The sequence below is a fragment of the Phodopus roborovskii genome, unplaced genomic scaffold (genome assembly GCF_943737965.1).
Source record: "Phodopus roborovskii unplaced genomic scaffold, PHOROB, whole genome shotgun sequence".
NCBI classification, from domain to species: Eukaryota; Metazoa; Chordata; class Mammalia; order Rodentia; family Cricetidae; genus Phodopus; species Phodopus roborovskii.
In genome coordinates, this window is record NW_026126525.1 from 6,671,694 (window position 1) to 6,960,051 (window position 288,358).

The window sequence follows — 288,358 nt, forward strand, 5'->3', positions numbered from 1 at the left end:
CTTAAAAAAACTATACCCATATTCCATGGTATTTACTCCCCCCCAGGTTTTCTTATTATAATCAACAGTAGCATAATTCTATTTTTAGGATTATTACACTAGAATATATTCTCAGAAATGGAAATTAATTGATTGTATTTGCAATAGAACTTCACATACCCTTCAGCATTTTTGAGAGTGTACATAAATTTAGTGAGGTCTTCATTAGCAATGACTACTCGCATTTTTAAAAGGAAAGACAAGTTTGTTATGTTTATAATCTTGCCTTCATCTGGTTCTGTAAAGTGAAAAGTTCCTAAAACACAGAACAGTATTTTTGGTATTGAGGAAGGAGAGGGCTCTCAGAGGTGAACCGGGAGACATTTGAAGAAGGGGGAAAGATCTGGTGTCGGGATCGAGGATATTCCTGTTGGCTTCACTCACTACACCCTTGTTTTTCCACATCTCCTGATTCCACATGCAGACTTTAGGACACGACGGCTTTCTGACAGATTATTTAATGGCTTTCTGACAGATTATTTAAATGCCAGTGATGTGGGACCACATTCACATTGTTTGTAACTACTATCATCAGTGGCAAATTAGTTTAGCCTGTCTCAGTTTATTCTTTTTCGACAGCTTCATGTTTATTTCACATCACAGAGGCTGACAAGGGAAACACATGTGAAAGGGAACTTGTTTTATTATCACTCAGTCATGTTAATAGCAAGCATGGTCAGGAATATGTTCAGGAACCTGTTCTCTGCAAAAGAAAGCCGAGCCCCACTCCCCAAACAAAGCTAATTACAGTATTTTTTTTTATTTTTAGAAGTTTTGCTTTACTATTTTTATTTCCCACATGCCTGTTCCTTCTTTTTATTGATTGCTGTTTATTATATTTGTATAGAAAAGAAAAATGATGAAAAAGATAAGCCCTGGTTATTGCAAACTGTTCACAACTGTTTGGCGTTTAGGTTCTACTGTCTGCAGCGTCTAGTTCATAGTATTTCTTTGTGTTCCACACAAAGACAGCTGGGGCTTAAGTTCTTTTCTCCTAAATGTGTGTGTGTGTGGTGTCTCTCAGTGCCCATTATAGCCACAGTTCTGTTTTCTGTGGCCACACTATGCAGGTCTCACCGCCTCCTGTCCCTGTCACTTTGGCTCAGGCAGACAGGTATTCAAGTCACTTCCATCTAGACCCCTTTTCCTCCTCATTCTTCCTCCTTCGGGTTATTAGTCTTTATGAGTTTGGCTCATTCAGCTTAGCAAGACAGTTTGCAGTTCCGTTACCCTGCAAATGACACGATCTAATTCTTCCTTATGACTGGATAAAACTGCACTGTGTACAGACACTACAGTTTCCCCCACTCACTCATCAGTTGATAGGTTTATAGACTGGTTCCATATTGAGACAATAGTCCCACATTGTAAATAATGCTTCGGCAAACTTGGATATGCAGTTTTATCAGTGGCATTTGGCTTAGACTTTTAAGAAAGAGTATATTCTGAACTAGCATAGTGGGATCATATGGCAACTCTGGACTCCAGTTTTTGAGGAACTCTAGACTGATTTTTTGTTGTGGTTGTTATTATTTACTATACTGTTTTCCATCCCTCCCACAAGATTATAATAATTCCCTTAGGCTGCATCCTCACAAGCATTTATTGTCTGTTGTTTGATGGTAGGCATTCAGATTACAGTATGATTGATGGAATCTCAAAGTAGTTTTGATATGAATTTCTATGATGGCTAAGGACAGTGGACATTTTTACATCTTCTTTTTCAATACTTGAACTCATTTGCTGCTTTATTGACTGGATACTTGTTATTTTGGTGTTTAATAGTTTGCATTCTTTATAGATTCTAAACACTCACTCCCTAGAAGATGTACACATTGTTTCATTTTCTGTGCAGAGGCTAATTTCATGCCACCCAGGTTGTCACTTCTTGCAATCGTTTCTTGAGCTTTTGGAGCTCTGTTCAGAAAATCCTTTCCTGTGCTTACGTCTTAAAACGTGCTGCTTCTGCTTGCTTTCTCCTAGCAATTTCAGGGACCCAGGGACCATTTTTGAAGAGACTTCAGTGTATATTTTTGACCTTTGTCAGAAACCACAGGTTGTTTCTGCACCCTGTCTGTTTCATTGGTCTATATAGACGCACAGACGCTTTTGTGCAGGTCCATGTTTTGTCACTATGGCTCTGTATCAGGCATTATGGTTTCTATAGGACTGCTCTCTCTCTCTGCTCAGATTCTTTGTCTGTTTGGGGTTTTCTGTGATTACATTTGTATTTTTATTCTATTGTGGTGAAGAATGGAATTTGAATGAGGATCACATTGAATCTGTGTATGATTCTGGTAATAGGCCATTTTCCACATTACTAATTCTAGGATTCATGAGTGTGGGAAGTGTTTCCATCTTCTAGTATTTTTTTTCAGTGTGTGTAGTTTTCACAGTAGAGGTCTTTGTTCTCTTTGTTTAAGTTTATTTTGAGTAGTTTCTTTTGTAAATGGGATTGTTTTATTGAAACTGTTCTCAGCCTATTCATTATTAAGTTCTAAAAAACTTACTTGCTATTGTATGCTGATCTTTTAACTTTAATTTAGTGTCATTGGTGTTTTTGCCTGCGTGCATGTCTGTGTGAGGGTGTCAGATTACCTGGGGTTACAGACAGGTGTGAGCTGCCATGTGGATGCTGAGAATTGAACCCGGGTCCACTGAGCCATCTCTCCAACCCCCATATGTTGATATTTTGATGAAAGCACTTATCAGATGTAAAAGTTTTATGGCCTTTCTCTAGTCTTTTAATATATCAGACATAGGGTTTTAGATGAGACAGGGCTTTGAAACCAAATGCATAGATTAGCTGGGACCAAGAGATTATGCTTCACATAATCAAGTCTTTCTAAATTCCTTGTACCACTTCACCATGTATTTGTTGATGTTTTCTTCACTATGATCAAATACCTGAAGAAATGATTTAGTGAAGTGTTCATTCTAACTCACAGTCAGTCATGGCAGGGAAGGCCTGGCTGTTCCCATTGACCTACTTCTTGCAGTACCTATCTCCCCAAACAACATCATCGGTTGGATATACATTGTTTAAACACATCCTTCTAGGGTGCATTTCACATTCAATCATTTCTGCCCTGGTCCCCATAGGCTAATTTCCACCTCTTGATGCAAATGCATTCAGTTCCACCAGTGTTCAAAACCTCCATGTTTCTTCTTGAGACTCAAATCAATTGCTTAACTGTAAATCCCAAAGCAAAGCAAAACAAAAAAGTTACATACTTCCAGCATGCAGTGGTACAGGATAAACATTTTTATTACAAAAAGGAAGAACAAGGAGGGATGGACCCTCACCATGGCAGGCTGCTATAGTTCTGACCTGGATCAGACAACATGCATGTTCTTGCAGAGTGTCCTGGATATAGAGAATTCGGGCACCCTGAGGTGATGCTGGGATGTTCAGACTAATGCACAGAGAATTCCACTTCAAACAGCATCAGCCAAGAGGCAGGGTAATTCCCACTGGGGGAGGAGGGAAGACAACTGCCAGTCTCATGGCACTAGCTCAGTTGTCAGATTGGCTCATGTTCAAACCCATGGGCAACCTGGAGGAACAGACATCCCGGACTCTGCTGGAGGACATTCTACTAAACTGCCCCAGAACCTTCTTTCATGATGCTAGACTCAGTGCTGAAGCCAGTGCAAGTACCAGAGATGGTTGGGTCCTCCAGACGCGAGAGCAGCCCAGAAGGAACCCAGGAGCTGCAACTTCCTGAACTGGAGCCCACCGCAATCCCGCCTCCAGGTCTAGTGGCCACTGGCAAAGGAAAGCGAAGGCTGAGATTGCCAGTGTTTCAGCTGCAAGTGAACCAGGCATTACCTCTCTCCCAAGGCCACGTGGGAATGCTCATTTCCCTCGTTGGCCAGCTCATCCCACCTCAGCTTTGTCCCGCCTCTTCAGCCACTCAGTGAGGAGACATGGCCTGGCTCGCAGAGGTACCATACACCAAGCCGTAGATGTAGGTACTCTTTTGCAGGATCTGGAGGACGATTCCTTGGTCTCAGCTCTCCCTGTTGCTACCCTGCCACAGGTTTACTGTTGGAACACACCCAGCCTTCCTCGCAGCTCTGGGTTGAGTGCTCCCTCAGTGTGTATCACTCTCTGGTGGGCCCTTCTCACACTGGGATTGAAGGAACTCAAAGAGTCGGGTCACAGGGCACAACTGGGACTGGGCTGCAGAGCCACAGAGCAGAATGAGCTTTGGTACTGCTCCTTTACTCCTCTCAGACTATAGCCTCAGCCTCTAGAATTAAGAGAAGCCATCTGGGGAGGCTGTTGAGGCCAAGGAACGAGAAGGATCTTCAGGGCGTGAGGATATTTCTGGCAGGCCAACAAGTTTAGAATTAGCCTCCAGCATCTGCGACTTACTCCAGGCAGAGAAGCCACATAGTTTCTTGAGCCGCCCCCATGAGCTGCAGTTGTAGTATCGTCTCCATAACCTCTGGAGTTGGTGCCAGCCAGGCTTCCATCCAGGACCCGAACTCGGGTCCTAGGCACCACTACAAGACCTCTACAAGGCTGGAGGGAGCCACTGTCTGAAGCCCCTTATCTCTGCCTCTTGAGGTGGTGAAGTGCCTAGACAAGTATTTCCAGCACCTGTACAACGACCTGGAGGTATTTGCTGGTCATGCTGGCCATGAGACGGTGTAACCAGAGGACTTGGAGCTGCTGATGCCACAGCAGAAACTAGTCACTGATCAAGTCCCCCTGTGTGTGCTTGTGGAGTGGTACCTGCCCGCTTGTGGAGTGGTACCTGAGCAGCTACTCATCCCCTGTGCATTCGCTGTTCCCATAGTGGTCAAGCCTTAACGCTTGCTCTCTCGGTACCTTGGATACATTAAACCCACATAGTTGTAAAGTCCCCTTCCCATCTCCCAGCATCAAAAAAGTCTCAAAATGAGTAAAAACAAAACAAAAATAAATAATCAAACAAAATATAAACAAAAAGGAAGAATTTGAGAATAACAAGGAATGGCCAGACTAACACAAAATCAAAATCCGGCACAACAAACAGGAAACTGTAGCTCCATGCTTGGCATCTGGAGCTTCTGATGGTATCAACTGTGGGCTGGGGTAAGCCTGTTCTTCAACTCTCTGACTTGCTCCTCTCTCATGGGCCTCCTCAGTTTACTATCTTCAGCTTTCCTTGGCAAATCTTTGGAATCACTAATACCCAGGAGTCTCCATTACAACCTAGACATTGTCTTCATAGATTTATGCATAGCCAACTCAAGAAATCAATTTAGAGATCCTGATGTAGCTTCAGAAGCTTTCTTGAACCTTGGTGCCATCCTCTAAGACCCCTTCCTCCTGCATTTTCCATGTCTACAAAACTAATACCACATGGATGATGCCAAGTTCTATTGCTATCTTGAGATACAGTCCAGCCCCCTGGGACTACAGTAGTCTCTGTGTGCATTCAGCTGAACCATTGAGCATGCTGGGTGGAGGAGGGTACCATGGAGGGTCCCTGTTTAAGGGATCACTTTTCGAATGAATTTGCATTGTTCCATCTCCCACATCTCCATGGGCCCAGTCTTGCCCTACAGGAATCTTCTTGATTTTCCCACTGTGAAGTCTGGGTGTTCTCCTTAATGATGCTAATCACACCAACAGTTATAGCCATGCCATTGGCCTATTCTCAGTGTTAACTGGCTGTAACCTCCCCTTTTCTCCCAACATTTTTTTTTTTTAAATCTTTCTGATCTTGCGTTCTGTAAGTCTGGATGGAAGTAAGTAATAATCACCATAGAACCTGGATATTATTCCATCTTGAAATTTCCCCCACCAAACAACTTAGTGGATTTAGCTTAGCTCACATTTTTTGGATATGGGCAAATGCAGCCACCTTCTTGGCCAGTCTAGCACACAAATGAATTCTAGCTCTGTTCCACGAGGTCTTACCCTGCTCTGAAACCTCATAATCACAACCTCTACTGTAAACATTTGTGTTGGAATTCTGGCCTTTTAATATCATTTTATGACCCCCTCTCCAGACCACAGCTCCAAACACCTCAACCTTCTTCCTGCAAACTAGGTCTGTCACCAGCTTTCTGTATTATTTACTTTCCTTGTCAATGTGACCAAATACCTGATGGAAACATGTACGGAAGGAAAAATTTGGTCAGGCTTACAAATCAGGGATCCAATCCTTTCGGGCAAGAAAGTCACAGTGGCAGGCAGGTCCATGGTGGCAGGAATATGTGGAGTCAGATTGCCTGTCAGGAAGCAGAGACCAAACAGGAGTGGAACTAGGCTGTAAACCTCGGGTCCCGTTCCCATCAGCCTACTTCCTCCATCTAGTCTCCACTTCTCAAAACAGAGTCACTGCCTAGGGACTCATGTTCAGGGACAAGTGTTCAGACAGATGACCTATGGGGACATCTCCCACTGAAACTGGAGAACACCCCACTTGGAAATCAGTTCTGATCTGGGATTGGATGAGATTGTTTTTAGTTGTATCCACATTTGAACCAAACGTTAAAATTGAAGGAGTGTATCCATGGATGTTAGGGGACTCGACACGGAGTCAGGTTTCCTGTATTTTTGTCTCTGTCCCATTATTCTGAAGATAGCATTTTCATGACCCTCTTTTACTTAGTAGGCAGCGCTCACTGTCATCGTCATCTTATTATTATCATCTGTATCATATATTATGTTGCCTATCAATTGCATTATCCTTCCAAGTATTGTCATACGGTATACCACTAAATCATCAAGATGATTTATTCTTCCTGCCTTACCAAACTTAGAAAATTTATGGTGTAATTTTTGGGAGACAAAGGGATTGCAAAATGTGTATGTGGTGGTTCACATTTGCATATTCAGCATTGGGCAGGTTGAGATAGGAAGAGTGTCACAAATCCAAGGCCAGCCAAGGCGAAGGAGTGAGATTCTTTCTTAAAAAAAAAAAAAGTAGAATTTAAGCACTGACTAGATGTTTAATAACTAATTGTTTAGAAAATAATTATATCTATATAAGCCAATTCTTTAGAAAAATGCTGAAATATATGTAGATGAAATTACAGGTCTTGATTATCTTCAAAACAACAAAGAGAGGGCAGTATAGGGTTGCAAACATAGCAACACTGGCCACAAGTTATTAGTTATTGGAGCCAGTATATGGGAGTATGTAGGAGTTTAAGATATTCCTAGCTAGGCAGTGGTGGTGCATGCCTTTAATCCCAGCACTGAGGAGGCAGAGGCAGGTGGATCTCTGTGAGTTCAAGGCCACCCTCATCTACAGAGTGAGTTCCAGGACAGCCAGGGCTACACAGAGTACCCATATCTTGAAAAGCAAGCAAGCAAACAAACAAAGACATTTCTGTCTATGTTTTGATTGTTTTAAAATATTTCATAATAAAATGTTTAAAAATTATAGAAAGCATTCATTTTCCTTTAATAAACCAGTTGTACTAAACTGGAAATGGTTGTGAAAATGATAGAGGTATAAAATGAAATTTTAGAGGCAGGCTCCAATAGAAGAAATCTAGTGTTCCCACCCACTGTAGGTATGTTGCCAGCATTTAGACTTATATAGTTAAAAAAAGATGATGTCTTGTTCTGTGTGATGGAAAAATGTAGTACGGTTTTTTGACTTTGTGGTATTTGTGTTCTGTGTTCTGAGAAGTGTTTTCCGTGTATGTGACATGTGTGTGTGTGCATCTGGACTCACACACAGCCTTTGATTACACTGGCTGATCATGATGCTTCATATGTGAGCTATTTCCATTGTAGTTTATGCATACACACTGTGCTGGATTTTTTTTTAGTGCCAATGAGACAATAACTCATTGGCATTAAGTGACATTCCTCTGGAATTATTCAGCCTTACACAAGGAAATGAGAGAGGTCATAGGATTACACCAAATCCTGTATCCCTTTTCTTCTTGGCCTGTATACACTCATTATACTTGAGAGACAGATGAATGAAGCCATGGGTACCTTAGTCTTTAAAGCTTTATTACAATTTAGAAGCATTAAAAAAAAAAAAGAAAGAAAAAGAAAATGGAAAAAATCTTATCAAAGGCTGGAAATGATCATCATATTGAATAGCTGAATTTTCCACTTAATGACAATGACGAATAAAGATAGGCATTGTAAAATATGAATTCATTACTGTATCACTCAGAATCCTCAATTCTAAAGAAGTGAACAGGGCTTTTAAAGGACTCTGTCAGAATACTGAATTGACAGTTGGGCATATCCCTGGAGAAGATGAAATAGGTCCAAGACCATCTAATTCTTTTTAAACTATGCCCATAGCCTAGTGCTAACTTGGAATTTCAAGGCTGCCCTTGTTGCTGTGTTACTGTCTTGTTTTCTGGCCTTCAAAATATGGATGGACCCAAGATAAGGCCAGAGAGCACAGAGCTTCAGGAAATTCAGACACTGCCATTTCTCCTTGCATCCCATACCTCTACTCCCCAAGCATCCTCTTTTAAGATGCAGGGTTCAACATTTGACATACAGTTCTTGAACTCCATGGAAAGATAAGCCCCCCACCCTGGTTTCTGAGATTGTATCTGTTGTGTACAGCAATCCAGTCCCCTTTAGACCAGTGCTTGAAGGACAGCTATGGGTCATTTTCACAGATGCTTGCTGGGAACTTGGGGTAGAATCATTTCTCCTTTAGGGAGGCCACAGGATAGATGCCTGCTCTTCTTGATAGGTTTGTGATGTTAGAGCCCAAACTACCACAGCTAACACAGAGTAGACACATGGACAGAGTATTGAAGAGAAATGAGCCTGAACTCCATCACTACTTTTCTAGATATGAGCTAATAAATTTTCTAAATTGTTTCCTAAATAAGGCAGGCTGTTTCTTGTGGCAAAATTTGTTCTTCCTGGCATAGAAATAGGTCCCCTTTGAGCCCAAGTGGCTCCTAACTGTGTGGGCTTTGCCCAGTGTCTGGTTTAGGTCCCTTGGACAGTGACATCCACAGAGCGTGAGAAGGAAGCCCTCCCTGTGGGAGAGGAGTGTAGTTTTAGTTCCATAAGCAATAAAGAGGAAGCACATTTGTGTGAACATAAGCAATAATTTGACAGGTATTTGGGAATGGAATAGGTTATCTTGTCGGGAGCACACACCCTCTCATGGGAAACGTGAACGGGAGTGGAAAGGTCTAGTGAGGCAGTGCACACTGTCAGATGAAGAGACTGAGGTGATCAAGTGACAAGAAGCCAGCGGTGCTCAGAGTTGTCATCTCTCTCTCTGACTTCCTATAAAGTGTGAGCTTGGGTTGAGCAAAAGTGTTGCAGGATGCAAGGGGACTTCCGCCTCAGTGGCAATAGAAACAACAACTGTGGGGACAGTGAATGCTCAGGCACAACCTTGAGTGAAGGATTTTTCTCAAAAGTAGGGAAAGAGGAGGGAAGGGGAAAGGATGGAGTGAGAGACGGAGAGAGGGACGGAGCAAGGGAAGGGGAGAGGAAGAGAGGGAAAGAGAGATTAGTTTGTTCTCAAGTAGAGGAAGGAATATGCTTTTATTCTGGGTAATTTTCCACTAGTCATCAGGATGGCACTTACAAATGTTTGAAATTTATTCTTTGAGATTTTCATATGTGTATACAACCCCAACTCCCCTTTGACTCCTCCAAGAGGCCCTCCTATTGCTGCATTTGCCTCTAACTTCATCACACACACACACACACACACACACGTGCACACATGCACACTCACACATACATACAGGCACACACACACATGCACACGCGCACATGTGTGTGAGTGCTCACACACACACACACACACATACACTATAACCCACTGAGTCTAATTAGAGCTGCCCATATGCACATGGATGTAGGGCCACCCACTGGAACATGGACAATTACCAAGGGCCATAGCCCTGAAAAAATTCTGGCGCTCCCTTTTACAGTAGCCTTCAAAAGCCAATAGCTTTTCAAGGAGGTTAGCATTTTGAAAAGCCTTACATCATGTTTTGAGAAAGTTTTTCTTTGCTTTCTTTCCCTCTGTAGGATACGGATCAGTGGCTGGTGGGTCTTAAGGGTCATTATGACACTGTCTTGACTGGTGGTTTTTCCCCTCTGAGGAGAGTAGGACATGCAGCAGAGACAAGGAAGGACACGTTCCACACTGTTGACAGGGAAAGAGAGCACACTGTTACTTTTATAGAATATGAATTAGGGGTCTGGATGTGTTTTGTCCCTGTGAGAGTCCCTGTCCTGCTTTAGAAGGAGTGACATTTTATTCTGTGGAGGCTCCAAGTGAATGTGCCACAAATCCCCATCACGTCCACGAAATGTTATTGATAATCCCTCTAGGAGACAGTGCCTCAGTATCAAGTCAGTTTTGTGGCCTTGAACCGAGGCAGTTGACAGCATCTTATGGTAAGAATACAAGGGCACAAAGTCCTATGGTGTCACCAACATTTGTATCAAAAGGCTGTGAAAGACAATCAATGTTTTGCTTCGGTAGTGAAAAATCCAAACCCCAGCAGATGATTAGAGATGAGCATTTTATTTTCAAACACTAGAAACAGAACCCCCTCCCCCACCCCTTACAGTCTGGACCAGTCATCCTCTATGTTTCTGCAGTTGAGGGTCTGACAGTGACTCTGCTGTTTAGAACCAAAAGTAATCTTTCCACTCAGGTCTCGTCTTCCAATGCATCAGTGAACCCTTTCCCCATCATTTAGTGTAAGTTCAGTTGCACACGCTTGATGCTTCATCTTCCCTTTCCCTGGATTGTATTTTTCTCCTCAGAGGATTGTATTACTTTGGCTCCTCAGAGCCAAAGTCTTGGAGGTTTGTATGTGAGTCTAAATATGGGAGGTGTTCTCAAGAAGTCCAGCAGGGATATGGGAGTGAACTGGGCAAGCGTCTTGGGCAGTGTCTCTTGAGGAAATGAATCAAGTGTGTGTGTGTGTGTGTGTGTGTGTGTGTGTGTGTGTGTGTGTGTGTGTTTGAATGACAGATACAGGTTTATCCACTGGCTGGATATCCTAACACTGGCTATCTTAATGTTGAAAAGGAGAAGAAACCAGCAGTTGGCCAACCCTGTAGGTGAGGCCTCAGCCTTCTTGGGTTGTCAACAGGTGTCACTCCAGCATGCTGGAACATTAATAAAGCACGTTTGCTGATTACATACATGACTGGTGGTCTTTTATGGGGACTTCTTATGGATCATAACACATATCAGATATTTATATTATTCATAAAAGTATCAAACTTACAGTTATGAAGTAGCAACAAAATGATTTTATGGTTGAGGCCACCACAATGTGAGGACCTGTATTAAAAGGTCACAGTGTTAGGGAGGTTGAGAAGCACTGGGATAGCGGTATTATTATTATTATTAGTTGCTTTGGCTATGTGATATCTTTTTTTATTCCATATAAACCTTTTGGTATCTAAAATGTTTATGTGAGGGTGAAGTTGTAGTTTTGATTGGAATTGTTTCAAGTCTGTAGATTGTTTTTGGTAGATTGGCCATATTTTTACAATATTAATTTTACCCATCCAGGAGCATGGGAGGCCTTTTCATCTCCTATATTTCTTTCTTTAGTGCTTTAAAGTTTTATTTTGAAGGTCTTTCACTTCCTTGGTTAAGTTTATTCCAAGATGTTTTGCTTCTGAGACTAGTGTGAATGGGATTTCCCCCAACACCCTGATTTCTGCCCCTGTGTGTCATTGACATCTAGGAAGGCTGACCATTTTCATGTTGTTGTATTCTGCCACTTTGCTAAAAGTGTTTATCAGTTCCAGGAGTGATCTGGTGTAGTTATTAGGTTATTTGATGCATAGAATCATATCATATGCAAATAAGGATACTTAATTTCTTTTCCTGTTTGTTTCTTTTTCTTCCTTTTTCTGTCTTCTTATTGAATTGCTCTAGCCTATCCTTCAAACACTATGGTCAGGAATACCACAGGTTTTCCAGACAATACAGGTATAGCAATTCCCCTTGGCTGCCTGGAGGATAAGACCCCATTGCTGGGGACACCACACACCTTGGATGCAGCTTCCTTGGAACTGACCTGGAGCTCCCTCCCTTCACTGGCCTGTAAGGGGATCTGCTCTCCTCAGTTCTGACCAGATGTGGACCCTGCAAATGATAATGCCAACCAGCCAGGCCAGAGGTGCCCGCTGGTGCAGGAGTTGGCACGTCTGCTCTGGGGGCCACAGCTGATCTCTGATTGGCTTTGAGGCCCATTCCACAGGAGCCTAGTACTGTGAACTTGGCTAAAAAAGAAAAGAAAAAAACAAAACAAACAGCAACAAAAAACCCAAAACAAACAAACAAAAAACCAAACAGTCCCATGACTGAGGTTTTAGGCCCTGGGAGGGAACTTAGTATTTATTGTTCTTGAGCTGAACTGACACAGCTCCAGCATCAAACCACAGGTCTAAACATTCATGTTTGTGCCCAAAGATAAGTGCTGTTCTCATCCTTAATCAGGAAGTTTCTTGCAGGGAACAGTGGTAAATGCAGACTGCACAAGATGCTTAGCCCTCAACAGAACATTGATACGACCCTTCCTCAGGCTTGGGGAACATTGCAGAAGAGGGAAGAGAAGGAATGTAGGGCTTGGGAAGAAGAGCAGGACTGCAAAATTATACCTGCAGGCATGGAACAGCCCCTGCAACATGTCATGACAGCCATGGGTGCCTGCAGTGGGCCTGCACAAGATTGGACTGGCAACCAACAACTAATCATAGGTTGGAAAGGGACTCAGGGGGTCCTAGCCTCCCTTTGTTGAACTATTGGCAAGTGATGGTTTATGGGGGAAGGGTTTATGGGGGAAGGGACAGTTATTGTCTTTAGTTGTGAACCAAATGGGGAACCCACTAGGCTTTAGTGGAGACTTCTAGTCCTGTGGCCACAAAGATGGCCCTGATTAAAATCAGTGGCTCACAAGACAAAACTGAAAGGTGTACATGTGGGAAAGGGGCCTGTGGAGAGGATGATGATGACAGGGATAGAAGTGAGACGAAGGAGCATAGGGGGAGAGTAAACAATAAAATAAGGTAGTATATATATATATCTATATCTATCTATCTATCTATCATCTATCTATCATCTATCTATTTATCATCTATCATCTATCTATCTATCTATCTATCATCTATCTATGTATCTATATATATCATATATATACATACATATGATATTGTCAAGAACAAGTTTAATCATTGAAAACATTCCTGAAAATTATTTATCATATTATGAAGAACCTTATGCAATGCCAGTGAGAGGATTAAATGTGGTTGGGAGGTCTGTGACTCAGTCAGTGAAGGTTTACTATGAGCATCTGTGTTGGAAACTAGTATTGATGGGTCCCTTATGTCTCAGAAATGATGTCCAACTGTGGATCATCCAGACTGTTAGTCCATATGACCATTGCCTTGGTGTTTCCATTGCTAGAAATCACAAACAATAGGGTCACATACAAGCAAGTGCACAAACCACGTGATTGTGCAAACAAAAAGAAACATGTAGAGACAAAGGATTTATAGTGAGTTAAAAATGAGAGAAAACAAGCAGTACAGCTCTTATCTCTGAGCTCTCTGATGTAGTATAAAGGCTCAAATATAACAATGAGTTCTTGCCACTATTATGAGGTGACATGGTCTTGGGCATGGTGTATGGTGTACTCCTATGTTTCCAATCGCTGATTGTTTAGATGGAAGTTCTAGGTGGAGTCCAGAACTGCCTCTGAAAATCCATAGCAATTCAATTTGGTTTTAATGATTTTGGAAATAAAATGACAGATATTGCTCATATTTTCACTTTATAATCATGTCTTTTTGAGTGAATGTGGCTCCTGGTCTCTATCTCTTGTCTGTCTGTCTTTCCATCCACCTGCCTGTCATCCTTTAGTAACACATGAGCCTAACTTTACCTACTCATGTCACACATTCTCCCTTTGCTTACTCTCTCTCTTAATTTTACTGTAAAGTTTATTTATTCCTTTGGCTTCCAAGCTCATTGGCAGAAGATCAACATTAATTCAGTTGAACATTTAAGGCTTCTATAATATCCTTGAAAAAAATAAACACAATAGCTTACATTTTATTTGAAAAAATAACTAAAAATGACCAGTTAGCATTTTTTCCAGACATATAATTAGAGTATAGGCTGGGTTTCTCGATAAACACAGAGCTGATGACATGCAACCTTGGGTAGACTGTCACTGTCCTGTCTGCCTCTTCACTTCCTTTGTTTACTTATGCGAAAGATCATCGGGTGAAAGCCATGCTATTTTCACATCAGTTCAGGCCTCTGGGAATGCACAGGAGTTTGCTGTGCTTGCTAAACAGGTCACTGTTTCTTTTCTTTCACTCTAAGTAGTGATTTACCCATCACATGCTCAATATTGGAAAAGCATGGGGCGTTACTATATTTCCATACATTTTGGTTCCTTTGTGTTAGCATTACAGTCTACTTATCTGTTAGACTATATACATTTTTAGTTGTCTCAGGGAAGGAGAATATAGTATTAACTACATGCCATGCTTTAGATTATTTTCTAGATTATTATTGGAATATGTTCTTTATGTGATCTTGTCTGTTAGAATTCTGTTTTGCCAGCAGCAAATATTCCATCTGATGAAGAATTATTTGTTGTGTATATGTGCTTCTATCATTGTGTATTTTCTTGCAAATCTGCTTTCAAGAAAATCCATATTCACTGGTGTGCAATTTCATTAGCATAAAGACTATTGATATAATAATTTTATTGTAGCTTAATGGCTTTAACTACCTTTGTTTTCTGGTGCCAATAAGAAATTTATTCTTCAGTAGGATAATACTCTACATGGTAACAAGATTTCAAAGAAGAAAACAGAGCACTGGACTTATAACAGCAGAAAAATCTCATTCCCCCCAGTGGGAATACATCAGTGGTTCTCAATCTGTGGGTAGCAACCCCTTTGACAAGCCTCTGTTTCCAAAATATTTACATTCTAATTCATAACAATAACAAAATTACAGTTATGAAGTAGCAATGAAAATAATTTTATGGTTGGGGGTCACTATAACATGAGGTCATAGCACTAGGAAGGACGAGAAGTACTGGTCAGTCAGGAAGGTTATATATTGAAATGTATGCAATCTGTTTGCTTCTTTTCTATGTGAGTGTGCATTCCTACATGGTATGTTTTATGTAACTTTCCATTCTTAAGTGGAGTCTGAATTCTGTTATCTCATGTGTCTTAGGGTTTCTATTGCTGTTTTGTCAGGTTTAAGCTAGATTTCTTGCTTTACTCTCAGATGAGCAAAATATACAAAAGCTAGAACTTTCCAGATGTCTTGATTATCTGGAAAATTACTGATTTAGACCATACCACATAAAATAATTCTCAAGCCCCAAGGGATAAACAACTATCTTAACTTAGAAATTTTGGCTGATTTTTCATGTGACAACTGGAAATGTCAGAGAATCATTCTCCAACTGAATTACAAAGACTGTTTTGTTTTGAATTAGACTTTGATTTATATGTTTGAAGGTGTCTGACTCTAGCACCTGGTGTTGTTCTCTTCCAGATACATCTGCTGGGATTTGGCTATAGGACTATCCTCACTCCCATGTTTTCAGCCCATAACAATCTAAGGAGTGATGCCTTAACAAAAAAAAATTCATCTGTATTTATGCATACATGTGTGTCTATGAGTGAATGCCATGTATGTGCAGGTGTCCCAGAGGCCAGAGAAGGGTGTTGGACCTGGAGTTTCAGGTGGTTGTGAGCTCCTTGGTGTGGGTGCTGGGAACTAAATGTGGGTCTTCTGGAAAAGTAGGAAATATTTTTAACTGCCAAGCCCTCTCCTCAGACCACAGGAGTGATGCTCTAACTTGTAGATTCTTTAAGTTTAGTCCTTTTAATTTCTAAATCAACCTTTATTCAGTTCTGGATAAGCTGATTATACTGGATAACTTTGGTTGTCATTGGCTGAATCTGGAATCAGCTAAAAAATAAATTGCTAGGCACATCTGTGAGGGGTTATCTAGCTGAAGGCTAGCCTCTGGGCACAGCTGTGAGGGACTGTCTAGGTGGAGGCTAGCTTCTGGGCATGCCTGTGAGGGATTGTCTTGAGTGTGTTAATGAAGGTGAGAAGGCCCACCCACTGCTGGTAGGACCATTCTCTGGTGTTGATTCTGGACTGTCAAGGATGGAGAGAATGACATCACTACAGGCAATCATTGCTGTCTTCTGACTGTAGATGGACGCCCAGCTGCTTCAAGCTGCTTCTACCTTGGCTTCTTGAACTTGAGTTGAAATAAGCCCATCTACCTTGAAGTTGCTTTTGTCAGGGCATTGTATCATAGAAATTAATTAAGACAGTGGGCTTTTTAGGGGTGGGCACAGTTTTGCTGGTGCTATTTGGGTTTTCTAGGGGTGGGCACAGTTTTGCTGGTGCTGGGGGGGTGGGCTTCGACTCCTAAGGAAATGGCCACAGGATTTCTGGTTCTGGGGGTGGTCTTCAACTGCCGAGGTGGGCACAGGGTTGCTGGTGCAGCCGTAGTTCTATGTCTGTTGTGCTTGGAACAATATTTGGGTACATGCAAAGTTGTGTGTTGGAGGTATATGTGTTTTAGTATGCAGAGTGCCCTGTCAAGATGATAGTTTCCTTATGTGCTGATTGCTCCCAACACTGGAGGCTGCTTCCAAGATATCCATGTTTCTGGGTACTACCATAAGTTAGAAGGAATCTGGATGTTCAGAAATGACAGAGAGCCCTAACTCTCCTCTGCTTTCTAAATCCTTGTCCTGAATTTTATACTTGTGATGGTTCCTGAGTAACCAGGGCCCCAACTGGAGAGGACCTAGATTCTATACTCATTAGTAGATCTTTGTCCATTGCTCAGTTCTGAGCAACAGATAACATGAGCTTTCCTGTTATGAAGGACGTTTAGCATTGTTCCATGGGATATATAAAACCACAAGGTAAAACTGATGTAGCATCTCAAGAGCAAGCTACTGTTTCAGATATTTCTACTGTGCAGATGAGGACTAGTGGTGACTGCCAGCAATGGAATGTTTCTGGAAACATGTTTAATGCCTCAACTTCAGAGGGTGTAGAAGTTGGTAGGTTGGCCAGGCACTTTCCCCTTTCCACATAGCATTTCCACCTGGGTCCCAGGACCACTTTACAGGGTGGCTCCAAAGACCAAGAGAAGGCATTTGGGCGAAGGCCTGTTGTGACTGTGCATGTGAGACCTCTGCCGGTGCCATGCTTGTGAATGTTTCTTGCCCCAAAGAAGTCACACAGCCTGGCCTGGAGTCAGTGTGGAGACAGTCGAAGGCTGCACACGTGGCTTGCTGTGGGCCACTGATGAAATTAATCACCAAATGTGTGCTGACTTTAATGATGAGATCACTTTCGGAATCATTTTGTCTCACGTGGCCAGGGTTAACTTGTTCTGGTCAAGGTACTTCCTTAAGAACTGACTTAATCCCCAGCTATTAGGTTCTCTTTTGGGTATTTGGAGTTGCTCACAGCTGAATGTAGTGATAGTCAGCAACTGTCAATGCCTGTACCAGGTGCAGGAAAGTAAATCTCAAACTCAATTCTGCTACTCATATAAAGTATCATTCCTACATTCAGGCACAAAACCATCACCTAACGTCTCTGTGTGTTCAGAGTATTAGCCGTCCCTAAGACAGAAGATTCCAGGGCTCAACAGAGCACTGTACCCAGCTCTGGCAAGCCTGCTGGGTAGCTGGGAAGGTTTTACCCAGCTTCCACTTTCCACTGTTACTCATTTTCCCCATGAGAACCTCACTTTCTCAACTAAGAACACAATAATTCCACCAATAAAAACCCATTAGAAATACAGGGTTTAAGAAATCTTTGTCACTGAAAGAAAGAAACAGTGGCCGAGGATCATTTTGTCTCGTCTTGTGACTCATCCTTCTGCTATGGTTTTCTCCTTAGAATAGCATCTTCTTAGGAAATTGTGACTGGAACAGACATACACTGTACTGAGGAATATTGGAGTGGAAGGGTGCAGACCACACATTTCAAAGTCACAGTTACATAGGACAAATGAGTTCCTAGGATCTTTTTTATAGCCTGGTGATGGCAATCAATAAAAATATATTACATACTTGAAAATTGCTGAGAGTAGATCCGGTTCTCTTGTCAGAAAAAAAAAAAAAAAAAAAAAAAAAAAAAAAGAAATAAACAAGGTATTGGATAAGTTTCAATGTGTACATACTACAAAATATCACACTGCATCCTGTAAGCATATAGAATTTTCAGTTAAAACTTAGTAAAGATGGAGGAGAAAGTTCAAACACCAGCCTCTATTTAAGAGTTCATTGGTGGAAAAATTTGAAGAGCAAGCATAATAGTATGGGAAATTAGAATTCTAAGGATTATGTGTTGTGGCTTTATTGCTTCTAAAAATAACCCAGAACATTGGGAAGCACCCTAGTTCACAGGCAATTATTTACAAATGCCCTATATATTCATGTACTTACAAAAGCTTTTATATATATATATGTGCATAATACAAAAGATATTGTACTTTTAATCATTTAGTTTCAAACATACACAGAATTAGAAGTTTGGCTCACCACCCAAGTTCAGTGACAATTAACTCATGACCAACTCTACCTCTCCTTGCCACCTCCCTTCCTGTTCTTTATTCTGTATACATTGTTTTAAAGTAACTCCTAGTGTGTCAGCCTCCCACAACTGTGACAACTACCTGAAATACTGCAAAGGAAAGCAGATTTATCTTGTCTCCTGATTTCTGAAATTTCAGTCTGTGGTCATTTGGATCCATTCTTTTGGGTATGTGGTGTGACAGAACTGTTGTGACAGGTATTAACTGACAGGACAGGGTTGCTCATGTCACTGTGTCTGAGAAGGGCCAGAGGATAAGCTATCATCCCTGAGCTCATCCCCTCAGTGACCTACTACTCCCTTCAGTGAGGCCATATCTCCTAATAGTATTTTCAGATGTGAATTCATCAATAGACTAACCCATTGATTAGTTCATAATTTAATCACTTCTCAATGAACTAGATGTCATCAACATATGATCCTTTTGGCAGACATTGCATATCCAAATTGTAACATCTAGATAGCAAGTAATTTCATATGTAAATATTTCAGTATATGGTTCTAAGTATAGATAAGGATTTCCCCACTACCCACTAAAAGCAGTAACTTCAATATATTGTCACTATTCAAAGTTCTCTGGATCATAAATATATACCTACAAGTTTATTCAAGACTCAAGCAAAATCCAAACAAGGATTCAAGCAATATTACATTTGGATGATTTATATCTTGGGTCCTATATTCCTACAGACTGGTAAATCCATAGCAGAGTTTCAACCCTGGTGTCATTAACAATTCAGGTGGGTAGATTTTGTTGTGAGTGTCCTGTGTATTAGCAATAGCCCTGGCCTCTACCTACTGGGTGTTAGCCCTTTCCCCCAGTTTGACAACTAAAAATGTCTCCAGACATTGCCTAATGCACTCTGGGGACAAAATTGCCTCATTTAGATACTGATGTAATTGGTTGATACTGTTCATGTTTAATTATTTTTTGGTAAGAATCTTTTGTAGTTGATGTCATATTTTCATTCCCATTGAAATTCCATGTACTGTTTTCTTTCTGGAGCCAGCATAAGTGGGAGCCAGCATAATTTCATGCTCACCCCATTTGTTATTAATACATGGAGAAGCTATTGAATTTTATGGTGATTTTCTACCCTGTGACTTTACTCAAAGTGCTCATCAGTTCTGAAACTTTTTTGGTGGAGTCTGTGAGTTCTTTTGACTATAATATCATGTCCTCTGAATAGGGATAATTCTACTTCATCCTTTCCTTTCTGTGTTCTCCTCTCTCTCTGTCTCTCTCTCTCTCTCATCCTATTGCTCTAGTTAAGACTTCAGGTACTGTAATGAATGAGTGGGAGAAAGTAGACGTCCTGTCTCATTTTGAGATTTTATAGGAAATTCTCTCATTTTTTTCCCATTTAGATAATATTGGCTATGTGTTGTCACATATAGCCAATGTCACACATTCTGTATGTTTTTAACTTCTTTGGAGCTTTTATCATGAAGTATGTTAAACTCATGATGAATATTTTTTATTGACTTTCCTTATTTATATGCCATTTAATTTTATTTTTCTTGTACTGATCATTTTATGTCTAGTGATATATCAATTACTAATTATTTTATATTATAAATCAATATGTTTCAAAAATAATACCATTATTGTTGTTAACAATTGGTTATTGAATTGAGTATAGAATTTTGCTATAGCTATTTTTATTCTTAGAATATATATCTTTGGAGATGAAGAATAGGAGGTCTATTGTTTTGTTTATTGGCTATTATCTACATAAAAAGGAAAGGTTTTTACTCCAATACAGTAAAGTTATATACAATAAGAACAATTTCAGGTAAAAATTACATTCAGTGTCCAGTCCATCTATATTTGGCAAATTCGGAGAAAATACTCTGTTATTTATCCTATTTTGGTGAGTCCAAAGGTTTATACTTAAACTACTTTCTATCATAACTTGCATTACCAACCTAATACTATCTTTTTAGACCTTAAGACATTTTTTTAGATAAACAACTTAAGCTTTTATATCTCTCAGCCTTATAAACTTTATATCTTTTTTGTAAGTTTTTTTTTCTGATTTTGGTAACAAAGAAAATGGCATAGCTAACTAGTCTTCACCTCCCATTAAGGACCCAAGAAGGATAAAATATTACTTGAGTGAATAGTTAAGTGCAAAGCAAGCAACTTCTACAACTATAAAAATGACAGGCTGGCTGCCTGGATGTTCACACAAGGTTCTTCTGTGACATTGGAACATCTATCTTTGGCCTACAGGCCTAGACTATATGGCTGACTTCTCTGTGAAGCAGGAACTTTGAAAGAATGACTTACCTAATCTTGGCAAAATTTGGCAGTTGCCTTCTTTTGTGTCCTACTTGTCCAATTTGAATTGCATACTGTCAGCAGTTGAGGTAAGGGAAGTTTCTTGTCAAATAGCTAGCTTTGCCATATTTAAAGCAAACTCGACATGGAGGTTCTTTGATGCCCATCATCTTCTGTGAAGTAGATTGATGCAGTGTATCTCACTGTTGTTAAAAGCCTTATGTTATTAAAACATCTTAAATGCCTTATTCTGTAGATCTAAGTGTTAGAAGACCATCTATGTATCTAAAATATATTTCTGATTGTCCTTGAAAATATACCTAACATGACTAAAAGTTTGATTGTTATAGATGGCTAACTACTAACCTGCTTTTTAAAAATTATCCTGAACAGTTTGTAATAATAGCTTTCAAGGACTAGAACTTTATATTACATTTTAAATGATCTGCATAGGTACAATATCTTAGACAAGAATAGAAACATATATACAGTATATTGTAACAAAATACCTTAAATTTGTACCAGTATACAAAAATCCATACCAATGAAAAATATTTGAGACTAGTAGTTGCTTTTTAGTAGATTTAATAATCTACCTTTTAACCCTATCATTCCTATACTCCATTTGATTCACTAGATAGGAGATAAAGGAAGGTAGAGGAAAGAAAGGAATCCCTTAATCCAACGTCCTTTGTTTAGTTTCCTCCCTGACCGTGACCAATAACAACTTGCAACTAACACTCCTAAACAATGACTAACATCCACACCCCACCTAATGACTTACACCCACCCACCCCACCTATTGGGAATGTAGGCATTTTGTTTTTAAAGTTACTTCCTGTTGTCTGGGGGTGACAGTATCTTTAGGGAACAAAGAAAAAACTGGGATAATGGTCAAGTCCTGGGAGACCTAGCTGTATCATTTGTTGTCCAGTGTCTGTGTGATGGGAAGGTGCAAGGCTTATCTGAAGTCCTGGCTGGAGTAGTCTGTGTGGTTGGACCATCTTAACTAACAGCTTTGAAGGTGTTTGTCAGCTTAGTGGTGTTACCACAATCCAGGTGGATCCATTGTTGCAGGGCCCCATCTTGTTCTTAGAGGCCTCAAAGGTTACTAGAAATGGGTACTATTCTCTGCAGAAAATGTAAACAGTTAAAATGTCATATAAGGCAGATCTACTAAGTGTTATAGGACCACAGTCTATTAAGTACATTCAGAGTACACAAACTTTGTTCCTAGTAACCTGTTTCAGACTCAAACCTGAAAACAGGTACAGGTAACTAGATGAAGCTTATTTCTAAAGTTAGTTAGCACTCTGTATGACTACTAATATCCTGACAGAAAGTTTATACATATACACAAGAATCTTATAGATTTTGAGATCTTAAATTTTAAAGAGTCAAAATAAAACCAATGGATTTGAGTTTAGTTTCAATAGGATAGTCCATTATTTTTGTTTTCTTTTGTCCCATACCAAGTGGCTCTTCTGACAGGAGACAGAGATTTTGGATTTTCAAGCATGCTTAGGTTTAGAGAAGGAAAGAGCCATGCTTGCACTCCAAAGCCAGCTTTTATTTTGATTGAATTGGGAACACAAAAAGACCATTTGCTCTTTATGTTTGTAGAGCACAGCAAAAACAAGCATTCGGGAAGATTTATGAAACTCTACTCTGCTGGAGGTGTGTCGTATCATTAGGCCATTTAATTCTTTTTCTTGGGACATTTTCTGTTTATGATTCATCCATCTTCTTCAGACATCTCATTTGTCCAGTGGACTTTAAAATCCTTAGTTGGATGCAATTATTCTAGAAAGACAAAAACAAAACCCCACTCTAAACCCTAACTTTGGGGAGTTCCTTTTTTGGCAGATTATATCTTTCTTAATGCAAAATGATCTTTGGCAATAGAAAAAGTATTATTTTTAATAAAATAGCTTTATATCTGATCAAATGAGAGGCATTTGTTAGTCCATTAAGTTAGTTTGGATTGAGTGATCAAGCTGTTCGATGAACTATAACCTCTCTTAATAGAGAGGACTCTCCTGTTTGAATCTAATCTCTATCAGTCTTGATGGTATCTATAGATTTTCTTCTCTTGTGGAAACAAAGGAAAAACCTCTTCCCCAAAGTAACACATGTCCTGGTTTCCATCCTGAGTTCAACGCATCTTTAAAATGTACAGGCTAATTTAATTTAGCAGTTTTTTCTACTATCAAATGTCTCTTCACAGCTAGTGTATCTTTCTCATTAGCATTTAAGAAATTTAAAGTTAACAAAGCACTGTGTAATCTATCTTTGGGGGTCTTAATTACCCCTTTCTGCTTATTAAGCATATCTTTTAAAGTGCAATTATATTTTCCTTTTTTAAGATTTATTTATTTATTATCTATACAAGGTTCTATCCGCATGTATGCCTGTACACTAAAAGAGGGCATCAGATTTCATTACAGATGGATGTGAGCCACATTGTAGTTGTTGGGAATTGAACTCATGACGTCTGGAAGAACAACCAGTGTTCTTAACCTCTGAGCCATCTCTCCATCCCCACAGTTAGATCTTTTTGTAACTGCTTATCCTGTAGAATTGTCTGGTATACCTATAATATACTTTATATTGTAATATGCAAATAATGTTCATTTTACTAGAGACATGCTTGAGCATCCTCAGCCTTCATTTGTACAGGCATCTCCATGATGGCCATAATTTCTAACATGTAATTACAGAATCAGCCTTTTTAGAACTCAAAGCATTACCCATTCGAGTCCTGTATATGTATCTATGGCAGGGTGCACATATTTTAATTTTCCAAATTCTACAAAATGAAATACATCCATTTGTCAAACTTCATTTCTTTAAGTATCCTTTGGGTTATTTCCTGCAGGTAATAGAGTTTGGTTATACAAAGAACAAGTAGGGCATTTCCTTATTATTTACTTCACTTGTTCCCAAAGGATGGAAAATATTTAATCCTTTGTTATTAATACGGTGTTTCTTATGAAATTCTGAGGCTTCTCACACATTTCCTGCCAATAGCTGATCAATTTCATCATTACCGTGTGCTAGAGGACCTGGTAGATATGTATGGGATCTGATATGTGTTTTATTCAAGGGGTGACTTCTATTTCTGATTATTTGCATAATTGAATAAACAACAAAGTTAATTCTGAGTCATCTGGAGTAAGTTCAGCAGTTTTGATATGTAAAACAACTTTTTGCATATTGAGAATCAGTAACTATATTAAGAGATTCTGGAAAATCTAATAATACCATGAAAATAGCATATAATTCTGACTTTTGAACTGAATCATAAGGGCTTTGACCCCTTTATTTAATTTTCCTTACTTAAAACCTGCCTTTTCTGATTTATTTGCTTCATTATAGAATGTGGGAGCTCCAGAAATTGGTATATCCTTTATTATATGGGGGGAGGGGATCCAATTATTACTTTTTATAAAGTTTCTTGCTTTAGAGGTATTTGTTGTGAATCTCTCCCCAAAAAAAATATTGCAAGCTCTTTGCCAATGTTTATTTTCTACCCACAATGAAGCAATTTCTGCATTAGTAAAAGGTACCACAATTTCTGAAGGATCTATTCCTGCTAATTGATTAAGTATTAATTTTCCTTTCAGAATCAATTCAGAAAATTTTTCTATATAGGTCTTTAATTTTTTACTCTGTGTGGTAAAAGTATCTATTCTAAGATATTATCTTCTCTTTGTATAAGAAATTTTGTAAGAGGATGAGTACAAGGTAGAATGGCTAGTATACAATCAAGCTCGGGGTCCATATGCATCCTGTAATTTCTCTTCTACCAGAGCCAATTCTCTCTCAGCCTCATCTGATAATTTTCAACTATTTAAGTCCTTATCACTTTGTAAGGTCTTGAGTAGTTAATCCAATTGCGAGCCTTAGCCAGTTAACATTTCTCAGCAATTTTTGAAAATTATTAAGGGTTCATAATTGACCTCTCTAGATTTGTACTTCATGTAGTTGAAAGGTTGAATTTTTTGTAAACCTATCTTATATCCTAAATAATAATAATAATAATAATAATAATAATAATAATAATAATAATAAATCTCCTGTTTTTTTCCCTCCCAGGAGCAATTATTAGTCTCCAACAAGGCAAAATTCTCTTTACTTCATCAAACACCTTTTTCTGAGGTAGCTGAGTCTAAATCAGCCAGTATGATATCATCCATATGATGTTAAATTATAGATTGAGGAAACTTTATGAATTATTTCTAATGGCTGCTGTATAAATATTGACACAAAGTAGAACTGTTTAACATTCCTTGTGGCAAAATCTCCCACTGGTATCTTCTAACAGGTTGAAAATTAGTATAAGTCGGCACTGTGAAGGCAAATTTTCCTCTATCCTGTTATTATAAAGGTATAGTAAAAAAAATTTAGTCATTAAAATCAGTCATTATAATAGACCATCCCTTTGGTAATAAAGAATGCAAGGGAATTTCAGGCCGTAGAGAACCTATTGGCTGGATCACCTTATTACTAGCTCTCAGATCTGTTACTGTAAGAATGGAAAAATACAGCCTAACTCTCCAGTGACCCCAGGAAGCTAGAAGTTTAAACCTTAAATTCCAGATCCTGCCCTCAGCCAGTAAATAGGCGAAAGGTCACATTCTTTGCTGTTTACAACAGGGCATGTGAGTATGTGAGTACAGGAGATGAGCTTTGTCATCCCACCTAGGAGATGCCGACCTCCAGGGCTATAGAAAACTGATTAGTCAGTAAAGCACAGGCTTGGAGGGTTTAAATTGATTGGTCCACACGCGGGCTCTGGACGCTATGAGATGATTGGTTTACGATGCGTGGGCTTTGTTGTAACCCTACAAAAACTGCCTCAATTCTGTACTCAGGGTCCTCAGTCCTCTACCCCTGTGTGGTGCATGACTGTGGACCCCAGTGCGCTTGGAATATAAAAGACCTCATGCTTTTACATCAAGACCATTTCTCGTGATTGATTTGGGGGTAGGGGGGCCTTTCCTGAGAAGGGGCGTGAGGGTCCACGCTCTGTGGGTCTTTCATTACCATTCTTCATTTTCCAGATTTCTTTTTAATGGCAAATATAGTAGAATACCAGGGACTGGTAGATTCTTCAATACATTGAGCATTTAGTTGCTCCTATACCAGCTGTTCCAGTGTCTATAATTTTTCTGATGCCAAAGGTCATTATTCCACTCACACAAGCTTTTGAGTTAACCATTTATAAGGTAGGGCCATTGGTACCTTTGAAACACCAACACTGTTGTGTACTGCTTAGGTACACCCTGAACAGTCTGTGACTATTCTTGATAATGCCTTTTAATGTTGTTTCTGAGATTGAAGAATGCCAATCTGTGTTTTCCATTAATGGGACATTGCACTCCATGTTGTGAAAGCATGGTGTTTACTTGTTTTGTACCCTGCTGGTGGCCACAGGGCTCTGTCTGGTTTTCTGCTATTACAAAAAATGATATAGCAAATGTCTTTATCTTTACAGTATTTAAAAGTTCTCTACTGAGAACTTTGAGAACATTCCTAGAAGGGGGATAATTGGGACACTGGGTAAGGTACAAAACTCATTCTAGATCTAACCCAAGGCCTCGTCCTTGGTGTAGTTTCCATCTATAGTAGCCCCATGTTGCGGTGCCAATCTGTGGAAGCCTGTGTTTGTTTGTGTCCCTCACTGGGGGGACATCTGTGGGAACCCATCTTTGTGGGACTTCAGTCAGATCCAGCTGGCTTATGCAGTTCATACCTGAGAGGGGGAGTGTGGATTGAGGTAAAGATACTAAGGAAAATATAGAGACACAGAATAGAGTTGGAGGGCAATCCAGTGAATACTGAACACCTTAAGTTTATTCTTCAACATTCTTATATGCCTCAACCAAAAAGGAGAACATGGCAAAAGACTTCTTTTTCATAATACAAGGAAGAGACAGACTATTTTCCTTAATTTTCCAAACATTTAGTAATCACACTTTAGACTAAATCTCTCATTATCTGGCCTTAAGGGTTAAGGGTAGCCACACCTTAGACCAAGTCTCTTGTTATTTAGATAAGACCAAAACATCCTACAGTAGCCATGCCTGAGAACTTTAGGTCTTATGACTTTAACCTTGGAAGAGTAAGGATGGTTTTGAACTCTCTGACCTTAAGCCAAGGTGAATCAAAATCATTTTTATGGACCCCAGCAGGTTGGGACTATGCTAACTTGAGTTTCTCACTGTAAGGCACAAGGGGCCTGTTTTCCCCAAGCCTTAACACTGGTACACATTTGTAATTTTGTCTGTTTTTACAAGTCATTTGCTTTTCCTTTTATGTGAATAGTAACATCTGCCCATTTTTCTACCTCCATAGTCTTTGAAAGTTCTTTACTTATTATTACGTGTTATAATGGCTTAATTTATAAATCTTCTACCATAATCCCTGTTTATTATTTGATTTTGTTAATGTTTTGTTAATTTGATTATGTTAATGTTTTGTTAATGTTAATGTTTGTAAATATTTTAATTTGTGTGTGATCAGACGATTTCTTCTCCTTTATTACTTCTGGATTTTAAGTTACAGAAAGGGAGTGACTGACTCCTCCCTACTATTTTTGCAGTTTGTTTATTTAACATTCAGGCCCATTTGGAATTAATTCTAGTGTAAGAAGTGACTTTAGTGTGATCTCTTTGCATAACTCACCAGCTGTCCATTAGTTCGTTTTTTCTCTTCTAATTTGAGATGCACAGCCTTTATGGCATCCTAAACTGCCATGTTCAGTCTGGCGTATTTGGGGGCTTCATTTTTCTATCTCTTGGTCTGTCTGTTAGCCAGCTAGTTCAGAGGGAAAGCTTTTATAACACACTTTAATATCCAGATGGAGTAGTCTCCCTTCCTTACTGTTTTAGTGTTTCCATGGCTACTCTTATTTGTTCTTTCAAATAAAATGTATAATTAACTTGTCTGGCTTTGAGAAAAATGATATATATATATATATATTATTGAAATTATGCAAAATTAATGAAATCTCTTAGGAAGAACTGACAATTTTCTGATTATTTTCTCATTCAAAACATGCTGTGCTGCTATATACATTCAAGGCCATTTCTTTGCTTGACTGTTTCACTGTGTCTAGGCATTCTGAGCATCACTGTAAAGAGTAATGCTGCCCCCTCATCCTACAGGTACCAGTATGATACATGTTTTGAGATGCATATTTTTATTTTCATAGCCATTGTTAGTTAAACCTATTTCTCCTTCCTGAAAGTTGGGGAGCAAGTGAGCCGTGCATGCAGCTTGGTAATAGTGTGGGCATTAGACTAAACTTCTGACTTGGACCTAGTTTTCACATTTGCTATCTCTGTGTGTGAACATGAAGGAGTTCCCACTTTCAAAACCAAAAACACAAAACAAAACCAAGAATCCCTCCAAACAAACACAGCACCCAAACCCTATACTCTCACCTTCAGCGAAATAAGGATTGGGTTGGACAACATAAGGGAGGGAGCTGGCACACAGCCAGGCATTTGCCAGAATGCAGTCTAAGTGATGGCTGACACTCATCTTAGGCACTGACTTTCTCTACTTGCTGCTGTGAATTTAAAATCACTCCCCAGGACTTAAAATGTATTTGTGTTTGTGTTTGTAACATGAACACTCTCTATACAACACATGCTTTGTTTTCAGAAGTAGGCCCATCTGTCTTCCCTTGCGTTAATCTGGCTGGTGCCTGGCAGCACCACACTCTGTTGAGTTTTCTCCCTTATTTCCCATGAGCTGGCATTTTTTTTTTTTTTTTTAGACTTCATATTTTGTCTCGCTTTTACAAAATGCTGGAATGACCTACACGCCCTGGCAGAACTGGCAGAAGCTGTGCTCATCTGAACAGTGATGGATCATCTTTTTCTGGAAGCCATCAATCAACTGAAGCTAACAAGAATATGGAGTGGGGCAGGGGAGGGAGGGTGTGAAGGTCACTTTACTTGGCCCGGTGACTACTTGCTATGAACCATCTTGATTGATGTAGTAGAAATTTCTGCTGCTTGCATCATTATTTCAGGACAAGGCTGACTTCCTTTTGCCTGGCCAGTTTCTGAGTTTAGTTGAGAATCAGTGTTCTCTACATTTAAACTTTCATACAGACATTAGCATGAAGTGAACACCCACTGTCTAGGACACACTACACAACAGGACTGAAATTAAATGCTGGTCTAGTTCCCTTGGTTGTGCTCTGGGAATAGTGTGGAGATTCAGAGAAGGCAGGCTTGGTAATGCTCAGCTGCAATGCTGAGTGAGGTTTACCAAGTGAGGTTTACCACAGGGAAACAGAGGCAGAGAGCAAGCATGAATTAGGGACAGCAGGGCATGGAGTTTGGTGTTATTGGCAGTAGAGTAAAAGAGGCAAAAACCATGCAGGCGAAGGCCCTCACAGACTGTGGAAACGGAGCAATGGTAGGGCTGAATTTAAGCCAGAGTCAGATAGGATATGCTAATAGAATGTACCTAATGGGACTACCATTCCATAGAGCAGAGCAGCACATCTAGTAAGCAGGGTCTTAAAGGGACTCTGTCTTTAATGATGGGGGGTGGGCTGTGTAGCTGGAACTGAGGGCAGGGACTCACAGCTAGCAAGTTAGCTAGCAAGTGCCACACCACAGGGTACAGCCCTCTGCCCCCACAAACCACCCATATATGAGAGCTGCACTTTTCCCACAACAAAGCATCACATCAGCCCTTTGTGTCTTTTCAGGAAGTGTTTATAGACTTAGGCCTTGACATAACCTACAAGAGTTTGAGGAGTAAGGGGAAAACTGTACTTTCTATTAATACCTGTTCATTTACTCAGGTGAAGTTCTTGTACTTCCTCTGGGTAACTGGCATCACTTTGAGGCTCCTTCCCTCCCCTCCTTCCCCTCCCCTCTCCTCCCCTCTCCTCCCCTGGTTCCTCTCCCTTTCCTTTCCCCAGACAAGGTCTCATAGCTGAGTCTGGCCTTGAATTCAAATTCACAAGTAGCAGAGGAAGGATGTAATCACTTATCCTCTTGCCTCTGGAGCAATGGGATTGCAGTATGTGCCACCAAGATTTGTAAATCAGATATTTTTCTATCCTATAAAACCACCTCATGCAGAGGCCAGGCTGATGACATCCTTGCTTGTTCAGAACACAAGTTGGCAAAAGACAAAGAGATGCCTGATGCTGTCCTGCTCAGAACTTTGTTCTGTAGAGAAGAAGGAAGTAGCCTCAGGCAGTTGCTCAGAACTGTCTGTAACACAGCAGACAGAGCAGAGGGACTTCTGCTGCAATGAGAAATGCTAGCCTGCAGTGGAGGGGGAGCGGATGGGAGGTGGGGTGGCTGGGTTGACAGTGGGGGAAGAGGCTGATGGGGGGAGGGGAGGTTCTGAAAGGGAGGGGGACAGAACTTTGGAATTCTTTCAGTTTCTCCTATTTTGGTGATCTAATGACATTTAGTTTAGAAGTAATAGCTTCAGGGAAGCTGTAAGCTTTGAGAGCTGAGCTATATTGAATAGCAAAGCATTGGTGCTCAAATGCTCCTGATGGCAGCCTCCCCCGGGATCCCTAGACCATGACAGCTTGCTGCTTCCCTGTCTTGAGTTTCTGGCTCAGGACAGGGTTCCATCCTTTATTTCTTAGGTGTTCTTAGTGTCTGCTTGCTGCTCTTCTTGGAAATCTCTGCCCTGCCTCTCTCTCTCTCTCTCTCTCTCTCTCTCTCTCTCTCTCTCTCTCTGTGTGTGTGTGTGTGTGTGTGTGTGTGTGTGTGTGAGAGAGAGAGAGAGAGAGAGAGAGAGATCTATTGCATTACTGTTGTCTGTAGTTTTCATAGTGTTTCAGGAGAATTGATTTACATAGCCACTTTCTCAAGACAGGCAGGTTTCTGAGAGCCAGTCACCTGCTGTTGCAATTACATACTGCTATCTTAGTTGTTTTTTTTCCCTTAAGAATAAAGAGAGGAACCTGGAGTGATGGCACACTGGGCAAAGTGCTTGCTCTCCAAGCCTGATGATAGGAATTCGGGTCCCCAAGAACAATACAGGAGCCTGGTGGGACACAGCAGCACAGGCATCTGTAATCCTAGCATACATTCTGAGAGACAGAAACTGGAGAGTCATTGGAAGCTCAAGCCAGCCTGGAGTACAGGGCAGTGTACAGCCAGAGGGCCAGCTGGAGTACATCACACACACACACACACACACACACACACACACACACACACACACACACACCAACGTATAGATGCACATGTAAGTCATCTCCCCTCTACGCACACATACATGAGAATTAAAGAGAGAGCTTAATATAGTTTCTGGCTGGAATTTAAAACATGGTTTTTCTGGTTTTTTAGTAAAGTGGTATATGTAGCAATATTCTTTCTCACAAGGATGGGTGGGTTTGGGGTATGTTCAATCCCTGTAGCATTTAGAACATTTAAATTAACTCGAAGAGACTGGGGTGACTGGATAGAAAACGAACACACAGAAAAAGCAGGGTCTTAAGTGACTGAGCAGGTTTGACTTGTTTGGGAACTACCTAGGAAGTAGAGGAAGAGTGTGAGGCTGACATCGGAAGGCTGTGCAGAGCATTTCCCACACAGCCTGGAAAGGGAGCCTTCACTCTGATTCCATGTACTCTTTGGACTCTTTAAGGGCCTCTTCCGAGCAGGCAAGCGTCCAGCGTGTAAGCATGAAGTGGCTAAAAAGCCAATTCTGTCCGTGCTTGTGCGCCTCTGTCCTTCCCGGTAAGTGCCTTCCTAGGAGCATCTTCATTCCAAATCCTCTCTGAGCCAATGAGAGAATCATGAGGAAGCCTCTTTCCAAAGGTTTTTTTTTTTTCAGATGCTTTAAAGAAAATCCAGGACCTCCCCATCCTTTCCTTCTAAGACTATAGTGGCTGCTATTAGTGCAGAGATGACAGCCACACCCAACTCAGTCAGGAAAGCATATCAACTTGAGATTTGGGGATCATGTGGATTGGGATGCCTGACAAAGCATGGGAAAGATGATCAGAACTATGAAAAAGTACAGAGACCACACCAGGTTCAGGTTCACTGCCGTAGGAAGGCCCAGGACTGCTGCAGTGAAGACTTGCAGACCTGTAGGGAATGTGGCCAGGGTCCTCAAAACTGCTCTTAACCTGGGGCTGAAATGGCAGCCCCACATTCAGGACTTGTAGAGGCGGGGAGGAGGTCTGTCTCCTCTCTGTAAATCTTGCAAGGGTGCAGTCACACTGTGAGATATAAACCGTTCCCAGGTCAACAGGATGTAACTGGCAGGTAAAGTGTGCATTGCTGCAAAGGTATGCCTGTGTCTTCTCAGTCAAATCCCCAGCCTGAGGTGGGCTTGAGGGTTCTTGGGGACGTAGAGGTCTCCACAGCTCATTACTGAGTCCCTGAGCTGTGAAGTCACAACTGTGTTTGCAGTTTCTGTCTTTGATTTTGCTTGACAGATACTAATGACTTATTGATTGTATCTGTATTTATAGTAAAGCCTTAGTTCACAAGAACCTTGCTAACGTAGAAACTTCCAGTAATTAGATTCTTCCCATTTTAAGCCTTATTTGGAAAGAAATTTTACCACTAGAAAAATAGACTTAATGAAGTTTTAAATTTTAGTCCCAAAATTAAAACATATACCTGATTAATATGTGTACAGTGTGCAAAAATGGGAAAAGGACACTGCTGTGTGATTTTGTCCCTTTGGGGAGATGTGGATGCATCAACTTGCTCCCCAATAAAGCACCAGTGACAGGCCAAAGGATTCCACCCAACTCTTGTGAACTGCTGAGTTTAGCAGGGTCGCTTAGCAGCGTTGGTGTCTTGATTGGTGTGTTCTGTTGCTGTGAAGAGACGCCATGACCACAGCAACTCCTATAAAGGAAATACTTTTACTGAGGCTAGCTTATAGTCCAGAGGTTCAGACCATTGTCGTCATGGCGGGGAGCATGCTGGCACACAGGCAGACATGGTGCTGGAGAAGGAGCTGAGAGCTCTGCATCTGGATCTACAGGCAGCAGGAAGAGGGGGTGAGAGACACTGGGCCTGGCTTGAGCTTCTGAAACCTCAGAGCCCACCCCCAGTGACACACTTCTTCCAACAAGGCAGCATGTCCTAATCCTTTCAAACAGAGCATTCCCCAGGGGCCTATGGGGTCATTGTCATTCAAACCACCACAGCTAGTGACTCAAAAAGCTCAAGGGGTGAGTCTTGAAAGCTACAACTCCCTACAAGCCCTACAAGCTGGTTAGCCTGCAGAAAGCTGTAAAAAGAGTTTCTTAATTGGTCTGGATAATAAAAGTTGAGTCAGATACAGAGGGAAATGCTGAGAGATCAGAGAGAAGGAGCAAGCCACAGCACACCTTACCTCTTTAGCATCTCAGCAGAGAAGAGAGCAAGTTCCTGTTTGTCCCTGCTTATATCCTGTCACTGCCCAGCTATATCACTTCCTGTCTGTCTGTCCAGACCTCTATGGTTAGATAGTGGCAAGTTTCTTCCCCAGCTAAGTCACTTTGTATCTGGCCAATCAGCCAATCAGTGTTTTATTCATTAACCAATAAGAGAAACATACATAGAAGGACATCCCCCATCAGGAAGCTCTCTCTGTCTCTCTGTCTGTCTCCCTCCCTCCCTCCCCCAGCTTATATAACTGTGGGGAGGAGCATTGCAAATGCCTACATTTCATGAGGCTCACCAGCCCTGTGAGTTTTATTTACTTCCTTTATCTTATCAACCTCCTTCTTCCCCCCATAAGGGGGACTATTTCAATTCAGAAGATATATATATATATATACACACACACACACACACACACACACACACACACATATATATATATACATACACACACACACACACACACACACACACACACACAATTTTGGGTTTGACTGATAATGCTGATATAGAAGCAGTCATCCCATGGTATTCATGGAAGAGATTGCTTCTAGGACTTCTTAAGTATCAAAACCCATTGATGTTTCAGTCTCTAATATAAAGGGGTGCTTTTAGCAGGGTATATAACTTAAGTTCATCTTTCTCTATATTTTAGCCATTGTTATGTTGCCTCTAATAATACCTAGCAAAATGTCTGTGTTAGAACAGTAAGGGGAAAGAGGTCTGCAGGCCTAGCAGACACAGAGGGTTGGCGGCTGTGCTTTAGATTGGCATTCTGTAGTAAGCTTCTAATCAAGTTGTTGGCCAAAGGAGTCTCATGGGAAACCCCAAATAACCCAGGCTCTTGCCAAAGCATTAGTTGCTCTCCACAAATGGAAGATAAGGCCTTTTGCTGAAGACAGCATTCTTGTGAAGACACAATTCACTGAACACTGTGAAGTCAAGCTGGTGACTACCTAGAGCCTTCACCCCTATGGACTAGCATTCATGGTACTAAAAGTTACTCTGCATGCTACCAAAACAGAAAGATAAACAGCAACCCCGCTACAGTGGTGACCTGCCTGGAAGATATGCAGTTTCAATAATGGCACAAAGCTTGTGGGAGAAACCAGTCACTCTATGATTTGATTTAAGGCCCACTCCATAAAATGGAATCCACACCCAACACAACTTGGGTGTTTAAGAACCTGAGACTAGATAGGCACGGGCCTAGGAGAAAACCAAATATGGCTATTCTACTAAAGGAACATAGCAGTAACATGACTCCTAGCACCATTCTGCCACACTCATAGATCATGCCTTGCTCAGCCGTCATCAGAGATGCTTCCTCCTGCAGCAGTTGGGAACAAATACAGTTAGGAACAAATATACAGGCAGACAATGTGCAGAGAGTGAGAGACCTTGGGACACTCAGTCCTAAATGGGCTGTCTCCATCAAATCCCTCCCCTCAGAGCTCAGGGAACTTTGAAGATTGTAAGAGCCAGAGGGGCTGGGTAATACCAGTGAAACATGTCTTCCAGACACAACAGGAATGATGCACATATGAACTCAGAGACCATGGCAGCATGTCCCCATGTGAGAAGCTACCTCCAGTTGATAATCTCAAACCAACAAATATTAGCTTTCTCCAAGCAGTGTCACTGGGGAAACAACCCACTCTTAAGAGTAGGCCATGTACTCAGTGGCAGATGGCCAACAGAAAAGGAACTCAACAGCATCTTTGGAAGTTCCTTGTCTCATAGTGTCATGTCAGGGCTGCCTTTGTTTTTGGTTTTTGTTTTTCACCTTACAGGTCCTTTGCAGGTCAAGTTTTGTGTTTTTGTGAAATTCCTGTGTGTGCAAACATGTGTGTTCTGTGTCCGTATGCATTTATTGTGCATTTTGTTGGCAATTTTTCTTCTGTTTGTTTTGTTCTAGTCCAGCTTGTTTGTTTTTGTTTTATACCATTTTATTGTTATCCCTTATGCCTGTCTAAGGACAGGCGGGAAGGGAGTGGGTCTGGGTGGAGGGGAGGGACTGGGAAGAGTGGAGGGAGGGGAAGCTGTAACTAGAATATACCACCTAAAATGTATTTTAAATAAAAGAATAACAAATTAGAAGAACATTGTTCTGTTTAGAAACAAATGGGATGTAAAATGCAAAGTCCTTCTTGGCAGGTACTCAGAAACTGTGAAAACAGAGATGGGAGGAGGCATGGCTGCAGTCCACAGTTTACACACTGGTTTCACTCATTCTTGAATGATTTTAGCAAAAATAATTTTCTACTCTTCATTCTTTCCATGAGTGAGTTATTTGAGCAGATGAGCACTTCTAGTTTTTAATATTTATGATCTTGTGTATGGAAGTCAAAACAAGAATGGAATATTGAAAATTTCCTTTCCATTTTTTTTTTCCTGACCAGGGCATATGGAATCTGGAATGGATACAGCAAGCTTCTTTCTGAGCTTGCTACGCTGGTGTGACAAAGTGCTGCAGGCGAGTTCTCTTTCCCACAGCCCAAGGTGTCACTGTTTGTCCCTTCTCATGTCTTCACAGTCCTCCTTCTCCCTGTATGTGTGTGTCCCTTCCAAATTTCCTTTAAGTTTTTTTTTCTTTCTTTTTGGAGCCATCCTGGGAACCTGGAGCACCAGATGGACCTCATAAAGCATCAGTAGGACACTCTGTAGAGTCTAGAGTCTGTGTCTTTTCTTCAGGTAATATTTAGGCCCCATCCAGAGTCCTATTTTGCTGAGCCTGCTTTCTTCTAGTACATCATGTGAGCTGTCAGTCTGTGGCCTGTTGCTGTTTGGCTAGTATACATTATGACAGGGAAATACATTTTCCATGTGAGACAGGGAAAAACAAGTCAATGACATAGGTTTGCTTTATTTCAGGGCTCTCAGGAGTTATAGGCTCTTCCTCTGCTTTATTTCACAGTTCATTTGGGTTTGCTTTAAGTCCATTGTTTTGACAAAGTTAGCAGCACTTAGCAGCGCTTAATCGAGGGTACAGTGGAAGTGGAAGTTACTTAAGGACTTTCACTAGGTAGCTGTATGGAAATCCTGACCAGAAATTCAATAAGGGAGAAAGAAAAATGCTTATTGATGTACCAGAAATTCTTTAACTATTATTTTTTTAATGATTTGTAATTTCACATGATTGCATTTTATTTTGCTGTCTGTTTTCCCTTTAAAATTTTGAAAAATTGCAGGGTGGTGGTGGTGCATGCCTTTAATCCCAGCACTCTGGAGGAAGAGGTAGACAGGTCTCTGTGAGTTTGAGGCCAGCCTGGTCTACAGAGTGAGTTCCAAGACAGCCAGGACTATGCAGAGAAACTCTGTCTCAAAAAACAAAACAAAACAAAAACAAGAAAATTGAAAAAGTATGTAGCTTTGAATGTGTCATAATTTTTTTACCATAAGTTAATTTTATAACAAAAAACATTAATAAAAGCTAATTTTAGTTGTAACAAATTTGTTGGATAATATAAAAATTTATATAATATCTTAAACAAATTTGATTAAAGAAGATAATTAGAAAACCTATATTTGAGACATTAAAACAGTATCAAAATTCGTAATATTTTTACCACAAATATGAAAAGTCAATTTACAAGCTGATGTTTTTGTTGCTTAATGAATTCTTACTTGTGAAAACATACAAAAATCAATTTTTCCCATTAACACCATTAAGAAAAGGTTTGTGTGTCTGGTGATATGGCTCAGTAGGTAAAGGTACTTTCTACTAAGCCAGACAACCTGAGTTTGACTCTTCCGTACTCAAGCATACACACACACACACACACACACACACACACACACACACACACACACACCCTCGAGTGCACACACACACACAAAGTAAATAAAGAAAAATTTAAGTAATTTTATAAAGAAAATGTTGTGAATTAGGTGCATATGAAATAGACATCAATATATGTATGTAGACTAAATAATCCCTGACTTTTAAGGTAACTTTAATTGACTTTCAGCAAACTATAGTTAGCCATTCAAATCTACTTTTGATTTAAATTTTATCAAATTTGGCAAAATATTGTCAGCTTTTGGACTTCGGAAGGCATAGCGTTCACGGGTCCAGAACTGCTTGGACATATGATCTGGTAGAGACGCCTCGGTTTCTCACTGGTATCTTTCTTCTGTCTGGGAGCCCAGCTGCACACTGGTTTCTGTTGCCCCTGGGTTTTATGGTGGCTGCTGAATAGCACAAATCCTGGCTGTTCTGTGTGTGGAGAGAGATGAATATCTGCTTCTTTTATGAACACCTTAAGGGGCCTAGAGTCAATGTGAATTCTAATCCCATTTGCCACTTAATTTTGGGCCACTGATCCAGCCATTCAAGCACTCTAAACTTCAGTTTCTTCACTTTTAGAACAGAAATAGTAATGACAAAAACAGTGAGCTCAATGTGTTGTGGGCTTAAATATGAACTGAGTAGGTTGGGGCAGGGGTGAGGGGGTGGGGTGAGAGGAGGTAGGCAGGGGCAGGAGGAGGTGTGGGAGGGAGAACTGTGGTTGGAATGTAAAATGAAATTTAAAAGAATGAAAAAATTGCAAAAAAAGAATGTGAAAATGTGAACACAGATTCAATGGATTATAGAAGTGGCCCAGGCAGTAATGTCCCTTGTCTAAGGACACTGCAGAAAAGATAATAATACAGACAGTGGATACAAAAGGTTGAATCTTTAACAATAAGGGCAGGGAATGGTTCGGAGAAGCCAGAGCCTTAAAGCCACGTCTGAAATACCAGGAAGCCATCTTCAGTATAAGACTGACATGCTTTATCTATCTCATCAGCTTATTGTATCAGAGGGGAGGGGGCAGTTTTGTTACTTGGCATATTTCTGGCCGATTGCAAAGAAAATACTCAACAGCTGCTCCTCCAGGGGGCAGATGGGTGGCATTTACAAATCGTGCTTTTCTGGTGGGGAAACTGAGGCACTAAGTGGTTATCTGTTTTCTCTGTCCTTCTGAAACCATGAAGCATCAACTCTGAGATTACAGGTCACACTTACCTTCTGTCTGCAGCCGTGTGTCACAGAACGGAATTGCCAGGGGGCGGGACTGGGAATGGGAGACGCTTTCCGGAAGGGAGGCCAGCTGAAGAGCCATCTTTTGTGTCTGCTACAGATGGCCAACTGGTGGTGCTTCCCAGTGTTTCCCTCTCCACTCTCCACCCACCCTCAAGTGACAGCTTTGGGCATCATCTTGTCTAATTAAACCACAAACAGAGAATGCCAGCTATCTGCTTGCATGACACCTCTGAATATTAAGTGGCTTTTATAATTAATTATTTTTGAAAGGCTTGATCCTTCATAATTAAATAAATCTTTGAGAATTAACAGTAGATTATCATGGCGAGTGAACAGAAAAACATCATGTACATCAACTTGGCTGTGAGTGAACACCTTTGCAGCCAACGGAGCCTCTGTTGCTCTCTCTTCAGTGATCTTCCGGGTTCAGCATTAACACCACATGTGTCCCTTCCTTTCCCTGTGTTCCTATGTACCCAAGTAGAACCAATTGTTTTTGTACAGGGTAAGATATAAAAATGCAGATTTGCTTACATAACTTACTGCCCAAATCAGGCCATCTGTGTAGTACCCGAGAATATGCCCATAGCAGCCGTCTGGCAATGCTGACCGTGAGTGATGCTATTCAGTAACCTTTGTGCTTTTCTGTTCAGACTGTGGCATTGAGACCAGATAATGGGAGCCAGCAAGACATGAAAGCCAAAACCATGGAGACAGAGAACCTAAAATCAGACAGCTGTGTTCTTGGGAGGGCTTGGGGGAAGTGTACAGTGCCACCTCCTCTAACCTTAGGGAATTGTCTTGTATGCCTGTAGGAACCTGCACTTTCTGCTTTGCTGAGGTCCTGAGGCTGCGGAAACAGGCTAGAGCGGCCTAGTGCTACCTCTGTATGACTGTGGTGGTTTGGCACAATACAGAGGAAGTTTTTTGTTAGCCTGTTTGGGTCCAGGTTTTTTGCTGTTTAAACCAGAGAGTACAGGGATAGCCACATAAAACAGTTTGAGGGGAGGGACTATGGATGTGTTTTGTGGGAACAAAGGGAAATGGGGGTATTGTACTTATACTTATAGTTAGAAATATTTCCTGTCCTGCCCTTTCCTTGCCTCCATCCCCATCTTCCCCTGTGTTTATGCTGTTTGGGTTGGGATTCTCATTTGGTTGGTGCTAGTTTTGCTTTCCTTAAACTTCAGCATTGAGAGTAGTGGAATTATACTATAGAAAATCCAAACTAAGCATATGGAATTTTAGATCTATGCAGTGCCTAGGGAGTCCTGGAATAGCCATGAGGAGTCTCAAATCTTAAAGACTCGGGCAAGATGCTATGGTTTCTCTCAGGGCCTTGACTTTTTAAGGAGTGTTGACTGGCTTGGTAACTCAGGGGTGAGGCTGGCAGCTGTAGGGATAACTGTCATCATTGACACTCATTCTGTATAGAATGACACACACTCTGTACATTGTCTTTTGAGGTAGTGGTTGTGAATGTTAGTTAGTAGGTAGTCTGTGTGTACGGTTTAAAAGTTAAAACCACGAAAGTGATTGACTAAAATCTCCTGTTTCCCATTACTGCCACCGCCTTCCTCTGTCACTCATGTTTGTAAATCCTCCCAGGGGATTCTTACATGCCTACAACACCCCCACCCCCATTTCACAGCACAGTTACATCACATCACACATTGTTCTGCATTTTGTGCATCGTCTTTACTTAATCCCCATAGCAACGCACTGTGGCATAGCTGTTCCTTCCTAATTTTACAATTAGGATGCAGTTCTAGCCAAGTAACTTGCTCAGGGCTATGTTGATGCATCCATGGTAGAGCTGGGATTGTGGTGACTGTCTAACCCCATCAGCTAAGACCTTCATCACCAGGCTTACTGCCTGCTCCAGCTGGCAGCAGCTCCGATGGCTTCCTGCTGATTTGTACATGCTCTCTGGAGGCTGAATGCCATACTGACTCCAGTCCACAGACTCCAGGAGAAATGAGGCGAACAGTAGCCAGCGCCTCATCAACTGACATTTCTTTCTTTCTTTTTTCTTTCTTTCTTCACTTTAAAATTTGTGATCAAACACAGATAACTTAGGATTTACCACATTATCCAGTTTTTATAATTTATTTTTACTTTATTTTATGTGTATGGGCATTACCTGCATACATGTCTGGTGCTCATGAAGGCCAGAAGAGGGCATTGAATCCTCTGGAACTAGAGTTACAGATGCTTGTGAGCCACCATGGGGGTTCCAGTAATTGAACCAGGCCCTCTGCAAGAGTAGTATGTGATCTTAACTGCTGAGCCATCTCTCCAGCTCTGTGTCATCCATTTTAAGTGTAAAGTTTAGTGCTACATTTATATCCTGAAAAAAAAAACAACAACAACCAAAACAAATCCCAAACCCCAGAAGTGTCTTCATCTCAGACTGTGAATTTCTTTCTACATTAATTTATTTTTCATTCTTTGACAATTTTAGCCATGGGATATTTAACTTCAGTCCTCTTCCTCCCTCTTCCCCTCTCTTGTCCTCCTGCTGAAACATTGCGTCCTCCCCAGATGTCTCCTCCTACTTCACACATCTTCTGTGTGTCCCACTGAATCTAATGAGGCTTGTCTGCATGAGCATGGGTCCGAGGCTATTTCTCATGTCACGGGCAACCTACCAGTGACTATGCCACTGAAGACAGTGACACCCCTTTCCAGCCACCATTAGTATTTGCTTTATTTCAGGCGATCCTGACAGGGATGTGAGTTAATGAGAGAGAGGGTGAGGTGCTGAAGCAAGATGGATAGAACATCCTCCTCCCGTGGTTGCAGACGATGAGCCTCGGGAAATGGCGCTACCTCCAGTGATCCCAGATGTGCAGCAGCCTCTCTGTCGCTGTGCTCTGTCACCTTGACACTCACAATTCTGAGATGCTTACTTATCCCCGCCCCCTCCCCTCTCTGTTTGTGTCACTGACTGGCAGAAAGCTTGGAAATACTTCTGACCCTCCATCCCAGCAGGCCTGAGCTCTCAGCGGAGATCTCTGCTGTTGACTTTCAGTGTACTGACAGCCTGGCTGATCTTAGTGGTCCTTTCCTGAAGAAGCCGTGGATCTGGGCTTGAGGCTTTTCTTTATGTCTTGTCCTGAGAAGGGGCATTGTGACATGTTATTCTCATTGTAATTCTGAGTGCATTTGGTGTGTTGCCGATGTACTGCAGACATGCCTTTTCTTCCTGCCTTTACAGCACATTCCTAGTGACTGTGTCTAAAGTCAATTTAAAATAGATATTTTCCAATGAGAATAATACCACAGTTGAAAATCTACATGTTCCTTCCAATTGGTTTATAATAAATCATAATTTTGTTAAATTAATATCATCAAAACAAAGACATAACTTTCTATTACTTTCCCAAGTGTTTCTTACAAACCAGAGCCCTTCACAGTCCCACCGTCCGGGTGGTATAAAGTGAACATGAATGTTTGGCAAGTACTGTTTATTCAAAGGACTCCAAATGTGCATAGAAAATGTTAATCAAGATCCTGGCTTTAACTCACATGTATAACGTTTAGCATGTCCTGGATTTGATGCCCAGCACACAAAGCCACACAGCCACAAACATACAAGACATAAAGTGAAACTATAAAATCCCACTTGTATAATATAGTAAATTTGGCTCACATCTAGACTTAAAAAAAAAAAGATCCATTAGCTAGTCATGGTGGTGCACACCTTTAATCCCACCACTTAGGAGACAGAGACAGGCAGATCTCTGTGAGTTTGAGGCCAGCCTGGTCTACATCAAGTTCTAGGATAGCCAGGGTTATACAGAGAAATCCTGTCTCAAAAAAAAAAAAAAAAAAAAAAAAAAAAAAAAAAAAAAAACCAAAAAGGTGATTCATTTATCTTTATTTTATGTGTATGAGTAGTTTGCTTGCATGCATGCTTGTGTGTCATGTATGTGCGTGGTGCCTGTGGCACCAGAAGAAGGTGTGTTGGATCCCCTGGAACTGGAGTTACAGATGATTTGTGAATCACCAGGTGAGTCCTGGAATCCAAACTCAGGTCCTTACAAGAGCCAAAAATGCTCTGTAAATGCTCGAAATCATGGAGCCATCTGTTCACCCCACATACAGACTTGCAAGTCTGAAGATAGTTGAGAAATACGTATCTTGTCCTATTTGACACATAAGATCTTGAATTCTTGTTGTTGTTTAAGGTCTCTGACTGTTTTCATTGATTCAAACAGACTTACTGGCATCTTTTCTCCCTTTCCTCAAACTCACAAGCAGGACTTGGTGGGCTGTATAGGTCAGAACCCTGTTTTCAGGGCAGATAGCCATTACCTTGACTCCAGGACTGCTGGCTACACATAACACACAGTCAAACCCCTCTTCAGGTGCTTATCCTTGGCTGCCAGCTCTCACTAAACTTGTTGGCTCCTTACCCAAGGCTCTTCCCATCCTGAGATCAGTTCCTACTGAAGCCCGAAAGGTCTTTACAATCAGCTGATGTCTGCTGTCATTATGCTGTGGGCCAGCTTTCCCCTAACCACCGATGCTTCCTACCTTCCTTCCAGAAACTGATACAGAGAGTTCTTCCTAACCACTGTCTTGTGTACAAATTCCACCCCAGTCTGTTCTCCAGGAGCTGAACTGGGCACAGACACTTCCGGGACCAGTTTTAGAGTTTTCAAAAAAGATTACACCAGGAATTTTGAATTGGTGTGCTATTCTTTCACACTCTTTTATTTTCTAGGTGTAAATAGATAGATATTCAAAGTGGTTCTGCTAGCTCAAGCTTGAATACAGTCACAAAAATGCATGTGTCATTTACAAGGCGTATTGTGTGCAATCATGTACACTTACATATCTTTCTGGTGGTTTTGCAGCATCTCAGTAAGGACTTTAATTGAGATAATTTGAAAAGATTGTCATATTAGTTTATTAGCTTTTTTTCTTTATTTCCTCATCCAATGAATTCAGTCATTATTAAGGAGGAAGAGAATTTCCTGAGTTTTGTGTTAAGTAAGGAGAGAGGGGTAATTGGTAGGAAGAAGGTATGGAATGCATTTATGGTTCTTTAGAAATGAAATCTAGGGAACAGCAAACATCTATGTATCTCTTACTTGGAAGTATTATTTGTTAATAAGTGATCATTTTTTTTTAATTTTTCCAAAATACAAAACAAGCTGCTGTAGACTTGGTTCTTAAGCTTTTCTCCCAAAGCCATCACAGAACTCTTCTCACTCAGTGCCTGTCTGAGCCTCTGGAAAGCTCACCAGAAGATCTGTAACAATAGAAGTACTACTGGGGTGTGTGTGTGTATGGACTGACACTGAGTTTGTGCGTTACTATGTAGTCTCGTCCCAGCATAGTGCCAAGTGCAGAATGTGAAACACTTGCTCATGACAATAACGGAGTCAGTTAAGAGCATACTGAATTGCAGACATCAAAACTTGTGAGAACAAACCCTTCAGGGACAGTATAGTAAGTAATGTCTTAAAAGTCTTCAGCATTTTGGAGAGTCTTTGCCTCATGAACAGGGAATTGGGGTTCATGGTGACGTCACAAAAAGCCTCGTCCTTACAGCTCAGGTTTCCTGCTCCAGTGAAATGATTGCTGATTCACAGTAGCTGGAAAGCTGTGTGGAATAATCCCTCGGTACACTGTGAATATGTAGTACTCTCATTGGTTAATAAAAAGCTGACAGGCCAGTAGCCAGGCAGGAGTTTAGGTGGGAAAGCCAAATGGAGAATGATGGGAAGAAGGAGGGTGAAGTAGGAGATGGATGATGGCATGTGCAGAAAGAGCAGGGTGGCACACAGTATTGCTACCAGGCCACATGGCAAAGCTTACATAAGAAACATGGGTTAATTTAAGTGTAAGAGGTAGTCACAAGACGGAGCTATCAGTTGAGCATTACAAGTAATATAAGCCTCTGTGTGGTAATTTGGAAGCAGCTGCTGGAACAGAAAAACTCCACCTACAACACATCCAATTGGTAGAGTCCCTTCAACAATTATTGTTCAGACCTGTCTGTCCCTCATGATCCCTTCTGCCCTTATGGGAGCAGCATCATGTTTCGAGCTTGACAGCTGCAGAAGCCTCATAGCCATTCTTCACACCTTTAACTCCGCCCTGTTCACCCCATACCAGTATTCCTTACTTTGACCAAGGAGGTTCAAGATACGCAAATCTTGATGGAGCTGCAACTCAGCTGCAGCGTGCTTGCCTAGCGTGTGCGAGGCCCTGGGCTCAGTCCCTGATACTAAAACATAATAAAAGTAATACATCAGCAATTGCAAATTGGCCTAGCATTCCATTAAAAATTGTCCTTGGCAGCTCCTCATTCATAAAATCAACCTACACCCTTTACACCTTGTGTGGCCTTGAATGTTATGTAATCCCTTCCCAGGTTTGTACTGTATAGTCCAAGCAGTGCTGAACCACTGTCTGCCCTTGCCCCAGAGGCCAGGCATGCTATCTCTGGTCATGACTCTTTGTCCTCTCCTTTCCTGTTCCCTCTTTCAGTTGGGGAAACTCTGTTCACACTTCAGGACTCTACTGGTGACTTTCCTTTCAGGGACTCTTCCATCGGCTCTTCCAGACTGACTGTTTTTCTGTCTGTCCCATCTAGTCCACTGCTAATTCCAAGCTCTGCTGGACTCTGCCTTCCAGCATCACGAGTACCTCAGTCAGTACCACTTATAATGCCCCCCAGCTGCCTAGTGGAGGCAGCTAGAAAAAACACCAAACACTAGTCATTCCCCCAGTGGGGGTGGGGAGGGGTTGTCCAGACTAGAGTTAAGCTGGGATGGCCCCAGCAAGGGGGAGCAGGTCTTTCTTTTCCTGTAGTGGTCTCCTCTCTGAGGAAGTGAAGGACTGGTGCCAGGCATGTTTGCATTTTTGAGAGCACTTGTTGAATCCCTGGGAGCTGCCTTTGCAGTTCTGCTGTGGATGCACAGGGCTGACCCCTGGGGTTGAGAGGACTGATGTGGACTTCACGTCACTGGGCAAGTGAAAGGCAAAGATGGAGCCTGTGGAGGGAACACGGCAAGTCCTTCATGGAAGAGAGCGAAAGGAAAACTGTCCCCTTGCTTACCACATGCTCCCCTTTCCTTTTCCACTCACTTCACCTTTTTACCTGTCTGCATTTTGCCTTTCATTTGTGCAGAGATTTCATTTTATGTCCCAAATAACCTTATAGGAGTTGTGCTGTAGAAGAAAAAGTAGAAAGCATCTATAGATGTGCAAAAATAAACTTGGTGTCAAAAGAGGCATTGAGGTTACAGAGACAGCAGAAGTTGCTCATGCATTAAGTTTGGCATTACCAACTTTAAAATCAGTTGTAAATCAAGCATTGCATTATACAGGGCATATTGCCTGGTGCATAAGTCTGGCATATGAGTGCTGCTCACATAAAGTGCAACTTCAAGATAACGAGCTGTAAACCCCAGTGGGAAAACACTTAGGGTTAGGCATGACACAAGGCTAACCCTTGTCAATCATGCATAACATGTTGATTCTATTCTATCATTTGTGAATCAGAATTCACATAAAGTATTTAGAGCTCCTTGTGACTAATTTGAGAAGTTCAAGGTGAATACTGAACTGTAGGGCATTTATAGCACAGGTCGTCCAACCAGGGTTAGTGCAAGCTCACATAGGTGTTTTCCATGGTTTTGAATCCTGTTTTTGAATTTTCTGTGCTTAGTAAATGTCAGACACCAGAATATCACTCCAGACTCTCTGTTCACTGATTTTCACAGGATAATTTTGGACCTTTGGTGGAGTAATCTTAGGTGCTTGTTTTAATATAGATTCCCGGACTCTACTTCTTGTTTCCGAGATGGGAACACCAGAGAGTAGGCCCTTGGGCTCTGCAGTGCACAGTCTCTGACCCTTCGGAGTAGGCATTATGATAGCACTGGCTGGAATCATAATAACATGGACTGAAGGGAAGAAGCATCTTTTAACTCCGACTGTGATGGTGAATGGAATGTGTGGTTTAATATCAGAAGTTGTCAGTTTGGTACCATTCAGGCCAGAAAGATGGTGAGCTTCAAGGAGTCTGACCGTGGGTGAGGGCCTCTTGGTCTGTGGAAACAGTTTACTTTGGAAGGAAATTGAGCAGTGGCTGAAGCAGCAGAGGGTCTTGTCACAAGGGAAGTGTCTTATATGGGAGGGCTTTTAGAGTATAAGGTTGACCTTGAACAAGGCTGCACAGAGAACTTGTCTGTTTTATAGACAGTGGACTATGTCTGAACTCCAGCCAGACTCATGTGCTCTTCTGTAGGGCTCCTGGGCTTTCTGCTAGCTAGCCCTTCTGCCAGTGAGGCAGAGCAGGCCCTGCAGTAAAATGGTGGTACCTATTGCATGTGCAGCTGGCCTCCTGGATCTCAGTGCACCAACTGAAAACTCATACCATGATCTCTCTTCATGCCTTCCCACATAGTGCCATTCTAAGACGTATCTAAGCATATTTCCCTTCTCTGATTCCGTCTTCCCACAACCAAGAAGAGCAGGACATCTAGTTTGTCATTACCATCCCCTGTAAGTGACTGCTGATAAAGCATAGTGCCAACAATGTATCCTCCACTTTACTTAATAGAGAATTTATTGTCCATAATACACTTACAGGACATCTTAGAAAAACACAATGGGCTCATCCCAAGAACTCCCCATGTTGTTCTGGGGATATACGAGCTGTTGGTCTCTGTTGCACTGTCCATGGTCCTAGTGAGCAGACCCAGGAGCTTGTGGCTCATTTGTTCCCACTTCTAGGTTTTCCTGTCTGGCACATCTGCCATCCTGATCTCACAGAAAGCCCAGCAGCTCTGCCCTGCATCCAGCTGGCACTTCCTGCAGACCTCAGGGCTGGCCCTTTTATACATCTCTGCAGGCTCTGGCAGGACTGTTCACACTCAACTGGGTGAAGGGTAAAAGCTGAGGGTCTCCGAGTGTATTGTCTGTTGATTCCCGAATATTTTACTAAGTCTCTCTGATAACTCTGGACTGTGCATGGTGTCTGTCTAGAGTTGTCAAACCTAACAGAGCCACCCCCTCTGCCCCCTAGCCTTATCTGATCTCTCCGGGGTGTGCCTTTTAGAAGACTGATAGCTTCATGCAGCCTGACTCATGAGCCTTCGCCTTAGATGCTGGAAGTACCTTGTCAGAGCCCCATCTGGTAAGGCTAACCTTTAGTACAGACTGCTCCTGCCTCTCCAGGATCTGTGTCTACCAGAATCTAGAACTTACTCCAGCATAGCCCTGTGTGGAAAGGCAACACACTGACTTGCTCGCACCTGTGTTCTTTATGTAATAAGGGTTCAGCAAATCCCAGCTAAACAAGGAATGAAGCTGTGTTCACTTAAAACGTTGTATACATTTTCTATTTGAACTTAGAGGGGAAATGATTAGGATAAAATCTGTGTCTGATCTTTTTAAGTTCACAGTAATTCCTGTAATTATCAAGAAATATTGCCTATTGTTATACTTTAGGTATGAAATGTCCCACAAAGATCGTGTCCTAAGAGCTTGGTTACCAGACTATGGTAGTATGGGGAGGTTTGCAGCATTTGGGAAAGGAATTGAGACTACAGAGGAAGTTCCTTCATAAGAGACACTGGGATCCTTATCCCTTCTCCCCTGTCTCTACTTCCTGGCCACCATGAAATGAGCAATTATCCCCTGCTACACACTTAGCTGAAGCGTTCTGCCTCACTGAAGACATAAAGCATGTGACTGTGGATGGGAACTTTTGAAACCATGAACTGAAACACATCATCTTCTTTTAAGCGTTTTCATCTTGGGTATTTTAAAAGAGCAGAATGTATCTTGGGATGGGAAAAGCCCAGTGGACCTTTGACGTGGCCTCTGTATGTCCATGTGGAGGAAAGATGGGTGGAAAAGGAGGGGCTACAACAGAAGCACTAACACCTGTGCACAGCTGTAAACACAGAAGGGTTTTCTTGTATGAGTGAAGGGTTTTCTTATCTGAGTCTCAGCAATCTTATGATGCAGATGTAAGATAACCATCTTACATAGAAAAGATGAATGTTCCATGTTGCTAATTGTCACATGACAAGCACATGGCAGACAGTACAATGATACTCAGGTCTTTTGACCACAATACATGTTACTTTTCACAATCCATACTCCTTTTCACAACCCCTTCTGGGAACAGTGGCTGCTGCAGCCTTTCTGAAGTTAAGAACTTGTCAACCAATTTCTTGCTTTGAATTGCCTGATAACGGGGGTTAGTATAACATATTTACTTTTCACACAGTTTTGTCTTGTTTTGATATTTGTTCAAGATTATTTCTGTAACATATCTCCTTTTATTTGGTCAAACTTATGAATGCATATTAAAGTTTTAGTTACCTAGAGATTATTGAAATGAACAATTATCTTTAATGTGGATATAAGTCAAAGCTAAAATGTGTAGCGATCTGAATGATGCATGTTCAAATTTGGTTTGAGTCCCTCCCCACTCTTCCCAATTTTGATGTTTTATACCTGGGTGGTTGAGTTTAAATTTTGATATAATTTTATGTACATGACAAGTAGAGGGATCTGCTGGACATGTTACTCTATTTTTAAAGGTTCTCATATTCTCAGTTTTGTTTCATTTCTGCTCGAAGAAGTGCCTTGAAAGTTGATTTCCTCAGTAGCTAACTCTCTATAATATTTACAGCCTCAATTTCACAAATCTCTGAAAATCTTTATTTTTTCATAAGCATGATATAAATATGTTTAGTGGGAATACCAGTCCTAAATTGGGGTGAGGTGATTTCTGGTTTTATCTCATTTCATCTGGCTATGTATGCTTTGCTACAGAAGTATTTAATAGGGTGCTACCCAAATCTCATTTAGGATTACCTAATGTGTGGGAATGGACTTCAGAATTCTGAAATGCATCTAGCTCAAGGGAGTCAGGAGTGGATCATGGACCCATGCCCAGGAAGCAAAGGGAGAAGCTGTGTGAAGCGTGCGACACAGCGTAGAAGCAGTGTGGTTGACTGCCTCGGTTTCCACTCACACTGGAACCTTCCATGATGGAAGGTAGCACACGCTGCTGAGTGTAGACACACTCATATAGCACACGTTGTTGAGTGCAGACACACTCACAGAGCACACACTGTTGAATGCAGACACACTCACAGAGCACACACTGTTGAATGCAGACACACAGAGCATGCACTGTTGCAGACACACTCACAGAGCACACATTGTTGAGTGCAGACACACTCACAGAGCACACACTGTTGCAGACACACTCACAGAGCACACACTGTTGCAGACACATTCACATAGCACACACTGTTGAGTGCAGACACACTCACAGAACACACACTGTTGAATGCAGACACACTCACAGAGCACACACTGTTGAATGCAGACACACTCACAGAGCATGCACTGTTGCAGACACACTCACAGAGCACACATTGTTGAGTGCAGACACACTCACAGAGCACACATTGTTGAGTGCAGACACACTCACAGAGCACACACTGTTGCAGACACATTCACATAGCACACACTGTTGAGTGCAGACAGACACATTCACATAGCACACACTGTTGAGTGCAGACAGACACATTCACATAGCACACACTGTTGAGTGCAGACACACTCACAGAGCACACATTGTTGAATGCAGACACACTCACAGAGCACACACTGTTGAATGCAGTCACACTCACAGAGCATGCACTGTTGCAGACACACTCACAGAGCACACATTGTTGAGTGCAGACACACTCACAGAGCACACATTGTTGAATGCAGACACACTCACATAGCACACACTGTTGAGTGCAGACATACTCACAGAGCATGCACTGTTGCAGACACACTCACAGAGCACACATTGTTGCAGACACACTCACATGCCTTTCTCTGGCAAAGGAATGTGAGCAGAAGAGATGAGTCACATCCAGACAAACCTTTAACAGCCAACATGTAGTTCTCCACTCTCTTTTCCATGAGTTCATTTCTGTTCCAGATGGAGGCTGGGCCCTTCATGGGGCCCAGCATGGAGCTGTGCTGATCCACACTGGAGCTATAGTGTGAAGGGGAGGGAAACCTCCATTACTGAAGCCTCTGCCGTTTAATCTCACAATCCTCACTGACACATCTGGGAGCACATGCCTTCAGGGACAGAATCATCCATTAATGAATCAACTGTGGCCACCAACACAGCTGAAGTTACATACGCAGTCAGTGTTTTCCAGGAGCTGGTAGTCATGAGACACGGAGCAAGTGGGAAGGAGTGCCTAACTGGCCTGGCCTCCAATAGCCTTTCTTCCTTCCCAACTCTGTTCTGGTTTCTTTTGCCAGGTCCAAGGCTAGGTATCGCTGGCTTTAAGTCACATGTTTAGGTCCTACCACACATGTTTATTTTTTCTTCTCTTTTATTTCTCCAACCATTTAAGAAAATGGAGGCCTGGATAAATTAGTAATTTGTGAGACTCTCTCAGCTTAGAAATGAGTAGGGTGAGAAACCCTAGGCAGTCTGGCAATACATACCATGACTCCATGAGTAAATGGGTGAAAAATTATTCAACCATTTCCAAACTAGTAACTGATAGAAGTGTTTTCCTCTCCCCCTTTCATCTGTGACTGCCAAAATGATGAAAATAACTGTATTGATACCTTTGTTTCTGTTGAAAATACTCTCACCTTAATTTCCTGCCATATCTGATTTGGGAGATCCCCACTGACTTTGAAAGTTCTATTTAGGCAAAGGGTAATTCTTGTTTCCAGGAAGAAATCATGACTTCACTAGTTCCTCTGAAATGTCCAGTGTCTTTCTATTTATTACATGGCAGAGTGGAGACTGTGGTTTCAGGCAGCCCAACCCCCATTTGGAACAGGGAGAAGTGAGCTGTAAAGGATTATCTTCCCCTAGATGTGTCAGATGCAATCACATGGCATAGCTTTATGAAGTGAAGTGAAATATTTGTTTTGATTGCTCACTGATTAAGAATACACTCTGATGCACAATCTTGACAGACATCTAGGGCAGCTACCCTACTGTACAAATCTGGGTCAGGGTTCCTATCTTTATAATGCAGCAGTTTCATTTCATTATGCAAAGCGACCCTCACTTGGGTCTATATGATTGGCTTCTTCGTCCTTGGCATCTAATATTGTAGGAGGCCCTGTAGTTGCCAATGTTATTGCCCAGTGATTTGTAATGTCTTCTTCTTCATTGTTCAGTACAGAGCTTAGAAATGCAATTAACTGGAAACTTTATGAAAAATGGACACACTGTCTGAATAGTAAATATGTTATACTAAAAATAATTCATGGAGGTACTTGAGGTAAAGAATCAGACAAAACCCCTCCTGTTGCTTAAAATGTTTTTTTTTTTTTTAAATAAAACTTGAAAATGATTTAAGTAGAAATAATTTTTTAAAAATTCCAGGAGATAGATATCTTTTGAAAATATAATATAGAAGCACACAGGGTACATATTTATCATCAGAGTTCTACTGCATGCTACCACATGAAAGCTACCATTAGATGGGCACGGTCACTTAAGGTAAATTGTCCAGTACAGTGCAGAGAGCAGAGCAACAGTGTACACGGAGACACCTGGTGCTGTGACTGGGCATGATGATGTCATGTTGAGTGGGAGTAATGGGATGAATCACACACTCCCCTTTAAACTGTTATTTTTAGAATGCTGTAAGCTTTATGGTAACTAATGGTCACTTTATGTAATATTTCAAGACTTCACAGATTAACAGTTAGATACGGTAATTTTCTAGATTTACCCATATTATAATGGGTATGTATATATTTAAGATACTATGTTTATTGTCAAATAAACAAATGATTAAGTTAAAACACTGACAGTGATAGAACTCCAGTCAAGCATTTCCTGCCACGCAGAGACTAGCTACATATGTCACAGCCAGTCCTGTCGAAATTTTGTTGCTAAAAATTTTCTTCCTACAGGATCCCATGGAGCAATCATTGTCCCATTTCAGCGGGAAGTGATCTTAAGATAACGATGCCCCCTTTCCCTACTTTTGGAACTTAGGGATAATATTCATCTTCTTAGGGTTGGGTATAGAAGGTGATGCTTAGACTTGGGTAATCTATTTTAGACAGGGAGAGGATATGGTTGGGAAAGGTATGGTTTAGATGGGATATGGGTAGACTAGTCTATCTTCTTGTGAATTATTTTAGTAATAGTGAGATATTAGTATTACACAGCATGTATTGTTAGAGATTCTTATATGTGGTAACCTGTGTAAAACTAAGTTTTTATTCCCTTCCCAGAATTGTATATAAATTGTGTATTTTGTCATATTGTGAAAATCTCTCCAGTTAAGATGTTTTTTGCACAATATCCTTACTATATTCCATGTATGTATACTTTTACTTATGTTCAAGACATTCTTATATATTGATACAATTTAGGATATTTTTTATCATGCTGCACTTTATAGTTCTACCTCTGGTCTAGACATTTCTACTCTACCTCTGCTTTAGGGATTTACATACATACATACATACATACATACATACATACATATATTTATATTGATTAGGCATTTGTGCCTGCTTTACTCAGGGAAGTTTCAATCAGTGTTATAGCTAGGTTCCTGAGTATTTCAGATTATCTTCACCCATGTTTGCATGTTTGCTATACCTATGAGATTAGTCAGATGTAGATACTTAATCTTCAAAGACTTCATAGACCTGAAGAACATGGTATTTAATTAAACATTTTAATATTAGTACTCCGTTGACATGAGACACTATTGCTCCTGACAGCACCATGTACCTTCCTGAAAAGTGTTGGACACTGTTGTTGCTCCTTCTGGAGTCCATCCTTGCTTCAGCTATGACCTCTTGGGCAAAGAACTGCCCTCACCTCCACCACTGATTTGGACGTGTGGTCCTATGTGCTTGCAGGAGACAAACATAGAAGACTGCTGAACCCTGCCAAGTCAGGGTAAGACAGCTTTTCTACCTCCCTGCTTTTGTTGTGGGCCATCAGGTACTCTAGGCCTTAGCCAAAACTGGCTGTACCAATGTTGCTGTGAGACCTTGGGTGACTGTCCAGGTAGTCTGCTGTTTCTGTCCTTGCTGTACCTTTAGGAAGTTGACCATCCGCACTTCCTGCTGACCGTAGTATTCTTATTTTCCTTCTCAGGTCTTTGAGGTTGAAGATTAAATTATCACAACTACTATTCTCTCTTCCTAGTTAGATATATTAGGTACTAGACTTAAGCTTTCCACTTAGGACAACTCTATTATAAACCCTGTTTTGACTTCACCCTAGGACTAGATAGTTAGGTCTTAAGTTTGTATGTTTTCTATTTTCCTTTTTTTAGAGCACACTTGTTATTCACTGTTTTGTATCAAGCCTAAATCCTTTCTTTAGACTAAAAGGGGAATTGTAGTGAGATATTCACTTTTTCCGCACCTGAGGCACCCTCATTAGGGGTGGAGACAGGGATGGATGTGACCTGGGGGAACTAAGGCTAAGGAGGGGGCTCGGAGAGTGCTCGCTTGCTTGCAGCCCAGGGACAGGAGTACACCCAGAGGCATCCTTAGGACCTGTCTATGTTGTAAGTTATTTCTCCTTGAATAAACATCTATTCGGCCTATTTGTTTCTCCTGATCCTTATTAAACATCAATACTGCTACTACCCAAAGCAGAGCAGCATGTCTTCTGTGTTCTGTGCTGAGTTTGCATGTCCCCAAGAGTCCCCATGCTTGTTTTGCTTGCATTCAATTCACAGGGGATGGAGAGTGGGGGGATGTGGAGAGGCATGTTGGTTTGAAGCCTCACTCCCTCTGGCTAGACACTCTGCCTGCCTCCTCTTCCACAAGGTTCTCTGAGCTTGGAGGGGAAGGATTTGATGGAGACATCCGATTTAGACTGTCTCTCCACATGTGTGACTGTGGGTCTCTGCATCTGTTCCCCTCTGCTGCTGGAACAAGCCTCTCTAATGATGACTGAATGTTCAGTGAGTATGGCAGAGTATCATTAGGAACCAATTTATTGATACTTTTTTCTTTTTAGACCAGTGGTGTTCGGTCTTACTCTAGGTCTCTGGTTCTTTCTCATCCAAACAGTGTCGGCATGGGCTCCATCTTGCGGTGTGGGCCTTAAATCAAATCAAGCAAATTCTGTGCCATTGTTGCCCTAGCATATTTTGCAGGCAGGGCAGATTGTAGGTCACAGGTCTTATGGCTGAGTTGGTGTTTACATTCCTCTTTTGGTAGCCTGATCCAGCTAGCTTCCTTTCTACCATGCTGGATGTGGTGAGAATGTCAAGACTTGGCTATAGGTCACACATTCTTTAGCCAAGTTCACCTGTGAGGGAAATCTGTGAGATTCAGTTTCTTTTTCTGAGTTTTTATGCAGTTGTTGATCAGAAAAACAACAAAAATAATGGAAAAGAGTCCCCAACATCGTCATCTCCACTTTTAAACCAAACTATGCTCTCTCAGCAGGCTGCATACTTTGTCCAAAGCAGCAAAACCTCTCCAAATACTGCAGGTTGTTTTAGGGGAATAATGGGGCTGCCACTGATATCTACACTCCATCTTAATTTAAATATTGTTTCATAATAGTCTTTCCTTTCAGTGACCATTTAGTCTTTAATGATACAGTCACTCCTCGTTGCACAGAGATTTAGCAGAGTGAATATGGAAAGAAACGCTAGGTGCAGCTATCTATTCACTGTGCAGTAGCCATTCATGGGATGTATAGACCCCTTGGATGATGTTCTGATGGGGACAATTCCTTATTTGTTTGTTGTTTGATGTATTTTATTTGTTTTTCTCACCTATAGTTCTTGTTATTTTGCTCCTCTCCAAAAGGGGCCGGGCCTCTAAGTCCACTAGTCACTAGGAAACACGAAAAGTGGCCTTTTAAATCTAGTTCCCCACTCTGCCAATCTCAGCAATTTAGGTCAGCTCTTTGCCATACCATTGTAGAAACCTTGCTGCAGTTTTCCTCAAGTTACTCAGTTGCATTGCTAGCTGTTTCTTTCAGAAATCCAAGCAGATAAAGCTTACCTCCTGAATCCTTGTGTGACAGGGCAGGTTAGCCCATTGATCGTTTTCCATTTGGACGAGGACTGATCTAGGTTTGAAGACATGATTGTCACTTGCTAAGTGAGAGTCGAGACCATTTAACCAAGCTGGGCCTCATGTTTTCAGATTGAAAATGGGGATAATCCCACCCACCTCATTACTCAATACTACAGTATTGGGGCAAAAATATGTGTGAAGCCCTACACTATCTTAGTTTCCCATTCACACTAAGTCCTGATCAGTTACAAAGTAGCCACCTCCCATTTGTAAGTCCTGATCAGTTGCTAAGTAGCCATTGCCCATTTGTAAGTCCTTCTAGTTACAAAGTAGCCATCTTCCCATTTTTAAGTCCCGATCAGTTACAAAGTAGCCATCTTGGTTCCTCTTCCTCTGGTGCTGATCCTTGTGTTTCAAATGTGGGGGATCCTCCCATGATCCACAACTTTTGCTTATCTAAATGGTATTTTACTACTCTGGGTGGCTGGTCATAGTTGCTCTGAAAATCTAACATTAACTCTGGAATTTTCAGGTGAATCTTCTTCAAACAGTGAGCAATAGACACAGGGGTCTCTGGCAGAGGGAAACTCTCTCGTTTGCATCTTAGCCCTCTGGGCTCTGGCTGTGGGCTGCTCAGGTGCTCTGCATCACTGGATAAGCCACCTGCTTTTTTGGGCTCACAATTTTTTTCCTTGTCTTTTAAAAATATATCTCTAAAATGTTACGAGACCATTTGCTAAACCCTTTGAGGTGTTTTGGGGATTAGCTAATTGATTATTTTAAATGCTTTGAAACTGTCAGGGTGTTCAGTAAGAAAGGCAGGCTAAATAGCTTGAGCAGGCTCCATGGGAGCACAGTCTGTAGCAAACGACCCTTCTGATTCACTTAGGTATCTAATAGAACTTGCTTATTGTGTAACATGCCCCATTAAGATGACTTATACCTGTGATTATATTTAAAACACGACCTGGGAAAATGCTCTAAATCAAAAGGAGCGTTTGGGAAATGTAGAAAGCTTTCATCCAATGGGGTTGCAGATGTGGGTTTCTCTGACTTAGGAAAAGCTCTGTAAAGTACAATTTATTTAAGAGTCCAAGTGTGGTCACCACGGTTTCCAGCTTGAGACCCATAGATGAAAAAGGCAGCTGTCCCTTAGTGGGGTGTTGTTATCAGATCCTCCCTCGATGCACACACAAGGTACAATGTGATAACATTTAGTTGCACACCTATAATCCCAGCATTTAGGTGGCTGAAGTGGGATGGTGGATGGAAGTTAGAGGCCAGCCTGGTTTACACAAGTTCCAGAAGAGGGTTGAGTCAACCTTTGAGGATATACATTCACCACATGATAAAGGAACTGTAGAACATGCCAGACAGAGGACCATAATACAAGATAAAGAAGCTAGTGTCTGTTGGTGCTACTAAGGAGACTCCAGATGCGTGTCCACTGTCCCCATGGGTCTCCCTTCTGTAGTGACCCCTCCCCCTACCAGAGTACCAATTCCATCTGCAGCACCAATAGTGTAACTAGTCAGTCCAGGAGGAACCTACCTTCCACATCCTACTGTGGGGGTTTGACTGCGAGTGGCCCCACAGGCCACAGATTCAAATGATTGACCCCCTGTTGGTGGAATTGTTTGGGAAGGATTAGGAGGTATGACTTTGTCACTGGTGGTAGGCTTTGAGTAAGTAGTCTTTTTTTTTTTTTTTTTTTTTTTTTTAAATCACAGCCATTGAAAGGTAATTAAGACCATAACTAATAGACCTACTTCAGAACTTTGAGCCTGATCCAGACAGTAACTAATAGACTTCTCCAGAGCTTTGAGCCTGATCCATCAGCCATAGTAAATTGATATTCCTAGTATTACATTCTTCTACTGCCATGTTCTACCTCCCTTTAATAATTCAATAAAATTCAAAATTCAAAGGCATGAGGCATATCTTTCTAGATGCCTCTCCACACAGACATCTTTGATGTGCCTGGAGGAAGGATGAGGTTGAGGGTTAGGACTGAGGACTAGGTCTACTGAAGTTCATGTCTATTCTGGATCAGCTGACCATCCATGTGCGGGAGGTGCTTTTGAGTCTGCCAGCCGCCTTGGCCAGCCACTTCCTTCTCTGGCTTCTCCCTGTAATAATCAAGGAGTGTTCTTTCAGAATATTTTTGGATGGTTTTACAATTCCTGACTAACTGTTATTTGGTGGTCAAATACTGGATGTTAAGGCTCTCTGAGCTGACTGGGTCCTTGGTGTCATTGAGGAGTCTCCAGGGACATTCATAACCCTCAGATTGGTGGACATCTCTGTGGTTTGTAATTCCTGCATATAGTGAACATTTTTCCTATTGTCTGAAGTGAAACCTGAGCTATGTTCAGAAACCTCTGTACTGTTTCAGTATAGTCTGCATAGAGAATATGTTCAGTCCTCGATCTACATCCAGTGCCAAATTTTACATTCTACCCTGAATTGCATGTGGAATTCCAGTGGAAATCCAAGGTAGATATCAAGTTGAAATCCTCTTGGATGCCTTAAAACCCACCAGTACTAGGTTTCTGTCTTTTATCTTGTGGTGTTGCCTAGGCTGTTGCTCCATGGCATCCTGAGCATCTCCTTTGTGGCAAACCTCTTCTGGCTGCTTGTTCTGAGTGTGGCTCTTGCATGCCCACTGGGAACTCTACTAACCCTGAACCTCTGTGACTGGTGCCAGTCACAGCTGAGTCCAAGAGGCTTGCAGGCTACAGAGCTTCCAGGACCAGATGTCCTATGGTGTCCTGTCTCCTCAAGGTTATAATTGTGTGGGTTTTGCTCCCCAGGAATTCCTTCCATCCACCATCAAGCCAGCTACACAATAATTTAGGAGAAAAAGTCAGAATCCTTTGTGGCATAAAAATGTACAAGAGAAATTATCCTGAAAAGAGGTCAAACCAGGCAAACAGAAAGTCTAGGAGTCTTTGTAATTATAGTATCTGTCACATGCAAAGCATGGGGACTCAAGAGTTATTTAGATTCTAAGAAAAAAAAAACACATCTTCTGTTGTGACTAAGGTCTGAGGTCAATGTGTAAAGAAAAAGAATGGGAAATAGACAAAGTACCCATAAAGAAATTCCCTCAACTTTCACATAAATTAGGTATGCATAACTATATTTACAAGTGCCACAGTGGATATTTTTCAGCATTATTTTTCAGTAAAAACAACACCCTGCACACAGTTGTCAAAGCAAAGGACTGTTTTTTGGCTGACTGATAAAAGCCATTGACTCATGTTTAAGGTTCATATATTATCAAAAATATAGATCTTTAAATCCCATGGGGCCCAGAACATGTTCATGCTAGGAGAGGCATGAGAATGGAAGCCACAAATGAGAAAAGGTGATGTGTCCACCCTTTCAGGCACTAAGCAAGAAAATCAGCACTGGTCAGTTTTTGTAACACAAGTATTAGCTCTTACAGTTAACTGTTACAACACCAGGACATATGTTTCTATATTCAGTGTATGGAAAGCAAATTGGCACCAAGAGGACAAGAGACTGATGCATCCTTAGAAAGTGGCGGGGTAGGCATTGGGACCCATACAGTCCCTGTGGTTTAGCTCCTCATGGCTCTGCTCTCTTAACCAGGATTGGACTATTTAAAAGACCCTCCCCTCCCCTCTGGGATGAGTGGACTCTCACAAGTTAAATGTGTTTACTGATGTTACTGCATTATACTGTCTTTTATTGTAGCTATAGAACTGTACTAAAGGGCATACAGCACGGCATCAAGAGATTGCTGGTCCCCGGAAGTCTCCATCCTAGGTGCACCAGGTCTTTGTTTTAACACATATCGTAGTCATTTTATTCTTGTTTCCATGTATCAAAATCACAGGCAGCTTTCCTGTGCAAAGTCCAAATGTTAACTTGTGTGTATGTGTGTGTGCATGCGTGTGTGTGCACATGTGTGCATACGTGTGTGCATGTGTGTGTGTGCATGTGTGTGTGTGCATGAGTGTGTGTATGTGTGTGTGCTAGACCTCAGTCTAGCAATGGTTAATAAAAGACACAAGAAACAAAGCATGGAAACAAGCTAGGCAATTTTAAACTTTTTAAAACTCACCAAGCTTATAGCAGAGAAACTCCTAGACCGTGAATGTCACATACCATAATTTTATTGGCTGACCTTTCAAAAGAGATCTAACTAGACATGCTGATACACAGCTCTGAATTACAAGGAACAAGCAGGGGTCCCCAATTCCCCTACCTTCACAACCAGCCATCCGGGTAATCTTGCTAATTAAAATTCTCAGCAATGCTACCTCAAAGTGGAAGTCCCCCTCCAGCCCACACTGTGCATGACTGCTAAACTGGGTTGGCACCCCCTCCCTGAATGCTACCTGCTGTGTTGTTTCCCACCACAGAGATTCTGTCTATGACAATTATAGTGTATTCCTGTAACAGACCCTTGTGTGTTTGCTTGGGTGCCAAGAGACAGGATTGCTTCAGGTGGGTAATCATTAGAATGAGGAAATTCAAGAAATCACTGTAATCCCCATCTTACTTACTGCACAAAATAAATTCCATGTAGATTAAAGACTTAAAGCCAAAAACCAGACCCACAAAGGACCAGGACAAGTAAGCAGGGTTGCTACAGTGTTTATAATAGTAAAACCTGACTACTTCATCCTTTATCAATGGGGTAACACATTCTAGTATTATGCAGTGGAATAATGTGCAGCCACTAATTAGTTCTTTAAAGGACGGACTGTCAGCTGGCAAGATGGCTTAATGGGTAGTGCTATCCCTTATACCTACATCATACAAGGAAAACACAAGTCCCCCAAGCTGTCTTCTGACTTCCAAACATGACATGAACACACACACACACACACACACACACACACACACTGCACACACCGCACACATAAACCTTGTCCACTGTGCTAATGAGAACACCTCTACCTTAAGCCTTGGGCATGTTTTCCTTGGTATTTACTCACAATATTCAACTTGATCTTTGTTTGGGCTGATATTTAATTAATATGTATAATTGATTTTCATGAGAACAAAAAGATTCTAAGGTGAGCTGTGCTCTTTGGAAACATGGTCATCACACAGAAAGGAATGGAGATAGATTTTCTTCGTTTCATCTATAGGCTGTAAATAAAGTAAGCTGGAGAGCTATCTTAGTTCTCTTAAGCCAGAAATTTTTAGCTAAGATTCTGGATGACAAGTTCAAGGCGATAACCAAATGAAGGGGCAACCCTGACACAGGCAGGTCCCCTCCTGTGTTGCTCACTCAGCCCCATGCATGGGGGACCCCTGATCTGTGAGGCCTCTGCGCAGCTCTCTCCACACACAGAGCCAGAGCTGTTGGCTTTTATCCTAAGGGTCTGAAGATAGAGAAGGGATACTCAGGCTGAAAGTTATCATCACTACTATTTTAATTACTGTCCTAGTTACTTTTCTGTTGCCACAACAAAACACCAGTACGAAGGAAACGTACAAAAGAAGGCATTTAATTTGGGGCTCATGGTTTCAAAGGGTTAGAGTCTATGGCAAAGGAGCATGGCGGTAGGCAGGCAGGCAGGCAGGCAGGCAGGCAGGCAGGCACTGGAGCAGTAGCTGAGAATTTCTATCTTAGTCCACAAGCAGGGGGCAGAGGGACAGAGGCAGAAAGAGCTAACTGAGAATGTGTGGGCTTTTGAAATTCAAAGCTCACCCCAGTGACACACTTCATCCTAATCCTCCCCAAACAGTTCCACCAAATGGGAACCAAGCATCCAAACATATGAGGCCATTCTCTTTCAAGCCACCACAGTTACAGCATTGTAAACTAGGTCTTGTACAGATGGGAATAAAGAAAATTCAGTAACTTCAATCACCGATATTTTGCAAAGTGTGTGTGTATTGTAAACTCATCTGAGTATTTAATTAAAATGCTGCTTATTGGATCCCATTCTAGAATCAGAATCCCTGGAAGGAAACCTGGGGATCTGTTTATAGTAAGCCTTTTGTGTTATTCATACACACATGAATATCTGAAAGCATCTAATTTATAACATGTCTTTTATGGTGAAGATGCACACCTGCTTTAACCAACTGGCTTCTGAGTGTGCCTTTATAACTGCATGTATGGGTACATTGGGTCTGGTCTGAATGGGAAGTCAATGATCTGGACAACAGGACATTTAAAAAGTGTAGAGTAATGGCTAGTAAGTAGATGACAGCCAGGGCATTTGGATTAATCATATTCTAGATTATGGGATGGGAACTTCACAAAGAAAAAAAGCCCTGCTGGAATTAAAGTCTTGGGGGTTATTCAGCTATAAGAGAAAGCTGTAAGAATAATTGAACCATCTGATCTGGGAGTTAACTGGAGTAACTGCCCCATGGATCCTTGAGAAATAGCCCAACCCTTTATTCTTTGCCTTCTGCACAGTTTTTGCAGGCCCTAGAGACTATGCTCACTGGCCTTCTGCTCTGTTTCTTGTGATGCCCCATTGCCTCTCTTCTGGTAGGGCAGGTCCTTGCCTTCCAGCCACAAGGAGTTTGTGTTACAGAGCGTTCCATTACTGTGTTATGCAAGGTTGGCTGTCATGACTGCTTCAGGTGTTGTATTCTGGTGAGAGGCTATGCAGGAGGAAGGTTCCTCCTTTCACAGATGGAACAAGAGAGACATGGAATGAAAGTAGGGGCATTCACCATGAAGATCAAGCTGGTCTTGAACTAAAGAGATCCATCTGCCTCAGCTTCCCAGTGCTGGGATTAAAGCTTTATGCCATCACATCCAGCCTAGATCGTATTTCTTAAGATTCTACCCATTCCTGGTGGTCGAATTGGGGGAAGGACACAGAGGGAGAGCAAGGAAAGAGATTATCTTGGTAGAGGGAGCCATTATGGTGTTAGCAGGAAACCAGGCACTAGGGGAATTCCCAGGAATCCACAAGGATGATCCCAGCTAAGACCCTAAGCAATAGTGGAGAGGGTACCTGAATTGGCCTTCCCTTGTATTCAGATTGATGACTACCTTAATGTCATCATAGACCCTTCATCCAGCAACTGATGGAAGCAGATGGATCCATACACAACTAAGCACTGGGCCGAGCTCCCAGAGTCCAGCTGAAGAGAGGGAGGGTTGACAACATGAGCAAAGGGGTCAAGAACTGTTGGGGAAACCCACAGAAGCAGCTGGCCCAAGCTAGAGGGAGCTCACTGGACTGACAGCCACGGAACCTGCATCGGACCGAACTAGACCCTCTGAATGTGGGCAAGAGTTGTGTGGCTTGGGAAGTTTTGGGGGCCACGGGCAGTGGGACCAGGATTGCCTGTGAGAGGAGACTCTCTCAGTCTAGATATAGGAGAGAGGGGCTGTGGGAGGTCTCATCCAGACAGATTTTGTTGCCTCCCCAACCTGGAATTGGTATGTAAAATAAAAAAGATTAGATAACTATGTATATAGCACTAGGGGAAGGGGAGAGCCACTAGTAGTGTAAATTCATATCTTCAAAGTTCATGTAATTTTAATATTAACATTTCAAACAAAAAGATTGTACCCATTCTCTGTAACAACAAGCTGAGGCCTTGGGGAACACTTAAGAACTGTGCTCTATTGAGAGTGCTTCAGTGATCAGAATCTTTGTGGAGTACTATGGAATCACAGAGGAGGACACTGCCATCCCACTACACCACACAGGGCACAGCTTAGCCAGACAATGACCCATTGCTTACCTTGTCGGTGCTTTTGGCCAGCTCACTATAGGGATTCCCACAGGCCAACCACCACATCTTGTCGGCCTTCCCCACTTCCTGGCTCCTTGGATTTCTTCTCATCCCCTCTCCAGGCTCACGTCCAGGGATGCCTTCTTCTTCCTCATACTCAGAAAATGTGAACATTTGTACTCCTAGCCTTCCATCCCCCAACCTTTACCCTTCCAACATCAACCAAGGTGCTTGACCCAACAAAAGGCCTGTCTAGGTTTTTCTTTAACAGATTCTCTCATCCTCGGGACACAATTTTGGTACTGAAGAGCATTTTCCTAAGATTTATTGTATATTTCTTCCATGGGAAAATTAATTCTATCTAGGCATTCCTGGAGGCGTAACTGCTGAGAAAGGCTCTTTTGTTTTTGCATGGTCAGAGAACCTTTCTGCTGTTGTATGTGGAAAAAGTTAAGCAGGGTAAGTAAGTGGAAGGTCTCACCAGGCAGGTGCATGTCACTGCCTTCTAGTCAGCCTCATGGCTCTTCAACAGCACTCTTGCACGTTTGGGACAACACCATTTATACTTGCAGCCAATACACAGAAACAGAACTATGTTGCATTCAGTAGCAGAAAAAGTGTGTAACCAACACCAGGTGAGTGGCATCTTCCGGGCTACTGAGGGTGTCTGCCACAAATCGTATTTAGAGAATAAAGAAACGGCTGAGTTGTTTTCAGGGGGCATTTTCTTCCTTGCTATCATTCCTTTCAAATACCAGCGAGTTTCTGTTTTGCCTACAATGGAAAAGTCAAGCCTCAGCTGAGAGATGCTTTTATTTAGCACTCTTACTTCCTTGCTAAGTAGTCTGAATTTCCCCCCAGTAATTTCTATTTTTATGCACACTGATTCTCAATTGGTGAGAAAATGATGATCACATCATCTCTTTTCCTCCTAGTTGCTGAGTGATTAGCCTCATTTGCTGTGAGTTCCACTTCATGGCCATGAAACGACATCTCTCTCCAGCTCTGGCTAAGCATGTCGGCTTGATGGCTTTGACCTTTTCCTTGAAAACAAGGGAGATGAAGAGATGTGACATGTGTGCAAATTGTTGCTCAAATAGATTATTTTGGCCAACAACTCAAAACACATACTTAGGTGAAATGACTGAAGATATCACCAGAATGTTTCCTGTTGAAGGCGTTTTAAGACAGTTGAGAGTCTTGCCATTTCCAAGAAGTAAAGATTTAAAGGAATTACATACAACAATACATTTGCATCCTGAATGATAAGGTATGTGAGTAAATGATTGCAGATTCCCCTCCCCAGGGATTCTGTGTGGTACTGTGAAATGTGCTTCATCTGCGACAGGCATCACTTCCTTCGCCTTTAATTGGGATAACTGACCAATTTAGATTCGTAGCATTTCAGTGACTCCAAGGGTATGTAAATATCTCAGCGAATCCATTTAAATGGTGTTCTGGATTTGGTCAGGGGTCTCACTGTAGTAATTTTCAGATGTGACGATATTAACTTATAAATTTCTCATGACTGGTCCTTTGTTGATTTCAGGCTTCTCCCCGTTTGGTAATGATTGCTCAGCAAGCATATTTTGCTTTCCTTCTCTGCAGGCCATTTATTGCTTTGAGGTGTGTGTGTGTGTGTGTGTGTGTGTGTTTAATAGTAATGCCAGAGATAGTATTTCCCACTAGAGAATATTAATATAAACTTTCAGAGTGCTTTTTTACTTGACACTTTTCTCTCTTCGCTTCACCAGGTTTTATTGCAGTTATCATCTATCTATCTATCTATCTATCTATCTATCTATCTATCTATCTATCTGCTGTGTGTGCATGTTTGTGATGTACATAATACAGCCATGACAGTCAGAGGACAGCCTTCAGGAACCAGTTCTCTCCTTGCACCAGATGGCATACCGAGGGTCAAATCCAGGTCTCTAGGCTTGGTGGCAGGCACCTTTTCCTGCTCAGCTATCTCACTGGCCTTTGCCTGCATTCTTCTTAGTCCAGCTGACCTAACTGTGCTTCACTGGATAGGTGATGACTCATGATGCTATGGCGGTACACATATGTTCTAACAATCTGTGTCCTGTCACATTTGCCTGTTGTGCTATGATACAGGTTTTAGCATTTGCTATTAGTGTGGGGTTGAAGACCAGTCTAATATCCCTAATACAACAGTGTATCAGAAATGACAGTTTTACAGATGGGTAAAAACTACTACTGTTAAGGTCTTTCCTGTTTTTGTGATTGGAAAGGCATGAGAACATGGTCCTTCACACCATTTGTTACTTCGCTCCCCGTCACCAAAAGTTGAAACTTGGCTATATGCAGTTGCATTTCTAGTTAGTTTTGAGTACATTTTATAGACTTGAAAAAGTTGGCATTGTGTTGTAAGGGTGACACTGGACTCCATAATTGTAACAATTCTATGAAGCATGTGCTTCTATTAGCCATATGTTCAGAAGGATGGGTCTGACTACAGAGGTCTCAATTTACTCACCTGAGGTTTCCCAGCCAGGAAATGGCAGAGCTAAGATTTGATTGTGTGTAGAGTTGCCAGATCAGGAAACACATACACACACATGACATCTTTGTAATACTTGCCCTTTTCTGTGATACTTTAGCATACACTACACTTCATTATTTATGTGAAACTCAAATTTAAGTGTATGCCTTGGATGGCATCTGGCAATCTTAGACTTAGACTAAGTTGTCAGACTTCAGAGCAATTTATGATAATTCTGCCTAAAATCCATGCTTAGCTGATTACTGTTGGCTGTACATCTTGGGCCAGTTCATTTTTTTATCTACCCAAACATCTATTTGCAAAAAGATTCTTCTTTTCCAGAGGTCCTATCTATGATAGTAAAAATGTATAAGTTGGGGAACATCTACATTTAATTCAGCTAAAGTTTAATAAGATATGGTTTGGCATCTAATACAACTCATGATCTAGAAGAAAATTTGACTTGATATTTAAAAACCTAATTATACCACAGTATGATGATAGTTTTGCTGGAGTATAGAGTATGAGTCTGGGAACCCCAGCGATGCAGTCAATTGGTGTGCCATCATTACAAACTGTGATGTGAACTCTCCCCGGGAGGCTTGGGGACAGTATCACAGAGTGGGAATGTTAACACTGGGCTTTGATAGGTAAATAAGAGGTTATCAAATAAAGCCACCACAGGAGGGAAAGTAGCATGGTGAGAGAGAGAGAGAGGAAAGTTCATGATGGAATCCTTTATCTACTTGAGGTGCATGTGTGATTTTACACACTCGTGATACGAACAGGGGCTCCGGGTATGATGTCAAGAACTTCAGTGCTACATCTGTTATCTATCTTGGACAACCGAGATTGAAGAAATTCTTAGAGGGATTGTGTGATCGGATGTGCTTCTAAGGGATAACTGATGGTAATGAGGCAGCTAGGTTGGTGAGGAAAAAGATAGGGTCACCCATTTGGAAAGGACAGCTGAGAGTAGGAGATGCAGGTCACTCATATGAATGAAGGATTTGTTTGTTTGTTTTTGTTTCTTGTGAAAAATGAGATCAAGGAGATAGGAGAGCAAGGGTGGGAGCCTGGTTGGAGGAAGTTAGGTCACTGGGGCTGTGCCCTTGGGGACTCCAGCACCTCCTCTTTATCCACCATTGCTTCCCAGTTGCCATGAGGTGAGCAGCCTGCTGGCCACATAGTCCCCACCCTGATAAGCTCTCTTGCCAAGAGTCCAAATGTAGTAGGGCCAAGAAGCCATGGGCTGAACCTTCTGAAACAGTGAGCCCCAAGGAAACCTTTTCTTCCTATAAGATGGTTACCTTAGGCAATCTGTCACCATAACAGAAAGCTGACTCACAGTATGGAAGGCAAAGACAGGGATTTAGGTTAGGAACAATATGAAGGCCCATATATGAAAACATTCATTTTCATACATGATACTTGTCTTAGGGTTACTATTGCTTCATTGAAACACCATAATGAAAAACAACTTGGATAGGAAAGGACTTATCTGGCTCACACTTCCACATCACTGTCCATCACCAAAGGAAGTCAGGACAGGAACTTAAGCAGAGCAGGAACCTGGAGGCAGGAGCTAATGCAGAGGCCATGGAGGAGTGCTGGCTGCTTACTGGCCTGCTCACCACGCTTGCTCAGTCTGCTTATTAGAAACATGCAGTTCCACCAGCCCAGGATTGGTCCTGCCCACAATGGGCTGGGCCCTCCCACATCCATCACTAATTAAGAAAATGCTCTAAGACTTGCCAACAGCTCAGTCTTGTGGAGGCACTTTCTCAAATGAGGGTCCCTCCTTTCAGGTGACTATAGCCTGTGTCAAATTGACATAAAACTGCCAGGACAATACTAAAGGATAGAGATTATATAGCATACACATTGAGTAGGAAGCAACTATATATGAAACATTTGCAAACTAGAACATCTCATATAAACAGGGAGCTATTATGCTAGTAACTATTTTTCCACAATTCTTTCCTCATTTGTATGTTATGTCTAACCCTGTTAGAGAGTCGATTTTTTTTTAAATTGAGCTGGTTTAAGAGTAATCTCATTTTTTGAAAGGACTGTATGATCCCCTGACTTACTTTATAACCAAGTTTATAACCTGTTTGAGTTTCTGTCCCGACTTCCTTAAGTGATTTGCAAGTGTAACTCAAATAATCCCTTTCCTCCCCAAGTTGCTTTTGGTTATGGTGTTTCTTCACAGCAATAGAAAATATAATTGAGACAAGTATCATCTTAGGAAATGAATATTTTCCTAGGGTAAATAAGATACTGCACTGGCAAGCAAGTATAAAGTACAAATGTCCTTGTACTTCCTTGATGATAATGATAACAATAGAAAGTTCTGGATGGAAAAATTAAATGTAATATGAATAGAGTTGGCAGTAGGAGGACTGATCTAGATAGAAAGGACAAACTAAATATTTCTTCTGGTATCTATCATTAGGCATCAAAGATATTTACTCTCCTATTTCTGCTCTCTATGGAGCTTAACTACACCTTACTCTGGATAAAGAGATCTGAATCCTAGAACTGATAATGTTTAAAACTCCATGTAATCCAAATGTAACCACAGATGGACTCTAACCCAACTTTCCCCTTTGTCTATTGGTTGTCATCGCTGTCACTCTGAAATTCTCCATGTCCAATGAGAAACTGAGGCACACCAAGAAGGAGGAAGTTCAAAAAGCCCATGATTCTCTGCATTTTGTGCCCTAAAATTTCAAGTCTTGATGCTGGCAAGACAGAGTTTCTGGTAATGAAGCCACTATAAGGTTATTTTCATCTGAGAACTGTGTTGTTGAAGTCCAACCCAGTGTTAAAAGGAGCAGGTTCAGTAGACTTCATATTTGGAGTCCAGAAGCAGAGCGTGAAGTCTGCTTTACATCTGGTGTCTGTCTTCACTGGGTTTTTTCCCCAGTTGGCCCAGCTACATTTGTACTTGATACATTTAAGCTATTTTAAAAGGCTTCAAATGTACAAAGCTTTATTTTGGCCTTGTTAGACACCTCTTATAAACAAACAGAACTCCAGGACTCAAAGGAATTATATCACTTAATTGTCAAATTCAGTGAAGTGAAACTTAACAATTATATCATTTTGCCACTAGACTCAAGTGAATCAAGAGCGGCCTAGTTGCACTTGTACCTGAAAATCACTGTGGTAGCAGTATACTTGTGAGGCCACTTGACCTGTGAGGATTAATACAGTGGTGGCACAGTATTCTGAAGGTGCATCCCTGTTGCCAAGCTTGAATAGAGAAGACTACATGGTGTACTTTTATGGCTAATTCATATTAGTAGATAGCTGTGGGAATAAAATTTGCTCCTTGATCTATAATAGGAGATAGCTAGTCTGCAAGACCTCATCTCAGGCTGTAATTAGTTTATTCATTAAGATTGGGGGAATTCAATGACACAGCTGCATGAGGTACCATTGGAAGCTACCTGAACATATGGTAGAAGGAGAATGCAAATTTAGTTTCTGAAAGAGAAATCCAAAATAGCCTGGTGCTGTGCTCTTATTTTATGCCCCGTAGTGATTCCCTGGAGGAGTGAGGGATGCTGAGCTGATCCTACTCCAAACCTTTTAGCAGGCATCGATTTTAGATGTAGGAGGATGAATTTCTTTGAATGTTATGAATAGTACATAAAGATAAATGTAACACATCCCACATGTAAAGAATGAAGTCTATTTCAGACTAAAACAATTCCTATATCCATTATCAATAATATTTTCTGTTATTTCCTTTTCACTGTTAATTATTAACTCAATAATGTTTTGTCTTTGCTTAGAGGTATACACACAAATATGTGTCTGCATACACACACAGGGTTAACTACTGTTGTCTAACTCAGGGATTAAGGCTAATCACTCACATATGGTAAGTTTGACTTTGCTTATGAAATCTGTATGAAACCTGGCTTCAGATGCAGCTATATTTTGTAAAGTTAAGAATCCTTAGAGCACCTGACTTAAAAAACCTGATACCCACATGAAAGTAGGCATAGATGAATCAAATCTTCAGCATTATAAGAAGAGCTCATCGAGATGAGGGCATTGGTTGAAAAGAAGCAAAACTCCATTTGGATCATTATTCCAAATCACTTTTATGCCTCTCTATATTCTTTGTGTGTCATCTAGAAACATTCCAAACAGACATGTGAAGTCTAAGCAGAGGAACAAACAGATGTGGACAGGACAGACAGACCCTGACTTTGCTCAATAATGGCAATTGATTTACTCTACAATCAGTGCCAAAAGCTATTTATTGACAGAGTCATGTGATTGTAACACTGTGGTCTCTTCCTCCCGTGGCTCTCAATCCAACCTGATGGATGACTGTGAAGTACAATCCTCTGTCACTACTAAGGTGTTGACCTGGAAGGCTTTGTGAGTGATCATGGTGAGATGATTTGCATGGCTGCTCCTTGGGTAGTGGTTTTCTATTTCAGTGTGACATTGTTGAACTGTATGTAAGTGTGCTACTTTCCTGATCATTGGCCTTCACCTTTCAGGAATAAAAACCTGTTTCTGTGCAGAACCTCATGTGTTGCTGTGGTTCTGAGTGGGAGGTGGTTGAAGGAAACAACTAGCAGAGATAATGCCCATGTACTCAGGATCCTGCTTTCAACCTTGGCTGGAATTAGTGGGTTGAGGAAATGCTAGTGAGGATGAGGTGTGACACTTTTATTCCTGTCAGAGACACTCTGCCCCAAGTCAGCCAATCAATGGTCTGGGTCAGTAGATGTATTAATGATCTAGTGAAGACAAAAATCAAAGATGCAGGCAGGCAGCATCACCCAAGACTGGTCAGTGAGGAGTCACATGACACAGAGCTGTCTCATTTTCTAGACTTCCATAGACTCTGGTGACAGAAAGATCCCTGAACATAGGAACGAGTTACATGGATACCTACAGAGGTAGGCCTTGACTTAATTGCATTTATATCCTGTGCTAGTCTCATGAATGTATTGACAAAGAGAGTAACCAATCATTCTCTGACAATGTATTTATCTGATTTGTTGTTTATCCTGTGGGAGTTGGAGTGTGGAAGCAGCAGAATCTGCTTCCCCTGGGATGGCACTGATCTGACCTCTGGTGTCTAGACAGTCAGGACCTTTGCAGCGGGAGATGGTGAAGGATGTTCCTCCCTGGAAAGCATGCTTGCTAAGGAAGACCTGTTGACTGACTCCTGATGACTCAACGTTCTGCTGACTGAAGTGTATGAAAAAGAAATAAAAGTTATGATCTCTGCCTTTGTGAACTTTATACTTTGTAGTTGTAAACTATGCTAGAAGTAATATCTAATAAATGGGACACAGGCATCTCTGCTTTCTTGGAGATCATGGACAAATGAATTACTTCATTCATTCTATTCTAGTTGTCTGCTCCAAATACCTCCACCCTCTTGCTTAAATTAGTTTTTTTTTTTTAAAAACAAATGAAGAATAGAATAAAATTAAACAAGGTCCTGTCATGTTAAAGCTCTGTTAATTTTACAAGATGGTTTCAGTACATTTACTAGTGTCTGGTGAAGAATTGTGATAATTAAAATTCTGCTATGCTAATGAAAACAAATGAATGAAGTCTGTTTAATATCCTTTTTTTCCTCACAATTTTTAATTTCCTTTTTGCTTACTTCTTTCTTTGTGGGAATTCTGCAATCTTCATTGGGGTTTCCTCTCACTGGGGAAATGAAGTTATTTGGCAGAGGGACCATGCAGGAAACCTATAATGGTGATACTTGAACAAACATACTTTCCCTTGCCTTAGCACCCTGTGACAATGAATTCTGAAATTCAGCCCTTCAAAAGAGATTCTGACAAAGGTTTATTTATTTATTTTTCAGTATTCTGGGAATCAAGGTAAGCTGCTTGTATGTTTATTTTCCCCAAGTCACTTTGAGAAGAAAAGCTGTATTTTAATGTCAAGTCAACTAAATGAAAATCATCAAGAGGATATATAATAAGAAGGAAGTCACTCCATAATGCCAGCCCCCTCTGGGCTACGACCTGAGGCTGGTCTGTGTCTTTCTGTCTTTTCCAGGTCTGTAAATTTCAGGCAGGAACATTCTGTAAGGTAAAAGAATGGCCCTGACAGGAAGCATAGCTGATGTGGTGGGAGGGACAGTGTTCCACAGACAAGATTTTTCTTTCAAAGCCTCAAACAACCCATTCTCATCATTTGGGAGGAAGAATAGGATGTAGGTAAAGGAACACATATGTTTTGAGAGAGGAAATAAAACTAAGTGTATATATATATATATATATATATATATATATATATATATAATATTTTAGTTTCAGCTCCATCGTGGTCTTTTGAGGGTAAGTGAATAAAAATAGAATTGACCCTGAAAGTGTGAAGCCCTAAGTAAAGCAAAGCCTCCCTGACTGTGTACAAGTTCACCGACACGGATAATGGGCCAGTATCCGAGTGGCTACCTTAAACCAGCTGTGTGATGTTGTTATTTGTGAATTCATTGTGATTTTGCTTACTTAAAACTAATTTTAAGAAACCCATCCTCTGTTTGACTCTTTGTCTTATAAGTTCATGTTTTGGATATTTCTTTCCCATTACTAACTCTTTGGATTCTTTTTCTACCTTACTTTTCTAATGTAATCCAACTTTGAGAATGGCATGCTGTGACTTGCTGCAGTATCAACAATAGGGACATTTGGAGTGCTAAGCCATAGATGAGATAAGTTCTGAGGGTGATCAGTGTTAGTATTTAGGCAGTTTACCAGCCTGCCTTTGGGGTTCTGACAAGATTCACCCTCAGCTGCTGCCACTAAGAGCACACTACCTATGCACATTCGCTATGTTCCCTTTTAGAAAAGCCCTGCCCACCTCCCTTATCTCTTTCTGTCGGTCTGTTCCCCCCCTTTCTCTGCCCCTCTTTCCTCTCTCCTGCTATTCCTGTCCCAGAGGCTGTCTCCCCCCCTTCCCCCCAATTAAAAACCCCTCTGCTTGAATTTTGTCTCGTCATCTTTCTTTCTCATGCTGCTCTTTAAAATTACAACAATCAGATTATCATGTGGGCTCCCTCTCACCCAAGCAGGACAAACATAGTAAGATGTCCTTCCCAGTGGAATGACAGAACAGCTCAGGTGCCTTCACAGAATAGAAGTCTCAGGGCATGTGGTGTAATCTCCATAAAGACACAGACTTCCTAAGAGTTGCCTTCAGTCCTGACTCAGCCATTGACTGCTATGTGGTCTTCCAATTTTGTAACCTTCTTGAGTTTCCTCATCTATGAGGCACAGAAGACACCTGTTTAAAGCTAGTTATGAGTGGCCAGTGTTAGGCTGTGGTCTGTGTAGCAGAAGAAAGACTCCTACGTGTGAGAAAGCCCCCATGTGAATTAATATCTCTAATACTGAATTGAAGGAATCAGTCATCCTCAGGAATGATGGTTAACTTCAAAAGGAAGTTATGAATTGCTGTGACAGAATAGCAGTCTTGGGGTTTAGATTCATGGTAACACTGAATAGCTCTGAAACCAAGGAATCAGTACCATTGCCCACCAGTTATCTTCACCCCCCATTTGTAATGCGAGCCTGCAGACATGCTTTACCTTATCGCTCGAGGATACCATCCAGGAAACACTTAAATAAAGCTCAACTTGTCACATCTGCTGTTAACTGAGCAAGTGCAAGCACCACCATGCTTGATTGTATTACACCAACCTCAGTTGAATAAGCCACAAGAAGTCCTCTTTCCCGCCTGGAGAAATGTCGATGTCTAAGGTTAGACCTAGCTTTAGAGGGGGTGAGGGTGGGCATGCTGACTGCTGAAATCATAAGAGGAGAAACATTTAAAATTGTTCCTTCATTTGGGAATTTTGTCTTGTCTGTAATTGTTTTTCCATTTTAAGATTTTACTTGAGCACACGTGTTTTCTTGTTCTTCCTTTTACTTTTTACCCATAAGGAGTTACTTCCTCAGCAGTTATGACCAAAATGTTAAGCTCAAGATAGAAAAATCAAAAGATATAAGACAACTTCACTACCTTCCATGTCTGCTTGGACAGCTTTACTACATGTACAGGTGGTGATGGGATAGATGTAGTATAACGTAGTTGCTTGTGTGTGTGTGTGTGTGTGTGTGTGTGTGTGTGTGTGTGTGTGTGTCTGGAGGTTTTGCATGCACACATATGAATGAATCTTTGTTTTTTGTTCTCCACATTAGTTTTGAGGCAAAGTCTGTCACTGAACCTGGACATCACCAGTTCAGTTAGTCTCCTGTCGACATCTTCCTAGTGCTGGGGTTACAGACATATGTCACCCTGCCTGGCTTTTCACACTCATGCTGGGAATCCTAGCTCAGGTCCTCCTCCTTGCATGGCAAGCACTTTACAAGCTGAGCCCTTTTCCTAGCCACCAAGGTTGGTTTTTAAAAATATATATTTTAAGATAATACACAAAACCATAAACATCCTATACACCCTATACACTGATAGTGTGCCACGTGATGTTGCAATACATGAATGCACTAAGTACCACTCAAATCAGATTAAACACATCTGTCTCCTCTAAACCCATTTTTACAGCAAAGGTATTAAAGACTGTTCAGCAGAAGGAAGGTTTTGGTGATGAACGCCACACAAGTCTCTGTATAAACTGCCCTGCATTGACAGTTGAGAAAGAATAGTGATTACACCTCTGGTCCTTCTCTAATTTGAACAGGTGAAAACATTTTATCTACCTTTAATTTCCCCAGGTCACAGCTGGTATGGCTGCCTTGATCTACCTTTCCATGGGCAGTAAAATTCCCAGGTGAGATCTGGAATTTCAGAGTCATGCTCCATTAACTCTAATGAGTGACTTATGGTTAAATCCTCACGGATCAGCCTGAACATCTCCCTGCAGGTATTGGTTCACATTTCATTTCCGTGGGCATCACACTGGCCTGCACTGAAATTGCTTGCATCATTTAACCTGTAAGGTTGTCCAACAAACCTGTGATTTATGGCTTGTAAAGTGTTTAGCTTAGTTTAGTCTGGGTAGTTGGAAAATCTCCTGGCTTCTTGGTTACAGTTTCAGGTTCATGTCAAATACAGTTATAAATGTCCTGATTCTTGGTGTTTCCCATAGGGCTTGGGCTAAGATATATTTGTATGTAAAACAGTATAATGTTAAGATGATTAGAGTTAAGATGACTAGAGTGGAATAATTAAATTAATTTGGGAAGCTAGAAGTTTAGGTGAAATATTCATGACAGTTACATTTCCAGACTACATTTGCCATCCTCCTCTTGTTCAACAATCTCCAGAATCACAGACTGTAACCAATCTTTAAAATGGTTTCACAAAAACAAAAAATAAAACAAAAAATAAAAAAGCCCACAAAACCACCCCTAAAACCAAACCAAAAAACAAACAAAACAAAACAAAAAAACAAAACAAAACAAAACAAAACAAAAAAAAAAAAAAAAAAAAAAAAAAAAAAAAACAAGAGACCCTCCTCCCCAAGACTGTATTTCTATTTCCTACACAACTCCGAGGAATGTTCCCATTAATCGTGTCTAACCTGATTGCAACTTGAATGCCGGGGCACATTGTTTGAATGCATAAATCAAGGTCAATGAGAAGGTGTTCCATTGTATGATTTAGTCATGAGCCGCAGCTTGAAGCATCACCCTTCTACCATTAATGAGTTGCCTTCATGTTTTCCTCTCTAGCGGCAGGATTTGGAACCTTTGAACTGCTTGGAGGAAAGCCTTTAGGCGGGCGTGTTTGCCCTTTTCTATGCTAAATTGCTTGTCTCTGGCATTTCCCTAACAAATCGAGTCCTGGTTTCAGTCTGGCTGTTGAATTGGGAGCCATTAATAATTGGCAATTTGTAGCTGTCATAACGGTGCTGGGGACTTTCCAGATGGCTTTTCCCTTTCTCTTGAGAAGGACTGAGCCTTTGATGGGATTTTAATCAACAGACATTGTCTTGGTCCTTGGCCCACAGTGGGGACAGAGGTCACCTGTTTACCATAGCTTTGGTTTTCTGATGAAAGCTCCAGGAGGGTGTGTGGAGAGTGATTTAGGAGCCAGGGAGTAGAAATGCTGGACTGTAATAGCAGAGTATAAACTAAAAACAACAGAAGTCTAGTTGAACAATTAAAATAACTGAGTTAATTTTGAAGGTAACAAGGAGAGAAGCAGACAGCATTATGTACCCTTTGGGACTGACTCAGCACAACTCAGCACCGAATGGAATACAAGTTCAAATTGGAAGCAATATTGTCGCTTATGATGAAGGTTTTTTTTTTTGTTTGTTTTTTGTTTTTTTTTTTTTTCAGATGAATTTCTCACACTCAACCCTGTTCCTCTTCTTGCTCTTCCAAACCTCCCACACAACTTTGAGAAAAAGAGAATCAAGATTGTTCTTTACTGTTTGTAGGTTATGTTACTCAGCAAGCATTCCCTTCAGAGCTGGGCTAATGAATGGGGACTGATGACGACGTTCTGGGGCAGGGTTCTTCCTGCTTGCCCATCAGAGCCTGAGCCTGTCTTGGCTCCCCAGGCTTCCCTGTGGTCTCTCAGCCTCCTCTCCATGGCACTCCCAGGAGCTGGTTACTGCTCCTTCCATCAGAATGCTGCTCTGTGATGACATGGAATATGTTCTTTGCTACTACATATACCTGTCAAGTCCAGGATGTGACAGATTTTTAAAAATATATTTTTAAAGAATGAATTCATTCAGCGAGGCATTGGTAGCGCATGTCTTTAATCCCAGCACTTGGGAGGCAGAGGCAGGCAAATTTCTGTGAGTTTGAGGCCACCCAGGCTCCAAAGCAATACATAGAAACCCTGTCTCTAAAAACCACACACACACACACACACACACACACATACACAAAATGAATTCATTCTTAGGTTATGTTTTATAATGAAGAATTGTGATAGAATTGTACCCCTTCATAAGGTGCCAACATGGTAAAAATGAGTAAATGATATTAATTTTCATGACAAAAGGCACTTGTTGACATGCTTAATCCTTAGAGTTTATCTTGGTTTATTCAGATTGTAACAAAAAAATATAACCTCAAGGGACTTCAAAGGGTAGGTGATAGGAAGGCCAGAGTTTGGAGATACAATGATGGAAACAGAAATCAGTGATATGGGGCTGCAAGCCAAGGGATGTCAGTTGCTAGGAACTGGTAGCAACAACCAATCTTCTGTAACAGCAATGGCTCTTCACATACAGTTCACTAAAATGCAGTCTTGCTGAGCTGATATTTGATTTCTGACCTCTAGAGCTATATACACGATAAGAAGTTTATGGTGTTTTAAGCCAGTTAGATCGTGCCAAGTTGTCACAGCACCAGGTGGAAGCTAATGCAGACATCATCACAGGCAAAGACATGCCCTGTACCCTGAGCTTCCTAACATCCAGTTTCATGCAGCCATCACTGAGACACACCATTGCTTCTATCTCCATGGTGACCAAATGCTATTATCTGAGGTTCTAGGTATGATATAGCTGTCAAATCTTTCAATGACATTCATGTAGATGCTACCCATATGTGCGCCACCATATGCTCTTGACCTACTTCTAAGGCCATCTGACATGGTTGCTACAATAGAATGACAGTCACTGAGATACCTGAGACTTTGGGTCAGTGTTAAAGCTAGGACACTCCTGTGCAAACTGGAATTTGGTACATGGAAGCAAATGTGGGTTCAGGGACCACTTCGATCACAGGCTTTTCTTCATCTTATATACATGTTAGGATTTAATGTTGTGGAAGCATCTCTTTTTTTCTTTTTATTTATTCTTCTTTCATACACTACATCTCAACCACAGCTCTCCTCCCCCTACCTGCCATCTCCCCCCAGACCACTGCTCCCTCATTTCCCTGCAGGGCTCTCCACAGGTCATCCAAACAGGACATAACAAGATTTGCCATAAGGCTAGACACAAACCCTTGTGTCAAGGTTGAACAAGGCAAACCAGTAGGAGAAAAAGGGTCCCAAGAACAGGCCAAAAAGAGTCAGAGACACCCCCATGCCAACTGTCAGGACTCCCAAAAGCAGCACATAATTTTAAATTATTTATTTCTTTTGTATGTGTGAGTGTGGGCATACACATGCCATGACACATATATGGCAGTCAGAGGACAACTTCTGGGAGGTCTGTTTCCTTCCTCTGCCTTGTTTTGAGTCATGGTCTCCTTGTTTCTGCCACTATGCTGCGGATGTAAGCTTTGGCCAGTTCTCCTGTTTCTGCCTCCTGTCTCGAAGCACAAGTGCTGGGATTTCAGGTGGGCTGGGCTTTAGGATCAAACTTAGCTAGCTGGTCAGGTCTGCACAGCAAGTTATTTTTACCTGCTGTGGTGGTTTGAATAAGAGTGACCTCCATAGGCTCACTTTGAATGTGTAGTCATCAGGGAGTGTCGATGCTCAAGGAAGATTAGGAAGTAAGGATTTGTTGGAGGAGTGTGTCCCTGGAGGTGGCCTGCCTACACCAGGGCTTATCCAGCAGAGGTGGCCTGGCATTTTGAAGTGGACAATTCCATCAGTTTTAAAAAAATGTTGAGGTCACACTCTCAGTGAATGTAGAAGTTCATACATCAAAGTAAATGCCAAATTGTGGAGTGGCTCAGTTCCTTTCTCCTTTGAGTCTGTCTGTCTGTATGTATGTATATACATATAAACTGAATAAGAGTGGAGAGTTTTCTTTCTGTACTCCAGTAGCTCACACAGGCCACACCTTGGAGTTACTGCTCTGAAGGCTCTGAAATGTTTGAGGAGAGAGCAACTTTACCCAGGAGCCTTTCTGAAATGCATATTCCAATGCAGGAGGCCTGGGATTGTCTCGGGATTTTGCATTTTTAATCAGCTCTGGTAGTACCAATGATCTTGGATTGTAAACTGTCCCATAAGTAGTTGGATTGAAAAACACCTTGCATTTCAAATGTTCATAAGTCACTAAAATTTAGGTGCCTAAACCAGGCAGCAGGACATGTCCTTTCCTTTGCTTTCCTTTTCTATGACTTCCTTTTGTCCCAGATTTGTTATTTCCAGGCGGATTGGTGGAACGTGTCACCTTTACTGTGTTGTTGAACCAGAGCCCTTTGGAGAATTTATCAAGTGAAGGACATCTGGACGAGGTAAAGTATGTTGACTTTTCATTTCTCCTGGTCATTAGAATATCATCTGGTAAGTTTCTGTTCCCAAGAAAGATTGCAGATGCTCCCTGAACCCTGTGAATAGGATGAGTCTGGTGCTTTTTCATTTGTCATTTCATTTTATAATTAGTATGAATACAAAGAAGGGTGTGTGTGTGTGTGTGTGTGTGTGTGTGTGTGTGTGTGTGTGTGTGTGTGTGTGAGAGAGAGAGAGAGAGAGAGAGAGAGAGAGAGAGAGACCTCCAACTGACCTGCCGTGATGGATGGGGCCAAATATTCAAACTCCCCATGCTCACAAATGCTGTGAGGATTTCCCAGTTAGTGACAGATTCTGAGTGATTTGGAGGCATTTGTGAGCTCACTGCCTGCCCTCTAGGCATCTTCAGTGTTGTATCAGGAGGGCAAGAGGGTTCCAAACAGATTTAATATTCCTTGTATGAGCTGCAACCATCTGCCCGCCAGCTCTCAGTGTGAGCATAATATATGTTTTCAGAATCAAACACAAAGAGCCTATTTTCCCCCTTTCTTTTTCCTCCCCCCACCCCAAAGCATTTGTTGTAGATCATTTATGTTTTCCTTGTCTGTGGAGTAGGTTATCAGGGTTACCCTTTCTGCAATTATATTTACTTTTGTTTTATTTTCTGATGCCTCTGCCATATTTAAATGACTATTTTCCATTTTCCTGATATCTATCTCCTACAGACTATATACTTCAACTCCTGCATTGTGAGGGTAACTGTCTGAGGGTGCAGGTCTCACACAGACCTGTGCACACACACTGGCATCTATTGCATGGTGAGGGCGGTGTATATATATATATATATATACATATATATATATATATGTGTGTGTGTGTGTGTGTGTGTGTGTGTGTGTGTGTGTGTCTCATATAGATGGTGGTTTGTGTGTGGACATTCCAAGTGGGTGCAGACTAGACCATTGATGGCTGAATCTGGTGCAGTTTTCCTGAGAGGTGTTACTTGAACTTTTTTTCTCCTTTGAGAACAATCACTTTACCAATGGGCTGCTCCTAGTAACTGTAGCTCACTGAGAGACAGACAAAATCTCTATCAGTGTTTCATCTTTGCCTTAAAATGTGGTGCCACATATTTACAAAAAAAGCAATTGACATAGAGGAAGTGTGAGCTCTTAAAGTAAGTTGAGTTGAGTCAGTCTAATGGAGTTCCTGAAATCTCACTTAAATTAGAAAATTTGGCAAGAGAGTTTGTAAAGCCCTTTAATCCACATGACAGTTGAGTGGGAACAGCTTTGCTTTGGACTTCTCCCTGATATTCCAAGCAGGATGGGTACTAACAGAGAGACAGATACTCTCCTGCATAAGCTCAAGGGTATGGGGATACAGATTCAATATCCCTGATGATATTTATTCTTTCAGTCAAATGTGTGTTCTGTTGTATGAGGTAACATACAATTGACGACTGTGTCTTCCTTCTGCCAACTTCCCATTCACTTCTCCCAACAAATGCTGCTGAGACAGCCCAATCCCCTGGTGCTCTCCTAGTGCAGTGCTGATGGGATGGTGGATAAGGAGCCGGCTTGGGTGCCTGTCCAGGTGCCATCTCTCTGTAGCTACAAGCTACATGACTCAGGGAAGATGGTATGCATTCCCTGATCTATAAAGTCATAATGCTAGGATTACCTAAATGGGTTGATGAAACACAACGTCACAGACTCGGGTATAAAACACTGAGTTCCCAGCTAGCATCAACATTTGAGAGGAATGGCAGGGGAAGGAATAAAGAAAGCAGAAAATATATATTTTCTAAAGACATTCTTTAAACTCTACGTATGCTACAGAACTTGTGGAGGTGTGCAGTTGGGTGAGGGTCTCCTTATCCTCTCCACAACACTCCCGGGTGTCAGGCTTGGTCTAAATTAGTTATGTTTGATTTTATTGTCTAGGAGGTTGGCTTGTCCATAACTCTCCTGCAAATCCAATACAAAGAATATCAGGGCTTCTGTGGAGAAATGTATCTGGGTCAAATTTAAGGGGATGAAGGGGTCTTGACAGAGCCAAGAGCCCCATCCATTCATTGACCCCAGCTGTCTGTCTTTCATGTGGACCTCCAAAGATGAAGGCCATGCCACTTAAAAGGGAACAGTGAAGTACAAACATAGCTGGTGTCTACCTCAAGCCCTTTGGCTATCTTTTGAGTTTTTAGTCTCTCTTTTCATTCCCCCTGTGTGTGTGTGTGTGTGTGTGCACATGTACTTGTGCAAGCATACATATATGCACACACATATGTGCATGAGTGTTTTTGGTTCCTCTAAATGATCTTAAAATATATTTTCTACGACAGAAATTTGTACCTAGCAGCCAAGATATGAAAAAAGTCTTGTCTACACTCAGCTTAACAAAGCTGTCACCCACCCTGTTGTAAAGGCAGGATGGGGCCCAGAAAGAGGTCACAAGCTGTATCATTGTGCAAAGAAAAAAAATGAGGCAAACATTACATTTAAATCAATAACATTATCTGGATGCAGAAGATGAAACTGTTTTCTCCCAAATTGTTTTGGTTGCTGCCAGTGGCTGCTATTTGGTATGAAACCCATTCAGATCATCAGCAGCCAAAGAAACGCCCAGTGAAATGATGTTGCATGAACCGATGTTGTACCTGGCACCTTTGTAACTCTTTCGGTGGATGATCTTAACTGAGATGATCTTAACTGTTGGATAACTTGTAATCTATTTTCCTTTGTTGTAAACTAGAACCTCCTTGTTGTACTCCTGCGGACTAGTAATTGTAACATGTCACACAAATGAGGGCCCCTGTCAGGAGGAGGTGCTCAGTAGGCATTGGTCCAACCTCCTAAACAGGAGCCCTGGCCTGCTCTCATTCTCCTCAGCCGAAAACCAGCCTCCCCATTCACCTACTCTCCTGGCACAGATGTCCCAAGAGACTGAGGTGTCTTCCAGTTTATCAAAGGGTAACAAAACCTAGAAGCTTCTGTGGCATTTCGGTGTAAATGGCAGCTTACGCCTGCTTCATTTTCTGCAAAGTGGTGAATCAAGGGTTGGCAATTCAGATCATTAGCTGGGAGAGTTGATTATGTGGACACTCCATCCCTGACCACAGTGAAGATCCCTTTACAGTGGTGGCAGTGAGGGCTGGCGAGGAATGCCGGCATCTGGGGTGTTCTCAGGGGTGAGACAGGAGGCTCACAGCACCTGAAATTTCTCACTTAGACCAGTGCTGCTTTCCAGGGGTTTACTCCATGTGTCCTGTAATTTGCTTCTGAACTACACAAAATGGATGAAGACTGGAGAGATGGCTAAGAGCATTGGCTGTTCTCCCAGAGGACTCAGGTTCAGTTCCCAGCACCTGTGTGCCACCCCCAACTGTCTATAACTCCTTTCCTGGCATCCAAGGGTAATCCAGGCACATGTGATACATACAGGTAAAACACCCATTCACATAAAATTAACAACAGCAACAACAACCAAACAAGAGGTAACAGTTCAGTTTTTTGTATTTTTTTTAAAAATTTTTGTTTTTTGAGAACACATCTATCACATAACCCAGGTTGGCCTCCGACTCACTGTGTAGTTAAGGATTACCTTGGACTCTGGATCTTCTTGTCTCCCCCTCTTCAGTGCTGGGCTAACACATGTGCCATGTTGCCTGGTTGATAGATCATTTTGACACGAGACTACACACAATTCCTTCCAGACAGTGTTAGTGGGGAAAGTTTAGTGGTATTACTGGCTACATTCTAAATGTTTCATTGAAGTGATGAGATCTTAAGTTAGGATTAACTTGCAATCACTTTGTAAATACCTGAGTTCTTATTTCACAGGACCAGAAGGGAGCATTTGACTGGGATTATGTTCGGGTACACTTCAGGAAATCTAAAAAAATTCAGGAACGTGTGAAAAAAGTGAACAGTAATCCCCAATTCCAGGAAACTATGACTGCCATTTCTTATATTTTCTCCATTTTACCATATTTACTTGCAAACTTGCTGTGGCATAAGATACACTGCATATAGTGCTTGCTGTCACTTGCTGGCATCGTAAAGACATTTTTTAGACCATTTGAATATTCTTTTCAAACATGTGAACCATAACGCATCAAACCAATCTCTAAAGGTTGGACTTCATATGGCTTGCATATTTGGGTTTATAATGCTGTGACAAGGGTCTTTGTCCATTGGTCCATTGAATTATCAGTGCTTATTGAGTATTGTATGCCCTGACTCAGAGCCAGAAGGTAAGCATATATGATTAATCATAATCCTTCTAGTAGATAACATTTATTCCTATTACTCAAGTCCAAGTACTTTGAGGATATTGTTATGAAAATGATATGAATTCAATAGTCATTATAATAAGTTAATGTAAGGTAATAGCATTAACTAATTGAATTTTTGTGAGGTATGTATTGTTAGCAGCTCTATTTAGGCAAGGAATCTGAGCTTTGGCCTTGCTGGAGGAAACCTCACTGTAACAGCAGAGTTCACACCCAACTCTTGGTCTACCTCTTTTTCTGGTGTGCACTACACTGGTAGGAAAGACTCAACCCTACATTTGGGAACACTTTCAAATGCATTCATAGATTAATTCTCTGATTGCTCCTCTTAGGATCAATGCTAAAAAGTGAAACACTGAATTAAAATAAGAACAACTCTCTAGGGAATGCTCCTGCAGCCCATCTTCAAAGGAGAAGAGGTACAGATGGCATTATTCCCTCCCTCCGTCCCTCCCTCCCTTTCTTAGTAACTTTTTTCTTTTTGTTCTGGGTCCCTGTCCTTGCTCTACCAGTGGCAGCAAGAAATAGACATGGTGGTGATCCTAAGCAGGGCATGGCCCTACATAATGCTTGTGATGTTCAGACTGGGTCAGCGCATAACTGGCTTCCACAAGTCTTTATTTCTTCCAGATGCTGCAGATGCAAGGTATCAAGGAAGAGAGGATACAAGAAGGAGAGCTCCTGGGAGGGATGAGTCTAGATCACAAGGAGACATATAGGTGGAGAATCCACCAAGGCTGGTTAGATCTAGTACTCTGTCACAACTGCCAGCTAGTAGTGTACTGCAAGCTACTGTGATATTCTGTCTCTTATTGCCACCTTCTGTCTCAGGTCTCACTCTTCCAAATGACTGTTATCTGTCTTTTTTCCTGGTGCTGTGTTGAAGAGACCACATGTACAAAAAAAAAAAAAAATCCAATAGCCAACCTTTAAGTTCTTTTTATAGGTATGACAAAAATAAAGCAGTATTAACTATATCCTCTGTTTATTCATAAAAATGAGCCTCTGGTAGGAGGCGTCTGTACACTTCTTGTGGTCACTCATCTTTGGTATCATTTCTGTAGTTGACATTGCATGAGATGTAATGATGACGTCCAATGGGTTGGCCACAGATAGGAGGGTTCTAGGATTGACCTTAAATGCAAATGTTTTCTCTGGCTGTTGGCAAAAGACGAAGCCAGACAGCTTTGAATCTTGGAAGGACTTAGTGCAGTTGCTGTTGGAAGATGGAGGAAGTGAAGATAAGAAACATAGGCAGCCTGAATATGTCATAGGTTTTAAAAATACATATATTTATAGGAAAACTATAAAATAAACTAGGTTTTAAATAAACCATGTTCTTGATCAGTTTTTTTTTTTTTTATGGTGGAAGGTACTTGACAGAAAATGTTTGAGAAGCAGTGTGACATGGTATTGGAATGATACCTCTCATTTCTCCCTATGGTGGTTTGAATGTAAATGCCCCCCCATAAACTCATAGGGAGAAGCATTATTAGGAGTCCTGGCTTTGTTGGTGTGGGTATAGCCTTGTGGAGGAAATGTGTCACTGTGTGGGCAAACTTTTAGATTTTCTATGCTCAGAATATCGCCCAGTGAATCCCTATTTGATTTCCTGTTGCCTCTAGGTCAAGATGTAGGACTCTCAACTCCAGCACCACATCTGCCTGCACACTGCCATACTCCCCACCATGATGACAATAGACTGAACCTCTGAAACTGTAAGCAAGCCCCAATTAAATGTTTTCTTTATAAAAGTTGCCATGGTCCTGGTGTCTCTTCAGAGCAATAAAATCCTAACTAAGACGGAAGTTGGTACCAGGGACTGGAGTATTGCTATGATAGGACTGACCGTGCTTTTCTTTGGAGGAATATGGACCTTGGGACTTTGGGTAGCAGTAGAATGCTTTAAGCACTTCTGAGCATTACTAGAAGGAGCATGGAAGACAGAGGTGCTAAGAGTTATTTGAACTGTTGGAGCTCACTCAAGAGCTTTCAGAGGAAACGAATTTTGGTATAGTACCTAGAGGTCATTCTTGTGATATGTTAGTGAAGAAATTGTCTTCCTTTTGCCCTTGTCTGAAGAGTCTGCCTGAGGCTAAAGTGAAGAGTTTTGGATTAATTGCATTGGCAGAAGAAATCTAAAAATAGCCCAGTATAGAGTCTGTTATATGGATATTAGTGGTAACTCTAATGAAGATTTATAGCAAAAAGGAGCAAGCTGAGCAGCATGAGTTATAAAAAGTAGCTTATTGTTCAAGAAGATAAACAGATTAAGAAATGGAATAAAGGGAGTGAGTGGTGACTTCAGGGCAAGATCCCACCCAGCTAAGTTTCCAACTTGTGAAAAGGAATTAAAGGAAAGCTTGGAGCTGGATGTAGTGAGGCACACCTTTAATTTCAGCACTGGGAAGGCAGAGGCAGGCAGTTTCTGAGTAGCCTGGCCTACTGAGCAAGTTTCAGGACAGCCAAGCTTAGGCAATGAAGGTAACAATCAAAACCAGAAAGCTGGTGAAGATGTTCCAGCCCCAGTAAGCAGCAGAACTTTGGCAGCATTGGCCATGTGGTTCTGGCTTTAGAGTTAAGGATAGAAGAAAGGAGCTAGGGAATAAAGCTGCTGAGGCCAGGTGTGTGTGAGTGGTGTCCCTGAATGGAGGCCTAGTAGAGAGGTCATTGTATGAAGCCTGGATTGCTTCGGAGAATCCAAGATGTTAGAGATGCCAGAGTTGTGGGATGCCTGACGAAGAGCACTGTTAACAGGAAATGGAAACAGCTCAAGAGAAAGAAGTGTGTTGCAGTCAACAGAGCAGAACAGAGATGGAGAACTGACGAGCATTTTAACATGAGATATGGAGATGCAGTTTGGAGTTTGCCCATCTGGTTTCCCTTCCCTGCATTTTGAGGTGGTAATGTATATCTTGTGCCATTGTATGTTGGAAGTATGTGATCTGCTTTTTGATTTTGATTTTTACAGGGGATTATAGTTAAGAGATTGTCATATGCCTTAGAAGAGACTTTGAACTTTGAAACAAGTTTGAGACTGTGATAGACTCTGGGGACTTTTGAAATTGGACTGAATGCTTTCTTGCATTGTGATATGGCCACAAGCTTTTGGAGGCTGGGGAGTGGAATGTGGTGGTTTGAAAGAAAATGGACTCCAAAGGGAGTGGTTCTATTAGGATGTGTATCCTTGTTGGAAGAAGGATGTCTGTGGACATAGGCTTTGAGGTCTCTTTTGCTCAAGCTTCCCTCAGTGTGACAGTCGGTTAACTTCCTTGTTGCCTGAAAGATGTAGGACTCTCAGCAATCAGCACCACATCTGCCTGCACACTGCCATGTTCTCCATCATGATCATAATGGACCCAACCTCTGAAAATGTAAGCGAGCCACCCTTAATTAAATGTTTTCCTTTATAAGACTTGCTATGATCATCATGTCTCTTCACAGCCATGAAAACTCTAATGAAGACACTCCCTGAGGTTGTATTCACTGTACCAGTGAGTTAGGGGAAATCTAGCCTCACATTTCACCATCAACCGTCCAAGCACCGATTTTCTGCCCTCCTCCCCCACCCCACAAGCATTTACAGCCTTTGTGGTTGCATACAGTGTGCCCCGAGTATCCTGAGTGTGACGAATAGTTAAGACTTTCCGCTCGCATACTTTGTATATAAAATCGGAGGTGTAATGCCTTTTCTAGGGTTCCTGCTATTATTTCTGAACCTCTGGCCTTGGCACAGTTGGGCAGTGTTTTGCAAACCCCCACCTGACACCACCTGCAGGGGAGTCTGGGAGTCCCTGCTCCTCTTTGGGGCTTAGTTGTGAGTCGGGGCTCACATGTTACAGGAGTGGGGGGGGTCTTCATTCCAGTGTTGGAGCCTCTGCTTTCCCCACAGGAAGGGTGGGGCTGGCGCTGGCCGGAGGACAGTCCTTGTGAAATGCTTGCATTTTGTCCTGATAACTCACCAAGTGTCAGTGGACCTGGACCCCCTCCTCTCCCACCTGCATTGTCACAAATCAGGCAGAAACTACGGAAGTGGGTCACCCAGGCGACCCCAGTGAACAGCCCCTCCCACCTTCGCCACACGCTCTCTGTGGAGCTCCGGGCATCGCCTGCACCACTACCCAGAGGCGGGCGGGTCTGTTGCTGCGTCGCCGCGCTGTGCCCGCCGCCCTTGCCCGGGCACCGCTGCGGGTCGTGCGCCGTTGGCCCTCCCGCCTCCCCCTCGGCGGGGCCCTTCCCTTTACTAGCGCCGGTGACATTCAGCAGGACCCGCTAGCACAGCGGGGCTCCCCGCGGCAGCGTGGAGGCTGGGGCGCCCGCAGCTGCTTCTCTCACCGGGACAGCTCCGGGGCGGCAGAGGCAAGCAACCGGCAGGTCCGAAGACCCCTGACTGGACAGCCTTTGCGGGCGGATCCCCGCCCCCGCTCGGGTGGGTCCACGAGCTTAGGTCTGCCCTGCCCATCCCAGCTCAGGAGCAGGGCGAGCACCGAGGTGGCGAGCGCCAGGGGGACCGGGCCTCCCACCTCGTATATGGCAAAGTTTCTCGCGGCGCTTCTGGGCTGCACGCTGCCGAGCAAGGGCGCCTCTTCCATGCTGGAGGTAGGTAGAGGGTGTGTCCTTCAGGGGCTGCCCCTGGCGGTGGTGAGCACTCCTGACCCACCGCTAGGGTCCCCACCACTTGGCAAGTGCGCCTCACCTGAAGGACTTCTGGGGCGGGGCTGGGGACCCTGGTGAGGGAGATGGAAGCCTCTGGAGTCTGAATTTTTGCCTCCCTGACCCTCCCTGCTTGTTTGTTTTTCTCTTCCCTAGTTGACAGGTGAACACGTTTGTGAATCGCGTATTTTGTGAGTCGTCCCCTTGCCTAACATGCCAGGCACATTCAAAAATGAGCTGTCTCTTGGACATCCTTCTGCTACCTATCTTGACTTTTCTAAATTATTAACGGAAAGCAATTTTTCATTTCAAAAGGTTTCTATCTTCTTGCTTGCTCTAACCACTCCCTTCCCCCAACCTCCAGCGAGGCGTAAACTCCTTGTAAGTTAACTCGCTTCTTCTGGCTGAGAGACACTGAGGATGGGGATGGGGATTAAATGGAATTAGCCAAATCGCGCCTTTTGAAGGCGGCTACACCTAACTGCTCATATTCGCTGCTTGTGGCAGTGACCCTGCTACAAGCATCCTTGCTAGGAGTTGGCTGTCTGGCTTGCTCATCCTTCTGGGGGAAATGGTGGCAGAGATGTCTTATATGAGACCCACTTGGGCCACTCAGTAGTGCTGCGTGACCCTTCACTCACTGTAGTTAGAACAGAGTGCCCTGTGTCTGTCTTTCCTGCCCTCTCCTGCAGACTGCTTGGCAGGCAGGCAGGCCAGGTCAATTAGCCTTACCACCTCAGTCTCAAACCATTCTGGAAACCTCGGCCTTCCCTGAGCTGCCTTGGCCCTCGGTATCAGCAGTTTCCAGACTGATTGAGAAACAGACTTGAGTTTCTTTTCTCAGGCACGTAGTGTGTCCTTCAGCCAGGAACTCCTTCTGGTTCCAAAGTCTTCCTCAGCTGCGTGTTGGTCCCCTTTCACCTTTGCAACCCTAAGTTTTCTTCTGAGATCACGTGAAATCATTCCCTGGAATTATAGAGCTCAAATTGTCCAATCCATACTCTGCTAAGTGACAGGGAGATCCCAATGGTGAGTGTAGGGAGGAGCTTAGGAAAGGCAGGTGGAAATGCTGAAATCTAAAGGAGGAAGAGCCCAGACAGGAAGGTTTTCCAGGCTTGCAGTGGCTAACCATCCTCTCTCAGCATCTTCTCCATGGCATGTTCTGCAGCCAGATAGCTAGGAGGCCATTCTAGAGATCTGCTGTTCTCTTTCATTTTTGCCCCTTCACATAGGCTGAGATTTTTGTTATAAAATTCCAAAAGCCCCCACCAAGAGGTTTCTGTGTATGCATTGCCTTTTGGGTGCATGCTCCTGCCTATACTTTCCTCCAGTCAACAGGTGACTCCTTGACTTTTCAGAATGATGGGTTTCCTGTTATTCTAGAGAGGAGCTGACCTCCAAAATTAGTCACACTTATAACACACACACACATACACACACACACATACACGCACACACACACACACACACACTTACTTAGATGACTGCTGTTTTTCAAACAAGAGTGGCTGTTTTGTTTTTGAGAAGTTCCAGGGGAAGAGACATCCTCCAATCCTTGGTAACTCTTTATATATTGCTTTATGGTGTTCCCACCCACCTAGAGGAATGAACTATTTTCAGTATCTCCTCTCACCATCTCTCTACAAACAGTTGAGCTGTTGTCAGCTGAATCAACCTAAAGTGGGTACCATGCATCACATTTCATCAATGCCCCTGGAGAGATTTCCCATCTTTGGAAATGCTTGTGCCCAAGGAGATGAAGAATGGATGCAGGAATGTGCTTTGTGGATACCTTTCAGATGAACACTGTTGCTGCTAAATGGAAGGGTGTGGTCCAGCTTACTCCATCTGGGATGGATGAGCCTCCCTGAATATTCATTTCTTGAAAATGCTAAGGTACTGAAAGAATGAGGATAGCTTTTAATCCCCAAATATCAAATATGCTAACCCCAACAGTTCCCTTTAGTTTCAGGGAAATAAAATAAAAATTAAAAAAAAAAGAGGTGAGTACTGTCACAGTAAATAGCCTTTGGTTTCATTTTGGTGAGAATGTGGCCAGGTAGGTTTGCAAGAGAGACTCTTCTGCCTGAGTACAAAGTCTAGGACCTCTTATGCATTGACAGTTTGACAAAGGAGAGGTGACAGGTTGAGGTTACTGAAAAACAAATAAGCAAGAAAAAGTGGGGCAAAATGTCACTGTGACTGTAAAATATCTCCAGTGTACACTTGCCTGCTGTGCCTCCAGAGGCCAAGGACGGGAGACATATGCACGTTGCAACCGGAGTATCTTAATGGCAATTTTGTTTCCTTTGGTGGTCTTAGTAAAATATGGATATTTGTAAAACAAAACCAAACCTAAATCTTTGGGAACAATTGAAAAATTTCTAGGAAAAAAGTGAAGGACTTCAGGACCAAGACAGTGGCCCGAGCACTGGGCTGTTTTGGAGTTGTTTGTGCCACACTCAGATAGGCCATTTACAGAAACAGCTCATTGCCTCTGTATTCTGATATCTGGAAAGGTAGGCCAGGAGCATGCATACAGGTGCTTCCAGTCCTAATAGAGGAGGAGGAGTGTGCACATGTGTTCCTTCCTGGCATTCTTTCTGTCCTCTTTGATTTATGACATATTGTGACTATGCCCCCTATGTGCAGCCAAGTCTTGCCTTCATTGTGTCTTAGTGATAGAGTCCATGTTCTAAGACATGGTGGGAGAACACTTCATTCAGAAGCTATTGTTTTTCCATGTTGCTCTCCCCTCACTGTACAGTGCAGCTGCATTCTTAATTCATGTCATCCTTAAACAACCCAATGGACGGTCTTTAAGGAGTCACCTATGTTGGGAGAACACATCTGGCTCTATTGCAAAGGAATGTTCAATTCCTTCATGGATGAGGTCTCTAGAATTGCCAAGTGTCAGATAGCATCTAGATGTCTCTGATCTCTGTCTCTACCAGTATTTCTGCCTAAGTGCAAGTACAACTTGCACTTGATTTTCATTGATGCATATTATGTAGTAGCTATCTGTTATCATCACATATTGCACATGGTGTCAGCTGTTTCTATGTCTCATGACATAGGTGTTATCAATCACATTTTACAGATAAGAAAATAGAGATCATTAGAGGGTATAAATACAGCCCTTAAGGTAATTGTCATGATGTGTGCTAGAGTGATAACTCAAGGTTTCATTATCGTAAAGTTCACTTCATCTCATCCAACTCTGGCTACTTAGTTATTGGAATTGGTTTATGCGATGATTCCTATCAACTGTCAACTTGACGGGATCTAGAACCACCTAGGCAGCTCTGGACATATGGGGCTGTGAAGGATTTTCTAGACAGAGTTAAGGGAGGTAGGAATACCCATCTTGAATGTGGGCAGCGCCAGCCCACAGGCTGGGGCCCTAGGCTGAGTAAGAAGACAAACTAAGCAGCAGTTTCACTCTGCTCTCTGCTTCCTGACTCGATGCAGTGTGACCAGCTGCCTCATGTGCCTGCCGCTGTGACTGTCCCAGCATGATGGTCTCTTCCCTCAATTCATGAGACCAAATACACCCTCCCCAAAGCGGCCTTGATTGAATACTTAGTCACAGCAGTGGGAAGAGTAACAGATAGAGTTGTCAAAAGGAGTGTCTCTCTCCTTGTCCTCACCATTGTCATCGTCGGGATGACATGAGCTTCACTTACTCCCAGAGATCTTCAAAGGCTGATTGAACTTTGAGAAGTTATTTTGGGGAAGATTCAGGTTCAGTTGTGTTTTCCAGTGTACTGTCTTCTCAATTTTTGGGGAAAATTTTCATTAGCTTGTATTCACTGTACAAAACAATGACCATCCTCATTTCCCCAATGATGCTATGAAATAAGTGGTATGGTTATTAATGTTTATGAACAAGAAAGCCAAGGCTCAGACTGAGTATATGAATTGTCCAGTGTCATCATCCTAGAATTAGTCTAGGAAATAATCCTGGACATTTTTGCCACCATGCTCAACTGAGACTTGTATTGACTTGGCCTCTGATGTTTCTCTCATCCACCTCTGTCTTTTGTGTTATGTACCAAGTCATGTTTCTAATAGCTCAATCAAAACGTAGATCATTTAATTACCATAAATTCCTTGATGGTGTACCAATGTATGCAGATTCAGTGAGGTACATGGATTTTCTCCATATGATAATTACAATTTGGTGTCCTGTCTGGTCTGTGCTTCATTCTGCTATGTCTCTGTACTCTGGCAGTTTTAATGTGCCTGTACTTCCTGCCCACGTCCTGACACCTTTATGCTGTTTGAAATTTTCATCCTCTAATGTTCATCATTGATGTTTCATCTGTCTTTAACATCCCACCCCAATATCCTCTCCCTGGACAATATTCAGGTCTGTTGAACCGTGTGTGTGTGTGTGTGTGTGTGTGCGTGTGTGCGTGTGTGCGTGTGTGTTCCTGATACAGTGAACAATTTTGAACCACTTCTAGTTATACCTTCAATGGAAATTACACTTCTTAGTGCAGGGAACTGAGGGTTAAATGAATTAATTCCCAGAAAGTACTTAAGATAGTGCTCAACACATGCTAATTTATTGATATTGTGGTGAGTCTCTTCAGTATCAGGGATGATGCACTTTTCTCTTCCATCGCACTTAGCATAATGTTTACACGTACTTTTGCATCAAATAAATGTCGGTTCAAATTGATTTTCCGACCCTATACATTCATAATTTTCTTTGCCAGTAAAGTATTTGTTCAAGTTCATATGAAATTCAGAGTTCATATGTATCTTCACGTGATCATTCAGAGGTCATCATGTATCTTTATATAAGAAAGCAGGCAGTGGTGTCTTTCTATGCCCCTCTTCATCCCAGAACCCACACGCTTTGGGGGAACACTTGTTCCTCTCCCCATATTTACAGCCTCTACCAGAGATCACATCCCAGGCCCAGAGTCCCACACACAGGGAACTGCAGCTGGTCAGCTTTCCAACCTCACTGACTCCATATAAAAATCCTAGAGACAGTAAATTTCCCATCTCAAGCATCAAGGTTGTGGCTGAGAGGTCCATGGCTAGCATCCTTTTATTCATTTCATGTGTTTATCAGTCCACTCAACCAGCCATTCATTCAGCATTATTAAATACTATCATTGTTCCAAGAAGCCACGGGAGCCTTACGAACAGACACTCATGCTGTTTTGACTGTAACTCACAGTAAGAAAGCTCTTTTGCTGTGTACACATTTTTTTTAATAACTATAACCCTGAAATTAAGTTGCAAGAACAATGGCTTTCCTCACACCGTGAGACACATTCTGATCTTTGCAGTTCCTTCCTTTGTGTCCCATTTCTTCCATTCCATTAAGAGACAAACTGGTAAAGACTGGCTAAATTGATTTCATGGGCTGTAACTCATAATTTGAAAAGGATTTCTATGTAGGATAATGGATAATAAGATTCTATTTTTACAAAACAATTTGTATTACCCCATTGTCCCTGCACTACATGTATGCATTGCTACACTATCAATAGGAGCTTCTAACGTCCTATCTGGGGAAGCCAGTCACCACAAGCAACATTATTCTTGAGGAAAGCCTGTTTCCAGAGCTTCAAATAGCCACCTCACCAAACTACATTGAACATATCCTGCTTTCCAAATTGCAAAGTATTTGGGTAGAAGTTTTCCCATCTTACTCTGTGCATATTTCATAACATTGTTTTTTTAATATTTTAAACATTGTGCCTGAATTTCCATTTATTTTTCTCACATCATGTGTTCATGGCCAGGCCACATTTTGTGGATCTTTTTCCAGCTTCGTGTTGTTGTCAGCTCTGTCCCTTGCCTAAGAAAGGTCTACTGTCGGCTCGTCCATCTCCCTCTTCCACTCATTTCTGTTTGACTAGTTTGTGTGCGGTGATGGATAACTGAGCTCTTTCTGCCTGTTAAAAGACCTCTGTGCTATCTGATCTGCTTGGCCATTCTATTGGGCTTCAAGCATCTGAAAAAGAACCATTTGGTCAGGCTGTTTCTATAGTAAGTAACTCCAACAAGCCTGGCTGTAGGTTGTGGGCTTGGCAGATTGGCTGGGGGTGACTGGTCATGGGAGAGGAGTTTACTCTGAAAAGAATAGCTCCCATTGCCACAGCTGGGCCTTCCACAAGGCTCATTTGAATTCTAAGCTAATGGATACTGGGTTTGTCCCATAAATTTACAATTTTTATCTTCGGGCCAACTGAATTGCTACCACATCTGAGCTATTGTGTACACAGGGGCAACTCTCCTTACCTTTGTGTTTGCTGCTTTTAAACACTGCACGTGGTCCTAAATGTGCACATTTTATTTATAGGAATGTTTGCTCCCATTATGATTACATCTGTCTAATGGCTTCTTGCTGAGAAACTGCTAGATGGTTTTTTTTTTTTTTTTTCTTCTTTGTATTTTCAAAAGGAAAGACTGGTGTTTCATAGCTGCCAAATGGCCAGTGCTGACGGCAAGTCCCCCAGAGCAAGGACAGAGAGCTTAACTCGTAATGCATCCTTTGTTTAGCTTTTCCAGTTTGGGGGGGTCTTCCAGTTACATCTTTGAGCAAATGTAACAGGCCCACTGGTGAGTGACATTCATGCTAGGAAATTCTTATCTACACACAGTTGCCTTTCAAGGTAGCTTATCAACAAAACAGCAACTTGAATTTTTTTTGAATTTGTGATGAATAAGGACTGTGCTTCTTGACTTTGGTGCATTTTAAAGGTTGGTTGGGTCTCTTTCTCCAGATGCCTGTAATTCATTAATTGTTCCTTCCAAACTTATATTTTGAAACTAAAATGGAGTCTGCATTGTGTGCCCTGGGCCCACCTGGAACTTGGTTCTGCTTTCCAAGCCCATGCCACCCAGTCCCACCTGCTCTCTTTCTCTTAGAGCGTATCAGGGTGACCCACTTAGTTCTCTTTTCCCCTTCTCCCACGAACAGCTTGTCAGTGAGGACTGTTCATTCTTCCTTGTATTTATATCTTTAAGATTCATTGTTGAATTCATTCATTGAATTCATTCGTTCACTGATATGACAAACAGTGTTTGAGAACCTGCTGTAACCAAGGAGCAATGGGTCTGTGGGTAGTGTCACAGTGAGTCACTAATTGGTTTTGCCCTTCAAGTGTCCCCCCTCCTCAGTCCTAAGGACGCTCTGGGCCTACCACAGTGCCTTTCCACCCTCACCCTCCCATTTACTGCTCTAGTCTGCAAGTTCTTTTAGATGGTTTCTAAGGTTTTCTATTGAACGTCTCACGCTGCCCAGTCTGGTTCACGTTCTGCTTTTCCTTTTCTTCAGCATCCTCACAAGTCACGTACAAAGTGTTGCTTCTGTGCCTTGGTTTAGGGGACCTGCTACCCTCTGATCTACCTCTCTTCAGAGCCATGGCAAGGAGTCAGCCCTCTACCAAGCCTATCCCGTGTACTACAGATAGGCTCTGTGTACACAGGCTCTCACGTCTTATCTAAGTTACTTAACTAAACATATCTTTGCTTTGTGTGTCTGTTTTTGTTTCCTATAACCATGGGATAGCAATAATGTCTGTCCAATGCAGTTGTTATGAGGATTAACTAACAACTTACTAACTAACTAACTAACTAACTAATTAATTAAAATGTTATAAACCTTTATTTTGGCCTATCCATGGCCTAAGTTACCTCTCTGCTTTGGTTGTTCTAGAGCTCAGTTTGTTCTGAATCCTCCATGGTACTGAGCAAATAGAGGTGATTCACCCATGCTTATTTAATTTTGACAACCTACCATATGCTATCTGATCAGGATCTAGGAACCAATTTACATATATATATATATATATATATATATATATATAATTTTACTTCATGGAAATGTGACAGCCACATCTTTTAGTGACTTGCCCTCCAATCTATGGGGGCACATATTGCAGCTAACTTAGGCTGCGGATGTATAAATGACGATAATGTACTTTTTACACATGACTGTGACAGAAACAGAACTTGAAAAACGTGCCAATTATAAATGCCACTTAAGTGAAATTCAACCATAGATTGCAATATAATTAAATCCAGAGTGCTTTTATTTTTCAGTTGCTTTGCAAACATGTACCATCAATGTAGGTCAAGTGGGGCAAATCCGTGCAGCAAAGTCAAGGTTTTATTCATCAGACTCTTATTTTCCTGCTGTTGATGAAGAATTCTGATCAGAAGTCAGATTAGGTTACTCCAGAAGTAATTTACTCCAACGCACACTTGCTCAGTGGGCTTCCCTATTACATCCCCAGCGGGGCAGAGGCAATAATGATGCCTGACTTCCCTGAAAACTCGGTGTGGTGACAGGATGTGTGGGGGTTTGCTTTCACTGCCAGTATTTGAACTTGACCGGAAGTCAAGTGAGGGTGTCTACAGTGAGGATCACAGGGCTGGTGACAAGAGCCACAGAGCTCTGAACTGCAGAGAACAGGGCAGCAGGAGTCTCAGGCTGGGATTCCAGGAGCAGCTGGAGGAAATGCCCTCACCTCTGTGCATTTCCACAACAGGGACATGAAAGAGTCAGTATTCGATTTGCTTCACTCACAAGGCGTGATGTCAGGCCCCAGTGTGCTGACTGAAGCACGTGAAAGTCTGTTATGACACGTCAAGCGTTAAACAAATGTGAATTGCTATTTAAGATATTGTAATGAAGAGAACAGATACCCAGTGCTCCTGCTGGCCACCCGGGGCATGCAGGGACTTGCTGTTGAAGGGACTGTTAGTGGTGGTATGGACTGTTTGAAAGGCAGGGAAAGAGAGATGAAACAGTTACTGGAGCCAGGACTCGTAAACCCAGAGGGTAGATAGCTAGCCACACTATTGCATTTCTGAGTCAGTGCCTTGATGTGATTTAATTGTGCTGACAGCCTGAATTCCAGGCCACCTTGAGAGCCCATGGCTTTGTCTTATGGAGATAACTTTTTCCAGAACGATGCTACTCAGTTTGGAATGATTATAAATTCATGTACCACGATTCAGATCTCCTGGGCAGGCTGCAGGCTTGAATGGGCTCCCAATAGTCACTGGAGTTTAAATCTTGCCTTCACCAGGAGAAAGTGCTTCATTTCTTTTTAGTTTCTTATGATGTTTGGTGTTACACTCTATCCAGTCTCTCCTACATGGGCAAGGCCAGTGAGGGACACAAGCAGAGGAAGTAATAATAGTTTACCTTATTATCTCACAGACAGCCAGGGGAGCCAACACTCCATCTTCCTTTTAGAAGGAATTAGATAGGCAAATCTAAAGATTTGGTACTAGGGTCCATATGTAAGACAGAAGGTATGTTGGTCTTTCTGTGTCTGGGTTGCCTCACTCCGTGTACTGTAAATTCTCTAATTCCATCTATTGAAAATTTTGTTTGCCTTTACAGCTGGATAGAATCCCATTGTGTATCAGGAAGTAGAAAATGACCATCATGGGAGGGGCTATGGAGGGAGGGGCTGTGGTGGGAGGGGCTGTGGTGGGAGGGGCTACACTGATTTACAGTCTCACCTACAAAGTAGCATTTGCTGCCCACCTGGCATGCATGGGTTGAGTCGGGAATTCAAATGATCCAGTTTTCCCCAGAGGATACATTGGGGTACCTGGAAGGAACCTGGAAGAGACTTCAAGATGGTGGGGGTGGGGTGGGGGACACGATGCAGTAGTGGAGATGGGTGTGAGAAGGTAACTTTTTTTTGCAGTCATATACACACAATTGGTCTGCAATCCTGTTAACTTTCTTCCTCTTTGGTCTGTCCTCTCAGTTTGCTTCAGGAGGGTTTTTATCACATATACCCTCCTGTCTTTATTTTTCCCCATGAACCTATTCTTAATGTTTGTTTAAACCAGATCCCATGTGTATTAAAATGTGTTGCCATCCAATAAAGGATTCATAGCCATTATATGTCAAGAACTAACAAAACAAACAAATAAACCAAAAAACCCTGAACACTGAACAAATAACCCAATAAAGACAGACAAAAGAAAGTCTCCAGAAAAGTCCAGCTATCCAATATGAACATGGAAAAACTCTCAACATCTCAGCTTTCAGAGGGAGGTAGATACAAACTCCCAGAGCATCCCTCCCACTCCAGTCAAAGACTAGTTAGTATGAAGGTAATAACAGAGAACAAACATGACCAAGATTTTGTGGAACAACAGAAACCCTTTTACCCTGTGGATAGAATGTAATTTAGTGTAGGCACTATGGAAATATGCATATGATCCAGCTGTAGCATTCTTGGTATATATCACAGGGATTCAAAGCTGCCATACTGGAGAGATAACAGCAGATCATCACTCTTCACTGTAACTATGGTATGGAATCAGCCCATCAGTGGATGAATGGATAAAGAACACACACACACACACACACACACACACACAGCGTGTTTTTAGCGACAGAGAACTGAGATCATGTTATTTGTGGGAAAAATGGATAGAACTGGAGATCACAATTTTAAACAAAATAAGACAAATTTGAAAAGCAAACATCATATTTTCTTATATGTGTATTCTAGACCTTAAAAAACCCATTAAGATAAAAGGATGATGATTTGTAAAGTATAACATGATCGGGGGAGAAGGGACAGACAATGTTAATGAAAGAGAGATGCATGTGATCCAAGTACATTATATACACATGCACACATGCATGAAAACTGTCATAATGGTAGCCATTCTTTTGTACAGTTTGTGAACACTCATAAAAAATAAAGTCATGAAAAGTCTTACCTATCTTTTAGAAAAAACTAGGATGACAGGAGAGAGGACAGATATACACAGAGCCATATCTAGACAGGAAGATACACAGACAGACAGAATAGCTGTGAGGACCATATCATGTCATGGCCAGTAGTTGAAACGAATCCAGAAATTACAGTAGTTTTATGTCTCAGCTTTGGCTTTCCAGCCTCATGTGTGTTTGTGTATGTGAGGCCATGCACACAGAGGCTTCTGGGGGGGGGTCAGCAAACTGTCCTTTCTCTCTTCCACCTCCTCCTCCTGTGTAGGGAGTTTCCTTTCTAAGAATCTGCAACATGGCTGTGTGAGACTTTCATGTTTTTCCATCTTGTTCTGCAAATAGAATAGAACAGAAATTGATTTCATCTTTTTACATGTATAAAGGACAGTGCATCTGATTTCATGGAAAGAAATGATTGGAAAGCTTCCAGCCAAGCCCTGGGGAAAGCCCTAAAATTATCCTCTGCCTTATGGACTGTCCAGATTGTTTGTACGTGTGGCTGGGGATGGGGGGCAGGGAAGATGGATTTGAGAAATATAATATTTCGTGCCCAGATGCTGTGGATGCTGTGAGTCTGTCAGATGGCTGGGTGGGTCTCCTGATGACTGTGATTTTTTAGAGGTCTATTAGCTCAGTGCCAGCTTTGAATGTCCAAGCAGCTGGGCAGACCCTCTGGAGTTTCTGGGTAATGCAGACTCCTCTTTCTGTGTATTGGGTGGTCTTCTCTTATGTCCAAATGCTTCCAGAATAAACATGAGGGTTTCTCTGTCCTCACCTTGAGTTGCATCTTTGATTTTGAGTTGTTGTGGGCTAGGATGACTAAGAAATAGGTTCTCACTTAATAGGTTGATGGGCAGTAAATACTACTACTACTACTACTACTACTACTACTACTAAAATTCTTTAGAATTTAAAAAGGCACTTTGCATTATTTTGTTAGAAACAGAAGGACTGTAGGTGTTAGTATTCAGGCATCTGAATTGGCCTGTCCTTGGGGTTCTGACAGGATATGCCCTCAGCTGCAGCCATCTGTGTACATTCACTGCATTCCTGTTTTTTAAAAGGGCCCTGCCCACCTCCCTCCCTCCTTCCTGTCTCTCTCTCTCTTATTCTCTTTCTTCTCTGCCTGTCTCTTCGTCTCTTTTCTCCTCTGTTGCTCCTGTCCCCAGGGGCTGGTCTCCCTTCTCCCCTTCTCCCTTTTCCCTTTCCCTTTCCCCCAATAAAAAAATCCTTCCACCCAAGCTCTGTCCCATAGCATCTTTCTCTTGTGTGCTGCTTTTTAAAATGATAACAGTAGGTAGATATTTTACCTCATTGCAGGTGAAAAAAATCCAAGATGCATAGAATTGGAAAGTAATAGTTATTGGAAGAAGCAACAATAAAACAAACAAAAATACTTGGATCTAAAATTGTCCAGCCAGTTTTTCAGATAAACATAATTTCCTACCTTCTAAAACCAAATATGTCTTCTTTTAGAAAAGGATAGTGGTTACCAGATGTGTGTGTGTGTGGGGGGTGGGTTGCTAGGAAATAGAGAGTTTATTGGCCAAAGGGTATAAAGCTGAAGGCAATTTGGTGAAGACTAACTAGCTATAGTTAATGATACTGAAGACTAACTATAGTCAATGACAGTGAAGACTAACTATAGTTAATGACAATGAAGACTAACTATAGTTAATGACAGTGAAGACTAACTATAGTTAATGACAATGAAGACTAACTATAGTTAATGATAGTGAAGACTAAGTATAGTTAATGATAGTGAAGACTATAGTTAATGACAGTGAAGACTAACTATAGTTAATGACAGCGTGTTTTATCTGGAATTTTTTTCTAAGAGAATGCATTTTAGGTGCCCTCAACACATGTTCAAAAAGTGTAACCATGTGTGATGATGAGAATGGTGGGCATGTTAACTTTTACTGTATATATCATGGTGTTATATTATAAACCTTGAGTATAATTGATAGAGTCAAACTATAAGAACACCCCAACAGAAAGGACCCTAATATGATAGTCTGAAAGAATGTGGACCAGCCCAGTGGTTTAAAACACCTAAGCACATATTAGTTAACGAAAACATTAAGGACCTTCCATTTCTGCACATGCAGATAAATAAGTTAAGAAATGACAGCAGTGCCTATTATATGCTTCTAGAATTATCCCAAGGCTTTGTGCTATGCCATTAGCATAAATCATGCCCTTCGTTTTAGCCACCACATCTTGTTGACTTTCTTTCATCTTGGTGCAGGGCACCCAAGCTATGAACTGTGGAGAATAGTAATATTTTCTCTCTTGAGAAAACAACTCAGCGTGACTCCCCATGATCTTGTATGTTGTGCAGCTTTTTTTTTGTCTTGCAGGAAGCTGAGAATAGTGGGAAAGAATAATCAAAATGGTTTATAGCTCAGTAATTTATAGATTTTGAAGCACTTGACCAAATCCTCTTAATAGCCTTTGAAAGATTATCATTTCCATTTGAAGGACTTTGAGACTGTTTCAAAGAGGGGAAGCAGTCATCGTGGTATAACCAGGCAAGTAGTGCTCAATCTGGGACTGTGGTCCCAGGCCTCCCATGCTTTTCTCCCAGGCAACTGTGATGCTCTCACAAGTGTAAGGAGACAGTTGAGACCCAGACATGCCACTTGTCTCAAAGATGGCTTCAGCATCCAGTGGAAGCCTGGTTTCCTATTACTACTGTCTGGGACTGTCCCTCACTGATTGCTCTCTGGAGTTTATGTTCAAATCTCTACTCTGTTACTTGTTTGTTATTTATGTGATGAAAGACAGGTTAATGTTGTGACTCTTGTGTATTTATATGCAAAGTGTAGATAGACAGTGCTAACTATGAGAATTGAATAGTGTTAAATGTTAGTGTTAAGTGTGATGTATATGTATAGTTATAGAGGTTAGCATTAGAGGTTCTCTTTTCTTTATATTTTGCAGTTGGTCTTGATTTCCATTTTAGCCTGGGTCTCTCAAATGTCCTAATTATTTTTTCACATTATATAGCATGTTTTAAATGACAGTGTCTTGCTCTGCTTTTGTGCAGACTAAGTGAAGTAGGATGTGATAGGGTAGTTGGTAGTACTGGCAGTGAGTGTCTAATTAGCAATATTTTCCTTTTCCTGGTGGTGGTGGACATATTCCTTATTCTTCCTCCACTAGGGGGATAAATCAGCCATTTCTTTCGAAGCCCCCATTCCACTTGTTTCTTCCTTTACCCTGGACCACTGTCTATAGTGTGGCATGATTCCATATGCATAGTTCATTAAAGGGTTAATAAGGCTGTGCCTCAGTCTTTCTGGTTTGCTGGTGCTAGTAAATAAAAAATCATTTTAGTGTGTGTGTGCCTGTGTGCACATGTACACAAGCAATTGATGTCCAAAGCAACTAATTAGAGAGAGAAAGAGTATAGAAAATCAATCTTTACTAACATTGACATTTCATCTAACTTAAGCAATTGATTTGCTTACATTCTTTGTGGGATCCTGTGGAGGTCTTAGATTATTCCAGATGAGTGCATTCCAAGGTTCTAATGGGCTCTTGGTGTCAGGATGGATATTATTTGAACGCTAAATCTGTGGGCAGAATTCGGAAGGGATTCTAAACAGCACACAGGCTCCCTGGATGAGCAGCTTGCACTGTGACATCACTAAGAAGCTTTAGGCAGCGGGCACCACAGAGGAACTATCCTGATTCATAGCAAGGGAAGAGAACTAATTTCTCTTTCCAGCTCTTGGCCTCCATCTGTCCTGAGTCCCAGGTAGTCACCTTTTGTCCCGGGCATCAACAGAACTCTCTTGATTCAGTGTCTATATTCCTTTTGTTCAAAGGAATCATTGAGCAGAAGGATAAAAAGCTGTGAAGAAAAGACATTCCCTACCTCAGATGCCTTGGTGCAATCTGTGTGGCCTGGTCCTTTCTCTCCACCTAAGATCACAGCTCCCTTGACATGGATCTATCCATGTAGCCCTCTGGCTCCAGTTACCCTGTGATTCTCGCTTTGATACTTGAGGAGTGGCAACCCGGCGTGTTCTCCAAAATATTGCATCATGTCTGGTGACTTTCCTGTACCCTTCCTTAATTCCATCTTTGTAAACCATCAAGTATTTAAAAAACTTGAACATGGCACATGCTTTGGACAGGACTTTAAATGACAGAGGAACAAAAGCAACCTTTTGGTTCCTTTGTCTTTCTATGTAGCTGAGGCTGGCCTTGAACTCACTATGTTGCCCAAGCTGGCCTTCACCTTGTGGTTATCCTCTTAACTTGGCATCATGTGCGCTGCTCGTAAGGCAGCAACTTATTGAAAGATCAAAATGATTGCTTGAATTAGTGGCTCACACTAACTTTTCCCAATTCATAAAAGTGCTATTTGCCCCATTATGTGTGGGAACTCACAAGATTCAGATCTGATGGACTCCTCAAATTAAGCTTCCTTCATGCTGACCTCATCTGATGCAAGCGTGAAGGGTCTCTCACCCATCCCTGTAGGAGCACTAAACCCACTCAGGACTCAGTCCCATGCCTGATGCAAGGGTAAAGGGTCTCTCTTTATCCACCCTTGTAGCATCACTAACTCCAGGCTCCGACTCATGAGCAAATCACCCCCAAAGCCCTACTCTTTAATATTGCCACATTGAGTAGGAGTTTAGTGATCTGGGGCAGATGCAAGCATTCAGTCTGGGGCAAGCAACTAGTCTGTGGCAAGGCTGGGCATTAACTATGTTCTATGGCTCTAATACTAGTGGGTTTTTTGTTTGTTTTTTATCTTCCAATCCATGGAAAGTGGTTAGATTTAGTTCCCATTAGAAAAATACGTGTATTTGGCTTCCAGTGGTAATTAAAAGTTCACTGTGGATAGGTGCTTGGGGATAGTAGGTGGGTTTTGGTTCATTTTTTTTTTAAAAGAAATTAACCAGAAGTGATAAATTTCACTTCAGAGTAAATCACCTGTCATACCCTCTTAACACTTGTCTAAAGATGTTACTACTGTCTTTAAACTTGCATTTTTAAGAGAGACTTTCTGTTGCATAGTAGTTTTGGTTTTAGAAAATATAATTTATACTTGTGTTGACAGGATGGATTATAAAAACACCCACAAAGAATCTCAGGCCCTGACTATATTCTATGAGTTTAGGTTTCTAGGGAACTTATCTCTCTTCAGTGTCATATCAAGGTCACTTAAGCTTCAGGGTATACCCCTGAGAATTGGAGTATCAGTTACAGTGAAACTTTCAATGTCTCCCTTTACGATGATAGCAGCTTAATGCAAAGGATATAAGATGGAGATTATATCCAAACCGAAAATGATAATATTTTCTGCATGTCAGTGACTAGGATGTCTTACTGAGTAATGCTATCTATTACAGTGCAAACCTTGATGTCAAGGACAAAACCTTGCCTTTCTGTCTTAGTTTCTTTTATCCCCTTTCATGCAAGATAGGGAAAATGGTAATTACTAGAAAAAAAAGATTGACAAGGAAATGAAGCCAGAATAAGTGTTGGTGTGATAAGTCAAAGGGGATTTGTTGTTAATAGTTGCTAAGCTAGACAGCTCATGCACTGGAAATACTACTTTTTATATATAGAGTGTATAAGGAGAGAAAGAGAATTCTTTTTTATTTCGGCATGCACATCAAAACTCAGATTATCAATTCAAAGTTATCACATTTAAAAAACAATTTAAACATTTATTTATCATTAATTACACATGTGTGTGTTATGTGTGTGTGGGGGCGACACACCTGCACCACAGCTCATGTGTGAAGGTCAGAGAATAATTTTCTAGATTTGGTTTTCTACCTTGTAGAGAAGAAATTGGGAATTGAACTCAGACCTGGAAATTGAATTCATGTCCTCAGGCTTTCCAGCAAGTGCCTTAACCCACCAAGCCATCTCATTGGTCCCAATATTATATTTTAAATAAACAAAAAAGTGAAACCACTAGGTAAAACACTTAGCTCAAATAAATTTGCTATGGAGCATCGCTTTTCTTGGATGGCAAACATGAGCTATCACTGGCTATGAATTTTGCATACTGTTCATATCAGCTAGCCACACTGTCTTCATATAGTTGTAATGTACCGACAACTTCTCTATTTGTCTTTCTGGTCAATGCTCACCATTACTTACGAACATATGTCACAATTTTAAACTAACAAGTTTGCCACTGTGTAATGCACTATAGTTCATTTCCTTTCAGACAATATAAATGGATGGTTCCTTGTCTTTTTCTGAATCAAGGCTGGCTTGATTACCTTTTAGATTGTAAATCTTTCTGAGAAATGAGTCTGCTGACTGGAGAAATGTGATTACTCAGATGTAACAGGCAAGTTCCACAATTGTCCTCTAGATGGCGTGCTCGGTGCCCCTTTGCTAGTCATTTTATCAAACCATCTCTCTTCCACATTTGACCTTTAGGTGTGCAAATCTCATGGGCTGTGGAAGGGCTCAGACTGGGCCATATTGGTGAGTAATTAGTCAGTGTGTACCTGGATCTGACTCTTGTTCTTTTCTTTTAAATTTGTAAGCATCAGGGAAACCCCCACTTGCAAAATTACAGTACTGCCTGCCCTGGCTTTGTCATGGTTGAAAGCTGTTCTGAAGAGGTTCTGCAAGCTTCCTTGTTCTTTATCTTTGAGATTGTATTTTAATTACTTTTCCTCCCTTCATAGCCTTTCACAGAGCTCTCACCACTCTCCTTCAAATTCATGACCTCCTTTTCCATGAATTGTCATTGTATGCATACATGTTTGTGCATGTACATATATGTTCCTAAATATAATCTGTTGAGTCCATACAATGTGATTTGTATGTTTTCAGAGTTGGTCATTTCAGTAAGCTTCTTGCTATCTCTAGATCCATTGTTCTTCCAGGGCAAGAGAGATGGGGATCTATTAACATAGCAAGACTTTCGGTCACACAGAACTGTGTTGATTATCCCTCACTGTTGGAGCCCCTACCATTAGCAATGCTTCCAAACAATATGGGCTTCAGTATACGGATGATTAGATGTGCAAGGCACACCTTCCCCTCTCCAGCAGACTTCCTTCTTTGGTCGTCTCTCCTACACCAAGATGGAACCCTGGATGTTGTCCTATTGACTGTTTGTGGTATAAGATGCTTTCTTGGTGACCCTCACCATTTTTCCCTTTGAGGGTTTTCATATTAATTTGATTCCATTTGTTTTCCAATATTAAAGGTGGGTAGGAAGGGATGTTAGCATCACTAATATGATTTGTTCTCCTTTGGAAGAAAATGACCCTGATACAAATGTAAATACACATAATTATAGAACATTTAGCACTGTTTAAATGGACAAAAGTGCCTCTAGCTGACTCTAAGTTGGCAGAGTGGGAACTGTACCCTTTGTGACTTGCTAGTATCACCTGATCGAAAGGCACAGAAACATGTCATTAAATTACGTTTGCTTCCATTTTTGTGTAACTTTTTTTGCTGTCATTTGCATCTCTTGCCGCCTTTTCTGTACAATTTTTTAATCTATTAGTTAGCACATTTGGATTAAAAAAAAATAGCCACTCCCTTCTCATAGCAAACAGCTTTTGCTGTATTCCGAGTTGCTCATAACTTTGAAAAGCACTACAGAAGATGAAAGTGGATAAAATTCCCTTATTATCAGAAACACCAGATTAACTTGATCCATTAAAGCAGTCTATAAAAGTTTGCTACAAAAGCCTTATAAATAACTCAATTGTCGCATCCCCAGGGCTGTTGTGTCTGTCCATGGTGCTGAAATCATGGTGCCTCTTTTAGACATTGTCACACAGTAAAGGTAGCACAAGGACTTCTTTAGTGTGACCCCCATTTTCAGCAAAAGGGTGCTGGACTGCTGAATATATGCACTTACTTTGACACAGCTTATGGCCAGTCCAGGTAAGAACCCATTTGGCTTCTCTGCCTCATCAGTGAACTTGCCTTCAAGCTTGGAGGACTTCAGAAAGTGGTTACTGTACGATAACTTTCTGAAATACCTGTTGGGCACAAAGAAATATAATTATATTTCTTGCTTCGTTGGACACACTGATAAGATTCATCAATCTGTGATAACACTATTTGGGGTGATGTAACTTGTGTTTGAAACAAATTTGAATGTCTTGAAGGCCATTTGCAAAACCGAACTGACTTTGGGAGGCTTCATAAATATGAGCTATTATGTTAGAAACAGCTATTTAAATTCAGTGTTGACTTGGTACTGAACCAGAATTCAGACAAAGAAACTACTAGGTAAGAACCCAGAAAAATATAAGCTATCCTTCCAATATTATGCTCAGCAGAATCATATCTGGTGTGGTTTATTTCCATTTAAGACTTTTAAAGACACCATTTAGCCTGTTCTTGCAAACTAGATTGTTATTTTTTATTTTTCTCATTGTTTTTGTCCTGGTTTGATTGTCTTTTGGAAGATGTAGATGTTGTGTCTTCCAAATGTTGTCAATGGGAAAAATACAAAAAACCCATTTAACTTAAAGCTCTTTATTTATTACATAGATCACATACATAGTATTTGCTCACAGCTCTATTAGGAAAAAGTTAGTTTGTTCATGACAATCCTGTATATCTTTTTTTAAAAATGTTGTGGTCTGTGGAGTCTCTAAAGTTGGCTCTCTAAGAACACTGAAAACATGAGGGGAGTGCATTTGTGTACAAGTCAGGACCTGCTCAAGGTTTCATGAAGAGCTATGGAGCTCTCTCTCTCTGACACCTTCTCTTGTTTGGTGTTTTGCTGTGTAAATTTTATCTGTCTCAGTCTCTCCAGGCTCTCAGGCTTGTCTTCTGGACTCAGAGTTCTACCCAAGTCCCCTGTCCCCATGTCACAGCCTGGAAACACTTTCAAGATGGTAAACTGATACCTTACTGTATCTTATCCTTCAAGGCTTTTGCCTGATCTCCCATCCCTGTTATCCATTTGTTGCAAAACAATTGCTTCACTTATTTTGTGTGATATTCTTGTAGTTTCAGCAAGTAGGCTAAATTGGGTTTCTGTTACTGCAAACACTCTAATTATAATTGGGGAATAATTATATACTAAACCATGCGCTAAATACAATGACTACAGCTGTAGAAACTAGGAAGTCATTTCTTAAATGACAGGAAAAAGATACATGGAAGATGGAGTGACTAAGATTTGAATGTTAAGTAGTGTTTGGATATAAATAGAATGACCATATTTCTACAATAAGAAACAGTTCTTCTTCCTGCCACAGAAACATGAAGACCTTTGTTGTCAACTATTCTGAGAGATCAATCTATGCATTAACCTCACAAATATTCTACTTTTTCTTAGTTATATATTTTAGATTAAAACATTGAAAAATAAAGTAAAATACAAAGTTTAATTTTTGACGTAGTTATTTTACTATATTTGTTTTTTATTACAAATAACAAATAAATGAAATTTAGAATCACGTGAATTTCAGCATTGTTTCTTCCCTTTATTGTCTTTGTTGCTGTAGACTAGATAATTCCCTTGGTTTATTTATTTCTTCATTGCTACGGTTTGGATATGAATGTCCCCAGGAGAAGGCCATGTATGAAAGGCTTGGTTCCTGTCTTAGTTAGGGTTTTTATTTCTGTGGATAGACACCACGACCATGGCAAGTCTTATAAAGGAAATAGTTTGGGTGGGTCACTTACAGTTTCAGAGGTTCAGTCCATTATCATCATGGTGGGGAGCAAGATGGCATGCAGGCAGACATGATGTTGGCTACATCTTGAGCAGAAGGCAACAGGAAGAAGACTGAGGTACCCTGAGCATAGGATACCTCAAAGCCTACCCCTACAGTGACACACTTCCTCCAATAAGGTCATACCTATCCAACAAAGGCACTTCTTGTGAGGTTTAGAGGCCAACTACATTCAAAGTACCACAGTTTCAAATTGATAGTGCTAGTTTGACTAAATAGGTCAGCAAGGGTGTGTGGTTAGGGGCTGCATCTTTTCCCAGTCACACCCTTTGCTTCCTTTCCATCCTGAGGTGAGCAGCTTCTGCCACATGTTCATGCCACTGTGCTATTCTGCCTTATCATGGGCACAGAATCATTAGAGCAAAGGACAATGGGCCAACCCCTCTGAAGACAAATCCTCCCTCCCTTACATTGCTCATGGCAGCTGTTTTGTCACAAGTATGCATCAGTAGCCAGCACACCTGCCTTTAAATAGGAACAATGAGTGACATGGAAGGACAGCAATGCTGAGGCTAGCCTGGGCTACATAGTGAGTCCCTTTCTGGAAAACAGAATGGAACAGAAATTAAAAAAAAATAAAAAACCACTGGGAGTAATAATAGTTATCATGAGCAAGTACTATCAGCTATAGAAAATACTTGATGTAGAGCCTGCTGCCGCTCAACACTTCAAACACTGTCAGCTGCTATTATATGTTATAAAAGTGAAGCAGCAAGTGTGTTGAATTTTTCTGTGTAGGGGAGACTGGAGAGATGGTTCAGCAGTTAAGAGCACTTCTAGTTCTTCCAGGGGACCTTAGTTCTATTCCCAGCACACAGATGATGTGGTTCACAGCTGCCTGTTACTCTAGCCAGTTGACCTAACACTTGCTTCTGGCCTCTGCAGGTATTGGCTCACAAATGGCGTAATTTCATGCACACACACACACACACACACACATACACACTCACACACACACACTCATGCACACACATATAACACACACAAATGAGAAATAAAAAAAATACTTTAAAAAGTACCCCTACCATTTCATTCTCTGTGGGTTTTAATCCTGGAAACTTTGGATGGTTAATTGCAGGGGTAAGGGGACCAAACTCCTGGATCCCTTAAGAGAGCTCTTACTGAGAATCTATTGCACTGCAAATGGAAATATGCACTGCTCATCTGAATTCCAGCCACAGGTCTCACATTGGCCTGGTGTACTTTCCATTGAGATCTTGTTGGCAATTTTAGGGTTTTCTGTTCTCAGGTCTAGCGGATACGCCCATCCCCATTTCCTTCTCTGTGGCAGAAGATAGGGTAAGAGTTATGCAGTGGCTGGTGGTTTATCTAGCTGTGTGTTCAGGTTCCCAGGGAAAGGCTCCTGCCAGCTAATTGTTATCATTTGATGTAAGTATTGCTCATGACTTTGGTGTTCTAATTGTTCTGTCTGTTCTCATGGGGGCATGTGGAGAGCTACAAACTGTATTGCAGCCTCTGTCATCTCCCCGGAGGTCCCCTTGATCAGTCCTGCTTTCCACACTTATTGCTTCATCTGAGGAACAGTCAACAGCCTCTGGAAGTTGTGACCCAGAGGTTAATGAAATGGAAACCAGATTGTGATAAAAGAAACTAGCCTAGCCAGCAGTGGCTTGCTAGTGGGATTCTTTTAATGTGGGCATTTAATTTTTCTGGACGTGTCTGTCTGTGACTCAGGATACATTATTTCCTTGTTACTTAATTTTTCAGATATCATGGCCTCACATCATTGTTTGCATTTTTAAATAAATCTTTTCCTGCTCTACCCTATATACATGAGAATGGCATAAAACCTTGTATTTTGAGGCTGTGCCCACCTCACCAGGCAGACACCACTACACTGAATGAATATGTGATAGAGAGGTGGTAAAGAGAAAAACAGAACAGTATGTGCACTGTGGAGAGACACAGAACCGGAGAGAGGTGACAGATGGGAAGTCTGCGGTCCACATGCGTTGGCCCACGAGGGTTGTCAGTGTGGCGTGCAGCAGCCTGTAGCTTACGCCAGCCTCCCCCCACCCCAGCATGCCGCTGGGATGCCTTCTCCACCCCAACATGCCACTGGGGTCACCCTGGCTCTGAGCATCTGTGGAGGCCTGAGATGGGGAATGGCTCAGTTTCTGGATTGGACCTCCAGAAGGATCACCTGGGCCTGTGACACCACCAGAGGACTGTGTTGATGTCTGTAGCCTGTGATGCCACAACAGGCCATGGAGATTTCTTTGGTCTAAGCTGCAGCCTGAACCATGTTGATGTCTGTGGGCTGTGCTGACACCTGAGGCCATGGTGATGTCTGTGATCAGGTCTGCCTCTAAGAACCTTGCCTGGGTCCCTGGTCCTACTGTGGCCAGTGGTTGTGTTTGTGGTTTGTGCTGTTGCCAGAAACCATATAGAAGCCGGTGATCGGCGCTTTGGCTGATTTGAAGAGCATGGAGGCTAACTGTGCTGTGATATTAAAGACTGCAGACACACAGTTGAGAGGAAGACATGTGGAAGGCTTCTATGACAGCCCCTACCTACCCCAGCCCACATCCACCACAAAAAGGGGACAGTCTAGACAGAATGCCATAGAAGAGAACTCCATTCAATATAGCAGGGGCCCTTCCTGCAGAGTCATTATGGTGGGTGCATTGTTAGAGCTCACCATGAAAGGTGGGTCTAGTAATTATTTTATCTGATGTTAGAAAGCAGCAATCCCCACAGCTAATCTGGGGAGATGTAATGGATTCCTACCTTTTGTCCTATTCTGCTAGTTGGACTTCATCATTTCTTAAAACTGTGTATGTATATGTGTTGTGTATTTATGTGTGTGTGTGTGTGTGTGTGTGTGTGTGTGTGTGTGTGTGTGTATACACATATCTTGGGAGTCTTCCTCTATTGCTTGCCACACTGTTCCCTTGAGACAAGATCTGTTTTGACTCGAAGCACGCTGTTTCAGCTAGGCTGTCTGTCTGGTGAGCTCCAGGAATCTATCTGTCTATACCCACCCATACTGGGATTTCAGGCATATTTGGCCATGACAAGCTTTTACTTGGGCATGGGGATATGAACTCAGGTCCTCAAGGTTGAACAGCAAGCACTATTACCTGAGGAGGCAGCTCCCCAGACCCAGGTGACCTTTAATAGTAGTTGTCTCTGATCTCCTCTCACAGTGATAATTTTATTAAAATTCCAAAGATTCACATAGCACCCATTTTGGAAGCTGTAGGTATTGCCACATGAAACCACTTAGAGCATAACTTCTAAATTGGGATTATGTACAATAAAACCACACCTCTGCCATCTGTTGCCTGGTAGTCCCATCTTCTCTCAGCACCCATAACATTAGCATAATAATCTAGTCCTCAAGCCCTTTGGGGCATGCCTGGCACACTGTGATAATGCAGTAGTATCTGTCATAGCTCAAAAGCAGTTGTATAGTTATTACTCAAGAGGGAGAATGCAGATACCCAAATTTTAGTATGAAGTCCCATCATCTAAACTCTCTCTCCTTTTCTTTTCATGGAACATTTTCTTATCCTAAGATACGCAAAACCCAAAATGAATGCATAATTTAATATATGACTTATCTGATTCCCCACATTGAAATGTAAGCTAGAAGTTAGTAATCATTTATTAAAAGCTCAGTTTAACCAAAGGCTCTGTGAAATGCCCTAAAGAGCATTACTATTCAAATTGAATGGCCACAGTGAGAGAATTCTGCCCTTTGGTACATCAAGAAGAAGGGCAGGTGATGGGAGACTAGAAGGCCACTGGGGAAGCAAATGGAGATTAACAGGGCATGGTATTATAATAGGGATTGTTGTGTTTATAGTCTCCACTCTCCGGGAAACTCAGGCAGAAGGGTTGCTGTGACTCAGGCCAGCCTGGATTAAATAATGGTTCCAAGAGAATCTAGAGTGCAGAGCTTGTCTCAGAGGACAGGGGAATGAAGAGGAGTGGGAGTAGCTATTACTAATGGATCAGATGTGGATGCTCTTCTGGTGGCATAAAATGGAGTGGGAAGGGGAGAATTTGGGACTAAAGAGTCATTGCTGGGTACCACACACTGGGAGACTCCAGAGATGTGCAGATGAATTGTACCGGGCAAAGAAGTGAGGGCAGAGGAGAAAAGTCTCCCTGCTCTGAATCATCCAAGTCCAACCTCTGAGTTTGGTCAGTTGGGAGATGAGAAAGCAGGAAGAAGGGAAGAGTAGGCCTTAGGATGTTGACTACCTCTGCTCCCTGTCAGTGGGAGTGATGGGGAGGCAGGCGAGGAATAGGAGTGTCTGAATCCTGGAGGATGCTCACACCCATGAAGAAAGATACAAGTGCATGCAGGAAACCAGCCATTTGCTCCTGGTTGTGGAGTGGGCATGGTTCACTTTGAAAGCCCTCCAACTTTCTGTCTACTTAGTAGGTGACATGTGAAAGTTTTGGTGTCTGAGACCAATGAACAAACAAATTTCCAGGCACTATTATTTTTTTTTTTAGCTAAAATATTGATGCAAGCAACAAAAACATGCCAGTAACTTTGACCTGTTATCTTTCTTCCATTGATTGACAGTTTGTTCTGGAAGGGGTGTGGTTTTATATTACTTTAGTCTTATGCTGTCTCCTTTGAAAGGGAAGGTCTGAGCTGATGCAGGCTCGGGTGGGAACGGTCTTTGCATGAAATGCTCTGGTGGTCTCACGGAGGCCAGAGCAGGGTCTTGAGGAATAGAAGTGATGAGGCACAGGTGACTCCAGGGAATGAGGGGAGAGTTGCTTGAAGACGAGATTCTTTCTTCTTCTCCATATTATTTATTGACCTGCTATCATGGGAAATGGAAAGTTTGTGCTGTATTCCATTCTTCCAGAAACTTTTTCTCCCCCTAGTATGGCTCTATTTTTGTTGTTGTTGTTAAATCAATATTTAATATTTCTTCTTTGGACTGTATAGATGTTATCACTAGCTGTGGATGAGATTTACTATAACATTTTCTTGAAAATATTTTGTTTTTTTTCTAAGTTAACTTTTTGGGTGTGTCTGTGTGTATGGTATGTATATGTGGTATGTGTATGTGTGTATGTTTATGTGTGTATTGTGTGTGTGTGTGTGTTTCTATAACCTACCACGAATTAATTCCTGGACTCTAGCAGAACTGTGATTTCCCCAGTAGGACATTTTGACACACTCAGGTAACTCAGCCGGCTTCTTTCCCCTTTGTCATCTGGCTGCTGTTCTCAGGGCCTGATGGACACTGTCATTCTGAGGACTTCCTTCATGATCATATTTGCCTGTTGCTCGTTTACTGTTGGAAATATCTCTTGGGTGGTAGAATAATCTTCTCATAATTACTTAAAAAGGAGAAGGAATGTATGGGAAAAATATACAAGATCCTGTATAAATTACCATATTCTACTAATTTGCTTGTTTAAACACTTGAATTTGATATATGAAACAAAGTTCTTTGTAAATTTGTAAATTTTATTTTATTTTATTTTTGTGAAATGCTTAAGCATTAATGCCATCTCAATGTATAGAACTTATTTCTCCCTGAAAGTTCCTGTTTTCTGAAATTCATAAATTTCCCTTCATTTTACCAGGTATTTTATGGGCCTTTTTTGGTTTGGGTTGTTAATGTTCCTTTGATCTTTGAAAACATTTTATTAATTTTCTTAATTTCTTCCCTGTTGTGGTTGGTTCTTTTGTCCAGCCTTGTCCTGATGCCCTTCTCGGCCCCAAATAAACACACAGAGACTTTTATCAATTATAAAACTGTTCGTCAATAACTAGGGCTTCTTATTTATTAGCACTATCTTAATTATTAACCCACTTCCATTAATCTATGTATTTCCATGTGATCTTGGCTTACTGGAGAAAGGTCCGAACCTGCTACTCCTTTGGTGGCTACATGGCGACTCTGTGGCGGGCTCTCCTTGCCTATCTTACCCAGAATTCTTCTTGTCTCCTAGTCCCACCTATCTTTCTGCCTTATTGGCCAACAGTGTTTTATTCATCAACCAATAAGAAAAACATATATACAGAAGGACATCCCCCATCACTTCCCATCATGCCTTTTGGTCTCCTCTACTTTGAAATCTTTTCTGTTTCCTGTTGCCATGTTAACTTCATCACTTTCCAGTCCCCACACTGCACTTTGTGTGACTTTTCCTTCCCAGGAACTCAGTTTTGATTTTGGATGCTGACAAGGACTTTCTCTGTGAGTGAACTGAGTCTGGCTTTGCTGAACTTCTCCTTTCTAGGCCTTGGTCTACTAAGCAGTTTCTGGCTAGGAACCTGCTCAGCCAGAGAGACACCCTCACCCTTAATTAATACCCAATCAAATCATTCATGACCTCACTGTCACCAAACTCGGTACCTAGAGAGTTCCTCTAGTAATTCTCCATCATAACTCTCTCACCCTGCCCACTGGCAACCTTATTGTTTCAGAGTTGGAGTCAATCTCTCCTATTGCCATAGTTGCAAGTAAAGTTTTTCTTATTTAACCTGTCTAGTGCAATTTCTCCTGGAGAATTCTTCTTCCACGTCTTTTCCTCACTCAGTTCAGGATATTCTCTCAGCAACCCAGGGGTTTTCCCCTGTGACAGTCTGGATGTTAATCATACCCAGAGGTCTAACACCTTCAGAGAGTGTTAGGATCTTTAAGTGGTGGGGTCCAGAGGGAGGACTCTGACCTCAGCTTTTGTCTGCTTTTTGTTTCCTGACCACAGCAAGCTGCTGTTCCCTTCCAGCACTCCTGTCAGAGGCTCTAAGCAGTAGGTCTGTTTAATTTTGGCAGGAGCATCCAGAAATGTGAGTCAACAAACCTTGTTCTTTAGACCAGTTTTTGTAGGCATTTGATTATAGTAACAGATAGCCAGCCACGGTGATTTTTCAAGACCTATCACTACATGTTTGTACAGTTTAGAGATTTGTTTTCTTGGTTTCCCCTCACTTTTCATATTTACTAGGGCAATAATATACTTTGTGGAAGTTCTATGCATACTTTAATAACTTGTGAGCCTTAGTGTGGGATGATCGGTTAAGCTACTTCTTCCCACCATCTCTTAATGTAGCCGTGTTGATGCCAATGGCTCTTTTCTGTGAGGCTCATTAATTTTTTTTTCCAAAGAGAAATGCCCTAACTCTCATTTGTTTGTACAAATTCATGTAAGTCTAGCTGTATGAGCCCTAGAGATGAGAGGGAGTAAGCTCTCAGATACTACATTCCAGCCTTTGGTTTCACATACTCAGTTTATTATAGATGTGGCATCCTTTACTCTTTTTTCCCCTGGTATTCCCCAGCTCAGAATGTCTTCTGTTGAGTAGAAAGTGAATCCATAGGTCTTGTAGGTGTGTGAGTATGTGTCTGGATGGGCTGGAGTGGCAGAGCACCTATTCAGAAGCCCAACAAGCAGCCACCTTCCTAGTTTTCAACATTGTTCAATTTTCCATTATCTTGGAGAATGGAATAAGTATTGAGCATCTTCATGAATCAGAACAATTATGCCCATTACTCCTCAGTGGTGGTTTGAGATTATAGTTTCATAGTATATGACATCAGAATTATTTGACTGCCTTATGCTTACATCTTCCAACATTTTGAGTCTTATGCTTTTAAAATGGCTTTTTCCAACAGAAGAATATTGGAAGGTGTTCAAGCATCATGTTTGACTCAAGATAAAGACAAATATTTTAGTTATTATGTAATCACCTTCTTCTTTCCACACAGGCAATAAGAAATTTAATTCACTTTAACATACAAGAACCCCCCAATCTCAGTGTTAATAAATGGTTATGAGAATACTGATTTTCTATGTAAATAGATAGGCCATGCTTCCTTGACACTTATTAAAGGATGGAAAGCAGTAGTATTTTAAATAAACTCAATGAAAGGAAAAAAATTCATGATAGAGGGTAAATTGTGTAAGTCAAAAAGTATCTCATCTACCTCATTTGATTACCACTGGGGATTCCCTGGGTAGTTACCCACCAGTAGAGGTCCATATTGATTCTAACTACTAATTACCCCAGAGATATGGCCCTGACTGAGAGCTTAAAATCCAATTCTGCACATTCTGAAGGTACTTTCCGAGCTGTAATTTAAGCAGGAAAAAGTTATTGACAGTGGTGAAGCAGCATGCCCCAGGATCTTATCCCACACGGGCACAGTCAAGGCCTTGCTGTCTTGTTCCACACAAGGCCCAGTCTCACACTGTGGGCCAAGGACTCATGAGTTAGGGAATTTCAGACTAACTCAGGCCCAGAGAACTCTCCCCAAAACTCAGAACAATAAAAGACACCAGGCCTGGAGGGAAGAATCTGTAGCCTGCAGAGGGTGTGAGGAAGTGTAAACAGAGTAAGGAAAGTGTAGGAGTAAGGATGGAGGAGGAGCTGGGTGAATTCCGGCCAGCTGGAGTCTATGGCTTCTCTTTTCCTGCATCTGTGCTGCATATCCTGCTTTCCCTTTAAGGAGAATAGAAGAAAACACAGATGACACTTTTTTGTAGAGCCAAGAATAATTCCAGGATCTGTCTGGTCATGTCCATCATTTACATAAACTGCATCTGTAGTGGCTGGAGTGTCTAAGGAATGTTTTGCCTTTTCCTGTTACCCTTTTTTTTTTTTTTTTTTTGCTAAATCAAGTCCATTTCTGTTCACAGTTGTTCTCAGAGGCTGACAGGTGTGCTATAGGCTAAGTTCCCTTCTCCATAAGATCATTGGGTATCTCTTTAATTTTCATGGTCTTCTCCTGCCACACCAAATGCTGGCATTTTGTCTTTAATACTCTTATCATATAGCTATTGTTTTAAATGTCTTTTGGTCCTTTGTTGTGGTGCTAAGTACTGGGTACCTCTAGTCAGCCGCCAATATCACTTCTCTGCATTTCTAATATCTTGGTACATGTCAGCATTGTTAATCTCGGTCGCTCCTATTTGTATCCTCTTGGTTAATTTGTGTGTAGACTCTCAAAGAGTTTTCCATAATTATAAAAACTTTGGGCTCCTAACATATTATTTCCAAAAAGGGAAGTGAGAAAAATCTTTTCTGATTTTGCTGTATTAAAGTCTCTCTCTCTCTCTCTCTCTCTCTTTCTCTCTCTCTTGTTACCATAAAGCTGGCATCAAGGCTATAATAGGTATCCACAAAAGTAAACAGTATCCTATGATGACTTGTCTAAGCAAGTTCTTATGACTTTTTGGTTTATGAGGAGCTCATTCACTATGTTTGTTGTATTTGTTTGTCTACTTGACACAAGCTAGAATCATATGGGAAGAGGAAATGTCAACTGAGGAAATTCCCCCAACATACTGACTTGTAGACAAGTCTGTGGGGCATTTTCTTGATTAGTGATTGATGTGGCCCACTGCCCACCCCACTGTAAGCTTGCCACCCATGGGCAATTGGCCCTGTGTTTTGTAAGAAATCAAGCAGAGTAAGGCAGCAGGCAGCATTCTTCTGCAGTTCTCCTCAGTCCCTGACTTCAGGTTAATTTGAGCTCCTTCCCTGGCTTCTGTTGATGGTTGACTCTAATGTAAGAGGCAAAAAACCCCTTTCTTCCCCAGGTTGGTTATCACCAGTCTTGTATCATGGCAGTACAGATCAATCTAAGACATTCACTCAGATACTCAGATGTTAACAGTCCTAGCATCACACCTCTTCTCTGGGACACTGAGAAGTCACTGGTCTGAGTTTGAGCATTGATCTGCAGGAGGGAAGCCACATTAAAAATAACCATCTTAAAATATTCCTTATGCCACAGAGACATATCTGAGGAAGACATTTTGTAATTGCCTACACTCATAATTTGTGAGAGAAAACCCCTTCTTTCTTGTTCAGCAAAGTTCTAGAGTTCACAGGTAGTTTTTCTCTCCCTTGGATGTGTGTTCGCTTATTTTCTTGTTATGTTTCTACCTTTTATATGACACTCAGAATAGATTCTCATCTGGACGCCCGAGTAATATTTGGAAAGCAATCATGAACAAAAGAAGTGTTTTCTGAGGAGGACCTCTTTAGAGGTAGAGTTCTAAGTATTATCTGACACCATTCCACATGAAGGCAGGAGGAACCACAGCTGTATTCTGCTCACTGCAGACTTTTGTGCGTATGTGTCTGAGGGACTTCACCAAGCACGTTGCAAATGCTATCAGTGCTTTGTGCTGGTTTACGGCACGGTGTGGGCTTGCCTAAGCATTTCCCTGGGTTCTGTGTATCCATATAGTCTGTTTTGCAATGTGTACAGCTCTTCCCGGTAGTTTTCATGATGAAGATGACAGTCTCTCTCCCATCTGCCTGGTTCTGTGCAGATTTGAACTTACATCTCTTAATTTTTCTCTCCAAGGAAGTAGCGTGACTGGCTTCATTTCTGTAATTGGTAATGGATTTCAGCTCTCACCGGGAACATTTGGAGACTGCATGTCAAGATGATATGTGTGCCACACAAATGCCTCCCTGTCTTATTTATATGTGGCTATATAAATAAAAACATAGCCATGTATTGTTTAGCAGCTAAACCTTAAAGTGAAGGTGTGTGTCCTAATTATTATAATGGAACCAATTTTATGATTTTTTTTCAGACTGGATATAAAGGACAATCTTACCTATAGTGGGAACTTGGGTTGATCCTGGGAAAGCTGCTATGAAGGATTTAATTTATTCTGCCAAATAGTGAAGGTGACAAAACAATCAACAAATCAAAGCATTGTTTCAAAAATAGCCACAATGAAAAGCTAGCACTGTACACCACCAGCTTATGACCTTCCTGCCTGTTGGTTTAAGTACCAGTTGTAAATTAAATATAGCTCACTTATCCCTGAGTAGCTCTTTTCCAGGCTTACTGGGAGTACTGTGCTTTTTGATATTCGAGGTGTAGGGACTCAATGTCTTGTATAAAATAACAGAGCAATTATCTCTTGTTTGTAAAGATAAGCATAATGTATGAGGGAGTGAAATCAGAGCTTTAATGAATTTGGCAGCCTTGGGTTCTGTTTCTATGGTCCAGAGAGGAAGGAGAAGAGAGCCCACAGTAAACAGACATTGGTGGAGTAGGGTCGTTGGGATGGACATTGACCTCTTGAGAGGAAGCTACTGAGGTTTCTAACCCAGTGTTGGCTCCTAAAGCAAAGAAACTATTGCCTTATTTTCTTCTCCCATTCCTGCCAGAGGAGGATGGGAACCAGATCCTGACTTCACTGAAACTCATTTTTAAGCATTATTCTCCCCCCAATTCTGTCTATTCTAAAACAGGAAATGGGTCCTTTCTTTGGCCCCCAAAGCTCAGCCGAAATCTCACACTCCCATATCTCACACTCTCACAGCATCCGGGCCCTTTCTCTTGGAGGACTGACTCTCACAGCAACTGCCCCACCTCTGCACAATCGTCTGTCAACTGAGAAGCATTTCCTGGTCGATACTGAGTCAATTCTCTCTGGCAGTCTAATTAAATGCCTCCCTCAGACAAATGGGTCACTGGGGGAAAGGGTAAAGCCCTAATATGCAGATCAGAATCGAACCCCAAAGGATGGGGTTTTAAGAATGTATTCCTCTCCTGAGAAGTGGCCCACGTAACACATGCAGGACCAGTTATCCTCTCGGCAAAATGAACACAAATCAATCTGTTTATGTCTTTTTGTTTCAATATCGTTCTACTAGAAATTGAATTTGATCCCTGCATCAAGAGATCTGGCTTGGGTGTGGTCATGAGAGGGAACCAAAACTGTTTTTGGAACAGGGTTTTAGTTAACCCTGGCTGGTCTCGGATTTGGTGCGTGTGTGTGTGTGTGTGTGTGTGTGTGTGTGTGTGTGTGTGTGTGTGTGTCACACACACACCAATTGTCTGATTACAACCCTGTCTTCAGATTAAAGAGGAAGACCAGCAGAGAGCTAGGATATTAACTTTCTGGTCTGAACCAATTTGTGTCATCTTGGGCTGAAGCTTATGTTCCCAAGGAGTTGAATTTTAATACCATGTCATAGAGATCTCCCCTTTTATCCAGCTTTCACCTACTGAAGAAAACTTGAATATTTTAAATGTGTTTCTTATTCCAAAAACTAGGTTGACAGCTGAGGGTCAGAAGGAAGGGCATGGCCCTGGGAAGGCTCACTTTTCTCTCCTCATTTTTGCCTACAAGCAGGGTTCACATAGACAAAGGTGCCAGCCTCCCCTTTACCAGGAAGACACAGACAGACTAAGCACGGAAGACAGCTCTGGATCTTCATCAGCCTAGAGGTGGCACCAGAGGGACCTTCATGACAGGCTCCTCTCATGGGATTTATCTGGCATTTATCTGCCTTCCACAATTCACTGTTCTTAAAAACTCATGGGCTTTCCTTCATCTCTAAGGATTTTCTTTTCTTCTTTGAGTATGTTTTATAAGTTGTGGTTCTAAGTCCCTTCTTAAAGAATCTGGTTCCCTGAATGTCTCCCATGTATGTATGAGGTATACATGTCTCCTCTTCCATGAATTATACATGAAGAGACATATATGCCTCATACATGGGCCCTGCCTTGAACATAATTAGCAGGCAGTGAATGAGAGTCAATGACAGAATGAACTCAGGGAGGCTGAAATGGTCAGAGGTGACCCAATGGCCCAAAGGTGGCTTTGTGTTCTCCTCCTTTCTGCAGAAGTCTCTTGCAACTTCCTCAAAGTTCCCTTGCTTAGTTCAGTGAGTTTGGCTTTAGTCATGAGACCGTAACCAAAGCCCGATCTGAGGTTGGTTAAAACAGTAAGGTCTTTATTAGCTCAGGCAACTGAGAAGTCACAGAGGTAGGTCAGGTGACCAGTGGCTCCCTGATGCTGTTGCTGATCTCTGCCTTTCTCTTCTGTTTCTGTTGGGTCTGCTTTCCTCTAGGGATATCTTTTCTTATGGTCACAGGATAGCTGCTGGCAGTTTCCAGGCTTCTGTCTCGCAGGGATGAAGGTTGGGGGTGGGGCATGACTCTAAATAGCAAACACTGAAACACAAAGAACAATTCCTTTAAAACACAACCAAGCTGCTCTTCACATCGAATGGCTTTAGAGCGAGTCTTGGGTTATCTCTGAGCTAATCACAGAAGCCAGAGGAAAGCAAGGTGATGACCACTCTCACTCATTATAGTTCATTTCTGGCTCAGGCATGCACCTGATAAAATACAGGATAGTCATAGAACACAGGTGGTATCAGGGAGAGGTTTATTCTCAGCAGCCAAACACAGTAAATGTAAAATCATCTCAGCTCATCTGGGTGCTGATGAAAAAGTGCTCTCCCGGGGTAAATGTTGGAGTCATGGTGCTTTATCGCTTTATAACCAGGGCCTTTTAACCATCATCATCTCTAGACTCTGTGGAGGAGTTCCTGAAAGTTTCAGAGCAGGAATTTGCTTCTAAAGTTGTAAGTACTTCATTTACTAATTTGCAAAAATTTCTTAAACTTTGGCACCAGCTGTTCATCTGAGCATGAGGGATTGAGGAACAAAGCCCAAAGGGCTTTACTTCCCAAAAGAGGCCCCGAACTTGCGGCATCCTCATCTGGGTTTGAGAATAAATCCTAGTTGTGGTCGAGTCTGACTGTAATGGTTTTGTGTCTGTCCATGAGGAGCAGGAGAGCTGCTCAGAGGTGCCAATGCTGGGCACAGAGCAGATGCACTTGGGCTGGTCTGGAGGAGAGGCGCACATATGATCAGAAAGACCCACACAGTTTGTGCTTCTCCAGTTAAGGCCATAAACATAAGGAGGCTGAGAGATTGGGGTTGGGCCGTGGGATGACTTTGAAGCCTGGAGTGCATTCCATGAAGGGCAAGTGTGAACTACATCAAAAGTGGTTTGAAACCACGCAGCACTGCAGTTCATGACCTCTATGTCCAGGCCCTAGAGGGACCTGGCATCGAACCTGTCAATTAAAATCCTATTTTCTCTTCCCAAATGGGCACTCTGGGTCAATAGGAGAGCTTCTACTGTTGATGAACTTCACATTTTCACTGTTTTCTCTCTAACTACCTCCCCAGGGTGGAAGGTACAGATCCCTTGGTGCATATGAAATTGTTTTAAGTACCAAGACAACCTCCTTGAGGTCAAAGCAGGAAGCCCCGCATGTGCAGGGTCTTGATTGGGACAAAAACCAAGGTTTAGCCAAGTTACCGAAGCTGTATCCACTGGAGTGGTTATCTATACCCTTCTCTTTTCTATTTTGTAATAGTTTCATTCTAGAATTGAGGAAGTACGGTAGAATGCATTTAGTGTTATAATCCTAGACATTATCAAGGATGACCAAGATGGTCCACGTTAATGATGTTTTTGTTGGTCCCTTGTGTATGACTTAGTCATAGTGTTACTTTCTGCCAATCAGTGTAATTAGTATTACTTTGGTATGACTAGGTTGGCTTGAGTTTTCCATCTTTGTATTAGCCTTCCAGAATCCATGCATACCTGCAAGACAAAGTGGGATCTTGGAAGGAGCAAATAAGTAGCACATTTATGCTGCCTGCAAGTTTAGGAAGAAGCTAAGACTTAAAACAACAGTAAAGCCCCGTTTTGTGCTCCACACCAAAATCCTAGCCCTTGAGGATCTGAGACAGGAGGATTGTGGATTTGAAACCAGCCTGGGTCACATGAAGAGACTCTGTGTAAAACAAATGAACAAGTACTGTCTTCCGCTGCTCCAAGAGGCTCTGTTAGAGAGTGTGTTTAATCATATTTTACTTTCTCAGCTGCTGGCTGAGCTGGGCAAAAGCTGGTTTTCTGTGGATTGAGGAGGGGAGTGCAGCAAGCTAAGTCTCTGCTTCCCTTGGAGGAAGCAAAATTTTCTAGATGGAAACAGGGAACAGCTGAGCTAAGTGTGTTCTGTTTATTCCTCATACATGCATGGGAGACGTGTATATCTCATACATACATGGGAGATGTGTATACCGCATAAATGCATGGAAGATACTTATACCTCATACATGCACTGGGGACATGTAGACTTCATACATGCATGGGGGACAATGTATACCTCATACCTGCATGGAAGACATTTGGGGAACCAGATTCTTCAAGAAGGGCCTTAGAACTCCAACTTATAAAGCATACTCAAAGAAGAGGGGGAAATTGTCAGACATGAAGGAGGGCCCATTAATGGGTGTACCATTAAGCATGCTTCCTCCACACGGAAGGCTTCAAGGGCAAACCCGTGTTGCTGTTCACTATTGAACATCTTTACTGGATGTGCTCGGCAGTTTAACCCCGGCTATAACCTCAACCATTCTGCCAACTGAAAAGGTGTTGGATTTAGAACAGCCACAGGACTTCCTTTGTTCCAGATCATCCCCTCTTCTCTTGCATCTCTGCAGTCACATGACTCTATCTCCTGGTTTCAGACCTCTTGAGCTCTTCTCAACTTACCCAAAATTAGTTAGTTGTAATAAATCCTGTATCTAATGTTCCTCAATGGGATCAAAACATCTTGTGTGCCAGTTACTGTAAATATATCCACCAGTCACTGTAAATATATCCGTCAGTCACCGTATGTATCCATCCTCCTGTTTGATCTGCCCACACAGAGAAAGGATTTATCCCCACTTATATATGCAAAAAGAAAACTTTCTCAGAGAGAGGATAATTCTTCCAAAATGAGAGAGACAGTAAATAGTGAAGACAGGATTGATGCTTGTATCCCTTCAGCCTTAAAGCCTGTCTGTTCTGGGGCTCAGGGACAATCCGCTGACCTCAAGAACCTTTTCTTGGCAGTCTTGGCAGTATGCAAGGACGGGCATAAAGCAGAAGAACTATGCAGCCCCCATGCCTGTAAAGCATGCAGGACACACAGCCTGTGGTGGGAGAGGGACAGGGACAAGCATGGCTAGCATTGAGCACTGTGAAAAGAAAGCGCCAGGACCCGATGTGCAAATGTAGGTGCCTGTTCTCCTGACCAACATATGCCCTATTCAGCGGGGGAAAGAATCACCAGGCAGCTGGGCTCTCACTCTCAGGTCTTTATGCCGGGGGCCATGGACTTGGACAGGCTTGGCCTGCCTTTTGTGGGAGCCCTGAGATAAGAAGACTGAGGAAATATGTCCCCTGGGACATCCCTTCATGCTCCTCTTTCCTTTTCCTAGAGGGTGCAGGAGTGGAGCTCAGGTCAAGTCTCTCTAATAAGAACTCCCACAAGCTTCTTCTTCTTCTTCTTCTTCTTCTTCTTCTTCTTCTTCTTCTTCTTCTTCTTCTTATTATTATTATTATTATTATTATTATTATTAGCTGTGCATGGAGGGGCTAGAAAAGGATGTGCGTGTTCTTGTTTTCTCTCAGTAAGTAGGCAACTGTGTCATGTGCTTCTGAGGCTGCCAGGTTCCCCAGGTAACCTTACCTTTGGAGCAACATAATGCCCTCCTTTTCATACATAATGCTACAAACCTAGCTGTATCTACCCCCAAACTATTGATTAAAACATTAAGATGTGTCATTATTCGGTCCTACCCAAAGTAAAGCACTTGGGAAAGTCACCAGGTCAACAATGCCCTGTGCTGAGACATATACTCTTTTTTGTGCCAAGAGAAACTTGCAATGGTTATGAAGGAGAGATAGGGTGCTAGTATGCTAATGGTGGCAAATTTTCCGTTTTTTTCCTGAAATATACTGATAATATAGAAACAATAAACACCTTGAATAGATGTATAGATAAGCCGAAGGCCTGTGGGGTAGATGACTGGGCAGAGACTTGCAGAATCTACTGGTTATTCATTGTCTTGTTGCATGATGTGGGTCTGAGTTATATCTTTGAGGATGGATTGCAAAAGGAAGTTTTAGAGCATCGTTCCCAATGTCTCAGAAGTACTTAAGATTTCCCATAGCACACTGCCATATCTCTGGGTCTTTGATTCATTGATTCATTCATAACCTTTGGTAATTTGAATTGCACCTTTTTCAATCCTGTCTAATCTGCTAACACTGAAAAGTAGAGTATATGAAACAGGACAGTGAAAATCCATTCACTCCATTTTCACCCCTGTCTAAGGAGATGCCATAGGCAGACCTGCAGGAAACTTAACTTGATTGTGAATTTTATCAGTAAGTGTGAAAATGAAAGGGAAAGCCATGTTTGATTGATTTCTCTCACTCTGCATCCATCTACTTTACAGACAAAACTGAATGCACAGGAGAATCCGGACCATCGATTTCTTCCTTGGCTAGGGGGAGGAAGAAGTCCACCAGTCATCTCTTTAAAATTATATCCCTGAGATATTTGTGTTTCCAACTATTTGTTTGGTCCTTGAGCTGATTCCCAAACATGTGCTCATTTGAAAACTTCAAGAGAAATGTGTAGCTCACATGTCCTTGAGTTTGATAGGACCATTGAGCAAATGCAAAAAGAGAAATGTGTGATGTATTTTCTATGAGATGCCTGTCTGGTCATAGGTTGAAACATGCAGGATGCTTCTGGCTAAGAGCATATAAATTGTTAAAACTTACTATAGACAGAGAAGGTTGGTGTGTGTGCAATTTAAACTCACCTGGCATTCAGAAATAGTTTGACTTTTAGTTTTTTCAGTGTAACTAGAACGTTGGTCTTTTGTCTCTTTGTTTTTGCTTTTGTTAAGGGGTCCTTCTCTTTACCTTTTATTTCTTTAAGGACTCATTTTGTTTTATGTGTTTTCCTGCATGCATGTCTGAACACTTATATGCCTTTCAACCTCAAGATGTCAAGAGGATTTCTTGGAACTACTAGAGTTAACAGTCATGAGCTGCTGTGTAAGTGCTAGGAATTGAACCCAGGTCCTCTGGAAGATCAGCCAGTGTTCTTAACTGCCCAGTCATATCTCCAGCCTCATTTATCTACTGTTTCTATTAATAGCTTACATTTCTTGAGTGTTAGCTGTTGACTGGCCTTTGCACTAATAATTTGTAGCATTTGCCAATTTATGTGGTGTAAGCACTTTCACCTAGTCTGTTATCTCCAGCTTCTGAAACAGTTTCATCCAGTTGAGAAATTTGGTAGGAATGCTATTTATGAATATGAAGTGGTACCATGTGAAAATTAAAGGGAATAAATTATACTCAACCATATATTTGTACTTATATATAATTTCAATTCATTTAATATAAATTCAAGTCACTTGAGGTAATGGCTCTTAGGGGATAACAAATTGGGGCTAAAATAGCATTTGGTTAGGAAAATAACTCCTGTGAGTAAGTGAAAACTGTCACTAGAGTGTTGGCCTAGAAGGATGGGAAATAGACTAGATGGTGTGTGACAGGGACACTTGGTTTCAGCAGCAGTGAGATCCCAGACTCCCAGCTGTGAACCACAAGTCTGGAGCCTGTGAGCCAGAATTAGGTTGAAATAGTCGCATGGCCATCTTCAGCTGGGAGAGCATCTTCCTACCTACACCTTTGCCAATGAGAACCTGGGGTGGCTTGGACCTGGCATGGGGTGGCTTCATAATTTGAGCCTTGAGCTTGAGGAGAGATTACGTGGTGCTTCGGTAGCTCCTCCTGAGGCTCCTTGTTCTCTGAGTATAAGACTTCAGGTAAAGAAGTAAGTGACCTTAGTCAGTGAAGTGTTTCTCTAATGTAGGCACTCGATTCTGTGAGATTCTGGATCAGATTCCAGATTCTTTACTGCCCCTAGATCTTTCGTGATACCCTCCCATCTCCTTGGCTGTTTTCTCCACTCATGGCTCCCTGTCCATCCCAGACTTCTTTCTCTGCAATCCAAAGGGTTGTGGGGAATGTGCACCTCTACCTTTCTTATCCACTCACTACAAAGGACTAAGAAACAGTGCAGTGTGTGCAGTAGCAGGAGACACATCCCTGTGTGCCACCAACCGGGACCCCGATGCAAAACCAGCCAACACTATTGGGGTCTGCATAACACTTTGACTTGGGTTTTATTTCACGTTTTGTGTGTGTGTGTGTGTGTGTGTGTGTGCATTGTTGCATGCATGCGTGTGTGTGTGTGTGTGTGTGTGTGCAAGCACACAAGTGCACATACCTGTGCAAATAGAGGACAGGTCCACTACCCACCTTATTTTTGAGGCAGGATCCCTCTTTAGAACTGGAGTTAATTGATCTGGCTGACCAGTGTACTCCAGGAATCCTCTTGTCTCCACCTCCCTAGTCCTAGGACTTTTACATGTGTATAAGGAATCTGTACTCAGGTCCTGATATTTATATGGTAAAGGGTTTGCTGACTGAGTCATCTTTCCAATTCCACTTTTACTTTTTCATTGGATAGGTATAAGTCCAGAGTTTTCTCGGTTTGGTTGCAGATTAAGCATCGATGATATAACATGTAAAATCTTTGCTTAGCATTGTTGGCCAATCACACTGCTCATCTAGTCAGGGCCTTCATCTCTTTACTATCTTCTTTATAACTCTGAAGTATTGATTTTGTTCCTTAAATCCTACAAGCATAGGATAGGCTTTGTAAAATGAAGATTATAAAATTGCCAATTGACAAATGGGTGCCTTTTGTAAACAGCCCTGACCTACCTGGACATACTTCTGGGTAGATCCCAGTACCCATCCCCCAGACTTGGGGTGTGGTGATTGAGACTGACACCCAAGCCCACACCTGTGGTTCCAGGTTGTAATAACAGCAGGCCATGAAGGAAAGCATCTGCTGGTATGATGCTTATTGGCAAACACAACCACACAGCTTGTTCTGTGAGTGGACAGAACTCCTCTAAATCCCCTCCCATGCCCCCAGTGCCTTAGCAGAATGGTCTTCCTGAGGCAGTATGGCTGTGTTCCAGGGTTGGAGAATTCCTGTGAAATCAAGGCGCCCCTGACAGGCTAGAGAGATGGCTCAGCGGTAAAAGGCACCTACTGCTCTTGCAGAGGACTTGGGTTTGAGTCTCAGAACCCATGTCTTAGAACCCACTTACTTCTTTACCTATAGCCCCAGCTCTAGGGAGATCTGTTGCCTCTGGCCTCCAAGGGCCTCTGCACACATGTGCACACACCCACACACAAAGACACATGTCCACGTGGCTAAAATTAAATCTTTTTTTTTTTTTTTAAAAAGGCAGCTGCTGACTCACTTGGTGGCCTCAGGGTGTTTGTTTAGAGATGGTCACAGTGACATGGTTCATTACACAGTTACACTGTTTACATAACCAGGAAAGGTTGCATCCCAGTCTGCCAACTAAACACCTTTACTTTCACCAATGGTGACTCACTTCTAGCATTAGTTATGCTAATTATGAATGATCTCATTTTGACAAAGGAAACCTCAGTGTTTATTAAGTCAAAAGTCAAAGCCTCTAGTATGGAACAAAAAACAATTAAAAAGTTTGTAGACATTGCTTCCAAATTCATGATGGCTTTCTACCCTGGACCACAAATATCCAATTATGACTAGCAGTTAGATTCTAGTTTATTACAACAGCTTTATAACATTATGTTGTAACAAAATAGCTTTGGGGAAAAGACTTGGTCCCCCAAATGTTTTTTTCTAATCATAAGTCAGCCTGATTCTGTCCCACTCAAGTGTCCCTTACCATACAGAGACAAGACAGCTTCCCCCTTGATGTGGCAGTCTTGCAGACAGCAGAAGTACACACTCCAGGAATCCAGCAGGAGCTGAGACAGGGTGGTTAAATAGGGATACATCTTGGGGTCACTACTGGTTAAACTTCAGGACTATCTAAATGGAGGGATACTGGTTTTCTGGGATGTAAACTTTGTTTCCCTTAAAATAAACTGAAGGGAAGGCTAGGAAAATGCAGGGCAGGAAATTCCAGAAATGTCTATGCAGTTCTTTGTTTTACAGTTCTTACATATTTTCAGCGGTAAACTCTGTCTGTCTATAGACCAAACAAACCTCATGGCACCTTGATGTCTTGTTTCATTAAGGTAGAAAAGAATAGACAACCTTCCTAACTAACCGGTGGAATAAAATATACATGAAAACAGACAGTTCTTAATTAGCTAAGGGCAGTGGGAAAAAAACGCATAAATGAGAGAGAGGTCTGCAAGTGAGGGACTCAAATACACCTGACTTTTTACATTGCTAAACTTGGATGGTAAATTGATATTTCTAACAAAGATTGCCAATAACTCAGTAGTAAAAATCTTATATCCAGTTCCTTTGGAGGAGCTAGATGGAAACTAATGATTTTATTGATCCTAGAGAACAGCCTGACATACTTTGCTGTGAAGGCAGGCTGGAGCAAATGGGCTCTGTCACTCACGGTGAGCAGCTTATGTTTGCACTTTCTCTACAGTCCTAGTATGCCACATCTTAGAATGCATTTCTCCTAGCATGCACTGGATATTTTCCTGTTGTCTTGTTGCTAGTTCCCTGAACCATAGTTGTGATTGTGATAAGCCTGGGGTTTCTTCAAGAGAATATGGAAACCAGAAATTTAGATTTGAATTAGAATCCATCCCTGGTCTTGGTGTGGGATCAGAGGGGTAGATGTAAGTGTAAGTGCTGGGAAGTTGGTAACCGTGGCAGTCAACACAGAATCCTGTGAGGAAGGTAAGCACAAGATAATAGAGCATGAAATGGGGATGGAAGGATACAGCTCTCCTGGTGTCAGGCTACCTTCTATTCCAAAGATGCCCATCACTGGATGTTTATGTCATCTGTTTCCTCGAACCTGGACACAGGTTTGGGCTTCTTAGCCACAGTTACTCTAGGTGGATAATTTGCATCATCAAGTTGACCCTTGTGATCAAAGAGAAGACAGATGAATCTAGGAGTACAATACACCATCATGGAGCAGGCTGTATCTGGAACAGCAGTACCCAGGCCAAGCCCATCAATGGAGCAGGCTCCTAGCCATTTACTGGACTGTGACACTTGTTATTTGGAGCATGACAAACAAAAACAAGGCACGGAGCTAAAACCCTCAGTTGTTAAGTTAAGGGCTGGTGGGCAAGTCATCCAGACAGAGCCAGGCTACCAGTGAACTGGCATTCACAAAGACACAGAAGTAGCCTTATCAGGCCTGGAGAGGAGAAGTGAAGCTTCCAGGACGGCCTCCTGTGTGTCCCTGGAGTATGGGCCACAGAGGGAAAGAAGGAAGGCGATTGTCATGCTGTGTGCCAAAGGCTGCTAGCTCATTTCAGAGCGGACTCTCATGGCTTCTGCCTGTGAGATTTGTTCCTGGGCTGGGCCCAGGCCAGTGCTGCCACTTGTCACATACTCTCTCACTACTTGTCTTTTAAAATCCTCAACTGGACTCGCAGGGTCTCCAGGCAAGTTCCCCACCCTACTGCTCTGCTCATTCCTCAGGCCTCACTCGCTGTAGGTGCTTGGTATGCAATTGGGAGTTGGGAGTTGGTACTGGGTGCTTTAGGAGGCTTCTGGGGGCTGTGTCTCAAAGCAGATCTGATGGCCCCCGCCCCAAAGTCTGTTGTAGTCCTTGGATAAGGTGACAACTATAGCAAAACTGTGACTTGAAAGTCGGAAGTGGGTAGGCAGAACCTGCCTACAGAGGGCTCTCCAGCTGGGAAATCTAAGTAAGCAAGACTCTGGGCCGAAAGCCATGAAGCTTTACAACCTTCCCAGGATGGACTTCAAGAGTTCAGGGTGTGACAGCATACTCTGTTCACTAAGATGCCTCTCATGCTAGCTGAAATACTCATAGTATTTGTCTGTACCTTTGAGCAGAGTCCACTGAAGTGTGTTAAAATGTAGTCAGCATCCCAGATAATAAAATTACCACTATCAGCCCTTTGTTTTGTAAAAATCAAGATGATGCCACTCTCTCCTAGGGCTGTTGCATTAAGCATGGAATTGCAAAATGACTTTAGAGAATAAAACTATATCCAATCAGAAACCTAAACCTTCAAAAGACAGATTCATCTGCAGTTTCTCAATAGGGGCAACTTTCTTGCAGATGTCCACATGGATCCCAAGATACACGGATGAAACAGCATGGGCTTTGGAGCTAAGTGCTACTTTTACTCTGTCTCCTCATTATTTGGTGAAGATAACAAACCTCCCAACTACCCAGTTCCTTCATCTCTAACATGCAGGTTATAACTCTATTATACATTTAATAAGGATTTTATGCAGTGCTCATAAAGTGCAGAAGAAATAGATGCACATCCAAGTGCGCGTGGGTTGCTACATTTTTCATTGGTGTTGGGAAACTAGGGTATAGACTCATTTTGATATGACTTCCTTTGTGACGAAAGTAATGAATAAAATATGAAGTGACTATGCCGCACGGCGATGTGGCATCTCGACTTACCGGCTGTGTTGCCGTTTTAGCACCACTGTGACAATAAGTGCACTCTGAATGGTGAGTTTATTGAAACTAGAATACTCTATCCCCATCAGGAAATGGTTGCTGAGTATGATGCAAATCCATGTCTGTGAACATGGGAAGATTCTAGAATGCAATGTTTTAAGAGGTAACTCCACCCTGCTATGTTCTCAGTACTAGAGTTTTGAGAATTTGTTTCCGCTTTTAGTCGCCTATCAGTCATGAGCAGAGTTATGGTGTTTTTGAAGTGTCCCCACAATAGGGTTTGTGTTGAAAGTTTTGTTCCCAATGCAATTTTCACAACTGGGGCTTTAGGAGCTGATTGAATCATGAGGGAACTGACTGAGTCAATGGGTAAAGCTATGCATGGATTCCTGATTGAGTGTTTTGCTAGAGGGGAGTGGACACTATGGAAGCTGGGGAGAGGGAGTGGCTGGGGGTGTGCTGTGGAAGGGTGTATCTCATTGTTCATGCTTCCCGTATGTCTATACTTCCTGCTGCCATGTGGTGAGCAATCTCCTCTGCCCCATATCCCTGCTGCCATGATCTGTCTCCTCTCAGGCTGGTAACAATGGAACTATGAACTATGAACCCTTGAAGTCATTAATCCAAATACTCCTTCCTGCTTTCAGTTATTTTCTCAGGTATGTTGTCACAGTGCAGGCAGCTGACTAACACAGAAAGGTTGTGCCTGTCCCATTTATTCTTTAGCTATGATAATCAGGTTGAATTATTCTATGGTAATTTTAACAGCATCTTGTACCGTTTTTTAGTCTAGGACGACTATACATGATTGATAAATAGGATCTTATTATGGTGTGTGTGTGTGTGTGTGTGTGTGTATGTATGTGTGTGTGTGTGTGTGTGTGTGTGTGTGTGTGTGTGGTCCTAGTTACTGTGGAACTGTTTAATATTCTGCAAAAATATTTTTACAAGCTCAATTCCAGTTACCATAATTATGACAATAAATTTTCACACCCTGGAACCTATTGAAATAGCAACCATGTTCTTTTCTTGAGATATTATTCAAATAAATTATATCTGCATTTAAATTAATCTCCAGATCATAGAAATTAGTGATGGGAAAGGCACATTAAATCACCCAGTCTATTTCTGCCCTGGAGGAGAATCGATCTTCACATCACAATCTTGGGAGCTTTGTCTGGTGCGTGTTAAATGCCTTGAAAGAGTGGTATTGTGATTCTGGGTGGTCATCTCACCAAATTCCAGGGGAAGTTCTCTTTCACAACTGCTGAAATAGATACATATTTTCCGGTGCTGTGTAACTTGCTGGGGCTCAATGCCTGTGGATACTGGGTAGGGAATTTTCCAGATGAATGTAAATGTTTCCATGCATCCCTGTGCATGCACTGAAGGGGGTTGGGTGAGTCTTCAAGGGAGAAGACAAAGACACAGGGCAGCTTGATTATATTTGAAACTTGGCTGTTGTTTGCTTTCAATTTTTACTACCCAGAATGGCTTGGAGAATGGACATGGTAAAGTAGGCAAGAGAGGGACACTGAAAAATGTGGTTTACCTGATGTTAGCATGAGATGTAATTGTATTATATTCAGGAGGTTTAAAAAAAAGTTCAGAGGCCAAATGAAAAATTCCTTGACTTAAGGTTGTTTTTATTATTCCACTTAAGTTTGAGATCTGAAATAGAAAGGCAGAGCCTAGGCATTCTAATTTTAATATTTTTCTTTTTGTAATTTCATTGCTGCCTTCCAATTAGATAGATAGATGGATGGATGCACTGAGCATCTGTGTTTACATGGAGGAAATGAGACATTATTAGTCAGTGAACCCTTCTTTAATTCTTGTTTTATTCAATTCAAATGTTATCAGCTTTCTTATTTATAAAATGAAATAAACAGAAAGCCTGGATCAAACACTTCACAAATGTTAGGGTACAGCAAAGCCAAACAATTTGCATGCTTAATTATTAAAACTAAACAAGTTTAGTGTTTGATAGAGAAGGAAAAGCACAAGGATTCCTTCTTCTGGAACCTCCCAGAACCACAGAGAACTTTCACTTACTCAGACTCTTCTGAGTTGCATGGATTTCCACTTCAATGTGCATGACGTGTATTTGTTCAATTCTTCTTGAACACTTGCTGTGATGAGAAAAAGTCGGTATGGAGGCTTTAGTAATAATGACTCCAAGGGTCTTATTTCCACTGAAACCCAGCTCTGCCTCCTCAACACGCCCACCTGTGAGTCCCGTGTCAAGGCCAAACAGAAGCAATCAGACCTCCTCAACAACTCTTTGCTTGTTGTTGCTTCTTGCCCCTGTCCTCCTCGAGTCTGCACTCCCCATTTCTTAAGATCAGTCCCTTCTTCCCAGCATCTTGGTTCCCTTTTCTTGAGCTGCTTGTGGCTGACCACCCTGAGAGGCAGCTTCAGGTGGCCTCTTCTTCATACCACTATCTATACTCCTCCTTCAGTGTCCAGGACAAAGCAATGGCTAAATGGGAGAACATGTCCCAGCCAATCCCTTAGAATATTTATATAGTATTACCCCACTCTGGAAAAACAGTGCTTCTCCCCCCACCATTATTTTACCTCATCTCAGCTATTAGAAGAAAAGGCACAAAGACTCCTTTTGTTTAGAAATTAATTTCTCATAATCTATCATTTTTGGTCCATCAGAAGCACAGTAAGAAATATTGGAATGTTTCCTCTCCATAAAAGGAAACTATTTTGCACCAAACACACACTTTTCCCTTTTCTCTCCCCGCCCCCCACCCTACTTTAACCTCTGGGAGAACACAGTGGGGAGTTTGTTGCCCTGACACTACTCAGGCGGCTGCCCATATGTGGAAAGACCTTGAAAAAATAGGTAAATTTGAGGGCTCCTAGGGAAAGTCCCCCTTTGCTGCAACTCCCTCCCTTTTCCATCACACACCTCTGTAGGCTCCTCCTAGGACAAACCAGTAATAAGATGACAAGCTTTCAGAAACAGGCAGGGTCTGGCCATTGTACTTGGTTGAAGGATGATGTTAGGTAAAGAGTCAAACTTAACACCAGGAAGTTATTTTAGGGGAATGAGCCAGATGGACTCAAGCTTGATCTTGCCTGCTAACCAAGGGCACTGCACACTGACATGCACTGAGTTTACACAGAAAACTATTAGCAAAGCCCTCTGGGGTGAGAAAGGCTGGTAACTGGTCAGGAAATGGCTTCTGATGCTCTGGAGTCTACTGGCCATGCAATCACTGGCCTTACTTGTCAGTTAATTGGTGCCCCATAGACAGACGTGAAGAAACCACCCGGCCAAATGCCTGCTGCTGTTCAATGTACCCATTTCTGAAGCGCAAATATTTGCAAGTGATGAAAAGCTGAGACCACAAAGAAGTGGAGAATGCTAGAGGAGACTACTAACGCATCCTTCCCAGAGAGGCCAACTATCTGATCAATCACATCTCCAAGCTACTGCACTGTCCCCAGGGAATGAGATGTTAATATATGCACATCAGGTGCCTCAGAAGCGAGTTGCATAATCTGTTTAATTCTCAGACTGACATAGCTGCCTCTTTGTAATGCAGGGCCCCCAACAATTGCAGAGTCCACCTACAGTAGTGACCTGTGAGATCACAGAGTCCATCTTCTAGCTTCCTTTTATTGTCTTCTGTACACCTCACTGTCTTCCCCCTTCTCCTTGTGCAAGGCTGCAACACCCTGGTGCTGGGACACTAAGGAAATATCTGCAGCCACTCAGCACAACTGGTGACCAACTAAAAATACTTTTTAGTACCTGCAGGAAAACAAGGATGTGTATGAAAACAAAATATGTTTCTCTCATGTGGTGCTTAAGAGGCTATCTGGAGCCATGGAAAACAGCACCTGGCTTTGCAGTCCTAAAAGTTGACGCTGTTTGCATAAGATTATTTTCCACTCACAGAAAAAGCTACAGTGTCTTTTTCTTGGGGCTAGGTAGTGTGTGGGGATGGAAGAAGAGAAGTGAGGGATGGGGTAATGAAACCATCAACCAGAAAATGGGAATTCACCCCCTAGGCACATGTATAATTGGAAGCTCTTAAATGGAAATTGGCATGGTTAGAGATGACATAACATTTGTTGACATAAAGTGGGATGTCCCCAGAGGCATAGACAGGTTTAATTGTTCAGATCCCAGATCCTTTATGGGCCTACATTTCATAAACTACATTTTCTAGCAGGTGCCCTGGCTGGAAAGGCTGCATCTGTACAGTTCTCAGGTGTTCACAGAGAAGCCATTTGCAATGCTTCTTGTATGCAAAAAGAAATTCTATTCACTGTTTTGTGTTTTGTCACATGTAGGACAGCCTGTAAGGTTTAGCCACATGCTTGACCTTCATGGTATTTCCCATTTGATTTTCCAGACTCATTTCCTCATCTCTGCGATGTTTCTTCTTCAGAGGCATGAGTTTGGGAGGAGTGTGGGAGGCGTTCTCAAGTGTGGCAGGAGAAAGTTCTGGCTGAGAAAGGGGGACCCTGTGATGAACAACTATGGCTCCTGTCTCCCCTCAAGAACTTGGAAACTCATGGTTCTGCCTCTTGGAGGAAATTTATGTCATTGTTCCTGAGGATGGTTGGTGATCCATAGCAACCCTCCTCCAAAATCATAGCTGGGAGTTAAAAAAAATACCCACAACAGTGACCCCAACAGCCACCCACTAACAGGGACCATCTCTGTAGCATGTGCAAACTTCTGTTGACTAACCTCTGAGTCTTCTGTAGAGTGTATCTCAGTAGAATCACCCTTGAGCATGCTGGAGATACCCTTTCCTGTGTCTTTAGCTGGAGTTTCATGCAGTCCTTGGGGACAGCAGTGGGTTGTGTGAGCATGCAGCCCACTTGTCTAGCTTATCCCGTCCATACCGGAATGAGTCTGTCCCTGAGCCCTGGATACTGGCTTTGCTTTGCCTTACTCATAATTGTGCCATGTTGGCTCTTATGCACTGGCCTTTCCTCGTAGTTACCCTAAGCCATGTGTGTGTGTGTGTGTGTGTGTGTGTGTGTGTGTATGTGTGTGCGTGTGTGTGTGCGTGCGTGCATGCGTGTGTGTTATATGTACAGCATTAATTGAAATCTGTAGAGTATATACAGCACATATGCGTACATATGTAGCAACAATAATTATAAAAGAGGTTTGATGCCATGGAAGGGGTCATTGGGAAGAAAAGGAGAGGTGGAAATGTAAATATATGAACTTGCCTATGAAATTCTCAGATTTTGAAACAGATAGAACTTTTAAAAAGAGAAAAATGCAGAGAATAAACGTGTATGTAACATGTGCTGGGCTTAGCTTCTGCAGTATAAATGCTCAGTGTAAAGCCGCTCTCATGATTATTGTCTTTAAAAGTGACAGAACAATCTCATGATGGCATAGTTTATCCTGGCTCATGTCAGAAACTGTAAGCCAATCATGGGGTAGTGATTTACTTTGCTCCAACTTGAAAAGTACGAACAAAACATTTATCCCATTTCGCTGTACACCAAGGACTTACATGTCTATAACTGATTTCATCTTGTCAAACCTGAGATATATCTCAAGCAGGAATTAAGACTATTCCCATTTGTTGTTGTTGAAAACTGAGGACAAATTACCCTTAAAGTCATTTGGCTAAGTAAAAGAAACAAGACTAAAATCCAGATTATCTGATTTAACACCCACTGATTTCTCTGTTATAATACCCTGTTGCTCCCTGGTTGGCTTCTGCCCATCTTTGGTGGTTTCCCTTGTCTTTGGTTCTGGCCAAACACAACAGCAACACCAAAACCTCTGCCTGTGTCCTTTGGCTCTGTTTCCACTTCCCATCCTTCCATCCTTCCTTCCCCTCTTCACAAAAGTAAAGACAAATTAAAGTTTTTCTTTTATATTTAAATTTTCCTGCTTTAAATTTTTATGACTCTACAAGCTCAACGTCCCACATGCTCTATCTCTTAACAAATCAGATGTCAGCCATATTGACTCACCTCCAGGGCTTGTGCTGAGGAGCTTGAAAATTACCATCTTCAGGAGAAGATGGATCAGTGCTGGTGTCTCGGCATCTGTGGGAAAGACCTGAGGCATGGTTGTGTCTGAACACTGCCATGCTTCAACTAATGAGTGGAAATTTGCCAAAGCGCACAGTTGCTGGTGGCGGAAGAGCCAGCGTGGTCATGTTTCTCCACGAAATGGAAAATTTACTCAATCTTGTTGACTTTCTTTTCTCTGATCCTTGGCCTTTCTCTGTCTGGGGCACGGTCCTCCTCATTGTCTTCTGGGAAGGACTCTGTGGCACTCTGCACATGTCCAGTCACAGGCAAGGGACAACGGTGCTATGTCCTGTGTGTCTGTGCTGGCTGCTGATGACAAAGCAACTGAAAGGACACTCCAGTCCAGAGGGGGGCAGTTTATAGCCTGCCATATCTCCTTGCACAGACTGCATTCGGGATTATTTAGTAATCTTCAAATTTCCTGCTCTGTTCTTGGATCAGATACATAGGGGAATCATTCATTCCTCCTATCATGCCCCCACTCCCCGAAGTGCTTCTTTGGAATGCCCAGGCCCAGCATCCAGCACAGAACTTTCCATGACAATGTTGTGTTGACCCAATGAGCTAAAGAGTGGACAGAGAGGCTGGAGAGATGCCTCAGTGGTTCTGTACTTGCTGCTCTTTCAGAGGACCAGGTTCAATTCCTAGTGTACAAATGACAGCTCACCACTGTCCCTGGCCCATGGCTGGACTTGTGCAGTGTGCCCCAAATCCCTCCCATCCTAATTCCAGTTCCAGGAGATCCAATGCTTTCTTCTGACCTCCACGGACATCAGAAACTCGTGTGTTACATACACATGCAGGAAAAACATTCATAGACGTAAAAGTAAACCATCTTAAAAAAGTTTAAAACAGAATGTGTATTAGTTCCTTTTCTGCTGCTGTGACAAGACATTCATGACCAAGACGACTTGTGAAAGAAAGCATTTAATTAGGCTTCCAATTTCAGGTTTGGAGTATGTGACTGTGAAGCAAAGGCACTTGGTAAGAACAGCTGAGAACTCACGTCTTAACCCACAAGCAGGAGGTTGAGAGGGTACACTGGGAGTGGAGTGTTTTGAACCTCAAAGCCTAACTCCAGTGACGTATCTCCTCCAACAAGGCCACACCTAATCCTTCCCAGACAGTTCACCCACCAGGGACCAGGCATTCAAGCATGTGAACCTCTGGAGGCCATTTTCATTGAAATTAGCATATTATGAGGAGAGCAAATGTGTCAGACTGTAGGAATGTGGAAAAGGGAAATTTGATTGTCCAGAGAAGCCTCCAGGAGGAAAGAGACTAGAAAGGAACCCTTAAGGATGAGTAGATCTGGTTTTCAAGCAAAGAACTGTCTGAGGTTCTGAATCCAACAGTGTGGATTCTCTAGGGTCCTCATCACAGAGCCCAGTGAAAGTGTCTAAGATGGGCACAGCCAGGAGGACAAGGAGACTCCTGAATAACAAGCACTGGCGATTCGAGACCACAACTGGACATGCAGAGACAGAGTGCTCGATTGAGCTTTTGTTTATTTCAGAAACGGTAGCCCTCACTACTTTATGGGTATCTGTGCCTGTTAGTCTTTCTGTTGTCCACTTTGACATAAGCTGGAGTTATCCAGGAAATTGGAACCTCAATTGAGAAAATGCCTCCATCAGATTTGCTTGTGGACAATGGGGCGTGGCCCAACCCACTGTGGGCAAGGCCACACCTAGGCAGATGACCCTGGGGTGTATAAAACAGCAGGCTGAGAAAGTCACCAGGAGCTAGCCTGAGCAGTGTTCCCCCTGTGCCCTGTGCTTTACTTCCCAAACTTCCTGGTTCCGAGTCCCTGCCCTGGTTGCCCTCCATGGCAGACTAGGAACTATAAGCTAAAAGAAACCCTTTCCTTCCCAAATTGCTTTTGGTCAATGTTTTAACAACAGATGAATAAACTAGGACAGTGCCCACTCTATGTCCTATATAAATATATCATCTTGACAAAGCTACCATTTGCATTTCAATTATTGGAAATGGAAATTAAAAGCAAAATAATTGTCAATGTCGTGTGATAAGTGATAGGACCAGGGCACAAACTGAAACCCTTAAAACCTTTTTCCCATGTTAACCATGCTGATGAGTGTGTTAGTCCCGGTTCTCTAGATGAACAGGACTGACAGAATGAAGTGTGTGTGTGTGTGTGTGTGTGTGTGTGTGTGTACAGAATTTATTAGAGTGGTTCACAGGATGTGGTCCAACTATTCCAACAATGGTTGTCTCAAACAGAAGTTTGAGTCTAGTAGCTGTCCAAGGGGCTGGACGTCTCAGCCAGTCTTCAGTATATTTCAGTGTCCCAAGGAAGTAGGTGCTAATGCAAATGAAGGAACTTGCCAGCAAGAGTGAGGGCAAGCAGGCAAAGAACAAGAGCTTCCTTCTTCCATGTCCTTTATATAGGCTGCCACAAGTCAGCATGACGTAGATTAAGGTGGATCTTCTTACCAGGGAAGATCCAGATTTCATGTGGGTCTCCCCACCTCCAATGATCAAGAAAATCCCTGGCAGGTGTACCCAGCAGCTTGGCTTTTCCAGATGCAGTCAGATTGACAACTAAGGACAGCCGTCACAGTGAGCAAAAGACCAGAATACAGCCCTTCCAGGGAGGAAGGCACAGGAGCTCCTGAGATTTCTTTCACAGGAGGGTATTTTTATACTAGAGCACAGAGATGTCTACCAAGACACACACACTGTGACAGTATAATACAACTGCATTCGTGTGTAACAAAGAGTAATGGGGTTCATCTTAACTTCTTACGACTTGATGGGATGAGAAGGAGGACTGGGCATAGATCACCTGATGCTAAAGTCAAGATGCTTACTTTTGCCCTTTTGTTACTTCAGGCACGTTTAGAATCCTTAAATCATCTCTGCAATTGTGCTGGGCAGGAGAGATCATACTGCTGTAACTCTGGGCTTTGCTCCTTCCCCCAGTTTTTGGTACCTGGTGAAAGCTCGATGAGCATATTTACAAAGGTGTGTGTGTGTGTGAGTGTGTGTGTGTGTGTGTGTGTGTGTGTATGTGTGTGTATGTACATACATACATATGCATATTCATGTAGTTCTGGGAATCAAACCCAGGGCCTGGTGCGTGCTAGGCAGGTGCTGTACCATTGATCTATAAAAAGCTGTAATTATTGCCACAAATAGAGGTTTGTCTCCTTCTGACTCCTGGAACGCTATCAGGACGGCTTCTATGTTTGGATGAAGAGCCTGACCACTGTCTTCTATTAGGCAGCCCTCCTGCTGTGCCGCTTTCCTCGTGACCACAGCACCTGTGATGGGTTGGGAGGTAGTATACACCAAGGTCAACACGGACAAGATTCACAATAAGCTCTAGCAATTCACATTTGCTAGCCTGGCTAGCTGGGATGAGTCTTGGTGAAAATAACACACAGCTATTGTTTCCGATGGATTTTGCTTCTAACCTGTGTTTAGTGAGTAGTCTCACTGCCTATCGAATTATATTGGCTTATGGACCCAGGATCTCAGGCTCATTTTTCTCTCCCTTTAGCACTATCATTTCCTGGGGGCAATGCATGTTAGAATCCTGTTCCTGGAGTCGCTTTGTCAGGAGAGGGAGATATAGTAAGAGGCTGTCGGGGACAAACAAAGACATCCTTGACAGGAACGATTTATCTTGCTACCTGCAACATGCCCTTTGGTTTGATAGCTGCATGAGCTGCCTGGGATTATTTATCTTGAGCTCATACTGATATATGGAAGTGCGCTCTTGGCAGGCTTCCTTCCTTTCTTCCTTCCCTGCCCGGCCAGTCTCCGCTCACTCTTGCGTATCAGAGGGCTGTCAGCCAGCATTGTCCAGGGGAATTAGAGGGGAGGGGAAGAGCCTAGAAATATTGTAGGAGAAATGATCTTCCTTGCAGGCAGAACTTTATCAGTTTCTTTTCCTGCTGTCTGTTGAGCTGTAAGATGCCAGAGGTCCCTAGAAGAGACTGAGGCATGTGTAGGGAATGCTGTGCTGACTCACTTAGTGGAGGATCTCTTCCAGGCTCTCACCTTCTGTGTTGTCAAGGAAAGACTCCCTTGTTTCTTTCTGCTGCTTGGACCACCAGGTGATGCTAACATGTGACAGTGGCAACAGCCCCCTTTGTGCCTAAGGTAACACTGCCTCTGTTTGCACCTTGTCCCTGATGTTCCCTGGCCAGTTCCTGCTGATTATTTACATACTCAGCTCAGGCATGACCTTTTCTCAATGTTCACTGCCTGGTTTTAAATCCTACAGGAGGCACAGGTTTTTCAGGGAATTGAAAAGCTGGAGACTGCTGGTTAGAGGGTCTCTTGGCACTGACTCTGGAATCTTTTTCGTGTGTGTGTGTGTGTGTGTGTGTGTGTATTCAAGCACACACACGCACACACTCATACACATACACACTCCACTTGCTACTCCAAAAGGGAATATACCTACACACACACACACAGACAGATAGACAGACACGCACACACACACACACACACACACACACACTACTTGCTACCTCAAAAGGGAATGCACACACGCGCATGCACACACACACACACCACTCACTTTCTTCTTGCTACCCTCAAAGAGAACGCAGTTGTGCAGTTGTATCCTTGCTGGTGTCAGTGGCTTACCAGGAAAGCCTGGTTTGTGAGTGGAACCAGACTGGCAAGGAGCAGATGTTTTTCTCAAAAGACATGTGCTGGAGAGTTCACTGATAGGATGTTTTCTAGCCCTCTGGGTCAGCCCACAGGTGAGTGACAGCAGGCATGGCATGTCAAAGGCACAAGGACAGGGCAGCCATGCCGAGGCAACACAGAGGAGAAGCCAACAGCCTTTACTCCCAGTGCCTCCCATTTCCCCAGGGCTGGGGCTGGTGGGAGCTCTTAAGTTAGCGGCATACCTACTTCTGGCAGGAAGAGGGGGCTACTGAAAGTCCAGAGCCTGTGGGTGGGGCGGCAAGGATGCAATGTGAGGGGCAAATGGAAAACAGGCAGCATGCAAACATTCTTTCTCTCCTGGGAGCCCTTGGGAAGTCTAGGAAATTACAGATTCCGATTTCAGAGTAGTGTTCCCAAAACTAAACACAGAAGACTGCAATTGTTGAAAACAGCCATCAAAATATTAAAAATACACAGTATGACACAGCAATATATACAGTGTACATCTCTTTATTAACTTATAGAACTATGAAATTCAATGGCAGATTCAACTTGGCCAAAATTTCCATTATTGATTGTGTAAATGGCATTTCAAAATATGTTACTGGAATGTACACTAAACTATCTGTAAAGCTTTTACTTGGAATTAGTCTTAGGTGCCTCCATGACTACTACACATCATTGCCTACATTCCTAGTTAAAGAAAAGAGTAAACCTCAGAAAGTGCTTCATAAACAAAGCTAGGATTTCTCCCATCTAATTTCATGGGCCCCTGAATTCTATCCAATAGCTCCTTGGAGGTTTGAAAAGTCCATGTTAGAGATAGGTACTTTACCAGGAGAGATGGCTTATTCAGTGAAACAATTGCCATGCAAGCATCAGGACCCAGCTTTGATCCCCAGCACTATGTAAAAAACTGGGCATTATGATGTGTGCTGGTAATCCCAGTGCTGTGAAGATAGAGACACGATTGTCCCTAGGGCTCCTTGGTTAATTAGCCGAGCCTCATCAGTGAGTTCCAGGTCCCAGTGACAGACAAGGCTAACGGCTATCCTGAGGAACAACACGTGTGCATACATACACATGCACAAAGACACATACACCTGCACACACACACATGCACCTGCACACACACCACACAATGCACCTGCACATACACATGCACCTGTACATACACACACATGCACCTGCACACACATGTGCACCTGCATCACGCACACACACACATGCACTTGTACGTGAACATGCACCTGTACATACATACACATACACTCATGTACACCTGCACATACACACACATGTGCACCTGCACACACACATGCACCTGTTCATACAACACATGCACCTGTACATACATATGCACCTTCATACACACATACACACAAACACACACACAGCTTGTCTTAAATATAAGTGCAGGGGATGTTAAATTCAGTGAGGGGATGAGAGGTGGATGTATGAAAGGGTATAAACAGGGAGCCTGCTTCTCCACAGTGATAAAAATCATTGCTGTGTAGTGTCCCAAGGACCTAGAAATTTATGGCTAAGAAATGAGGCATTTGCCCTTTGCCATAGTTGCAGCCTATATTCCCTATTGTACTAGAATGCAAACCCCAAGAGAACATGAGTTTTTGAAAACTTTCTGAAAGTAAACTTGCACACAGCATACATCCTCAGTGTAGAGCTTGATGAATTTTCATGAACTCAATACCTTGGTCATTGAGGCCTCTGCCAGGTCCTCTTCCTGCCACCCCATGTCCCTGAGGGGAATCATTTTCTGGTGTCTAACAACCTGGATATGAATTGCCTCATTTTTATTTCTGCAAATAGAGTGATGTGGTATAAATTCTGTTGTGTCTAGCTTCTTTCCATCAGCATTTGTCAAGCTGGGTGGTGTGGATTATTCACTGTGATGTAGCATTTTATTGCAGGTATAGACAATACCTTATCCTTTCTACCACTAATAAGAATTTGGGTTGTCTGAGGCTGGGGCTATTATGGGTAGTAACTATTATGAATATGCTAATGTATGTCTGTGTCTTGAGGTATTTCAGTGGGTATTGCTAGATCTCCAAAGTGAGGTGCTGATTTAGGCCTCTCGTGCTGAACAGCATAGACCAGCATGTGTCCTTATCCTCCTGTAGTTGTGTAGTGACAAGTCCTTGTAGTTTTAATTTTTCTGATGACTAAGAAGTCAAACAGCTCTCACTTAGCTACTAGCCACTTGGATGGATGTTCTCTTTTCTGAAGTACTTGTTTAGCTATCTTGCCCAGATTGCTAGTGGCTGTTTTAAGCCATCCTGGTCTACTTACTTAGTTACTTTCACATTCCTTACTTACTAAATTAGAGTATGTAAACTTAGCTCATCATGGTATTATGGTGACCGACATAATATTTACATATAAAACATGTTCATCAGTGCTTACTGCCTGGTTATAGTTAAGTGTTTGATTATTTGTACCCAGTTCTTAGTGCCATGTGCACCGTGGGTGCTCTGTCTTTGCCGAGTGACCGAATGTTACAAATAAACTGCAGAGCACTGTAATGAATTCTCCTAATACTGGCTGGCCACATTAGAGTGGGGAGTTGATTTGCTTGTGGCTTGTTCTCCTATTGCCTTTTGTATTGTGTGAATGTATTTCCTATTCAAACCAGTTATGTTAAACTCCAAGAAGAATGGCTGGGAAGGGAGTGCAAGTGACTCAGAGCCAAGCTGAATGGTAAGCTAAGCACAAGGAGGGTGGGCATGTCTGAGGGCCAGGGAGAAGAAAGCCTTCGAAGAACTGGACTTAGAGCAGCGTGGTGTCAATGATTTATGTAAAACCCATGGGAATGAAAGGGCAGGTAAATTATTCATGTATGATCCGTGTTTGAGTATTCCTAGAACTTAGTGAGATAGGTTGTCAATTTACCAGTAAGGACACAATACCAGGAGAGCAAGGAATAGAAATTGAATATTTTAGGCGTGCCCTATTCTAGCTTTTTAAGTTCCCAGGAGTTTTAAGAAGAAAAATTCCCAGGGTCTTTCAGGGTGGAGGCACACATCTTGGTGTCTTCTGGAGGTTTGTTGTTTCTTTAAGACAGAAGACCCTTGGCTACTCTATGCTGGCTTTATGTGGCTTAAGCTATTTTTGAGTGCTCCTAGAGGATAAGAAGGGATGTGGGGAGTGTGGTTTATAGCTATTACTCCCCAGATGAGCAAGGTGGCATGAAGTAAGCTGGGGAGTAGAAAGGAGGACTTGATGTGAGGACTCTTACAGTTGACTTCTAAAACAGTTTTACGGAGGTGCAGCTGATTAAAAAAATATTTTATGCATGAAGTTTGTTAAGTTTATAGATCTGAAAAAAAATTGTGATGAAATTAAGTTGTGCAGGAGGTAAAATGTTCTCATAGTTTTATGGAAGAACAACATTCTGAGCCAAAAGGACATTTAACCTTGCAGATGCCACTTTCCTGGCATGTCCCCAAGTCCAGAAACAGGGATTCGGGTGAGCAAAGGCTATCAAGGGATGGCTTCTTAGCCTGTGGGGCTCAAGGTGTTTCTTCACAGTGTAACTTATTGCTGGTGAAGACCACAGACAGCAGCATTTTCAGAAAAGTGGCTTGTAGCTTATGAGAATCCCTCTGCAGAGAAACAATCTCCCGGGGACTCAAATAAAGCTTTGCTTGAGCCATACTTTAGGGAGGACAGTTTTCCTGGAAGCCTCTTGGAGAGTCACAGTAGTTTTTCCTTACTGGCTATGGCATTGTTTTCTTTGGCTTGCTGGAAGGAAAAGAAGCCTCTGTGATAAGGGAATGAGCCCACTTGGGAAGCCACTGTGTTACTTTGCTTTCTAGCTTATCTCTTAATTCCTTCCTCATCAGGCATACAGGAGCAGGGATAGATTTCTACAAACAGTATTCATCTCTGCTGAGAAAGAATTGGGAGGATGGGAAGGGACGGGCTTCTTCCCATCCTCAAGAAAAAGCTGTGATGATGCAGGGCTCCCAGAAGCAGCCCTGTCTGTGGTAACCCTCCTGCTATATAGCTCCACTCTGTGGTGTCTTGAAGTTGTCAGTGCTGGAAGAGTGTAGTTGGCAAAATTTTCATTCACAAAGAGCTGGTGTTGGTTTTTGTTTATGGTGTTTGCTAAGTTGATTCATTTCTCAGTCATGGGTGGATACTTATGAAGATGTAATAATAAAGATGTCTGGCCTACCTAGATTCTGCAAATATTCAGCCCAATTCAAAATCATTGACATGCCTGGCCTCAAGGATGGCATAGATTGGTGTTGGGACACATGTCTATCCTCAGGGGAGTGCTAAAATATGGGGCATCACATCACTACAAGCCATGTAGAACAAGGGGGTGAATTGAACACAGCACCTCCATGATGACATCCCAGCCAAGAGAAGGCGCATTAAAAACAGAAAAATACCTGTATTGGAGAAGTGTTAGAAGTTACTCCACACAGGAAAGCACTGCATTGATCACTACTGTTTGCTCGCTTAACAGTGAGTTATCATTCTGCCATCTCACAGAAATGTCTTGAGCTTGTGTGCTCCAGTGCAAAGGGGTATTTCTGCACAAAGTTTTCATATGCGAGCAACAGAACGTTGACTTAAGCAGAGAAGGACCATTTTGGAAGGCTATTCGCGAAATTGTAGGAGGCTTGAGATCCCAGCCAGCAATGAGCAGGAGGCAGAGCAGGCATGAAGGCTGGGAGACTATATTCCCACTTACAGGATTGCTCACTTCCTGAGTAAATAGAGACAGCTCAGGTGGATACAGAATCTTTGTAATCACTGGGAATGCTGCAGACTGAGACACTATATGTTTCTCAGTGCATAACTTTGGATGAATAACATCAAAACATCAATATTGAGTTTAAAAATGTACATGACAGGCATTTCCAGTATCTCTCTTCATTACAGTTCCTCTTCTGAAATATATGCATTCACTCAGCAGAACTTTGATTTGCTTGAAGGCATGTGCTTGCTATCTACCCAAAGCTTAAAGCATTTAAGGCAATTGAAAATTTATCATCTAATGGTATAAATAAAGTGGAGAAGGGTCTAGAGTCCAATGTGCTTGACATTTAAATGTAACTTTGCAAATCCATTCACTAGGCTAGAAAAGAATTCACCGTGCATTCATTCTCAGTCTACCTTGCGGTGCTCTTAGATACCAGTAATGAAAATCCTTTGTGGGGGCAAAATGAGTATTCGAAGTTGCTTCTTTATTCTGTCTCACTGAAATACATTTTCTAGGTCATGCTCTTCTCTACACTGGCCATACATCTCGCCAGATTTTCCATAAGAATCAAACTTTCAGAAAACATAGGCAGAGGCACACCACCATCCAATGTATCAGAGCCTTTCATCCGCTCTTCTCAAAAACACTCAGGAGAAGTGCTGCTTTTAAAGAACAAAGGTGCTGCCCTCATCCAGCTTAGTACATCTTACTGACTTGGGAGCTGGACCACTTCAGGTTGGTCTTACCTTTCCCAGCACATCTAGGAAATGATGGCTTGTCTGTATGTCTCCCTCTCCAGGTGTCCCTAGCCTCACAGTTATCAGCGGTAGAGAAGATCTAGGGGGAAGTGTCCTATTGTCTTTCCCATCAGGGTATCGGGGTAGGGTGTCCTATAGGCACATGATCACAGGGATAGTGAAGAGTGTGGCAGAGGCAGCCAGCTGTACCCCCATTTCCATGCTCCCCTTTCTGCAGGGTTTGCTCACTACTGATTAGAAGCTGCATAGCCGGGGCTAGATCTCCTGAACCTTCTTGTAGCTACGTATCTTCATACAACATTCTCACTGCTAGGATGGGGATGAAATGGTGTTTCCAAGAGGCAAGGACTCTGGGTCTGAGTTTGCTCTCCCCTTTTCTGCTGGTGCCATGTAGATGACTGCACAAGGACACGAAGTGGTCACACAGTCTACCCCTGAGCTACATTCCAGCCCCTCCGTTGAAAGCTTTGAGTGAAATTTTCTTAATTGAATGAAAGGTTCTTTGAGGGGAAAAAAATTGCTCAGAAATAGTGATCAGAAGAAATAATTCTGAAAATTGTATCTTCACCTTCAGTGTACTCTAACTTGACTTAAAGGGAAGGAAGAGAAGGTTAAATCAAAATAATCGCATACTCTAAAAGTTAAAATACAGGAAATGGGAAGTGATTAATGAGGTTGCCTGGGACCACTGATGAAGATGAAGTTTGCGTGAGCATTTTCAGTTTTAATAGCTTGGATGTTGAAGTAGGCATTTCCCAAGTGTGTTAATGTTATTCAAAATTTAGTTCTATGCATCCATGCATTGAGAAATCATTTTAATCATTTGTAAGTACGATAATGCATCCAGGAAATCTGAGCCCAATAATCTTTGGTTAGTTTCACGGGCCATTATTTTCTACTACAGAGATGATTTGGTACATTGGCTGTGTTTCCTCTCAGAGCTTTGTTCCTGAGGCTTGGCTACACTGTATCCTGTTCAAATTCAAGGCTCAACATTTGATTTCTGTATGGTGAAGGAGGGCAAGTTATTCTATTACTGAATGTACTTGTTTTGTTTTCACAAGACATGTCTGTATTCAGTTTGTCAAACTGTGATTTTGGGATTATCTCAGAAGGCTTAGAAGAAAAACTAAAATACCAAAACCAGACCAAACCAAACCAAACCCCAACAAACCCAAACCAAAGCAAAACAGGCCAGAAAGATGGCTTAGCAGGTAAGAGTAGTTGCCACCAAGCCCTGTGACATGTTTGATCTGTGGAACCCACATGAACAAAGGAGGAACTCACTCCAGCAAATTGTATGAGCTCCACAAAGACCCATGGCACATGCGTGGTACACAGACAGACAGTTAATAAATAAATGTAAAGATTTCTTCATGTGAGAAACTAGTACAGCCAAAAGGCAAATGGGCAACAGGAACAAGAGTAGGACATACACACAATCTAAGATGCCACTGAATCTAAGATGTGCCATCTCATCATGCTCACCATGCACATGTATGCATCATAATATACACAGTTGCTAAAGTTGAACAATTTATGTTAGGTTATTAGATGATGCCAACTTGAAACACGTTAAAATGAAAGTGTTTTTCAATTGCACTATTGCCTTTCATGTATGTATGCATGTATGTATGTATGTATGTGTTTGTGTGTGTAGAATATAAGCAAATTAATACATCCATTTACCTGAGAGGTGTATTAGCTAGACTAGACTCCTGGAGCCAGAATATTCAAACTGGTGTGTGTGTGTGTGTGTGTGTGTGTGTGTGTGTGTGTGTGTTTTCTGTTCTCAAAAGTTAGGGTCTGAGATTGTGAGTGACATTTTTAGGCCAATTTTAAATGTTGGGAATGATTGAAACAGAAGTCTTCTATTATCATCATTAATAACTATCCATGATTCTCCAAATAGTCCTTATTTTGACTTTGAAATTGATTATCTTTAGTTAACTAAGAACATTGCAAATGAATTTAAAAATACTTAACTGTTCATGTCCAACAGGTATTTCATAATCTGCCCTTATTTTATTTTGATTTTCTTTGCAGACATTTTAGTAGAGGTCTACCACCTGAAAAAATTGAATATGATCTAAGATCTCACTCAAACTTAATTAGACCAAATTGCCTAGGCTTACACTTCAATAACCTTGGCTGAAATTACAGGGCAAGTTCAGCATTGCCTCTCCCATGCCGAGCTCCCAAAAGTTCAATAAGGACTTTTACTTGTGACAACAGCAATGGAGTTTATGTGAGAAACAATTAAAACAGCATCAATACACACTAATGTCTTCTACCGGGGATTGGAATTGTGAAGACACCATGAACCCCAGGAACATGATGGATAATGTAGGCGAACACAGTTGTCGTGGAAAAGCTAGCAATCATTATTTTTCATGGTTGAAACTTTCACAATGCTAATAAAACCTTTCTAATGGGCGGACATGTGTCTCTCAGGAAACATGTTTAGGCATTGTTAAAAATCTGTTTCTGTCTCCCCACAGCCTTTTTAAGAGATTGATTATTTAACGGTGACCCTTGTGGGGTTTTGTTGTTGTTGTTTTGTTTTGCTTTTTAATTTCAGTTCCTGTTGATAGTTTGTTTTGAACTAGGAAGGCAAGTTTATTTACTGCTAAATCAGAAAGTTGGAGCTGATCACTAAGCAGCTAACAGAGAGGCATTAAGGACATGGGGATTGAAGGGCAGGAAGACTATGGACCTTTTGCAAAACAGCATGGAAAGCAAGTTCCGTTTTTGTTTCAGGAAAAGCATCTGCTCTGCTTGAGTAATGGCAGGAGATATAGTAGACATGGTGTTGACAGGAGTCAAATGTTTCCTGTATGCCCAGTAGCCAAAGCCTTCTTACTTGAAAGGTTTTATGATTGCTTACCCTGGAGTCCTGAGAAATGAGATTGCTTACCTAAGTAGACTAGCCGAGGTCCTGGTGAGGGCCACATTCAGATTGGGTACTACAGGACAGGTGTTTTCTCAAGGTTTGTTTTGAGACAACATCTTACTAAATAACCCAGGCTGGCCTTGGCTTTGGTGTCCTCCTGATTTCACCCTCTGCGTGCTGGGGTTACAGGCATGTAACACCACCCTTCAATATGGGGGAGAGTTTGTTAAAGGAATTATGTACAAGAGTGCTGCAAGGATTTAGGAAACAACAAAGAGCAGTATTGTGAACCATTCCTATTCCTGGATCAGAGGAAGTTGCAGTTCCAGGATTCACAGCTGTGTAGACAGAGATCCGTGCCTTGTGGAGGAGATATGGAAGAGAGCTGGGAGAATGTTCATCCCAATCCCTTAGATACCTGGATGGCTTGCCAGTGCTTTCTGTTGATCAAATCCCACTGAAAGCCAGAGGGCAAAGGAGCCACTGATGCCTCTGGTGTGGCTCAGCTTCCCGAGGCACAGGGATGGGGCATAGGTGTGGAGGACCTCAGGAGTGAAAGCCAGAGCCACCTCTCCACGGTTTGAGAGCTAGCAGTTGGCAGTGCTTGGGGGCAAACACAGGGTTGCTGGTACTCCTGACCTTACCACCTGTAGTTTGGTGGATGGTAGCTTTAGTATGGCTCAGAATCTAGGATGCACATGGATCCAGCTTAAATGTCTCAGCAGCCCCAGATACCACTTATTCATTACTTAGTACCCATTTAACATTTTGATGAGCACCTATTCCTTGTACCCTACAGTTTTGAAGGGGCATTTCATCTGTTTCCATTAGGTTCAGGGTTGTCTTTGTCTCTCATTGATGTGTATGGGGTGTTCTTTTAGTTTTGGAGACCCATTTCTAATAATTACTGTAGTTAGAAGAGATGAATTCTTACCTTTAAATGTTCTTTAAGCCAGGTAGATTTGGAGGTATTTTGCAGTGTCAAAAATGTAGCTATTTCCAAAAAGGACAAGAAAATTGCCTTCTAGCACATGTGTCAAGGGGCCAAAATGCTGGGAGGAAAATGATGTGCTTTGTGAAAAGACACAGCAATGAATGAATGATAGCCTGTTTTGTATTGAAATGTGTTTTTTTTTTTTCTGTAGATACCTGATTCACGAGGGTTAATTATGCAGTAGTATTTGCTAAAGTCTATCTGAATTATATATAGCATTATGCAGTAAACTCCTCTCTGCTTACTCAAATGCCTCAGAGATTTCTTTCAAAAATCATTGATGTGGAATGTCTTAAATAGAGAGTAATTTTGATAAATTTTACTGTTTGTTTAGTGTGTGTGTGCACATGCGTACATGAGTACATACACACATGAGCATGTATGCACCATGGTGTCAGGGTAGTGCTCAGGAGAATACTGTGGGAGTTGTTTCTCTCTTTCCACTGTGTAGGTTATGAAGATCAATCTCAGGCCACCAGGCTTATGGCTGCTGAGCCATCTCACCGGTCCTCACTCTCAATTTCAATCACTATATAATAAAATTTGCAGAATTATTAAGGCTTTTTAGTTATAGTGGTTTTGCTTCTTAGTTTTGAAGTAAGTTTACTAAGGATTTTTAAAATTAAAGCAGGATGCTTATTGTAATGATGTCTTGACCATAGTCATCTTTCCTTTGCAGGAAATACTGGGTTAACTAAGCAGCAACTTGCAGTCATGGGTAGCCACACAGCTGAGACAGCTAGCAGAGGTCTTGAGGGCATACAGTCTGATGAATGGTAGCAAGAAAAAAAAATGATGTTTCTACACAGTTTCAACACTTCCAGAGAACCTTGGCACACATATGCAGCTAATATTCCATCCCGTGAAGAATTAGTTCTGTGTTTTTGATCATGAATATACAACAAGGAAATGCAGTGTTCAAACCTCAGTGTTTAGTTTGCTGACTAGTGGATGGCAATATCAGAACCCAAACAAGTTTCTGGTCCCAGTCTGGACCTCTTACTCAGGTCCAACCCTGACTCATGGTGCCACTTACCCACCTAATGGACATGACAGAGCTGAGTGTGTATATGTGGCTTATTGCAGCCGCCGCCAGCACCCCTCCACACAGGCCAGCCAACCCTTGGAATGGAGAGGGCAAAGCTGGATTTTATTGAGAATGGGAGGTTTGGTTTATGGTGGATGTTCAATGCAAAGACTTGGTTAGAATAATTCAGGGTTAGCAAGGTGAGGATTTCCAACAGTGTTCTTCTTTAAAATGTTATTTTATTTTTAATTTGTGTGTGTGTGTGAGAGAGAGAGAGGGGAGAGAGAGAGAATATGAGAATGTGCACTTGAGTGCAGGTGCCAGTGGCAGCCAGAAGAGGGCGTCAGATCCTCTGGAGCTGGGTACAAGCACTTCTGAGCTGCTGAGGTTGAGTCTTCTGGGAGAGCGGTATGGAGTCTTCACCACAGTGTGAGCTCTTAGCTGCTGAGGAGTCTCTCCAGCCTACAGTGTCTCTTCTCAACGGAGGAATTGTTTTGTTTTGACTGTGTGTGTGTGTGTGTGTGTGTATATGTGTGTGTTTGTATGTGTATATGTGTGTTATGAGTGTGTGTGTGCATGTTGTTCCTTAGATGTCATCTCCTGGATTTTTGAGGTGGGGTTTGTTTATAGCTTGATAATGATGATTAGGATCCACTCCCCAGATAGCAGGTGTGTGCCACACACTTGCTTTTAAAGAGTGGTTTCTTGGGATTGAGCTTGTGTGACACGCAGTTTACTAAGTGATTTCTCCACCCCCCACTCCCACCCTCTGTCTTTAACTTTTGTAATAGATAGTCAAGTTACTTGACTCAGCAACGGTCTTCCAATGAGGACAATGGAATGGAATAAACCATGCTAGTGTGTGTGTGTGTGTGTGTGTGTGTGTGTGTGTGTGTGTGTGTGTAACTGTCTCTCATGGGGCTGGCTGCAGCCTGAACTGAAGAACAGGTTGTTCCTATCAGGGAGTATAATCATTGCAGATCTCTGTTGGTCTCTGAGGCATCATATGCTCAATAAGTGTTTGAGGTGGACATTTTTTTCTCCCCCCTTTTTGATTTAAATTTGAAACAAGCTTGTTTTGCATGTCAATCCTAGTTCCCTCTCCCTCCCCTGCCCCCCCAACCCCCATCCCATTCCCCTTCTGCTCCCCAGGGAGGGTGAGTTCTTCCATGGGGGAATCTTCAAAGTCAGTCAAATCATTTGAAACAGGGCCTAGGCCCTCCCCCATGTGTCTAGGCTGAGAGAATATCCCTCTTTGTGGAATGGGCTCCCAAAGTCCATTTGTACACTGGGGATAAATACTGATTAAAGTGGACATTTTTACTCTTAAAGTTTCAAATTTTCCTGACTTTTTGCTTGCTGAACATTCGTTAGTTCCTTTGAAAAAACAGAGACTAACTTAAAATCTGGAGACCTCTTCCTCTGAACACTGTACAAACAAATTAACAAAACAAAACAAAACAAACAAACAAAAAAACCAAGAAGAGAAAGGTTGTGATTAGAGTCTGTGGTCTGATCTCTAGCCAGAAGCTGAGAGGGTACCTGTTAAAGCCAGGCTTAGGTATCATGTTGAATGTGATAGGTCCCAGACCAGAAATGAGGCCACTGTCCCTTCCATTTTATTCCTTTGCTGCCTAGATCTATTTCATTTCATAGCCTTGAAGAAACAGGACAGCTGGCAGAACTTTAAACATAGAATTCTTCTAGAAAAGCACGCATTCGCCTCCAGAGGCTAGGGGTGTATGCCAGCCAGCCATGTTTCTAACCACCGTCTGCCAGGTTCATTCTGTCCCTGGTGTTGTAAATCAGTGCCTCAGTGGTGAATCGGAACCAGAGCAACCAGTGTGAGAAGAGGACAAAGGAGGATTTCCCTGGAAGCCTGAGGCTGCCATGGAGCCAGCACCTGAGAAGGAAGCAGCAGAGAGCATAAATAAAACAAAAACCTGACCAAAGACACAGAGAGACAACCTCCACCCCTGAGCATTGTTAACCTTAGATCCTGTCATGGGTCCAGTTTGTTCCCTTTTTCCAGAGTGTGGGCTGATGGAGTATGAGGGGTTCTTGGTGCCAGCAGGTACCCAGGTGAAATGTTCCTGATCATTTTTTTTAAACTGTCAATTGTAGCCGATAATTGACAGGCATATTTTTCTCACCCCATAAATATCCTATCAGTCATTAGTGGTTATGTGGTGATCTGGTTCTGGTAAAATACCCCTTTAGGATTGACAAACAGCTAATAAAATTTCCAGCCATCTAAAGTTTGGTACCACATGGAGAAACTTACAGCAAGATCTTTAGGTAGATCCACAGTAAATCAACGAGTAAATAAATACACAGAGTCATAAATCTGCAAATAGGATACAGTTTCTGGATACATATCATCTTAATAAACCACAGCTACCTGTCCATGTAGTAAATTCTCCCTCAGAAAATGAGATAAAATTTCCCTGGAGAATTCACTAGTGCTTCTAATTAATTTGGGTAGTTTTGGAAATGTGCCAGGCTGTGTACATATCACAAAAACAATTGTCCAAGACTCCCTTTTTCCAATGCTGAAGGTAAGAAATATATCTGGCGAATCCTGTGCCTTTCTCATGGTCCTGTGTGTTGCTGTTGGGCCCCACTGCTCATTTCCAGACCACTTCCCTTCCATAGCTGGGGTCAGTCCAAGGATCTCTGAACAGTGGAACCTTGCAGTCTACTTGAGTGGGCTCAAGTCATTTGAAATGGTAAAGATTTCCTTTTATGTGCTTATGTTTATTTGGGAAGTATGGCTGATAGTGGGAGAAGGATGAGAGAGAGAGAGAGAGAGAAAGCAAATAAGGAATGGAGAAGGTGTAGTAAGACATCTTCATCATGCAGGACTGAATTAGAAAAGACCAAGGCCCTGGCTCAGCATCCTTGCTTTATGACACAGCCCTCATAAGGGCAGCTATAGAACCACACCAGGGCAATATGTGTTAGGTAATGTGTTAGGTAAACCTCTCCTGGGCTGAGTTATGTGAGAATTGCAGGGCCAGAGAGATGGCTCGGAGATTAAGAGTGTTAACTGCTCTTCCAGAGGCCCCAAGTTCAATTCCCAGAAACCACATGGTGGCTCGCATCCATCTATAAAGAAATCTGGTACCCACTTTGGGCTTGCAGGCATACATGCAGGCAGAACACTGTATACATAATAATAGATAAGTCTTGAGAGAGAGAGACCTCCACAGCCAATACCACCCCTATAATTGCAAGTGTTCCCCATCTGTGTACCACGGCAGAAACTGTGCTAAGTGGTTTATGGCCTTTTTTCACTTAACCGTATAGCAGACCTATGAATGTGCTATCTTGCCCGGCTGAAATGGTCATTATTAGTTATTCTATTTGCAGATGAGGAAGCTAAGGGTTAGAAACCTTGGATAATGGGAACAATGGCAAGTGAATGGAGACATGGCAGAGTTCAGGCTTGAAGAAGCAGCTCTCTGAGTCAGCAAAGTAAGTTAATAAAACTTCAGTTTAATCACCCAGGAGACTGGAAAGAGACCAGAAAGAGAAAGTCACCCAGCAGCTTGGCTTGCCAGCAGGGATCCGAGACTCATAACATGCCCGAGAAGTGCCAGGTGTGGCAAGGGGATCTTTGCAATATAGAATTGGGAACCCTCCTGCTAATGGTTAAAACTCCTCTGTGAGTTCTTTACAGAGTGGCCTTTCACATGGGAATGGGTGGGTGGACAGCTGTAGTCCCGGAGCCAGGACAGATGCCTTGAACCCTTGAACCCTGGGGAAGTCTTTGCAGTGGTGGTGGGACCAGAGCCCAGAACTGGCTGGGAGTAGGTGGGATGAAGGTCATCTGATGGTAAGACAGGGTTGGAGAATCCGAGTAGAAGCCCTGTCACAGAGCAGGCAGCACCTTTCCCCCAGGGGTGTGGTTTTGAACTACCTGTGAAGTAATGAGGGCTCTCTCATTTAAAAGAGAACCCCTCAGGGGGAATTTAAAGGCTCTTACTTGACACCAACTTTGTCTAGACTTTCTGTGGATAGCTTTTCATTATCTTGAGGGGTAATGGTGGAAGCTAAGGTAGTAAATGTTTATGTCATCAGCCATTTTAGAAAATGTAGGTTGGTTATTTGGTAATTAGATTCTCCAGTTCAGATTTCAGGTGGAAATTCTAGATTCTTCATTTGATAAAGTAGGTTACAAGTTCACATCTGAGTTATGATACTGCTCCTTGTTTTCCTGTGTTTGCCCTTCACTCTTGACTGCCACAGTCAGACAGACAGAAAGCACAAGAGTGTCTTTCTTGCATCTGTAATGGAAGCCTTCGCAGCAGACAATAATTGCTCTGTGTCGATCAAACAGAGGCATTCTCCAACTAATTAAATGGGAAAATTAGAAGATCAATATCTATACTTCAAAAGATCCTGCATGTAAAAGAAAAGATTCAGTATGGAATTGTATGTGTGTGTGTGTGTGTGTGTGTGTGTGTGTGTGTGTGTGTGTGTTTAAGTACGTGTATGCATGTGCATGGGCTCACATATGTGTGTGTTCATGACATGAGTATATGTATGTACTCCATCAGGTGCAAGTGGAGACCAGAGGTATCTGGGTCTCCTCCTCAACAGTCTCTCTCTCTCTCTCTCTCTCTCTCTCTCTCTCTCTCTCTCTCTCTCTCTCTCTCTCTCTCTAACACATGGATTAACCTGGAGCTCACCAGATCAGCTAGACTGGCTAACTAGTGAATCCCAATATCTGCCTGGATCCACACCATGCCCCCAGCACTAGGATTACAGATGCGCTGGCTTTTTATGTGGATGCTGGGGTTCTGAACTCAAATCTTCATGTTTGCACAGCAAACATTTTACCATGGAGGTGTCATACAGTCCCTCACTATAACATTTTTTATATAGGGTTATTACTTGGACATTAAAACAAAGTATACTTTTATATAGATTTAACTGTTTCAAAATGACTAAAGGCAGAGAGTTGGGAACTACTATCAATGGGACATCGAAAGTTAAAATGTGATTCATGTGAAAAGGCAGACTTGTTTCATAGGTGCAGATTACCCAGCATGCTTACCTGGGGTCCATGCAATGCCCTGTTGATCTCTGCAGTGATGAGGATCGAACCTCTACCTCTGAGCTCTGTCACTAGCCTTCTTTTCGCCTGGTAAGTCTGAGACAGGCTCTTACTAAGTTACCTAGGCTAGCCTTGAACTCACTCTGTAGCCCAAGATGTGGCCTTGAACTTAACAACCTTTCTGCTTCAGCCTTCTAAACAGTTGGGATTACAGTCATGTACCAGCAGTAGTCATGACTATCTTAAATTTTCTTTTTAAAAACATGTTCTGTTTAAGAATGGAACAGAAATGATATCCAAAAAATAGTAGAGGAGGCTTAGGGATAGCAAAGATGGAGAAAACAGTAGGGTCAGGACCTACAAAGTGGCTGGATAAAAGAAAGACCATGACAGAGGCTTAAGAAGTGCCTATGAATAGGATACAGAACAAAGACACAGTAAGGGTTCTGGGGGTACAGAGTAGCAAGTAGCTACCTCCCACCACCCACAACTGACCCTTTCCAAAGAGGTGAGCAGAATATATGCTAACTGCTCTCAGAGCTCAGCTGAAGGAAGGGCTCTAGAGCCCTTGTGGATTTAACATGTCCTCATGATCCACATTCCCAGGTGACACAGGCCATCAAGAGCTAGCTGCACCCTGCCCTCCTTTAAAAAGTATGAAGAATATTTAATCATAACTGAACCACTAATAGAGATCTTAATAAAACTGGGCCAAGTCAGGACTGGGAGACAGCATAAGCAACTGGAGAGTTTGAATGTTCCTCTGGGTACATTCTGCACAGACGAGAGTTTTTGGAACTGAAATTTAGTATTTAATCCGAAGAGCTCACCCGGGCTTCATAAATGCAGTTTAATTTAAAGGCTATGAGACATGGGTGGTGCCAAAAGCGCAGGCTTCCAGGGAATTGCAAACATTCTTAGAATGCAGATAGAGCATAGACGAAACTCCTTGAAAACCTGCTCGTTTGAATTTGTTTCCCATCTCTGGGTGTGGAGGCTGAGCAGCAGCCACCCTCAATCTACCCAGTCTTCCTTGGGAGATAAGTAAGAGCGTCTGAAGAATTACTGAAGCTCACAAAGCATCTAGTCCAGTGTCTTCACTTCACAGTGAGCAAAGTGACGGCTACACCAGAGAAAGGATTTGTGCAGGGTGTGTGGCTCTTGGTATCTATAGGTGCTTAGGAAAGCACAGGTTTAGGCATTTGTAGGATGAAATCCACATGACTGCTCATGCCAGCAAGCTAGCAAGCAATAAAAAGAGCCACGCGAGGAAAACCACAGCTGCTGTCCTAGCTCCTCTACTGTGTTTGTTATTCCTCCTATGTGAAAGGCTACAGTGCATCTCCTCCTTCCGAGGGTGTGAAGCCTAAACTCCCGTGAGCTGAGCTGTAGCCAGGCTCCCACACTATTCTGCTCACATGCGCCCACCCCTTGGCCCAAGCACTGCCTTCCTTCCCTGCACACTTGAGCATGTCCACTCTAGACTTATGTCCCCTACATCTTTTCACTGTCACATTCTGGGATTCCCCACCCTTCTACCCTGTGTGTAACCGCTCATTGACTACTACCTGCATCTGTGTCTGACTTGAGTGCAGAGAGAATGTCTCGCTTACTTTTACTTCCAGTGCATACCAAGTAGGGAATGTATAGATGCTCAGCAACTGCTTATGGAATTGATTTGATAATCACAAAACCCTTGGTAGCTGTGAACCTTAGAACACAACTTAGGTGAGCCTTTACCGGTTTGAAATGGGCCTACTTGGTCTGTGTCTTTGCTTGATCTCTTACAGGAGAACTGGTCACCTTCTTGTTTTTCAAGAGCATCATAGGCATCAGTTCCTCTCACCATATCCTGGGCCATGCATATTCTCCTTGTCTATTTAATATTCACTCATGTACTTGCTTATTTACATATTTTGGGGTCTGGAGCTTGAATCTAGAACCTCACACATGCGAAGCAAGCCCTTCAGCATTGAGTGACATCTCCAATACTATCTACAAGTATAAAGATGTCACAGGGAGGGGTATGGGAGGGTAGGAAAGAGAAGGGGTAGGGAAGAGTGAAGAGTGATAACTAACATTAAGGATGTTGCAAAAGCCATGTGGAGGCCTACTATGTTATAGTAGTATTTAAATGGATTTTTTTTTTTTTTTGGTTAATGATGGAAGCCAAAGCTTCCATCAGACTGGCCTATAGGCAAGTCTGGGGATATTTTCTTGATTAATGATCACATTATGTGCTATACATACAGTATACCTGGGCAGGTAGTCCTGGGTTGTACGAAAATCCAAGCTGACCAAGCCATTAAGCAGTGTTCCTCCATGGTTGCTATCTCTGTTTCTGATTGAGTTCCTCCTCTACCTTCCCTCAATGACCGATTGTGATGGGGAAGTGTAAGCCCAGTAAACACTTTCCTTCCCAAGTGGCTTTGGTCATAGTGCTTATCACACCAACAGAAAACTAATTAGGACAGTGGAGTTATTTTATAGAACTAAATTATAAGCTCTTGAGGATAGAAACTGTGTCAAACCATGAAGAGCTGTGATGTTCGCCAGTGCCTGGGAAGACATATGTGTCTTTATGGTGAAGCTGTATAATATCCACATTACTCCTCATGGCAGCAGCCACACACACACACACACACACACACACACACACACACACACACACACTCACAGACAAGCACTCACATTCAAACACACATTCATATACACACACTTGCATACATATTCACACACAGGCATTCACATACACATTCACACACTCACATACACATACAAACACACTCATATACACACATTCACACACACTCACATGCACTCACACAGAAACATTCACACACATACCCACACACTCACACACATAAACACACACACACTCACATACATTCACACACACACAAACACAGTCACACACACATACTCACACATAAGTATTCACACATATGCATATATACACACAGGCACACTCTGTCTCTCTGTCTCTCTCTTTCTTTCTCTCTCTCTCTCTCTCTCTCTCTCTCACACACACACACACACACACACACACACACACACACACACACACGTGTGCAGCCACAGCTGTTCCCAACTCCTCTTGTAGACTTCATTCCAGTTTCTGCTAGGTGTAAGTCTGCTCACAGAGTAAGGCAGACTGGGGTTCTGGAATTGAATTGAAGGGTGACCTTGAGAAGCATAATTATCCTGGGAGTGAGTCACTCCCAGGCGGGATGATTAGATATGTAAGGATTTCCTCCACACTGATTCATAGAACTAATGCAGTAGTATCACAATCTGGTTGGACAAAGAGTCAATCTTCAGGAATAGGCAGCATTTACAGAGGCAATTCTGAAAGCCGTGTTGTGAGATGCTCTTCCTATTAGATCTTAAACTGTGAAAAACTGCGGTAGTTCAAATGTTTCAGTGCTTAGTCATAAATTGGAAAATATGCAATTCATTTATTGTTTCAGGTATCTGTGCATGTTTCCTATTATGCTGTAATATAAATGCTACAAATATTTGTGATGCTCTCATCTTACTTGCAGTCTTTGTTGTAGCTGAGTCTAAAAGGCCTTAATATATCCTCCCCTCCCCCTTCCCAAGGATGGAAGGGAAAGAAACTAGATTAGCCTGAAAGAAAAGGCACTAGGAAATATTTTTTAAAGAACAATGGCACCTCACATAAAAAGTTAATTACAGGATCCCAGAGAGAATGCCAAGCAGTAGCGGCAATGGGCCGCTGTTGCTATCAATTCTGTAGGAAGAGCTAGTTAGCGATTTGGGAGGAAAATCCATTTACACCAGCTAGTAAAATCAACACCAAATGGATTACTTAATTAAATATAAAACCTGAACCACAAGGGATCTGACCGGAAGTTTTATCAGATTCAAGCGGAGGCAAACTTCTATGTGCTTGGAGTCCAAAAGAGGATTGATACCCAGCTTCCTCACACATGATGACTGACAGCAATCTTACTGGTCCTGTCTGGCACTGTGTGCTCACAGTGTCTGATACACAGTGGGCCTATCATGATCAGATAGCAGATACAGATGCATGAGCAGATAAGTGTACCCTTTAATCTGCTGGGCTGTGAGAGACTCCAGGCATGTGTATGCTCCACCTTTCTTTGGACCCTGGATTGAGGGGTTACAAAAGCCTTGAAGACCACTGAGTATCTCTTTCACACTCCAGGGCTGTGTTTCATGTATTAACTGGAAAGAAAGCACAGGGGGATAAGCTCTCAGAGCCAAAAGAATGAAACCCTTTCAAGGACATAGGCTGAGAGTGTTCTAAGTGATCCTTAAGCAATCGACAACAATCTCTTTTTGTGGTAGCCTGTAAAATGGTTGCTTCCCATGCTGCATGTTCTTTCTCTAGCTACAGTGTTAACAGACAGCCACAGGCCAGGAAAGGAGCCCTTCCTTTTGAATTGTCATTCATTTCCTCCTGCCTCATATAGGGATTGGTGGACATAAGTATTGTAGTCATGGCTGGTCCATGTGGCTTCATGTTCCTGGGTTGGTTCTGCCTAGTTCATCATCATGGTACCCCTTACATGCAGCTCATACCTGTTTTAGAGTAGAACTTTAAAAGCATTTGTTGGAAGGATGAATAAATGCTTATTACACATCTTCAGAAAGCAGTAGAGAAGAATTCTAAGGCATAACCCTTGATTTAGAAATTGTCTGGTGAGAATATCTGGTTTCTATTAACATTTTAGTTGTTACTCTGTTTTCATAGAATGCTCAGTATGCAATTTCCCACACATGAATTAACCTTAGAGAAACAAGAATGCAGAATACATTATAGTCACTTGTCTTGGCCGTGTTTGTGAGTCGAGTTCATCATTGTCTTATTTTGAGCATGCCTTCTTCCCCTGTGCGCTATAGAGTTATTAATAGCAACAAGAGCTTCCTAGCTTCAGTTAGCCATGTGGCTGAGAGGGGTGTTCTAAAGAGATGGGAAGAATTCTTCTCCCCGGTAATTTGTATGCTGGGAGAATCACTCCTTCAGAATTCTTCTCTTTGTAGCTGACATGGTTTGTGATAGGGTTGCCGTGGAGGAGTAGACAGAGGCAGCCAGCATAGATGATGAGAAACTGGAGACTAGTGCTCAGGCTCACCCTCCCCACCATACTGGAAAGAAGTAAAAGGCACGTAGGCATGCCACAGCTCCACACGTGGCCCGGGGCCGTCCAGGAAGAGAGGGTGTGGGTGCAGAGGGCAGGCAGCAAGCAATGGAAGATGCTTGAGGTGGTGGTGAAGAGGGGAGACTTTCAGAAGCAACTCCTGTGCTTATGGCCAGACAAACGGAGGAACACGGCCTGTGTTCTGGGCATGCAGTGGGATATTCTGCTTAGAAAGGAAGAGAATCCAGATGGCAACGACGCTCACCTGGGTGACCCACCAAGGCAGGAAAGGGTGTTTTGACAAATGGCCCACTATAGAAAAACCCTAAGGACATTATGATTAATGGCATAAGCCATTACAAAATGGCAAATGCTACAGAATTCCACTTACACAAACTTCTCAGGGCAAAGATAGCAAGTAGCATGAAGGGTACCAGAGACTGAAGGGAAGAGTATATAGGGGGCTAACTAACTCTGGCGTGGCAGTGGAGGAGGGAAAGGCTTTGGAGGTTGTGCAGCTGTGTGAATACGCCGTACACTGAAAATGGTCCAGATGTTTACTTTCATGCTTTATGTATTTCACTAGCATTATTATTGTTTAAACTAGAGATTGCCTAAAGTAAATAAAAAATGGTGGTGGGACATCTTTGAAGACAAGCTGGCTGAATTCAAATCTGAGCAAAGATACTGACAGCATGTACCCTTTCCTGTGAGCCAGGGCCATCTCTCAGCTGTGCTTCTCTTTCTAGAGGACTAGAAAAAAGTGTGGTTGCTTTTCACCATCATCAGGAGAAGATGTAACAGGCAGGCAGGGTGCCTTTGATTATTCTCAAGTCTCAGCCCAGGGTCCCAGCCACTGGTTCATCTGGAACGATTTGACCTCAGTTCTTAGTGGCGCCTCCAGAGATCAGGGTGTGACTTCATGGCAAAGTCACCAAAGATAGCACACACAAGGTGGCAGGTGCCGTTGCAAGGAAACAATGACTGTAAGCCATGCACTTACAACACGGCAGGGGGAGTTTCATCATTAAGATGAAAATCCCATTATCTGATTTGGAATACACGATAGGTTCTTAGTATTAGGTATATTGCAGGCAATCCAATTATTAGCATTGTGGGATGGGGTGAGAATCACGTTAATGACTAGAGAGACTCCATTAAGACTGTGCCAAGTGTCAGTGACAGAAATCCCAAGTGGAACCAGCTTGAGCACAAAATTTTATCATAGCTTTACATAATAGATGTCTGCCTTTGCAGGGCTGGATAACGGTATTCAAACAATGATGCAGAACCCTGTCTCCAGCCGCTCTTGTCTCTGCATCTGGCTGTATTGGCATCAGTTTTGTTCAGATCCTCACAACAGAGGTCCCACGGCCATGGGTTCCCCCAGTTCATATCCCATCAGGTTTGCATTACTGCACGGGACCTTTCAATTCCTTTCCTTCGTTCTTCCCTCCCTGCCTGAACAATACCACCCAAAACGCAGTGTGTGGAGCTGAACAATATAGGAGTGCACTGGAGGAGGGCTGCCACTGAGCTGAGGGTGGCCCAGCACAAGGTGTTACAGTCCCTGTGGGTGAGGCAGGCATCACTGAGTGAGGTGGCCTGACGCTGAATGTCAGAACAACAGGCAGGATAAGCAGAGCATCCATAGAAGGATGTGCCAAGGGAGATGAGGAATGACAGTATCCACCTGAAGGCATTCTGGGATAGACTTCTCATGTGTGCATGCACGCACGCACGCACACACACACACACACACACACACACACACCTTCTCAACCCAGCAAGTGATTTCTCAACAGATCAGAGTGTGAACACTATAGAAGTCCAAATAGGTGAACCAATGAGTTTTATTGGAATGCATACATGAATATGGGTGAAGGGGTTACTTACAGGGACAGAAATGACTCAGAGACAGCTGCATCACTAAAGCCCATCCATCAGAGCATGAGTGACAGCTCACAAAGGCTCAAAATATGGGGCACACTGGGCAGCCTGCAGGCAGCTTAACAGGTAGCAGAGTGTCCTTTCCAGGTGGCTCAGTTGACCTGAGCCTTTTAGACAGCCCAGCTGCTCTTTGATTTTCTTTAGGCAATTCTGCTGGCCCCTGCTTCTTCTAGGCAGCTGGGCTTGTCTGACTTTTCTTTTCAGGTTGGCTCCCTGGAGTGGCTCTCAGCAGCCTTTTCTGATTATATACTCTTGGGGAGGATTAGAGGACCAGGAGAATCTGGTCAGTTTAAGGGACTTCCTGAAGCTATTTTGAATTGTTTACTTCCGGCCTTAATGAGCTTCCCTGCAGGAGGGACTGTTTCAATCTCGGACGAAAGTGCACTGTAACAGAATGGCAGCCCTTTGTGGGATGTAGGAGCGCATGAAAAGCGAGAAAAATGTCTACAGAGTGGGCAGGCATGTAGCATGTGAGCCCGGGTGAGGTGAAGAGGGTCTGTGAGAGTAGTAGCAGGAGTTTCAGCGTGGGGCGGATGAGGAGGCTGTGTGCACATGACAGGGAAGTTCTGTGGGAGGTGTCAGAGCCAGGCAGGGTCTGCAGAGAGTCCCTGAGGGAGTGGGGATGGCAGTAGGGGTGGAGATTGGTTGTATGAGTAAGTATTTTAAGGATGAGGGAAGACATGTTTTTCACAGTAAGAGAATCGGGTTACAGATGTGGAAGAGGAAATTTAAATCAACCCTGTGGAACTGGATTGGGACTGGAGGTATTCGTATGAATTCATGACTTTCTAGATGGGCGAGAGGTGGGTAGATGGATAGACAAAGAAATGTGAATGCAAATGAACGCCTTTCTGGTGGAGATTGTTTTCTTGTGATGTATGCTTTTAGATACCATTCTTGACTCAAAGGAACCTGGAAGCCTTGGAGAAATTTGAGTAAAGAAGGGCTGGGGCTGGGAAGCTACACGATGAACTGGAAATGCCATGCAGGCAATTGTGAAAGGGATCTAAAAAACAGTCCGAGGGCCTCTCGTGGGTCACATCCATGACATTTCACCTTCAAAATAAATGGTGGTTAACAGGTTATAACGCACAGGTTAAAACAGGAAAAGATGAGTTTAAACTGACATAAACTGGAAGCTGCTCAGATGATGAAGAACAGTGACTCAGTCCCTGGGCCTCTGCCTGCCACAGCAGCATTCTGGATGATGATGGACAGGTAAAAGTGGCAGTCTGCATTCTGGCTACTACTGTGTTTCTGGCAGCTGCCCACATCTGCACTGCAGTTCTCCCTGGCCATGGGAAACCTTCCCAGCATTGTTATCCCGGGCTGTCCCTCCATCCCATATTGTTTTCTTTACTCCTATCTATATCTCAGGTCAGCAGTCATTTTACTGAATCATCTCTCTATGTCTCCTCTGTCCCCCAACTGATGGAGGGTACCATAGAGGGTGCTGGAAAGAAGATGTTGGGCACAGAGCTGTGAATAACAGGTGTCAATGGACCCAGAGCTACTCCCCAGGTTAGTATTAGCCACCCACCTACGGACAGAACTAGGCTCTGAATTGGCCCGTGACCAAAGGTGTAGAAGGGAATAGAATTGAGAAAGGGAATTGAGAAAGGCCTGGCAGCCACCCATGGAGACCAGAGAGAGATTTGTGCTTGTCATTTACACAGATATTACTCTGAAAGGGAGGGTACAAGGCTTCTTAAGTATCTACTGGGGACTATCTAGTTTCTGTCTCCCTGAGCAAGCAGGGGGTGGTCTTGCATAATGAAATAATCACAGTTCAAAACATCATCAATCTTTTGGTTTCAATTGCCTTTGTGATTTCTTGGAAAGAAGATGAGTTGGGGGGGGGGACCAGAAGTTGGGGAATATGTTCTTGGAATATGTTCTTCCACAAGTCATTAGGCCACCAACATTTATTTCTAGAACTTTACATTCAGGCATTTCTTTTTGTGTTTTTTTAGAACGCAAGCTCCTATCTTAAGCTCCTATCAGCTGAGGTGTCTTTGGTCCAGCCTCTTAACACAGGGTGACACTTGGAAGTAGATCTTGATAAGTGAGCAGCCTTCTATGTCCATGAGTAATCATAGTATTTGCAGGATGATCCTATTACGTTACTCTGCAGCTTTCAATAAAGGGAACTTAGACAAGAGCTTGCGTTTAAGAACACTCCTTTGTCAGTTTCATCCTTGGGTTTAAATTGGATTCTCTAATGCTGGTAGAGCAAACAGAAACATTACCTAATTCTGCTAAAAGAACAGAGGATTCACAAGTTGAGGTCCCCTTATCGACGTGGTCAGGATCCTTGGCAGGGAAATCGAGTGGTATTTGGAAATCTAGGTCATTTAAATATTTCTTTGGTTCCCATTAAAGTCACACATATGGCCGTCTTGACCCTAATTGGAGAAGTAGGTGTCAGAACACTCATTACTATAAGCAAGTTTGAGAAACATAATCATATTCACTCTTTGCTGTCTGGAGCACTGAAATAGAGAATACACTGCTTTAATTAACACTTCTCAGTGAGAGTCGGTGTCAGAATCCTGCAACAGTGTTTGGTATAATTTCATTGTTTAAGAAAGCCATTGGTTTCTTTTACAATTTTTTTCCTGCTCTCTCTGTTGGTGTGTGTGTGTGTGTGTGTGTGTGTGCGCGCGCGCGTGTGTGCGTGCGTGCGCACGTGTACATGTGTACATGTATTCAGGGTCAGTCTTAAAAGGTGGGTTGTTTTTATTTAAATGTCTTGAAGCCTACATAGAAATTATTTCTAGGCAAAGTTTGAATTTAGCATACCTGACTTAGGAACATTGTAGCTGCACATGGTTCACGTGTGAGATTCCTTTCACCTGCTCCATCCCGAGCCACCCTGCTCTCCTTTTCCTGTAGCTATTCATTCACTCACTGCAGAGGAAACTGAATTTCAGAGTTCTGGCCACTGATGCCAATTCAAGTCTTACTGGACTAGTCTGTTTGTGAGGCTGTAATCTATTGTCTCTGACACTTTCTTTCCTTCCTCTGAGGCCGCTACTCACACAGCATAGCTTTTCTTATTCTCTGGGATCAGCTAATTCCTTGGGCAACTTTTCTTGGATAATTGTTGTAGAATATTATCTTAAGATTTGTTACTTTTATTTATGCTCTGGAACACTTGTTTAATGATGCAAAGATGTGTTTGATTAAGTAAAATTCACCTGTGGTAGGAGGCTGGGTCAGCAATTAGCTGACAGGAAGTTGTAGGGAGGAGCCAGGCAGAGGAGGGTTTTTAAGGAAGGCAAGAAAGCATGAGGACTTTTAGTGAGCCGCTTGCTTCTCAGCCTCTCTAGGAAGTGGGATTCTGCTTCAGCTTTTGAATCTTGAGTTCTTAATGGGATGGAGATTTAAATAAGTTTCTTTATAAGCTTTGAAAGAGTCAGTGCCTGAGGGAACAGAATTCCCTCAGGCTTCCACTCTTCCGGCCTAGCCGCTGGGGTCCCAGTTGCTGAATAGCATAGTCAAAGCTTAAAAGGCAAACAATTAAAAAAGAAAAACAACAGTGTTTTAAGACCCTGGGCTTTAAGTTCGATATGCTGGTTGGAATCTGGTTCTGGCATTTCTGGGCAGTGTGGGTTTGTGTAAATTACTGAGCTGCCTACCGCTTCGGCCTTCTCATCCATAAAACCAGCAGGGTATCGCAATTACCTTGCCTCTTAGCCATGGATGAGGGTTACACACTGCAGTCTGCCGGACAGGGCAGTAAGCATGTTTAACATCTTCCTTTCCTGCCAGATGGTGCAGTAAATGCGTTTAACATCTTCCTTTCCTGTCCCCTCGTTTCTAATTTGTACTCAACTGTTCAAGAAAAACACATTTTTTTTCTTTTGATTTTCCCCCTCCCCATTTCTATGGTTTTTCAGCATAGGCAGTGTGCTGACTAAATTTTATGTTAATTTGACACAGTCCAGAGTCATCTGAGAGGAGGGGATCTCAACTGAGAAAATGCCTCCTTAAAATAAGGCTGCAGGCAAGCCTGTAGAGCATGTTTTAAATGAGTGATTTATGGGGGAGGACCCAGGCCATTTTGGGTGGTGTCATCCCTGGTCTGGGGGTCCTGGGTTCTATAAGAAAGCAGCTGAGCAATCCAGGGGGAACAAGCCAGTAAGCAACACTCCTCCAAGACTTCTGCATCAGTTCCTGCCTCCAGGTTCCTGCCCTGCCTTCCTTTTATGATGAACTACAATGTGAAAGTCAAATAAACTCTTTCCTCTCCAATTGGCTTTTGGTAATGGTGTTTCATCACACCAAACTTTGACAGGCAGGGTGACAGAAGGAGGTGGTCAGTGACCAGTGAGGAGCCTGGGGAGTGAGTGTGCCTGGGAAGCCACTCCATGGCTTTGTGCTGTTTCTCTTCTCCCGCAGGAGTCTTAAGTGATTCTGTCTGTAGCTGCTGAAAGTCACTATGATTTGCAGATGGCCTTGAATAAGGAAAGCAAAGGCATGCATGTGAGAAATGTGGCAGACATATCAGTAATAAATCCATTATCTTGAAATTTGGAATGCCTGAGTTTCCATCACAGTCTCCATTCTCTTCAAATTAAATATGCCTTTTTATAGATGCTATTGTTAGAGCCCATGCATGGAAAAACACGATAATTTCTGGGATAATTTTATTATTTTCTACTTTGTTAATATTGTGATAGTTTACATTTTGGCAATTTCATAGCATTTCAGTTTTATTTGACTTTAAATGGGTCTTTGTAGTATAGCCTATAAAACTTCTTATAGGAAAAAAATCAACTATAATTTGTAACAGGGAAGAAAATTTTCAAAGACTACCATATCACACCAAGGGGACTGTATAGCCCAATGTATGTGGCTCAGGTGATCTGTAACTAAGCCCAACATCATTACAGCTAAATCAGACCTTTACCATTGGAGACCCAAGAACTCATTTAATGTCAAGTGAAAAAAAATTTTCCCTAGAAGTAGCTTGGCTTTTGAGCCTTTTTATCAATAAAAAACATTTTCTTGAAGTCATGTTAACTATTGTGATGTTGACTTGTACACAAAGATCCTATCCATAGGTTTATGGTGTTTAATATAACCCAACACAATGAAAAGTCTGAAAATAAACAAAAATAGGATTTCTGTGTGTGTAGGTTGGCATTGTTAAGAAAGGATTGCGGGTCTGTGTTCAATGAGTTTGAGTCATTTGCCAATCTTGAGCCTGTTTGAGCTCTCCTTGGTCCCCTACAGGGTCCATTCAAATTAGGACTGCTAATAGGTATTTACTGGGGAGAGAGAAGAGGTCATTTATTTGTTCTTCACAGTGGAGGGGAGGGGACAACATCAGCTCCTATTTGTCATTCTCAGCTACTGTCATCCTTAGACAAGTGGTTTGAAGATTATGATGAAGGCCATAATATACTGTACTCCGTCTTAGATACCTTACATGACCCTCAAAAACTCATGTGCTGAAGGCTTGGTAGCTAACATCAGTGTTCAGAGGTGAGGCCTCTAGGAAGTGATTGAATTAGGGGGGGTTGTTCCTTTATCAATGGATTCTCCCACTGATGGATTCTTATAGTTTAATAGCTATTGGGACATAGCACAAACTTTATGAGGTGTGGGGCCCAGTTGGAGAATGTAGGTTGTCTCAGGAATACTTTAAGTGTGTACTTTGTGATTCTTCCTTCCGCCCTCCCTCCTTCCCTCCCTCTCTCTCTCCTTCCCTCCCTCCCTCCCTCTTTCACTCCCTCTCTCCCTCCCTTGCTTCCTCTCTCCCACTTCTCTCCCTCTCCCTGTGTCCTCTCCCCCTCTCCCTACCTCCTTCCCTCCCTCCATCTCCCCCTCCCTCCTCTTCCCCCTCCCTCCTCTCTCTCTCCTTCCCTCCCTCCTCTCTTCCTCTCCCTCCTCTCTCTGCCATCTTCCCTCCTCTCTCTCTTCCTCAACCACACTATGAGCAGGCCAGCTTCTTTGTCCTACCCCACTATGATGTTTGCTTTGCATTTGTCCCAAAGTGATGAGGACAAGCAGCCATAGCTGAAACCTCTGAAACCTTGAGTCATAATCACCCTTCCCTCCTGTTAGGTTGGTGAGCACACATTTTCAATGATAGAAAGTTGACTAGTGTGCCTTGATTTGGAATTTCTGGACTTGGGTTTGGGAAGGTTGCATGACTAGCTTCTCCCCTGAAAGATATCTGTGAAAAATATGGAGATTAAGCATTGCTGACCCAAGCTCGCTGTTCCAGTATGCACAGGGCTGGTGATGGAAAGGATGGTACTTCAGCGGCACTTCTTGGGAGATTTGTTGGGGTCTGTTTGTTAGTTTGCTGGAGATGCCATAGAAGATGCCAGATAACATAAACAACAGAAATGTATTTTCTGACAGTTCTGTAAATCAGACATCCAATATCAGGCTGCCAGCAGGGTTGGTTTGATTAGGATGACTTGCTCCTGGGCTGTAGATACACTCTGGTCCTCATGTATGGATGATGCTCTCCTTTCTTCTGAAAAATGTCACTCATACCAGGAGGGATATCTGCAATTGTCTGAAATGATTATTTTAAATACTTTCTTTTTCCATCTGCATATCTGGGTGAGAAAAGACTTTGTTTATCTGCTGCAAACAAAATAGGTTAAGTGCAAAAACAAATATATTAACCCAGTTACTCTCTATTCATGCCAAATGTTAAAAGTATTTGTAAAACGTAAGTATTGCCTTCTCATCAATATTCAATCTGCACACAGAATCTGTAAATGTATACTAGGTAATGTATAATGTCCTGTTATAGATGTTTAAAACTAATAAATACATATTGAAAAAATTCTCAGTCCCAGTTGCTGGAACTAATAAATATAAATAGATACAGGAGGCCTCTATGACCCAAGTCCAAACACATTGAGATTGCTGACTTAGGAAGACATTTCTCTAGCTAGGCTGTAGTCTTTGGTTTAGAATTAACTGATTTCATCATATACTTAAGCCTAAATATATTTACTATCTCAATACTAAATACAGGAAGTTTGAGTTTTGCTTTTTTAACTTGTAATATTCTATGTGAAAGTAATTATTTTTGCAGTTTAATGTCTGCTTTTTCTTTATTAGTCCCCAGTCAATATGAAGCCTCTTGAACAATCTGGAAGAAAAGGCCCCTAAATATAAGCCTATATTCCTCAGAACTTTGCTTCCATCCAAGGAAAACACATTTTTGAGGAGCAGAGGTTTGTCTGCCCTCTAGAAATGTACTTGGAAACATGGCCATACACTGGCTGGTCTCTTCATTGTGTCTGTTTTCTCTTCCTCCAATGTTCAGAGCTTTGTGTCCTTCCTCTGCCTTCCTCCTTGCCTCTGCTGATATTCACCTCTCTCTTCTTTCTATTTCCCTCATCTTAGCAGTGAGTATTTCTTCATGTGCTGTAGTTGGTGGTTTCTGTGGTGTCCTCTAGGAAGAGATGCTGAATTGGTAACTGTGAACAAGGCATTGACAAGTGCAGGCTTTGCTCTGCTTACACAGGCTCCCATTTAGTGGGAAACACCCAGCACTGGCGTCTAGGCTGTGTTGCTGAGATTTCTGGAAGCTGTAATGGAAAGTTTTAAGAAAACAGTTTTAACTCAAAACTTTTGCCTTCCAGAAGGAATGTCCTTTGCATAAATTCTACAATCATGATGCATTCTTCATGGACTTCTTTCTCATTTTTCCCTCTAGTCGAAAAGCCATTCCCAAGTTGGCCTGAAATCAAGCACAAAGCAAAAGGTATGTTTTTTTTTTTCTTGTACTTTATTCATTTAAGAGATAACTATTTTTGTTGGTATACACTGCCCCCCCCCCCCATAAACAGGACTATTTGTTTTTGGAAGGTCAAGATGTACCTAGAGACAAAATCGTCCTTAATTTTCATATGCTTTCACAGTAGTAAAACTAAAGTGGGCTCAAGAGTCTTGAAATCAAACCAAACTAGAGAGACAGTAAGTCCAGTGACAGAGTTTTGGCATCACCTCATGCCTTAAAGGAATTCCGAATGCAAGGTCTGAGGACAGCCTCCTGGGTTCCCCTTCTACTTTTTTCATGTCCTTCCCAATGAAGCAATCTGTGCCTTTCCCAGTTCACATTTTATTCAAATTTCTTGCCAGCTGCAGAGAGTGACCTTCACCTGTGGCCCGTAGAAAATTTGTAAAACACAAGCTCTGTGAATCTGAGAGAATCGGCTTTAGTTACTTGGTTCTGTTGTTTCATTGTGTGACCTTGGAATATCTACAAAGAGGATTCTACCTCCTGGTGTAGCCTACCTTGAGGTAAACTCGAGATGATGTGTGGAAACCCAACTCAGCGCTTAGCACAAATAAACACTTGATAATCGTTTTAAATTCTGTATTTTATTGATAGTTTAGAAACTAGAAGAATGGCTGGAGAGAGGGCTCTGGAGCTGTTTTTGCCCCTTTGAAGACCCACTATCCAGTTCCCAAATAAATACACAAAGACTTATTCTTACTTATGAACACCTGGCCTAGCTTGGCTTGTTTCTAGCCAGCTTTTCTAACACAAATTATCCCATATTTCTTTACATTTGCCTCTGGGCTTTTTACCTTTTTTTTATTTTATATATCTTTCTTTACTTCTTACTCAGTGGTTGGTCCTTGGCATCCTTCTCTCCTTTTCTCTCCTACTTATTCTCTACCCTACCCATTTCTCTTTCCTGCCTGGCTATTGGCCATTCAGCTCTTTGTTAGACCAATCAGGTGTTTTAGGCAGGCAAAGTAACCCATCTTTACAGAGTTAAACAAATGCAACAGGAAAGACTGCAACACATTTTTTGCATCATTAAACAAATATCCCACAAACAAACAAATGTAGCACATCTTAAACTAATATTATACAGTGGAGCTTGACAGTTAAGAAATCTTGGCTGCTCTTGCAAAGGACTACACATCTGACCCCAGCATCCACAATGGGCAGCTTACAAGTGTCTGTAACTCCAGCTCCAAGGGATCTGACCCCTTATCTGGTCTCTGCTGGGACCCACAAACCCACACCAACATCCAAGATAAATAAAGAACAGGAACTTGAAATTCTATAATTCAATCTTTGGACATGCATACATACACACAGTATATTAATCCCTTGTGGATACTTGGGGGAATGGTATACACAGGTGCCTTAAAGTTTGGAGAAGTTTTTGTTCAGTTCTGAAGGGGTCAATATTAAAATGTTATTCCTCCAGTGTAGAAATTGCCACTGGCTGGAGTCCCTGCCATACCTCTTCCCTTCCTGACTTCAGTGTCTGAGAGAAAGCAGAACAAGGTTGCAGAGATTAGAGGCACTTATCTCTTTCACTTCGCATATTTTCAAGTTCTCTGGTTGGAATGTGAATAGAGAAGTTAGAGCTGCGGTTTGATATATGGGGTCCTGAAAACCAGAATTTATCAGGGGCTATGTCTGAGCCCCGAGTTAGCCTTTCCCTTCAGCTCTCATGCAGCCAGGAAAACCAGTGTGTTCACCCATTTATTCATTATTTGTAGGGCATCTAATTATATCAGACAGTGTGGAGGTTGTCAGAGGTGACATCAACATTGTCGAGGGGACCCTACCCTCCTGGCTGTTCATTATAATTTAGTAACATTATATCATGTAACATGATATCACTGAGCGCTTCCTCTTCTCTGTTTTCTGCTCCAGCAGTGGTGGGACCTGGGAGAATTGAGCTGATACATGAGGTGGGCCAAAGTCTCATGTCATAGCTAACCTTATTCTGAGCATCAGGCAGTTTATACCCTTAGGGTTAAGAAGAGTCACCTGAATGAAGTGTACAATTACAAAGACAAGCTGTACAAGGCAAAAACCTGCTTTTCTATAGAGGTATATAAACAAATGAGGACAGCCTGCTGTAACGAATAGTTTGAAGTGAATTCGCTCCCATCTGCTACACCTGGGAGGAGCACAGAAACATTCCAAGTACAGTTCCGTGGCTTTGTTTTTGTTTTTTAAGAAACTGAGGTCACAGACTTGTTCTCCCACAAGCACTCAGTATCCTCACATGAACCCGTTCTTGAACCATTTTCCGTTTCCCCACACTGTCCTCTTGTTTTTGATTGGTATGGTGTGTGTGTGTGTGTGTGTGTGTGTGTGTGTGTGTGTGTGTGTATGTGTGTGTGTGTGTATGCGTTTAAGTTCAGGACTGCTATGTAAGCAAAATATAAACTGAACCCACTATAGAGTTCACCCGTGTCCATAGGAAGAGGAGGATCCAATGCAACTGCCTGAAGAACAATCTAGTCAGGGCTTCCAGCCTCGTAGTTGCTCTCCAAGGCAGAAGCCGGGTGTGTAACTAGATAGCTGTGATGTCTTATTTCCTTTTGTCTGCAAGTGCCAACAGCCTCAGTAATCCCAAGTGAGGCAAGGGAATGGCTTTCTTTATCTTGGCTGGAGCTTTAATCAGAGGTTGTCTTGGAAGCCACTATAAAGTGCTGATATTTGGCAGCCTCAAGTGTTTCACCACACAGTCAAAGAGATGGTGCTTGATGTTCCTGAGGTTGTTTCCAGGCCTCTTGGTCACATTGTTAAAGTCATTCTAGATGTGGCTGATCTCGCTGGTAATTTTAGTGAATGTATATAGCATAGATGGAGCTATAGTCTCTAGAACATAAGAATTTTACACACTTGTTTTTGATCCCATTGACACCAGGGACTCTGAAGAAAAATGCACAGAGGACAGATATGGGAAGTTCTGTTATCTTGTTGTAGAATGTCAGTGGGAGAGGCCAAAATAAATCAAAGAATCTTTGGTCTCCCTATAAAAGACAATTGCTATTCCCTAAGTATCTAACATTCAATAATAATAGTAGTAGTAGTAACCATACAGAGGCAGATATAGACATGGGTCTGGAATCCCAGCACCTTTGGAGTGGAGACAGGTGGATCCAGAGTTTAAGGGCATTTTGGCTTACACCGTAAGTTCATGGTCAGCTAGGATGGTGTTAGAACCTGTCTCAAGAAACCAAAACCCAAAGAAAAATAAGACAAGAAGTTGATGTGGAATCAGTATTCTTTTTGCTTTACAAACATTAAGTAGTTATACCGCTTTCACTGTTTAATGTTTTTTAAAGATCACACTTGACTTTTTATAGCAGTTTGAAACTCACAGTAATTGAACAGATATAGAAATTTCCCATAATACCTTCTGCCCTGACACGGGCATAGCCTTCTCCACTACTAGCATCTCACTGATTGTGCATCAACTATTGACCAGCTATGCTGAGACATCATGATTACCCAGAAGTCCAGACCTTTGTCAGGGCTCCCCCTGAGTGCCAGAGATTCTGAAGGTTTGGACAAATCTGTGGTGAGGCGTTCGTTGTAGGAGAAACTGCAGCCAGCCTACCCAAACCGCAGTTGCCCTGCCCAGGTGCCCAGGCCAGTCCCCATGAGCATGTGCAGCAGACAATTCCTCCCTGAGTCAAGCCATCATGCCTGCCTCAACACCCAGAGACTGCTGACCCCAGAGACACCAATAAGGAGGGGACTGCTGACCCCAGAGACACCAATAAGGAGGGCTCAGAGTCAGCCACCTGAGCCAATAGGACCTTGGGAGGGGAATAAAGGCTGGCCTAACTTCCTGAATAAACACATCTGCAGCATCCTCTGCTACTCCCTCACTCCCAGTACCTGAGTCATTGGTGCTGGGTCTTCTCACCCCCTCCCACAAGGGGTGCACAACATGGTGTGTCTACTTTTATACAATCAAACTGATTGCTTTCATTGTCTTTGACTCCTCTCTCTGCGGCCACTGATCCTTCCCTCCCTGCCTTCATTGGGCTCTTATTACATGATGCCACCCAGGTGAAATCTTACAGTGTCTGACATTTCCATATTGGCCTCTTTGACTTAAAAACATGTACTTAAGTTTTCTTCACATGTCCTTCATGGCTTAATAGCTCTTTTTTTAGTGTTAAGTAATATTCTGCTGTTTGGATATATTGCAATGTATTCATTCATTTACTGTGGGATAACAGATCCAATTACATATAAATGTTGGCAATGTAAATGTTGGCAATTAGGAAGAATACTGCTATAAATTTCCATATATATTGAACAGAAAAGTTCAACATCTTTTGGTCAGTTACCAGGGAATATGATTCTTGGGTCATGTGTTAAAATGGATTTAGTGGGTTTTGTGTGTATATATTTGTGTGGTGTCTATATGTATTTGTGTGTGTGCATGAGTGAATATGCATTTGTGTGTACATGTTCTCACTCTCTGTGTGTGTGGTGTGTGTGCACATGGGTCTTAGGTCAACACTAGATGGGATAACTTGTGCTCTTCCCTCCCCACCGCCTTGCTTTTTTTTTTTTTTGCGTCAGTGTCTCTCCCAGAGCCTGGAGCTCACTGATGAGCTAGAGTAGCTGGCTAGTGAGCTCTGGGGAGATTCCCTCCACTACCAAGACTAGGGTTACAGACAGGCACACTGCCATGCCCAGCATTTATGTGGGTGTCAGAGATCCAAACTCACTCAGGATGCTTGTGCAGCTGATGCTTTCCCAAACTGACTCTCTTCCACAGGGTTTGCACATTCTGCATTCCCAACAGCAGGGGCACACTCATTCCTCCACATTCTCCATACTGGATTTTGATCGTTTTAATGGGTGTGGTATTTTGTTGTTTCAATATTTGTTTCCCTGGTGATGCAATGTGGAACATCTTCTCACATGCTTCTTTGTCATCTATGTATCCTTTGTGCGTGCGTGCGTGCGTGCGTGCGTGCGTGCGTGTGTGTGTGTGTGTGTGTGTGTGTGTGTGTGTGTGTGTCTGTCAAAGCCAAGTTTTTAGTTTGGTTGTTGGGCATCTTGTTTGATTTATTCAACTCTCTTAAAATATGTTTGCAAATACCTGCCCCACCCCCGTGTCTATGTCTTGTTTTTTATAGTCTCTTGATAGAGTCATTGCAGAGCAGAAAAAACAGTCTAATTTTAATAAAGCCCACTCGCTGCATCAATTCTTTCTTTCCTGGATTAAAGCTTTTGGTTCTATTTTATCAGTACTTTGCTAAAGTTAATAGAGTGTTTAAAGCATCCCCAGTTTTCCATTCACAGATTGTTTGTTTTTCAGTGATCTTGAGTTTACTACATACTTTCTTCTATCAGATTCATCTTTCCAAACAGAGTAAATTCTAGTAACACTTAAATTATGTGGCTTCAGCTCTAATCTCTCCCAGGAGCATTGCATTTTAACAAGTGGCAGAAGCCAATAAAATTGAATTGCAGAGGTAGAATTCTGGCATTAGCAAACAGGTCACAATTTTTTTGTTGTCGGTGAAAGAAGGACTTTTTTTTTTAAAAAAATAGATTTATTTATTATTATTTTTAATTGTCTCCCTGTGTGTATGTGCATGTGTGTATGTCTGTATCTGGGTTGTGTACATGAGTGCAGATGCCCACAGAAGCCAGAGGTGTTGCATCCCTTGGGCCTGCAATTGCAGGTGGTTTTGAACTGCCCTATGTGTGTGCTGGGAAGAAAACGAGAGTCCTTTGAAAGATCAGCACAATAAGTTCTTAAACTGCCTGGCCATCTCTCCGGCATCATCACCATTCTCTTGCCTTTCTCATCACTCCATTTGGTTTGTCCTTGCTGCAACCTACACAGCCCAGCAGCTCTCAACATCCTACACCACACATAAGTTCATCACACAAGGCGAACTTATGTTAAGGACTCATTTTCCACCACAGTTTATACTATCTGGATTTATTCTTGGCATTGGACATTCTGGGTTCTGATAAATGTAGATGAATGTGCATGTGTTTGATACATGCATCATATGTCTGTTCACATACCGTATGTCACATGCAATCATATGGAGTAGACTGATGCCTCTCGTGCTCTGCCCATGGCTTCCTCCCCTGCTCTGTTGCTGTGAAGAGACAGCATGACCAAGCCAACTCTCAGAAAAGAAAGCATTCAGCTGGGTGTGGCGGCGCATGCCTTCAATCCCAGCACTCAAGGCAGAGGCAGGCAGTTGAGTTCAAGGCCAGTCTGATCTGCAGAGTGAGGTCTAGGACAGGCAGGGCTATACAGAGAAACCCTGTCTCAAAAACCAGCAATTTAAAAGGGGCATTTGATTGGGGGGCTTGCATACAGGCACGGCACTGGAGCGGTAACTGAGAACTCTACATAATGGTCGATAGGCAGCAGGCAGAGATACTGGGAAAGCTTTAGAAGCCATGCCCAGTGACACACCTCTTCCAATGTGGTCAACCTACTTCAAGAAGGCCACACTCCTAACCCCTCCCAAACAGTCCCATAAACTGGGAACCAAGCATTCAAGCATATGAGCCCATGGGGGTCGTCCTCATTTCAACCAGTGCACTTGGTAACGGTGGGCTTGACTGACTGCATGTCAGTCAAGTTTAGTGCCACTTAAATGAAATGCCGAGGCTCCCAGCTGGCCTCTCTCCTTTAGCAACACACACTGGATTTCCTGTCTTTTTGTGGCCCTGTTTATTAGTCTGCTGCACAAGACTCCAGATGACTTGGTTCTGAAGATGGCCCTGTGCAGCAGGAACGTGGGTAGAGGAGGACACAACACGGACTAGACACTTTCTCCAGGGAAACAAAGTGTTGTGGTGATGTGGCAACTCCCTGAAAGGGGTCAGGCCTTGATGGGCTACAGGCTTTTCTAGCAGTAAATGTTTCAGTTGTAAACACAGGAAGGAACAGCTGTGGGCCTCGGGTTACCTTTCATTGCTAGGCCACGCCCACCTCAGTTGACAGTTGATCACAAGAGATGGGGCAGTGTGTTCATGTCCCTCTAAAAAAGGCCACCCTGAGTCTCTGTTCTATAACATCTCTGCCACTTGCCACTTCACTACTGTCCCTAGTATCTGCCTCACACATTCCAGTGATGCCCCTGCTAGTTAGGCCCTGTTTGTTCTGATCCTTTTTTGTGCATGGTAGGAAGTATGATTTGCTGATACCACTCCTGCCTTACATTTTCTATTATCTTAATATTCTGTTATCTGTAATATCACTATTTATTGGCTTGGAAGAATATCTTGAGTCTAAAGGCTTTGGCAATTATGAATAAGGTGTCTAGAAACATCTATGTACAGGTTTTTGTGTAGACCTGTGTTCTCAACTCATTTGAGCACAATCACTATCTGAACCTTTCTTCTCTGTGTTTTTTAAACTTTATTATTTTCCCACAAATTATTCAGAACCTATTCTCCATTTCCTATGCCTCCATTTTCTTCAAATATAAGGCTCAAACACTGTTTCTCACACATTGCTTCCTTGGTCTCTGCCATCTAGTTCCCAAATTAAATCTCAGGAATGGTTTATGTTCTGCTTGGAAGCACATAAGAGAAGAACAAAACACCACAAAACTTTTGTTAACTGACAATAATTAAATATAAATGCAGGGTAATAATTTTGAGTTTGTTAATTTAGTGATCATGTTTAGACGATCAAGACATGGGAACCAAAGGAGGTGTTTACAGCTGCAAGGGTTAATTCCCACCCTGTCACTCAGTGTTGCAGACTTCAGAAGGAGTAATTTGGGCCTTTTGTATCATTTCAAGGGCCTGAGGACAGATTCTAGCTTAAGGGAAATTAAAAGTTGCTGCTTCGGGGAGTGACAATTCTCCTTGATGGTTTTGACAGGAGATGGGAAGGGATTCACACTCCCTAGAGTGGAGTCTGTGGTGTTATCTTTAGTCTGTGTTATTTCCCACAGCCTATGAAGGATGCCCGATAGCCTTCTGGAAGATTTAGCTGGATTAACAGTGACAAAAACAGGGAAATGAATTCAAAATTCATTCCAGGAGATCATCTCTACAGGCCCACAACAGTGAATCCTGGGTTAGGTTGTAAGTTCCACTATTTTTCTAGAATTCAAGCTTGGGTCTAGAATGGGCTCTGTAGCCTCTAACACTATCCTGCTGGTGCTTGCTGGGTTAAGAGTAGTTCAGCCTAGAACAGCCATATGCATAGAATGACTTGAGGGTATTGAACCTTTAGTGGGAAGTGTTGCCTGTTGGTTTTCTTATATTAGATGCTTTTGTCCAATCTAATATCACAGAGAGGGATGAAGCATGGAAGGGCAAGCAGGAAATGAGAACAGGAACTCCTAGATACCAAAGACAGAGTCCTGAAGATCCCGAACAAATGAGGTAAGATCAGTGCGAGTAAACTTGCTTTGCAGTGCAGAAATGCAAACTCCAAATGGGAACAAGTGCAAGACTGCACCTACAGGCGCGGAACTGAAAGGGTGTGTGGAGGTAGCTCCAGCCGGCTCTTCTAGCTCCCTGGCTCAGTGTGCACCCCTGCTCTTACCTAAACACCCATAGCTTTCAACAGAACTTGCAGTTAGCTTTAATTGACAGCTTTATCTTAATAGAGATAGCCCGAGGTGTTTGCTGCAACCTAAGCAAGCCCGGCGGGGGCCTCATTCCCGGATTCCTCTGAGTTGATATATCTTCCTTTACTTTCCTTCACCACCTTTCCCTCTCTTCCTGGTCACTCTGCCTCTGCAGCCATCATTACACTTTAATGTACAGTTTTCATCAGTGGCAGCCACAATTCTCCCTCTGAGATGCTTCATGAAACTGTAAAGAGCCCCGTTGTTGTCTGGGATTCCTCAGCGGACTGTCCAAGGCTTCATTACCTGTCAGTTCCTCCATGCCTGCAGGGTGGGGATGGGGTGGGGAGGTCAGGAGCTGAGAAGGGAGCAAGGGCAGAGGGGGAGGAGGGGGGTTCACATGGTAGCTGTACTCCACAAGCACGCCTACCTACTTTGTTGGGGGATTTTATAGAGAGACAATTTGCTACAGTTCCTAGAACCAGAGTTAACTGGTGTGGTAGGTTTTCCAACACGATCAACTCACTAAAAATTATAATTGTGTTTTGATACTAGTTCGGGTTTAGCTTGGAATTCCCTGTGTACCTGAGGCTAACTTTTGTGTCCCAAGTGTTGTGATCAGCTGCACGATCCACGCCACCTTGTTTTGACAAACATTTTGTGACGATGAACCCTTTGCCAATAGTGTGGTTATTACCCACTGCAAAAACTCCCTGTGTCAAAGGAGAAATGAAAGAAAAAATAAAGAGTGAATTAAAGGAACAGGCAAGACTTGCTATAAACATACAAAGTTATATTTGTGTCTTTTAAATAGAAGGTTGGGGGTTGGGACTGTGGAGGATGCAGTCTTTTATTAGTCACTCACAAGCAAACGAGAGTGGCATAGTAAGTGGTGTGATTTCCCAAAATGGTGACTGTGGTAAGCAGAATAATGACTTGTCCCAAAATGCCCAAATCCCTTAGAACCTGAGAGAGCAAATGGCTTTCTCTTCCGACATGACTCAATTGAGGTGAAGGTTGTACAAAATTATTCATGTGGCCACATGCAAATGGTCCCCATAAGATGGGGCGAGAGTTGGAGTCAGGAAAGGAGATATGACCACAGGGACAGAAGTTAGAGTGACATGGGTCATGGGTTGAGCCAGTGAATGTCAGTCAGCCTCTGGGACCTGGAAAGGACAAGGAAAGGGGATTTGCCCCCTGAACTCTGGAAAAACAGCCTCTGTTAAGACACTGACTTCTAGGGTATTAAAACATGTTTTAAGCTATAGTGGTTAGGGTTCCTGTTTGCAGTAGAAGTCTAATCTTTATAAAAATGACCACGATCCTCCCTTTCTGAACAATTTGCCACGGTTAAAGTACAGATATACTTTATGATCATAAATAAAGTAGAGCTTGGGACTCAGATAGTCACTCGTCATGGGGTCCTCTATCTTCCTGTACTCCTCTGCTCTTGCCTCCTTCAACTTTGGCTCATCTTTCATGTTGAGAATTGAATGTCCCTCTTGTGTGACTTCTTGCAGATGACAGACAACCTGCGGCTTGGTTGGGCCTTTGCTTTGCTTCTTTTCATGTCCTTATACAAGTGTGGCTCCCTACCCTAAGAAGCCAGCTTTCACATTCTGCAGTAAAAACAGGTTTTCCCTTTAGCCTAAAGTGACTTCCAGCCTCTAGTTGCTGGCTTTGACTTTAAAAAAAAAAATTAAAGGTATTTTAACGGTATTTTAGGCCCTAATTCCTTGCTTTTGTGTGTTTGTTTTTTTTAAATATGTGTTTTCATTCATTCATTCCCATGTTAACTTGACTTCATTCTCATTTTACATGTCTCATTTAATATGTGTCACGAGGAGCAAGGTTCTGGGTTAGGGACACACATGTGTGTGCAAGCACAACTCCCCACATGCCTATGAGGGGAATAGGAGAGGAAGGAGAGAGAGCGAGCTCATAGGGTGCGCTGAAGGGCTTCCTGAAGAACCTAGACCTCCACAGAAAGGGAAGGGAGAGCTAGATGAATACAAGGCAAAGTACATTCCAGAACCTATCCTACATTTAAAAAAATGTTTATCAATTTTATGTATATGAGTACTCTAGCTGCATGTATGCCTTATGCCAGAAGAAGGCATCAGGTCCCTCTAGAGATGATTGTGAGCCACTATGTGGTTGTTGGGAAATTGAACTCAGGACCTCTGGAAGAGCAGCCAGTGCTCTTAACCTCTGAGCCATCTCTCTAGCCCCTGAACTTTTCATAATAACGTGAATTTTACCTTTAAACCAAAGCTGATCTTGTAAAGGTACTCACTGAGCATGGACCAGGTACCTGGCGGAGGCGGAGTGCAAGATAATGGGGAATATAAGATGGTGTTCATCTAATTGTAGTTCCCCTGGGTATTGAAAACTATGTAGGCACTCATATCAGATAGCAGAACAATATAGAATTTTGGGTTCTAAATTATGTGACATTTGTTCCTGGTCTTGGGAAACTGCTTTGGGATTCCATCTTCTGCAATAAGAAGGCTTGTTTTACTTGTTTGAAACCTTCTGAAGGATAATGCTGTAGACCTGAAGGAAATGATGAGAAGGTGTTCTTTAAAGATCTTTAGTCCTTACTCTGCAAGGACCTCCTCTCTTAGGCCATTTATGGAGCCATGAAATATGGTTCTAATTGGGGCCAGGAAACTCTATTGGGAACCCAGACAGTGGGTTATAGTATGTGGCATAATATATATATATATATATATATATATATATATATATATATGTGCATAAAATGTGGTGGATCCAGAATCCCATATCACTGCAGGGTAAGGGTAATAAATGCACCATTTCTCTTCACCTTTCCCTGGGCTCCAAGGCTTCATTTAGGGTTACCATCATTTTGAGATAGTTCATTTTCCAGCACAGGACTTAGCCCATTTGGGCCTCAAAATAAATGATTTATGACTTGAACATAAATATACTAGCAGGACCATGAGTTAAAAAAAATTTCCCAACTTTTCTGCTCTTTGAAAATCCTGATGATACATTTCACCATTTCTAATTACACTTCAGTTTCTGATTATATTATCTCTGTAAAATGTTAAAAACAAGTGACTTTCAGAAATCACTGGACTTAGTACACTGAGTGTGTATTCAGTTTGCCAAATAGGCTTCTCAACTAAGCTTAGTTTTTCACTTTGAAGCTTTATGTTTGAATCCAACTTGTTTTAGTGAGGATATCATTGCAAGCATTAATTATAGCACCCAGTGTTCCCATTGTAATTCTTACACCAAGAATGTATACACTTTTTTTAAATTTAGTAATCTATAATTCAGCCTACCCCCAGAAGTTGGACAGCAGAATTTACATTTGACAGAAATGCTTAGATGTTGGGAGACTACAACAAACAACAGCAACAAAAACAGGGTGCAGTTTTCATCCAGTTGTTGGGAAATGCCTTTATTCCTAGGCAAAGCTTTTCACAGGGTTCCTAAAGCCAACTGTAATGATTCAGCATAGGTTCTGTGACTGTGTGAGCACTGTTGCAAGCCTGGGTGCAAAAGTTTTCTCCATGATTTTGATGTATAATTTCATCAGCTGCAAAATCAAAGGCCAGTTCTCCCTTTGTTTTGTTCTCTGGTGTTAAGATTCTGGGCAGTGATCTCTCTGCAGGATGCTTCTCGGATGGGGCTTTGATTGTGCTTGAAAATCTTCAGATGCATCTGAGCTGTATCACTACAGGGCTGGTGTTGGTGCTGTTTTCCTGTAGGCCCCTCCTTTACCTCTTCTGCCCCGGTCCCTGTGGCATTGATAGCTAGAACCTTGCAGGGTAGATTGGTTTCTAGCACTGGTTACTAGTAAGAGATAGTTGACATGCCAGAAAGATGGAAGATGGGGAAGGCCCAGGTGTCTCCTTCCTCAAACCTTTGGAGATAAGATTGACTGGATCTTTCTTTTAGGGAATAGCCTGTCAAGGTCACCTTATAAAAGGACAAGGATATCAGGGCCACCATGAAAGTGATACAATGATGACACAGGTCTTATGAGGGCGCTGACCCTGAATTGTGTGTGCATGTGTAGAAAGCCCTAGTGAACCAACCCACTTATGGTGTAGAGAGAACTATTCCCTAATTGCAGTTTCCAAGTTGTTTAAGCATGCAGGGGCATTCTGATATCAGCAGGCACAGCTACCAAAATGTCGCTGCAGCTTTTCTTGGTTAGCTCTCTACCCCTACCTAGCTCCTTGTTCACAGGGTGCCTGGCTGGTTCGGTGGAAGCTTTTGTAGACACCATCATTAACCACAATTAAATCTGCTATAATTTGATGTGTCGGGAGAGTGGATAGAGCCACAGGGGAGTGCTGAATGGGTGTCAGAGCCTGCTAAGACTCATTTTGTTGATGTTTGCACAGTCCTATTCTTTCCATTACCTGGTACATTGCTTGGCTGTCTCATACCCAGCCTCAAGCTCTCTTATTTACTTTCCTCGGTGTCCTGGGCCTCACTGTTTCAACCCTGACGTGTATTAGCCATAACATTAGTGGCTTCCCACTGATTCTGTTCCCTGGCCAGCCTTGCCTGCTGTTTGGCACCTCAGCTTCTCCTCCACTGCCGCAGACTCTATGTAATAAAGTCTCTATTTTAGCTGGAGGAAATGGTTCCTGGTGTTCCAATTAAACCTAGACTAGTATAGAGAGTTTCCTGGGATGCTTCCCAACTGGCCGAATGGGTCTCTTCTTGAAAAGTTTTAGAAAGTTAGTTTATGAAGTAAAACTTTAGAAAATTTACCACATTACGAGCTTGAGGAAGAGGAAATGATAGTTATCATTTTGTAATGATATCACCACATATCAATAAGTTGATGAATTACTTTACATCCTGCTATAAAGCAAGACATGTTAATTACATGGGCCAATGATGTTCTTTATTGTCTGCCTCGGATTTATAACATTTGTAATTAGAGAGGGATCCAATGTAGTATAAAGCAATGGCACTAAAATGTATTAATGGAAATACGTAACATGTATACATAATTGCATAACAGCCCTGTCCTTATTTGAGGCAGGCATATTTAGATAGAGTGGCAAATATTTTTCTGTGTCAGGAAAATGGTCTCCCATGCATGGGTCACAGCAGCATGACAGGTAAGGGGATTGGTGTTTGTTCATTTACTGCTGTTCTAACAATACCACAGATTAGGGAAATTACACACACTAATTTGGCTAATGGTCTTGGAGGCTGGGAAGTCAGACTGTGATTCTAGCATCTTGGGAGACTTTGGGCCTTGCCACAACATGTCAGAAGGGCAAGCGAACATGCCTGGGACAGAGGACATTAGGGCACACTCATTCTTTTATCGGGGCCACTCTTGTGATAACTCCCCGTAATAGCACTAATCCATCTTGAGGGCAGAGAGTTCATGATGTAATCATCCCCCAGAGAACCTGTCTCTTCATGTCATCACAGTGACCAGTACATTTCAATGATGAGTTTTGGATCAGGCAAGGCTAGAATCAAGTGTTACTTGCATTTCCTTGGCCAGGCAGAATTCTGTAGTAAAGGGACCACTGGACTCCGAATCATAAAACAGGGGGTTTACCTGAAGTTGAGGTCTGCAGTGGTAGATGTGTGAGAGGTTTGTTAAGAGAAAGACCTGGAAGGAAGTGAGGGAGCCAGGCAAAGCAGGAACCAGGAAGCACAATGAGATGCTGCAGCCCACTGATTGGTGGAGGACTCTGGAGCGTGATTCCCTGCCTGGAGGTAAATGCTTTGTGTCATTGAAAATGTCCCTTGTTCACTGTGGGTGATCCCTGGGGAAATATAAATAACCTGTGTGCATTTTTGTCCCCAGAGACAATCCTCTGGACAAAAGTCCAGCTATAAGCTCCCAGTAGCAACATCTATGGACACAGAGATATCGTGGTGCAAGCTGACCTAATAAAGGAGACACGTTGTGGAACAATGGAATTTCTGAGACAATGACAATATTCTCATCCCACGGTTGGTACTTTTGAGTGATGAGATATACGACAGGAGCAGTGGACTCTAGGCTCTTGCACTGTTGAGTAGTCTCTCATGAAGAGGTGGTTACCACCTAATTCATACAAATGTCCACCGTACCCTTCCTAAAATCAGATATACGATAGAGAAGAACCTAAGAGTGTCTGATACAGCTGCCACCACAGTGGCATACAGCTTTTGTGGGCCTCAGTGCCTATGTTGTTGGGTCTGTACCAAGGAAGTGTGTAGGCTGTGTACTCTTTGATTTTCTGTTCACATAATTAATCAAGACACACAGTGGTAGTGGTTATGTGTCAAGTTCCACATGAGGGATTTAGATATGAGCATATTTCTGTCCTCTGGGAACTCGCCACCTAGCACAGTAAATAAAGGGGACGATTTTCATGAAGAGAACATGGAAAGGTTAATACTGCCTAAAGAAAGCTTAAAAGTACTCAGAAAGAAGGGGGGTAATATTCGGATTAATAATTAAAACTAAATGAGTTTTCCAAGTATAGATTGATCAGTAGAAGATATGCTAGTGGGAACAGCATGAGTCAGAAGGACCCTCTGTCCAAGCAGTTTGGACCAGTGGGCATCTCTCACACAGATCATGATGTCAACAAAATGGAAATAGTCAACCTGGATCTGAGGAAAGAGACAAGGCTGTGTGGGAATGACACTCTCAGAACCTGGGCCATGGCACCCCTGGTTAAGATGACTCATTTGCAAGGAATCTTATCCACCACTGTCAAATACAGTTCAAATGGGCTCAGCACTGCCTCCCCATATGCTCTGGTAAGGTAAGATTGGTCCTAACTGAAGCACTGAGGAAGAAAATAATTCTGATGGCGTAAATATGGGGAGCCTTATGAAGACGGCCTCACTCTTTGTTTACTAAGTGAAAACCCAGAGTTGTTTGAAATTGTGTACAGTTCATCTTGTGCTAGAACACAGACCTATGCAAGGGTATGAGCTGCCACATAAATGTCGTGGGCAGCATTTCAGATGTCATCTGTGAAAATTATTTTATAAAATTCTAGGTTGCTTTGAGTCCATTTAACGTGGGCTATGATCACTAGTCTCATTATAAACCAATGCACTGAAATACTGTGGGGGCAGGAAGGGTACCGGAGGATCAGGGTGAGGATGGACTGAGTCCCATGTTCAGTACGATGGCAATGGGGAATCTGCAGACGGTGGCTCCTCCATGCACAGTCACTCTGTGAAGTCTTCCCAGCCTCATGTTAGCAGTGAAGATGCAGCATGTCATGGAACCAGAAGTGGGGCACTGATAACCATCACCTCTTCCTCCACTAACACACCTCCTCTTCCTCCTCCTCCACTTCCTCCTCCTCTACTTCCTCCTCCCCATTTCCTCCTCCACCAGCATCATCTCCTCCACCTCCTCTTCCCCCCATCCTCTTGCCCTTTCTGTCTCCTACTTTCCTGTTCCTGCTCTTCCAATCCACCACCTAATCCTTTCTTAAATTGGTCCCTAAACTGGTGAGATCAGTGGGTTGAGAGCAGCAGAATGCCAGGGCGGAGGTGGATTAGCAGGGGAAATATTACTGGGTAGAGTCAGGCCCCATGGGGATCTGCTAGAATTAACTGGTTTCTTTTCAAGCTACTTCTCTGTCTCTGTCTCTGTCTCTGTCTCTGTCTCTGTCTCTCTCTCTCTCTCTCTCTCTCTCTCTCTCTGTGTGTGTGTGTGTGTGTACCAGTGGAGATGCTAATGTGCCTTCCTAGGGTGAGCAGGGGTGGTTGTGGGCTCCTAAACCCCATTCCTCATAGGCATGCTGGGAGCAAAGGGTCCAGAGTGTTTTAGCCTCTGCTTCTTCTTGTATATTGAATGCTGGGATGAATCTTTTCTAATTGCAGATTAGTCATGACACCCTGCAAAGTCACTCCCACCATTTATTTGAATCACTTGGGATTTATGATGAATCCTAATTAATGGTAGTGTGAGTAAAACAAATGTCCCTGCAGCAAGTCATAAGCTTATATGGTGGATTGTTCTGGTGTTGACATTGCTTTTGCTATGACAAATGGAGCAAAAGGAGGGCACTTCCTGTGTGCTTATTGTCATTCTCAGTCATAAAAACATCCCTGTGTTTGGAGTCACTTTGAAACACCCACAGTTATGAGTGGGTGATAATGATATGAAAGAAAAATGATAGCTACAGAGCGCTCTGTCCTCTGACAGTTTGTGGGTCAGAAGGATGCATGAAAGGAAGGACTGATATAACAAATCGTTAAAAGGAAATAGCTCAGCACGAATACATAGCTTAGTGTCATTAAGAATGAATACATACATACATACATATGGGTTTTTATTTGTTTTTTGAGACAGAGTTTCTCTGAGAAACAGCCCTGGCTGTCCTGGAACTCACTCTGTAGAGCAAGCTGACCTCCAAGTCACAGAGACCCTCCTGCCTCTACCTCCCCAGTGCTGGGATTAAAGGCGTGGACCCCCCCCCAAAGCAGGCAATAATTTTGTTTTCTCAGTTCAGTTTAGAAGTATTTAAGTGACAGAAAAAGGCAGACATGATAGTGCTACAATTTCATCAAATTATTTTCTCTTAAGATGTTTTTTAATTCAACTTTTTACTTGATTGTTTAAAAGTCACAACACGCTGAAAGACAGGGGTCAGTGGGTAAAGGTGCTTGCCTCCAAGGCTGGCGACCTGAGTTTGATTCCTGGGATGTACATGATGTAAGGGAAGAGTGGACTCCAGAAACCTGTCCCTTGATCTCCATGTGTCTGCCGTGGCATGCATGTACCCCTTCTCCACGTGTGTACTGTAACATGCATGTACCCCTTCTCCATGTGTGTACTGTAACATGCATGTACCCCTTCTCCACGTGTGTACTGTAACATGCATGTACATGTTCCACACTCAACAATGAAATCAATAAATAAGTAAATAAACAAATGAATCTAGAAAATTAAAAAAGCTAGGATAGATATTTTTTAGAAGTAACTGCATCACTGCAAGGGCTGTTCTGCTGACTTCTGTCTTGCAATATGGCTTTTCAGAAGGTGAAAGAATACTTACGGTCGGTTCTTGATTTGTCAAGTGACAAACTTCAAGATCTTTGTATCTCTGATATTCATATATTTTCATAATATCATCTCGACATGGGTTGCTTTCCATTTATTTTTATTTTAATGAAATGTATTGTTTTATTATAACATAAATAAATAAAAAACAAACATTGAATAATTTTTATTTTTTTCCAGCAAATCCTGGGCTACACAAAAACAGTTGGGGGAAGGTATGAATATGATCAAATCTCTGCAAAAAATTCAGAGAAAGAACTTACAATTTTATTTCAACAGTACTAAAACTTAAATACAGTAAACAGAAAAGGGAGTATGACAAGAGTAGGAAGTCACTCAGAAAGTGCAGCAAAATGACAAGGAGATGGAAAATGGGACAGAAAGCTTGAGGGAATCAAGTCTGATCCAGCCAGTCAGAATTTCAGAAAGAGAAGAATTCGGAACGAAACAGACCAAGGGGTCCAGTTGGGTATGGGTCTTGTGTGGGCCACTACAACTGCATTGGGCTCATGAGTAGAACAGCCATGTCATATCCAGAAAATGACTTTTTGTTATGTTTCCATCATCTGGCTTCCCTATCATTTACTGCTCTGCTCTTGAGATATTTCCTGGGCCTCAGAGTGGGGCCAAGCTTAGCACTTGGGTAGGTTGGGGGCTCTGTATTAACTGAGAGGACTTTAGACTTCCTGAGATTGTGATATCTTGGAAATTTTCCTCTCCTCCCCCCCCTTTGCTGTGGTGATATCTGATAAAGTCTGTCTGAAGATCAGAGGGATCAGAGGGTAGAGCTTGGCATTAGCTAACCATAAAGGTCTGGAGGTCTGAAGGTCTGAACAGACAGACAGGAAGTGAGATGGCTGGGCAGAGATAGGAAGTTAGGTAGAGGGCTGGGTGGAGAAAAGATAGAAGCAGGAAGAAACAGGAACTCATTCTCTTTTCAGCAGGGAAGCTAGTGAGGTAAAGGTGGCTGTGGCTTGCTCCTCCCTCTTTCTGATCTCTCAGCGTTTCCCTCTACGAACTTTACATCTTACTGCATCTTGTCTATTTGGCATGGATTCTTTTTGTTTGCTCATTATTTGTTTGATCATTATTAACCTTGCACACTTTCTCAAGTACCTGCATTCTTGGCCGTCTATTCGTGTTTAAAGATTGGGTTTTTGGAAAGCCCAATTTGTGTCCAGCCATTGGACTTCCCATTGTTGGGCTTCACTGAGAGATAACAGTATAATAGTGCCCTTCACCAGGGACCTCAGATACTAGAGCCTGTAGTACACTTGTCTGCAGGTGGTTCAGTTGCCTGGAGACACTTCCTCCGGCTAGCTCCAGGAATCTCTTCCTGCACTCCATCTGCCTGTCCTTGTTTGCAATCTGACCTCCATGCTCCCTTCTGTGCACCTACATCATCTCCCTTTCCTACAGGGATAAAGGAGAGACAGCCAAGACCAGCGGCTCTCCAGCTATGGAGATGGTTTCAGTGTGCGGAGTACCTCCAATTCAATTTTCATCAGCATCATCTTTTGCAGGCACTTTCCTGTGTTCTTCCTCTTCCCTAGGGTACCATCTCCTCCTCTATTTCTCTAGCCATCCAGTGATGCGGACTCTCCATTCCCTTAGTACTAGAGTGATTTTTATTCTGAGAGAGGTTGGGAATATCTGCTATCTCGAAACTGACAATCCAGCAATCATCATTTTAATTACAACGGGGAACTGGGGCATTGTCACGTATGCTTGAATAAGTTGCTGTGTGAAGATCTTCTCTCTCTCTCTCTCTCTCTCTCTCTCTCTCTCTCTCTCTCTCTGCTTCTTTCTTTCAAATTTCTTGTCTGCTAAAATCTGACAACACACAGATCTTACGAAGACATACCTTTTTTCACATTTGTAAGTGCAAGTAAGGAAACAATGGGTGTGATTGATTATGCCTGAAAATTGCCTTTCAGCGCTTTCCCTCTCTCATTGGTAGAGCGGGGAGTTCTTCCATTCTTCTCTACAAAAAAGAAAAAGAAAAAAATCATGCTTTCTGATCATATCAGGTTCAGAATACAATAGGAAGTAATTGTGCATCTCCCAGCTGCTCTGCAGTGCTTAGCCTTTCTGCCCAGGTGCCCTGAGAGCGCTGTGACCCGAGACCCGAGGTGAGCGGCTTGGCAGGCATTCTGGTAGCATCTAAACTGGTGCTTCCCAATTAAAAGAAACAGTAACAGGAGCTCTGGTGCCTAGTATAGGGCTAGTGGAGGCTTCTGCTCTGCTGTGGGTGGTGGCTTTGGGGCGTTGACACCAGCAGGAACCAGATTACGGGAGATCAGAGAAAAGGGTAGGTATGATTGACACTGATGCCTACTTTGTCAGAGACCAGAATGCGCTTTACATACTTGTATCATTTATTCCTTGTAATAAGGTTTTGTGAAATCACTGTCTACTTCACAGGTTGAGCAGTAGTAGGTGAGGTCAGCCACCAGACCTATGCAGTCTAGGGTTCAGTTTCTGGCAGTGTGATGTGGAAGTCTCCGCTTCTAGCCTTTTCTTAAGCGATGCAGAACCTATGCTGATAGGCTGGTAGGAAATGGGGAGGTGGCCGCACATTCCAGGAAACTGTGCCCCAGGGGTCTGGAGAAGAAAGCACCATGTAAACATTTGTTTCTGCCTGAATGTGTACCTCCCAGCACTGCTCCATCAATTAGGAGAGCCGTCTTGAAGAATGCTGCCTCAGCTTCTGAAGAGAGACCCCAGGACATGCATTAATGAGAGTGAGCTGAGGGAGCCACAGCTGGCAGAATAATAAAGCACTCCGAGGGAGCCTGGCTCCTAGGGAAGCTGGGAGCTGGTTGACAGTGGGAGGCCACAGCTGGGCTCTCCTGCCTCCCTGGATGTGGCTTCCCTGCTGAAACTTAGAAGAGGCACTTTCTCCTCTTGCCTTATAAAGACAGTTAATGGGCATTGCCATGGCAGGGACACCTCTCCATATTGTTCATGGCTTGGGCATGGGAGCAGACAGCCTGCATTTGACACCCCTACCCCTTGGCTCTAAAGAGAGAAGTGCTCTTCCGCTGTTGAACAAGGCTGCAAGAGCAAAGGGCACCAAGTTGGTGCAGCCTGTCCTCAGTATGTTTAGTCACTTTCTTTGGGGGAATGGTGGATCTGGAAGGGTGTGTGCAGTTTTGTTCTGGGGGGGGGGGTAATCCCTCCTTTGTCATTATTAACACAGCTGCTCAAATTGCTTCAGACAAGAATGTCTCTCTTCTATTACCCATTAGTTCATTGCAGAAAGAAATCACTTCAACAGAAAAGCATTTTAAAGGCTTCTCCTCTTCACCATTTTTTTCTAAGAAGGTGATAATCTCTTTAAAGACAAGGAGGAAGGCACTGAGCTCAGAGAAGGAAATGCTAAACCCTCAAACAGTTGAAAGGGGTGTGTGTGTGTGTGGGGGGGTGGACTGTGTTTGTCTACTTTGGGTCTTGAACCTTTTCTTCAGGACCATGCTTTGTTGCCCATCTCTAAAAGTTTCTTAAGCTTCCTCATGTCGTGTGTGTGTGTGTGTGTGTGTGTGTGTGTGTGTGTGATTTGTGTCTGTGTATATATGTATACGTGATTGTGTAGTATTGTGTGTATTTATGTATACATGTTTGTCTTTAGTATCTGTATGTGTACATGTTTGTGTGTGTGATGTGTGTGTTTGTTCATGTTTATATGTGCACACACTTGCATGTTGGTGCTTGTGCATGTAGTATGGAGGTCAGAGGTCAGAATTTAGAGTCTTTCTTGAGTGCTCTTTACATTATTCCTGGAGACAAGGTCTCCCACTAGCTCTGAGGACCAGCTTATCTTTGTAGACCTTGAGGTGAAGTCTATGGCCGACCTTTGTGTGAAGTGTTCTGAGTCCAAACTCTGGTCCTCAGGCTTGCATGACAGGTACTTTCCTGACTGAACCACCAACTTAGTCCCTTCTCATGTCTTTGTAAGGCCTTTTGTCACATGGCCCCATCTTAATCATGCAGGAAGGATGACTCTAGCTATAGCTCATTGGGTGTTTCTCTTCTGATTATGTGTGTGCTAAGACCATTTCTGGGGACTCGGAGAGAAGATACAGTAGCATGCTCACCTTTAAAAGTTATCTTGTTCATTTTTGTCTAGACTTGCAATCACATCAGGATACATACTTATGAACAGAATACTTAAGGGAACAAGGTGTTAATTATAGCAAGAGTTTCTTATTTTAAAAATTGTTGGTATTGCCGGTATATTAAGTGAATGAAGGTGGTGGTTGAGTGGAGGGGAGAGATGGGTAGGAGAGAAGAGCCAGTAAACAGTGTTCTTCCACTTGAAGCATAAGATTGGAACAGGAAAGGAAATGTTGCAGCTGAAAGACCCACAGAACATGGACCTTCACGCTCCCACTCAGGAAAGGTGCCCCCCCCCCACAAATCACTCACGAGAAAGCCATCTTGATGTAAAAGCATGAGGGGTTTATATATTCCAAGTGCACTGGGGTCCATAGTCATACATCATGTAGGGGTAGAGGACTGAGGACCCTGAGTACAGAATTGAGACAGCTTTTATATGGTTACAACAAAGCCCACCCATCATAAACCAATTATCTCATAGCATCCAGAGCCCACGCGGTGCGGACCAATCAATTTAAACCATCCAAGCCCATGCTTTATAGACCAATCAGTTTTCTATAGCCCTGGAGGTCTGCATTTGTGCTGGCTCCTAGGTGGGGTGACAAATGGCAGTTAGGTTAGGTCACTGGGGCGGGGGTTTCACAAACAATTTACAAAGTCAGGTAAGCAGCAAGGAGTGTGGCCTTTCGCCTATTTACTGGCTGAGGGCAGGGTCTGGAATTTAATGTATTTAGTATCTTTACACTTCTAGCTTCCTGGGGCCATTGGGGAGTAAGGCTGTATTTTTCCATCCTTACACAGCCACCTTCCAAGTTTGGAACAATGCTGATGAGGTGGGTAGGGAGTGAGGCCGAGTGTGCCCACAAGGTCTATGGTCCTGCTATCTTGTTTGCTCTACTTGGTTTGTCCTATTTGCAAGAATGTAGCTCACATTCATGGTGAGGACAGGAGAGATGGATCCGCTGGGCAGCTTAGGATGGAGACCTCCAGAGATTCTTGGCCTTCATTCTGTCCAGGCCAGAGGCCAGGAATGCCAGAAGCACACATGTGAGCTTGTGATGGGCCTCTAACGCAGACTCTCATTCCTTCTGGCCAGCAGCTTTGGAATTAGATCTCTGGATTTTCGTGGTATGAATGGTATGTCTGTTCCCCCCAAATTCAGCCTATCTCCTAATGATATGGGATCTCAACTCTCCATAGCTCACCAGGCATTAAAAGCCACAGCAGGCATTGAGAAGTAAACTGTCCCTCACACTCAAATGTGTAAACATCAGCTTTGTTCCTTCTTAGGCCCCCAGGTCTAAATAGTAGGCTACCTTTGACCCCGGGTAGATACATGACATACATTCTGAATCTCTCCAAAGGTAAAAACATTAGGTTCCATTTCTCTGCTTCCTTTATAGTTAATCCAGCCTGACATGTCAATAACCTAGCCAGGGGTGCACCCTTCCTAGAAACTGGCTAACTCAGAGACCCTTTGAGAAGAGAGGCATATTATCCCCTCAAGGAGTTGATATATGGAGCCTCCTCTGAAGCCCCTCTTTGGGTAGCCCCTTGAGATTAGGAACCCCTGAAAAAGGGACCCTTGATTTTCCTGGTAACATTTAGACTAAGAAGGAAAACATCACATGTTTTCCTTATGTCTTGACTTGTTGGATTTCTGAACCTATCCAATTTATCAAGCAGTTTTTGAAGATTGAGGACGGTGCTCACCTTTAAAATATCATTTTTAGGTGTTTTAACTAGTAATTATTGCATCCATCGACTTTGAATTCTAGCCACCCTTCTCTTGATAATTGATTTTTGGGATCCCCCCCACAAGACAAGTCTCAGTATATCAGATAAACCACATGGGAAACATGTTTGTTAGTGTAATAAGTTTAGTGAAGATAAACAAAATAGATTGTCATATGAACTATAGTGTCTCCACAGGGAAGGGGGCTGTAAATGAGAACAGGTGGCATCCATGACCTCTGCTATGCAACCTCTCTTTCGTATGCTCAGAGCCTCTAGGAAGAAGAGACTTTGCTACACATATCTTTACATCCCAAATATTAAGTATGCCCTTAACTAGTTAAGGTCCCTCAAATAGCATTCAGCTGAGTGAGGAAAATGCCACATAAGAAACAGAAATCTAAGAGATTCATATAAAGTCCCTCACAGAAGGGGGAAGGGACAAGTCCCCCAGAGCACAGGGGAAGTGGGGGGGGGGCTGCGGCAGTGAATGGAGAGAGAAGTAGAGGAAAGAGAGGGGGAGGGGAGGAAAGCATGTACGACTAGGAAGATTGAGTCAGGGGAGGAATAGAAGACAGGAGAGAGAGAGAGAGAGAGAGAACATAAAAGAGGGAGCCATTATTGGTTTGAAGAGAAAACTGAACCTAAAGAAAGGTCTAGAGACCTACAAGATTGCTGCCTACTAACAATTTGAGCAACCGTGGAAAAGCTACCATAAATGCCCTTCCCAGATAGTGAGATCAACAACTAACCTATGCATGGAGCCCTCATCTAATACCTGTTGGAAACAGAAGCAAACACCCTGAGTCGAACTAGAATCCAGATGCAGAGAGAGGGGACAAGACCAGGTTGCAGAAACAAATAGAGACAGCTGACCTGAACAAGGAGGAGCTAACGGGCCCCCAGACTGATGGCTGGGAATTCAGCATGAGACTGATTCAGGTCCCCCTGGATATGGGTCTCAGCCAGAAGGACTGAACAGTCTGAGGGACCTCAGACAGTGGAACCAGGATGTATCCCTGGTGCACAAAAGGACCTTGCGGACACATCCCCCATGGAGGGATACTGCCTTAACCTAGAGACAGGAGAGAAGTCCTAGTCCCTACTTCACATGACCTGTCAGATCTACAGGACCCCACCTGGATGGCATTCCCCTACATGTGGAATTGGGGTAGGGGGATGGGAGGGGAGGGTGGTCAGGGTGCATGTGAGGGGACAGAAAGGTTAAGAGGGAGGGAAGGGAGGGAGGGAGAGGGGACTGGGATCGACATGTAAAATAATAAATTAAAAAAAAAAAGAAACAGAAATCCAGTTTCACTTTTTAGTTATCACTCATAAAATGGTCTAACGTGACACCCATGGCTGACAGCAGCTTTCTTCTCCATGGTGATTCAGGGACATGGCGCCTTCCATCTGGTGGCTATGCTTCCTACTAGGTCCTCTCAGTCTACTCAATATAGCAGATAGATGGGAGACCGTGAAGGATGTACACTGGCTCAGAGAGATGCCATGTAGAGGCAAAAGGAGTAACATGCCAGGGCATTACTGGGTAAGCCAAGAACATGTGGGAATACAGATTACTAGAAATGGGCTAATAATTAAGAGAGTGCTAGTCAGTAAAAAGCCTGAGCCATCAGCCCACAGTTTAATAATTAATATGTCTCTGTGGCCATGGGACCAGGTGGGAAAGAAACGCTGTCTTCAGAAGAAACCATATACTGAAGCGTGACTCCTGGCCAAATAACTTTCTTAAAATGCTAGGTCAGCATAAGTATGGATGGTGTGAATGTTGGGGAGCAGTTAGCCTCTTCTGCCATGTAGTTTCTCCAAGGTTCTGTTTTCTTACTTGTAAATTAGAACAATATTTCTATCTGTGAGTGTCTGAGTCTCTAGCAGCCACAACAGCTCTTATAATACTGTTACTTTGTATATTTTAACACAGTTAAGACATTTACAAAAGTAACTATGTGTTAACTTAGGTTTTAACCCCCATCACAAATGAAGCCAGGACAACCCAAAGAGAGCCTGTAGTTGCTGGTTTTGGAGATGATGTGGTAGAAACTTTTCAATTACTATCTCCTGTGGAGGCCATGGCACACATTAAAGCTAAGATGATACCATTTGGTACTATGGACTTTATATTAAAAGGATTTTCTCTTGAAAATTTATTGCAGGTTTGCTAAGTGATGCTACATATTATAAATTTTACACACACACACACACACACACACACACACACACACACACACACACACATATATATATATATATATATATATATATATAGAGAGAGAGAGAGAGAGAGAGAGCACCAGAGTATCACTTTTGGGAATCAGTTTTCTCCCTTCACCATGTGGGTTCTGGGGATCAAACTCTGATTTTTGATGGCTGCATGCAAGCATTCGTATCCATCTCACAGGTCCTCAGTTGTCCTTAAATAGTTTCCCCATCTAGTGACACTAGATGGAACAGAATTATTCAATGTGCTCAATAAACCTGAAGGAACAAAGGAGGAGAATCCCAGGGAAGGGAGAATACAGGAGTATAAGGACCCAGGGCCAGAGAAATAGAAGAGGGACAGGAAGGGTTTTCTACGTGGGGTGATCCAGATCTGTCCCTTTAGAAGCAAAATGACTCATTCTTCAGCTGCTGGAACTATGCTGGGTGCTGATGGCTTACAGGTGTATTCTCTCTAGGACAATGTCCTTGGTTGAAGGGAACTGTCAGGGGTTATAACTCCATCTTAACCAATATGGAACTACCAAGACCAACTATGGACATCTTTGGAGTGCTTTTCTAGTGTGCAGCTCCCTGTGGAGTGGCTCAAAGCCCTTGATGTCCTATCTAAGCTTGCTTTCCTCACCAGCCGTGATTACGGTTCCCTTGACTCTAAACCACAAAGTTCCTGAAGGTGAACACTTCACCCCAGTCTGTTTCTTGGAGAACTGAACCTGTGGAGATGGAGACAAGAGGGAAGAGAAGAGAGGGGAAACAATCAGGATGCAAAGGAGGGGGTGGGCCAGGAAAGGAGTCTGCCCTCCCTCTGGAAGGTCATCTGCAGTGGCATCCATATGGAAATGTCTCTTCCTAACTGCTCTGGGAAACTCAGTGTGGTCAGAGAATACAACCCCGACTGGAAGAAAAGGGCTGATTATGTATCATGGTGGGCTGGTTATTGTGGCAGAATCCGGACCGGTGTCCCTTAGGGGTGGGGCAAAGTAGGTGCGACACCAATGATACAGGCATTGGGAACAAGTTGAAACAACAAGCTCAGTTTATTCCAGGAAGGGGTAAATATTATATACTCCCAACCCTGTCCCAGGGGAGGAGATCCACTGAGCTGTATCTGCTGAGGTGATGTGGTCACTGTCCATAGGTCCACATCATCTCTAGTCCACTGTTCTCAAGCCCTCTGGCAGACCAGGCTGGCTGTCCAGAAATATCTACTGCACATGCTCTCACTATCAGTCTAGGCCAGCTGTCAGGAGATCTCTACTGTGCATGCTCTAGGCTAGCAGTCAGACCCACTAAAGCTTAGTTTTCCCACAGGTTATGTATCATGGAGGGCTGGTTATGTATCATGGAGGGCTGTTTATGTGTCATGTGGACTAGTTGTGTATCATGGCAGGCTGGTTATGTATTATGGCGAGCTGGTTATGTGTCATACTGGGCTGGTTATGTGTCATGATGTTTGCCATCGTAACAGGGAGTCTGTCTTGTCTACTGATGGTCTGTTCTGCTCACCTTCTATCAGGAAGGGCTGGTACTGGGGCAGCAATAGTAATTCCGTATACATTCCGCTCTGTTATAAGACTGGCTTTGTCCCCATGCTTTCTAAGTACTATCTAACTTACCTAGCTTTACTCTGAGCAGAACAACAGGTATGTCTGACAGAAAACTGATGCATTGTAATCACAGGTGAAGGTCCAATGGCTTCTATAGGGCAAGGTGCTCTTAACAGGATTGTTATAGCTGGTGGGACTTGCAGATATGGTTCATGGGTGCTAATGCCAAGTTCACACTGAGCATGCAAGAACACATGTGAAAATGAGATGTACTATGTCTGTAGGCAGCCACTGTAGCTGGAACAGGGGGAACTCTTTGGAAACATGACCCCTGAACTTGGCATTTACTTCCAAGTCTTCTCTGCTGGCTGTCTGCTGCCATTTGTAGGCTCCCCCCCCCCCAAAAAAAAAGCTTGAAGGATATGGCTGATATTCTAAAGTTCCCTTGTAGTTTAAGAAGTTCCAGTTTCCGTGTTTACTACTCTTGAGATTCAATTTCCCTGATAGGAGTGTGTTTTCAGGCCTCCCATGTGTGATTAATTCAGAGAAAGGCACTTATCTGTTGTGATCTAAATGTGTATTTGTTTTACCCCGAGCCAACAAGACAATTACAAATGTTGTCTTGCCTGTGATCACGGGCTTGGAAATGCAGTTGTATTGGAGTTCTGGGCTTCATGCTGACACTTGGCTAGGCTCATACACAGCATCTAGAAAATGGACGGTGATAACTCCTCTGCTCTTAGAACTGGTAGGGACTTTGGGACTTAATTCAACCCAGGGTTATTTCTAGAAGTAAGTGGAGTATCATGATCGTCTAACTTTCCTACAACATTACGTGCCACTGGCATTCCAAAAATATAACTGTACTCTGTCTTTTTCATCTGGGGTTTTAGCATCTCCCAAAGCTTTGATTTGCTCCTGTAATATCTGGTGGGGACTCAGAATGCCAGGAAGTTGAGCCAGCAGATTGTGGAGCTGATGGTTAGCAGGAAAATTCCAGGGTGGAGCCTCCATACTATCTTGGGGAGATAAGCGCCCAGTGGACCACCGGGCACACCCCTCACATTTAACCTGCTTAAGATGACATACGTTCTCTACCAGATTGCGCTTTATTCTCATAATAAATGTTGTTGTGCTCAGGTCCAGGTCAAATAAAGGTCTGAAGGTGGAGGTGCTGATGAGAATACCCTGGTAACAGCACAGTCTTTGTTACTAAACTGAAAGAGTATGTCTTGGGTTATGCCCTTCCTAGTGACAATTCTGGGTGTTGATGATATCTTGAGATAGCTCCTGAGGGAGCCACCATCTTCTATCATTTTCTTGTAACTGTCACTCTAAAGTGCTGAAGGGAAGTTTCATTGTCATTTGCATATTCCTCCATTTCATTTAGTGATTATGTTAAGCACCTAATACCTGGCAATAAAATAGTGTTTGCTTAAAGTGGCCACTGTTGCATCTATTGTCTGTGACTGGGCCCAAGCTGGTAGCATGCACTAGCAAGACAGGAAGGAGATGGGGGAGTTTTAGCAGCCTTTAAGGGAGGAGGAGCAGGACTCTATGCAAATGAGGTGGCTCATGAGGCCAGGCAGGAAACTGAGTGCAGTCTCCCAGGGCTGAGCTCCAGGAACATGATGAAGCTTCTAGCATTGAGAAGCTTTTTGAAGGTAAAGCTAACTTCACTGGCTCTAAACAGGCAGACCCAGAGAATACACTAGTGAGGAAAACATCCAACTATAATTTGGATGTAGTTCATTTCTCAAAGACACTTGTATTAGAAGCTTTGTCCCCATGTGGCCATGTTGGAACAACATGGGATCTTTAAGAGGTGGCCAGGCTGCTGTGGTGCTTACTCTGCAGAGATGGAGTAAGTTCTCACAGAAGAACGACATTGATTCCTTCATGCTCCTTGGCTTCCTGTCACCCTGTGCGATCTCATCCATAAGCCTGACAGCTGTTGTAATACTATGAGGTCCTCAGCTGCTGCTGACTAGATGGGGCATTGGTGGTAGTGGTGTGTGTGTGTGTGTGTGTGTGTGGTGTGTGTGCACACGCTCCCAAACTATGAACTAAATAAACTTTTAAAAATTAATAACCTGGCATTATGTATTTTGTTGGAGCAATAGGAAATGGACTAATTCACATACAGATTTCTGAGTTCCCTAGTAATTGTGAGGTATGACTGAAAACTAAATTTACATCTTTGAGACACATAAGTGTTCATGGATGATGATGAACACAAACACTAAGACTCCAGTGATTGCACATTCCAGGCAGTTGCTGTGTCACTCAGCAAACTCCTAAGAAGCTGATGCCTCTTTTGTATGGCCCTGCCCATTGGAATTCAATCACTAGTAAATGTTAAATCTACAAAAACCAATGCCCTTTGTTTTGTATATTAGTTCTAGGACTGGGTCTTTTGTTTTTCTGCTAAAGTAATAAACTGGGCAATAAAATGATAACTGTGACATCCAAACCTTTACTTTGCTTAAACAAACAAACAAAAAAAACCAAATAAACAAACATAAAACAACAAACAACCCTGTAGATGTTGACCCGAATCTTGTTATTTAATCTACAATAACTGAATTATTGACCATATACAGAGTAACAGAGACTCCAAGAGTTTGTGCATAATATCAAAACTCCTGTGTTTACTGGGACACTATTAACAACAGCCAAACAAAACAAAACAAAACAAAATGAAACTGAAGTGTGCATTGGTAGATGAATGTCTAGAAAAATTCTACTGTATATGCATAATATTACTGAAATAAAAAAAAGAATGGAATATGCCATTTGTAGCAACATGGATGGAGCCAGAAGATATGTTAAATAAAACAGAACATGCATAGAAATACAAATACTACATATTCCCATTCATTTTGGGGGATAAATGAGTTGGTCTTACAGAACAGAGCAGTAGACACCTGAGGGTAGGGACATGGCAGGGAGTGTTAAAAAAAAGATTATAACTACTATGAGAAAATCTATGTACAATAAGTACAATAACTATATACAATATATACATGGCAATAAGTACATTAATAATGTCTAGTCCATAAGCATATGACAAATTCTGAGAAAATACTCCATTAACTATTCTTTCTTGGTGAGTCCAAAGTCTTGTACCTAACCCTGCTAGTTCAGTCAGTAGAGCATGAGACCTCATGCTGGGCCCCAAAATGTAAATGGAGTTCTAATTGTCCTAGATAATAAAAATCCAGTCAGATAAGGAGCAAGCCACAGCACACCTTATCTCCTCAACATCTCAGCAGAGAAGAGAGCCATTTCCTGTTTATCCCTGTTTATATCCTGTTTCTGCCCAGCTATGTCACTTCCTGCCTATCTGTACAGACCTCCTGATCTCTATGGTTAGCTAGTGGCAAGCTTCATTCTCTGACCCCCAGACAGGCTTTATTTGTGCAAAAAAAGATATAACCACAGAATGTGGCTCCATAATGAGTACCCAAGCACTCTCAAGTAAAAGTAAGTCCTTGTGTTTGACAGCACGGCAGGGTGCCTGTAGCTTTCAACAACTTACACATTTATAGATAACTCCAAGAGAGGTGTGTTCGTAGGCTACAAGTACAAAGAAATGATAACCGTTTCAAGCACTAGATATGCTAATTACCCTGACTTGATCACTATGCACTCTGTTCATGTATCTGATTATCATACCATGCCCCATAAATAGGTGGAATTATCTTGTGGGAAAAGTAAAATTTTAAAGTCTGTGGGTGTAGTGAAGTAATTTTACCATTAAAAGTTCTATCGATAGAGCTCATAGCACCTCTCATTTATAGCTGAGAAGGTTAACTAGGCAACAGATATTTTTAACATTTGTTGAGACAGGAGTAGACCCCTTGCTTCCATCCTTCTGCAGGCTCCATATCCATCCAAACAGCGCAGCAGTGATCAGACACTGAAGTGTGCTGGTGGCTGTGGACGTGTTTGACTTGCATGCATGTTTATAAATGACTGGAATTAGCTGGCAACATTAAAAGCTGAGAACTGCGGGTCTCATTCTAGCTGAAGCTGAGCAGCTGAGACCCCACAGGGAGGCCGTGGCAGATGTCAGAGCCTAGCCCCTGGACTGTCCACTTCTCTCGTGCCACCTGGAACGTGAGGTCCTTGGAACAACCTACATGCAAGAACATTCAAGCCTCAATGCTAAAATTTTAATTTGTAGTGTCTTTGTTCTTGAGAAAAATACTTTTGTTTTTATTTTGGATCTGGGAAATGCAGTTAGAAGACTCATGGGGAAGTAATGCACAGAATTATCATTTCTGTCACTTCTGTTGATTACCTCCTCTTAGTGAGTTATTTATGCAACTTGGAGAAGACAACACAGCCAGGGCATTTATTTGTCTGGTCCCTGTTGCCATCATCCCACGTGGCTCACTTATTTCTGTCAGGTAGGCTTATCTGTTACCCTGTTCCTGCGGGAACTCGTTCTGCACTGTTTCCTGCTCTTACCTCCAGTACTGTCGTTTATGCACCAATGTTTGTGTTATGTTCTTTTTTCAGCTTGAAAAACTTGTCATGTATGAGTAAAGTAGGTGCTTGAAAAATGAGCATGGATTTATTTCTACTGCTTTCGTAAAGCATACACAGAAAGCCATTATAACTATTTTAACATACATGGCAGGATTAAGTTTTATCTACTTATTCATCTTGTATTAAGTTAGTCATTTGTTCGGCAGGTACTTAACGAGCATCTAATGTATACTTGTTTTTGCTGGGTCCTATCTATACGTTAAGAGAACAACATTCAGCTACAGTCTGGTAGGGACATAGGTGCTAAGTGAATGCCTCATAATGCCTGGTTAATGACAGGCTAGCAGGGACAGTGAGGCAGGAAGAGAATATTACACCTGTGCTATCAAGGGTTGGCAAGCTCAACCCCTCTGAAGGGGGACATTAAAGCAGATACTTCAGTGAAGTAAGGAGATGTTTTGGAAGCTTTCCAGATGTGGGGACAATCTTTCAGAGTATGTGTCAATCCAGATGTACTCTGGGGGAAACATTGTGTGTGTGTGTGTGTGTGTGTGTGTATGCGCACACACACACACGCGTGCATATTTTATAAGAGCCTGAAATATATAGTGTGACTGAATTGGAGTATCTGAGGTTAAGAAGGCTGTTGAGATCAAGAAAAGGAACTGGGTTTTATTTCTGTTTTTATCTCTATTGTACAGAGAAGGAATTGTTGACCATTTTAAAGAAGGGATACCTGTGAGGAGAGGAAAAAGCTATGGAGAATGCCTGAGCTCAGGAAGGTCCAGTCCTGTAGAGCAGTATGGTTCTCAACCTGTGGGTCATGATCCCATTAGCAAACCCCTGTCTTCAAAAATATTTACATTTTGATTCATAACAGTGGCAAAATTACAGTTAGGAAGTAGCAATAAATTAATGTTATGGTTGGGGTCAGCACAGCATGAGGAACACCGTCTTAAGGGGTTGCAGCATTAGGAAGGTTGAGAACCACTGATGTAGAGGATAGTAGAGTGAAAACAGTATTGCATGCAGCCTGTGACTGGTGCATCTGTGTTGGCGTTGGGCCTTCTAGGAGAATGTGAGTTTTAGGAGCAGTAAATATGTGGTCTAACTGTTGTGAGCATCTGAATGCCTGTTGAGGGACTGATCTGTGTTTATCGGGACTGAAGGTAGAGGATCTGTCTCTGCTGCATGTGCTGAAAGTATTCCAGGTATCCATTTGGATGGGTATGCATTTCGTCATGTATATCCATCAGGAGGGATGATTTTCATAGAGAAGTACCACTGACCAGTTGATTAAAACATTTAACTTTCTAAACTGTAAAGTGCCCCAGTAATTACTTAACTGTTGGAGTCGCCATTCCTGTGTTTAAAGACATCTCACTTGCCCTTTTGTAGCTCTGGTTCAGGACATCTCAGCTGATGTGTTAGTTGAATTGAGAAGAATAGTTGTCTGAGTTCTCACCCTGTTTATGCATAGTACGAGACCATAAGTTTATTTAGTCCTAAGGACAACCCAGTGAAACGGAAGTAGAGGGGACTAGCTGTCTGTCCAGGTCGCCAGTTATGGAGTGGAGAAGCTGGGATTCCAGCCTAGGTGTCTGTCTGTCCTAGGGCTTAAGTGCTCCATGGATTTGGAGAAAGGATCTTACAATTTTTTAAAAGCCTATTATAGAGAAATATGAATTAAGTATAGGCAGCTGTATGCACACCAGTGGGTCTCATTTGAGGAACAAACTGTGCTATGTGGAAACTTGAGCTGTGCCATCAAGCTTTGTTCCTTTTGAGACTCTTCTTTTAGCCTTTGATACTGAAAGCTGCCAGTGCTGTGCTCTGCTGCAAAAACTATCTGGAATGATTAATATGTTGCATTTATTATTCACTGTAACTACTAACAAGTTGAATGACATGAGACTGTTAAAATTGCACTCAAACCACCCGCAGGAAATCATTAGCATGCATGCAAAGAAGGCAGCATGAAGCAGTAATTCCAGTGACTTGGTGAGGGGAAATGGCAGAGATTGGAGTCAGAGCCCCATGTGTGTGCACACACGTGTTCTGTGCTCTGCTGGGGCTGCATGTTTTACATATATTATCTTATCTCACCCTTCTAGCACACAGACCAGGTGCTATTATTTCCTCCGTTTTACAGAAGGTTTAGGGCTAGGTGCTTGCTCTGCCTGTGACAGTTAAATTGTTAACCCAAAGAAGTGAGTTTCCATTAGGATTACCTGCCTCCCAACTTTATCTTCTTCCCAGTTTAGCAAATGGAGAAAACCGAGGAGGTACAAATGGTGATATTTTAAGATTATTAGAAGTAGGGATTTTTGTGTCATTGCATTTACTTTTTAAAAGCACGTATTTCCCCGTCTTACTTAAAATGATGCTGGTGTCACTGCCTCTGGGTTCAAACCAGTTGATCATATTAAATGGTTTCCAGAGATATCACTGGCACGCTAAGAAACCAGGAGTGGCAAAAAGCTGGTTCCCCTGTGGTCAGGCATGCCATCCATTGCATGCCTCGTCTTGGTGGGAGATTCACATGTTCACTTTATTTCAGGGAAGGCTTGCCTTCACTTTGAGGCAGGTGAGACTATAAATACATACACTCAAGCCTTCAGCTACTGCTTGGCAACACTAGACACCATTGTGTGTTGATCTGCAGAAGACATACTCAGCCAAAGCCCCACCTGTCTGTATCCCATGATATACTGAATTTGAGAATCCTCCAGATTAAAAAACTCACACTGATTCTCCCTGTTCTTGGTCTGGGCTCTAAGCAGGACCCCAGGGACCTTGATCCTAATAGCCAGGCTCGGTGTCCTAATGAGGCCAGATTTCTTAACTTAATTCCAGGGTTGTTGAAAGTCTATAGGAGAGAAGAGTCTTTTTACTTAACAAAATGCATAGTGATTTTTTTTGAGTCCAAAACAGAAGGCAGCTGGGCCTCTCAGTCCCTGTGGAAGCATGTGGCTTCTGCATTTCACACACAAGATATTTTTTGTAGCCTTTAATGAGGCAGCCCCAGGGATTTCAGGGGTCAGTAGACTGAGTGCCTTCCCCCTATTCCCAGTTCTGCTGGTGGTGTCTCTAAAATTAAAAGACTTTCTGGAAGTTGTAGTGTCTATCCATGGCCTCTCCTAGAGAGGAATCTTACCTCCCAATGGTTTGGGGCATCTCTTTTGAATGTGAAGTTATCAAGACTTATGGAGAAAGCATTTAAACCTGAATGATTGCAGGGCTTGTGCAAAATTAAACAATTAAATGGGTTGTTGGTGGTGGGGGAGCCTATCTCTGGTGCTTCCTTCTGGCGTGGCCTTCATACAATTCTGTACATGACAGTATTTCATCCTTTCCTAAGACACAGGCAGCAGAATTCTGAAGTGAAACGATTTGTCATCTTGATTCCAGTTGAAATGAAGCATTTTATACTGTGTACATGAAAAAATATAGATGTCTTTGTAGTGGATGAACAGCCCATTATCCACAGCAAAACCACTGTGTTTTATGTTTGCCTGAGAATTACTGATTACAGCCATGGAGAAGGCAGGAAGCAGCTAAGCAGCAGCTGAATTGTCACGGCCTGGAAATGGATGGGCGTTTTATTCTCTAAGCACTTTCAGTTGGTGCTGGTGGTCTCCTCTTCAGTATAAATGAGCACTTCAGTTAGGGATCTTGGGGGTAGAAGCAGTGGCATGAACAGGAGGACCCGTTCTGTGACTGGTGGGCTTTGGGCTTGGAGGGCAGTGATGGGTAATTACTTCAGTCAGATGGTGACGGAACCTGCCTCTTTGGAACCTGTATACCACGGTAGGAAGATCCATCAGCATTCCAGCTGCATCAGTGATGGCCCATTTGGGAGGAAGATGAGAGCCTTCATGATAAATGTCTTGATTTGGGAACAACATAAACAGTTCTTTACAGAGCTCCACTACAGCTTCAGGAGAGACACTGCGGCCAGCCGCCCAGGGCTTGTGCTTACTTCTCTTTGCTCCTTGGGTCCAATACCTCAAACTCTAAGATGTAGAGACAGAAAAAAAGCAATCACAGAAAAGGTTGTATGATGTTTCAAGAATCTTGTAGTAATCACAATCACAACCAACACTTTTTGTCTTCTACTCAGGACTTTGGGCTATGTGACTTATTATTTGCACAGAAATGTCTCTCATAAGGGACTGATCCTTTGTTTATTGCTCTGCTGGTGTCTTCTTGATATTCTGATAAATTTTGGACAAGACACACACACTACGTTGTCACCAAACCTCATGAACTACAAAGCCAGTGCTAGAAGCCATCAGTCTTAAAAACATATCTCTAGTTTGTGGGTGTGGAAATCAGGGTTCACTAGACTTAGTATGAGTGAAGTAGAGTTCATTCAGAGAAAAGAACTTACACAGGAAACGAGAGAAGTCACGGGCTCCCACTCCAAGGATGTCCACCCTGTCACTGGGGTGCTCTCCAAGACCGGAAGAGGTGAAGAAGGGCTTTAGGGCCCCAGTCCTTTTCCTTTTAACTGGTCATGTCCACACCTGGGGCCATGGCCACAAAAGGGCATGGTCAGTGCTACAGGTGTGAGGGTGGGTATCACTACACTAGTTGTTGCCTCTTCACTCTCGGCTCTCCCCAACTCCCTGTTTCTGTTTCTCTCACAGGACTTTTTTCTTTTTTTGAGATGAGGCAAATGGCTGTTTAGTTCCTGGTAAAATGGGAATGTTTCTAACCTTGAATTCAGAGCAGTAATGAGAACCACATTGGGCGATTCCCATAAATGAATATGTATATCATAGTTATGAGGGCTACAAGTTTAAGACCAAGATGGCCTTCCTGGTTGCATGCCACAGACTTCTCAGTGGAGCTGCACTTGATGTAAAGAGTGAGGGAGAACAAGGTAGTCTTTTGGTCTCTACCTATTAAGGCACTGGCCTTATCCCTCCCAGGAGCTTGTCACTTCCAAATACCATGACATGGGGGTTGGAGTTTAATGTCAATTTTAGAGTTGCTATCATGAGTGTAGTCTTTCTCATCACAGAACAGAACACTATAATTACTCCAGAGAGGTTCAACTGCTGTTCTCTTGTTTGACCCTCAATTTTCCCATGAGATTACTATATACAAAAGTAACCATATAGCTCACAGTCCCGTGTAAGGCTTAGTTTCCAAAGTTAGTGTTTGTTAATTGTATAAACTAACAGTTCCATTGTGACCCTTTCAAACACACACATACTGCATCTTCATCAAATTTACCCCCAATACTCTCTTCTGTTCCCTTCTCCTCATCCTTCTTCATTTTCCCCTAATTTTCCATCCCCCACCCCCTTTTAAATCTAGATTCCATATGAGAGAGGAAGCTCATATGAATCTGGCTCATTTTGCTTAGTGCAACCTCTAGTCCCCTCGGTGTCCTTGCAAACAGCATGGCTTCATTCACTAATGGCAGTTACTCCACTGTGTAGATGTGCCATGATGTTCCCAACTATCCATCTGTTGACGGCACCTAGGCCATCCATCCCTATTGCTGGGTGTTGAGGGACTGACTTATTTTCATTGCAGAGAACTGTTCCATGTATGACTGTACCACAATATGTTTTGCCATTCTTCTGTTGATAGGCTTTTGGCTAATTTAGACTACTAGAAATAAGGCTGTTATGAGCATTCCCATATCTTTTTTTTTTTCTGTAAAATACATGAATCAGAGTAAATATGCATTTATTTTTTTTATAAAATGACTTTAATTGGTTTTGATGGTACATACTTTTTAACTGTTTTCCCTGAAAAGATGAAAGGGGGCAGGGAGGAAAGGAGGAGAGTAGACTGTCACATCACCAGTAAAGTGCTGATTCCATGTGTGTAAACATTCCCACCACAGATAATTACACGCTATTGCTGTGAAGTCACTGAGTGCTGCTGGGGGGGGAGGGGCTCCATGAGCAGGGCCCTGCACACTTGGCGTACTTTGTACTCCTGTTCACAGTTTATGCTAGCCTCAGGTTTACTGTGTTTCTCTTACCATTTAGTGGCATTATTCTATTTAGCTTTTATCATCTTGGTAGGTATTAATGAGGTCAACCCCTGGAGTCCATATGTAAGCATAATAGCCATTTCACACATGTAGGTACACATACACACACACACACACCTGTGAACACATAGACACACACATGTTTTAAAAAGAATCCTTTGTATGTTGTCTGTCAGACGCATTCATTTTACCATATTTCCCCACTAATGTAGATAGTCTTTGTCACAGAAACACATCCACTTTTAGAAGGTAAAGATTTCTTTTAAGCATTAGCATATTCTAATTATAAAATAATTATCATGATTATAATAATTACTAAGTACCCAATCAGTAGCTTTCCTACAGTGTTGCAAAACCACTATTGTTTTTACTTTATTTCATGGAAACAAATTGGGGCATAGGCGTTAACTATTGCATGGCTATTTAGTGAGGAAGGAATCAGATTTTCTGATTGTAGGGGTGACAGTTCCATTAGAATATGCTTCCTGAAGCAGTCTGTTGTAGTGCCATGTTTTACTCTTTAGGTTTCTTTTGGGGGGCACCACCCAGTTCCCAAATAAATCACACACAGAGGCTTATTCTTAGTTACGAATGCCCAGCCTTATCTTGACTTGTTTCTGGCCAGCTTTTCTTAACTTAAATTATCCCATCTGTCTTTGGCCTCAGGGCTTTTATCCTTCTCTATTCCTGTATACCTTTTCTTTCCTTCTTCCTCTGTGTCTGGCTGTGTAACTGGGTGACTGAGTGATTGGTTGGGTGGCTGTGTGGCTGTGTGGCTAGGTGGTTGGGTGGTTGTATAGCTGGGTGACTGAATGATTGTGTGGCTGTGTGGCTATGTGACTGTGTGGCTGGGTGGCTGTGTGGTTGGGTGGCTGTGTGGTTAGGTGGCTGTGTGGTTGGGTGGCTGTGTGGTTGGGTGGCTGTGTGGCTGTGTGACTGTGTGGCTGGGTGGCTGTGTGGTTGGGTGGCTGTGTGGTTGGGTGGCTGTGTGGTTGGGTGACTGTGTGGTTGGGTGGCTGTGTGGTTGGGTGGCTGTGTGGTTGGGTGGCTGTGTGGTTGGGTGGCTGTGTGGTTGGGTGGCTGTGTGGTTGGGTGGCTGTGTGGTTGGGTGGCTGTGTGGTTGGGTGGCTGTGTGGCTGGGTGGCTGTGTGGCTGGGTGGCTGTGTGGCTGGGTGGCTGTGTGGTTGGGTGGCTGTGTGGTTGGGTGGCTGTGTGGTTGGGTGGCTGTGTGGTTGGGTGGCTGTGTGGTTGGGTGGCTGTGTGGTTGGGTGGCTGTGTGGTTGGGTGGCTGTGTGGTTGGGTGGCTGTGTGGTTGGGTGGCTGTGTGGTTGGGTGGCTGTGTGGTTGGGTGGCTGTGTGGTTGGGTGGCTGTGTGGTTGGGTGGCTGTGTGGTTGGGTGGCTGTGTGGTTGGGTGGCTGTGTGGTTGGGTGGCTGTGTGGTTGGGTGGCTGTGTGGTTGGGTGGTGGCCCCTGAAGTCCTCCTCCTTAATCTCTCATTCCCAGAGCCTCTTTTTTTTTTCTCCCAGATTTCTCCTCATATTTATCCTCTCTGCCAGCCCCACCAATTTCTCTCTCCTGCTTCGCTGTTGGCTGTTCAGCTTTTATAAGACCATCAGGTGTTTTAGACAGACAGAGTAACACAGCTTCACAGGGTTAAACAAATTCAACAAAACCAAAAGTATCACACCTTAAAATAATATTCCCCAACAGTCTGCCACCTCACTGTACAAGAAGCATGCTGATGTCCTAGTGTTTTGTCTTCAGTTAGAAGTCTCAGGCCAGGGCTGGAGAGATGGCTTAGTGGTTAAGAGCACCTGCTCTTCTGGAGCATCGGATTTGATTCTCAGCAGCCCCCATGACAGCTCCCAACTCTCTGTAACTGCAGTTCCAAAGGGTCCAATTCAGGCACGAAGCACACATGTGATGCACAGACACATGTGCAGACAACACACCCCACACATTAAATAGGCGAAGAAATAAACGAAATGAGTGGTTTTGAAAAGCTTTCCGCCTAGTTCTGTGGACTACACACATGCCAATAGTTACCAACTTTTGGTCCGTTTGCTTTGTGGTCTTGTAGCACAATCATCATAGACTGCGGAGGATTGTAGAGGACAATTCTAAACATCCCTATTCAAACATACAGGGATTCCAACCTGGAATGTTTGAGATCCGGGAGCCAATTGATACCATCTCTGTTCTTCCGCATTCTAAGTCACTTGGGGAGTAATCCAGAAGTTAAAAAGGACTAAGCATGGTTTTAGTGCAGGCAACATGGATTCGGAATTCTGTCTTCAAAGTGGACTCATCATCTGGGTTGAGCTCACCCACCCAGCTGAGGACTGTGCAGCCAGTAACTCCTCAGTCCACAGGTGCAGACCAGTCTTGTGAGTATTCCTACAGAGAGGAGGCTGGAGTGAAGAGGACAGATGTAATCTGTGTGTGGATAATGAGAGCAAGAGGCAGGCCTTGAGATCCTTGGTTAAGCAGTGTGAGGGGTTTCCTCTCCACACATGGAAGGGCATGTGAAAACATGTAAAGGAAGAGGAGTTGGCAGGCTAGGATAGTCTCTTCTGAAATGACTGATGTAGGTCTGAGACAGGGATGCTGGAACAAGAATCCCTACCTATCCTTTTTGGCCTGGGGTAGCCCACTTTGGACATTTTCATTTTATAAACACATTTACTCATTTGTGTTTTCTGTCTGTGAGTGTATTGCTGCATGTTTGTGCATGTACCATGTGCATGCCTGCTGTCTGCAATGGCCCAAAGAAGGCATCATATACCCTAGAACTGTAGTTACAGGTGGCTGGAGCCACCGTGGGTGCTGGGACTTAAACCTAAGTCCTCTGCAACAGCCGCAAGTGCCCTTAACTGCTGAGCCATCTCTGCTACCCCAACCTTCTTTTTCAAATACATTTCTGTGATAAATCATTTATTACATTGAAGCTAGCTCTTTAAGATTCTTCCAGTTAGTGGGTCTTAGTTGTGTTCTCCAGACACTCATGGGATAAATCACTGTTATCTATGTAGACCGGAAGTACTTAGGCACATCTTTACATATTTGTTTCTTCACCTGCGTTTGTCAGTTCTTCATTGTTGTGGGTTATAAAAGTACATCCCCCTTTTTTTAACCTACTCCATGCCTGTTCCCCCATTCTCTTATTTTGTTATTAGCTTAGGTTTTTCTGTAGAGAATCTCCTATTTCATGCCTGGGCTATTTAATTGGGCTGCCTACAGTCTGAATGTTTGTACTGCAGTTTAATTCCAGGTACAAACAGTCTTAAGGTGTGGGAAGCCACAGCCCCAAGATGGAGCCTGGCTGGATGCCAGGTAGACTGAGCTTAGCTGTAAACAAGCCTTATTTGGAAGTGCTTGATGGATCTGGTGTGCTTCCTCCTTCTGTGGCCTATCTGGGATCGCCAGGTGGCATGAGCTGATTGGGCAGTGAGCACACATTTAAGGGCTTGCTGGGGCTGGGGGAGGGAGAAGCAGAGCGGAAGCTGATGTACAAGGTTCCTGAATTAACTGCTTGAAGAAGAGTAGTGGTCATGTTTCCTTGCTGGCCGAGGTAGACGTGACATTAAGGCATAGGCTGAACTGTTAAGGTATCAGGCTATGGATTCCATCCTCCTAGATAGGACTATTGACTTGTAATAGGAATGGAGAGAAGGGCCTCTTCCTGCCTTCCCATCTGTGCCTTGTAAGTATGCAGTATTTAAGGTACCATACTTTACCAGACACTAAATCTGCCAGCTCCTCAGTCTTGGACATCCCAGAAGAATTATTTATATTGTTTAGAAATTATCCAGTCGGAGTTAGTTGGGTAAAGCGGTCTAACCCACCGACACAGGTGGGATTAAGCACTGCCTCCTCCATCTACTTTGGAACCCATAGTTTGATGGGAAGTTGTTTGATCCCTTGCATGGTCAAAGAATTTGAAATTCCCAAAGTTTCTAGGAAGGCAGTTGCATGATTAGAATATTTGTTTGCCACTGTACTGTAACATCATGGGCATTCCAAATAGTTTATTGATTCCAAGCTTTGAAATAATCAATCGATTTTCAGAGAGAATGAGACAGCAGCAAATATTCTGCCAGTTCCACTGACTTACTACCACTGGCATAAACTCTGGAGTGGCTAGTTGGATCTGGGCCTTCTTCTCTTAGGTTGCACAGATTGCTCTGAACATGGAGTCAAAGGCCCTTTCTGCAGGTGTGACTGCCCAGTGAAGCTGAGTTGTTCTGCTCTGTAAAACAAAATGAAGCAACCCAGACATCCCTGTGGACACCTACAAATTACGATGAATGATGCCCTTTTTATTTGGTCCTCCTTATTTTCCATCATTAAGAATGAAATTTATTTAGCGCACTCCACCGGCTTCTTAACAGTTCCTGCACCACTCAAAGCAGCTGTTACCCAGAGTCAGCGTCTTTATGGCCTGCATTAAAGGGCTTATTTTTCTTTTGTTGTTGTTTCTTGGCTCTGCTTCTGGCATGGCTGACAAATTAATAGGCATCAGGTACTAAAAGTATTTGCAATTAAAGCAAAGTGGTAATAAAGGTCACCTGTTTCAACAGAGCTTTTCTTTGAAAAAAAAAACTGCTTAAATCAAAGTCCATTGTGTGTGGGCCATTCTTTGGGTCACACCCCACCCCCAAAATCTGGCTTTAAGTACTTTTTCTTGCAAATTTGTAGCAATAATAGCAATAATAGCAATGTAGCATTTATCTTCTGCTTCCATGTTTCTTTTGGCAGCTGTCAACCATATTTTGAACTTGAGCTCTCTGATATAAACAGTCAGAATTCCATCAATGTGAGCTGCTATCCTATTCATTTAACCCAATACATATTTATTAAGTGTTTCTCAAGGTCAGGATGTAAAGACAAAAGGGGGACAGCTCAGTTGGTAACGTGTTTGCTGTGCAAACCTGAGGACCTGTGTTCAGTCTTCAGAACTCATGGAGCTAGGTGTGGTGGCACCTTGTTGTTTGTAATTCCAGGGCTGGGGAGGTGGAGGCAGGAGAATTACCAAGGTTCTGTCCATTCAGCCCAGCCTAGTCTACCATGAATCCAGGCCACTGAGATAGTCTGTCTCAAAAGGCAAGATAAACAGTGAGTGTCTAAGGAATGACACCGAGGTTACCTTCCAGCTTCTGAGTGCATCTGCACACACACACACACACACACACACACTCGCACCTGCACACACATGCACACACATACACACACAATGCACCTGTGTGCACACACACCTTCACACACGCACACACACACGTGCGTGCACACTCACCTGCACCTGAACACACACACACACCTGCACACACACACATGCATTTGCATACACACACACACCTGCACCTGCGCGCACACACACATGCACACACACAATGCTAGAGGCATGCACACCCCCTGTGAGAAATCACACTAAATGAGAGAGAAATGGATTTAGCTAAGCATAAAGTTAGCCCAACAACAGGTATACTGGAAGAATATGTAAGACTGCTTAATTTCACTTGGAAAGCTTGAATTAATAGTCTTTAGAAAGGAGATTTATATTTGTGTGTATACATGGTGTGTGGCATGTGTTTATATGGAGGCCAGAAGGTGATGTCAAGTGTCTTTCTCAACTTCCTCTCCCCTCACTCTCACTGGGCGCAGGGCTTGTTGACTATGTTAGACTGGCTAGCTCCATGTCTCAGGATTGGAACTCAGGTCCACATGTTGTATGACAGGCACTACATCAGTTGAGCCAATCTCCTCAGATCAAGAGACTGATGTGTTTTAAGGGATAAGTCAGAGTTCTTCCAGGAACCAAACAGGCCAAGGGCCTATGCAAAGCAAGGCAACAGGGGTCACGAGGCAGGAGGTCTGTGAGGCCCAGCTTGAAACCATAGTAGAACCATAGTGTTCTACCTGTGATAGACTTTATCTGTTGGGAAGAGGCATTTTAAAGCAGGGAGGTGACATGATCAACATTACCTTTGGAAAGATTGCTCTGGAAGCAATCCAGAAACAGTTATTACTTCTAAATTGTAAGAGAATACATAGTCAGCAGCCAGTTCTCTTTAAGTTGAGTGGAGGAAAGTGTAGATAATTGAAACCCTTAGGTGAAAACTATTGCGCATAATGAGAGGTAGGAGATAGGTTGCCAGGCTATGGCCCTCTATAAATAATTAACTGGATGACGGACAGCCTTTTGAACTCTCTGCATGTTTTCTGTTCAGGAGACCATTAAAAAAGTTGCCTGCAGCCCTGGACACTGCTAATATTTTGTGGCCGTGGCAAACAAGGTGTTATTTTCTTGCCATCTACTCTCAAATAGGACAAGACAGGTTATATTCTTTAGAAATAGGATAGTTTCATAGTTTGAATTGCCTGTTTTCTTTAAAGGACTCCTCTGACATGATGCTTTGATGGATCTGAAATTTTTTGTCTTGAATCCGGGCTTTGATTTAACTTAAATTTAGCTTAATTAACTTTTGAGATGGCTAAAGACAGACATCACTTATCTGTGTCTCTGCTGTCCTTTATGGATTTTCTTTCTGAAGAAGTAACTGGCAGCCATATTTTTAGGCTGTTTTTAATTGGCTTTCTCCATGCACTTCATGTTTTCTAGGTGTCTAGGTTTCTATTTATTCCTACCTTGAGACATTTTTTCATTTATCTCGAGACTTATAGATGCTATAGAAAAAGTAGTGAAGTACGTGTTGAAGTCTCTGGGATTGTTGAAGTCAGAATAAATAATAAGGCTTCAAAAGATTGTTCCTCATTAGGAAATGTGGAGGATCAAATACATGGAAATTTTTATCCTGGCCAATAGATTCTGCTATAATCTAGTTTATTAGCAGGTAATGAAATACTTAGTGTTAATTAGTAAGCTAGTAATAATAAGTTAGGATTAATAAATATAATAGATATATTCATGGTCAGACCACACTGTTTGCTTTTCTGATATAAAATCTGATATAAAATACTTGACTTTTAATGTCAGTGACATTCTGCTTTTCACAATGATGCAAAGGCAGGTGGTATACTGTACCAAGGTTGGAGACCTAGAAGTAGAGAGACCCCGAAGGTATTTGAAAACCAATTTTGAACGACCATGATTACAAAATTTCCTACACTACCTACAATTCTTTTTTTTTTTTGATATGTGGTTAATTCAGTTCCCTATGGATGGGATTTCACTGTACCTAGAAAATGATTCCCTGTGAAATTCACACTGAACACCCTCACTGTTCATTTCAGAAATTATTTATATAAAGGCCTAAAGAAAGAAAAAATGAACACAAATTTTCTCCCTTATTTTCATGAAGATTTGCATACTCCGCATATTATTTGCATAATTTAGTGTCAAAAAAAGGAGCAAAATCTTCTTCAATCTTTGTGTCTTTCTTGCTAGCAGTTTGAGGCTCTATTTCCTGCTCCAAGAGACTGAGCCAGGTCCCTGGTCACCTTTACTTGCTCCATAGTTTATAACTCCTGTAGCTGTATGGAATGCAGCCTTCACTTTGCTGACTAGACAGATTTATTTTTATCTCTGCATGCATGATGCACAATGCTTCAAGGGTGGCTCTGTGTGTTATTCTGGACCTTTGAGTGTGTGCAAGCTGAATGAAGTGCACCGCATCGAGACTTGGCATGCTTAGGTTCATCCGATCATGAATGGCTTTTATTTTTATTTTAAAAGCACAAGTCAGTAGAAAATGGACATGCAATACATACTTCCTGTATTTCCACTCCTCACTGGTTAGGTAAGCTCTCTGTGCCTTAACAAGACAACAAAATATATCCCCATTGAAGAGTTTGTTGTTGAAACCAAGGCAAGCTTGGTGAATTCATTTTTAGAACCAAGATCAAAGTTAAAATCAGCTGCTGTTGTTATTTGAGGTCCTCATTTACTCATTTTTAATTTGATACCAGAAAAGGAAATAGAGAAAAAAAAATCTATACTTTAAAATGTTGGGAATAGCTCTAGGACTGAGGAGATGGCTTATTGGTAAAGTGTTTGCCACATTGGGGTTATATCCTTGGAAGGTAGTGTGGAAGGGACCTTGGCTTTTCCTCACTCATTAGCTTTCTGGCTGAGATGAGGAGTTGGTCTACTCCCTTCTTCCTGATATTATTACTCGTGAACCTACTGGAGTCCAGAGCAATAGGTTTGCCTGATCTTGGGCTTGAACTTCCAGAACTTTGAACCCAAACTAACCCTTTTCTTTATAACTTCATTACATCAGTCATTTTGTTATATTCCAGCAACTGATGAACACAGCAAGAATGGTAACAATACAGTAAGGCATGTATAAAGGTGATTCTAGCCATGATGAGGTTAGGCTCTCAGAACAGTGTACAGGTTTTGTTACTGTTTGTGGTAGGTTCACTTGGGACATAGGTGATGCCGAGTGCATGATTATCAGATGGTGGTCATGGGATAATCACACTCATCGAGGGTGTGCATACGCTTCAATGCTGCTGTTGTCCTCTCAGATCCCTGAGAGGAAGCAGCTGGCCTTGCTCCTTGCTCCTCCTTCATGACATGGCTTTACAGTTATACTCTAAAGATGGTATACTCTGTCACCACTTTCAAGCCTTTAGATGTATGAACTCATCACATTTATTGAAAGCAGTTCCTATTGATTTATATGTTTATGTGTTAGTTGTGTCAAGAAGAATTTGACCATGATTAAGCTATTTAAGTCGCCCTCTTTCCTTCTCCATCTCTACTCCCCCCTCTTGTGTGTGTGTCTGTGTGTGTGTGTGTGTGTGTGTGTGTGTGTGTGTGTGCATACATGTGGGTGAATGTACTTGTTCATTAGTATCTGTGGAGGCCAGAGATTAATATCAGGTATTTTTGCTACTGCTCTTTCCCCTAGATTTTGAGATAGGCTCTCTTATTGAACCCAGAACTCATCATCTTGTTAACCAGTGAAGCCCCAGGCTCCATCTTACTCCCCCACCCCAGCTTAGGGCTTATAGATATGTATCACTGCACTCAGCTTTTACATGGGTTCTGGGGATCAAACTCCAGTCTCTGTGCTTGCTTAGCAAGCTATTTCACCATCTGAGCCATCTCTCCAGCTCTGTAACTCTTTAACCAGCCATCTAACTCAAATTGAGGAATAATACAGAGATACACACATAGATGGCAAGGCCAAAAAGTATAGTCTCTTTGCTGTCATTCGGATTTTAGGTCACAAGCCATTTTCTAGGTAAAGGTTTCTGGATAAAAACATAGGAAATATTTTATACAAAGTAGGTCTGAGTCACAGACTGAAGACACATACTACAGTTTCAAAGTTTATTTCCCCTGAATGTCACTCTATACTGTGTGTCCTTCCTGGTAGTCAGAAAGCACAAGACAGACGATTTAAAGAAATGGTAGTTATGTCTCTGACCATCTCAATGCAGATGGAGCAAAGCAGGCCTCAGATCTAAGCCTGGTCTCCATTGCATGCTATGGAGGAGATGTGGAGGCAATGAAGGAGAGGAACAGAAGAATAGCTTCTTCTATGGTAGGGCAAAGTTAGAGGGTAGGCATGCAGGCAAAAGAATTAAAACAAGTCAGGATTCCAATGATAAAACCAAGGGGAATGCTATGGCTCCTCCCAAAGTTGTAGACCTTTAACCTTTATCATGCTCCAAACTCCACCCAATGATGTCCTTGCCACCATTGTCCCCATGGAATGATCTTCTTAAAAGTTGGAGTAGGAGGAGAGACAGTGTGGGGCTCCTTCCAGAAATTAACAATTGTTTGTCATTCAACACATGAAGAATTTTTAGACTGCTCATCTGTGCAAATGTTATTCTACACACTATGAGGAAAGATATGGTTATTTTTATTATAGATTCTGGAATAAAAAAAAATAAGTCACATGGAATTACTCTGATACATTTAATCTGCCTTAGGAACAACTGTCACATGGCATATGGGTGGGTAGTTCCCTGTGTCTACCTGGGAGATGATAGAGGCTTTGCTTCCTTCCATTTGTTTGTTAAGTACTTATTGACACACTATGCTGAATTATCAAAGACTGGGGAGTTATCCAAGTCTATTTTCGATCTGAGTTTAAAGAAATTTTTGGGAGACAAACCAACTAGTCTTGGCAGGTTGCTAAAACTGACTCTATGATTTTTAGTCTTCTGAAAGCCAGGGTGCACACTGCCAGGTTATTTGGCCAGATTTCGGTACCACTGTGCAATCAGACATATGCTCATTGGTGGAATAAACCCAAGCCTTTGCTTGGTTTTTGGGCCCAGGGATCTTCTAGGGATGGAAGGTGATGGTCACTCATAGACTTTTATAGTGAGGACCTGCCAGAAGATGGGAGAGATAGGTTTTGTGTTGGTATGAATAGAGATGAGATATTATAACTGAACATGGAGTTTCTAGACTGCTGTTATCTAAAGATCCCCAACTCATAAGGGTGTCTCCACATTGACATTGGGCCAAGAAGCTTGGCATGAGATAAGGCTCTCCTGGCTAGCTCCCATGAATAATCTGGCCAGAATCGGACATTGCAAGTTGTTGATAACCAAGCACCAACTGTAGGTTCCATCTTTTGGCAGATGTTAAAGTCCTGTTTCTACTCAACTCTTCATTTCTTCTAAGCTATCTATCTAGCTATCATTTATCTATAAATGAATGCCCTTTTTGCCTCATGAATTGATGTCATTAACATAATTTAAGTCCAGCCAGTCTGTTCTTTTGTAAATTCTTTCTAAGTGAAATTATTATCAGTCATTCATCTTCACTTTTAGTGTGTTTCTTGTCTTTTATGCAAAAAAATCTGTGTAAGAAAATATTTTTTAAAAGAAATTATCAGTCATTTATAAAGAGAATTAGTAGCATGTTCCCTTTATTTTCATTAACCTTAAGAAGTTGGGCTTTCTTTTAGATCATTGGGAGTTTCTTAAAACTCCAAAGAGAAGGGCTTAGAAGCTTCCTCCTAAGCACCAGGAGAAAAATGTCCAGTTCAGAAAAAAGAAACCATGTAAAAATGCAAATAAAACTAACAGCCAAGCTCCTCTGATCCTTTTGGCGAACCTCTTGGTAAAACCAGAAAGCTTGAACTGGAGCAATTTTTCCCTTCATTTTAAAATGTAACTGAAAGATTTGGGTTCCTCCCTTGTGGAAAATGGGGGAATTCCAGCAGGAAAGCAAATCCTACCTATAAGGTTAGCTGAAGCAAGGAGGCTGGACAGCTCCTTCATAAAGAACAAATCTAGTCCAAGGTTAGCTGGAGCATGGAGGCTGGACAGTTCCATCAGAAAGAACAAATCTAGTCCAAGGTTAGCTAGAACTTGGAAGCTGGACAGCTCCTTCATAAAGAACAAATCTAGTACAAGGTTAGCTGGAGCATGGAAGCTGGACAGTTCCATCTTTCAAATTAACTCTTATCCAAGCTGCCTGCCGTTGCTTCTGGTGTTGAATAGATCAGCGTCCTTCATGAGTGCACACATATTTAATACATTTATTATCAACTTGGCTTTCTTCTCTCTAGGTTTTCATCTTGGTTTAGACATATGCCCGATAGGTGTCTTAATTTTTTTCCAGCTCTAAATTCTCTTCCCTGTACCAGATCAGTTTCTCTTAAAATTTCAGATAATGACAGCTTTTATTGTTCAGTAACTAGTTTTCAGTGTTGTGATATAGGTATAGCCATATTAATTGTATCCCTCTTTAAACCTTACTGTACCACCGGATGAAGGGGAATCACCTTGGTTTAGTGTTGTTAACTCTTTCTAAACATAATCCACTCTTGAAGATGTGCACAAAAGCTACAAACCTGGGAAATGATTAATGGGCTTGGAATCTTCAAGGTGCCATGAGGTAGGAGGGAGAGCAAGTGTCAGAGAGCTAAAATATACTAAAATCATGATCATGCCTCTTAGACACTCTCTTCACTAGTATCTTGATCTCATTTTATGCAGTTTTTCTTTCCCATTGATGAACAAGATTAGGTTCCGTAATGTTTTGGTTGAGAGTTAGAATTTGCCACGTTTGAGGTAGCTAGGAATTCACTTCTTCCCCTCTCTTTTACATCAAGATTTTGATGAGAATTGTATTTTACAGCAAACACATTAATTTAACAATGTGAATTGATTTCTTTTGCTTTCAATTTAGTTAAAAATGAAAGAGCACAAAGTAGTTTTTTTGGCTAAAAGTCAATGTTAGGAAAGAAAAATTATATTTTGAAGAGTCTTTTCACAGTATGAGCTGTGTCTAAAAGTATGTAGAGCTGTGGTTTTTTAAAAAGCTTCCGAGAATTAAAAAACAACCCACATTGGTTGCTAGGGTTAGACTATAACCACTAATCATTAAGAAAGAAAACAGCTAAAACCCTTTCCTGTTTTTGTTTTCACTATGTAGCTTTTGCTTGGCCCATAGCTCAGAGAATTCTAGCATTAAAGACTGTGCCATCACACCCATCACACCTTTAATTTTTAAACAAAGTGTGGAACCTGGTTTTATGACAGTCTGTGAACTTAGGCTGAATTCAGTATAAATGTATAATAAAGAAAGGCACTGAATTAGCTACCCATCCACAGAAATTAAGTAGGTGTCCTGCAGTTCATTTTCAGAAATCTTTAAATGACATTTAGTACACTTATAAATGCACTCAAGCATAAAAATACTGTAAGAAAAATAAAAACCAATATATATCTAGAAATACTCAAAGGTAACAGCAGAAGTTTAGCTGATAAAAGTCTCAAAAAATTGCTTCTTTTCTTGGGAAAGCTGCAGTTCTAAAATCCCATATTAGGGTATTGGAAGCAATCCCTTGGAAGGTTTGGGTAAGGATCCCTGAAGGCTTTTTTTCAGAAGATGGACAGAAAAGCAAACTCATCTGTAGGAGACGGGGTCCCTCAGGCAGGGTCTCCATGGCTGCTACAGTGGTCTGAGTTGGAGGGGCAGATGCTTGGGTTCCTCATGACATCTCCACAGACTTGTTACTGTTTCTCATCCATCCTTTAACGCTATATTCAACCTGGATTAGCAGCTGGTACCACATCGTTGCTACCTTCCCTCCTCTGTGCCTTTGTCTGTTACATCCATGTGAAATACTCCTGCTGGTCTCATACCTAGTGTTGGAAGTTTAGCAGATCTAGGTTAAGAAGGAACTTTAAAGAGCCTGTTGTCTTCATGCCAAACATAGATTGATCATTTCTGAACATCTACAGCATCTTCAACTCCTCTCTTGCATTCTAGTTTGCCAAGCAATTGCTATACATGTTGTTTCTTCTGCCAAATTTTAAATTCATCGAGGAAGAAAGAACCCATTATGTGTTGCTTCCCTCACTCCCTCACTGAGTTTTTTCCTCCTTCCTTTACTGTACATACAACAGAAGCTTAGACAACCTTGAATAGTCTGGAAGGTAAGTTGTATTGTGATCTGAAGAATTGTTTGGTGTGGATGCACATGCTTCATTTACAAGTTCTTTGAAAGGGAAGTTAAATAAAGGAAGGCAGAAGAGTCACAGAACTTTATCCTCAAAGCCTCCAACCCAAATAATGATGGCATTATAACTAGTACAGAAGTAATATGACTCATGTTTGATGGTCACATATCCTGGAAGCACAGGAGATTAAGTTGTGGGAGGTTTGCTGGAAACACTCTCAAGAAAGATGACAGGAAAAGAGTGATGTTGTCATCACTCATCTCAAGAGTCATGGTTGAGACCCCTATAAACAAGAGACACCAGGAGAGAACACAAAGCAAATCCTTATGACCAAGGCTGCATAAGCACAGTGAGTGAAGACCCAAGAAAACTGCACTGTGGTGGACACAGTGTGTGATCTAATGGGAATAAGCTGAGGGAAGACGGGAATGTAACAAGACTGTTTGCTCAGGCTCTTCTGATTGTGTCTATGTGACATTTCTTCTTTCCTGTCACATGGAAGCCTTCAATGAAGTGTGAAACCCAAAAAGGAGAGAGTTTTTCTGCCTTTGTGGTTTATCTAGCCTTCTTCAACTTAAAGTGCAGCCCACTCGAGTGCTCTGTCTTTGAGTGATCTTCTTCTGACCTTGGTGGGACCGACACCCAGATGGAGGCAGAGGGAAGCAGGGCAGGCTGTTCCCACTCAGGCTATTCCTCAGGGTTGTTCAGAGTTGGTGTGCAGCATGTGGGCATGCTCTATCCTGAGACAATAGGCCCCAAAGTTTGTTTCCATCTTGAGTTTTAGAGAAATGGTGGCTAGCCTTGGACTAGATCTCTCTGTTTGCTTGAAGATAATTACTACAGAGTGAGTTATCGGATCTCCATTACCTGTCAGCATTCCCAGAAGTGGCAGGAATGAGTGGCTTTAGTCCTGAAGATGGGACATGGCCTATTATCATAGTAGCAGCACTGTGCCAACACACCGTGATGCTGGCTGGTGGATGCAAAGACTCAGCCAAAGAGGGGAGACACACACAGAATGATGAATATAGTTCCAAATGCTTTCCATTTCAGTGTAAATATATGAATGTGTATTTACTAGCCAATCTTTTAATTATACATGTAAGACCATTATTTTGGTACAGTCCTATATTTGGCTATTTGTGTCCTATACAAATGGTGTGAGTAGACCACACCATTATGTGAAGTAGGCTGTTAATTCAGAGATGCTTATGAAACATGACTGTGTCTTCTGCATATCAACTTGCCTGTATTATATGTTGTAGTGCTTATATCTGCTTTTATGTTTTGTAACATTACAGATGTTCACAATTTAAGGGCATTGAATTGTTTTACAAACCCCATAACCAAAACCAACAGTGGTAGTTCAACCCTTCCTGGTCCCACCCTCCTCCCTCCGAATGTGTCCTGGATTTGTTTCTGTATAACCATCTCCACATTTGTGTTACTTTTGCTTTCACTTTTCAGTCTTAGATACTTTCTCCCAATACCTGCCAGGGAAGCTGGTGGCTTAGGTTTCTCCTGTCTTCTGGTCCTTTCTCCCTTGTGTCATTTTTGAATGCCCATTTCTCCCGCTGTCTGCCAAGCATGGTTCTAACATTGCAACTTGTTGTTGAACCCAATTTCCTGTCATTGACCACTGACTCACAGTTTACAGGGATACTTACTTTCCTGTGTATCTTTTAGGGCTTTAGTTCTGTTTGCTTTTTTTTTTTTTTTTTTTAAATTCTAAGGAGCTCTTTCTGCCCCAGCTTCTTTGACTGAGAGGGGTCAACTGTATTTGCCATAGAGCCATCCTAGCTGTATAGATGGTGATTATTAATTTTCACTTAATTTGATTTTTTTGCATGCCACTCTCAAACCTTCTCTGGAACTCCAAGTAGTCACTTGGTATGTTTGGTTTCTTACTAAGTAAGCAGCAAACACAGTGTAAACATGGAGAACCAATGCTCCAGACCAACAAAATCATTTTTCTGAGAAAACTGTGCATTGCAGACTCTGTCTAAGACTCCACCAAAACAGATGACCTTGGGCTGCCCTGTTGAGTCATCTTCTTATAATCCTAAAGGAAAGAACTGATTGGGATAACCCCTAGGGTCTCTTCCAGCAATACAATTCCATTGGGAAGTCAAAGATACACAGAGAATACCAAAAGGTGAAGAGATACAATTGCAAGAATGTTCCCTGCTCCCGCTACAGCTGCCACCTCCAGAGGACCTCACAGTAACATGTCCTCTCAAAGGGGCTGCTGGAGAATTTGGCTCGGTTTCCCCCTCAGCAGAGGTCCTACCCCTCCACGACACCTGGTTGTAGTTTAGGGAACTACCACTAAGTGTCGCTATAGGTTGCGTATATAAGAGGTCAGGTGTAGGCGCTCGGGGAGGGCCCTTTCAGCTGACAGCTCAGTACTCCTGGTTGCTTGTTAGATACAGGAGAACACACTCAAAATTCAAACACAGGATGACATGGAAATTAAGGGTGGCTCTTAAAAGAAAGAGGTGAAGCCTCAAGTACCCTCCATTTCCTCAGATGCCACCCATTTGCTCTGATAGCCTCTCTTCCGATATTTCCCCTCAGACCCTGTTAGATGTTATTGGTGGGAACCCCAAAGGAGCAACTGGCTGGCTCTGGCTCACATATTCTTGACTTTCTCTCTCTTAAGAAAACATGTTTCCAGAAGAAATAGTTGCTTTGTATCTAAAATTCTAGACACCGTATTTTCCCAATTTAATGAAAATATGCACATATTTTTCATATTTTAGTATTTCTTATATGTTGTCATGGCAACACAATTGTCTGTGAGTGATGGTGTCTTTGACAGAGTACGGTATCTGCATCAGATGTGGTATATCCATCTTTATTAGAGGCGTAATTCATCTGAGCTCTTGTGAATGTTATTTGACAGATGAACTTCCCTCTGAAGTCTAGCTTTCTTGGGAAACTCCAGGCCAGGCGGTGGTGGTACATGGCTCTCAGGCGGTGGTGGTACATGGCTCTAATCTCAGTACTTAGGAGCTCTGAGTTTGAGGCCTGCCTCATCTACAGAGTGAATGTAAGGACAGCAGGGACTTCACACACTGTTTCAAAAAATCAAGAGAGAGATAGGGGGAGAGGGGGAGAGAGAAAGATGGAGAGGGGGGAGAGAGAGGGAGAGGGGAGGAGAGAGGCAGAGAGAGAGGAAGAGGGGAGAAGGAGAGGGGGAGAGGGAGAGGGAGGGAGAGGGGGGAAGAGGGGAGATGGAGGGGTGGTGGGAGGGAGGGAGGGAGGAAAGAGAGACAGAGGTGGGGAGAGACTGAAGGAAGGAGCCAGCAACCTCTTTTCAGGGTTGGCTGAGTGCCTGCACCGTATGTGTTGCATCTACCATTGTATTGAAGACACACCTTGGGAGCTAAGCTTGCTTCTATTTTCCAGTCACAAAAACAGAGGACCAGAGGTTTAGCAGCTTGTGTGGAGTCATTTGAAGCAGAATTTTTTGTGCTTCTGATTAACTGTATCTTTTAGTTAATTTGCATGCAATTTTTAGGGCTCATTGTATCTTTTACACATGAGATTTTTCTAACATGTGTAACTCATCTCTCTTTGAATAATGTTGAGCAATTTCATGGCTGCCATTGAGAATGCTAAATTCTTTGGTTAAACATCATAAAGACAATTGTTCTGAACTCCTGCCTCATCTTTGTGATAAAAAGGCTTCAGTGGCTCTTGAAGTCTCCACAAAGTATGTTTACTCTGGAGAATAAACTGCTCTGCAAGAGACAGTATGGGCACACTGGGTTTGATACACCATGTTGGGAAATAGTTCTCCAAATGTCCTGAACTTACAGAGAAAAGTAAAATAAGGAAAATGCCCCCCCCCCCCCGCGCCACATTTCCTTCAAGTCTCCCTAAGAATGTCAGTTTATGAAATTCAGTTGCTTTTCATCCCAGTTCACAGGTGTCCTGAGGGCCTAAGTCACAGGCCAGAAGGAAAGGATTTCATCCATGTACATTTCTTTAGGCACAAGGCTGAGAAACAGGACCAGGTTCTTCCATTTGGCCTTTTTGCAGGACAATCCCCATGTACATGGCTTATTGGTAGATTCTGGAATTTCAAATGTGAGAGATGGATGGAAACGATTTTCAGATTATTACTGTTTTCATTAAGGACTTGGGTAGCTAAATTTCAATTCCCTGTCACTCTACCAAATTGCTGAAGAGCATCCCGTCTAATTCCCGCCCCTAAGGAGGGGAACTTACTGTGTTGGGTTACACCAGTGTTTTTTATTCCCAGTTATTATTTCAAGTTCTGTTCATTTGTGAATCTGAAAGCAAAGCCTTGGTGATCTCTTCTTGAAATCTGTCTGGGGATTTACTACCAGAACACTTCGCTTCTAACAGTGGCAGGTTGGGGTTTTCTCCTGGCAATGCGCTGCTCTATTTTAGATACTTCCTTAAGTGCAGGGTATACGGTGATAAAATGTGGGAGGAACAGTAGCTGAGACTTTAAGGTCACTGAGGCATGGTGTTCGTTCATTGGCATCAGGAGGATACCATTTGCTGGTGTGAGTTTCAGAAGAGACATTTTCCACTTTTAAAGGTGTAATGACTCCTGTGTGTTGCCTGGTTAAAAGCAAGCAAACAAACAAAACAAAACAAACAAACAAAAAACATGTCAGATGGATTCTGTTTGTAGCTGTTCAGACCCATCCATCTTTGTAAGGTGTACAGTTTTTCCACACGCCGCCTGGTCTTGTCCCACCGCCGCGCCAGCCCTAAATAACACACTGAGACTCTGTATTTGATATAATTCTTTTGGCCAGTTACTTGTTTCTTATTGGCTAGCTCTGTCTTAAGTATTAACCCATTTCTATGTATTTCCACGTGTTCTTACCAGCGAGAGGCGGCTGGCGGTTCTGCCTTCTCCAGACTCTCCATCTTGACTCCTCCTTACTACTTCCTATTTCCTCCTTGTCTCCTAGTCCCTCCTATCTTCCTTTCCTATTGGCCAACAGTGCTTTATTCATTAACCAGTATGAGAAACATATATACAGAATGACATCTCCCATCACATCTTCACAGTGATGAAGGAGAAAGGCCAACTCTTCATTCCGTCTTAAATTCTTGAACCTTCCAGTTTGTAACCAGGACGATTTGGATGGGGGTATTTTAAAAGTGTCTTTTAATTTGTTATGTTATCTCTTAGCTGCATCTCACTCATGTACATAACTACACGCCCCTTCAATCATCCAACGTATGTACTTACTGAACACTAGGCACATGCTGTAAAAGGTGCCAGATGTAAAAGTTCCATGGCCAGGGAGACAGAGCCCCTGCCTTTGAGGAAGTACCTAGGGAGTGTTACAGAGACTGGACAGTTGAAGTGTGCTGTGATAGGCAGGCACCACGGTAGGGAACAGCTGGGGGGAGGGGTTGGTCTTCACTTGCGGACTGGGGAGGGCTTCCTTCTAGAGGTGCTGTCCTAGGTGAGCTTATATGAGCACACTCTCCTCTGGCGGCTTCTTCCTCTCCTCTGTCTGCTTTTTCCCAACCCCCTTAGCTAGCTCTGCCCACTTTCATTAGTGCTTGCCAGGGGCTATTGCATCCTATAATTTCTCATAATTATATATTTCCCTAGGCATTCTAGTCATAACCATGGCTTCAACTATCATATATACAGGTGGTTCTGATATGTCTGTAATCAACCTTGGACTACTAGTGACTCATTATTTTATCAAACAGTCAGTGACAAGTGGCCACGTACTAGGCCGTGTCTGTATCACCCTCGTCAGTACTCAGTGAATTTTCAGCCTAGCTAGTGAGATTCTCAGAATCTTTGTGAGTCATGAAATACTATACATGTGTGAGAATGGTGGCTTTGGCACTAAGATTAGGGAGAGGGAAACTGTGAACACTCAGGGAAGATCAGGAAAATCTTTGTAGAAGGAAGCCAGAATTGTCCAGGAGGGAAAAGAAGAGGTTTCTAGGCAGAGAGAAACTGGTAGTTTATATTCGAGGACTTGCACGTATCCATGGCCTGCCCAGAAATTCAAGTTTTGTGTGTCTATGTATAAGGGAATGTGGGAAATTCCTGACAGAATAAGGCATAGTCAGAGTGTCAACAGTTGGAAGCAGTGCATTTTTATTGGGGACACCACATTCATGACACCAGCAAGCCAGCCAGCAGTTTTCAAATTGGCAAAGGGAAAAATCAAATTTGTTTTAAGTGGGTATTCATGTGTTAGTGTTCAGCATGAAAACAAGACAGAAAAATAAGGGGTGAAAAGGGTTTGGACTAAGAAAGTGGTAACACGAAAGTGTCTTCATAATTAAGGGCATTTATTTATCTATAATAAGATCCATAGTATGTGATGGATGAGGAAAGCCAAAGAAGATACTATGGTTGAAAGAGTGAGTAAATGAATCCACTGTTAACCAAATACAAGCAAAAACTGGGATAGGAAAACATGATATGCTTTGTTCTAGACAAGTCATAGATGCCCATGGAACATTCTAACGGGCATGTTTAACTGTCAGTTGAGAACAATGAACTTGAAACTTGGAAGGGGTTGGCCAAACACACTTAAAACGGTTCTTACATGGCTAATGGTTGAAGCCATGGAGGCAAGTAGACAGTGTTCCTGTTCAACAAAGTTTTAGAAAGTATTTACTACTTTAAGATATTGAAGAATGGCTAAGGCTGCTGAGCCAATTACAACAGGAACAGGGCTGTGGTATGGTGTGGTTTCTGCAGACCTTGATGGGAGAAGCAACATAATCCAAGAGACATGAGCCAGTATGGATAAGGTTGTCACAGAGAGTGTGTGAGACACAGCATTGGCACGGAGAACAACAGGGTCACATCGGATGGTGGACGGCATGGAAGAGAAGACACCAAGGACAGGGCTTAGTAGAACTTCTTCAAGGAACACAGGGCATTTCCCAGACTCACCTGCCACCTCTTGAAGGTGCCAGGATTGGCCAAGGCTCTTTAGAGCAGTGGTTCTCAACATGTGGGTTGTGACCATCAGAACACAATATTTCTGATGGTCTTAGGAATGGATACACCACTCAGTAGCAAAACTACAGGTATGAAGTAGCAACAAAAATAAATTTATGGTTGCGAGGTTCCTAAGACCACTTCATAACTAATTTTGCTACTGTTAAGTGTCATAATGCAAATATCTGATATTTCTGATGGTCTTAGTTGACCCCTGTGAAAGGGTCACGACCCACAGGTTGAGAACTGCTGTCATATAGGCTTCTGTGGATCGATACTACATAGATTTCCAGCTGAGGGTATGGCCCAGATTAAATCTGGATTAAAAATCCTAATTAAAGGCATGCCTTCCTACCCCAAAGATTTTAATTAGAAGTGGTTCTTCCTACTTCAAATCAAGCAAAAGTCCCTCATAGGTGTGCCTTCCATGTTTGAGTTTTAGTTTTCAATGTAGTAAAGGTGACATCCAAGTATAGCCATTGTAGCACCCAGTCATGTAGTTCTTCTCTCAGTGCACAACAGAATCCAGCCTGGTCCTCAAGTGTCCTTATTTGGTGGTTGGTTGAATACAAGGGTCTGGAGAAGTTAGAAAAGAATGCAGTAGCAGAAGGAGTATGAGGAGGAGGAAGAAAAAAGAGAAAGCACATTATCAGCAATATGAGCACTATCATCAGCATCAGCAACAGCACCATCAGCACCATCATCAGCATCAGCAGAACCATCATCAGCATCTTCACCATCATCATCATCATCAGTAGCAGCAGCAGCAGCAACAACAACAACAACAAGAACAAGGATTTTTCCAGGCCCCAGAGAACCATCACTCATTGGCTGCTGCCTTTCTGTTGAAGACCTTGTTCAGGTGAAGCTCAGAATAAACTTGGAAGAAAGGAAGAAAGAAGATGCAGCAGTTTAGGCAGGGTGAGGGACTGAATTGTCAGAGCAGTAATTATGAAATGTGCTTATGGCAAGGCAGGGCTTTTTATTTATATTTCTGGTGTTCAGGAAATTTATGTAGTCATCGATTTCCTGTCAAACCATCACTAAAAGAGCCTGAGATAATAGCACATCACCATTCACTTGCTAAGGACAGTGCTAGGCTTTTAAATGGGAACCCATCCTGTTGGGGCTCGCACCCTCTGTTCTTGCTCTGTGTCCATTTAACAGTTTGTAATAGCCAGTAATGATATGAAAATGTCTTTTTCTTTTGACCTTCTCCTCCTCCTTGTCACCGTCTATTCAATGTACACAGTATTTTGTGACTTGAATTGCAAATTAACAGTTGCCTTCCCCCCTTTATGAATGAACTTATTTAGGTGTATAGTGGGGCAGAGAATTTCCATGAAAACAAAAGGACATTGGGTTGTAAAACTTCTGATGATGTATCCCTGCCTCCTACACATGCTCCAGTACAAAGACTCTTCCCAGGGCTCAGCACCTTCAGCTTCCTTGCTCAAGGCCGTCAGTGGTTTAAGTATCTTTTCATCAAGCACATGCATCTGTGCTGGAGACTACAGTACTTTGACCCCCAGCTCTAAATGCTATGACATCATGTATTTAGTTGTTTTGTCTAACTTGTAATTTTTTTAAGTTGAAAGTTATTTTTCTGATTTTATCTCTTGCTGCAGAAAAGAGTATGAAGAGTATGCTTTTGTAGAAGGAAAAGTATAGAAGCCTTGAATGTTTTTATGTGTCTCAGACTTTTGAGCACTGTGTGTGTGTGTGTGTGTGTGTGTGTGTGTGTGTGTGTGTGTGTGTGAGGTGTGTGTGGGTGTACGTGTGAATATCTGTGTGTGTGTGTGGGTATGTGTGTGAGTGAATGTGTGGGGTGTGTATGAGTCTAGGTATGAATATATGTATGAGGTGTAAATATATGTGTGAGTGTGTGAGTGTGTGTGTGTGTGAGTGTGTGTTTGGGTGAGTATGTGTATGTGTGTGTGGGTGGGTGAGTATGTGGGTAGGTGGGTATGTGTGTGAATGAGTATGCGGGGTACATGTGGGTGAGTGTGGGTGTGGGTGAGAATGTGTGTGAGTATGCAGGGTATGTGTGTGGGTGTTGGTGTGAGTGAGTGTGTGTGTGCATGTGTGTGTTGGGAATGATCATCTGTGTCACTTTCTTTTCTCAGGTATTTATAGTGTAAGTCATTCTCCATGTACCTTACCCAGGAACATAAATGTTACCAGTATATAATAATCCAAAGGCCATCTAAGGAAGAGAGCCAACGCCTCCTCTCTGATCTTAGTCATTTGCTCTTCATTCACTCTAGTCTCAACTAAGCTATAACTTTCTCTTTATCTGCACTGCCTCCATTATATGCTCTGGCATATAGATCTATTCCTGTAAACCAGCGCCTGCAACTTCTGTGGAACACATGCTTGGAGACAGAGTTAGATAAGATGTCTAGGATTCTCAGAAATTATCACAGTAGCTGTCATTACCGAGAATGCATCCTGTTAAGTCCAAGAAACCCCTCAGGATATTGCTGTAATATTACAGCCAGGGAGTTCAGGCTCAGAGAACTGAAGATTGAGCCTCTGTCCCATGACCAGAGGTAGAGCTGGGATTTGAGTTCACTACCTTCCATTGAGCTACTCTGTTCACAGGAAGGAACCCTTTGGGCCTTGGTATGCTTTCTTGTAAACATCTTTTAAAAGAAGGTTAGGCAGTTTCTTCTGGATGGTCATTCAAGAGCCCTGGCTTGTTTCTCTGCTCTTCTGAAAGCTAGTGTTGATGAGTAAGATGGGCAAGGAGCAGAGGGGAGACTGGCAGACTAAGGATACATATCCTCTGTTCACTTCAACTCAAGTGTGAGGAGTCTGTGGGAAATGGCACAGTCTTAGCTATGAGGAGGAATTGGAGTGCTTAAAACTCTACATTTTAGGGACTTGTGACTGGTGATAATTGGAAAGATTCTCGCTGTTTTCCAGGGGATTTGATTTAGTTCTCGGGAGGTTTTCAGCCCCATGCCGTGTTAGCAGCTGATATTTCCTCATGTGAACTGTTTTCTTTATTCTTTGTTCTTCTTTTCTGTCTTTCTTTTTTGGCTTTACCTTGTGCCAGAGCCGAACGTCTGTAGCTGTCAACTCCCGTCCAGCTCCTCCGCAGCACAGTGGCGGGGTTCCAACTCCTTATGGCGATGAGTGTGAGGGTGTGTCTGTGTGCAGGGGAATATTTATGGCTTTGTCAGTTGTTGGCACCACTGAAAAGGGCTGAAGATGGCCAAGGGAGTGGAGTATTAGCGGGTGAAGAATGCATATCAGGATGAGTTAGGGAGCCGCAGTGCAGCCCCTTAGCAGTGGGCTTGTCCTAATGCACAGCCTTCCCTAGAAATAAAAACTCTCAATTCAGCAATAGTCTGGCATTAAATGTAACCTTAAATGACAAATATTTATTGTTTACCTCAGAATTTCCTCTGACCACTCACAGCTCTGTCTTCTCCACTGGAGGTGTAGATGGTGAAGGGCTCATGCATTTCTTGTCACCTCGCTCTGATTCTGTGACTTAGCTAACCCTCACTGTAGCCTTTGTGAGCAAATTTATATCTGTGCATGGGAGACATAGTTAATAGTGTCGAGGCATATACTGTTACTATAGAAGTGTATTTGAAGGTATGTGACCACCTTATTCATTAGTTCTCCAGATGGCCTGGAAAATGCTTGCTGTGCTCCAAGAAGTAGGAACACACTAATTTAAGCCAGGTTACAGAAATCCTTGTCACAGTTGTTTTCATCTCACTTTTCCTCTCTCTGCCTGTGTGCAGTTTCCCCATCTTTATGAGGTTCCCAATCATCTTAATGATTTATTTACTCTTATTTCATGTGTATTGGTGTTTCACCCACATAGATGTCTATATGAGGGTTACAGATGGTTGTGAGCTGCCATGTGGGGAGTGGGAATTGAACCCAGAGCCCCTCTGGAAGAGCAGCCAGTGCTCTTAACCACTGAGCCATCTCTCCAGCTCAAAGCCTAGTCCTAACTGTGTGCTACTTACAAACCCTGTTTTCAAATACAGTTGCGTGGACTAGTATACCAGTGTCTCTTTGTGGGGCTGGAAACTGCATGTTTTTGCAATCTTTGTAAACAATTAGGTGGCCATAGCCTTGTTGGTTCATTTCTGGGACCTCTTTTCTGTTTCTTTGGTCTGTCTGTTTTTATGTCATTATCAGGTTGTCATTGTCACTGTCTTTCTGTAGTTTAGTACCAGGTATTTAATAACTCCAGCTGTGTTATTATTAAGGTGTGTTTGTTTGTTTGTTACCTGTCATTTGTGTTTCCATATGCACTCTTACATTGCTCTTTCTAGGTAAGTGAGGTATAAAATGGAATTTTGATGAGTAGTGCATTGAATCTGTAGATTAAATTTGGAAGGTACCATTTTCATGCTATTAATTCCTTCAGTCAGGGACATGGATGTATTTCCATCATCTAGGGTCTTTAATTTTCTTTCTCAATGCCTTAAATATACAAGTCTTTCCCTTCTTGATTAGTTTGTTCCTAGGAATTTTTTGGAGTTATTGTGAATGAGATTTCCCCCCTCAGTTTCTTTCTGTGAGAGTTCACTGTTGCTATGTAAGAAGGCTACTGTTTTGTAAGGTTGATTTTGTATCCTACGGCTTTACTGTAATTTGTTTCTAAAAGCTTTATAGTAAATTATATAGTGTCTTCTAAATACAGAATCGCATTGTCTGCAAATAAGGGTAGTTTGACTTCATCATTCCCTACTTGATCCATTTGTGACTTTCTTGCCTAATTGCTTAGCTAAGGTTCTGAGCACTATATTGAAGAAAGATAGGTAGGCATCCTTGTTTCATATCTGATTTTAGAAGAAATGTTCTCAGTTTGTCCCCCTTTAATGCTGGCTATAGGCTTAGGGAGCAATATCTAGAATTTACAAAGGAATGAAAAAATTAAACATCAAGGAAACAAAACTGCCCACCAACAAATGTGATAATGAAACAGAGAGATAGTTTTCAAATAAACAAACACAAATGGCCAGTAATTATTTTTAATAAGTGTCCAACATCCTTAGTTTCGAGGTTATGCAAAACAAAACTATTGTGAGATACCTCCACTCCAACCAGAATGGCTGTCATCAAGAAATCTGACCAAAAAAAAAAAAAAAAAAAAAAAAGCTGGAAAGGTTGTAGGCAATAAGGAATCCTTGTTTGCTGCTGGTGAGAGTATGCATTGATAAAGCCATTATGGAAATCAGTCAGAGGTTCCTCAAATTATAATTACCATGTGACCCAACTGTTCCACTCTCGGGCATATGCACAAAGCAGCCTATAGCCGATCACAGAGATATTTGCACATCCTTGTTTACTGCTGCTGTCTTTGTGACAGGAGGAATAGAACGAGCCCAGATGTCTACCAGCAGGTGAGTGGATAATGGAAATGCAGTGTGTATACATAGATAGGGACTGCTACCACCCAGCTCTAAAGAAAAACGAAAGACTGAAATTTGCAGAAAAATGAGTGGACCCAGGAAGTGTAATACTGAGTGACCCAGACTCAGAAAGGGAACGCTACATGCTCTCTTTCATAATAAGATCATAGCCTAGAGTGTACATATCTGTCTACATGTAATGAGTGTAAGTGTGGGTGCAATTTAAAATTTAGAGAGGAGACCAAGAGAGGGGGTAACAGGAATAAGGAGGGCTGGGGGATGGGACGTAGGCAAACAGACATGGAGTCATAAAAAGGTTATATAGCTATTCTTTTCTAGTTTTAATTCCACCATAGTTTTTTTTCTTTTCTTTTCTTTTGTTTCTTTTTTGCTGTTGTTTGTTTTTTTTTTTTTTTCCATAGTAGATAAGTGGATTTGGCTTCCTGGATATTTCAATAGCAAGAACTACTTTTGTATTTCAAATGAGTCTTTGTCCTTTGAGGCTGTAACTTTGAAGGTTGGCCTTTCTTTTTAGTTCTATTAGTACAACAGGCAGGAATAGACATGACTAGTCATTGAGTACACTTGTTACACTAGAAAATGGTCTCCCCTTTTTAAAAGATTTGTTTTGGAGAAAGAGGTTTTGTAACCTGAAACTTGTTTACTATTTCTGTTTATGACAATGCCAAATTACTATCATAGTGTTATTTAATATGTATCAGCATCTATGAAGTATGACCTACAAACAATGTGTGTCCTGTTTTTCAGTGTAGGATCTTAAGGTTGCAAGTTCTTGAGGCATTTATCACCTCTGCTAAGTACAGACTTATCAGGGGTGATGATGGCATCCTGGGGGTAAGCTTTGACATGCTCCCTACTCATCTGGGCCACTTACAGTTTAAGAAGATGGCCAAGGTTCTGCTAGTGAAATGAGTGGAACTCAGTGGGTCATGAGTCCTGTTCTAGCTGCTCCCTGGAATCCGGGGTTTTTTTTTCCTTCCAACATCCCCTCATGGATACCATCTATTCATGAGCCTGCCGCTCATGAGGGCTTCTTCTGGGACTGAGAAAAGTTCAGGTCCATTACACCTTTGTACTTCACTTCTCAGTCCCCAGACTGCAGCCATTGTGTTTGTCGCAATATGCACATGGATGGCCACTGGGCTGCCACCTTGCTGTGCCTGTCACCATACACAGGTGGTAGTTTCTGTATAAACAGCACACCAGAGCTATACATTTAATTATGGTAGAGAAGAAAAGTGATAAGAGAAACATTAAGGGAACTGTGGTGCTGTCATGTTAATCCACAAGGTCAGAGGCACATGGGGATACTAGCTATTTATTGAATGAATGAAGACAGAATGACTTTTGGATTTGGGGATGATGCTGGCTACATAACTTATATGCATCTATCTTATCCCAGATGAGTGGACATTATGCTTTGATTGAATGACCTATTAAGTGTGTTTAGTTTTAAATGCAGACATAAATAGATTTGATCTTTCCATGGTTCGAATTTCCTCCCATCAGCTTTCCCTTAATTATCCACAAGTGTTCCAAGCCTTCATTAGCTAAATAGGATGCAGATGACGGTCATTAGTCTGGTATATAAATCCTGCTGGCATATTCAATGGCTTTTCACTTGGCTAATTGAAATTTTCAGTATTCATGGACTACAAGAGAACACTGTAATTTTATCATTTATTTGGAAGTATATTTTTCCCTTTCGTTGATGTTTATAATTATGCAGTTAAAAAATAAATGTGAATGCTGAACTTTGCCTGAAGGGTCTGCCATTTTTTAAAGCATATATGTATCAATGTTAGTCTAGAGCATGAAAACAGAATGGAAATGTGTATTTCGTGCAGAGGCACAAGGATTAGTTTACTAAGAAAGCATCCAAATAGTATGTACGCTGGAGACCCATCTGTTTATATGTAAGAGACTTCAAATAGTGAGAGGAGTGGGCTCAGTCTGACATCCACCAAGTGAGAAATCACCCACTGTGCCTTTTCAGAGCAGATTAGAGGCAGATGGATGTTTTTCATTCAGGTGTCATTCCCTTAAAAGGACCTTAGCTTTTGATTGTATTAGATAACCTCTCTGGTGTTATCTAGCTAAGAGTGAAAACTACACATGCTCACAGACACACATCCACAGGGTGGGAATGGGAGTCTCAATGCTGCCGTTTCAGCAATCTTGGCTCTGAATACTTTAATTTTTATAACCCAATTCTCGAGCTGTTCCCATTTAATCAAGTAAGTATTAAGATGTTTGCTTTGTTTTAAATATATATATATATATATATATATATATATATATATATATATGGACATTGGATGGCAGAAATAGTTCAGTGGTGGCAGAAGACAGTTTTCCAGTTTCTTTTTCCAAACCTAATTTAATGGAGATAAACAACATTGTGATAATTCTCAGATTAAACCATCACTTAAAGGGAAATAGGAGCCATGTGCCTCCTGTAGGTGTTCAGCCACTGCAGAACATTCCCAGTAGTGAGAATGGGTAAGCAGCTCACCTTCCTTGGCTCTCTTTGTTCATGCTGAACTGGATGCCCACTAATGATTTGCATTCCATCAGTGGTCTTTAATCAAGAACTAGCTAGACTCATTCTTTTTAAATTTACCATTTCTTCTGGGTCTCTATGACTTCTGCCTTCATAGTTATTTCTACAGATGATTATAAATACTAACTTGGGATATAAGACTGTACACTCTAGTCTTTAATTCCCATGCTAATGCGTTTCAGAGCCAAACAAAAAGCTGTTCTATAATTGTCCCCTTTGTGGTCTACCTGTGATGGTTAACATTGTTAGTTAACTTGACTGGGTGAGTGGATGCCCTGACAAGTGACAGAGCATCATTTTGGGAAATTATTTGCAAGGATTAGTATGCAAATCAGAAGACTAAGAGCATTTCTCTTCACCTGTGTAACCAGCACTATGTAATTCACCAAGGGCTTGAATAGAACAAAAAGGTGAGGAAGAAAGCCTACTCTCTCTCTCTCTCTCTCTCTCTCTCTGTCTCTCTCTCTCTCTATCTCTTTCCCCCCATTCTTCTTCTGTTCCTCTCCCTCTTTCAGCTAAGCCATCCATATTTTTCTCTTTTAAGGCATAGAAGCCCCTGGTTCTTGGTTCTTTTGAGTCTAAAATTTATACTAAGACCCTTTCTACTTCCCAAGGTTCTTAGGGGTTGTAGCCGTTGACCTCAGAGTAGTAGTTAAACCATGGGCTCCATAGTTATCAGCCTTTCCCTTCTGTTGAGTTACACCTTTGGCTTCCCTGGTTGGTTGGCTTTCTAGCCTGAAGATGACATCTTGCGGCCCTTCTCACCCTTCCTAGTGGAAGGAGTCAAACTGCACAGTCTCCCCTCTAGGTTTTAATGTGGCCTATTGGTGGTTCTTCTCTGGAGAACTGACTAATAAAATAACACCTATAAGGATTCTGTGTGCCTAAGAAGATGACAAGGAGCTGACCATGCCATTCTGTGAAGTGTTCTTGTGTTAGTGAATGGAAGAAAGAAGTAGCTATCTGTCATAATTATGGATTTGCAAACAGTGTACCCAATAAACTCAGTCCTTTTTCTTCATATTAGCAAAGGATCTCATGACCCTAAAGGAAAAAGGATATAGGCTTTCTTGTTTCAGAGTGGTAAATTGAAGGCCCCAAGATCAAGGATCTGTTTTAAGCTGCTAAATGATCTCTTAGAAGGGTTAGGGCGGAGGCTCCTGAGTGGGGATGGCCCACTTGTTTTTCTCCCCAAGACATCACCAAAGACCAGCAAACATTAATTTATAAGAGGTTATGCTGAACTATACTGAATAGGTTACAAGCAAGGTCTGTCCTAGATAAAGCATGTTAAAACAGAGCATAATGTAGTAGGCTCTGCCCTGTTCCATATGACCTCCCTGATACTGCCAGTTAGGTACTCTCAGCTCAGGGATGGAAAGAGTCATGTGGTCCAGCAAAACATGTACCCTTTCTAGGACAGTGCTTCATGTGTCCATGTCCTCCCTGAGTATCGGCTGTTTTTAGAGCTTCCTGTGTGGTTGGATGAGACCTTTGTTGAGCCTGCACAGCAGCTCCCTGCCATCCTCTGCTCCACCCTATGACCTTCCCCTTCTACACACACCAAGAATACCTCTTGCATGTCATTACCATGTCACAGCTCGTGGTAGGGAGATTAACCTGTGACCCATGTCTTCAGATCTTTTCCCTTCACCACCAATGTCCAATGCCCTCATGACCCAACTCTCTCTACTTTTCACCAAATATGTTTTGAGTTATTTTTTAGAGAGTACCAAAAAAAAAATCTGCTTTTGGGTGTGGATCTGATAAATATATTTCATTTAAGATATAAGAGACTAATGAAGTACAAGCATGGCCTTTCCAGTGTCCTTTCTTGTAGTGACCCCTGTATAAGCACCCCCCCCCATGAGTTGCCTGTAATGAGTCAAAGCCTAATGCTGAAATTCTGTAAGAGGAATTTCAGGCATCAGCATACAAACATCCAAGAGTAGGGATTTACTTCCTAAGTGCATTTGGGGAAATTGCCTTAATTGTTGATGTATGATGCTGCCCACCTCACACAGGTCGTCTTACTAATAAGGTCTGAGGCCAGGTTTTTGAAAGCCCTGTGCTTTGCTGTGCTTGTGTAATGTGCCGCACACAGCACCATGCAAACTTTGGTGGAGGTGACTCATTAGGAGTTTCTCCTTTCATAGAGAAATATTGATATATTAATCAAGAAGGTCATGGTGTGAGGAGGTTACCATCCTTCGAATCTTGTGTGTGTGTGTGTGTGTGTGTGTGTGTGTGAGAGTGTGTGTGTGTGTGTGTGTGTGAGAGAGAGAGAGAGAGAGAGAGAGAGAGAGAGAGAGAGAGAGAGAGGAGAGGGTATGTATGATGGGTGTGAGCCTGCCACAGCTCATGTGTAGAGGTCAGAGGACAACTCTCAGAAGTCAGTTCTGTCCTTCTGCTATGGGATCTGGGAATTTCACGCCTCAGCTTGTTAGGTTGGTACAACATGTACCTTTGCCCACAGAGCTATCTGGCCAGACCTGCTGGTATATCCTAAACTTAGTTAAAGAAGCATGTGATCTGTGAGACTCCCCCAGGCAGAGTTTTGGGTAGCTAAAATATATACCTTCCCTGGATTCTGACTCCTAGTTAGAATAGAGAATGACACATGAATTCAGTGGTGGGCAGAGAAATTCTGCCACCAGACTTGTTTCCTGAGAAAATTTAGTTGCACAAAGGGAATTCAGGATCATTTCTACAAGCCCTGCTAGAGGTTTAACAAGCTGCTTCCAGCTGGGGACAATATTGTCCGCAAGAAATATTTAGTAATGTTTCAAGATAGGTTTGTGTTATAATTGAAGCTGCCAGAGAGATGGTATTGGCCCCAGGTAGATAGAATTCAAAAGTGCTGCATGGTATCCTGTGATGGGTAACATGGCCATTTTCTCTCTGAAACAAGAATTATCTGCTCCTGGATGTTCAGAGACCTGATGTAAAAAATCCTGGCTTAGTCACAAAAGTAGACAGAAGTCAGGGCCTACATGCTAAATAAAGATGTTTTACCATCATGTAAGAGTCGTTCGCCCACCTCCCTCTCCCTGACCTTCACTTTATAGTGATATTATGTGGGAGTCTGCCTTCCCACAGAGACCTCCAGAAGGTGCTGTGGGGGAAGACTCATGGCTGCTCTTCTGTTACAATCTTGGATCTCTCCTATGCATATTCATAAGGCCCTTTCTTTTCACTATTGGCTTCCTCAGAAGAATTGGAGGTTAGTTCAAAATGGAGATTTAGTGGTTAGAAATGTGCATTTGTTTTGTGCTTATACCTTGACTATAACCTTGAGCCATTTTTGTGGCTAGCAATGGCTATGGTTATGTTTGTGGGATAGTTCAAGGGGAACAACCTGTGTGTGTAAATCCCCATGCAGGATTGGATGCTAGAAAGTGGCACATAATGCCAGGAAAATAATACATACAAACAGGTCTAGGCGAGAAGTCAGCCACAGGGAGAACATGTGTGTTAAAGGAAGTGAGAGGGAGACCCCGAGCCCCACTGTCTCTTAGGAAAAAGCCCTATGAGCCATTTGAAAGATGTTATCATTTGACTCTTGTCTGTGAAATGAAGGTGACAGCCATTTCCTCATGTGCCTGAAGCAAACGGTCTAACCTGGGGATGGTGGTCTTGGGAATGCTGAGAGACAGACACATTTTAATGCAGGAAAATTGGAGGCAATGGGATGTCAAGCGCATTTAGACCTGAAGCAAAAGACAGGTGATGGTGATGCCTGCACTCTGAGGAGCTCTAATGTGTCCATGTCCTCCTTATTTTGCAGGGCACCATTTTTAGCACACTGGCTGGTGAGAAGTCCTCATCGGACTACAAAAAGGTAAGAAGTGGGCGTGTGGAGCTGTAGCACCATGTCAGAGGACTGACTGCGTCGGGACTGATGACACTTAAGTAAAGAGCTGTGATCTCTGAGGATGGTCCCATGGCATATTGTGAAAGCTTTCAGGGTGTGTGGTACAAGGTTCATTTTAAGGGTGTGGGGAAGTCCATTGTTGTCCTCAGCATTTTGTTTCAGAGAAACGCTGACCTCATGTATGTCCATATCATTGTTATCTGATACTTTATTATACCAGTTGAGCACCAAGGGAGTTCAGGCCCATCATGCAAATTGCGCCACAGGCTTCTGAACCTCTGATTGCAGATATAAAGCTTGTAAAATGTAAGCTGAACGTGATAGCAAAGTGCCTTTGAATTTTGGAAGCTGGTCATATAGCATAAAAATCTGGTTTGGATTCACCACAGTCGGGTTTGAGGACGCTGTCATGCTTTGCAAAAGGATTCGCTTCACCCACATCTGATAGATCACATCTGCAGTGCCCACAACCACGGCGTGGCTAATTCCTGGCTTTGAGGGCCAGGGGTCACTTTGATCCACCTCTTTAATCTTGGCTTTAATGAGAACCTGTCCTTCTGGTAGAGGAGGAGAAATAATTTCACAGTCAGACAACTCAAATTCTCTGACACTATCATTGATATGAAAAAACAGGTGCATGAAGACGTCTTAACGCTTACTGTGTTATTTGGCATTTCTTAGTTTATGTCATCATGTGTGGTGTGGTTTCCATCTTTAAAGTTGCTCGATAAGGAAGTAGGTAGAGCTATTTATCTTTAGGGGGAGTGTGAGGACCCACTCCTTTTTATTACTTTGATAGATTTTTTTTAATGCCTACCTTTCCTGAGTTCTGCTGTGTTTGCCTTATTCTCTATAGAAAGTTACAAGCTGTTAGAGATGAGGACCATGTATTATTTTTAGAACCACAGATCTCAGTGAACAAAGAGACTGTAGAGGATCACTATGTTCACCTTTTTCCCAGGGTGGGACTAACTTTGGTATTATTTATAGATGGACCTCTGTCCTCTACTGACAGCAAACTCTATGAGCCTGGTTGTTCCCTAGTGAAACAAGTCAAAGAATTAAAATCACTTGACTCTAGCCAGCACCTGCCTCCTATCATTCCTACCTACTTATTCAGTGTTGACCTGCTCATATGCTTTCTTCTGAATATCCTCCCATCCCATTCCCCAGGCAATATGTTCCTTATTTTTGATAGGCTATTGATATGGTTGATTCCTATGAGCATGACGTATAGAAATCTGCTTTTAAATGTGACTCTATTACTTACTACTTACTTGGGTTGGTTATACACCTATTGGTGCCTCACTTTCATAATCTGCAGAATGGGAATAGTAATTGTAATAATCTTATATATGAAATTATGTGCATAAAGTACTTACAAAATGCCCAGCATTTACTAGATTTTGTATTAGCTGTTATAGTCATTGATTTTATAGCAACTTGTCTTTTTTTTTTTTTTTTTTTGGCATGTCTTTGTTATCAATATGTAGAATCATTTGTCATTCTCTAGATGTGACACAATTGGCATGAAGCATTAAGGAACTTCTCACTCTCCATTCAGCATGCTTTGTTTATTTACTTGTCACAAACCAGGCGAAATGAAGGCATGAGCTCTAATGGAAAGACCCACTGCAGGCTTTCTTGGGTTTGTCTTTGTTGGATGGGTGTTTTGTTCCTTGGTTTCTGTTTCCCATTTGACCTTCTGGTTGGTGTGACCTGTGGTTGAGTAGGGGATGAAGGAGGGGGGATCTCATCCTGAGTTGGGGGCTGAACTGGCAGTCCACAACATGGTCTCTTGGATTTTTTGAAGCAGATTGTATACTGGAGTCTTTATACAGGTGGGTGTGGGAAGGAAAAATTTTCAAGGAACACCAGGGCTTTGAGAAACTTGAGCAGTAAAAAGCTGTTACACCTCCTCAAAAGAGGGGGATGGAGCAAATAGTGCTTTTGAGCCTGGTGCAGAGCAGAAACATAGACCATTTACCAAAGCAAAGCAGCAAGCAGTGAGCTAGCCAGCTTTCTTGAGTGTGGTACTGACACTCCAGACATTTTCACCTGAGATGCCAAACATGATTGGTTCACTTTTATATTTACGTAAACAATTCTTCTGGTGTAAATGCAGGCTGTTTTATATAATCCTGTTCATTTAAAAAATGGTGATTAGTCAGGCATATTTTATGATGTCATGTGGTTTATGCATCACTCTCCTGTTTCTGTAGCATGAGGAAATCTGAGTGGTGGTCTTTCCTGTGCCTATACTGCCGCCCTTCTCAGTTGGCAGTTAGTCACTGAGCACATGTCGGGTGGCATACATGTGGGTTGTTCTCTGAACAATTACATCAGCACAGGCCCAGCTTTGGGAAAGGAGGAGCATATCCATGTTGCCAGCGGTGTCTTCCTAAGGGTCAGCAGACAGAGGGGCATGCTGACCTGTAACTTAGGAAAGCATCCTGGGCTGAGATCTGAGCTATGGATGTGGAGAAATTGGTGCACAGAGAATGACTGAAGGAATGGGAAACGGGAGATGACCTTGGAAGTGTGTTGAATTAGAAATAAAGGGGTAAAGCAAAGAATATTCAGGGGAAATTAACACATAAGACCTAGGAGAAAACTGTCAATTTTGTAGGAAACTGGGTACCACAAAGGCTACAAATCAAGAAAAAATGTGTTGTTTCAGAAGCCAACTTAAAAAGTTCCAAGTAGAAGAGGAAGGCATTCCTCTCAAAACTACTGTGGCTGGGAAGTAGTAAAACAACCACTGTACAGTATCCATGTTCTTTATTAATGCCATGGGCCATTGATGGATTTATTGAGACAAAAAGGAGGCCTATACAATCTGACTGTATTAGGGGGCAGATGAGACAGATGTGGAAATAGAAGCAGTGATACAGCCTTTAAAGGAATTTGTTACAAAAAAGGACAGAGATGATCTCTGGACATTTTCCTGTGCCAGAATTCTCTTAAACCTATCTTTTCTTGTTCTCCTACCCCAAGTAACAATTTGAACAATAATGGAGAGGCTACCTTAAATGCCCTTCCCTGATAATGAGATTGATGACTGCCTTATATGCCATCCTAGAGCCTTCATCCAGTAGCTGATGGAAGCAGAAGCAGACACCCACAGCTACACACTGAGTCAAACTCCCGGAATCCAGTTGCAGAGAGGGAGGAATGATGAGCAAAGGGGTCAAGACCAGGCTGAAGAAAACCACAGAAACTGCTATCCTGAATGAGGGGGAGTTCATGGTCCCCAGACTGACAGCTGGGAAACCAGCATAGGACTGATTGAGACCCCTTGAATGTGGGTCTCAGTTATGAAGCCTGGGCAGTCTATGGGGCATCTGGTAGTGGGAGCCCATTCCATATAGACCTCAGCCTAGACACATGGGGGAGGACCTAGGCTCTGCTCCAAATGATATGACAGACTTTGAAGACCCCATGGAAGGCCTCACCCTCTCTGGGGAGCAGAAAGGGGATGGGATAAGGGGTTGATGGGGGGCAGGGGAGGAGGGGAGGGAGGGGAGGGAGGGGGAACTGGGATTGATATGTAAAACAAGCTTGTTTTTAATTTAAATTTTAAAGAAGGACAAAAAAAAAAAAAAAGACAGAGATGAACAGTTAGGCTGGATGGGGCTATGGGGCCAAAGCTCTACACCTCAAAGTAGATGATTAAATATATTCAGTACTGTCTGAGACAGACAATGAACAGGGAAGAAAAAGACCTCTCCATGAAGAGACTAGGGGATGTCTCTTTCATGAGGCTACTGAGGAGACTAAGGGATTTGAGCTTCAAAGTACAAAATTAACCTTATATAAATGGAGCCAATGTGCTGCCCTTTGAAACAGGAAGAATAGAATTCACGTGGAAAGGGGGAACTTAAAGGCAGCCATGCCATTAGGTGGCTGTGGTCAATTTATTTACTTTTCTATGTGTGGAGGTGTGGGGGTGACTGCTCAGTCTCTTTGTGTCTGTAAAACTATAGTGTGTATCCATATGGAGAATAATTAGAAAAATCCAAGATATTTTCTGTTTATTTTTTTCTATTTTAGAGACAGGGATATTAAGAATGACTTTGCTACATTATTAATAATGAGATATGCTACTTTCCAGTTTATTACTGTTTTGCCTGCATGTATGTGTGTGCACCATGTGTGTACCCAATACAGATGTTAGGAGAGTGCCAGATGCCCCAGGAGTGAAGATACAGAGAGTTAGGTTATGAGCCACCATGTGTGTGCTGAGAAGTGAACCTGAGTCCTCTCCAAGAACAGTAAGTGCTTTTATCTACTGAGCCATCTCTCTAGCCCCATGATAGACTTCTCAAACAATTGTCTTGGGAAAGAAATATTTTTAATATATAGTACCATTTGTGTGATCAACAGTCTCTGGGAGATATTTTCTATTCAAAGAGTAGTATATAGATTATATCTCTATAATAAGTTAGATATCAAATAATCAAATGTCTTCTGATCCTGGTTTGCTCCCTAACTGGAGGTCTTTTCTATGCTGGTGTTCCAGAGCCCGTACCCAAATATATATTGATTTTTTTCCTACATCCTGGACGTTCTTCTCTAACATCATCACCCCCAGTTAATGACTCTACCATACCATGTAGCAAGCCCAGGGTCGTACCTGGTTTCTGCCTTTGCTTCTCACATTCAGCAAGCTGTCAAAGCCTGCAAATACTACATTGAAATGTTCCTGGACTCTCTCCATCATCTCCCTTAACTCATTGTTCTCCCTTGGAAGGATTGTAGCAACTCCCTCCTTGATCTTCCCTTGTGCCAAGTTTTTCCTTCTCTGCTCCACTTTTTAGTTTGCTATTAGAGTTTTGTTCCAAAATAACAAACAACAAATGTACCAGCTCATATCAAGCCCTTATGTAAAAATATCTAAGTGACATAATGAAACCTATTATCAAGCATAACTAATAAGTGCTAGTAAAGACATAAAAATAAAAACGTTTAAACAAGCTAACAGATTTCAGTGGTACTCAGTATAAAATCCACCTGTCCCTCCCCCGCCCCAAGAAGTCTCATTCCCGTCTTCATTGTTTGAAGTTACTGGCATTTCCTCTAGTCCCCTGCCCTGTACCCCATGAGATGGCTAGAGTGTGGAGGTCTGGAGCACGCCGTTCCTGGTATGCACTCTGAAAACTCTGTCTTCCTTCTTCCTGAGTAGTCTTAACTGTCTCAAAAACTTTGCTCCTCTGTGAACTGACCCCCTCATGATGTCATGACTACCATGACTTGGTATTCTTGATTTATCCAGATGAGCTGGTTGGCTTTACTGCCAGTTTGACATGGCCTAGAGTCATCTGAGAAGAGGGACCCTCAGTTGAGTAAGTGCCCAAATCAGACTGTCCAGTGGCCAGTCTTAGCTGACTGCTGATATGAAGAGGCCTGGCCCCCTGTGGGCAATACCATCCTTAGGCATGTGGATCTGTCTGAATAAGAAAGCTAGCTGAGCATGAGTGGTGAGTGAGTGAGAGGCATTCCTCCATGGATTCCACTTCAATTTCTGCCCTGACTTCCCTAAGTGATGGTCTATGGCCTGGAAGTGTAAGTCAGATAAACCCCTTCCTCCCTAAGTTGTTTTTGGTCAGAATACTTTATCATAGCAAGAGTGAAAGAAGAATAGATTACCAGGGAAGGCTGGAGAATTTGCTTCTTGGGTTTTTAACATTTTTCATTGGTCTTAATATAGGTTGGGTAAGTATTTTTGTTTCAAAAAATTAAAGTTTGTAATATTTGCACATACATGACACATGAATGTCTTGGGGATGGAACACACGATTAAACATAATATAAATCCCTTTATTTTCATATATATCTTAGCCTGGAGGGAGTTTTAGACCTGCCACATGAGGTCACATGTGAAATTCACCTGATCAGCATACCAGTCCTCCAAATGTCTCTGAACTTCAAGTTTTGAGACTAAAGATAGTGACACCGTGTGATACCTACCAACAACACACAGCTAGTCAAATGCTTCCCATGCCCCTCACTTTCCTCTGAGAGTTTTATGCAATGTGCGGATTATCTCACTTGATTATTGTAGCTTCTCTGTGAAGAGTATGCCATTCCTGCTTATAGACATACAAACCAGGGCCAGAGGCACAGAGGTGTCTGCATGGGATCTGTCTACTAGTAGGTGTTGGAGTCTGGATCCAGCGGCCTGGCGCCTGCACAGTGTGGCTCTTGGGGTTTTACTACTTCTTCCTCCCCTTGCTTTTAAGGACTTTTTAATGGGCCCCAGTACCACTACACTATTAGCTCTTGGAGAGGAGGAACAACGCCGGTTTTGTTAGGAACAGTGAAACAATGCTTGGCAGGTAGTGAGGGCTCAGGAGAGTTTCTTTAGCAGATGGTGTCACTGGGCACATGCCTACCCAGGGAGTGTGACATCATCTAGGACTGTGAGGTTCTAACAAGCAAACTGTTTTCTCCCTTTTTACTGGAGTTGAAATAGAATATTTATAATCCAGATTTATTAAGGCCTTGTTTTTGTTTGGCACTAAAATAAGATGCTAACCCATAGCCAGGGAGACTGATGTACTTAGGTGGTCAAAGTTGGAAAGTTTCCCAAAGTCTGCCTCTCTATCACCATGTTACAGAGTTGTAAGAACCTTTGTTTCCTTAACTGTTAATTCAGAAAACCTAGAAATGTCTCTGATGAATACATGCATTTGTTCATTTATTGTGGATTATTTGTGAATGCTTCCTACTTTAAAGTACGTTTTGGTACTTTTTATTGCTGAAAAACAAAGGTGTTAACATATGAAATGACTCATTCCAGGGCACATCTCAAGTTCAACTCAGATTGCAGGACAGGCCTAACTCATACCCACTTGTGTTTTCCCTTGATACCATCTCCACTCCATGCTTTTTAATCAACGTTGACATCTGTAGGGTGCATGTTGGGTTGATATGTGCCAGAGAATGGTCCTCGGGCTGGCACTTGGTACCTTGTGCTGCCTTGCTTTTGTTATATGTTTGTGTCTCTATATTTTCATATCTCTCAGTGAAAGGTATTTGGATACTATTATTTTGACTCAGCACTTTTTGTGAGGTGGGATGTTCTGACCCAGCGCTATTTAACTTACAGTGGTGAGTTTGAACAAATGTTCAAGAAAGATAGACTTAACCACCATTCTCAGGCTCATTCTGTCCCCTGTGGCTCTCATCCTGGGGTACAGATCATGGAAGGCTAGAAATGATGGACAGGTATGGGTGACAGACAAGGGGTAGATGAATCCCAGGGGTAAGTTGAGCATAGAGATATTTGTTTCACAAATTACCTGGGAATGAGAAACAGTGATTTTTCTAAGTTATATCAAAGTTGCTTTACCTGCTCTTGTATCAGTCTGTGTGGGGTAATCTAGAATCCAATCTGGAATCCATACCTAGAGCACACCACTAGGATTCTCAGGTTCAAAGTTTGCTTTTAAAATTCAGAAAGTGGGACTAGAAAGATGGGTCAGTGGTTAAGAGCACAGGTCCAGAGGACCTGGGCTTCCTTCTTGGCCCCACATAATGGCTTACAACCATCCCTAACCACAGCTCACAACTTGCTGTCATTGTAAGGGATCCGACATGTCCTCTGGCCTCTATGGGCACTGTACACATGTGCACAGACACACATGCAAGCAAAACACCCATACTCATTAACGAATAAATAAATAAAATAAAATCTTTAAAAATGAAAGAAAATACAGAAAGCATTTTGATAGTTTATTATATGCCCTTGGGGCATATATTGGGAGTTGGGCTGTTTCTTCTTCTTTGTATGTCTCTATCTATATTCCTACAGCTTAACCTATGAAAATGATTATTTTAAAAGATAGCCTATAAAAATTTGGTGTACATAACTAGTTTAATAGATAATTTAGGAAACTATGTTGTATAAAACAGTACTTGTTTTGGGCTTGGGTGGTGACACATCCCTTTAATCCCAGGGCTTAGAAGGCAGAGACAAGTGTATCTTCTTCAAGACCAGCTTCATCTATAAGGTGAGTTCTATGCTATCCGGGGGTACAGAGATATTGTGTCTCAAAATACAAACAAACAAAAAAATAAAACAACAAAATTTAAACCACAAAGAGTATTGGCTTTGGCATACATGATATAATACAAAGGAAACCTACTACTTGTTCATGGTAATTTTGTGAGATATTTGTGGCTGTGTTCATATGTTCCTTCCAATGCTACCCTTTGACTTAGGGCCCTTCTACTGTCATTATGGGCACACACGTGTGCAGAGAATGTGCCCATATGGTCTCTGAGCTCACCAGATAAAGTTTTTTTTTTAATCTTTAATACATAGTGTTGGTGCTTCACTATGTTGATAATTTTCCTTCAGGAGGTGACTTAGGGTAATGATGTGTTGGGTTAATGGAAGCTCAAGCTTTTCACCAATCCTGATAAATGGGTTCCTAGGAAAAGATAAGTCAAGATAGTAAAATTGATGGTTTAAGATATTTACTCACACTCAATTCTTCAACCTTTTAAAACTATATTTTTCTGTCTTTTGTTATTCATTTTTTTTAATTTTTGAGATTATAATTAACATTTCTCCCTTCCTTTTCCTCCCTCCAAACTCTTCCACATACCCTCCTTGCTCTCTTTCAAATTCATGACCTCCCTTTTCATGTTATTGTATACATAACTGTATATACACATATACTCCTAAGTATATCTTGCTCAGCTCTATGTTAGCTGTGCTATGTTTTTAGGGTTGACTATTTGGTATCAGATAACCATTTAGCATGTTCTTCATGAGGGAATACAATTCCCCCCACTCTTAGCATTTTTCAGTTGCCTGTAGTTGTGTATGGTTGAGGCCTTATAGACTTTTCTCTGGCCACTATGGCATTTCTATTGGTGTTTTCCTTGTTCAACTTATGCTTTAGTAGTCATGTCATGTCAGTGAGACTTTATGGGGGAAGTTTCTATCATTACTAGGAGACACAGTAACACAGAAAATCCCTTGATCTTTTGGCAACAAAAGGGAAACCAGTCCTGGTACTGGAAACCCAGTTAACTTTCCAGTGCCAGCAAAGCCATGGTTATAGAACCTAAAACACTATTTTACTAAACTAGCATAACCCTTAAAAAATTTAATCATTTGTCTTTATATCCATAGATAAGTTTAGTCTCCATCCCTTACCAAGGAAGGAGACCACTACAGAAAACCACAATCAATCTAGTGCAGAGTTGTGGACCCAGTCACAAAGGACACATCTTCAAAACACTTTGGTACCTAATCCATACCTAACATTGCAGAAGAGGGAATGTAAATATTGTTGGGAGCAACAGAGAAGGGACAGCAAGATATAACTGATCAGGAGTAAGAAAGGGGGTCCTTCATGGAGAAAGGGCAGTAGATGCAGAAGGAGGGTTAAATAACAATAAAGAATCATGCTATCAAGTGTTTACCTAAAAACCCTAACTCTATAATACACACAACTTTCTATATTAACACTCATAAACAGTTTTAATGAACTTTTCTCATCTGGGCCGACAGTGTGCCCTCCAAGAGCAAAAGACCACCTAACAAAACCTCCAATACAGGACACGAAAAGCTTTCCTTCAATTGTCCAGCACTGTCCAAGAGACTCCCAAAATATTTAGCCCTTTGCTGTCACCCTTAGTTTGTCCTCAGAGGAAGAAGGTGAGTCCCTATTGCTGAAGACCCCATGCACTTCACAAAGAGCCCAGAGAATTTTGCTCTGAAAGTGATCTGAATGCCTGCTCCCTGAGTCCTAATTTTCACAGTACTTGTAGGTGCCACACAGGCTTCCAAAGGAGGAAAACAGTCCAAATCCTGCTTAACTACAATGCTTATGGACCTCAGCAATGACCAGAATGGCACAACAGCAGTGCAATAGTGTCTTTCTGGCATCCGTTAGATTCCCCGGCTGGCTGAATAGGTTCTCACGACTCACAGCCTCTTGGCAGAATTTCTCAGGCTCCTAGGTCACAATGACTTCTTCCCATGCCCCAAGAAGAGGGCACAGAGATGAAGTCATCCCCATCAGCATCTTGGAAATTCCTCAGTTCCCTTTTGGAATGACACAGCACCGTGTTCTGGAGCAGTCACAGCAAGGGACGTCATTTCGGGCACACTTAAATGCTGTTTACGTTTAAAATAGTGTTTTGGGAAGCAACAGAGGCTCAGAACACTGGCTCTGCAGTGTTTCTGTAGGGCTCTCTGCTGGAAACAAGATGCCATGTGTACATGTTCAAAGTTCTTATATTCTTTCGCACATGTGAACGTGGGTACCCAGTTTATGGGAAGGAAGTTACATTGCTGCCTTTCTCTTTCTCCTTCCTGGCCCCTTCTCCACAGGAAGATGCTCTGGAATAAGAAAACTGGTTCTGCATTCCTCGTGCCCTCCTTTCAGGTCCCACAGCCTGGTCTGGTCTTTCTGTTGTGTTGTTGTTGTGACCCACTTCCTTGAGGGTGGAAGGTGGCAGTGACCTTATCCCATGACTGAGTTCCTCACCCGCCACCGACAGTTCTACAGAGTGTTGCCTGTCTTCTGGTCTCTGTTCCCTCATTTGTCTGTTAATTGAGAGACATAATGATGCCCGTCTGTTGAACTGTTGTAAGGATCGAACACGTGAATCCATGTAAAATTCTCAGAGCAGGGTCTGTGTAAGTTGGGGCCAGCGTTGCTCTGCTCCTGTGCTCGCAGGGATAGCTGGAGCCTTGCTAGCTCTGAATCTGACTTTTCCACTATTGCTCTAGAAGATCAACAGTATCAGTGAAAGGTGCCTATACCAGGCTCGGGCCAACATCAGCACTGGAAAGAAGCTAACCAGAGTGGCACCGGAGAAGCCCTCAAATGGGCCAATAGTTCTTAGGTGTTCCAATCCCTGGTAATCAACATATATTCAAGTTCAGTTTTGTTCCCTGCAGTCCAGTTCTGCAGATGGGAAGTGTTTATTAACAGATGATGCATAGAACCTTCTTAGTGGTAGAAGGAGTGTACTTTTCTATCTCTTCAGCACTGGTCTCTGAGCACACCAAGGCATTTGTGCTCCAAAGGCCTGCAGAAATGGATTTGGAAAAGAAGGAGAAGCCCATTCCTTCTTTGGCAAGAACCTAGAACATTCTCAAGGTAATCTTACCTGCTTAGAGAGATGGAATCAATTACCAAACAGCTTTATCTCTCAGATAAACATTAATCTATTGCATCTTCTAAATGGTGATCTTTTTTTGACTGCTAGTGTTCTTTTATGTTGGTGGGGGATCACTTGTTACTGTGCTCTTGTTTATGTTGAGTCAATACTATGGTCTGGCGTGGCCTCTTTTCATGGAAAGGAGGCCTCTCTGTGGATGAAGGAGCTGGCCAGATAATGTAAGATACTAATGGGAGCACACACTTCCAATGCAGTAACCATGTCAATAATTAAATAGGGTGGATACTGGTGACTCTCCCATGGTGTTTAGTACTGCATCCTCATGCTAAGAACACTTTATACTTTAGCTTCTGATGATGAAATTTTTGAAAGGAAGAATTCACCTATACTCAAGGTCCAACCATCAAGTTGGTAGTTTATGGGATTAATGGCTTATAGAAAATAGTTTCATGATCTAAAGAAGGACATTATGTGTTTCTAAGCATTTCTGACCCCAAGGACAAATCAAAGAGTAAACTAACCGTGAATGTGCCTTTTCACAAGAGCAAATGTTACATGGAGTCATCAGACCCAAGTCAATGGCATCACCTGGTGCATTTGGGGTGTGAGCATTTTCTTAGATGAGGCCTCAAGCACTCATCACTCACTGTCAGCTCTGCAGGACAGCCACTGCACTCTCCCAGCAGCTGTTGTCACCGTCATCTCAGGATAAGCAGCAAGCTTAGCCTGAGGATTCTATGATATGCTCAGCATTGGCAATGACAATACTGGTAATAGGAGGATGGCAGTTCAGGGCAAACGCCATGGAACACATTCCCTTTAAGCATTAATTGTTGTGCTGCAGCTGCATGGAAATAAGTCCCAAGAAGATGACCTCTGCAGCCGGTGCTTCAGATGTAACTGCCTGGGTGACACTCGTTTTGGGCTATGTGGGAACAGTGGTAATTAGCTGCACCCCCCCCACACACACACAGGGACACCTGCTACGAGGAAACATGGGTTTTGTTGCAGCAATTCCCAACTGCCAAAATGACTTCAGGGTGGCAGCAGTGACGATGAGTTGACTGAGTTGACAAAACGTGCAAACTGGATTTGAATGGGATGGGGTGTTTAATTTTTTTTTTTTTTGGTAGGCTGCTGCTACAAACTGTACTCTGTTTAGATGAATAATTGCTAGCTTGATTTCATGTGTTTCTTTATCAGGCACTAAAGATATTATGGTGACCTTTGGGCTGAAAATTGCATTACCTTTGTTGAGGCAGAGTTTTTCTTCTAGGTTGCTGTGTTATTGAGCTTCAAGAGTGCTAGCACAACTCTCTCTATCTCTCTTTGCCTCTCCTTCTCTCTTCCCTCTCTCTCTCCAACTCCTCCTTCCATCCCTCCCTCATTATTTTCCTTTTGGATTTTCCAAAATCTCCCATAAGGACTTGAGTTATTTTGGTGTGTATACACACACACACACACACACACACACACTTCTACATGATGCACTTTGGAGGGTAGGCATTTATAAAGACATTTATCTTGTTTTTCTAGTCTACAGTAAAGTACACTAATGTGAAAAGAAGCAGAAAAGATTGAGCAATGAATCAGCATGAAGAATGGGGAGCAGTTTGTGTAAATTGGATCTCTTTACTGGCTTGTAAGTCTTTTGATATAAGTGGTGTAGTCAGAATACTTAATTTACTTCAATTAAGAATGATTGCTCTGGATATTGTTGCTCAGGATGGGAACAAGTTACTCTACAATTGAGCTAATTGCAACCTCTGATTTGGCTCTTTGCTCTGTGCTTTTCCTTTTGTTTTTGTAAATGATCTGCACTGTATAGGCAAAAGCAATCTCCCCTCATCTTTCTTCCTGTGTTGATTGTTTTTCTTTATTTTAATTCTACACTTTGGTGATTGCCATAATCTCTTAAATCATTGCTCCAGTCAACCACAAAAATGGCAGCTGTGCATGATGACCTCAGAGCTGTTGAGGGAAAGAGCCAGTGGCTACATGGTGTGGACCCATGAGTTCCCCTGCAGGTCCAGGGAAGAGAGGCATCAACAAAGCATGGATGTTGGGGGACAGCCTTTTCATCCCATACTTAGGGGATGTCCTAGCCATGATCTCCATGGGCATTGTTAGCTTACAAACTCTGTCTATATTCTATGTTGTGATAGAAAATAGTGGTTGCAGAAGCACAAGTAAATTTATTCAGAGCCAATGAATAGAGTAGGCAAAAAATCCTGATATTTCAAAATTTATTCTCTTGGTAGGAGATATAGACTGTATATGGAAATCCTTCATCTGTGGTCATTTGGGTTTTATTTGCTTAAGGAAGGCATTTCAGGAGTTAGTTGCACAGAGTTTTGGGAGAAAGCATTCCAGGACAGGGAACAGACAGTGTGGAACCTAGGCTGGACTGTACCTGGAGCAGATGATAAGAAGAGCTTAATGTGTCCGGCTGGGTGAAAGTAACAGACTAGCACTTACTGAATATAAATAAATGTAACAGCTCTTGGAGGTTTATTATGTGGCAGTGACTCTGTTAAACTCTTTGTGGAGATTGATCCATTTAGTCCTCACAATGGACTCATGGAGTATGGTTACCATCTCTTTTTAGATGAGGAAATGGAGGTAAAGAAGAGTCAATTAACTGGTCTAAGGTCACCCCCTAGTAAGATGCAGACTGATATCCAGGGTTCAAGTTGTTTCCTTAACCACTTAGAAAGAGCATAAGTGGATTTTGAAGTGCTTCTCTTCATCCCAGTGCATCCCAGGTCAGTGTAAGAGCTTTTCATTATTTATTAAATCACTTCATTTGTGAACATTAGTCTTGTTAATATCACCTATTAATTCATTAGCAAATACATATGTATAGTATACCAGTAATTTGAACTCTGTGTCATATTGTTATAAGTGCCATAAACCAACTCCAATTGGATTAAGGAAAATGCCAAATGTAATTGGACAAAGGCCAAGGATAGTTGATTCCAAGAATGAGCACATCAGATGCCTAAGTGATGCCATTGGGAATTTCTCTGTTTGTCCTATCATCTGTTTGCATTTTCAACAACTTTGGTTTTATTTTACAAAAGGATCCTACCATGAAATTGGAAACTGGTTATTGACTAGCGAACTTGAAATAAGAACTTGTCTTTTTCTAAATTCAAAGCAAACCCCCAGAATTGACCCTTGCTGACCCAGTGTGGTTGAGTAGCCACACATGAATAAACTACAGTGTCTGGAGAATGAAGTATTTTGACTGAGCAGGCCTGGGCACTGATTAGGGTCACCCAAACTTCTGGACCAAGGGAGTGTGGAGTGCTGTTCTTCAGAGAAAGGTCACAGAAGACAGATAGTAGCTAAGCAAGCTCTAGGGCCGCTGTCCAGAGCTCCCCCCACAGCTTTTGCCCCTCTTATTTCTTTCCTATTTTTCTCATGTCCTTTGTCTCTGCACTCTTAACATTTTCCTCTCAGTCTCTTAGTTTTTCTTCTTTCACTTTGCAAGGCAGGGATTTATAGGTATGGGTAAAACTTACAGGGCATATTGAGAAGAAGAGAGAAAATAATTTTTGAATAAGAGTTACATGACTTTATAGAGCTCCGTGTGCCATTTCAGGATAACACCTTTCACACCTCTCATATAGAGAATGTAGCTTTGTTTTATAAGATGATATAAAACATTTGCTATATATTGACTTGCTACCATGGGCTTTCAAATAATGATAATGAATTAGGTAATGGACAATTGATAACTCTTTGAGAATAAGGGATTGACATATTAATATCTGCAAGAAATGAGCCCCAGTTGGATTAGTTTAGTGCTGTCTGAATTCCAACAATAACAGCATCATAGTAGCAAAGTCTCCTGATATCTGACATCAGAGGGGCATTGCTAATTAGACTATTTCATTAAAAATGGACATCTCGTGAAATCCAAACATAGGTATCCTCTGCTCTGTCTCCCCTTTGGATAAGCATAGCTCTGGATTGATTGCCAAAATTTCATGCCACCCATTTTTGACAATTTCTATTTTGTTTCTATTCAGCTCAAGCAGAGTTAAGTGTCAGATTAGGCAGCTTTAGCTTGGCCCCTGAAGCCTGCTTATATTGGTGGGGATTATAGCTGCTAGAATACATTTATTTCAAGGATTAACAGAAATATTTAGTCCACTAGCATTCCATTATTACTGTGGCATGGAACACAAAACAGTCATTGTGTTGGGGAGATCATCCATTTTAGCTTTTAAATAGATATAACCATCCATCAGGCGCCTTTCCAGCCATGACCTCTAGCCTGTGAAGAGGCCCTTTTCTTTGTGCTTCTGTCTTCCTTCTGAAAAACTTCTCTGTTTAGCTTTCTCTGTTTCTGCCTCTGTGGTTTGATGCCTTTCTACTTTCCCACTGCTACCTAATATGTAAGGTGCCAAGGTATTGATCATAAATGGTTTCCATTTTTCCACTCTTTAGACCCTGGCAGAGAAGATGGCTTGAATCACCTAGGCTCACTTACTTATCAAAGGTCTCAGGGGACAATTTAGAAAGCTAAGTCAAACTAAGTCCTGTTACATGTTAGCTCATGACTCAGTAGGGGACAGGTCAAAGTATGTGTGGGCAACGAAATCACAAAAGGTTAAATTCTATAACACATACATAAGTGAAATGCTTTCCTAGCAGAGAGCAGGTTGCAGGTGCCCCTCTTTGTGGGGAGCCACAGACTCAGCTGCCTAAACGCATCTCTGGGCTTCTGAATAGATTTTGTTTGCTTGGTATCCAAAGGCTATTTCTGTTCTGACTCAGGGACTAGAGGTCACCCCTGCCTACACCACAGGAAAACTCACCTTGTAAATGCTATCACAAAGGATCATAAGCTCTGTCCTGCTCTGTTTGGGCCTGAATGTAATGATCTCCTTTAAAACCACAAACCATGCAGCCTGTGGAACTGCCTGCGTATGTTGAAAAAAAAAAAAAAATGATGCTGTTGGTGTGGAATTGCAAGATAAGCAGAGAACCTAGTAAATGACTCAGTGGGAGTTTTCCCCAAGGGAAGGATAAAGAAAAGAGTGCACTGTGTTTTTGGCAAAGGAAACTGGCACTTAATATGATTATTGCAAGGCTGGGCACTTGGTTTCTCCCACAGGGGAGAGCAAATGGGGTGAAGGCAGAACCACTCTTCCCAAGGCTCCCAGAGCTCAAGCATCCAACCGAGATGTCAAAATGGCCAATATTCTCAGCAAGGAAAGTCCTGTAATTAATTAGTGCTTGAGCTGGCAGCTTGCCACAAAACACCTGAACATGGTAGCCTATGAAAAGAATGGCAGAGAGCCCGTGCCAGCAACCTGCTGCTTCCCCAAAAGTCACTGCCAGTGTCCACTTGTCTCGGTGAGAGAGACAGGTGCTATGTCCTCCTGGTGAGGGTCTTTCAACGAGCCATCCTTCGGAGAGAGGTTCCAGAAAAAGGCTTTCTTGCAGTTTTAGAGGTGAGGCAAGGATGAAAAGGTACGTGCTGTTTTCTTTTCCATTAGAAGCCATGGACGTTAGCATCCGGACCAGGCAAAAACGTCTGATGAAAGGCTGCAGCCCAGGCAGAACTTGACATTATTATTCCATGTTGCTCTGGAAATTCCATGGAGACCTGGAGGCTCTCTGGCATTATCAGGGTGACGTGGTATTTTGAGAGGCCATCCCTCGGTCACTCCCTAAAGTGATCTGGGACTCAGTTGTGAAGAGCATGCTAGCAGGTGTCACAGAGGAAGCCTCCTGCACTTTGTAGATGTTTTGAATGCCAAGCACTCCCACATTCCACCTCTTGCCCAGGATGCTACAAAGCTTCCAAATGTGCTCCCCACTTCCAGGGACGCCCTGAGCAGGAATGAGGAATGACTGCACAGCTTTTGTTCCTGACCCACCCTGGGACACTTGCTTCTTTTAGTTTTAGTTCTCAGTTACTTTTCAAATTAACATAGAAACACACACACACACACGCATGCACACACACACACACACACACACACACACACGGGGGGATTTGCATATATTTGTATATGTCACATGTACATATAGGTGTGCAAACACATGCACATGCATGTGTGTGGAGGCCAGAGGTTGACATCAGAATTATTTTAAATTGTTCTCCATCTTAATTTTTGAGAAAGGGCCTCCCACTGAATCTGGAACTCATGAATCCTACTAGACTAGCTGGTTACGAAGCCTCAGGGATCGTCCTGTGCTCTACACCCTCCCTCCTCAGTGCAAGGAGTACAGGTGTCCACTGCCTGTGTTTTGTGTGGGTGCTTGGCTCTAATCTGGAGTTCTTATACCACCTGCACTGTCTCCCCAGCCCTGGAAATTCTTTATTATACCCATGAAAGTGCTCCCCCTGGTATTGCTAATGCTTTTAATGTTTTAAACTTCCAAAGAGCATGATAACGTGCTTCCCCATTTCAAGTAGAGTTGTTAGTTACGGATTTACTGGTGAACACAGTAAATATGGTAATATTTATGATATCTGAAGCATCAGATGGTACAATTTCCAGTTCATTTGTAGTTTTTAGGTGACTAGAGCTGAATTGTCATGTACTAGTAAGTATATCCATAGTTTGTTCACTGAAATTCATAGAAATTTTTTTTATTGAGGTATAGCTTTCATACAGGAAAGATTCAGATTTTAAGTATTGGAGCCCAGTGCTCTCTGTATATTCCTGTGCACCCACTGTGTGTATTGAGATACAAAGCCAAAGCTCAATAGTTGACTCCCATTGGCCACAAAGACAGCCACTCTCAGACTTTTGTCACTATTAGTTTGTCTAGTTTTGAACCTTATATAAGTGGAGCTATATCATATCTGTTGTCTTTGCCTTGTCTTGTTTAAAGTTAAGTCTGTGAGAGTCACCTGTGGATCTGCATAGACCAGAAATTCCTTCTCTTTCCAGTTCTGTTCAGTACTCTAAACGATAGGTTGTTAATCTAATCAACTGTCTGTGCACTGCTTATTTATTCATGTATGTGCATGAGTGGGTGCACAAGTATGTGTGTGTGTGCACATGTGTGTATGTGGGTGCATGTGCCTGTGTGGTGCGTGTGTGTGTGTATTTGTGTGTGTATGCATGTGTATGTGGGGGGCCTTGTGGTTGGATGGGTTCATGTGTATGCATGAGGGGGCACATGTGTATGTGGGGTACACGTGTGTGTGGGTGCATGTGCATGCATGAAGGCACACAAGTGTATGAGGAAGTCAGAGGACAACCTTGGGTGTGGTTCCTTGGGATACTGCTCACCTTTTCTGCTCCCTTCCCAACTCTTTTCTTCTGATCACAGGGAATAGAACTTACACTACTACACCTGGTTCTTGCTTGCAAGGCCAGCACTTTATGGACTGAACTATCTCCCTGCAATGACCCCAAATATTGCATTATTTTTATTTGCTTGTGTCGTTAGCTAACATGAATAACACTATGATTGTTCTTGTACCTATTTCTTGATGCCCTCAGGCTCTCTTTCAACTTGACATATATGTAGGAGTGGAATTTCTCTATCAGAGAGCACATACATTTATGCTTCAGTAGACATACTCATTGTGTTAGTTCTCAGGGGACCATTTCCAAAGGGAGGCAGCTCAGCTGTTCCTGACCTGTGGTGAGGAAGTACACCAGCCTGTATCCAATGACACCAACAAATCCCACCAGTTGGCTATCAAGCCCTCAACACTTGAGCTTGCAGCAGCAACTCAGATCCAAAAAATACACCAGTCTTTTCTAAAGTAGTCTGGTACTGTTGCTTGTAGTCTGAAGAGGATAAATCAGCATAAACCAAAGTTCAAAGAGGTCGTAAGTTCATAGTAACAACAATGGCGATGAGGATGATGATGCTTTTATGTTTTCTCCAGTAATATTCATGGAACCCAGATGAGGAATGTTTGCTTACAGTCCCTTATGACAAACCCTAGTTCCCCTCTGTGTATACTGCTGTGTGTTCTGGGAGTGCTAAGCAGTGTCTGCCTGGGCTTCTAGAAGGTATGTTTGTTTCCTGAGATTCTCCTTTAGGGTTTTGCCTGAGTCCCACCTTCTCAGAGGTCTTCCTGTCGCAACAACCAAAGGGCCACCAGTTCTCTTAGCATCTCATAGTCACTGTCTGTGCGAGCCTCAGGGTGGCTCTCTTAAAGGCCCAGTGATGTAAGCGTCCTTCATTCAGTCTGTGGGAAGGGAATGACACCACTCTCTCATCTTGGCAGTTTGTTTCCCCGTGGTTCCAGAGAAGCCAGCAGGCTTTGGGCTAGGGGACAGTGATAGGAACCCTGCCTTGTGCATGTGAGGAAGCTATTAGAGCACTCCACCCCTGACACACTCACACATGCATGCACCTCCCCCAGTTGATCATCACTAAGCCCTGGAGAGATTGAATTTTAGTTCCAAGGTCAGAGAGTCCAGGAAATCCTGTGTGGGAGTCTGGCCTGGCTTATGCTTCAGGGATATGGAGTCCTAGGAATGGACTTGATAAGAGAAAGAGGGTGTGCTGGTTACTCACAGACCTAGAAGCCGGATTTAAAAAAAAAATGCTCGTCCAGTGTGTGATAAGACTGGTTAGTGTGACTTACAGGCAAAAGGAGAGGTGGACAAAAATGAACAGAATGATCTTTGTTCCTTGGGAGGTGGCAGAAACCAGTCTTCATGTCCTTGCACTAACTCCTTTCGCTTGGCTGAGTTCTTTTGTTTCCCTTGTGTTCCTCCTATTAAGTGCAGAAAGTTGTAGAACTGCCCATCTTATTGATGTGTTTGACTGGAACATCACGGGTCTCACCAGGCTTGGAGTACAGACATCAACAATGGATCTAGATAGTATTGTTGTTAATTCCCTGCTGTCATCCACAATTGAAGACATTAATTTTTGAGCAAGTTTCTCTCCCCATGCTTTTCTGGGAGTCACATGGGCTTCTTGGGACTTCACATGGGAAGTTATGAAATAGTTACCCGAGGAAATGATGGCTGCCTCAGCTGGCATTTTCCATAAATACCCCACTTTCCTGCCCGGGTGGCATCACCACACAGCTCTGTTCTCCAACCCTGTGAAGAGCTGCTGTGCTATGGAGATTAAATGGGGAATGCCCTCTGCCTGCTTCTGCTAACAATGTGGGTCCTTAAGCCTCAAACCAGCATAGCTTATGCTCAAGCTTGCATGGTCTCCAGTGCATAATGCCTTTGGCTTCTGTTCTTAATGCTGCTGCTGTGGATCCCCAAAACTCCTCTCAGCCTAAAAGGAAACCTGCCTCAGCATCATCCTCCAATATACTTGTCTGTCCCCTCCTTAACTCCAGCCCTTTTCTCCAGAATACTCTTGCACCAAATTTACCCTCCATTTCATCCAAAAGTGACTCCTAGGTAACTTAGTTCAATTGCTCATGTGTTCAGATGGACAGGTGCTCTTGGCTCTGAACAGAGAGCCTTAGAATCCTAATCCTGGCTGGCTAAGATATCATGGTAACTACATCGGCCAGCTAGTAATTAGCCTGAAGTCTGAGCTCACAAATCCAGTTTTAGGAAACTGTGACAATAAATTTGAAAAAAAAAAAAGTTGACCTTTTTGTTTCTCAAGAGTTGACAGAGCCAGAGTGTGGGCATTCATAAAAAGGAAACCAGATCACTTAATAAACAACCCATCCACATCCTTGGAGCCACACATGCTATGTCAGCATCGTAAAGTCGCCTTTGGTCTGCAGATAAGGTTCAGTGAGGTCAATGAGAACTGAGGAAACCCATGACCTAGTCATGGAAACCTGCCATCTTATCTTGAACTTAATGCCATTTTATTGCTATTTTATACTATGAATTAAAGAGGAAAAAGATGTTGCATGAAGGGATGGGCACAACTCCAGGAATAAAGGAAAACTAAAATTAGATCGATTTTTATGAAAAATAGCTAATCATAACTATAAATACCTAGAAAACTGTTATGACTAAATTGAAATGACCATGTTCAAGTAACTGTGGCATAATAAAAAGATAGTCCTTGAATCTGGTCTTATTATGGATTTATGTAGTTTGGAAGAAGTGTCTTAATTTCAGATGTTCATTTAATCCTCTGTGTCTGCTGATTTCATATCTGTGGACTCAATCAATTGCAGTTGGAAACAGTATTTGTAAAGTTGTATGTAAATGATTGGGCATAGAGTTCTGTATGTAAATGAATGTGCATAGAATTCTTCCCTTCAGTTTCCCAACAGTGTGGTATAATAAGTGTTTACATGCCTTCTGTGATGTATTGTTTTAGAAGCAGTATAGATGTTATTTAAAGCACATGGGAAGATGTGCCTGGGAGACATGTAAACATTATGGATTTTATATAAGGGGCTTGCCCATCCTTAGAGTTTGGTCTGTCTTCAGACATTGAAACCAATATCCTGTGGCTATAAAAGGACCTGCGTTTCCTTGCTGATTGATGGTTATGATAGATCTTAGGCCAGGTGTGCAGGATGGTGTGTGGACAGTTTGTCCCCACTACTGTGTTTCCTTGTCTGAGGGGAGAGAAGAGAGGAAAAAAGAAAAGATTGGATGGGAGACCTCTCAGTAGCACCCTTGACACAGAAGGGTAAGACTTAAAGAGCCTGGCAGTTTCTGTGAAGGAAGGATGGAGTCAGTAGCGGGATGTGGCAGAGGGAAAGCTTATTAAGGTATTTCATCCCCTTCTAAGAGACAGCACTGCTCCTTCCGTCATGGCAGCAAATCTAAACTAACCCCTGGAACAGGCCAAGTCTATTCCAAATGCCCACAAAGCAGTGCTCAGATAATGAGTGTTTCCTCTTGAGGATACAAAGCAATCTCAGATGATGTATGCCCACATCTCCGTGAATGATTAGGTGAGTGTGCAGCTCCTATTTGAGGACATTTCAGTTAGGTGACTTTTCAGACTGTAGAACACACATGATGGTGGGCACAAAACAGTTGAAAGTGCACAACACCTTGAAATGGCAGGTAGACCATTTGTAAGCTTTACGGCAACTGCTTGTTTATTTACTATAGGAAGTGGTGATGTAAACACATTCGGAGGACTTCCAAACCACAAAACAATCTTTGCTTTCTGCTTTCAGAAAATAAGATGATTGTGAAACCACAAGGGTAGAGACCATGCACAGTGTGCATGGGAAAAAAGCAGTGGACCCTGGGAAATTAGCAGATCTGTTGGAAATACTTTGATATATGTTGATAAGTTACTTAATGGTTTGACCTTGAAGGGCTTGCAAAAAAAATTAGACTTTAAATAATTGTCTCCAACATACAGTGTTGGTGTTCTGGTTCTGCTGATGTCTGAATGAATGAACAAACTGGATTGGACTCCTAGGACCTTGGACCCATCAGTTATGCTTACTAGAATATTAGCTTCTAGGAAAAACAAAATGGGAGGAAGTATGGCATCTTCCTAGGTAGGGTTAGGACAAGACATGGGAGAATGAAGTAGCCTGGATGCTCTCATTTAAAACAGAAGATCCTATCTGGTCTTAATAGCTACCACATATTCATTCTATAAGCAGGATGCAGTCATGACTAGAGACTCTTCAGTTAGGAAAGGAGTTTTACAGGTGAAAAATGAGAAAGTTTGAATTTCCTGGGTAACCCCTTCAGGATCACATATCTGTAGCAAGAGCTGGCCACATATGTCAAAACCTGTCTCACTCTAGGGATTTGGGACAGAGGAGAAAGAATGCTAGACATTTGATTTGTTTCTTCTTACCTTTCTTACTCACCTGTGTCTGACTTTATCTTGCTGCTTCTCCTGATCTGCCAGGGAAGCCCTTCACTAGGACCCTAAAATAAGCCACCACTCTGGAAGAGCCTTCCCCAACCCTCCAGGCTGCATCCAGTTCTTTGTTCCCAAGCATATTAGACATGCTTTAAAAAATGCTACACACACACACACACACACACACACACACACACACACACTTACAGTATGCTGTCACGTGTCAAGCAAAATGAACACAAATACTAATAAGACAAAGTGGTTTTCTCTTAGGGGTTTACGGCCCAATAGAGGAAATAATGTTTATGAATAAGAACCTAGAGGCAGAAAGGGGTAGCTGTGCCGTGGGAGGTGGCTTGCTGGGAAAGAGGGGCACTGACTGTATAGAGAAGACAGCTATGATGAATAAACCCAGGAGGCTTGAGGTATGTGTGGGTGCAGTCCCAGTACTGTCAAGGGTTATGTGTGTGTCCCTCAATTGCATGTCCCCTCGTTGGTGGATGCTGTTCCACTGTGGGGCAGCTGTGGAACTGCAGGACTCCCCTTAATGATACTTGTTTGGTGTGGCCCGCGTGTGTCTCCAGTGGGATTGCTTGAACTTGACTGTTGAGTCTCAGCTTTGCCCCTTGTAAGGTTTAAATTATTAAGCTGGCAATGCCTGCTTCCTGAAACCATCAACTGGAAGTTCCCTCTCTAGGTCTTTAGAAAGTTCTGAGTGGGTCTTGCCTTTTTTGTGTGCAGCAAGCTGTCAGCAGATGCATATCTGTCTAAATAAAAGTGCCCATATGTATACCCCTGATTGAAGCTGACAGATCTAATTTGTATATATAACATTAGGGAAAACTTCCCAGCTAATTCTTCTATGTTAAACTGTGATATCCCTGCCATGGATGAATGAACTGAAACCAAGTAGAGGTGTATTGCCCTGGGGAACACTAGTAAGAACTTACACTTCTTACTTGTATCCATTTGTGATGGCAACTGTTAGGCTAACTACCATCAAATCCATTCGTCTAATTTTCCCATTGTCATAGGGTCACAATGAGCATATGGCTACCAAGACAGAAATAGATTTCCTGCCCTTATTATAGTTGGTTGTGGTCCACAAGATTACATTTTTATTGGTGAAAGTAGGAACAGCCTTCACTATTTCTCTGCATCCTCCCTCCTGGCTGATCAGAGCAGTGTTGGAAGCCACATGCTGAGAGGGCAAAGCTGTTGTCACTCCAGGGCTCTGCATGCTATCCTGGCACACAGCTGCCAGCCAACTTCAAACACTTACTGCAGACCATTATGTAAGATACCAGTGAGCGAGCTTCTGTTCCTAAATGATGCCGGAATTCTGCCTGATTTTGGCTCACCTTGAAGGTCCCATTAGCAACCATCTAACAGTCATGCAGTGGCAATAGTTTTGTGCCCAAAGAGAAGCTAAATCTAGTTGTGAGCTAAATTAACTCCCCAAGACATTGGAAACATTGTTTGGAGGTCTGTCATCTATGAATGTGTAGGGTATCCCAAGAACACAGAGCTTAGAGGCAAACAGGCTACATAGGTCAGCCCAGAAGCATCTCAGTCTTCCAGTGTCGAGTTTCACATCTGTTCCCTGCCTGACACCTACATGGCTGACCGCTTTGTCTCATACACCAGAATGCTAAGGGGTGACAGCCTTTGAAAGATGCACCAAATTTCAAAGCAGCAACTCTTGTCTGGGAATCCATTTAGCAGATGCCCAATCTGTCATTTTAGAGGCGAATAGGTACAGGCATTTAAGGGATGCTGACCACTTGCTGAGATTTTCAAACTCGCTCAAGGAGAACCTCCAACTGTATGAAATACAGAATGAGGAAAGTTGGGCCCAATTAACCATTTGTTAGTTATATATAGTATAAATGTAGTAGCTGGGCTTTGTTGCCACCTGATCTTTAAAAGCCATTCAAGATGGGGGTGGAGGGATGGCTCTGTGGTTAAGAGCTCCGGCTGTTCTTGCAGAGGACCTGGGCTTGCTTTCCAACACCCACAGAAAAGCTCTCAACTGTCTGTAACTCCAGGTCCAGGGCATCTGACCCCCTCTTCTGACCTCCATGGCCATGAAGCACGCGCTTAGTGCATAGGCATATATATGTGCAGACAAAATATTCTGCATCTGGGAAACACTTGAGAATAGCTTTTTTTTGTTGTTGTTTTATTTTTATTTTTTACCTATCAATCCCAGTTCCCTCTCCCTCCCCTCCTCCCCTGTCCCCCACCAACCTGTGGTTTTGCCAAACTACCTAAAAACAGTGCTTTTCCACAGTAACCATATTGAATATTTTCTTAGAAATCTACATCCACCTTTACTCTCTATCTTGTTCTGGGAGTCAAGAAAGTATCTAGGAGCTGACCTCATCATCCTAGAGGACAAGGGTACCTTCCAACCCCCGATTTAAGAGGCAGGAATGGGCAGATAGGGGCCTCCACTCAACAACTCCCTCAATGACCACACCATGTGGCAAATGTGGTGTGGTCTTGAAACTCTTTGCCCAGGGAAGAGTCATGGGAGAAGTATATATGCGTTTGTCTCAATATAATCTGTTAGCATGGAGCCATTGTGGACATGGTAGGGCACCTGCTTGGTGCCTTCCTCTTTGATTCTGGTCGACAAGCTTTCACAGTCTCCAAAACTGGCCTCCTACCTGATTTCAACACCCACCAGTATCCGTTTCCAAATATTCTGTGCTTTCTACCTCTTATGCTAGAATTTGGATTTTGATTTTTCTTAAAGTCTTCTGGCTTAGCTCACCCACTGCCCACCTCTGCCTGCACATACTTGCACTGATAGATATGCACATATGAATACACATGTGCACATGTAGAAACACAGGATAATGAAAGTGTTAGGTAGGACAAACAGCTGTCAGACAGTGGGTGGCCTGAGTACTAGTTCCCCACAGACTAGGCAGTCACTGAAGAACCATGAGCAGGAGAAAGGTAGCTCAGGAAGCCCTCTCCTCCTCAGGGCTTGCTCATGATGCTTTAGAGGGGAAAACACTGGGAAGGTGAGCATGCATCAGGCCAGGCTGTAACTAAAGGCATGTGTCACAAGTTTGCTGGTTTTGGGCCTGTCCTTGTCAACCCAATTCTCAGCCTTTCAATTCACAAGACACTCTTAGTTTTTCTTTCTTTCTTTTTTTTTAAATCAAAATAAATTTAAAACTGGGCCAGAACTAGAGACAGAAATATTCTTAGCCTTTCCCTCTGCTGTCTGTGTAGCACTGTAACACCAGGCAGTCTGTCTATCTCTGTATTCAGCCCAAAATGTTGGCTTCTTGATTCACATTTTCAAAGCTAAGCCAAGTAGGCAGGCTGGATGGCAATGGATGTGAATTGTGTGGAACTGCTGGGGATGGACACAACACAAGAGGAAAAGAGGAGAAGTGAATAATAGGTTGTAGGCTTCTACTTCTTACAAGGGATGGAGATAGGTGGATAATGTAAGTTGTGATGGAAGTGAAGGCAACCATCTGGCTAGAAAGGAGAAGTGTGATGCCATTTTAGGTCCAACCATTAAAATGAATGTAAAAGTAAAATGACTGTTCAAGGGGAAAGATGTACATAGGCTTAATGGCTCTTGCATGGAATCCTAATTGGAAGATGTAGTTGGTGAAAAATAGAAGATTTGTAAATGCTCATCCTCTTCAAAACATACTTAGGATGAAAAAAAATCTATCTAAGAATATACAGCTTTCTGTGTTGTGAGAATGACAGCCTGGGGAAGAAGAATTTAGTTGATATCATGAGGAAAGAATGATGATGTCCACAGCCTTAGAATAAACAGGTTGGAACCTGAGATCGAAGCCCAGCATTTCAATGTGGTTTACAGTGTGACTATGAAATGTAAGAGCTGATTAATGACATCAGCGATAGCTATGTTCCACAACAATAATGGACATGACACACGAGTGAATAAATACAGCAACAGATGAATTCTTTTTCCCTGAGAAAACAGAACAGGTGAAAAGTGGGAAGAATTTAAAATCCTATTTAAACAACGAAGCATGCAGATCTGAGTTCAGACCCCACCACCACACAGAAAGCCAAGCATGGTGATCACACGGGCAGTCCCAGAGCTGGGGAGGCACAGACACCAGGTTCCCTGGGTCTGCTGTCCAGCCAGTCTGGCTAAATCACTGAGTTCCAGGTTCAGTGAGAAACCCTGCCTGAAGAAATAAGGGGAGAAGTAATGGAAGAGGATGCTTACATCAGCCTCTGACCTCTACCTCCCCCCCCCCACACCCACACACACACACAAACATGTACATACGGATATACCACACACTCACACAAAAGAGAAGGGGCCGTTGGCTTATGAATTAAAATTATAGATAATTCCACAACAGAAGCTTTGACAGTGGGAAATTTTATTACTGAGCTGACTCCTGGGCAGGAAGAGAAAGAGAACAGGAAGAGAGGGCTGACAAACCAAATGATGGAAGACCAGGCCACAAAACATCCTAAGAGCAGATATGGCTTGGAAGGTAAAGAGCACAGACAGTTCCTAAAAGGAGCGAACATTACAGAGTAATGGACTCAGACTTGTACAGGATGAAATGTCTTGTTTTGGTGCTGAGGTTTGAACCCAAGACCTGTATACACAAAGCACACACCTTACTGTCAAGTCACACCCCTGACACTCAAGCAAAGCTTTTGGGAGACTGTACAGGAAAACTGTGTCAAATAGGATGAAAAAAAATTTAAAAAGCTATTAGACATTGGATACTGCCTTCTTAAAGTTACTGTAACAGGTTTTATTGGCATTAATGACTAAAGTTATTGGCTAGGTTAACCCATGCCATGTCACTAAGTGTTGTAATATAGCAAAGCAAAACATGTGACTTAGAGGGAAGTCCTAAACCACTCCAAAGGAAAAGGCTAACAGAATGGAGGTTTGAATTAAAAGTATACTTTTGTTTGATCTAGCAAACCACCATTTTTCTTGAAGTACCTGTAAAAACTTGAAGTGTTGGTCAAATGTGAGGAAAGGTCCAGAAGTTACCATTAGTTGGCACAGCCATGTGTAAAATCACTGAACAAAAAGGGTAGGAAATAAATGTTAAGGACAATAAAATTTGGCCCCTAATATCAGGTTTCATTCTATATGTAGTCTATAGTTTCTGCATCAGTTGCAGCTTACCAAGGAAACGAAAGCAAGCAATGTATATTAAGAAATTTGTTGCATGGACCTGGCTACATGACTTAGATGCTGGGACTGTAGCAGTAATTCCTACCCTCTTTCAACATGTAGGTTGATCACAGGAGAGAGGTAAAAATGCACATCAAATGATGTGTTTAGGATATAATATTACAGACACATGTGTGGATGCAACGAGAGATCAATGAAGAGCCATGGGATTCACATAAAAATGGAAATGAACTTGTGTTAAAGATGTAGAAATAGATAACGAGCCAGTGAGGATTTTTGTTATGCATGAAAGATTAAAAAGGAAAATGGGAATAAAAATAAAATTAAAAAAGTCAGCAAGCATGAGAAAGAAATATTTCTTATGCCAGTTTTCCTCTTACATATTCATGATGTGCGACTCCTCCCCCCAAGAGTATATGTGATTCCATCAATGGGGATGATCTCCTTTTATGACCTATTAAAAATGACAAGTCTCAAAGGCCAGCTGTGCATCTGCTAGGCTCTAGGAAAGAGAATTCTCTCTACATTTTTTTTCTCCTAATTTTCAGAGTTACTGTATTTCGGCTTTCAGTAGTCAGAAGATAGCTCATCACTCAGCTTGGTCCTGAGACTCTGAGGGCAGCAAGGGAAGGAAGAAAGGGCAGAATCAAGGCTAGGTGGGCGGCATGCACATGATAGAGTGCCACCAACCACCTTAGTGACTGAAGACCTCAGTGTTTATTGCGTACAACACACTTGGGAGGAAGACCCTGCAGTTGCTATTTTAGCACACACTGGCCAATCTCCTGTAAGCACTCATACTTGGACCAACACTCACCTCAGGGAAAGGCTTTGCCAGTTTCCACGAGTCCAAGCCATTGTCAAACAGTACACACTCACTCAGAACTTCACTCATGTGCTCTTCCCTCACTCACTACAAGAAGGTGACAGTGATTGTTGAATAGAACTGACATGCCAGAGGCCAGAGTTAGCTCAAGAGGCCAGCTCAGGAGACTCCAGTGGGAAGATAATTTCTGTTATAAATGGCCAAAATACACCTCCCCTGCCCCCAGAGTACTAATGTTGGCAATGGACTTATGGGGAGAGAAATTAATTCAAAGAGGTTTGATTCATAGTCATGATTTGTTTGTAAAAATGCAGGAATGGATCCTAGAATCAGGGATTTAGTCCAGCTCCAGAAAGGGACTGGGAATAGACATGGGCATGTTTTTTTTTTTCTCTGATTTCTGCTCAATGGCTTCATTTTCTTTGAGACTATCTTTCTTTGTTTATTAAAACATATGGTAGACTATCTGCTAAACCATGGAATATTGGTCCTAAAGTTGTTAGTGCTGTGCTTAGGGAGAAACTACTGGTTTAAAGCCTAGTAATATGCTTTGGTTGAAGTATTTGGCCTCATCAGTCAGCTTAGGCCCAAGGCCAGGAAAAGAAGGGCTTTGACATTCACAGTGGGAAGATGTATTGTGGACTAATTAGTTCATTCTACAGAATCACACTTGAAGAGAAAAGACAAGGTTGGCATACTGTATATTTCTAGTCTCATTTGTGAAAAATTCCTTTTTTAAAGATATATCTACTCTTATTGTATGTACTTGAATGCATGTTGTATGTGGACCACCTGTATGCCCAGTGCACACTGAGGACAGAACATAGCATTCAGTTGCATAGACCTGGAGTTATAGACAGTTGTGAGCCTCCATGTTGGTACTAGGAACCAAATATGATTCCTCTGCAAGAGCAGCAAATGCCTTGTATGAGCCATCGCTCTAGCCCTGACTTGTGAAAATTTTGATTTCTGTCTCTCTTCTTTTCTTTGTCCTGACTGTAGGATGGCCATTATTGCCACATCCCTAGGAAGCAATCACAGTGACATATTGAATTAAATAGTTACCTTTTCCTTCCCTGTTTCACTTCAATCTGCTTACCCTGAGAATTAAAAAAAGTAAGTAAATAATAATAATAAAGACAGAAAATCACTTATTCAGTTACTCCCTCCTGTGTGCTTAGCTGTTGGAAATGCAGTTGAAGCAGAGCATATGGATCTTGAGACAGAAGCCTTCTTATCTATTGGAAAGTAAAGTGAAAGGTCAGAGATAAGACTATCAGGGTAATATTCTGATGTGCTTGCTAACATGGCGCATTTAATTTCATGATATTCTTGATGAGTGAAATACTTGGGACCCTGGCTCCCTGGCTCCTTGTGCATCTGCTAGGCCAGCTGTTTAAGGGTACCAAGGAAAAGGCTCACATTGTATGTGCCCCCTCCTTCTCCAGGGAGGGAAGAGAAGGGTGCTGGGACCTGGACAGACGCTGGGAAATGCATGCTGGAAAGAATGTGAATGTGCACACTGAGTTATTTCTGAGCCCATCTAGTGGGTTTTCCAGTCATATTTATTGGATTTCTCTCGCTGCACTACTTCTCCACGGACCTAAAGTGATGATAATCACTCTATTTCCCTAAGCTTTCGTCCCTGTAATAGTCATATAATGATAATGTATTTTATATGCCTAATAAGAATACTATATATAAGATTAGATGGATTGTTTTTGACTAATTTAATTTTATAAAGCCAATGGGGAGAAACAAATCCCAAAGAGATCAAACACAAACTTAAGTCCTCAAAGTGGGATATTGTTAGAAAGTTAATTTTGCCTTAATCACTGCCCTGCTGTCTATTCCCAGAGGGCTTTGCAGTTGCAGAACCTATATACCTGGACACCAAAAGCCCTTGAGGGCTGCTGGGTGAATAGAAGTGAACTCCCATTTCCTTAGTTCCTCTATGTTGTTTGTCTTTCAGCAGACTCTGTAAATACTGTTGAACAAATAACATCTAAGTGAATGAGTTTAGAGATTCGTGGGGAAAGTTGATTAACTGATTAAAAAATAATCCAGTGTGTGTTAGCCCATTTTCTCTGTCTTTCATAAGCAGTTCAACACAGCCAAAAATTTTATCAGTTTTTCCAACAGGAAGAAGCCATGTATCAGTGATCTTCAAGGTTAGTTATGTAAGAAAGACTCATCTCAAGATATTTGATAAAATTAGAAATTGAATTTGAGTTCTCGAGGTAAGATATTACATCATGCTTTTGGGGAGATGGGATGGAGTCTCCCTAAAAAATACTACAGGAAAGAGAGCCCTACCTGTGACCCTTGCATTTCCTGCCACCTGTCTCAAGGGCATAAAGGACCTTTGGGGGGAAATATTTATTATGGCAAAATGAATATAAAATGTGAATTTAATAGGAATAGGAGATGCAGTGTTTTTATTTCTTTAAACTTATTTATCACGTGTATGGGTGTTCTGCTTACATGGATGGCTGAACATCACATACATGCCTGGTCATACATTCCTGCAGAAGCCAGGAAAGGCTATTGGATCCCCTGGAAATGCAGTAAAAGACAGTTGTGAGTAGTCTTGTGGGTGCTGGACAAGTACCAATATATTTGTTTATATATCTTCTGGATGTTTCTATGATGCTGTGTGAGTTTAACAGTAGGTAAGATTACTACTTAAATAGATTGGTATCCATGAAATGTGTGGGCCTCTGTCAGGTGTCTGAAGGCCTTGGCTGGATAGAAGACAGAGACAGCTTTTCTGAGACGGAGAGAATGCAGCCCGAAGGGAGCCTTTTGATTTAAATGTCATGTGGACTCTCCTTGTGAATTGTGTACTTCCTAACTTACAGGACAGTATTAGCCAATCCTTAAAATAAGTCCCCTCATTGTCTTTTGGTTGTGTTTCTTTTGAAATTCCTAATATCGGAGTTCCATGACTTAAACAGAAAAAGAGAAGGGATGTTAAAGTAAAAGCTGTGGCTCCCTAAGAGAATGCATAGAGAGAGCCCTCGGGGTGTTTTTCAGTGCTGGAGAAAAAAGGGGGCATGGTTAGCTCCTCTCATTTTATTTAATGGTTCTTACTGTATTACCTCCTCTGAGATACTGTGTTTTGAATGCACACATTTATAATCATTTAAACGGTGGTGCTTTATTTAGAATGTAGGGAAAGCTGCAATGAAGTGCATTGTATGGAATGGGTTTTTAACAAGCATTAACTGTGAGTTTTAGTTCAGTCTCTAGCCAGGTTGAACCACATGAGACTGCAATTTCACATGATTAATTCTAAAGGAATGTATTTTATTTTTAACATCATGAATGGGAAAGAGTGTGTCTAGGTCTTTCCCTATACAGTGTAATGCCGTGGGGTCATAGACATAATGTCCCCCCCCATACACACACCTTAGCATATCCCCTCTCATAGTACACCATTCCACACAGGCATTCACAGCACGGCTACTGAAGTATCTGTTGATTTCCACTATGCCTGTAGATGAAGTGTTGGTAAACAAGCCAGGGATCCTTGGTAGGGCACTATCGACAACTGTGCAAAAGGTCATGTTTGGATAACATTGACAGTTTAGGAAACTCACTTTCCTTTCATTCCTATGCAAACATGATGGCATACATCTTTGTTTTCATATTTATGGTGGGGAAGATACAATCTGTATGGCTGAACTTACTTATTGAGATTTATATGACAGTATATTTGGTGCCCCTGCTGCTTGCCACCAACAGATGAAATGCCAGCTTGCTTGCATTCATCCTCATCCTTCCAATAGATTCTCCCATTTTATAGATTCCTTCAACATAGGACAGTCATTGGCTTAGGCTGAAGGAGTCTGTGAACATTCCCAAGGCTTCGTTTGCAAGTGGGGGTCGAGGAATCTTAGCAGTCCCTCGTACACCCTGGGGAATGGCCTCAGCATCTCCAGGTTAGTTCTCTTTTTTCCAAGCAGTGCTGACCTTCTTTATGCAGAGGCAGATTCTTCGAAAACACAGCCGTCTGCATAAAGCAGAGCTGGGGGTGCGGACCATAAGAGCTAGTTGCTTAGAATGTTCCTTCATTTGCACGATGCTTTCAGAGGCAAGAAAACACCAGAACATCCATGAGGCATGTTACACAGAAAGCTAAATTCAGACTGTGTGGGAAATGTGGGAGATGGTCTGTTAGGGACTACATAAGGACCTGCCTCAAGAGCTGGAGGGGGTAAGTAGGAAATGAAGTGGCTACCAGAGACCAGCCAGCCCTTCCCAGAGGTGAAAGGAGTCCCCTTCAGCTAAGGGACATGCTCTGCAATGTGCGAGGACTGTGCAGAGCCCGACCCTCAGATTAGAGAATATACTACACGCATGTACAAACACGCCAAAGGAAACCTATTTCTGTGTATACTTAATTTACACTGGGAATTCCATATAGTTCAATAAAGAGAAGACATTTCTAATTATACTTTCTTTGGACATGTTTCTTCTAGTTTTGGGGGAAATAAAAGGCCAGCAGGACTTTTCTTGTGAACAAGGGATACCTCTGTAGCACAGGACAAATTTCAGGCATCTCTTTTCTCCCAAGCTCGTCCTTTCCATGTTTGGCACCCCTCTCTACTGGTACCCCTCTTTGAAGGAAAGAAGAAAAAATGCAGTTCTTGCTCATTATTTGCTCGTCTGCATTTCTTGCCGCTGCTGCAGAGCCTCACAGGGGAAGGTGGAGACTGTTTCTACTGACTGTAACTTCAACTTTAGTACACTAGTTCTATAATTATGTATTTCCTTTCTTGTGAATTCATTTTTCAGGCATTTGCCTAGACATTTATAGTAGCTTCATCCCTCCTGGCTCAGTGCCACAGGGAAAATTCTGGCACAAAATAGACCTTAGCAGACTAGAATACAAGATCACTCCCTTACGTTGCTAATCACCAGCTCGTTCCTGCCCATGGGATCTTCACATCTTAAAGAGAAAGCAGTGTACCTGCAGTCAGAGTGAGGCATGTGTAATTTTTCCTTGCTGGTGTACTGTGTATCGAGGGGGTCTTCAGTGCTGACTTTGCCAGTCATTCTGCAGGTCAGATGGGACCTGCGAACTTCAGTATCCACAACAGTGCACTGAACTCAGTTTTGAAATCACAGAATCATAGCTCCCTCCCACTGCTGGAAAATAATCAAATAAGGCAATAATTAAGGACAGGCTTCATAAGCTAAAAAATGCTCTGTGGGCTTTTGCTGAGGTTAGAGTCTCTATATTGTCCATTTTGAGTTGTCTCCTCTGTCTCTGTCTCTCCTTGGTTCTGTGAGTGGCCTTGTATAATATGATGTATATATAAGAACATATATATATATATATATACATATATACATATATATACATATATATATATAGTGTGTCAGTTATAAAGCATAAACACTGCTAATTAAATATTCCTAAGCGGTGTTATGACTGGTCTTTTAAAGTCATGCCACTATGCTTTGCACATAGGGTTCAGTCCATTGCACTGCTACATAAAATAAAGCTAAATAAAATGAAACATCATAAGACTACATAGAATCTTGTGAGGGATAGGCAAGCTATGACTCATGGATGAAATGTGACAACCTACCAATTTTTTGCAAATAAAGTTTCTTTGTAGCACAGCTGTGCCTGTTTTTCTCTTAATTGTGTATGTCTGCCTGATATGAAATGATAGGTTAATTACTTGAAATAAAGACTATATGGTCCCCAAACTCTGGCCCAATGAGGATAGTGTTTGGTGAATTTTCAATTAGATACCAGTGTCTTGACAAAACACTGTCAAACAAAAAATTCTGTAAAGTCTGTGTGATCATCTTTGTGGTACCCACCATTGTTTTCCGGTGCTGTGCTTCTTAAAGGAAAACTTAGATATATTATTAAGAATTTGAAAGATTCATATCAGTTTCAATCACTGAATAATACAGATGTGATAAATGCTGACAGCATTTACTCTCCAGGCTTTTAACAACTGCAAGTTTTCTCTGCTGATCCTGTATGGCCTTCATAAGGACCACATAAAAACACAGATACAGGCTGGAGGTATAGATTGGTTTCAGAGTCCTTGCCTAGCATGGCCAAGGCCTTGCATTTGATCCCTAGCTCTCTTGAAACCAAAACTGAAACATAAATAGACCAGTTTCCAGAACCTTGGGTGAGGGTATAGGAGTTTTACTCCTAGGTCATTACTATGTGGAGGTCCTTTAAAAGCCTTTTTAGTGGTGGTGGTTAAGGTATGAAAGGACTAAGGCCCCTGTGTGTGAATCTGCATCCTGTAGTTCCTTTGGAGGCTTGGAGCCTTTTCAAGTTTACCTCAAGTTGACCTGATCCTGGGTTTTAAGTCACTCTATATTACCTCCAAGCAAATGCTTCTATTTCCTTGGTAAATGACGCAGACACAAAGTCTACAGATTCAGAAGGATAGGTCAAGACTAACAACAACAACAACAACAACAACAAAAATGTAATTTAACTCTTTCCAACTCTTCTTTCTAGATGTAATTTATATCATATCCTTGGGCTGGGAAAGTAAGCCTTTGCCTAGCAATTGCAAGACCCTGAATCCCAAAATAGAAAACAAAACAAATCAAGAAAAGTCCTAGAATTTAATAATCTCAGGAATTATAGACTAGATGAATTATTTAAGAGACTCAGTAAAAAGATGTTTCTAGTAAAACAAATAAAACTGCAGAAGGAACACTTCCTTAAGAAATAAGCCAAGGATGCCAAGGAAACAGAATGCTAGTTTAGGATCTGAGCTATGGTTAAAAATGACTTCATAGCTGAATCCATTTGCATTCATTATTCTCCTCCAGCCAGTGCACACACACGGAAACGACAAAAACAATTGTAGTCAGTGTGCCCACTGATGGATGCCTTCCTTGGTGCCTACATTCTTCCCTGAAGATAAATGCATCCAGGAAGGTGGTAACCCATGGTAACCATGAACTGTGTGAGGGAGGCAAAGAGCCTTGGAGGTGTGTGCCATGTTTCCTTGGTGAGGAAAGTTGTGTATTTCTCTTCTGTTTTCATTACTTGCTGGGAATGCACTGTGTCGCGTGTCATAATGAATGCACTGTGAGATGGCTACCAGTAAATGGCATCTACTTAACAGCTTTTTGAGTTCACTCTCAAGGCTGCTTAACTGTTGGAAGGTTCTGGGGTGGGGAAGTGGGGGGGGGCTGCTAAGCACAGATACAGAGGCACAGTCTGTGCTAAGCAGAGTGTTTCCTCACCCTTACAAGTGTGATTTTGGTGATTATAGTGACCTGATTGCTTAAAAAAGTCAAGAATCATATTTATGAAAAAACAAGCTGTGCCCTCTATGTATTCCTCAGTGAGCATGCACACACAAGCACAATTTACAGACATGTATGGCTGAGTATAGAGAATGCTGCTTTCTTGGTAGACACCTTGATTAAAAAACAAAAAAAATCTGAAAAACGATCCCCTCATTCCCCTCATTCATTCTTAAACCACAAGATGACATTCATTTCCATATAGGAATGGAGAAAGTACTGTTTGCTTTTATGGTTAAATCTTCCTGAAAAATAGGGAAGCCTGAAAACCCATCATTAAATCTCAGTCCACAGGCAAAGCCTGGAATAGTTCAGTAGGAGAGGGAAGGGCTCCTTGTACTTCACTCTCCAGAACAAGACTCAGTGGTAACTCTGCATGATTTAAAAGGAAGTGTTAACTTTATAAAAATAAGAAATTAACAGGGACTCTGCATTGCAAATTGGAAAACCACTTCCATATGAGTGACCTTGCTGGTCCTTGTAGTTTGCATGTGTATAAGTATCAGAGCCAATATTTGGTGAGAGAAGGAATACACTGAATTTATATTTGTGAAAAAGACCTATCATCATATACCTATGTAATAATATCTATGATCTATCCTATCTATCTATCTATCTATCTATCTATCTATCTATCTATCTATCTATCATCTATATCAACCATCTATCTAATCTTGCAATTTATCATCTATGTATCTTTTATAATCTATCTATGTTTTATATTTATCATCTCTATCTTTCTATGTATATTTATCTATGAGACATAACAAAACTGCTAAATTTGGAGAAAGCAAATAGAGTTGGGGAACTTTTACACTTATTTTTGCTTCTATGGACTACATGGAATTAATATGATAATAATTTTATTATTTAAAAAAATAAAAATAATTTTATTATTTAACAATATCAAAAATCATTTAGAGCATTTGAAAATGTCTAGTATGTTATTAAACAATAGCTGTTTACCACACCATGGTGGCAGTTGGCAGCCATTTTAGCTATACAGAACAATAAAGGTTTTCTTTTTTATTATTCAGTTAATAATGGCATAAAGTAGATGTAGTATCATCCTGGTCCCATGAGCAATCTCCACCCCCATGTTGTTTGCATGCACAGAGTAGTGTATTTGATCTACACAGTCACTGAGTGTGAGTTCATATCCCAGTAGTGCTCAGAGTTGAACAGTGCAATACCCAGTAGTCTGGGAATTGAAAACATCAAGGCGTATAGTTCAGAGTTTACATTTTCTAGTTGGCTTTAAAATCTTATAATCACAAGAGACCAGACTTATAGACTGTGAGGTGTTTCACACAGAGGAGACAATAGTTACATTGCAATAGAAAATTCCTACTAGAGAGTGTGAGGCAAGGAAGAGGAGGGAGGTAGAGGCCAGCATCCAAGTCAGGATCACATGGCTCCATTATCATCTGTGACATTTGAATTTGTGGTTTTTGTGTGTACAGTATGTCTGCAGTAGGTGCATAAGCAGAGCTATAACCAATATGTAAACATTTGTTTGCAATCATATTATGAGACAAAGCTAGCGTAAGATTACCGATACTCCTAACTTAGGAGCGGGTCATTCAATAACTCTGGAGTCATCCCACTTTTGGTTCATCCATGGGATCAATACTGTGAGAGTGATTAATCCCAGATCCACTTACATGAAATGGAAGGAGAGAAAATATTGATTCCATTTTCTGGAAATGCTGCAGTTGCGACACAAGCAAAGGTCCTGGCACCTTGTGGCATTGTCTCTGGTTTCTGTTCCACTCTGAAGGTTGATGTAGCTGTCCACCATAGACACTTTTCTCTGTAGTAGGGAAGAAGGTGGGGGGAAGGGTGGCTCCTGGAAAGCCCCATGAGGCTGATCTCCAATCCAATAGAATAAGGACAATCTTTTCCCAATATCTACTCTCCACACAATCCAAAGATCATCCTGTTGTCCTCTTGAGGTCATTTTTCAGTTTTGTGGCCAGCCCCTGGTCCTCTATGTATGTGGTGTGTGATTGGCCTGGTTTAAATAATTTTTTTACCTATGTAGTTAAGACTGCAATATTATAGAATAGTGTGGTTGGCAGTTCAATAATGCTCTCTCAAAAAAGTAGAATAAGCATGATGAGAAAATAGTAAGCAGTTGCATTTAAAGGAGGCATCAGATAGTTGTGAGTTGTGTGGATGCTGGGAATTGAACCCAAGTCCTTGGAAGATCAACCAGTGCTCTTAACCACTAAGCCATCTCCCCAGCCCTCTTCCATATTTTATATTACTGAGAATCTGAAAATCCATACCTATCCTATACCAGGTTAAAGGAAATGTCTTTGTCCTCTTAATCTCCAAATCAATTAAGATTATCGAGACACCAATCCTAAACAAAATTAGGTTTCATGAATTATGTGACAAACCACACAAAAGCTAGAAGTTAATCATGATAATATATAGGGTTTTTTTTTATGTTTTCTGCTGTGTATGGTTTTTATTTTATGTTATTTTAGGAAGAGAAGAGACACCACATCTAAGTAGATCCAGCTCAGGTGGGAGATTTGGTTGTTAGGACCAACAGCTTCCTATCATGCTGTGGCATAGTGTCAGTCACAGCAGAGTGTGTGTGGGTATATAAGAACCCTGTGGTGGTTGGAATGAAAATCGCCCCCATAGGCTCATAGGGGAGTGGCCCTATTAGGAGGTGTGGCCTTGTTGGAGGTAGATCTGGTCTTGATGGAGGAAGTGTCACTGTAGGTGGGTTTGGAGGTTTCTGAAGCTCAAGCCAGGCCGAGTGTCACTCTTTCTTACTGCTGCCTGCTGATTTAGATGTAGAATTCCTGGCTCCTTCTGTAGCACCTGCAATCCCCCATGCTTCCTGCCAAAATGATAATGAACTAAATCTCTGAACCTATAAGCCAGACACAATGAAATATTTTTCTTTGTAAGAATTGCATGGTGTCTTTTCATAGCAACAGAAACCCATTTCTGAGCAGGACCTTGTAATCAATTTATTGCAATGCAGCTAATTTCCCCCCTAAACTCTTGGTGAAGTTTTCTAGCTTCTAGAATTACTCAGGGCTCAGTCTAATGTGAAAACTGATCCTAGAAATCATCCAGATGGCCTCTGAGTGTGACTTTGGGAATGAGCCCTAGAATATTATGCTAGGAACCATCAATTTTCTAAGCGTGCTATCCCACCTTTCTTTTGAGCAATGTATCTGAGTCCTTGGGTCCACTGAGTCACACGGCAGCTAAGATTTATCTGCTCTGCTGTGGTAAGTTTCCCAGATAAAGTTCCATGCCTTCCTGAGTCTGCTTTCTTGGTGACTTCAGGCTATGCTTATTAGATAGCATTGCTCTAAATGCAAATTGCATAACATTTATAAAGGATCCATCCCAGAATTAGAATCACAGTGAGTATCTGTAAATACGTGTTTGTTTAAACTGTTGCCCTTACTTTGACCATTACAGTATTCTTTCTAAAGCAGACAGGAATAGTTTGTAAAAATCCAAACAGGATTAGAGCATCTCCTCTATCAACATCTAATTCTGTATGCTTATTTCTAGATCTAGGTTGCATGGGTTATTTTTTGATGACACGACATGAACTGGAGTCTTCTGGAAGAGGGAACCTCAGTTGGGGGACTACCACTATCAGATTGTCCTGTAGGCATATCTGTGTGGCGTTTTCTTAGTCGTTGATTGATGTGAGGAGGACCAGTCTACTATGGGAAGTACCACCCCTGAGCAGGTAACCTTGAAAGGGAGCCAACAAGCAAACTGAGAGATAGCATTCTTCCATTTCTCTGCTTTAGTTCCTGCCCTATTTGCTTTAAAGATTAACTGTGACATAGAAGTATAGGCTGAATAAATGCTTTCCTTCCCCAAGCTGGTTTTGGTCAGCGTTTTATCACAGTAACAGAAAGCAAACAAATGGAGGTTCTGTCCTGGGATGAGGAATTTTAGAAGTGGCTCTGCCTCTTTGTTTTGGGTGTGTCACTCCTTCAATTGCTACTAATTGTTCTCCTATGTCCCCATGTCAAATGTCTATGTTTGCTCTGGAACTGTAAGCTGCTGTCTCTCGGGTGATCTGCTCCCTCTTCCTCACACGGAGAATTCCTGAATCTGGTTCTAGGACTGGCTTTATCTCCCTTGGGAAAGCTATGGGCTTCCACTTCTCATAGCCAAGTGAACTATGAGTTTATCATCCCTTCCCCTCATTTATCAGCGCGATTGTAGTTGGCCTTTTCAGTCTCTCAAAGTCACATGATCTGACTCATTGTGTTTTGACTATTTACTTTTCTCCTCCCATCAAAACTTCCCATTAAGAATTTATTTTGTTGATTTAGTTTATCTCCCACCCTCCCTCATATCATTTGGGAGAAAGAAGCGAACCATATACAGAGATATTTCATTTATTAATTTTTACAGAAGTTAATACAGAAAACAGCATCACTCAAATAGTGTCTTACTGATTTTTATTCGGAAATTCATGCCTGTTTATTTTGATTATCTGCACCTAACTAGTCCATCTTTTCACTCTGTTCATTCCTTCCCATGTTTGTTCAACAGCTATGTCCAGTGTTGTGGACGATGTGACAAAATCAAATCCTATTATCATTAGTAGGCTTGTGTTCTGTCCAGGAACTTCACCCTTGCCACTGGGTGGGCCTCATGGTACCAGTGCTGCCTCCCATGTAAGTGAGATGAAACTTAAGTGCAATGCTGTTAGTTTTGATAGGAAAGAAGTGCTATTTCCATAAAAGGTCTGGTCCCTCCCAGCCCTGTTACTGTGCCGTCTAATTGGTTGGTTGTTGTGTTCATCACTGTGGTGACTTTTCTACAACAGCCACATAAGATTTCCCTTAGTGCCTGTGAAGGAAAATAGGAAGTTTGTTGTTGCATCTCTCACTGTACTCTCAAGGACAGGGAGAATGTGTAAGAATTCCTTGCTGTTACCCCCCTGACCTTCTGTGCTATTTTGAACTGTACTTTCAAGATTTTACTTAAGTCAGTTTACTGTCCTCATCTACCATTGTTACATTTCCTTCCCTATGGTTGTTTGGGGCAACAAGAGGCCTTTTATTTCATTACGTGAGGAAAAGCAATGCAATATTAATCATGGTTATTTTATTCATAGACATCACTGCCTCAGAAGAGTCTGAACCACACCAGGGATGGCTCTCTCTGCTTTCAAGCTGCAACCTGTTTGGTGGTTTTTAAAATTTTTTTAAATTTTTATTTTTTTTATTTAGCAGTGGATTTCTTATATTGGGGATAATGACACTCATTTTTAAATTTATTTTGCTTAATGCCTTTGAACTACACTTATTTATTTTACACCACATTGGATTCTGGACTGAGCATAGTTGTTATATTGTGTTATAGTCTCTCTCTCTCTCTCTCTCTCTGTTTGTGTGTGTGTTTGTGTGTAGTTTGGCTGATCTCTCAGGTCTGGAATCTGAGAACAGACACTGTGTTGGGAGAGCATTAGGAATTTGATAGACTTTGATCAGTTGTCCCAGGTTTAATACCTTATTTATCTCCATTGTGAAAGTGAGAATTTTGATATCTATTGCTATAACTGTTAGGCTTCTGGAATCATGAGCTCTTGCCTGCGAGTTACACTGGGACAGTCTGAATTTCCTTCATGAGGAGAAGGTTTTCTTTCTAGCCCAGATAGGAGCACATAACACAATGGCTGCTTGGCTTGTAAAGCCCCTGACCAGGAGCCCTTTCATGGGTGTATCATCTGTGAAGTCACCCATTCTAACACACACAGACACACTCACACATACATATACATTTATATACATACATAAACATACAAACATAAGCACAATAAACTCTTAAATACACATAAACACATATACAGACACACATATATTTACACAAAGACAATACACTCACATACACTCATAACCATACATACTCATACACAGGCAAAATACACTGCCATACACACATACATATACACACTCAGGCACAATACACTGTCATACACATATAACACACTCTCTATCTCTCTGTCTCTCTCTCTCTCTCTCTCTCACACACACACACACACAGAGGTCTGTGTTCTGTTGTTACCATCTTATTATTCTCAATAGATTGCACAAATGGTTTCACAGTGTCATTTAAGTGTAGCTCCAGGAGTTACATAGCTGGTCCTGTACACAATTCTGTGTTCATTTGGATCTAGCAGCATCAAGTATATTCTTGAAGAAACAGACTTTTGAACACACACCTTTCAGTTCTTATCAAATGCTAATGAACGGCATCTATGGAGACTGTGTGGATGGAGGAAGTGTGGCTTTTCTACTCCTCTAATCACACCAAAAAAACAGTGTCTGCCTTAAGTCAAATCAGTTCTGATAGTGCCTGGGCATGATCATAGCCTTTCAATCCCCATCTGCCACCACCTTATTGAATTCTCTGGTAGTGAGGGCTATCTTAAAAGTCTGCGAGGTACTCATAGCTGCAAATTGGAAAGATGCTGTGAGAGTATTCTTGATGGCATTAGCCACTGTCCATGCTGTCAGAAACAACAAAAGACTTCCCTCTTTGTTCTCAGTACCAAGAATGGCTGCTTTCCAGGCCAGTTTAAATGGTTTGGTTTTTAGAGTTAGGATCATGCCATTGTGCCTTCCTTTTTGTCTTGGTTGCAAGGGTACTTGGAAATCAGTATCTTGCTACAAAATGTGTAAAATCATCATAGTTTGCATTGTGTGTGGTGTGTGTGTGTGTGTGTGTGTGTGTGTGTGTGTGTGTGTGTGTGTAAGCCCTGGTTGTCCTGGAACTCACTCTGTAGGCCAGGTTGATCTCAAACTAAGAGATTTGCCTGTCTCTGCCTCCCGAGTGGCAGATTAAAGGCATCTACCACCACTGACTGGCTTGCCACTTTTTTATTATTATTTTGTTTGTGTTGGGGTTTGGTGCAGGTTGGTTCAGTCTCTCTGTAAGATGAAGATAACCTCCTGCTGTCATCATCTCTCTAGGGTGCATCATTGTGTTTGGTTTATGCAGTGCTGAGGATCCAAAGCTGGGCCTCACACATACTAAGCAATCACTCTTCCAACTGGACTGTATCCATAGGCTCTCAAATAATATACTGTTTTTAAATAGTGTGCTGTTTTTCTCATAGCACCTACTATTTTATAAGTTGCTTTGAATTTGTTCTAGAGTATGATAATACTAATTAAATTTAATCTAATTAAAAATTACTAAATATACCATGTTTCTACTTGGTAACATTTGAAGGAACAAAATTTCTTTACAGACAGGGTCTTACTATGTAGAGCTGACTCACCTGGCATATTCAAGGCAAGCCAGCCTTGAATTCATAGAGATCCACAGTGCCCCTGACTCTTGAGTGCTGGATTTAACAGTGTGTGGCAACACATCTGACCTGAAGGAGACATTTTCAAAGGCATGGGTGAGGTTTGAGCGGTAAGGCAAAAATGACAAAGCCTTTTCTGTCTACAGATACAAAGGAGCCATTTTAGAATGGTGTTAATGGAAGAATCTGAGATTCCCAAATAGATCCTACCCTACAAGTCAGTTATGTTGGGTTTTACCTTGTGGGGACTCTTAGGCTAAAAAGACATGCATGCTTCTCCTTCCAGGTGCTTCCTTATTTGAATATGTTGACGTACTAGATAGCTCCAAATATTTAGGAATACTTAATATTAGTAGAGTCAAGAGCAAGTTGGCATCACTGTAGAGAATCATGTAAACACAAAGAATGTATTGTTGCTGGGTTTAGAAAATAAATTCTGTTTATTACGTTCCCCTTTCTCAATGCCATGCTTTCACTTGGTTAAAACCAACTTCCTGAAGACACAGACATTGCCTGTTTTAGGCTTTCCTTCTTTTCCTTTACTGGCCAGACAACTGGAGGTTTCACTTGATTTCTCAGCAAAACACATATTTCACTGATTATGGAGTTATTCGATATACTTGATTTGGTTTAATTTACATAATTTTCTGATTAAGCTACATATTAGCCTTTGACCTTTGCTCTTACTCAAAGTTGGATAATTAGACTGTACCATTTGATAGTTAACATCTGCTTCCCTCCCCCCAGCTTCAATTTACAGACACTTGTGATGAGATACAGGTTTTCTTCTAGGCTAAATATGAATGTTATTTTCATTCCGGCAGACACTGTACCATTGAACATTACTCATATATATGTATATATATTTAAGAAAAAAACTATGCACTTTTTCTTTGCAAAGTAAGTAGAAAATAATTTAAGAAACTTTTCAGTGGAAGACAGACTGCAATCTCTGAGCCTTGAGAGCCTCCTTGTTTTAACCTTATTCAGGAATCATGCTTTCCTAGTGTTTCTGTTCTTGAAGGAGAGCCAGTTAATTCTGCAAGTCATCTCTCTGACAAGATTGAGAAAAGTCACCTAAGTCAGCTTTGTTCTGACTGTGGTTATCTCATATCTTACAGGAGGGGACAAACGTGACCTTTGTAGGTTGGCTTACCAAAGGCCAAGGAGGCTTTGTGCTTCGATCCTGTGATTTTTTTTTTTTTCAGGTTCCTATTATTAAAAACTCTCTGATAAGCTAAGACAGTGCTAGGATACATACTCTCCCCTTCTTTCCTTCTTTTTTATAATTTTATTTTTAATATATGTAATTTTATAATTTTAATATATATAATTTTATTTTAAACACACTTTAGTTAAAAATATAATTACCTCATTTCTGCCTTTCTCTTTCCTTGCTCCCTCCCCACCTTCCCATGCTCCCTCACTCTGAAAGCTGAAGTCATCAGGTAATCTTGACAAGGGGGCACTCAGGAAGGTCATTAGACACACCTACCCACCACCTACACAGATTGACCCATAGATGCTGCTGAGCTGAATCTCCTTGTCAGAGAGTCCATGATGCTCTCTTGCTGCTTTAGAAAGTGTTCTAGTGGTTGGAGGTGACTCAGGGGTAGAGTGCTAGCCCAGCATGTATAAGACTCTGGATTTGGTCCCTGGCACTGAGAAGAAATGAAAGGAGGGAAAAGAAAGAAAGAAAAAAGAAAGTGTGTTGTGGTCAAGACAAGCCATCCGTGATCATCTTGGCACGGACTAATGTTGTACATATAATCCAATTATCCAGCTTCATTGGGTAGACATTTAGAAATACCTGCCTTTAATTCACCCATACATGCAGTTTTCCAGAAACGTTATTTATTGGAAGAACCTCACACTGGGAACACTGGAAGCTCCCCTCAGCTACCTAGTAACTCATTTCTCAGATGACGGTGCTCATAGCTGTCAATCACAAGTGAGAATCAGTATAGCACAGGAGGGCAATTTTCTGTACATTTCTGTGGCTTTCTTAAGATCTGAGCAGGGCTCTATTTGTTTCCTTAGCCAAAGTGGCCTCACTGTGAGACTTTACCCACAGCTTTCGTTTTCTGTAGTCCAAACATGGTTGTAGATGTTATTAACATTTTCTCCATTGTTAAGATCAGTTGCAGACCTCAGGTGCCATCAGACTCCTCGAGGCCATATTATACAATAATGTTTCAGCAAAGCAGGAAGTCTGCTTTCTCATCAAGTTAGAGTGCAGCCTAGAGCACATCTTTCTGATACTTTGAAAGTTCAGTATTTAAGGGCCGTGAGAAGTTACAGTAGAAGTCACTGGTCTAACATTGCCCAGGAAAAAGTCCAATACACAGCAAGTACCCAATAAATTATTAACTGCTAGTTAGAAAAATATAATTTACCCCAAGACAGCTCCCCTTACCAGCAGGAAGTAGTTTGGAAAGAACGACGCCCAAATTCCCAAATATTGTGTATAAATGTTTGTTTTCATTTAATTGGACTTTGTTATATAAAATTAAATAAAAAATAAATAAATAAATAAATAACAAAAAAAGAAAAATATAATTTATCTGGAAGAGACAGATTACTATAACA

General features: G+C 42.2%; 1 long non-coding RNA gene and 1 pseudogene across 1 annotated transcript; both read left to right on the forward strand.

The window, feature by feature from the left end:
* Window positions 1-3,587: 3,587 nt before the first annotated feature.
* Window positions 3,588-87,288, forward strand: LOC127232426 (centromere protein T-like; annotated as a pseudogene).
* Window positions 87,289-87,449: 161 nt separating this feature from the next.
* LOC127232418 (uncharacterized) lies at window positions 87,450-242,248 on the forward strand. The gene is made up of 3 exons (XR_007835373.1): window positions 87,450-87,611; window positions 172,206-172,253; window positions 242,177-242,248. It is a non-coding gene; the product is annotated as an uncharacterized LOC127232418 (long non-coding RNA).
* The last annotated feature ends 46,110 nt before the right edge of the window (window positions 242,249-288,358 follow it).